This window comes from Colossoma macropomum, unplaced genomic scaffold (assembly GCF_904425465.1).
Source record: "Colossoma macropomum unplaced genomic scaffold, Colossoma_macropomum, whole genome shotgun sequence".
NCBI classification, from domain to species: Eukaryota; Metazoa; Chordata; class Actinopteri; order Characiformes; family Serrasalmidae; genus Colossoma; species Colossoma macropomum.
The window spans coordinates 33,759,536-34,047,893 of NW_023494795.1; the positions used below are offsets into that span (position 1 = coordinate 33,759,536).

The following is a 288,358-nucleotide window of genomic DNA, read 5'->3' on the forward strand; positions in this document are numbered from 1 at the left end:
TTTTAATTTGATGCCACAACATGTTTCAAAAAAGTTGGGACATGGCCATGTTTACCGCTCTGTTATATCACCCCTTTTTTAACAACACTCTGTAAGAGGAGACCAATAGCTTTAAATTTGAAAGTGAAATGTTTTTCCACTCTTGCTTGATATATGATTTCAGCTGCTCAACAGTTCGGGGTCTCCTTTGTTGTATTTTATTTTTTTTGTTGTCAAATGTTTTCAGTGGGTGACAGCTCTGGACTGCAGGCAGGCCAGTTTAGCACCAGGATTCTTTTACTACGGAGCCATGATGTTGAAACGAGAAGAGTGTGGTTTGGCATTGTCTGGCTGAAATAAGCAAGGCCTTCCATGAAAATGACATCATCCAGATGGCAGCATATGTTCCAAAACCTGTATATATCAGTAATGTTGCCTTCACAGATGTGCCAGTCACCCATGCCATGTGTACTAATAAACCCCCATACCATCACACGCCAGATGTTTGTTGATATGTTTATAGATAGGTATGGAATAGTTCTTAATCAGAAAAACAGGCAAGAGGGTGTTTGTTATAATTGAACATGAGGCACAATGATGTCTTTGCTACATTTCTGTTTATTTTGATTGCTCTGATTTATGAAATATCTTCTGTGTGAAAACATCTGCCCAAACTTTGAATTGTTGTAGCACAACACTAGACTAAACAGTGCCTTATAATATCTCTATAAAGATTATTTATACAGTACCTTAAGCATATTTTGAAACAGTCAAAAGTTTTTAATTCAATTTAATTCCATTCAAGTTTTTTTATTCAATTTAAATCAATGTTTTGCATTTTATTTGAAAAGTTGACTTAAGACTGAAATATCCATTTTAATTTCATATCGGTTTTAATTTCCACGAACATGAGTTTTAGTTCCAAGTGCATGTTAAATAACAATATTGTTTTTATTCTGCTGATACAGTAATATTGTACTCTCCAATTCATTTAATTACTTCACATCATTTGAGCTGCTATTATAGATGAACTTTGTTTTAAATATATTGAGTGTAAGAAGGGGTGAAAAGGAAATCAATTCTATTTGCAAAACCCCAGTATAGAATACAATATTTCATGCTGCATTCTCTTTTTTTGTAATGCTATTTTTTTATTTTATTATTTGAATTTGTGAAATGTATTGATTGCCTTTGGTGGTATGCCTATCCAAAATAATCATAACTGACTTCTAAGTTTATAAATAGGTAAATACTACTTTTACTGGAACACCCTTACACATGAAATAATACAAATTAATTAAAAAAATAACTTACTGATAATAACTGAAGCATGCTAGTTTGCTTGTTCTCTCACTGAGTGAGGGGTGGGGTTAGGGTAACTTTCTAACAGGGCAAGTCAAATAACCTCAAGGGCCAGAAAGGCCTAAATCCATTAAAACTAGTCAGCAAAACTATACACAGACTATAGTTATAAGTATATATATATATATATATATATATATATATGGTGGACTGATAATGTAGGTGAAAAGTTTCAACCAAGAAGCTTTGTTTATAAATTTGCAAAAGACTAATGGCACACTTTCAAATGCCTGAAATGCATTTATTATAGAATTAGATTGAATGATGTTGGTTTTACTGATATACAACCAAACTTCCAAAAAAGTTGGGATGCTGTGCAAAATGTAAATTAAAAAAAAATGCAATGATGTGCAAATAATTTAACCCTTATATTTAATTGAAAATAGTACAAAAACAAATATCAAATGTTGAAACTGAGAAATTCTATTGTTTTTTTTAAAAAATCCATGCCAATTTTGAATTTGATGCCAACAACACGTTCCAAAAAAGTTGGGACGGGGGCAATGAAAGACTGGTAAAGTTGTGTAATACTAAAAAAACACCTGGTGATTGATTGGCAACAGGTCAGTAACACGATTGGGTATAAAAAAGCATCACACAGAGGCTGAGTCTTTCAGAGATGAAGTTGGGGAGGGGTTTACTACTCTGTGAAAGACTGCATGATCAAATATTGCAACAATTCAGGAATAATGCTTCTCAATGTAAAATAGCGAAGAACTGAATCCACAAATGCAACGCATTTGCTAAACGCAAAGAAGAAACCAGGACCCAGAAATGCTGCCACCTTCTCTGGGCCTGAGCTCATTAAAATGGACTGAGGTGAAGTGAAAAAGTGTCCTGTAGTCCGAGAAATCAACATTTGAAATTCTTTTTGGAAATCATGGACACTGGGTCCTCCGGGCTAAAGACCACGCAGCTTGTTATCAGTGCACAGTTCAAAAGTCAGTATTCATGATGGTATGGGGGAGCATTAGTGCACATGGCATGGGTGATGTGCACATAGATATGCTTTGGCAACATATCGTCCCCTTGGAATTATAAGGTTCTAGCTGACATTTTTGTAAAAATTGAGTTATTCACATATTCTTACTCTGTGACAACTTCTTAACATTATATGAGATGTTTTTTTGAGTTGTATGCGATTTTGGGCTTTTTATCTAGAAAACAAAAAGGTTCTATCTGCAAAGTCAAACTCTAACTCAGTTCTATAAGGTTCTGTCTGTGAGCCAATCAGCACTTCGAATACACACAAGAGGACCAATCAGGCTCTGCTACTTTGTCATGTTGCCATACTGCTCAGTGGAAAAAACGAGATCAGGAATCAAAAATACATGTCACACAAATGTGAAGTTTACAGTTACCTCTGTATTAAAATATTAATGATTACAGAATGATTGTAACATTAGATTTTAATGTAGCTTTTAGCTAGTCCGTGATACCTTGCTACTAATTTTTTTTGTCTCTTTTTATTTTTGTGAAGACCCTGATCCCTGACATGGTAAATATGTTTTTCTTTTTCTCCAGGGTATTGAGGTAGAGGTAGCAGAAAGAGGGGCAGTGGAGCCATGGGTCTGTACCAGACATGACAAGTGCCACACCTGTGGAGCCAGTGGCTTGCAGATGGACAATATTATAGTGCTTTGTTGAAAAAATTAGCCAAAGCTATAGGGCTCAGAATCTGCCAACTTGATAAGTTAGAGGTATTTTTATGAAATTGAGATAAAACAATAATTTTTAATTGTTGAGTTGTTGCGTTTTTTATGTTTTGCAATGACTTGACAATTGATTAATTAATAATTAATTAATTTAAATAAATAATATATAATAATATTTATATGTATATATCGGTATGTCGTAGTTTATTAAACTGTGAAACATAAAAAAGACATGTTGCTGAAACTCAACCTGTCTCCTTGCAGTTCCTTAAAAACCTTTATTGTATTAAATTTTATAAATATAAAGCCTTAAAGGTAATTAAACAGTGAACATTTGAATTGATGGGGTCTTACGTACAACAAACATTAATTTCATTCGTTCATCCATCTTTTCTTTTTCTTCCTTCTCCCAAAATAAAACATTTTGGCTCATTAGAGTCACATTTCTGATATAAAACAAAACCTTATTCTGCCTTTAGAATGACCTGCCACACTGACCTGCTGGGACAGTTCATTACAGTATCTATGTCATTACAGTAGTCAACCTAAAGGTACACTTAAAGTAATGGTTTCTATGTAAAACTCTCCTAGTGGACCTAGTAGACACCAAACTGTTGAGCAGCTGAAATCCTATATCTAACAAGAATAGAAAAACGTTTCACTTTCAAAACTACAACAATTGGTCTCCTCAGTTCCCAAACACTTACAGAGTGTTGTTTAAAGAAGAGTTGATGAAACACAGTGATAAACATGCCCCCGTCCCAACCTTTTTGGAACATGTTGTTGGCATCAAATTCAAAATAGGCATATATTTTTCAAAAAACAATTAAATTTCTCAATTTTTTTATTTACATTCTGCACAGTGTCCCAACATTTTTGGAAATGGAGTTGTAATTCAAAAAAGGTATTTTAAAACTAAAACTTCTGAGACTTCTGAGTCAGTTTCATGTAGGCAATATGAACCTTCACACAGACTGTCACACAGAAAGCCACAGATGGACTTCAGCTCTTGAATATTGTTTGAAGAATCACTTAAAACCATGCATGTACATTAGAACAGTTTGGTTTATGTCAAATCTTTTATTATACAGCGGCCAGCTTTCTTAAAGCTGCACTAGGCAAGAATGGTTTGCTAAAACTGAAAGAAGTAGTATGACTGAGTTAGGATGGGAAAAAAAAACATACTAAAATATGTGCATCTGCAAGTCATCCTGTAAGGCCTGAAATAATCGTTTAAAAGTCAGAGGTGCAGGGGTGGGATTTTGCAAGAGTTTGAGCCATGTCATATGTCTTTTTGTATAAGTGTCAGACACACAGTTCTCAAATACAAAATCATCATTATACTGATGAAAACATGATGACAGTTGTAGATAATTCACTTACATCCTTGGAGGACGTCATTCACCGAGTTTTTACACGAGTTCTTTTTGAATATTCTATCAACCTGCTTGCAATCATTAGGTTCATCACTTAGTTAAGAGGTCCAAAGAACAACAAACATTACAAAATTTTCTTCAGGGATTTGCATGCAATTACACATTCCCACCAGAGAGGTCTCCAAATCCCCAAAACTTACACAGTGTAGTTTTAACAAAATACTTTTTTTAATAGCATCTTTTTAAATAAATAGAGTAACTGCAACCTTTTCTTTCATGATGATTGAAAAGAGATCAAATCTGTACAGCTTTCTTGCTACAACAGTAGGCAATGCAACATATCACTATGTGATCTCCACTGTTGTGGCTGAGCACTAAAATCCCTGTGCATGATGAGAACCAGATGCTTGTGTGCTTTAGGTCAATGATCAATCAAAACAGCACCTTCACAAGGCTTTGATTGTTACAAATACTTTGTTATGAAAAGGTGGTTGAACACTAGCTGCCGCTGTGCTGGTGTGTGTCAGGAGCGAGATTAAACTAATTGGATTGGGGACAAGTGGGAGTGCTGTTTGTGTTTGTTTGTATGTGGGAGAGGTCAGAGGCGGTTCAGGGAAGGCAAGCGCTCTCTGCAGTCTCAGCAGCCCCAACATGACACCTAAGACATGCTCAGCTCCTCTGCGTCTGGGACCTCTGCAGATGGGGGAATTCCACCCAAATATTTCCCCTGTCTAAATAAATAACTTGAAGTGGCACTCGAGGCAATGCAGCGCTCAGCCATTTCCTCTCTGTGTTTCCTGCAGTCCGAGCAAATTGTTGTATATCTCAATCAAGGAGCCTTCAGCAGAGAAGAGTTGAAGTCGAATCGAGGAGAGAGAGAGAGAGAGAGAGAGAGAGAGAGAGAGAGAGAGAGAGAGAGAGAGAGACAGAGAGAGAGATAGAGAGAGAGAGAGATTTCATGATTGGAGTGCTAGAGGTTGTGACCTTGAGGTTGTAATGATTAGCTGATGGATGTTGCGCGTCTGAGCTCAAACATATGTCAGAGGACAGAGACAAAGAGAGATGAAGGAGCCTAGAGGGTGTGGAGGAGGAGTGGATAGGAGGAGTAAAGGGGAAAAAGAAAGAGATATACATTTACCTGCACAAAATACCCTGACTAACTTTTTATGTAGACTTAAAATCTGAACCAAATTGAAACATTCACATGTGTTTTATGAAACAATAGTCCTTTTATAGTCCCATCTACATGCACGCCAGACTTAACATGTTTGTTTCTGTGTATTATGTGTCATCATACATGCAGTATTGCAGAAAATGTTGCAAACTGTTGCAAAAGTCTGTATTAAGTCAGCAGAACGATCTGAGTGTTTACATGTAAAAAAAAAATATTTCTTGAATAGTCCAGCAGATGTTGGTCTGGACCACTTTTAATCATGCTAAGACCTTAGTTGGACCACGGCAATGAAGCCATGCTGTTTACATGATCATAGATCTCAGTTAGAATAGCTGGCATCGTTAGATTAATTTTGAACTATCTGTGTGCATACAAATTTAGTGGCTAATTCAAGGTTAACACCAACATGTTAGTGTACATTATGTGAGTATATATGGGCTCAATATAAAACAGAGTGCATTTGAAGGTTCCGTAAAACAGGCAACAAAGCTTCTGGCTTAAGGAAGCCCTTGGACAAAAGCTAGCATACATGAGACTGCTAACTGTCTGAAGGAATAGTCTCATTTAAGCAAATCGAAGCAGCTGGCCAGAGCCACGCTTCATAAAGTTTTATAGCCATCTACACACACATGATCAGTGCAGCTGCACACAAAGATTCCTAAACATACCCTGCAAGAAGTGAACTTTGACCCAACACACATAGGGTGCAAAGCTCTCAGACTGGGGATTGTATTTGTAAACACCTTTAAGTGAAACCCCACTCAGAAAAATACGCTACAGTCAGGTTAAATCATTAAAATTCACAGAATAGCTAGAAAGTTCAGACTTCATTATTCACTCCTAAACTTAAAAATAACTACATCATTTTAAATTGTTGCCATGTACACTGAAATATAAAAGGGTGATTGGATTGATGCCACAGAAGAGCCACTTTCAATTCCCTAAATAACCTTTTAATGAACAGTTCTTTTAAGAACCATTTTTGTAAATGAGATGTGCAAGTCTGAACATTTGTAGAAGTTTAAAGAACTTGCACACAATGTAAGGGATCTAAACCAAAAGCATTTTTTCCCAAGCTGTGGAATATTATTTTAAGGATGTTTCTGAATAATAAGCCTTAAGATGTGCATGTCTATGGAGTTTAATGGTTTAAAACTGGAATGGTAATAGCACAAACAAGTGAATGATGCTAATGGCTAAAAGCACTAATGCTGGACTGCCTCATGCCTCACTCTGTCAAATGAGGAATTTGCAAGGAGATGTGAAACCAAACTACTTTCTAAAAATCACTCACCTTCTTTTCCTCTGCATGTGGACAGCAGTTTCTGTGGTAACGGACAACCAATGTGGCCAGTTTAGCTTGTCTTTTTGAGAACAATTGGATGGAAACAATGAATTTGCTTCACTTGCAGTGTTGATATATTGTGGGCCACTTCTGTCTTTAGGCTCTGTCATTTGTAGCATATGAATAAAAGGTAATATGTATTCTTACACTTTTACAACACAGGCAACAGATGCATACCAAACCAAAGTTTTGTTTAGCAAAATTACTGCATTAAAATTATGCCAGCATGTCATTGCATTTGTGTGGCCCAACACTGTTGTGGTTAATGATTGTTGCCAGCACCTTATTAGGCAAATTTAGCACTAATCGCAAGTCATACTAAGCTAATGCCTTGGTTCTCATTACTTCCCCTTTAACAAGCTGAGCTATCACACATACACACACACACCCCCCACACACATATACAACCAATGGAGTTTGACCAGTGCAATGGTCAATGCATTTGATGCTCAAATAATGAGCTATCACTGAACTGAAGAGAAATTAATGCATTTGTACTGCCATGATGGAGCTGGAGGGTGGTCCCAACACTTAGAAACCATTACCATAGCTTTTAAACGTGGGTCACTCTAAACAAATCATTATCAGATGCACTATGTGTTTCTGCTTCTTTTATTTATACATAAGTGGTGTAGTCCAAACAATTTATTAGAAAGAGCCTAGTGATTCTTAACAAATGTCTCTATACTCCTTTCCAAAGACTTGCACTTGAAAAATCAAACAGCTGAATGTTTAAACAAAAGCAATACATTATACATTTGATGGCACAGGATTCCATTACTATTAATAGGCAGTACTTTTCTAATATGCTTTTTCTGGGATAGATTTTTTATTTTTTTTATTTTTTTTTTTTTGTTTATCTGGATGGAGTTTTTGTTTTATCCCTCACCACCCCTTCCCCAAATTAATCTGTCTGTATTTCATGATAAACTGAAAATGAGGATATGAGAAAACCTCAAATGTTGCACAAAGGACATAGCAGAAGTACAGTTACCACTATGACAACAGACATGTAGCTGCAACTAATTCTATGGTGAAATGCTATAGATTAGTAAAAGTTTTTTCTACTCACCAAATTTTGCTATGCTGATAATGTTTTATAGATGCCACATTCTTATAAAGTCCATTTTCCATGCGTAGAAGTAGTCTTAAGGAAAGGATTTTTAAAATAAAACAGGGGACATAAATATAATGCGAGTTAGCTGAGAAACATAATTGTGTGACATATTTTATTACATTTGATTATACGGATTACTTTTCCTGGATTGCTCAGTGAGCCAGCCTACAAGAGTTGATGTGTCTGAGTCACTGGCTGCCTGATTGAAAACCAATATTGTATGATAGAAAAATTGTGTATTGACAGAAAGCAGCTGGTAAATTTTGGGCTTTTGCAGGCAAGTGAAATAAAACATTAATTTGCTCCCCACAAATTTATCACAGCTTGTAAATGCTTTTTGTAGCCAGTTTGGAGTCATTTTCACCTACTCATTCTTACAGAATGCTTCTAGTTCCATGACTTTTAACTTTGAGGGCCATTTAAAAAGCTTGCATTTCTCAAAGTTCAGGGTGGATTTGAGGTATGCTTTAGATTATTGTCCTGTTGTAGAAGCCAGCCTCTTTTCAGCTTCACTTTCTGGACTGACTGTGACACATTTACTTCCAGAATTTGCTGATATTTAGTGGAATCCATTCTTCCATCTACTCATGCAGCAATGTTTATTGTGCCACTAGCTGTCACATAACCCCAAAGCGTAATAGATAGACTCTAATGCTTAACAGCTATCAAGGTGGTCTTTTCATCAACTGCTGTTCCTTTTGTTTCCAAACATACCTTTGGTGATTGTGACCAGAGTTTAATTTTTACCTCATTAATCCACAGCACTTTCCCTCCAAAATGCATCTAGCTTATCTAGATGTTGATTTGCATACTTCAGACATTGACCTTTACGTTGAAGTCGCAGAGAAGGTTTCCTTCTGATGACTCTTCCATGCAGACATGTTTGTGCGAGCCACACTGCAGAGTAGAATGATGCACCACCACTCAAGCTAAACCTTCCTGCAATTCTTGATCTGCTTAACCTATCCTAATGAGTCACTTAAGGCCTAACAAGTTAATTCCATTCTGAGACCCTACAACCGGAAGGGTGTTCAAACTTAAATAGATTTTATTTTTTCTCTTTTTTACTTAGCTCATCAAATATAAAGTTACTGCACATTAACATTTGAAGAAACCTGTTATTTTTAAAAATAATTTGCTTCAAAGTTTGTGTTGTGTTTGTGTATATGAAATAGGCACATACACATGTGGGCTATTGCTCCAAACAGACTTTTCATTTGGTGAGGGGTTAACTGACCTTCTTGGGATGGAGTTGTCTGACGTGAATCAAAAATACCCATAAGGTGACGAAATTCATGGCAAGGCCATGGCTAAACTGCAAGATCGCTTTAGTTGAAAGGAGCTGCAAATCCTAAAGCCATAGGCAACTCAATTATAGAAAAATTGTTGAATGTCATTTCTGTTCCACCTTTGATGACAGTAATTTGGTTCCCGATCTTTGTTTTTACATCACAGCAGGCAGTCCAAATGTGGTTATAATCATTGGTGAAAAGTCCACAAATACAATTGCTATGGAGCCAGACAGGTCATATGATGAATCTCTTATGGAGGAGCACTAAGCACTAATTAATAACAAACTACAAGCAATTTTTGCAAATGATGATATGCCACAAAGTTGGCAGGAAAACCACTGCCCAGTTTTCCAAACATCCAGGATCTTGAATATGGGCCGTTTATTGCCATATAAAAATAAGAGTGGAAGGCCTTGGGAGCCTTTAGATTAGTACCAATAACAAATGGTGATTAGACTTAAGTGTGCATGCAAGGCATTACTTTAAAATAAGGTGGGCGATGAAAGGGTTCCTCAGTAGTCAGCATCCAGGTGGTGAAGTCTCAGAGGGTTCCCCGAGTCAGAAAGTGGTCCAAGGACAACCAGGCTCCGTCCAAAGACGGGGGCCACTGTGCAAGGCGGGTGGGGGCTCACAACTGGGTTTTTTCACAAGGAGCTGATGCCCCTTCCACTGTGGTCTAGTAGGCGGTATAGCAGTAGGTAACTGGAGCCAAGGTGGAGTGAGAAAGGAAGGGAGGAAACTCGGAGCAAAACCATGAAAAATGTCGAGTATGAAAATGTCTCCCTTGGTTTATGGTTGCGCAGACAGGCGTCCAAGAGAAACACATCTTTAAATTTAACTTTAGATGCCTCTTAGCCGCTTTTTTTCCCTCGCCCTCTCCCAACTGGCTGGCAAGAACTTGGTTTTTGGAAAGCAAAGCCAAGTTGCTTGGAAACTGCAACCATGTTAGAAAAGCACTCAATAACGTGCCGTTTTCAGAACGTGGCGACAGCTCCTGTGTGTGCAGATCAGTTTTCAGCTAAGGTGAACATGTGCAGATTGGACTTGAGCTTACAAAGTAGTTCCAGAATATTATAGCTATACTCTGTCCTTTATAATATTCTTAGAATATTCCAGGGTAGAGAACAATGTATAAGCCGGGATTACACTTACATGGCAACATGACCATTTTTGAGGACATTAAAAATAAGAAGAAACATTTGTAACAACATCCTTGTTTTACATGAATATGCACTTAACCTGTAAAATACGTTATATTTTTACAGGCCTACTGTTGCTGATCATTGAGCATAAACACTCTATATTTATGCTTGGTGGTAAAAACAGTGTCAGGATGTACTTAAAATGAACAGTCTCTGTCTCTATCTGTACTAAATATGCTTTTTCTTTTTTCATTGTTGCCAAAAAGAGAGGTGAGAGAGATTAAGGCTTTGGTGAAAAAGCTCATTGCAGTTTCTTTCAGTTTTCATGAGATGACAACATATAAGTGAGGAACTTGATACTATACTGAATACTTTTTTGAGTTTTTAATTAGATTCAGTTCTGATTTGCAATCCATAACTGTCATTTTCAAATGATTCAGTCATGACAAAACAGTATAATTACCCTTCTAGGAATTTTAGCCCATTTAACTCTTTGAAACTGTGGGTGGTTTCATAACTTCCTCACTTTCAAAACTACAAAACACATTAGTCTCACAGTATTGCTAAATGAGAGGCTTTATGATAGCTGAACAACAAGCCAGAAGCCAGTAAGGGGTTAAAGCAAACAATTTAATTTCACTAATTTCACATGCTTATTGAATCATTTTAGCAGGTTGTTAAATTAAATGTAAAACATTCCATAAAGTATAGCGAGACTATTTTTAGGAGAGTCTTGCTTGTGTGAAAACACTTTTTCTTTACCCTCTAAAACAGATACACATGATGAAAACATTATAGTGTTTCATAAGTTCACTAAATGAAATAAAACACAATTTAGATGTACACATATTGCCAGTTTTCATATTGCTGACCCTCACCTCTGGAATTTTCCAAGCACATCATATAACATTCAGCATGTTACTATCCATAAAGTTACTGTGAACTATGTGTTTGATTCATGTCATGAACTGTATTAGGGTCATCGAACATATGAAATGTTTAAACTGATAACGACATAGTGAGAGATCAGTCATTGCGTGCACATGTCAGATACTCCAAGTGGGGGATATTGGGTGTCATTTATATATATGAATTTTAATGTTTATTTTTGGATTCTATTATTTGTATGGATACTAAATATAAATAAACAGAAGTTTGACCTCAATGACCTGTTATACTAAGAGTTTTAGCAATGCGATTAAAATGTAAGCAGCTTAGGTACATATCGCTGCTGTCGGAACAATACCTCGTATCTTCATTTTTGTTGTTTTTCAGTTTTTGACATAATTTGAAAGTACCTTTTGCTCTTTACACTGTGTGTAAATTTCATGATGAATGGACCAACAGAAATCACCCAAATTTACTTGGAAAAAAGTCCATTGACTTACATTAAAAGTAGAGTATGTTTTTTCCTGCTCCTGCACAGTTCTCATTTTGGAGATAAAAGTTCTTGTTCTAACAACAGCGATATTAAAGTTGTAAAAAGGAGCCTAGGATAGGAAAACATCGAAACAGTTCAAGCTTGATTCATTACAGAGACTTGAATGCTTGTACCATCCCTGAGAAAATCTTTGAATTAGACAATCTCTGTCAGTTTATCAAGCATTTTCTCAGTTAATTCCTCAAAGCAGCAGTTAGATCACAGTCTCTAAGTCAGGCTTATCCCTGAGCTAATGTGTTTTGAAGCAAAACACAGTGCAATAATTTATTTGAAGCAGACACTTTTTAAAAAATGTTTAAGTTGTGAGGGGAAATCTGTTAAGCCGTTCAGCTCCTGCATTGTCCTGCTCGGGTCACAGGGCCACATGAAAATCTCTTTTAATGGTGCAGAATGACATTAAATACACACCCAGATGGGCTTTCTCCTATGCTGGACGTAAAAAAAAGTTCTTAAGACACCTCACAAATCAAAACCTGTAGTATTATGTTAAGTGTCTGGACTGTTATTGTTATTTTATGTTTGCACATGCAACCATAATTCATAGCTTTGCAGAGGATAATTTGAGATTCACACTCATGCACGCTGACCCATGCAATTTTTGTGAGTTATAGAGTTAGAGAGGCAGGCAACAGTACACCTCAAATGTTGATAAAGTGGCCTTAGCCATGAGGTTTCCATGGAAAAAAATTGACTTCAGTTTGCAAATGTAGAGCCAAAACAAGTCGTCATCATCAGCTATGACTGAATGAATGGGACTTAGTAGCCATAAAATGATTATGTGCCCCTTACCTATTGCATTAAGTCAGAGAAATACATTTGGACAGTGTTTTTTGTATAAAAAGTTCTCCTGCATGAAATGGAAAGGGAGCCCGCGGAGAAGGAGGGGGATGGTTAAACGCTGAAGTGGAATTCAATATGTGGTCTTAAGCGGAAAAACTGGCAATCTCAAGAGGTCATCCCTCTTTCCGGAGGAGAAGAAAGTAGACCCCATGGTAGAAAGTGCTTCTGGTGGTCTTTGGTGAAGTCATTCACAAAAGAAAGTTATTCCCCGGCAGAGCTCTCCTTTATAGAGATGTTCCCCATCTCTCTCTCCCTTTCTTTCTCCCTCTCTCTTCTGCTATTCCTAAGATACTCATAGCAATTTAGTGAGGTGAATGGAAAAGCACTCATACCTGGCCCAAACGATCTCAACTTTATTACTTTGTTTAACACAGTCAATTAACCCATTTCTCTTTCTCTCTTTTATCCTGAAACACTGTATGTTTGATATCATAGGTTTAAAGCAGCCAACTGAGATTACTGAAGACATGGTATGTCAGCGGCAGAAAGTCAAAACAGTTGAACTTGGAAATAGCATTGCATGCATTATGATAAAAGCAGTCCAAAAGTTGTAATGTGATTGGTTCCAAGTGATAAGCACAGGCCTTAAATAATCTTAAATAATATAGTGCACAGATTGTAGTCTGGAGGATGTTCACTGAACAGAGGCCTCCTTGTTGATGATCTTGTCTTTTTTGTCTATTTTCTTTGTGTAGCGCCTCAATGGCTTCTTGAAAGCGACACATTTGTGTTGAGTTGACATGTCATCTCACAGTGGAGACACATTATGTTTCCAGATCTGAAGCAAGAATGGAGCTTGAGGTATCCTATCCTATCTCTTTGTCACGGTGACAGTTTAGGAGTCCCATTTTCTTTATATTTTTAAATAGTTTTTGAGCTCCAGTCGTGAAAACATTTTTTAACTTTCCCAATCATTTATGTAAGTTATCTTATAACTAATCTAACTAATAACATCTGAACAATACATAACTTGCACATGACGGATAATTGGAAATAAATGAAGAGTGGTCATTGACTTTTGCACTGTATTGTATGCTAAGAACCTATATGTAATAACCTTAAATCTAACTTAACTTCAGTAATCAACACCAAAAACAAAAATAGGTTATTTTTCTGTCTCAGTTTTAAAAACACAGACACACACACTCATAGAATTGTTTTGTCTTCAATCTCCTACTCTTTGCCTCACTGACAGATTTTATTTTACTTTTTGCAGTGGAATTAAAAAATGATGAGCCATTCCAGATGTATGGTTGTCTTTTCAAATCAAATTATTCTCAAGCACTTGACAGACTCTTCATGTGGCTTATGGACAGGACACCTTTTTGTGGTGGACTGACCCACGTTATTATACTCTATTCACAAGAGTCACTGAGTCTTATGAGTGATGAGTTGCTGCTTGGGTTTGCAATAGACTTTCCTGCTCACTCTCATTCTTCTGTTTGCATAGGCTGTTTTGATAGTGGTGCAACAGGATTTTTCTTTATGTGACCTAACTGCAAAACAAGGTTCTTGAGTAGGTACTGAAAAGCTTTGGTGAACACATTGTTTATAGTTAGACATCAATGTAGGACGATGATTATCTTATGTAGAACAATTAATAAAGACAACTGTAGCTACTCGGCCCTCGTTTGTTTTATTCACAGTTTTGTAAGCAGGCCACGTGTATAAGCTGCATTTAATTGATCCTGCGTTACAGTGTCATAATCTCCAAACTAGCTGTTTAATACAGACTCTGACATTAAACAAGCAGCCTCATTGCCTGTCATTGCGCTTGTGGTAGAAGCGAGCGGAGTCCATAAATGGAGTAGGCTTTCATTCGCAGATCTGAGCCTGGATTCATAAAGCATACTCATCCTTTCTGTTGCTGATATCTGGAGCCAGTAAATCTACACAAACTATAAATCCTCCCTTTTCGCTTTCTGTTTATTGTTAGACGCCAAATTTCCTCAACTAACATTTTTCAGAGAGAAAGGGTCTTAGCAGAATTACATTAGACTGTTTCAAAAGGGTCCTACTGGCCAAAGACGTCAAGTTTGCAATTTATCATGGCCTTATGATCTGGGTATTTAACAAATATGGAATAAAATTACGGCTATAAAGCTCAGATGGTCATAAAGCTAGCATGGTCAGTCGGGAGGATAGTTGGAATTGTTTGCTTGCATACTTGCACGGGCATTTTAGTTAAAATATTTCAAGGACAATGCTTTAGCAGACGTGAGATATAGCGACAATTCTATACTGCAAAAGCTGTGAGCGGTGTGTGATGGTGGAAAGACTCAGGAATCTAAATATGTACATTTTTATTTTTCGTATGTAGAATGAGCTAACATTAATAATAATAATATAATAATAATAATAATACGATATAACGTGTTATGATTATTATATATTTTTTCATATACCTGAATTGATTTTGATATCATTATTATAACTGTACATCGTCTATTTATATTTGATTATTTTATTTAGCCCTAAATTACTCTGCCTTCATGTCAATAATTTCCATAAGAATTAAAGTAACACTTTTATTTACATCTTCAGTGCAAATACCTACTAACAATATATATATATATACACACACACACACACACACACACATATATATATATATATATATATATATATATATATGTGTGTGTGTTACAATCAGGTTCCTCAACTTTAAGATAACATTTAACATTCCCAGACGCTCATGAGGTGAACAACAAAAGTGGTTCAGGCGAATATTTACAACAAAGAGCGTATTTTTTTCCCTCTCAAAAATTAGCTTGTTAGTGGCATCAGAGGCCAGGTGGAAGTGGACTTCACAGGATGAGCCAAGCGGACTGCTCTCTCTCTCTCTCTCTCTCTCTCTCTCCTTCAAGACGCTTATTAACCAGATCTTAGCGGTCATAAGAGTTCAGTACTGGTCGGATTTGACTGAGGTCGGGTTCATAAGAGCATTTGTGATGGTGTAGGTGAGTCTGTAGCTGCGCTGTTTGTGGTCGCTGTTTCGTCCGTATTTACTGGAAGTGGTCCGGCCATGATGACGCTGGCTTTGCTCAGTTCAGAATCGGCTCTGTCTCGTTTGTCCTCGGCTTCGTCCTCCAGCTCAGACTCGCTGGGCTCGCTCTCTCCCTCTGAATCCTCATGTGTTTTCTGCTCGGCTTCAGTGGCTGACTTGTCCGCCTGCTCCTTCTCTTTATCCTTCTGCGCTTGGGCCTCTTTGGAATGTCTCCATTTCATCCGGCGGTTCTGGAACCACACTTTGACCTGAACATAAACGCAGAGTTTAACGCACTGCTGTAAACGGCTTTACAACGTGAATGCAAAAGCCTTGACTGATATAAGTGCCCACCATGAAGGCCCATGAGGTATCAGCTTTACCACAGTAACGAGCAGCCTGTGCGCTGACATGAAAGTGCTAAGCCTATCTGTAGGGGTTAACCGAAGAAACAGAAGGCTTTGTTCGGAAAATATGAAATCATTAGGCCTGTCATGGCGATGTATATTTCTGACTGAAAAAAAACAAACGTTTCTGCGTTTTACAAGTTCCTAACGACAAAAGACTACATCATGTAACATAAGACGGAACGTTTCACAATGACACACTGTTATGACCTTTCATCATTTGCAATAATCGACTTTCATTTCCCTAGGAATTTGTATTTCGCAACGTCATGAGACAACTTTCTTCTGTCTGCCTTTTATTGATGCACCAAGCTCTTACTGCCTTTGGACATCATGTGACATGTTTATACATTAGCTTACGTCTCAGTAGATACAAATTTGCATGACTCAAATCAGTGAAGTAACCCAAATGATTAATTATTTAAACCCACTGGCAACTAACAGTGCATGCCCATCTCTTATGAAGACTTCGTAAAGTGTAATATACCTTTTTAAAGAGTCACACATCAAAGAACACAAATGTACGAAGAGGGAAAATAGGTGTTGGTTCTGTTTAAATGGATTACTTGTAGTGTAGCAGTGAATGTAAAATACAAGGAAACTTTGGGCACAAAGGGGTTTAAAGAATGGCCTGTTTGGTCGCTATTCACATTTTATGACCCAGTTTGTATTCCAGTATGCTAATGGTTAAAGTATGTTATTAAGGTATTGTAGTTATAGGTTTTAAATTGTGTGAGTTGTAAGGGGTCCAATAAAGACAGGTGGCACGGCCGACCATGCACCTCAACACCCCCTTCCGTGTTACGGGTCATTTGCACTTCCAATAGTTACGCCACTGATTCAAAATTGTTAACATCATTGCATTTGCTGTCTTTCAGAACTATGTTGATGTAACACGTTTTTATTTACATTTAAATCATATAAATTAAAAAAGCACCGCTTTTTTCAGTGTTATTGCTATTTATGCTCAGATAATCAAGCAAACAGTAAGCTGAAGTCCACTGACAGCCACGTTCTCTCCTACAGCCTACCTGAGCATCTGTGAGGCCCAGCATCGCAGCCAGCTGCTTCCGGTCCGGTTTCGTGACGTACTTCTGGATCTCAAAACGCTTTTCGAGCCCCTTTCTCTGTAGATTGGAAAACACAGCTCTGGACCAGGACCTTTTTCTCTTGTAGGTCTGCGGCATCGTGTCTTTGGTTAGGACTGCGTAGGGCCCTAAAGGATGGACAAAAAAATCACTGGTTAAGCTGCGTTATTTGTATTTGCTAGTTTTTAGCATTTGTAATTACTGTAGACCAAATATTATATAACACACTTTACGAGTTGAAATCTCATAATTACTTACAAGTTCGATAAAACAGTTTACAGCTCATACGCTATATTTCTCACTGTAACAGTGCAAAGCTGTGGATATATTTAAAAGGCCTTGGTTGGTTGAGTTGGGAGGGGGATTGCTACAGCACCTGGGAAAGTATCCTGGTACTGATGCTGGCCTGATTGCCTGGAGGCACTGCCTATGGAGCCCATCATGGAAGAGGCATCGCTCATCTCCGGGTCTAAGGATGCGAAGTACTGGCTCGGCTGCACGGAGACATGACCTGCTGACTGGCGTGTGGAGCTAACAATGGACGTGAGATCTGTTACAAGACGAAAGAAACCAATATTTTTTTATTTTTAATGTAATCAAATAAACGATGTAAATCAAATTTATGAAAAACGAAAACTTTATGGGCCGATTTCTAGAACCTAGATTAAGCCTATTGGTCTATATTACAGTGCTAATAATGATTCATCACTAAAAATTATTTTTACAATATACTTAGGCTTAACCTGGGTCTGGGAAACTCAAAACATTTCATGCAACCTTTTTATTATTCAATAACTGGCCCTAGATATTTTAGGTAACTTTATTAACTCATATGGCCTGTCTTTTTACCTTGCTCTAACGGCAATAAAAGTGGTCCAGGTCAAAATCATCCCCCAACGTCACTTTCTGACGGGACTTACTAGGGGTTCTAGTTTAGCCACCGCTTTGACAGATTAACCTGCTCTAAATACCCCTGTCGTTTAAAATATTCTGACCATGTCAAATTTAGCACTTGATAATGTTATATATTAATATTTAGCATTACTTGTAGGTCACAGCCAAGAACAAATCAACCCACAATTCGTCACCCCGCAGCATCTTACCTCTTAGTGAAGACGATTCTTTAGATTTCGGCTCGAATTCTGTAGATAATATCCGATCGATGCCGAACTTGAGATCTTTGCTGGACGGTGGTGGTGCTGACTGGGAGTTGAGGGCTGTTCTGGCTACAGAGGTCAAGTGTAGTCCGTGCCTGTGGTAAGCAGGGGCAGTGTTCACCCTCGCTCCGAACACGGCCGCCTCTGGAGCAAGCGGGGCCGGCCGGAGCGGAGATCCAGAAGAATGGACCTGAGCCCGGGCGCCCATGTGGGCCATAAGTGCAGAGGAGCCAGGAATGTTCTCAGCGTCTCCAACGTGCAGTATATCTGCGATACAAAATGACGGCTTTTTCATCGTATCCATGGCGAAGCCACCCGAACAATACGCAGACCATAGGCTGAAATTGGACGCGTAGAAGGGATTCAGTCCGGTCGTGTACATCCTCGTTTTTTTCACTCGACTCTTCTTTATCGATGAAAGAAAAAAGGAGGGAATCACGACATAAAGTATGTGTAGTGACTGTAAGCGAATTCAAAGAGTTGCCTGTCTTTCACGCCACGCCAGAAACGTTCTCGGCAAGTATGAAAACTCCAGCTTGCAGTCCCAGAAGTTCTACACTGAAGTTTCTACTCAGACATTGATTGGCTCACTCTTAGCCAATGAAAGTTCAGTTATTGATTGGTTTCTCGCGAGTTCGAGAGTTTCGCATGTTGATTGGCTCCTGTTTAGCCAATAGAAACCGAGCGAACGCTTGCGCAGACTCTGGATGTTTTGAGAAAGAAAGAAAGAAAGAGAGTATACCAAAGATTGCAAACAGACCGCAGAATCAGCAGCGGATTATATCAACATTATTTTCGAATTAGATCCAGGTCTACGCTATTAATGCGATGTGCACACTTGACCTATATTTTACCTTTATTACCCTTTAGGTCAGCTCTGTTTAAAAAAAAACAAAAACAAAAATAATTTAAAACGCTTAACAAAACCTGCAAGCAACAAGTGTTTTTGTTAGAGTGTTTGTGGATAAAATTGTTTAGAATTTAATTTTATTTTAAAATCGTTTACATTTTTTATTCAGATTCATAAAATAAAATCACTAAAATAAATTTAAAACCAAGCCACAAAGTGGCAAATCCGACCATTTAAATCGTTTTTAAAACGAACACATGATAAGCAAACAAACGTAGACCAAAATATTTCGAAATTGCCAAAATCACATTCATAACCTAGTTTAAAAATGTCAGTCTTTTTTTCAATAGTTTTGTGTGCTTTAAGAGCAGTGCGGCGCTTTGGCTCCTTGTTGGCTCGCTGTGAGATTAGGAAACAGGAGTTTCTCGATGCAGGTCATCCTGTTTTTGATGGGCTCTGATTCAAGCCTAAATGAGCGGATATTCCTGCTAGATTTATCCCAAAATAGAAGATGCTTCAGTATTTTAGGATACAGCAGAGGTTCTTATTTCCTCCGGCGCGGGGAGGGGGGACTTTATAATGACTGCTGGCACTTCCTTTTTTCAATATTTGTGCAACTTTATCTCAACCTGCAAGTTGCATGGTGACGCAAATCCGTCTCTATGCTTATAATAAACAGAGGAAATCTATTCTCCACCGAAACGAAAACACAATTAACTTCAGAGGCGACACTTCATCCATATGTACAAGCGCAAGCCATCACTCTCCTATTATTATTGGGCTACAATTAGAACTTGGGAGAATTGGGAATGTCAATAACAATAGCAAATGATGATGATGATGATGACGACGATGATTATGTTGATCATTATTTTTATTATTATTATTATTATTATTATTAGTAGTAGTAGTAGTAGTAGTAGTAGTAGTAGTAGCAGTAGGAGTAGTAGTAGTTTTAGTAATAATATTTAAAAGAAACAAACAAACAAATGAATAAATAAATAAATATAACCTGCTCAATAGTTTCCAATTACTTTACTCTAGTTTACTTTAACACTACAGTTAATTTAACCCCTATGATTTTCCTGTGCAGATGTTGGTTGCGTATTGATTTTTAATTACTCTTTTAATATTAAAATTAGCGTGCTTGACGGCTGTCCGCGTCACATGTATAATAGCGACAACAGATGAATTTATACTGAAGTGTTTTAACAAATGTTTGGTGATCTCCTGCTTTTGAGACGTTCATTACGCCTGATTCATTGCAGGAAAGCTCCGCGACCCTGACTGCCTCCTACCGCGCTGTTTTCGAGTGACACTTTTCCGGTTTAAATTTAGAGATGAAATGTAAGGTTCGCCCTCGATCGAGCAGTCAAAACAATCCAGGGAAGAGGATGTGGGAGACGCGCAGAGCCTGAGCACGCACTGCAGGCCAGGTGCTCGCAGACAGAAGCTCTGGCCACAGCAGTGTCCAGTAGAGCAGCGCGAGGCCTGCATGAGTCGGCACTAACCAGCCACTGCTGACCTGCCCTTGCGCTAAGCAAGCAGGTAGCCTTTGGGAATAATGCTACTTTCAGCACAGGAAGCTTTAAACAAGCATGCGCTGTGGCATTTACAGTAAATAAATTATTATGTGCAAATATGTGTACATTCTAAGCAAAAAAGGATTTTATGTAGTTCCAGAAAAAGGTTGTACTTTTGACAATAACGACACCCCTTTTAGTTCAAATCATTTACCCACACAAAGATCCATTTATGCCTTCAAATAGTTTCATGGTTCTAAAAATGGTTCTATCTATGTAGATTTCTAGCTAAAGAACCGTTGGAGGACAGCTTTAAGAGTCTAGTGTGAAATTATGTGCTTTTATATTATACAAACATCTATCTATCTATCTATCTATCTATCTATCTATCTTGGTTGATTGCCCGTTTGTTTTTGTGACCGGTCTTCTTTCTTTTTCTTTTTTCTTCATACATACAGTTATGTATTTATTTGTAGAGTGCTTTTAGGTGTTATGGGACTTCAGGCAGTAGGGACACACACTCTTTTTTGGTCCATTTTCAGCTAATGCTTAAATGAAATGAACATTGGCATCTAAACATTACTTTGGCTTTTTATTGGTTTTGGTAATCGGCGAATACGACATGCGTGTCCCACAATATCTAACAAATTGTACCATATTACAATGAGATTAGAATTCACCTCATATAAGCCTGCTGGAGCTGTTTTTCAGACACGACCACATCAGAGCAAAAAAGAGTCTCATACACTCATAGCCTAATAAAAATAAAACATATTGGTATATTGTCAGTAATTTTTTTAACGATTTCTTTTCTGAATGTGGCTTCAGAAGTGTATTGTAGCTTACTGCATTAAAAACGGTGATCGCTTATAATCACGTTAAATTTCATTTCATGGTCCTTTTCTATTCTCTTGAGGCATGATTCACATTAACACTTTAGCTGACGTTTCGTCTCTGTAGATGCTTTCCTTTGCAAATATTTCAAGACCAGGAAAGCTCAATCAAACAGACGTATAGATAACTCACTAAATCAAAACTTGGAGTCGATCGAATCACTCGCTGTAGAAAGACAGAATAAAGTCCATTACTATTCTGGCACTGTTTGCATCAGGAAGGAACTTTCACAGGTTTAAAGGGACAGGACTATTGTATGGAGGCCTTCTGTGTGGCACAGAGCCACGATTCTAATGAGTTCAGTACATGTGCATCATTCTCAATGCGACGCGACCTTAAATATTTCCCTTTTCTTCAAAGTAATCACATGCTACACAATAGGCATGTGCCCATAGCCAATTCCCTAACATTTTACCAGTTTTTACCATGTTATCGGGATATTGTACTTAGAAAAAAATATATATATTTTTGAGATAACAGTGCGACTGTTTAATGCAAATGTTTATGCAGTTACCTCATATTAGATTAACATGAAAAGAAAAAAAAAGTCATTTTGTTGACATGTCAGTACTTACTACAACCTCCTTGGTAGATATCAAAACAGCAGCTCAGTCATTCTATTCTTCTTTAGGAAATTTCACCCACTCTGTCTTGCAGCCCTCTTCTATTTCAGATAAATTCTTGGGCCATCTTGCATGTGCAGCATGGTTAAAATCTACTTTTTCAGTTTTCAGTGATGTTTAAGTCAATGGACTATAAGGGGTTTTATAAAGACTTCAGCTCGCGTTTCTTGAAGTAGTTTTTTGTGGATGTTGAGATATGTTTTGGATCATTGTCCTGTTGTATAAGCCAGCCTCTTGAACTTACCTGAATGTGTCACATTTCTTCCAGAACTTGCTGATTTTTAGTGGAATCCATTCCTCCACATACCTGTGCAATGTTTTCTTTGCCACTGGCTGCCACACAACTGTTTGTGCAAGCAACACTACACATTAGAACAGTGCATCACTGCTCCTGGGTCAGGTAGACCTTCCTGCAGGTCCTTTGCTGTAACATGCTTTGCTTTAATTTTATGAGGAGCAAACAAGTATTTTGACCTCATTCTAAAATTGCAAGCTGGAAGCGCTTTGATATCTTTTTTAACCTTCCTCTGTTTTATAGGCATCAGTTAGCTGTATTTTCAGATCCACAGTCAGGTCAGTAAGGAGGAGCCCATGGTTGCACAAGGTTTGAAGAGTCAGAGAATTTATTATGCTCTGGTAGCATACTAGGCATGTCAAGAATTGTCATGTGAAATTGTCTGCTGAAGACAATTCCTAATGACAGTTCTTGACCTGCCTAGTCATTAAAGGCTTAAGTTAATTAAGGTCTGAGACTTGGAAGACTGGAATGGTATCCAAATTTTGTACATGCTATTTTATTTTATTATTTTTTTTTAAATATAAAGTAACTTTGCATTAACATGAATTAACAGGTTGTTTTTTTTTCCTTTCCTTTCTAAGAAAATTCATAAAATATGTTGGTGGTTATATAAAAAAAAAAATTCTCAAAAGGTTCTTTGTATAATGGCACAGCATTTTAACAGTCTTGGGCATCATGTCTTTAGTTCCTCCAAGATTTTTTTCACTCTAGGTAGCACACTGAGTATGAAAGGATAGCATTGCAACCATTACTCATGAGCCGTGAAGGTGCTCAAGCCAATAACACACAAAAAACAGCTGTACAAACATCAAATAAAATATGCGATCACAATGTGACCTTGTGAAACCAGAGCTACTCTGCACATCTAAAAATCTCTGTTGAAACTGCAACTTGTTTGACTAAAAAGCAGTGATGATGTTTCAAAGTGTCCACAATAACAATATAGTGTAATTTGAATCTCAGCACATATATAAACAACACACATTAGTCTAATATGCTTAAAAATAAAGGTGTCTAAAGGGTTGTTCGCTTAGATATATGGTTTAAAACAAAAACTTGAATGAGTAAAAAAAAGTTCAAAAAAAATGAGTATAGGACCTTTAAATTATGTTACTAAATGTCACAAAAAACGACATATCTCAACAATACACCATCTAAACACTAATCATGGCATCATTTGTGGTGAAAGAAATGTAGTATTCTGATTTTACAGCATATCCTGTTCTGCAGACGCTCTGACATACCTGATTCACCTCATTAGATAACGATCAAACACTTCATGACATGGCTCAAGTGTTTTCGGGCAGGGAGCACATAAAACTGTAGTTTAAATGGGGCTAACAAATCATGCAGAGAGTAAACTACAAACTGCAACTATAGACATACAAAATGCACTTATATGGCAAATGTACCTGAAAAAAGTGAACAATGCACATAGATACAAGGTAGGTATACCAGTGAGTGCAACAAATAAACATACAACTTTGTGTGTTATAAACTCACCAATAACTGATAAAAGTTTTTTTTAAAACCTATGGTTGCATATTTCCCCACAAAATCTTCCCCAAAGCAAAACATATAAAACGATATTATACTTAGGCTTACACAGTGGCTTCCTTAAAACAGTTGAAAGGGAAAAAATGAAAATGTAACAACAAAATGAATGCTTGAGTCTAAACTTTGGGTCTAAAAGACTCTTGACACTCACACAACTAATTTACAAAAATAAGCATCCATTCAAAAACATTTTAGGGATTGCGCATTGCGCCAAAGAAAGAAACCATTTTTAGTTTCCATCTAGCCAACATTTAAGTTGAACATGTCCCCATCAGTTTTACAGATATCTTTCTATGAAATTCTATGATGTTGTCTTAATAAACCAATAACATTTTATATACATTCAACATTATGGAGCCATGCTACAATTTACCTGTTTCTGTCTTAATGACAGCATCATTAAGGATCTTTACACTGGCAAAAATGAACCAAGGGAGTTGTTTGATATACAAACTGAAAATATAGTGACATTTTTGCATTTGCATTTTATGATAACATATCGCTATTATCGGAACAAAACCTTATATGTCCATTTTTGTTGTTTTTCAGTTTTTGACATGATTTGAAAGTACCTGTTGCTCCAAAAGAGATGGCCCAAAATGACTTGGAAAAATTCTGGTTCCATTGACTTCATTGACAACTGCAAAGTAATCATTTTGAAGATACAGGGTTTAATTCCAACAACAGTGATATGCATATTTAGGTCAAAATCTATATGACTTTCTGATTCGATTTTATTGAATGGAGTAATTCAAAGTTCATTCATACACAAAGTATTTATTCACTTTTGAGTGTATTTTCCAATCTACCTAGAGATATGGAACAAAAATCTTTGTAAACAGACATAATTCACACTGTAGCCTAAATTTATAGTTGATATACATGATGTGCCAGAAATTCTTGTATCTGAAGAGGTGTATGTGAGACTACTCTATATGTTAGAATTCAGAAGAATGACTAGAGATATTTAAAGCCCATTGCTTTCGCTCTGCATTTTATGGTAACATCATCTCCTGCAGTATGGTCCTGTGAGACTGGCTGATAATATTTCTGAATATCTGGAGCCCTCCATGCTGACCTGTTGCTGGGTTATGGTGGGTTATGTAGGCTGAAATCTCCAGCTGCCTGTCACTGCTGATAGGACCCATCATTCAGGGAACATAAAAATTGAAATATCATAATCATCAGATGCTGATGATGGGAAAGTTTCAGGGACCTAGTGGGACTGCTGCTTTCGTGTGTCCCTCCAGGCCCCACAGTGGCTGTCCAGAGAGAGATCCTGGACCATCCATCTAGCTCCATGGGCTTGGGCTTGGTTGTGTCTAGGAATGCATGTATGTAAACACACTTACCGTAGAAGCCAGTGGGCAGCTGCTGAATTCCATCATTAAACGTTCATGTGAAACGCTGCGGTTTTTAATGTTTTTTTTTCTACTTTTTGTAGGACAGTTTCATTAATTGTTTAGTCAAATGTACTAAGTATATTGCGCTGAAAATAAATATAATTAATGGCTGTAGTTTTGAATTCATTTTATATAGTTGCATGTTTCAAACATTTATTTGTGAAATTCATCAAATAGTTTCTATTCCAAGCGAGTTAACTGGTTTAAAGTTACTTTCCTGAAGTACAGAAAAGCACATTGAAACTGTTGTTTATGGTAATCGACGCAATAATACAGATGGTGGAGAATCGGGCTGAAAATATAGAACTTTGATCTGCTTTAATATATCAGATATGTTCTCGTATTAATAATTGTGAGTGTTGTCAACAATCAATGGATATGACTCTGGTATTTTTATCTGTTTTGAATTAATGCTTTCATAGAAAGAAAGTCCTGATTCATTCCAAATAAAACCTTTTTAAATGAAAATGTCTACAGTTTCCACCGTGTCTGTAACTGAAGGTCGTATAAAAAAGTATGTTACAAAAATTATTAGCCTGGATGTAATTCATATTACAAGAATTTATTAGCCCAGATGTAAAGACACACATAATTACGCATGAACTGCTCTTGCAGCGTCCTGTTGACAGGGCAGCTATTTCTTTTAGCCTCATCTGATGTGGTCTGCGTTTGGAGAGCGCGCTCCCATTTCGCCCTAAAGGGGGATGTTCTTCTAATCTGGAGACACGACGGAGACGCCGAGTGGACCTTGGAGAGACAGACAAACCGCACGAGCCGCTGGTTAAAGGATGAAAACGCTGTCTTGAACGGTGTCTCACTGTCTGCCCTTTAAAAACCAACGTGTTTACACCAAAATCAGCGATCCAGGTCAAAGTCGCCCCCTCCTCCCCGGCGTGTGCGTAAAGATTAAGTAAATATGGCAACAATGCCATATTCATTACATAGCGCACTATTCTGGGAGCCTATGGTATCCGAAAACGCAGCGGAGAATATTCAGCGTGCTCTTAAAATCTCACAGTACATCGCATTAGGTAGCATACAAATGATGTACCTAAGCGCACACGGTCCGTCTTTGTAAAGGTCTACGAATCCCTTTTCTCTACACTGGGAAATCATGAGCACTTAAAGGGCCAATGGAAAACAGACTTTACCGCACCTTTTTGAAATAAAAGCTTTTGATATAAACATAAACACCGTTAAAGTTTCAAAATGTACCATACTCTTCCCCGTCTATACAGCTCAAATATAGAAACTAAGCCGCAAAACTGCCTTTTTTATTTGTTTCTGTTATGTCACGAGAATCAACTCTTCTAAATATATCCACCTGTTCAGCCTGCAGCAGATTAGCCCCGCCCATTCATACTGAAGTTTAGGGAGTGTCTTAGTGCTTTTTGAATGAGGCACAATACAGGGCACCCAATCAAAGCAGAGCTCAATTATCATATATCATATATCATATATCAATTATCATTAAAGGTACTGTAACAAAAACTGGAGGTTTAATTCTAAGGGATAAAAAGTGGTTGGAAAATGGTCATGTAAAAATATTTTTTAACCATTTTGGGGGCATAAAATCACACAAATGTTATAAGTGGACCTGAAGAGAAATAGTAAACTACAAGAGAAATGTAGCCTACGGGCGCTTTAACAGAACACTACTATAAAGCACAGAATTCATGACTGAAGCGATGGATTCATATGCATCACTCTGCAACTTGTCACATGCAACTTGGCGGTGCATTATGGGTACTCCGTGTGCACTAGGTGTATTGTTCGATTGTAAGAATACGGAATATTCTCCACTACAGTGTCGCAAATGGAGTACTTCTGCACTAATAAGTAGTGTGTTTACATTGGAAAATGCAATGGGAAGTGGTGTACTCTTAATGTTAACTGGAAATAAAAACTGATCTTCAGTGTTAATTCATGTCAGTAGCCACATAAAGCACTAGTCATCATATCACATTATTTAAAAGAAAGCTTATTTTTACATTATCTTCCTTCAAACTGTAAGGCCTTTTGCACGCCTCTAAAACGTATTCTAAATTTTGGTTACATCACCAAGGACTAGTAGGCGAGGAAAAATAACAGTAACCAATAATCATCGGACAAAAACACTAAGCTGTTAATTAGTGTCACGTTACTGAAAGAGAGTGACCTTATTAAAAGAAAATGCGCCTTGGTTTCTAATTCATGCTGACTGTAATACTCAGATTATGTACATTGGGACTGCTGGAAAATAAGTTTGCACTCAGAGGTCACAGAGTGCTGCAAGAAAAGTGTTTTTTTCTGTTCAGTGAAAAACGTGTTTGATTTGATACTACTCTATGAAAATCCAGGCGCTATATAGTCAAATACATAATAAACAATATAAGAAAATATTGCACATTGCCGAAATTAGACGCGGGTATGTTTTCAGAGGCCTTTACAGAATGGCAGCCTTCCAAAAATAGTGCACATAGTGAAAATAGCGTAGTTTTGGACATAGCCCGTCTATGCAGGTCAGCGTACACGGGGTTAAATCGAAACCCAAGTGAGCTAAATAAGAGCAGGACTAATGGCAACGCGAAAAGGTCATAATAACAAACCATTAGTGTTTCTGCTCGCAGTGTCCTGGCAGTGGGCCCGCTCCCGCGGAGCTCTAGGCGCGCTCACGCTCAGGCCTTCCTCGTTAAGGCCAGGCTCTTCAGGCTTCTCTCTGTGAGCGCGCCATGATCGATCGCGCACTTGTTTACTGCAAGCCATCAGTGGTGAAGCAAAGCAGAGCCTTGTTGGAACTCTGGAAGCATTAGCTGTGGCTCAAGTAGGCGAACCCGTTATTAATTGGTGCAATAAGACGACCCGAAGGAAGGAAGCAAAGCGCACAAGTTAAAGAGATGATAAAACACGACACCAAAACATTTTTGCTGGAGCTGTGTCAGGAGTTCATCACTGAGTGTTTAATAAAGAACAGTTTAAATCCGACCGAAATAGTGTCCATTAGGCCAACGGTTCTCTTTTTTAAACAGATAACAGATAATGAATGAGTGAAAGATAAAAAGTTGAGTAAGTCGCGTTTAATCTTGTTTTATTTTATGGGGAGCCACATCTACTATTTTATATTATGCTCCACTGAGCTGAGGTAGAAGTAGGTTTTAGCACATAATTTTAAATCATTTTCATAGCACCCATTGCATAATGTCCATTGCAAGGATAAGATATTTTATATAAGACAAATTCATCAAAATGTATTATTTTCATTGTAGTTGAATTGTATTACATAGAGATTTGGATTATATTACATACAGAAGGTCTCAGGTTCTGCTACTATTCACAGTCTTGCCGTAATCAATCATCAGATGTTTCAGCTGCGCGCAGGTGTTAGACATTACAGGCTCTTTAAAGACCTTAGATGACAGTGTTTGGACCAGTTAGTCAATCACAGGGCGTATTAGTAACACTTGCCACACGTGACACGTGTTAAGCAATAGCATTAAATAGCATTATAGGCAAACTACAGGTCTTTCCATCGTATTAACAAAGCAAGAAAAACAAGAGAGGAACAGTCCTCAAAATACTCAACTAACAAAGGCAGAATCCGGTTTATATCAAATTAAACTGACTTTAATAATTAAACTAGAATGTCGCTGTCGTTGGACTTTATTTATCTTTGTAATCTACATAATGCGATGTGTTTGTACCAGTGAGCTAACGGGGCTATTTTCAGACTAGTAATTACGTGTATACTATTAAGGCCTACTTCTTTTGGGCAAAGACATACAACTGATGTAAAAAATTCCAAGAACGACCACCGTTAGAGCCCCTGTCTCACAGCAGACACGCACTGTTTCCATTAGAATAACGCGATGCTGCCCTCTTGCGGCCAAATCACACGGCGAGCCTGAAAGAAACTCTTGTCTGGTTCATTAACATCCAAAACTTTTATCTACAGTTATTACAGGGCACAGAAGGTTATGTGTTAAATATTTTACTATTTCATAAAATTGAAAGCAAACGAGTAAGGATGAATCTTTTAATACTTTATGCAAGAAGCTCTATGTGCATTATAAATTTAAAAAAGTTTGCGGGAGAGTGTGACTGTGAGACAGTCCAGAGAATGACCCTGACCTAATTCCCAATACGAAGACATATCTGGGGAGCAATTCAGTGCAGAATCCAAACACATTTGCGCAGCAATATTCCCATAATTCTGCGTAGCTTTGTCAGATGCACTTGAATTTATGACAGATGGGAATACGATGTTTATTGGACTCGTGCCTGCAGTCCCTAAAGCTGCAAGATGCAGCTGGTAAAATACGCAGTTCCATTAACGTGTCTTTTTTTAAAAATGTCAATAATTCAACCTAGATTTAAAATGTAATCTTTCTTATTCCTGCAGCCTACTAATATTAAAATTAACGTCAATGCCTGAAAAAGTTATTTGGCCTTTCGTTTTTTGCTCCCGCCGTGGCAGTAAATAAAACTATTGTGACGGGGGGCACTAAATAGACAGACTGTCTAATGTGTTTTGTAATATAAACAAAAGAAAGTACTCAGAAAGAAAGAAAGTAATTCAGCAAAGTGCATTTTAATATATGTGTAAATAGAAAGCCATCGAGACACATGGGACTGGAACTGGCAATGCAATGAGATGCGTTGAAACACATTGCTTAATCAGGTAGGCTTTGAACAAAGACTACATCCAATCCAATATGCAATAACACCTGAATTTAATGCTGTGGCGGCTTCATTCCCTAGGAATTCTATGTTCAAACATTATTGCGACATAAATTGGTTTATAAAGAACAGGCTGGGAACCTTCCAAAAATTATGTCCAGTGAGGTCTATTATTCACTAGGCCCTTGCAAATTCAGTATACAAGCTACAGTAACAATACAAATGACAAAAAGACATTGTTTACAAAAAAAAATACTAGTGCATTTGATCCTATAATGCTGCCTGCCCCCCAGTAAACATTCTGTATTGCTTTCATTATTTTTTTTACCTAAGTGATACAAGATTGCATAATGACTCAAGCAATTGGTCATTTTGATATACACAATGTTCCTGAATTACAGGATAAGTGGTGAAGGGGTTGGAAGTTTGGTACATTCAATGCCTGCTTTTGTTTGTCATGGTTTCATAATTTTAATGGATGATAATCGTTTTCAGTGTTTGAGAAGGAATTGCGCCAGTTGAATTATAGTTTGCAAAAACATAAAAAAATCAATACTTTTAAAAGCAACGTGCACAGTTTTCTCGGTATGCTGCACAAGAAATTAGGGCACCAAATCAACAAGGCAGATTACACAGCCAGAAATATGCACAAAATATGTATCAATGCTGACAACAGAACACATGCAAAGCACATTGTGATTCTACAAAAAACACATGCAGAAATATTACAAAATTTTGTAAGACAAAACTACAACTTTTCTTGTTCAGCGTAAATCTACATTCATCTGTTGTAAACTCATCAAAAGAAATGATTTATTGGTTTACAATCACTGATTTCTACCTCAATATACACAAATGTTCTAAATAAAGAACTTATCAAAAGTATGTGGTTTGATAGCTTTGCTAGGTACATACATTTCATCACTGCAAAGCTGGATAGCACTCAAAACACACTGCACATTTTTTTAAAGGAACCATAAACCACCTTTAGCATTTCCTTGTCAGTTTTTTTTGTTGCTGAACACATGACTGAAGTCAGAAGTCAGATATGAAAATCATTCACCTTGTTTTGTGAAGCACAACAGACAGTGGAAAAGTGATGCATACTATATTGTTGTCCTTATTAACTACACTACAAAAACTAAGTACAAACCTGGAAATTTTATGTAAGATTAAATAATACCATCATAAGCTTTTGTAATTTATTCACATAATTTCAGTTAATATACCTTTCATATAACTGCTGACGTATTACTGACAAATTGACAATGCTAGGAAGGAAGAATAGTGCTTTTCTTTTGCTTAAATGCATCCTCATTTTCTGTCAGTACATGGACTCACTCTCATGCAAGCTGCCAAAAGGGAGGCTGAAAGTGCTACCAAGTCTTTTCGTAACTCCGCCTCCTCCTCCACTTCTCCAGCTCCAGTTCAGTAAAGAGGTAGCGCCTCTGTCATTATCCTTGCTGTGTCCCTTCTGCCTGGCAGACTGAGTCTCCCTGTCACTGCTGGGTGAAAGTGAGGCCGCCCTTCTCTCCATCTGAGCCAAAAATATGTGTTACACTGGGTAGGTCTTAAATTACAAATGTTAAATCTAGGGTTGACAGTAAGTAGGGCTGAAAGATTAATCATTTTTATATCAAAAGAGTGCAGTCTTCCAATCACAAGAGCTGCAATTTTATACACGTTTATAGATGAGTTGGACAAATCAGGTGCAACCAAACATTCATGTGCTGTGTGCACAGCAACACAATCACAGCTAACTGGCATGGCTAATTTATAGAAATAATTGCATTTTACATTTAAATGGCAGTCACAATATTGGTCAGAGAAATCACAAAATATTAGTATTGCCATTATATTGCTGCACATTTGTTATATTAATATATATTGCAATATATTGTAAGTGCATTATGAACCAAAAATGTGATATGGTTAAAAACTGGCCTGCAATATCTTGGCCAATTTACATTTTTGGATTATATCTGGCTCTACAATCAAAAGAGGAAATAAAATTTTTTTGACTCAATTCCTGGCTCTACCTTAACATTTGAAACCCATATTGATAATGTTGCCAAAAAAGCTTTCTTATATATAAAAGAAGTACAGCACAAGATCATTTCTCACACTGCAGGATGCTAAGAAGATGATCCATGTTTTTGTCTTTTCACGACTAGACTATTGTAATGCATTATTCACAGGATTACCTAAAACCACAACTGACAAACTTGTTTAGAATGCTGCAGTGTATTATCACATACAAAAAAGAGAGAACATATAACACCTGTTTTAGCAACTTAACTCTGATCGATGTTTCATTTAGAATTGATATTAAGATTCTTTTACTATTTTTGAAGTTCTTAATGGGTTAAGACTTCCATGCATTTTAGAATAGACTTTGTTCTAGATTGAGTCTTAAGATAACCAAGTGCTGCATTACTGAATGTTTCCAGAATGAAGCATAAAAAGACCGGCAAAGCAGCCTTCTGGTATTATGTACCAAAAATTTGGAACTCTACTTTTTGTATTCAGCCATCTACCCTTACTAATGTCAAAAAACAGCTGAAAACGTTTTTATTTAGTTTAGCATTTTACTAGTTGCTACATATTGTTCATTTTTTATTTAGAATCCCAATTAATAATTTTATTGTTGTTTTCATTTCTAATTTATTGCTCTCTTGATTTCTCTATTTCTTTTATATTTTATTTTATCATAAATGTTTGAATTTTTATTCTATCATATGCTGTATTGTGTATACTTTCATTTACACTTCCTTACTGTTTCATTTAAGCATACTGTGACTTTGAGCTGCATTTGTCTGTATGAAAAGAGCTTTATAAATAAAGACTATTATAATTATTACATAAATACCTACATTCATCAAAATATTGAGCGATAAAAGTGTTTTGCTGCCATCTCGTGACATCTACCATCTGTTCTCGTGCATGTGAAGACTGAGAAATCCAATAGAAATCGGAGTACGAGTATACATGGACTGAGAAATCTGATTACTGAGCTAAAATCCAGCTCTCTTTATCGGATGTTTTAATCAGATTTCTAGATCGGAGTATGGTGTTTGCATGACCACTTGAATAATCGGATAACTGCAGAAATCCGATTATGAACAGATTATTGAGTGCATGTATATTATGAGTGCAATGATTAACAAGACAAGCAATATATTATGCAGCAGATGTTAAGTTACAAACTTGTAAAATATGTAATCAATATTTATGACAAAATATTTCATGTGTGTGTACCTCGTGAGTTTGGAGGGTAATAACGTCAAGCTCCACTCCTCTCTCCGAGCAACTTTTCAGAGCGTGCACTACTTCTGCGTGTTCTGCCCACTTGCAGTCTGAACCATTCACAGCCACAATATAATCACCTTCACACAATCCTGCTTCCTGCAACACAAACAGTTCAACTTAATCCTATTAAAAAAACTGTCAGCTTAATTTAGAGTGATTTATTAATTTCTAATTATGTCCATTCTGAATGCATGTAAAAGGCACACTGTTAGGATAAATTGAGTGTACTTTTTTGTGTAATTTCACCCTACCTTACAGCAAATATCTGTGACCATCTCCTAAATTTTATAAGGGCTCATCATTTTGTTCCATTGGGATTCAAAGATTTCTGACACTATCTGTCTCTCCACTGCTGTTACCAAGTGGCTTGACTTTACTGATATGCAGTACTGTGCAAAAGTCAGAGACCACCCCAATATACTTGCATAAAGAAGTAAAATATAAAGGAAAATAAGTGAAAACACCAAGAGTTTCCAAAACTGCAGTTCAAAAAAATTAACATATACAGAGAAAATGGGACTCCTATCAACCATGCAAAATCTGGTAGACCACCAAAGCTGTCACCATTAGATAAACAGTACTTAAATCTTTCATTTTTAAAAGTTAGGAGAAAACCAAGCTCCATTCTTGCTTCAAATCTGAAGTTTGTCCTTCCTTCCATTGTGGGAAAATAACTCAACACTAGGTCTGAAAGGATGTGTAGCTGCCAAAAAGCCATTACTGAGAAAAGAAAACTGACAAAAAAGAAAAAAAAATTGCAAATCAAACAAAGAAGGTTCTGAGATTCTCAAAACAGAAGAGTGACAACCACAGAGCCCAGACCTCAACATCAGTGAATGTGTTTACAATTACTTGAACCGTGAGAAGCAGGAAACTGAATCAACTTCCGAAACTGAACTTTGGAGGTGTTTAAAAATATCCCTTCAGATTTCTTTGAAAAACTGAAAGTGTCCAAAAAATGGAAACTGCAATAAAGGCAAGTGGATAGCTCAATGCACTTGAAGGTGAGCATTAACTGGCAACTGTCTTACGTCAGCTAATAGATTTCTGCACAGGCTAGCAGTTTACTAGTGATGGGAGAAGAGGCAAGGCCAATTATGCCCTCTGGGGCTCCTGTTCATAGAAGGCTGCAAAAATACCAGGAACTTAGCTTATGATCTTCCAATGATAGAATGGTTGCGCCATTCTACAGTGTTTTTGCTTTTTTTTCTTTACTGTCTGTATATACGGCAAGCAAAACTGAGAAAGTGTTGCAACTTTGGGATGTTACAGTACCTAGAGGTAAAGGCCACAATGTAGCTAGCCAGCAATGTTAAAACAGCTCATGTCAGTGAACTTTCTGCTTAGACTATCAAGCAGATGTTTATTCACAGAAACCTTACACAACCAAAAAAAATACACTTCATATATGCTAACAGTGTACATGCATACAAAATAAAAATTACTTGAAATTAATAATGCACTAAACATGCATTTTGAGGAAAAACTTTAAATGGTAATTTTGCCAACATTCTAAAAGATTATCCAAGCTCTCTATGAAGAAAGGCATTTGTGGGCAGAGTCTAGACAGATTAATTGGTGGCTTCCAGCTTCTATTAATTTTTACCCACATTAATATTGTGTAATGAAGCTATTTCTTTTATAGTCCCTTCACTGTAAACAATTTGTAAACGGTAGACCTCCTTACTGCAGCACAACCCCCCGGCAACACACCGGCAACCAGAACCGGTGAATCACCTCGCAGAGTGAGACCAAGCCCTGTCTCTTCCTGAATCAGACACACACGGCGCCTCACCCATCGATTCCGAGCAGAGAATACAGAGAGAGGACCCTACATATATGAACACACACAAACACAGTCAACAAGCAACATGTACGTACAATCCACTGAGCAACACGACAACAACATCTAGTACTGGGCAACATACTGTCCATACCAGTACATGTTTGATAGATAATGACTATTATATCCATGTTATAATGCCTATAAAATAGTAATGTCCATGTTACTATGCAGTGTGTTTTTAGCTTTTTGATTCTATTTTGTGCACTGTACTCATGGCATTTGCTCTGTGCTTCAGGCTGCTTTGAAGAAACAGTTCAGAATCAAATAAAAGTAAAAACAAAATAAGTTTCCTCTCTGGAAATGTGTCTTAAAGCTGTACTAGTTGGTAATTCCTTCAAATATTTTGTTTTATACACAAATATATTCAAATATTCATTTAACAACATTCTATCAGAAATCAGTTCACATCAAACTGGCCACACTATACTAATCCATTACAGTCTTGATAATTAAAATGCACATGCTTCCTTGCATGCTTCCTATTTTTAACTGTTACATGATTCATCAGTTTCCATCTACAGGTCACTGGGACAAGCTAAACTCTGGGACAAGTCTCATCTCGATACATTTGCAATTGGAAACACAGCCATATTAAGCTTTCCACCATTCAGCATGGTAAACTGCATGGGGATCTTCCCTTTCCTAATTTTGAATTATATACCTTCACGCTATACTCACAATCAGTGTGGCTTAACCAAACACACAGATTTAATGGAATGCCATTGAAGAGTTACCTGTTGACTTAAATGAACTTTGCTGTTAGTCGTATTCCTATTAGACATTGTATGTAGAAGAAAAACTGACAGATCTGCTACTTAATGCCATCAGCACTCTCCTCTTTTCAATAACTACAATAACTTTTAATATCTTATGGGAAATGCTCCCTTTTGCTGCTGTAAATGAGTCCAAAACAATATCAAATTATCTATGGTGCAAAAGGCTTAAAAATTTTGTTAAGACATCAAAAATCAATATGGCGTACTCTGCACTTCTTTCTTTATGTATTTACATAGAAGATTTGCAATTCATGCTTACGGGGTTCCATGGAACTTAAATGTACCCACTTTATCCACTTTTTTATCCACTGCATGGTTTAAACCCTCCTAATAATCAGCTATCCAGATCTAGCTCAAACATCTACTCCTGTCTAGACATGGACTAAAGATATCAGTCCAGACATTTAACACCAGAATATTTCCTTTTTAAATGAAGTTTCAGACCCTTCTTTGCTTTCACAGGAGAAGAATGTGCTGTTAGCAGTTTTCACAGCTTCCAAAACATTCTTAGTAATACGCTGGAACCCTACATATGTTATGAATAGAAAAGTATCGGCCCTACCTTTACTTGACATTGTACATGTATTGATGTTATATCTAAAAATGTTAATAATTGTTAATAATAAAATGGTAATTTTGTATGTTCTGCTGAAGACATCTAATATTAAGACAAAAGTGTTGCCTGTATTACCAGTCGGTGAAAGACGTCCGTTATTCTAACCGAGCTGAAGTCAGGGGTTTGAATATCAGGCTTTTGATGAGTGTGAGCTGTAAGAGAGAGGTCAGAGGCCATGGGTGACTGTTAAAATTGCTGATATCAGACTTGCAGTCTGTAAAGCAGTACATGATTAATGAAATTGATATACTTATTTCTGCAGCAATATAAATGTTTAGATAATATAGACATGTAAACAGTAACATCATATTTATGTTTTCCATGAGACTGTTAATAGGGTGTAGTGCTTCCACAAGTAAATAATCGGTCACCATTATTTGAAGACTTGAAATACTTTTTTCCTGTCATAACTACAATAACACAATCCCACTGGTGAAAAAATATTTACTGGCGAAAAGTGAATATTTAAAATATCTCCTTACACTGAATCTCTGGAGCTTCTGCAATTTCACAAAAATCATCCTCTTGATCAATGCCTGAGTATTTTTCCAGTGAACGTGTGTGTGCATATGACAGAACTTCCTGTAAAATATCCATCTTGCGCAGTATCTTGCACACACCATGGAGACGTAGCGCCTCCTCGTGTCTTATGATAGCTTTACGCAAATGAGCTTTACCTAAACAGTACAGATACACATTTTAGTTAAACAAACAGTTCATACAATCACCAAACAAGGAAAGATGGATATGTATGGCTATGGTCCCAATTTTTTGGAACATGTTGCAGGCAATCCATTTCAGAATGACTGTGTATTTACAAAAACCAATGTAGTCTTTATTTAAACAGTGCTGTATTTTGCCTTTATAAAGTTGCATAAGGTGTAATTTAGTAATTTATAGGAATTTTGAGTATTTTTGCTGCTGATCGAAGTAATTTAATGAAAATGCCTCTGACAATATCACTTTTGCTGACTTGCAATATCAATCTCAATATTTATGCCTCTGAAATTGCTTAAAAGAGCCATAATCTGGATTTAACAGCCCTCATTAAATGTAAAAGACTTGTAACAAATGTGTCACTTTGGTGATGCACTGAATGTACTTATTCAAATATTTGCATCATTTCCATATGAATAAAATATACAAACCCAGTTTAAAAACTGGGACAGGTGTGAAATGTCATAGCAGTGAAGAGTACGGTCTGTTTGACCTGTACTAAATTAAAAACAGTACAAAATATTTTATGTTTTACCTTATGAATTGTGTTACGTCTTAACAGCACTTAATAAATGCTTGGTGACTGAAGACATAAACTTTCAGTTGCGTTTTTTGGCCTTGAACCTGAACATTTGACAATATAGCCTTAAATTGCCCAATCCCAATTTTTTGGAACATGTTGCAGGCAATCCATTTCAGAATGACTGTGTATTTACAAAAAACAATGTAGTTGACAAGATAAAACAATAAATATCTTGTCTTTGCAGTGCTTTCATTTGAATACAGATCAAATCACTGCTTTCTGTTTTTATTTACATTTCACATACTGTCCCAACTTTTTTGGTATCGGAAAATTGTATTAATGTAATATATTATACGTTGATGTGACACATGTGAATCAAGTAAATTCACTGCATTAATTTTAGGGACAGTGTGACTGAATTAGTACATTTTTGTCGACTATTTTTCTGAAATCATCATTTTATAGCATCTTTAATATTGACTTATGATTTAATTTGATTGAATGATATGATGTTACCTACGATTTATTTGATATGTGCACAATATGACAGACTCTGAACTGATACCTTTTGTTTAATAACCATTAAATAATTATTTTTATCATGACCTTCAACACGCTGTCTAACCATTAAGTTGCACATTTAACTTTACATGGAGTTAGTTAACAATGCTTTAACAAAAAGTACCTAGCTCAAATGTTGTTAAAACACCAGCATTGTAGACAATACAAGTGGCTGCTGGGCTGTTTCCACTTAACTTTTCCATTTCTTAACTCGTTTACCTGATACCTACTTTATGTGTTTTTGTAGCCACATTTATCATGGCTATCTATTAAATCTACTGTTAAATTGTAATAAAAATATTTTTACTTCAATATGGTTTCAGGGTGTACTCCAGACTTCTTCTTACATTATACATTATATATTCATACAGTGTGCACACACCATTGAAGTAGCATGCTTACCCAGCCTCAGTCTGTCCTCTGGCTCTTGTAGACACAGTCTGTCTGGAGGTCTGGTGTGGACCTGCACTAGGGCCTTCACTCCTGAACCATCATCCTCGTCCTTGTCAATCATATCTATGGAGCCACAAAATAGAAACATGTATATTAAATAATGGTAATGACAAGTCCCTTGTTGGGCCTGATCAAGTCAAGTCAAAGTTTATGTATACAGCACTTTTTACAACAAGCATTGTCACAAAGTAGCTTTACAGAAATATCCGGGTCCAAGCCCCCATGAGCAAGCCAGTGGCGACAGTAGCAAGGAAAAACTCCCTAAGACCAAGAGGAAGAAACCTTGAGATGTAAACAAGAATCAATAGGGGAGCCTATCCTTCTCTGGTTGAACAGCAAAACAATAACACAAGAGCAATATGATCACTGATACAAACTTTAAAATTAAGTTAAATTCCATTAGCCAGTAACACTGGCTTACATGGTATTAAAAACATTAGTAGACTTTAATAGTATAGTAGCTTTAGTGAAATGTTAATGTTATGATTTTATGTGTGTAGTGTTCAAAGCTGTGTTTGCTAGCCCTGTACTGGCTAGTGTATTGCTCAAAATGACCTAAAACAGTCAGTAAAAAAAAAAAAGGTTTTGGAGGATTTATTGGTAATGACAAAATGTATACATCATCCAATTATTTCATACATCGTCCAATTATTTATTTTAATTAAAAAATATATTGTTTTCAACAATTCTGTGTGTGTGTTATATAATTAACAGAAATTACTGAAACTGCTAAAAATGCTGGTAAACTCAGCCTCTGGTTTCTGTTATTAACCTCTTATTTTTATTAGTTTTTTGTAATATAATTTTTGTCATGCTAAAGGTTAAGTTTGGATACATGTTACATGCTTTTGTTTATTTTACTCATGATGCTGATTTGGTGAGGTCACTTGTTACTTTGTTAATTTATTACTAGGTTTCGTGTGCTTCTCTTTTTTGACCAGTTCAGAAAGAGCACTCACCTGTGCAGTCACACAGTGCAACAGCAGTGTAGTAGTGGGCCAAGGCTCTGAAATGCTGAGTTTTGACCTGAACCACAGAGACCCAGGAGAATGGAACGTAATCTTTCAGCAAAGGCACTGACATGGCCTGCAGCACCAGGGAATAGACATCTGAAACCTAAAAGTTACACACAACTGAATGCTATCAATGCTTAAAAAAGAATTACAACTCTGATTAAAGTTGATATATATATATATTTGTGTTTATTTTGTGAGTGTTTACCCGTGCTGCCTCCTGAGCTGCCTGCAGGTTTGACATGAGGTCGTCCTCTTCTATAGTAAGCGTTACTTTCTCACAAACACACTCCTGAACCTATAGAGCAGGGGTGTCATACTCAACCACTGAAAGGATCATATTGATAAATCTCAAGAAATCTATGGGCCAGCTGTGTTTCTATTTTTTTTTTACTTAACATTTTGCCATGACCCCAACTGGCCATTTATATTTAAAATATGTCAAAACTACAATGGCAAAAAACAGACACCGAATACTTCACAAATAATTCACCGAACAATTCAAAAATAATTCTAATGAAAAAAAAATGTTTTATATAAAACAATAGGCTACATTAGCTGCAGATAACTGTTAAACCTCTTTACATGTCGCAAATGTACAGTAGGTATTTTTTCTTTTTTTTTATTTGTGTTGGACAGGGGCTGAGAGCACATACTACACTGCAGATCCAGGTCAATTATCCTAGGCCCTGTCCCTCACATCATAAATTTCCATGAAAAGAATTAGCTAATTAAAAGATTAATGTTAATGTAAAATAAAAAAATTAATACAGCAAATTATCATTATATAGCAAGCAATTCCAAATTTCTGAACAGTGGTGTATGTTAAAAATGCACTGATTAATGAACAATGTCCCATAGTTAAAAATTACTTTGCATTATTTCGGCCAAAATAATTAACTTTTAATTGTTTACATGAACTTATTAATTCATCAAAAACCCACAGAGACACCCTTCTGGAGCTGTGACTGGTCAAGATGCTCACAGCACAAAACCGAGACCGAGATTATCTGTGTATTGTAGCCTTCTGCAATATCAGTACTGATTCACTACTAATCACTATATAGTACACCCCTAATACACAGGACATCTGCTTTAACTATTAAGACCATACAGTAACAATTTAGTGTCTAGGAATGCATTACTAAAATTTGAACATTAAAGCTTTAATTTAATTCAAGCAACACTGCGATGGACTGGCAACCTGTCCAGGGTGTTTCCTGTCTTCTGCCCAATGACCGCTGGGATAGGCTCCAGCTCCCACCATGACCCAGAAGGATTAATCTGTTCAGAAAATGTATGTGTGTGTGTATGTGTGTGTGTGTAATTCAAGCAACTGCATAGCACAATATTGAATTAAACTGCTCAATAAGAATTCTATATTACTTCAGATCAACTAGTTTTTTGATAATAAATGCCCTCAACAAGTTAATTTATTGGAGGATGTACTTAATAAGTCACACCATGCAATATTTCAACTTCCAAATTTAATCTTTCAGTCAGTTTTCAAAATAATTTTCGCAAAATGTAGGATTTCTGCAGTGTTCATACATTTCTAGCAAATCTATAAATTATTAAATTCAGAATGCAATATTTAATGCTAGACTAGGGGTTAAAATGCTTTCACAACTAAAATTCCATTTTGTAGGCCTTTTGCTCTGTATTTCAGGGAATAATCCCATTTACTTCAAACATTTACCAAATAAGGACTGTTCTGTCTGATTAACATAAAAAACAATTGCAGGAGTGATGACTTCTTCATAGTTTCATATTTTTTTGAAAATTAGGCATTTGACTAAAAAGCCCAGCAGAAAATTTGTTACAAAAATTTTCAGATTTCCAAATTAACCTTGCTAATGCTCCATAAAGTCTGCACAGTGAATTTTAAGAGGTAATAAGTTCTTGTATTTCTTGTTGATCTATTATACTATCCAAAAAGTATTCTATTTTATGGGTTTTGCTTGGCTTTCTTCATGGAAATCCATGATGTGACCCGATAGGCTATAGATGTGCTGGCATGAAATTACCCATGTGCATTTTTTTTTTGCTACAAAAACAAGCTTTAGATGAAACAGTACACATATGTGTAGTATATACACACAACACACATAGTATAAAACATGCTGCACAGCTACTTTATAAACGTTAACAATGATTAATATTACACATTAATTATTTTACAGAGTGTGATTCACCACCCCAATTCCAAAAAAGTTGGGACGCTGTGTAAAATGTAATTAAATGTAAATAAAAACAGAATGCAATGATTTGCAAATCTCATAGACTCATATTTTATTCACAATAGAACACAGAACACATATCAGATGTTGAAAGTGAGACATTTTAACATTTCATGAAAAATATTAACTCATTTAGAACTTGATGGCAGCAACACATCTCAAAAAAGTTGGGACAGGGCCGTGTCTACTATTGTGTAGCATCCCCTCTTCTTCTAACAACAGTCTGTAGTCTGAGGAGATCAATTGCTGGAGTTCTGGGAGAGGAATGTTGTCCCATTCTTGTCTGAGGTACGATTCTAGCTGCTCAACAGTCCTGGGTCTTCTTTGCTGGATTTTTTGTTTCATGATGCGCCAAATGTTTTCTATTAATAAAAGGTCTGGACTGCAGGCAGGTCAATACAGCACACAGACTCTTCTTCTGCGAAGCCATGCTTTTGTCATGGATGCAGTGTGTGGTTTAGCTTTGTCTTGCTGAAATAAGCAAGGCCTTCCCTGAAAGAGACATTGTCTGAATGGGAGCATATGTTACCAAAACCTGAATACTTTGTTCAGCATTAATGGTGCCTTTACAGATGTGCAAGACTCCCATGCCATGTGCACTAATGCTCCCCCATACCATCATGGATGCTGGCTTTTGAACTATGTGCTAATAACAAGCTGGGAGGTCTTTAGTCTGGAAGATGCAGTGTCCATTTTTTCCAAAAAGAATGTCAAATTTTGATTCATTGGACCACAGGACACCTTTCTACTTCCCCTCAGTCCATGTTAATGAGCTTTGGCCCAGAAAAGGTGGCAGCATTTCTGGATCCTGTTTATGTATGGTTTTTTCTTTGTATGATACAGCTTTAACTTGCATTTGTGGATTGCAGGGCAAACTGTGTTCACAGACAATGATTTCTGGAAGTGTTTCTGAGCCCATGCAGTGATTTCTAGTACAGAATCATGCCTGGTTTTAATGCAGTGCCATCTGAGGGCCCGAAGATCAAGCATCTAATATTGACTGTCGGCCTTGTCCCTTATGTACAGCGATTTCTCCAGATTCTCTGAATCTTTTGATGATATAATGTACTGTAGATGGTGGGAAATCCAAAGTCTTCACAATTTTACATTGAGGAACATTTTTCTGAAGTTGTTCCACATTCTTTAGATGCAGTTTTTCGCAGACTGGTGAACCTATGCCCATCTTTGCTTCTTAGAGACTCTGCCTCTCTTAAATGCTTTTTTTATACCCAATCATGTGAGTTACTTGGCAAATTGCTCCTCCAGCTGTTTTTTTATTAGTACCACTTACTTTTCCAGCCTTTTGTTGCCTCTGTCCCAACTTTTTTGAGATTCGTTGCTGCCATCAAGTTCTAAATGAGTGAATGTTTTTCATGAAATGGTAAAATGTCTCACTTTCAACATCTAATATGTGCTCTATGTTCTATTGTGGATAAAATATGAGTCTATGAGATTTGCAAATTGCATTCTGTTTTTATTTACATTTACATTTTACACAGTGTCCCAACTTTTTTGGAATTGGGTTGTACTATGTGATGGATTTGCAAACAATGCAAGTTTTACATATCTGAGGCACAATATACTCAAGATATTTAAATTAAATCCACATTTTGAAACATATGTTTTAGATGTATATAGACATTTTTTTTTACCTGAGCGACCATGAGGCGAACCAGCATGCTCAGTGCAGGGCTACTCATATCTAGGCTGGGAGCATGAGAGAAGTTCTCTTGCAAGTAGAGAAATGCACCTGTTGAACAAATATTCACGTGAAAAGTTCCACATACACAGCAAAAAAATCTACTGTTATTTTGCATTATATAAAATTCTGTCCACTAATGCATTAATATCTAAAATAATATTTCCCTCGTCACCCTGCCTCTGAATGTTAAAAGCCTTCACAGCCTTTAATTGTAAATATAGAGAATGTCTATGTTAACGGTAGTGATATTAGAACACGGTTATAAAATCAAAAGGTCTCTGAATCTGAGCAGTTTTATTGCACTGAGAGAAAACTGACAGAAAATAACATTTCACATGTTGAAGCAATTACATTTCAACCATTCATCACTCATTTTGATTTGCACACATACGCAACAGATTACAGTACCAGCTGCTCTCTGGAAAGCATCAATTGCGTTATGGATGCCAGGCAGCATGGAGCGATCTTGTCTTGCACCGATTTGTGTGTACAGCGCTCCAATGTTGAACAATAAACTTCCCTTTTCGAAAGCCAGCGCTCTCTGGCATGATGGCACACCGGTCAGGGAGTCATACCTAGCAGAAGAATAAGCCATGTTTCATGACTACACACATTTTCATAATACACACAGATGCAAATGAATACATGGTACAGTTGCACAGTGTGGATTAAATACTAGTATTTTCAGTATATTGTTAGATATTGTGATATGCCCTGCAAAAAAGCTTGAACTCATCAAGTTTGGAATTAGTGTTTTCGGTAATACAAAACCAAGTGTGTACAGTGAACTTCACATGTTTCAAAGTATATTTAAAAATAGTAGATTACTAGAAAGTAAAGGCTGTATAACATCAAGAATTAAGCTAAACTAAAATTAATATCCAGATTAATTTCAAAAGTGAAGATCAAAACTCGAAGCAAATAAGCTGACAAAAAATTAATGTAAAGAGATAATTACAGTATATTATTTATCATTTTATTCGTTTCTTGTTCACAGAATGATTGCAAACTTTTGAATGCAATGTAAATTAACAAAAATTGTTAATATAGCAAGTAATTCCAAACTTTTGAATGGTATTGTATTAAAAAATGCAATGAACAATGAACGCTGTGCCAAGGCCAAAGACTACTCGCTATTAGTTTGCCCAAAATAATTTACTTTTGATATTTACATGAATGTATTAATTCATCAAAATACTCACAGAAACCCTCTTCTGGAACTGTGACTAGTCATGATACTCACAGCAGACAGAATAAAAAATTATGATTGGTTACAGGGCTTACCTGCCTATTGAAGCCCTCTGCAATATTAGTACTGCAACAAAGGCCAATATTGTGACAAAATAATAAATATATAATATGTCCCTAATATGCAGGAAATCTGTTCTAACTATTATGAACATTTAATAATATATGTCCAGTGTCCAGGGGTTCATTACTGGAAATGTGAAAGCTAGAACAGTTGATAATAAATTATTCATAAACAATAAATAAAATGGAGTAAAGTTAAAACTCAGTGAGACGCAACTTATACATTATTTGTTGCAAAGTACTCAGATACACTTTCTAACTAGTGAATTCAACTTCATTAAGGTGCTCCTTTTATTGCTGACAGAAGTGTTCAATTGCGCATGCACACCTTTTAGAACTTCCATAGAAAAGCATTGGTAATAGAATGGGACACTCTGGAGCAACTTCACATGAGCTCAAGGTGCCATGGGCTGTGGAGCAGTCAAACTTTGGAACACCATCAAATATCTTTAGGATGAACTGGAGTGGTGTTTGTAATCCAGAACTATTCATCCAACATCTGACCTCACTAACGCAATCATATCCTCACAACAGTGTTCCAACATATGGTGTAAAGCCTTCCCATAACAGCAGAGCCTGTTACTGCAACAAAGGGGGGACAAATGCCCTTAACACCCTTGATTTCAGAAGGAACTTTCAATGAGCACGTGTCTATAAATTAGGGATGCATCAATAACATTTTTTCCAGACCAAGTAAGAGCATGTTTTTAAATACTTGCCCATACCGATACATACTGAGCGATCTACTTAGAATTAAGTAGATGTTAGCTGTAAATTAGTTGTTAAATAAGTGCAATGTACCCTAACAGTTAAATTATTAAACTGGTTTTAAATGACGTGCATTAGCTAGCCACATTACATTAATTAAAGTATGATTCATAGTTTCTGTTTTTGTCTCAACAACAGTCTCAGTAGCACAGTGACAGCAGGAAACACATTTGAGTCTAAGGCAACTGAGGAGCTCGCTTGCTGAGTTTAAAGTTTTGTTGGACTTTAATTTGTTGGTTGAGCTGTAGTTGAATGTCCTCTAAAGTCAGGCATACAGTGTGCCATTTTAGAAATCCTGCTCTTTGGTCACTCAAACTTTACGTGTGAATAGACCATCATGTGTGGGCAAAGCCTATGATCTATATGCTCACACTGTAAAGAAAAGCTTGTTCAGATTGACTTGCGTGAAACATAGCCCCTGCAGAGAACAATGTCTAAGGCAAATTATCAATAAAGCTGTTTCATTCAAAACAACATGGTACACATATGAGTACCGAGCAGAAACACTGAGAGGTTTGTTAACTTGTCCCACACTGTGCACTGAAACTAAAACCAGGCAGTGATATACATGGGTTGGATGATACTGTCTCTGTATAGCCTATTTTGCAAAGTATTCACTCACCCATCCAAATCATTGAATTCAGGTGTTCCAATCACTTCCATGGCCACAGGTGCACAAAACCAAGCACCTAGGCATGCAGACTGCTTCTACAAACATTTGTGAAAGAATGGGTCGCTCTCAGGAGCTCAGTGAATTCCAGCGTGGTACCGTGATAGGATGCCACCTGTGCAACAAGTCCAGTCGTGAAATTTCCTCGCTACTAAATATTCCACAGTCAACTGTTAGTGGTATTATAACAAAGTGAAAGTGATTGGGAATGACAGCAACTCAGTCACAAAGTGGTCGGCCACGTAAAATGACAGAGCGAGGTCAGCAGATGCTGAGGCGCATAGTGCGCAAAGGTCACCAACTTTCTGCAGAGTCAATCGCTACAGGCCTCCAAAGTTCATGTGGCCTTCAGATTACCTCAAGAACAGTGCGTAGAGAGCTTCATGGAATGGGTTTCCATGGCCGAGCAGCTGCATACAAGCCTTTCATCACCAAGTGCAATGCAAAGCATCGAATGCAGTGGTGTAAAGCGCCGCCACTGGACTCTAGAGCAGCGGAGACGTGTTCTCTGGAGTGACGAATCACGCTTCTCCATCTGGAAATCCGATGGACGAGTCTGGGTTTGGCAGTTGCCAGGAGAAGGGTACTTGTCTGACTGCATTGTGCCAAGTGTAAAGTTTGGTGGGGGGGAGATTATGGTGCGGGGTTGTTTTTCAGGAGTTGGGCTCGGCCCCTTAGTTCCAGTGAAAGGAACTCTTAATGCTTCAGCAGACCAAGAGATTTTGGACAATTTCATGCTCCCAACTTTGTGGGAACAGTTTGGGGATGGCCCCTTCCTGTTCCGCACCAGTGCACAAAGCAAGGTCCATAAAGACATGGATGAGCGAGTTTGGTGTGGAAGAACTTGACTGGCCTGCACAGAGTCCTGACCTCAACCCGATAGAACACCTTTGGGATGAATTAGAGTGGAGACTGCAAGCCAGACCTTCTCGTCCAACATCAGTGTCTGACCTTCCAAATGCGCTTCTGGAAGAATGGTCAAAAATTCCCATAAACACACTCCTAAACCTTGTGGAAAGCCTTCCCAGAAGGGTTGAAGCTGTTATAACTGCAAAGGATGGGCCAACATCATATTAATCCCTTTGGATTAAGAATGGGATGTCACTCAAGTTCATATGCATGTGAAGGCAGATGAGCGAATACTTTTGGCAATATAGTGTATATTTCTAATCACTATATTAAAGTTTATAAAGACTAAAGATGGCATATACAGACTTTGGTAGCAAATGTTACAATTTTTTGTTTCAATTTTGCTAGCCTAAGTTGTCTCCACCTGTCTTGAGGATGTGGGTTGTGATTGTGTTTGTGTGTGTTTAAAAACAGGCTAAAAACGCACAATGTCTGTCTGGCGGAAATATGCCAAGGCGGAACGTTTAAAGTGACCAGCGACTTTGTATCCACGGCGTCAGCAACACTTCACTGTGCATGCAGACCCTCGTTCACTGCCAGCTTAAGTTTTTTGTTCCTTCAGGGTTCATACACTTTTTAAACAGTGATTCCATGACTTTTCCATGACATAAAATATAATTTCCATGCCAAACATTTAGCCTAGTGCTGGGCAATATATCATTTATATACCATGATACTAACATACAATTTCCTGTTTTAGTGATATTTTTCATGATATATTTGATAAATAAGGACAATTTACTCTTGTGCACGTTACTCATAGCCTGCAGTCCTTGATGGTTTACATTTAACTCATTTGCTTAAATTCCATGAAAATAAGGAAACATAGGAAGCATGAGTTTATTAACTTTATTAATGTTAAGCTTTAACATCACCTGATAACATAATGCTGTGATATGTTTGAAAATGCCATAATATTAAATTTTATCAGTAACTGCCGAGCAATAATTTAACATATAGACAGCTATTCAGAGAGGAAAAAAGACATACATTATTTAAATGTTACTTAAATATTTAATTACTATCAGCTAGTAGGTCAAATGCAGTTATAACAGAATGAATGTGAGTAAAATTAAAATCTAACCCATGTATAGATATCTGCACCAAGTTTAACAATCTGAGCTCAGGGAACAGATCTGACATTTTGCTTAGTAGATTAATGTTTCATAATTCCAGAGCCTATATATTTTGATTTGACTCCTCAGTCATTCTCATGTGCAAACACATTCATCGTTTTGTTTGGAAGGAGGGGTTTAGCATATATAGACATAACACATAACATAGACGTGTTGCGTATGCACACATGGTTAGGTGGACATATTTATTTAGTGAGTGAAATGAGTTATCTAACTGAAGTTTAATTTGGGAGGGATTCGTTTTGCATGGTGTAGGGAGGTAATGTATTTATTAGGCTACCGAAGTTTCTAGGTGATTTTAGTCCCGTCCAAATCCAGAATGTCTGCAATGCCTTTATGCACGCTTTTTACTGCATTTAGGAGAGGGATGTAACAAAGGTCAGTTCACAACTTTGAGTACCCAGAGTACAACAAAGGCTGTATCAATGTAAGATGCAGTTAGGTTTTACAGTGTTGTGACTGTGTGTGGTTTTGGGTACGACTTTGAGAAATCAGTTTGTGAGGCTGCTTAAACTGTGAGACAAGCAACCAAAATTTCAGACATGTCAGAAATCCATCCGATCGTCCGACAGCTCAATCAGAGTGGGCAGTTTGTAATAGCAGTTTGTAATAGCATACCTCGATGACATTCTAGTCTACTCCCCTACCTTTGAGTCCCATGTCCAACATGTCAGAGCAGTACTAGAACGACTGTTAGAGAACAATTTGTTCCTCAAGGGAGAAAAATGTGAATTCCACCTACAGTCAGTGTCCTTCCTGGGGTACATCATCAGCCCTCAGGGTGTCATTATGGATGACCACAAGGTAGAGGCAGTTTTTCAATGGCCCACGCCCAAGTCCGTGAAAGAAGTACAGAGATTTTTGGGGTTTGCTAATTTTTATCGCAGATTTATTAGGAACTTTAGCAGCAATGCAGCTCCACTCGCCTCACTGCTTAAAGGAAGTCCTAAAAAGATCACACGGACTGAAAGGGCCGAGAGAGCCTTCCGAGATCTCAAGGAAGCTTTTCCTATGGCACCCATTCTGAAGCATCCCGACCCCACACAACCTTTCATAGTAGAGGTGGATGCTTCAGAAACAGGAGTTGGAGCTGTATTATCTCAGCGGAATGGATCTCCTCTCAAATTGCACCCTGTAGCATTTTTTATAAGCTATCACCTACAGAAAGGAACTATGGAATTGGTGACTGAGAACTACTGGCAGTAAAGCTAGCACTGGAGGAATGGCGCCATTGGTTGGAAGGTGCCAATCATCCTTTCACCGTTCTGACAGACCATAAGAATTTGGAATATCTTCGCACAGCCAAAAGACTCAATGCACGCCAAGCTCGATGGTCGCTTTTTTTCTCGCGTTTCAGGTTCAGTATCACCTATCGGCCGGGCTCTCGTAACACCAAGGCTGATGCGCTGTCAAGGGTGCATCAAGAAATAGCAACCTCACAACTGGAAACACCAGAACGCATCCTCCTCCTGAGATAAATGTCTCCTCTATTTGATGGCAGATCGATGAGGAAATTGAAGCAGCTTTACCCCACATCCAAGTACCCATCCAATGTCCCCCAGGTAAACTATATGTACCAGAACCTTTTAGAACCTCACTGATCACATGGGCTCATTCATCGATAACCTCCGAACACCCTGGGGAGACTCGAACTTACAAGCTACTGGCCAATAGATATTGGTGGGAGTCAATGACCCAGGATATTCATTCCTTTGTATCTTCCTGTTCCACGTGTTCACAGTGCAAAACACCTAAAGCATTACCAGCCGGCAAATTAATGCCCTTGCCCATACCCAACCGACCCTGGTCTCATATCACTGTGGATTTTGTCACAGATTTACCTGAGTCACAAGGATTCATGTCAGTTCTGACAGTTATAGACTGATTCTCTAGGGCAGTTCGTTTTATACCCTTTGCCACTATTCCCAGTGCCTTTCATACTGCAGAGACATTGTTTCATTATGTATTTCAAATTTTCGGTATTCCGGAGGATATCGTTTCAGACAGGGGACCTCAATTCACCTTCCAGGTATGGGCCGCCTTTTTGAGCACATAGGCGTATCCATCCATCATCTGGATATCATCCGCAATCTAATGGGCAATGTGAGAGGGCAAATCAGGAACTGGTTAAGTTTTTGAGACTTTTCTGCCATGATAATCCCTCTGATTGGTCTGAAATAGCACTGACAAAACAAATTCATTGACTAGCTCTGCTACCGGACTGACTCCTTTCCATTGTATTTTAGGTTACCAACCACCCCTAACACCCTGGACTGGATCACAAACGGACGTTCCGGCAGTGGACAACTGGATGACGCGTAGTGAACGAGTATGGGAGGAGACTCACCAGCACATTGAGACGATACTCCAACGGCAGAAGGAACAGGCCGACAGACACAGAGGACAAACCCCTGTCTTTCATCCTGGTGACAGAGTGTGGTTGGCCACGAAGGACTTTCGCTCTTCCAAGGGGAGTTGCCGTAAGCTTCAGCCCAAATACATTGGGCCATTCAAGATAATTAAACGTATCAATGATGTGACTTGTAGGTTGGACTTACCCCCATGTTTTAAAGTGTTAGCCAAAGACGTGTTGGACCCAGGCCTCATCGCTGACTTTCATAGTCAGCACCCTGAAAAGCCAGATCCTCGTCCCAGAGGCCATCCACGTAGGAGACTCACCAGTTCACGACCTGCCCGTCTGACAAATCCTCGCGAAGAGAATTCGCCTATCCAGCGCCTCGGCAGCTCTGATTCAGCCCCAGTTCAAGGATCTGGTGGTGAGAGTGGTTGTCGTCCTGGTTGTCCTTGTGCCAAGGCCCACCTGGACTCTTTGTACTGTCACACCTACGGCATGCTCTCATGAAACGGACTCCATCTCCCAGAATCTCATGGGAGCTCATGTGACTCGGCCATTGAACGCGGACTCGGATTCCTACAGAGACTCCATTGCCCATAGTGCAGTGGGGGCTCACATGACCAGTGATTCTCGCAAACGCTCCTATTAGCGCTCACAATCACCGGAATACTAACTGCTTTCACCTGTGTGTATTTTCATGAGACAGGGAACTAGCAGTATATAAGCCCAGGCTTTAGTTAGGTTCGTTGCGAGGTACTGTTTCCCTGAGACTTACTGAGCATTTATATTCTGATTGTCTGACTTCCGTGTTTTTGACCACTGCTTTGTTTCTCCCGTTTTTGTATTTTGCTTCATCCCTCTGGTACTTTTGCCTTTACTGATTGATCTGTGTTTTTTTTACTTTTTGCCTGTTTCATGACGGCGACTTTGCTCTGCACTTTTTGTTCTGTTTGCTGTTGGTTACTAAACTGTCATCAACTTTCCATCCGCAAGCGTCTGGTTTCTGTTGAACTGTCACACGGAGCTTGTTTGGGCAATTAAACAGGTATTGTTTCCCCTATTACCCTGCATGGCAAACGACAGCCAATTAAGCTAAAATTCAGGCTTAAAAACAAGCTAAATTCACCAGTGTATGCCTGGCTTTACAATGGGTCAAGTATAAACCCAGCTTTACACTGAAGAAGCTAGTCACGCAGGTCTTGGTGTGGGAAGCAGCTGCAGGGTGTTTCTCCTCTTAGGTTTATCTTATTAATCCGTCTTCTCCAGCGTTTGAACGTCAAAACATCTTCAACAACTCACACGTCCTAAATGTTACACCTTAGCTATCCGAGATTCATAGTAAGAATATGTCAGTAAAACTAGTCCAAAGTGCAGATACATTAGTCTTGGGTCTCTGTGCTTTTTGCAATCTAGACTCTTCAGTGCTTCAAATGTGATAAGATGACAAACAGCTTAGGGGAGAGGTTCAAGAAATTCCATGATTTTTTCAGCACATAATTTTCCATGACCAAATTTCTATATTCCATGACTTTTCCAGGATTTTCATGACTGTACAAAACCTGTAGTGCAGCAGCACACACTAAGTTTACGTCACATGGTATCAGGTGGTATGGGATGTTGATTTGGCTATGTAGAGTGTCAGTAAACAGAATGTTTACTGAATGCCAACACACAAAACAAGAAAACATGAAAGTTTGTACTTATGACCATGTCATTTTATTGCATAGCCTTTTATTACCACAGCATTAGTAATCTATGCATATTGAATTATAACTTTTATTTTAGGGGTCCTATCTACATGAAAACGTAAAGCATTATAATGTGTCGATACATACCAAAATCTAAGTAGTATAAATAATAATTTACTTCCAATGAATTACATTTTTGTATGGGTATTTGTGTAGTTCTCTATTAACCAATATTCAAATATGTTACTACTGAGCTTGGAACGGTGAGAAAAGTGCTTGATCATGAGTGTGCATGTGGTGCATTCTCTTACCAGTGGAAGTGAACTCCCAGTGTTTTGTGTGGAGCAAAGAAGCGCTGGTCCAGAAAGTAGAGCTGGTTGTAGTACTCCATGAGCAGCTTGAGCCCTGCGCCATTACGGCTAGGGGTCCGCATGGCCTGAGTTGAGTACACAACATATGTATACACTTGAATTAGTCTCTGGCTGATTACAAACTTTACCAACCAAAGTAGCGGTTAATAAATTGAATAATAAATTCTCAAAACAATCAAAGTACTGCTCAGTAAAGTGCAAAATATTTTGGTTGATTTTAAATCAAATCAATCAAACAAACTGCCAAGAATTTTGAGCAGAGTGAGTGCAAGTGAATTGATGCCTGTGTGTCAGATACTTGTCTGAGATCCATAAACTCTTTGATCTCTGCCATATAGAGAGAAGCATCTTCACCATAATGTTCACTGATGAAGTCCTGAAAGAAACAAAAGTCTGTCTATATTTAATTGAAAATCTGTTGTCTACACATTATGGCATAGTATACAAACCCATTGACATTACTGTTACATGGACAGCCATAACTACACTGTGCATCAAAAAAAAAAATTAACATGACAAATTTGGCCTACACAACACACATGATAATCAGACTGTATATTAAAATCAACCTGAAATCAAAATTGATTGTTTTTATTTTGTTACTTCATGTCCCTGGTCATATTAAGCATGAATTATCATGTCATACCCTTTAAAAGAAAAATCTTTGTCCAAAGTGTAGTGACTTTTGCCCACATTTAATATGTCTTGTGAGTTTTAATTACATTTATGCATCAGTAGGGAGAGGTAGAGCATGCACAATGATAATATTGACCAATAAAATCATGATTTTCCTCCCCTCCTTTTCCCCCTACCTATCATCAAGAAAACCCCCCAGCTAGCTCAGAGATCCTCCCTAAACCCATGTTTCACTTGTAAATACGGAGAAGGAAAGAAGAAGGAAAATACATTGTGGTTTCCATTGTGATAATTCACATCCACTTTAAGTATCTATCCATGAACCACAGCTTATGAGTAATTATCTTACCTGAAGGGGAATAGTCATGTCAATTTCCTTAGTCTCCTTTAGTCCAAGTGGGATCATAGGAACATTTACTTTCTCACTTTTAGAAAGAGAAAGAAAACATGTATTATTATGCCTATTATACCAATACACAAATTGCTCAAAAATATCTTTACTGTATGCAACTGACTTCACTGGATCATCATGATTCATTTGGCAACATAAGCAATTTGTATTTACCTATCAGTCTGGTAAACCTCCATACTGCTATTCAGCTCCTCCAGTTCTTCTTTGAGTAGCTGCAGGTTTGAGTTTACAAAGCTCAACTCCAACGACACCGTCTCTTTAACCTTCTGATTAGTTGTAGCCCTGAGATACACACATGCACACAATCATGTGACTATGACACACCTACTTTTCATACAAACAACCAAAAACAAAGTGAAATATAGCCGCGAGCAGCAATGAGCGGGTTCAAGCATGCAACAGCAGTACGGGCCCTTCTGCAGGTTTAGCCCATTAGGCCTAAAAAGGCCTCAAGCTTTTGGTTTAGCCCATTAGGCCTAAAAAGGCCTCAAGCTTTTGGTTTAGCCCATTAGGCCTAAAAAGGCCTCAAGCCTTTTATTATATTAGGCCTAGAGAGGCCTCAAGCCTTTGTATAATAAGTCTTTCTATAGTGAAATCTTTGAATGAATAAGCCAAAATAAAAGATAAGCAGTGCAATTTTTGACATAACATGTAATTGGAAAGTTGTTCATGTTAGTGAACTGAGTCACATGGCACCGATGTTTATATGTTGACCTTGTAATAACATTGTAATAGCGTTTTAATTGATTTTAAGTGTTTTTGAGTGCTAAAGCGCACCCTAAAGGCTAATCTGGACCAAACTTGGCATACTCCATTAGACTCTCAATTTGTATAAATACTCAAAGTTTTGGACATGATCTGACCAAAGACTGATGAGTTATAGCTAATCAAGCTAACAATGCCATGTGTGCAGGAATTAATTGATTGATCCACAAAACAATGAGTAGAAAAGTCAAGATGTTTTTGATAATTATTTACCTACAGATGCCAAAGAATTGTTCTAGACCAATTTCGAAAAGATTGGATCAAAATCCAGAGACTAGTTCGAAAAGTATGGTTTTCAAACAGTTATCGATTACAAAAAAACTATGCACTTTTGTAATAAACATGTATTTGCAAAATTGTTTGTCACACTGTAATACAATAGGCTTTTGGTGAAAATTGTAATAATATTGTAATAACATGTAATAATATGTAAATTTTTGAAATAGCGCCCAACAGTGGTCAAATCTTTTGAAACTCGACTGGTTGTTAGAAAGTGGCTACATATAGACACCATTCAAGTTTCGTCATGATTGGTCAATGTTCAGATTGTCAAAAGGCCTGCTGAATGCTTACTGGTCGATGGCGACCACAAATTTCGATGTATCCAAATGTCCTTAAATCCCCACTTGTAGACTGGCCAAAAGATGCTGCATGCAAAGTTTGAGCTTGATAGGTTGTACAGCTGCAGAGAAAATGCCTTGTTTTTGTTGCTCCACCCCCTAATTACTTACGCGCACAAACATCGAATGGCTACCTCCAAATGGGCTACTAACATGGCCTGTGAAGTTCAAGCATGCAACAGCAGTATGGGCCCTCCTGCAGGTTTAGCCCATTAGGCCTAAAAAGGCCTCAAGCTTTTGGTTTAGCCCATTAGGCCTAAAAGGCCTCAAGCTGTGGGTCTTATTCATAGGCAGAGTGAACAGAACTGATAGGAAGTCAGTTCATCAAAAGGCCTTCGGTTGCCATAAACAAGAAGCAGTGGTGTTTTAAACACATTATAGGTTTGCATTCATATGTACAGATCTACACTGCTTTGTAGAACATCCAAGAAGTTGCACTTGCACAGTGGATTGGTTCTGTATTTAAGCCATTGATCTGATGTAGGCCATAATGAGGCCCAATGCACTCATAAGAGGCCCTATTGGTGTGAGGAGCTCAGTGAAAGTGGGTCTGAATTAGTGAAAAGGCCACATTATGGTATCATTCTTGATCAGGGACCATATCCAGAGACGTTCACTAAGTTTTGGTCAGAATGACCTGTTCACCTTTGTATAATAAGCCTTTGTATAGTGAAATCTTTGAATGAATAAGCCAAAATAAAAGACAAGCAGTGCAATTTTTGACATAACATGTAATTAGAAAGTTGTTCATGTTAGTGAACTGAGTCACACGGCACCAATTGTTTATATGTCGACCTTGTAATAACATTGTAATAGCATTTTAATTGATTTTTCAGTGTTTTGGAGTGCTAAAGCGCCCCCTAAAGGCCAATCTGAACCAAAATTGGCATACATCATTGAAGTCTAAATATGTAAATATCCTTAAAGCTTGGAGATGATCTGACCAATGACTGTTGAATTATAGCAAATCAAGCTAAGAATGCCATGTTTGCAGTAATTAATTGATTGATCCTCAATACATTGAGTGGAACAGTCAAAATATTTTTGATAATTATTGAGGATCAGTGTCTTCTGAATCTTATGGTACTAATTTGATGAAAATTGGCAAAAAATCCAGAGACTAGTTCGCAAGAATAGGTTTTTCACATTTTGCAAATTAGCTCAAAAACTAAGGGGGTGGGGCTAAAAGTGACTAGGGTGCACTTGTTCAGTAAGTTCCAAAGAATCAGCAGAAAAAAGAACTCTGAATCTCACTCTGATCAAAAGTTACAGGCAAAAATATGAGTCAAGTTAAAAAAGATGAAAAGTTGAAGTTGAGTTGAGTTACAGAATTTTATATGAATTCTGAATTATTTTGAATTTATCCAGAAGAGTTCATTTGCATATGGCAGCCATGTTGTTTAGAAAAGTCAAAATGTTTTTGATAATTATTGACCTTCAGGCTCTTCTGAATTTTTTGACACCAATTACATGGGGATCAGGCAAAAATTGTAGGACTAGTTTGCAAAAGTAGGTTTCGCATATTATGCAAATTAGCTCAAAATCTAAGTGGGCAGAGCTAAATGGTAATCCAAATGGCAAAGTTGTTTGGTTGGACCCAAGGAACTAGGAAAAAAATATATCTTGTCTGGGAAAAATCTGGTTAAGGAGTTATAGACCCAAACACGTTGACCTGCGCTATAGCGCCCCCTTGTGGCCAACTGGACTGATTCCTTGCGCCTGAGTAGCGGGAGGGACTACTACCTATTGACCAAGTTTCAAGTCTCTAGGACTTACGGTTTGGGCTGTGCGTTCCGTTTCAGGGAAGAAAAAGAATATGAAGAAAAATCTTGACAATTACAATAGGGTTCAATGCATTGCATGCTTGAATCCTAATAACATGACATAAATATGGGTGTGTAATGGGCCATTATGAGAACTGAAGCAAAGAAAAACTATTTGTGTTTATGCAGATATACTTGGTATTTAAGCGCAGCATATGGTGCGGTTGTAAGTGGAAAAGGCTCAAAGACTTGCTGTCGCTGCACAAATACAAAACCACACATAAGCCCACACCTGTACAGATTTTCCGCTCCTGTTCGCAAACGGAGCTCACGGTTGATTTGCTGATTGAGTTTGGCTCTTCGTTGCTGAAGTTTGCTGCGCTGAGTTAAGACCAGAGGATCACATCCCTATAACAAACACACACAGAGACACACACATACACATGCATATTCATATCGCACACAGCAGATTACTTAGTATAAATGCACCAACCCCAGTTTTTCTCTTCCGATACTGATTCTGATACCTTTGATAACCCTGGGTATTGGCTACTATAGAATATTGATCTGATACCAGTGCTTTTTTTTACTTAAATTCTGTATACCTCGCTGTGTCTAACCGAGGTTGTAACTAGAGCACAAAAGCAACAAAAATTTAAATTAACAAGAATAAAAAACAAGAATTAAGTGTAGCAAAAAACTTTTACTTTTCTGGATAATGCAACAGCAAAATAAACAGTAATTCAAGTGTAAACATTTTAATGCAAGAATGAAGTTGTAAAGTCTATATATTCAAAGAAAATGTGAGTTTAACCCTTGAAATTTTGGCTTTTCAAACATAACAAGTTGCTAAGCTTCTAGCATCTGTATCAGGCATAAAAGTCCTCCAAATTGCAGATGTTTGTTATTAGCCAGCATGAATCATGTTGCTTGTCTTGTTAGCTGATGTTTAAATTGAGGGTTTTTAAAATGAAGCACACTCATTATTAATTTTTTATTGTTCATTTAGCCACATTATTCAAATTTAACTATAACCTTTTAGCCTTAATGAAACTGATAATACTGCAAAAGTATGACATCGATTTTTTAATTGCGAAGCTGATAGAGTAGAGGAAAAAGTTCCTGATGCACCACAGCATAGAGAAACAACTGTGTCAGATTTTACCAGAGCAAAGGGGAGGAGAATTACCACTCTGTAGTGTCTTCTGGGTTTCTCAAATGCTAGAGTGTGCTCCAGATTGGGTCCAAAACGAATGGGTTAAAATGCAGCATTTAAGCAAAATCATAATTTATTAATGCTTAATCATTTTAAATATAAATGAATACATTCATTACCTGAACACAGAACAGCATAAAACATTTAACACCGCTGCTATTTTTTGAGAGCTTTTGAACTCGAGGATTGCAATAGTGCCTCATGTATGTTTCTGACATCGGTGAGCACGAACAGCCAGTGAGCTGCTCTGCTCGCCAACTATTAGCAATAATGGTAGGCCTGCTGCCAAAAACCCATTTGCTCTAGAAAAACGGAAACATACAGGCAAGATTTCTTTGCTTTTTAGTGAAATACATCTCTCTGTTTTCTAAAATTAAAGGAAAGTTCTGGGCAAGTAATTAGAAACTATTTTAACTTTTCATTTTTACCATTTAGCCACATTTATTGAGGACTGTGTTGGGGACACCCTCTGGCATTTTGCCGTCCTGTTTTTGATATAACAGGTAAAATAGGAGGGGGCCAGGCTCCTTTTAAACTGGCTCTGACGTGAGTCTCTGCAGGACCGGAGAAGTGGGCATTTTCAAGGTTTGACGGGCAGGTCACTGGGTGTCTCAAAAGGTGGGCGTATGGACAAGAAAAGAGTGTAGCGAAATAGGTGGGACCACGCAGGGTTTTTCAAAGATTAAAAATTCTGTCTAGGTTACATTAACAATAAATAGCAAAATCCTCTTACAAAAATCCTTCACAGAGCCCACAACCACTTTTCATATCGTTGTTTAGATACAGTTTGTGGTGGTGTGGTTATAAACTATACTATAAAAGTATTTAAACAACGCTAAAATGCTGTATGTGTGGGGTAGCACTGTTTATTGCTGCTGCAGCTGCTCACATCATGCGGTCTCTGTCTGTATGAACAGCTAACGTTAGTTGATAAGTTATGTCAGACGTGGCATGGCTCTCCCTCACCACAAACAACTAGCTATCTCAGAAAATGAAAATCAAAATGTCACAGCATAACTACAAGTTTAAGTTACAAGCTAGGAGTCGTGTTTTCGAGTGAGCAGTAAAAGGTGGATATTATCTGAAGTACTGGTTCAAAAATTATAGTAAGACTAAAAGAATCATGCTGTGTTGCAAAACGCTCACATAGCTAGCCAACTATTGTTTGCTACTCATATGAGGCTGGTGTTCCTTAAATTGCTAATGGTAGGCTAGCTAATAGCCTGATGACCTACCGTTATCTACAAGACAGCTCAAACGAAGTCTATCAAATAGACTTAATAGACATATAATTAGCCAGTAATGGTAACATGACATTGTTATATTGAATAAAAAATAAAGAATATAAAGTTATAAAAATATTAAGATGAGATCAGATTGTGCCATAGATGGCAGCCTCGGTGAGAAATGTGTACATTATGTGTTTGTTTTTGTTTGTGAATGTCATCTATTACGTGTCAAACTTAGCCATTTGGTGCAGAGAACAGTTACTGACCTTCAGGGACAACTTTTTTTTAAAAACCTTCAGAGGTTTTAGAAATCCTCACAACAGGTGTGCTGGCCCTGCTCAACCTAGTGAGAAAGTGGCCGAGAAGTAGGAGAGCTGAAGTGCACGTAAGGATGAGATGGCATGGAGCCTGTACACCTTTACCATCTTTATTTCTCTCCAATCTGTGATCTGTGCACAAAAAATTGGAAGGACTACTTCTGCGCAACCAAACCAACAAGGACTTTTTAAACATATCTGTCTCTCTGCTTCACGGAGACCTGGCTTTCTGATCTGACCATGGACCGAGGCACTGCACCTCCCAGGCTACCATCTGTACAGAGTGGACAGAGACGCAAAGCTCAGTGGCAAAACCAGAGGAGGAGGACTCAGTTTCTACATCAACTACATGAGCTGGTGTAAATATGTCACAGTACTGTTAAAATTATGCACTCTTCTTCTGGAGTCATCTTTCTTATCGACTGCAAACAATTCAACTCTCTCAGAGAGTTTTATTCTTTCACTTTGGTCACTGTCTACATTCCACTAGAAGATTCACCAAAATCTTCAACAGATCACTGGAACTCTGCTCTGTTCCCCCATGCTTTGAAACATTTACAATCATTCCAGTCCCCAAAAAACTAAATGATTGCAGGCCAGCCCTGACCTCTGTAGTCATGAAGGTCTTTGAACATCTGGTCCAAGCCCACCTGAAGTCCATTACCAACTCTCTGCTGGATCTCCTGCAGTTCACATACAGAGCTAACAGGTCTGTCAATGACACACTTAACTTGGCCCTGCACTTCATTCTGCAACATCTTGACAGTCCTAGAACCTACACTAGAGTTCTGTTTGTGGACTTCAGCTTGGCATTCAACACCATAGTGCCAGAGCTGCTGCAAGCCAAACTGTCCCAGCTGTCGCTACCAGATCCCATGTGCCGGTGGATCACAAATTTCCTGACAAACAGGAGACAGCAGGTGTGGCTAGGAAAACACATGTCAGACCCCTGGACCCTTCAGTATTGGAGTACCACAAGGTTGCATGCTCTCACTCCTGCTCTTCAGTCTCTACACCAATGACTGTGTCTCTAAGTAACCAGCCGTGAAGATCCTGAGATTTGCAGATGACACCACTGTGGTGGGCCTCATAGCCAACAGCAATAAGTCTGCCTACAGAAAGGCAGTCGAGCAGCTGGTCTCCTGGTGCAGAAGCAACCACCTGCTGCTGAACACAGAAAAGATGGTGGAGATGGTGGTGGACTTCAGACACAGCCCCAACCCATCCCCTTACCATCAATGGCTCTGTGGTTTCCACTGTGGAATCACTTAAGTTCCTGTGCACCACCATTTCCAGGGATCTGAAGTGGGAGATTAATACGGTCTTAATCACTAAGAAAGCACAGCAAAGAATGTTCTTCCTGAGACAGCTCAAGAAATTCAACCTGCCGCAGAGTCTGATGATCCAGTTCCACACAGTGATCATTTAGTCCATCCTTACATCATCCATAACCATCTGGTTTGGTTCCTCCACCTCAGAAGAATGAGCCAAACTCCAGCGTAATAATCAGGGCAGGGGAGAGGATGATTGGATGTAGTCTGCCAATGCTTCAGGACATCTATAATTGCAGGGTGACGAAGTGTGCCAGCAAAATTTCCCTTTTCACTCCTTGGCCCTACCACTTTGCCCTCAGCCCTCCGTTTTGCATGTTCATGCCTGGGGATAGGATGTCCCAATTTTTGTTGAGATAGAGGAGTAGGGCGAAGTGTTAGGGCTACATGGCCCTCTAAATGGATGTTTCTCAAAGGCACACTCCAAATGGAGCGTTAGGAGAAAAAAGAAAAACAGCAAGATGGCTGCACAAGTCACCAAAGAAACCCAAAAATGTGAGTTTAATGTTCATTATCATCATTATCATCGTCATTAACCGCTTAGTCCAGCTAGGGTCAAGGTAGCAGTTGGGAGAGCAGAGAATCCCAGATGACCCTGTCCCCCGCAACTTCCTCCAGCTCATTCCCCAAGCCGCTCCCAGGCCAACCTGGAGATATAATCCCTCCAGCGTGTCCTGGGACGACCCCGGGGTTTTGTCCCAGTAGGCCGTGCCTGGTACACCCCCACCGGGAGGCGTCCAGGGGGCATCCGGATCAGATGCCTGAACCACCTCAGCTGGCTCCTCTCAATGCGGAGGAGTAGCGGCTCTACTCCGAGCTCCTCCTGGAGTGTAGCCCGCCACCCTGTGAAGAAAGCTCATTTCCGCCGCTTGTATTCCTGATCTCATTCTTTCGGTCATTACCCATAGCTCATGACCATAGGTGAGGGTCGGGATGTAGACCGACCGGTAAACACAGAGCTTCGCCTTACGGCTCAACTCCCTCTTCACCAATACAGTCTGGTACAGCGACCGCATTACTGCTGCCGCCTGTCCCAGCCTGCGGTCGATCTCACGATCCCTCTTCCCATCACTCGTGAACAAGACCCCGAGATACTTAAACTCCTCCACCTGGGGCAAGTCCTTTCCCCCTACCTGGAGTGGGCATGCCATCCTTTTCCGGGCTAAGACCATGGACTCAGACTTGGAGGTGCTGATCCACATACCAACCGCTTCACACTCAGCTGCATACTGCTCCAGTGCGCGGTGGAGGCATCCATGTGATCCAGCCAAAAGAACAACATCGTCTGCAAATAGCAGAGATGCCACTCTTCGGCGTCCACACATAATGCCCTCCTGACCATGGCTACGCCTTGACACCCTGTCCATGAATATCACCAACAGGAGTGGAGACAGGGCACAACCCTGGCGGAGTCCAACGCTAACACTGAAAGAGTCTGACTTAATGCCGAGTATACGAACACAGCTCTCACTCCGGGAATACAGAGATTGAATGGCCCGGAGTAGCAGCCCCAGCACCCCATACTCCCGGAGGAGTTCAATGTTGTTCCAATGTATTATAGTCCTTTTCTTCATAGTATGCTGATGTCTCAGTAGCTAGCTAGCTAAATATCCCGTTCCACCTTAAATAGTCCAGAAGTACTGAATGTAACTGCTGTTCCATTTAAGTTGGAACAGGAAAATTTGAACGAGAAGCTGACAAATAGCTGACTTCAGCTTCATATCACAGAAGAATTAGGATGATAATTAAGAAATAGAACATGAGAGGGGGTGTGTTATCGCAAAATAATATCACGTCTGTGATTTGGTCGCAGGCACAAGCCGAAGGCGAGTCAGAGTAACGTCAGAGTAATGTCAGAGTAACGACTCTGAAGTTACTCTGACGAATAGTAATGAACTTCGCTCACTTGCTGCACAGCCAGCAGTTCGCTCTCCAGCTCCCTACACAACACAAACTGACAGTTGCGGAATTTAGTGTAGTCTCATCTTCAGAGTCTGACCAAATCGGCTGTAGGTTAAATGTAATCTTAAAAGTATCCATTTTCTCTATGTGCGCAAAGTAAGAAGTAAAAATGTTCAAATGGCTTGAGCGTCTCCTAAAGCTGTCAAAGTCGTTGCTTAGCAATGGTGTCTCAGCGGAGTGATACATTGTTTGTTAAAAAAAACATGCTGTTATGGCGAAATAACAGCACAGTTAGAACGCTTCTCAACCAATCAGTTTGCTACCCCTTGTGACTCAGTTCCAAGGGGCAAGGTAACACTAAAAACAAGAGGGGTAGGAGTAAAAATAAGAAATGGGATTGGGTCCAAGTCTTTCAGGTACTTCCCTCTGGTAGAAAATTCAGGACCACCAAAGCCAGCACAACCAGACATGCTAACAGCTTTTTTCCCAGAGATGTAGCACTCATCAACCACAGTGGACACTTCGCACTTTAAACTTAATCAACAAAGCTTCCTTACATTATTCTGTATGTAATAGTTTTTATAGTATATTTCATAGCACATGTCTACTTGACCTGCATACATACAGACATTCATATCTGCATATGTACAGACACCTACACATCTTATATCTTCTGAGCTCCTTTCATGTTGGCTGTTTTTATTATTATACTTTTTTCTATATTCTATTTATTGTATTTTATTTTACTTTTCCCTTAGCTCAGTACTTAATAGTCTATCAGTGTGTCCCAATTCAGGGGCTGCGTCTGTTGGAGACTGCATTTGAAGCCCGATTGCGTCACTAGCGACTAGGCTGTCCCATTTTGAAAGGTCCTTCATATGCAGCTGAGAAATGTGTCCTTCTTTTCCACAACAATGAACATAGATATACATACCTAGATGCCTCATTGGGTCCAGTCAGGCACGTCAACGACGCCACCATTTTAGGCCGGTCAACATCGCTGCTGGACTGCATTCAGTACCATTACAGAGTAGCAGTTTAAGAGAGATACTGTCCAAAATTATACTATTTCAAGAATATTTCCCCTCAGAAAGCAGGATAGGATTATATAACGGAGGGAACGCAGCGATCCACGCTCATGTTTGTGTGATGCGTATTGTTTGTGTGATGTTTATGTGTAGATATGGCCGTGTGGTTGGTGATGCACAGAGAACCTGTTGATGTGATTGATTTTCCTCGTTTTATATTAAGCTTATTTCATTTAATAGTCTATTCAGGGGATCTTAATTTTATGTAGTAGTTATTTATTTACAATGATGGTTGCTTTGTATCTTGACAAGTTATAGCATTCCTTAATCCGTTAGTACCTTCTTACTCGAACCTGAAGTTAGCTTATTATTTGCCAGCTTCTTGTTCGAATTTTCCCGTTCCACCTTAAATGGTGCAGCTTCAGGCACCAGAAAGTGACTGCTGCACCATTTAAGGTGGAACAGGAAAACTCAAACAAGAAGCTGGCAAATAGGAAGCCAACTTTAGCTTCGTCCTTCTTACAGTGTGTGTATTTTTATGTATATTAAGATTAGAAGTGATTCACACATTGATGGATTTGCTGATGTGTGTGAGATTATGTTTCTCGCGCTAAACTCGGTTTTTAACGTCAGGTTCAGACTGAATACTTATCTGCTGGTCTGGACGGCTAATTAGCAGGATCAGTTATTAAAAAAATAAAAGCTACCAAGAGCAGTCTGTGCAGCCTAGATTAAACTATGAGGATTATGGGGGGGGGGCACGTGACCTTCTAACGGATGGCTGCTTAGATCTGGGCGCCGTCCCCACCGTCGGAAATATATCATTTTATTCCAGGGACAGACTGTTGTTTTTTATTTTATTCAACGCCTAAAGTGTTGAAGACATGTCTAAATCGCAAGAAAGTCGAGATTTTCCGCTCTTTAATGCCTCACGGCCTCAACGCACCAGCACTGCTAAGAAGAAGAGCCTCGACGAACCTGGCGACTCTAGCCAAAACGACCCAGTGCTAACCGAAATGCGAGAAATTAGCTCTCGACTTGGATTAATCGACTCTCGGCTGGACAGCATCGACACGCGCCTCAATACCATCGGTAGCTCCATATCCACACTGCAGGAATCGCTGGTCACTTTAACAGAGAGAGTTTCCTCTAATGAAGCCCGCCTGTCTGAAGCCGAGAACAGGATCTCCACGCTGGACGACTCCGCACATACTCAGCAGACCGCGATAGCTAAGTTGAAAGGAGAGCTAGCGCAATTGCTAACAAAAGTTGATGACCTGAAAATCGGAGCCGGCACAAAAATCTGAGAATAATCGGTCTCCCTGAGAAAGCTGAGGGTTCCGATTTGGCAAGGTTTCTAAGAGATATGCTCCCTGTTTGGCTGGAGCTTCCCGCCGAACTGAGCTTGGAGATCGAACGGGCGCACAGAACACCTACTGTGCTCTCAAATTCGAAGACGACGCCACGGAACATTACGGTCCGGTTCTTGCGCTACACCGACAAGGAGATGGTGCTTCGAGCTGCCCAGGTGAAACGGCACGTCCTGCATAACAATAGCACCATTCATATTTTCCAAGATTTCTCCGCAGAGGTAATGAGGAGTCGCCGGGAGTTCGAAGCGGTGAAAAATACTCTTGCGGCTAAGCACATGTACCGGGGCTTTGCTTACCCCGCAAAGCTGCGGTGTCTTCACAAAGGGAAAATACATCTGTTTTCGACACCGGCTGCAGCTCAGGATTTCTTGAAAACTCTTGAGGCCACACATTCACAGGAGTTAGCGGAAAAAACTCTTGAATGACTATGACTTCGCAAGTCACTGGGGTGAATAGTTGACAGGCGCCATTCTCCGGGTTCGAGGCTCTGTTTTATGGAATGCATACGGTTGATGCAAATCACGTTTGTCTCGGCCCAGTTGTGATGCGGAACTCGTTCTAATTATGGCATTCACTATAACAAGTAGTATTTTTTTTTTTTAATTATGTATGTATTTTTATCTTCTTTTCCTCTAGTGGTGATTGGCGTCATGTCTGTCATTTTTGTTTTTGCCGATGGTTGGGGCTGTCTCGGTTGCTTTGCTGCCGTTCTCTGGGCGTTTCATGTTGTTCCCCCTGATCATGCCAATAGGGCACTATGCTTCATTTGTAGTTTTGTTACCCTGTCGTTTGGGGATGGGGTTGGGAGGGTGGATATGGGTTTTACTGGGTCGTTCTATAGTTGTTAGATTACAAAAGGCACTCAATGTTCAGTCTCTCACATGGGCCACACATATAGTCAAGACATACATCCTTTTTCTGGTAAGATATGGATAGTCTATATAAATGTACTACATGGAACGTAAAGGGTTTGGGCCACGCAGTTAAGCGGAAAAAAAATTTAACCTTTTTGAAAAAAGAGAAAACTTCTATAGCAATTCTCCAGGAGACGCACCTTTCCGATAAAGAGCATTTAAAATTAAAAAGAGATTGGGTTGGTCTGGTTTTCTTCTCCTCTTATTCCTCAATGCCACACAGAAGAGGTACTGCAATCTTAATTAGTAAGCATCTATCGTTTATATGTGAATCTCAAATTAATGACCCTGAGGGAAGATTTGTTTTAATTTCAGGTATACTGTTGGGTCAACATGTTACCATACTTAGTGTCTATGCCCCCAAGGAGGATTCCCCCAAATTTATGTTGGACATAGTATTATCTTTTAATCAACATTGTAAAGGGATGGGACTCTTGGCAGGTGACTTTAACTGCACATTGGACCATGTAATGGATAGATCTTCACCCAGCACATTTTCTAATTCTAGATCTTCATCAGTTTTAAAAGACGTGTAAGAATACTGATCTAGTTGATATCTGGCGAGAACTAAACCCATCGACTAAAAATTACACTTTTTATTCTAACCCACATGCTTCTTATTCCAGAATCGACTATATCTTTATCCCAAGTAGCTTTGTCCACACAGTCCAGTCCTGCCAGATTGGTTCAATTGTCTTATCAGATCATGCCCCAGTTAGTGTACATGTTAATTTTGGCACTCCTGTATGTAAAAGCAGACTCTGGAGATTTAACTGTTCCCTTCTATCGGATTCTGCATTCTGTGACCTAGTGCGTTACTGGATCAAAGAATATTGGGAATTTAACAAGGACTGTAATGTCTCACCATTTATGCGATGGGAAGCTTTGAAGGCCACAATCCGTGGGCATATTATATCTTACACCTCATCATGTCAAAAAATGAAAATACAAAATCGGATGTATTTAGAAAAAGAAGTAGCATATCATGAGCAGTTGCACAAATCAAATCCTAACAAATCTAACTGGGCTTCTTTATGTAGTGCCAGAGCTAAACTTAATCTAGAATATACAAGTCATATTAACAAATTACTATTCCTTTCTAAACAAAAGTATTATGAATATGGGAACAAACCTAGTAGGTTATTGGCTTATCAGATTAAAAAAGAACATTCAGAGCGAATAATAAAATCTGTGAGGACATTGACGGGTTCGCATACATATGATCCAAAGTTGATCAATACAACCTTTAAAACTTACTATGAATCCTTATATAAATCTCAAAATAAAGTTTTAGAATCTGATATTACTGCATATTTAGATAATATACCACTTCCGGTGGTCTCAGACAATGACAGATGCAGTCTTAATGCCCCTTTCTCCCCCGAAGAAATTTTTGGTGCCGTCCAGTCAATGCCTTCATGGAAAACACCGGGACTGGATGGTTACCCTGCTGAATTTTATAGAACATTTTGGCCTGAACTTCAACCTATATTGATGCCAGTTATCATGGATTTGTGTACCCAAACTACCATGCCTGAAACCTGGAAAACCGCCTCAATAAGCTTAATACTTAAGAAAGACAAAGACCCAGAAGACTGCGCCTCTTACAGACCAATCAGCTTAATAAATGCAGATTGTAAAATCTTTGCTAAAGCTCTGGCACGACGATTAGAGGTGATCTTACCTAAACTCATTAACCCAGATCAAACTGGATTTATAAGGATGCGATATGGTTCTGATAATATACGTAGACTGTTGAATATTATTGACTTTATTAGAAAAAGTAATGATCCCGCCTTTATTGTTTCTCTCGACGCAGAGAAAGCTTTTGATAGGATCGAATGGCCATTCTTGTTCGCTGTCCTTAAAAAATTCAATTTAGGTCCTACTTTTATTCATTTAGTTAAACTGCTATATGCCGATCCGTACGCTACAGTCAATACAAATGGGTTGCTCTCTGAAAAGTTTCAGATAAGTCGAGGAACAAGACAAGGCTGCCCTCTCTCTGCATTGCTTTTTTCCATGGTGATTGAGCCACTGGCAGAAACAATTAGATGTTACCAGGACATTTCAGGTATTAGAGCAGGAGGAGCAGACCATCGAATCTCACTGTATGCGGATGACATTTTGTTGTATATGGCCCACCCAGAAAAATCTATTCCATCTATAATGAAGTGTATTTCAGAATACAGTAAATTTTCTGGTTATAAGATCAATTTTTCAAAATCATTAGCTTTACCTTTAAATATATCCCTTAACACACCTTGGGTAGTTGCATCCCCCTTTCAATTAGCGTTAGAGGGTTTTAAATATTTGGGTGTTCATATCACCCCAGACCTTAATAACCTTATTGACAAAAATTACCTTCCACTTATTAATAATATAAAACATGATCTTACATTATGGAACTTTCTCCCTATTTCCTTATTTGGCAGGGTAAACATAATAAGAATGAATATCCTCCCTCGCTTACTCTATTTATTTCAGTCAATCCCTTGCCATTTATCCACAATTTTCTTCAAGGATCTAGAGAAAAGTTTCTCAAAATTTATATGGAATAATAAAAGGCCAAGACTTAAATTTTCTAGATTAATAAGAGCGAAGGAGGAAGGTGGTGCTTGTGTGCCTAATATGCAGTTGTATTATTGGTCATCTCAAATAAAGCATATGATCAGCTGGTGTACAAATAGGTTGGATTCTCGCTGGGTCTCTATGGAAACAGGGGCATGTAGCCCTATTCCTCTTGATTGCTTACCGTTTATTAATGATGCTGCAAAGGTGAGGTGTGTCTCTGAGAATTTTATTTTACACAATACCCTTATGGCCTGGACAGATGTTAAGAAATATCTTAAGATTCCTCATTGTCTTTCACTACTGTCCCCTCTGGCCCACAACCCAGATTTACCTTCTCAGCTGAGTAACTCTGGACTCTCAGCTTGGCTTAACAGAGGGATCAAAAACATTTCTTATATGTTTTCTGGTAGTTTGCTCAAATCGTTTACACAATTGCAAGAAGAATATGAGTTACCTAGGTCAGATTTTTTCAAATATCTTCAGATTCGTCACCTGATCACCTCAGCCATTAAGGATGGGAGATTTAGAAAGGAATTAACCGATCTTGAAGTGTTGCTAGCTAAGAAGGACCAGACTAGAGGATTGATTTCACTAATTCATGGCATTTTGCTAAAGAGTGTTAAACCATCGTCAGACACTCTGAGGGGAATTTGGGAAAGGGACTTAGACCAACCTATCTCAGAAGAGGACTGGTGCAATATTTGTAAAGGTCTGTTTCCCAAGTGTACCTCATCTGGTGTTCACGAGCTTAACTTTAAATTCATGAATAGGATATACTTTACACCTGTTCGCCTACAGAAGATGTTTCCAGACAGAACTAATTTGTGTTTTAAATGTAAAACTGAAAAAGGAACGTTTTTTCATGCCTTTTGGCAGTGTAAAAAAATTGGCATTTTCTGGGATAGAGTACACATCATGGTAGAAAATATCCTTCAGACACAATTTCAGAAATCCCCTGCCCTGTATCTTTTGGGAATAGGAGCAGAATATATTTTTGATACTGATGGCAAATTTTTGTTTCTAATGTTTTCATTTCTGGCAAAAAAATGTATCCTAATTCGATGGGCCAGCCCCTCTTCACCATCTATTGAGCAGTGGCTTTCCCAAGCTGCAACTCTGCTTCCCCTGGAAAAACTGACCTACGATCTACGTCACCAGACGGACAAATTCTGGAAACTTTGGGTCCCACTGTGGACTTACATAGAAAATCTTTTTTAAAATCCTATGTATGTTGGCCTGCTGTGTGAGATTTAAATGTATAATTGTTAATACTGAATAGAGTGCAAAACTATGAGGATTATAACAAAACAAATTTGGTGAACATCGGTTGAGTAATAAGGAAGTTGTGGCCGATTTAATCCTGAGAACTCCTCACCTTTAAATACAAGTGAATTTGTTCACGAGCAGATCTTGACCGCTCCAACATGGCGGACGCGCAGACGTATCGCCTCAGATAGAGAACAAGAGGCAACGCAGCATCTAGGTATGTATATCTATGACAACGAAGGATCCATCGGGTGGGATCTTTCGCCAGCCAACATATCCCGAGGTTCATTGCGTGCTGGCAAGGATTCGAGAACGTGGTAGCATCAACAGAGAAGCGAACGGGGGCTGAAGAGACACTTTTAAATATAAGTATTGGGTTTAAACTGAGGCGAACGGCTAACAATACAAATGTAAAACACTCAGTGCTGTGACGCAAACAGAAAATCCGCCGTAGTGCAGACCGTCTCATTTCGGTTCAGCCTTCGTGGGTCTAAGTAGCCTTCGAAGGACATGCGTTCGTAGACCGCGTCTTTAGAAGTATCCAGCCTGAATTTGGACGCTCTGTATGTGTGCACTCACCCAGACAGATTGCTTGTATCTGTAACATACACGGCGAAATAAAGCGATTCTGTTTCTGAAAAGTTTCGGTTTCCTTTAACAAAGATCCAGAAATTGCTGACATGCTATAAATGTGCCACTTGGGAATATAGCTACTTTTGGCAATGGCTTCTAGCTAGCGTAAGTTTGTTAGCTAGCTAGCTAAATATCAACAAAGTCTATCAAATGCATGGTACATATAAAAGTTCTGCTTTCAAATTAAAACCATACATATTACAGAAATCACTTGCTACAATGTTGTGCAAAGACACAAAGACTGCTTGAATGTGAGCAGCTGCAGCAGCAGTAAACAGGGCTACCTGTTGCACATAGCTGCAGCATTTTAGCTTAGTTTAAGTTAAATCAGTATTTGAAAGTTGTGGTATGTTAAAAGAACATTTTATCTTTTCTGCAGCAGTTATATGGAGCTGAAGTGAGTTTTACTCTGCAGATGCTGAAACTGGAAGTAAACTTTTGATTCACCTATTCTATTGTATATGTCACCTATCGACATGTTTACTACTCTGTCCTGCAGAGACCTATACTTGGATTTCACACTTGTTAATTTAATTTCCTTAAACAAAGACGCTTGCCTGTAATGTGATCATTCATAATTATTACATATATGAGCTTTCTGTTTTGTTAATAAAAACAGAAAGCATGTTTGATATTCATCACATTTTGGAATAACACGCTTTTAGTGAAGCAACCGTGCCATTGAGATGTAATTCCACACCTCATAGTGATTCAGGCCAAGGGCTGAATAAAGCCATGCAAATAATGGCATGGTGACCGTGTTATCAGCAAAAATGGAAGAGAGCTTTATCAGTGTAAATTCTTTATTTATGGTGGAAAAAGGTGGAGGATGCTCTGTACTCTTTTATGTTTGATGTACAATATGAGTTCATCTGGAATTCAACAATGAGACGTTTAGTATCCATGGCTCCCAAAAAATCAACATCTGGCTTTGCATGGGTCCAATATGTCCTCAACAGGTAACATTTATATATGATATCCCATAGATACTGATATAAAATGTATGCGTAATATGCTTAATGAAATGCCAGTAAGTTTTGGTAGTGTAATATCCAGTGTAAACATAAACTAATGACAATCTACACATTTCACTCCAAGGAACTGTTGAAAGAATTCCGCTCATCACTTATAAATGCATAACGTTCATATAAGTTTTATACAGGGTTGCACGATATGGACAAAATCACATATTCTGACTAGGCCTGCACGATCTGAATCGGCCCAGATCGGAATTGGCAGATTTTTGCTCCAAACATGCAAACACCAATCGGCCATTTAATTTTTTTTTTTTTTTGGTCGTTCCGTGTTGCAATTATAGAAAATAATTTATACCTATTTGAAATAAAGTGAGATACAATAAACAGGACATTACGTTTCCATAGTGACATACCATAGTGAAATGAAAAGCAAAACCTCTATTACAATTGTTTTAAAAATCACTTTACTGATCTACCTTAAAATATAATCAATACACATCAACAATGCATTACACTGTGTGGTGCTTTCAACATGCCAAAACTCAATGCAATACACATCATTTATTTCAAAACAGCAATCGGCAGTGTTATTTAGTATTATTGCAAGGTTAAGACAGCGCTCTTCTCACTGTTGCACTGCTGAACCCTGAAGCTGAGAATGAACTTCAGTGCATTTTTTAAAATTCTGGAGAAGTCTTCTCCACTGCAAGCACCTTTCCAATGTTCTCTAAAAAAAAACAATCAATTTAGAAAATCACACAGCCATCTGTAACTGCACTGACAAAGGCAATACTGTAAACTGCATCTAATTTCAGCATGTTCAAAACACCACACAGTAGAATGCAATATAGTTGGAGGTTGATTGCATTTTAACGAGGATTGTATTTAATTCTGACACAAATTCAACATTTCAGCTATCAAATTCAAATTCTCATATACTGCTTTTCAGTAAAGAGATCAGGTGCCGTGAAAACAATAACAGAGGTCTTGCTTTTCATTATGGCCCATATTCCGCATGTCACTATGGAAAAGTAATGTCGTGTACACTGCATTTCATATTTCTCAATTGTATCAACTGCATTTCAACTTGGCATAAATTCCTCTTCATATGCAATTTGGTAAATAATATGAGCCTTGTAAGCACACTTGCGCTGTATTTAAATATTTCGGTTGCACCTATACCACAATTATGCATGTCCCATTGCGATAAATTACCAATTGCCTCTGTACTTTGTAGTACTGCATGTGATTTAAACAGGCAATTGAATTTTTGAATTTAATATGGCAGTTTGGTTCATTAAAGGGCAAACAATATTATATATTGCAACAAATAGAAAAGTACTAGAAATGTACTTGTGTGTTTCATACGTTCAGTACTTCTGCACAGTGTTTTTATTGAAAATAAAAAAGGCTATAAAGAAATCCACAACGAAAAAATCATGATCAATGCATTCCTAATTGTGCCTGTGGTGCTGGTGTACCATCTTAAGATATGGTACAACTTGGTATTCATGATATGCTTTGATTCATCAAACACCGAGAGATTTTGTTATGTTTCTCACATCGTACAATAACAGTTATCTGTTAGACGACTCGTTCGTATAGACTTCTGCACGGCCGTATTGCAAACGCAAATATCGCGATAACGATTAACAAACGTTAATTTGCGCAGCCCTTATTTCGTAGTTGCTGGATAATCCATAGCTTTTGGATACTGAGCCTCAGGATTAATAACAGAATAAAAAGCCTGGAAAGTAACGGGTTAATTTCTTCTTGACATTTATCATTAAAAGGGCTCCCTGACAATTCACCTACCTTTCGCACAGATTCCCCCGAGACTCCTTCTTCCCTAAGAGCTGCATCTTCATCAGAGGCATTGTCAGACATCCCTGCCCACGGGGGCACTCACCTGTCCACTATATCAACGAACACTTGTTACTCTGGGCCCAGTGAGACCTGCACCGTTACAACTCAAACAAAGGCAAGCGCGCGCCCCTGTTTAGATGAGAGGTCACGCGACACTCCAGATCGCGTGCATATCAAACTTTGGCAAATCCGTGAGTTTCACCATAATCCCCTCACACATGGAACATTCGCGAGCAGGACCCAACAAAGACCAGAGTTCTAGATTTAGATTTAGAACTCACCAAACTCTATTTTAGCGTATAAACCTAACCTGGAGTTGATTTGTCCTCATAATAGCGTACTAAAACGACATAAAGTGGTAACTATCGTACATAATAAAATCCACTTGTTGCATTCGTGCGAGGACTGCTGCTGATCTCTCTCCCTGCATTGGTTTAATTCCCAAGACAAGCCCACTCGTGCGTACAGCCAATAGAAGGGCGTCAATGGTGATTGATATTTGAATACCCGAATCGTAATACGAAGGACAGATTTGAGTGACAGTGAAGCTGACAAATGCGGAGCAGAAGGGTGTGACTAAAGGTGATTTGGAGCGGAAGAACAACCGTTGTCCACGGCAACACTGAGGCATCGCCAGTCGGGAGGAGTCGATAGCTCAGACAAAGGCGCTCGTCGTGCCCTTATGCGGCCGTTCACTTCACCCCTTCTTCGTTACTTTGTTGCCCAAGTGACGTATTTCCCACTGTTTTCCCTTCATATCTACCATATGTATAAAGCTAACTGATATGTCTTTGTCTGTACCTAAAGCACGTCGAGGCAGACTTTTGCAGCTAGCCTAGCTATTGCATGAAGTAACAGCTACTAACAGACCGGGCAACGGACGGGAACAAACTACCTGTAACCTATGTAGCTAGCACTTAAATATAACTAGCTTTATAATTATTACCATTTATTTTCAGTCCTTTCCCGTTATCTCATTTTGTCTCAGTAAACCAAACCAAATCCAAATAAAACATCATATACTTACACAGCATGAACAATTAAAACTATAGATTTTCCATCAGAGTTTTAATGTGGGACTCTGTGGAATAAAGTTACAATGCAATTATCATTAATTACTATAGAAAATATGAAAAAACATACTTTTAGGTCACTTCCTTGGATTATAATAACACTGACTGAATGTATGTATGATGGAATGTGTGCATTTTCAACAGCTTAGTAAGGAACAGGTCTGCAGAAATTAGGTTTATTTTTTCTTAGTATAAAGGTATTCTACACTTTATGCATACAAACACTGACACAGACTCATTAGATTAGCAGCAGAGTATAACTGCAAAGATGTGATGCTTTGAAACTGAGGTTCTGTAGTGAATTAAATTCAGCTGGAGAGCAGAAAATTACTGCCTTTGCTGTTTCCCTTTCTGATGTCAGACACAAGAGAATTCATTTTCTCTGATATAGCCACCTGTGAGAGACAAACATACAGATTTAACCGATAAAGGATCAACAATCAGAATGAATTTGGTCTTAATTATCAGGTAGATAATTACAGTGAATTATAAAAAAAGGAAACAACTCACTGTGTAATTCTCTGGTTCCTGCAGTTTTTTGTGGTGGGGATACAGGGCTTGAAGGGAAGTCTGGGCATATATTCGACTATCAGATGCACTGCTCAGAGGGAGTGTGATCTGAAAATACAACACACACAAAAGATGCACTTAGTGTTAGGCAGGCAAAGGGTGGAATTCAGGCGTTTACTCACCACAAGACATGCCAGCTAGCATTCTGACACTGAACTATCAGTTCATTTACACACACTTTTATACCTTTTATACACGTGCCAATTTTACATATGTTAATCGGATTACATCATTACTCTCACCATGGAATACCCTGCTTTTTTGGCCTTTGTAGATGGGGCTACCAATGTTTCTCCTTCATGACTTATCAAACCAAAATAAGAATTGAGTGAATGTGATTCTGAAGAAAATTTCCAAAAGTTTTCTTAAAAAATATCCCTTTGGAATTACAGATCGGCAAATCAATACTAAAATATCGCTACTTCTGATCCTGACATTTCTTTTTGACAGTAGATCCTCATGTGAAAATATCGATACTAGGTGTTTTGTAAAAGCAATAACCTGAACATATACTACTGTTATTAAACTGACAGTGAGAAGGTTTAATAAAAATAGATCATAGCAATTAAACATGGAGGAAAAGAACTACTCTGCCCCATCCTTCTGCTTCTCACTCAACGACACAGACAGCCGTCATATGGCAGTGAAAGTTAATGGAAGATCATTTGGAGTTATTTCCCTAAACAAGTATATGTGGGAGATTATTTAATGCTAATGCAAAGACTTTCAGATATTTTTAATGGCTACTTTTCTACAGGACTGTAGAAATCACAAAAAATTACCCCTTTTCAAATATTGATATTGGGATCAGGATATTAACCGTGGTATTACTTGGTATCGAATTGAAAAGAAAATGTGTGGTATCGCCCATCCCTATTTAGAATGCTAAAAGCAGGGGTGTGCAATTATGTCCGCAAACAGCCAATGTGGCTGCAGGTTTTCAATCTAACAAAACAGTTTTCCATTTCCTATCTGATTAATCATTTGAAGACAGAGACCAACTGAATTAACAAGAAGAATTAGGTGCGTTCTTGCTTGTTTGAAATGAAAACCTGCAGTCACACTGGCCCTTTATAGCTAGGACTGGACATCCCTAGCTTAACGTTCACATAATCAGTTAGTGAAATGAGTGTTTACCTCACCATGGGAGAAGACATCTGATCGTAGGCTTGTCACCTGGGCAGGTGTGACTGACTGGACACCCTTGTCCAGCCCTAAAGGGTAACAATTCAGTGACACACCCACTTTAGGAGCAGGTTCTTCTGACAGGCAAATTAGATCCATTTGAGGATGACCTGTGGGTAGTAGCACAAAGAGTGGAAAAGAATGAGTGTGACTGACTTGAGCAGTGATCCAAAAGCATGTGCATGTGGGCAGTCCGTTCATCGTGGCTGCATAATATAGTCAAAGTAATTATTTTATGTATTACATGTAAAAAAATATTTAGGTAACATTTCAAATGAAAACAAATGATGGAAACCCAAAAGTAATAGGTTTTCTCTGAGAAGAGAATGCCCTGTGTCCTTGAGAGCTTCAAGGCTTAAGTTTTAGCATAGCAGTGTTAACAGCTGTTAATGGCATTTTTCCACCAGGCAGTACAGTACAGCATGGTATGGTTACTAATTCAAACCCAGAACTATTTGCACACCAGTCAAGTACCTGTGTCTGTTTCCTATCGCACAACGGTGGTGTCAGGAGGGGTTCTGAGGAGACTTTGTTGTGGTAACATGATTTCTCAGGTGACGCCAGTGTTAACAGTAACAGTAAACACATAAAAAATACAGTAGCAATAATGGATATTCTTCCGATTTACCTTTAATTTAGAATTTAGTTTTGTTCTGGCTTGTTCACGTTTCAAGAAGTGGCTGTCAACTGACTTGACTGATGGTGTATGACGATTCTTTGACAACTGCATTTGTCCATTTAGTGGCCTGCAATATTTCTAACTTCACCTATACATCTCTGAATGGCACACTAGCAAGATGGATAAATTCAGCATGGTGACTCCGGTACAGCATGATTCACTTGGCAGCGGAAACGAGGACAAAATGCAAAATCATGGGTTTTTAACTGTATCGTAGCTCTCCACCCAAAGGGAAAAAAGGCACAAGTTAGTCTTTTTTGTTGTAGTAGCGCAACCATAACAGAAGGTGATAGTGCTAAGTTCTAACAGTAGCAATATAACAGACTCATAAAAACATTACGTTCAACGTTTATATCCAGCAATGCTTGGCAAAAACTCATGGCAGACCACTACAATCATTCTGAATGCAATCTTAGATAAAACTAATAGACTGAAGGCGTATCATAGCTGAATATATAGTTACAGAATACGGTATGTCCATATTCTGTAACTATATATTCTTTTATTGTTAAACTGGCAAAGGCGCTTAGGGATGGCTGCAGCAGCGTGAAGAGGAAATTATGCCAGACCCTCGGTGTCGAGCAGTCTGTAGATGGCCTTTCTGCCTGGCAGCGTGCTCTTCTCTGGATCCTCACTCAGCTTCATCCTGGGACAACCTCTGACCTCTACCAACTAAGAAAAGAAACGATAATGTACGCATGAGTCTTCAGAATTCATCAAACACCCAGAGATTTTGTGATGTTTCTCCCTTTTACAATAAAAGTTACCTATTATAGGGCTCGTTCGTTTACTTTTGTATGTCAGTACTACTAGTGCAAATATCGTGATAATGATTAACAAACAATAATTTGTGTAGCCCTTGTGTCGTAGTTGCTGCATAATCCATAGCTACTGAATAACGAGCCTCAAGATTAATAACAGAATACATAGAGGATCTGGAATTGTCTCATAATAAGTGATAGCCATTTGCCTTGGTTACCTTATATACACAGCCAAGGGAGGGATGACTTGTGCAGGTAACGAGGTGAGTTCCAACTCCCACTGCATCAATCTCATTATCCTGAGAGAAACAGAGAGAAGCATTTATGAAGATAGCACAATTTAATTAACGACTGAGCTGTAATTTACAATTAATGCTTTATGGAGAAGCCCTAAAAAAATCACTTACTCTTTTGTTGAGCTCAACAAGACCCTGTTCAGACATGTTGTTAGTACCGACAATGATGAAAGACTCAAATGCAGGGACAGCAAAACTACAGGAATGCAGAGAGAATGCATCAATTAACACAGACCTGTAGATAACTGAAGTATTTCAGGGAAGCAGAGGGCATGCGGCTGTTACTGACTGGTTGCTGCACTCTCTGAAGACACGGCGCACTTCCACAGACTGCCTGCAGAGGTCTCCACTGTCTAGCCTTACTCCCAGAGGCTGATACTGCAATTCACATAGAGCCAGAGCAACAGCACAGAAACACAGCAACCCACTGCTGCAATAACAACATATGCACACATTTCATATTCTTGTTATCCCATCCTGATAAACCATGTTACTCTGAGAAACCGAGTGATGTGTTACCAGCTGACACTGTAGCTGTCAATCACAGGCAGAAAGTTGTGGGGATATGCAATGGCATAGGACAGGAAAGCAGCAAGCTCTCCTTCGCGCACCCTCTGAGGCTTAGTTCCCAATAGCTGACACACACGTCCTAACCAACCCTTCACCAAAGAGATGAGGTCCATCGGATCACCGCCCCTGGAGGGCACCAAAGTCTGCAGTGAAATTAGAAATGAGCATAAATGAAAGTGACATTTTGTTTCTTAATTTGCATGCAGCTGAGCTAATGTCAGTTAAGCTAAAGACACAAGTCAATAATTGCTAAACTGTTCTTTTTGCTGTACATTCAGGCATAAGTACAGAATGTCTACGTTTTTGGACTGTTGTAGGTGACGCACGTCTTTGGTCTACTACGCGGGTCTCGGTTAGGACTGTGTGACACCGGCCAGGAATGAGAACGCAGCAAAAAATTGTGTGCTAGAAAGTAGCAGTGCGGCAAACACACTAGGATGGGCAGTGGTTTGTGCTGGAGACTTTAATCATGCAAATCTGAAGTCAGTACAGGCTGTATTCTACCAGCGAGTTGTTTTGCAACTCATGGAGTAAACACAGTGGACCTTGTTTACACCAGTATCCAACTGCGCACAAGGCTGCGTGCACTTCCACCTTGACTGCTCAGACCACATCTCTTATGTTAATTCCAGTATCCAAACCGCTGCTCAGGTGTGCCAAGCCGGTTCTGAAACAGGTGAGAACCTGGCCAGAGAGAGCCAACTCAGTGCTTCAGAACTGTTTTGAGCGCAGAGATTGAAACACAGATTGGAACATGTTCAGAGAGGTTACTACATATCATGGTTCAACTGATTTGGACGAATACACCTGTGACTAGCTATATTAGCAAGTGCATAGATGATGTGACTTCCTCCAAGACCATTACCACATGTGCTAACCAGAAACCATGGATGACTGCACAGGTATATGACCTGCTGAAAAGTCTGATGAAAAGTCAAGAGCCAACCTGCCCCAGGCTATCAGAGAGGCAAAGTGCAACTTTGCACAAAGAATTCACCATTACTTTTAGGATACCAAAGACACACAGCAAGGCAGGGCATTCACTGACAGCAAAGTGACTACAGAGCAAGATGATGCTTCACTCTGAAACATGCTGAATGATTTCTATGCGTGGTTTGAAGCACATAACTAAGTAAAGTCAAAGTTTATTTATATAGTGCTTTTTACAACAGGCGTTGTCACAAATAAGCTTTACAGAAAAAAGGGTCCAAGCTCTTATGAGCAAACCAACTGCAACAGTGAAAAGGAAAAACTCCCTAAGAGCAAGAGGAATAAATCTTTAGAAGAACCAAGACTCAAAAGGGGATTGTTCTCTGGTCGACACCGGATAGCAAAACAATAACACAAGAGGAATATGAACATGAAATATGGTCTTTCCATTAGTATAAAAATGTTAAACCAGTCGGTAAGGAGGACCATTCCTCCTTCCACTAACCAAGTATTAAGAAGGATCCATTCCAATTGACATATCGTAATAACTGGTCTCTAGAAGACGCCTTATCCTCTGCTATTCACCTCTCTCTGACCCACCTGGATAGAAAAGACAATTATGTCAAAATGCTGCATACAATTTAGCATTCAACATAATCATCCCACAAGAACTTATTGGAAAGCTGAGTTTGTTGGGCCTGAACACCTCCCTCTGCCACTGGATTCTAGACAACTGGACACCTCAGTGTGTCAGGAGTGGCAACACAACCTCCAGCACCACCACACCAAACAGTGGTGCTCCTTATAGCTGTATACTTAGTATTCTGCTATTCACACTGCTGACTCATGACTGTGTAAAGCACAGCCTAAATCACATCAAGTTTGTAGTTGGGTCTTATCAGCAATAATGACGAGTCAGCATACAGGTAGAAAGTGGAGTGGCTTGCAGACTGGTGCAGAGACAACAATCTCTTTCTTAATGTTAATAAAACAAAAGAGATGATTTTAGACTTCAGGAGGAACCGTGGTTCTCTTCACAGCTGAACCACTGATATGCAGGGCAGAGTGATCATCACAGTTACTCCTGAACTGCGGTTCCACCTCACTTGGACCATTACCACCACCCACCTAGCCAAGAAAGCCCTGCAGCCCGGCCAAGGAAGCCCAGAGTCCTCACTACATTGTACAGGGGTACAATGGAGCGCATCCACACCAGCTGTCTCACTGTCCAGTATGGAAACTGCACCGTCTCGGATCACAGTGGATTGTGAGGACAGCAGAGAAGAGAAGCGGTGTCTTTACCCACCACTGACCCCTTCTACCACAAGGCCACCAGCATTGTGGACGACCCCTTCTGCCCCTCTCATAGACTCTTTGGTACAGTACTGGAACATCTGCTCCACCACCATTCTGCAACTGCTGCTTGATTAAAATCCACAAACTAGTTCAAAAAGTTCAAAAACCGTTAAAGAATTTTTAAATACAGTGATTTCTGTTATGCATGAAATGAAATAATTTATTTAAAAAAAAAAAATCATAAAACTTATTCTTGTTTTTGTTGAATGGTGCCACCTCATGGCCGATTGAGGTCATGAATTAGAGAATGCCTACATGGACTAAATTTGTGTGATGACTGGCCAATGCTAAGCTCTCTGAATGCCTGTTGAAAGCTTATTTGCCAATGTATTGAGTTGTCCTTAGCAACTTACTTCTAAAATGGGCCAGAGATACAGCATGTAAAGTTTTAGCTCAATGGGCCAAGTGGTTGGTGAGAAACAGATTTTCGGCTGTTATAGCGCCCCCTGTTGAATTTTTGGTATCAAATTTGGTGAGCATCCCCAGAATCATGTGGGGGTATAGGCATCTTAAGTTTCATGATAAATGGCCAAAGCATTCCCGATCTGTTGCCACTTATGTGAAATAAACTAAACCCAAGGGGCCTTAATTGGCATGTGGCAGCCACATTGTTCACAAATATCCAAACTCCCCTGAACATTTTGAGACCAATATTGTGCGAATATCTTGAAAAACCAAGGATAAGCAAGAATTTTGACAGTAGGCCTTACTGTTCAGAAGATATGGGCCCAAAACATAAAATGTTGCTCAATAGAGCCAAAGAACAAAAAATCCTAGCAAAAGCAGTGGGGTTCCATGCACATAAAGGTGCTTGGACCCCTAATTTCAAAGACAGTCTAATCAGGCCTGTTTGCGCAGTGAAACATTGGACATAAATCACTGCATTCAGAGATTTAGATTTTTTTTTATGTGATTTTTAATGTTTTTTAACTGATGATTTTGTGTTTGCTCCAATGTCAAATCTATCATGATGCAGCTCATGTAACGTGAAAACATCTACATGAAGCATCAGATATGATATCGCCCATCACTGACTCAATCCTCATTAGCTTAAAGGATTTAAATGTGGAAGATTCAATGAGAGTTGGAACTAAACTTAGAAGAAAGACTGAACTCCACATTTCTATAATCTACTATACTAATATAGGCCTTTTGGCATGACATTAAGGGCTGATAATGTTAACACATAATTATATCTTATTGTAGCCAGTAGCAATGTGATCATTTTAAAATAAGTTTACACAATAAATGAAAAGCAGTGAGTGTGAGATGATCATTGATTAATTTTACATAGCACTGACATCAGACATAAAAAAATCAGACATACCAAATATTGTAAAAAAAATACATATCTATTAGACACTTGTTTCTCAAGTATTTTGCAATGGTAGGTGAATGCAACTTTGCCCACAGTATAGCAGTGGCATTCCTGCCAGCACAGTGAATCAAATCCAGTGCTGGACAGTAATGAAGTAAATGTAATTTGCTACTGTACTTAAGTCGTTTTTTTGTGTATCTGTACTTTACTGAAGTATTTCCATTCTGGGTGACTTTTTACTTTCACTCCACTACATTTCACAGTCAAATATCTTACTTTTCACTCCACTACATTATGCAAAATCTGTTGTTCCTTTTGGTTTGTATGTATAAAAACGTAACGTGTCAAAACGAAAGAAGCATGAAACAAGCACATCAATCAGGGTATAGTGCGCACTTTGTTTTGACCTCGTTTTGACCTGTTGGACATATCTATCCAGTGCAAGCATACGGTTCAACCTCAGTGCAGCAGCGTAAAATTTTGAGAGTGCCTGTGCCAACCTAAATGATGGAACTAACCTAACTTTGTGTAAACAGACCACAATACAGAGATATGTACACGTGCAGTTGTGACTGGCACGTGTCTTTTTTTCTGAATTTATACAAACACTTTTATTTCATAGTAAATTTGTTTTCGCTAGTTCATGTTTATGAACAGAGACCTACAGATGCAATGTAATAAAGGGAAACATTTGTGTCTAAAGCAAGTTTTTATTAAACTTAAACTTGCAACTAAGTTGCAAATAAATCTTAAACTGCAACTTTGCTTGTTTGCAAAAAGTTATTTTATAGCCACTTGGTTCTACCTAATGGAAATTGTGTTTTGTGATTTTAATAGACATCAGTGACAGACTAATTACATTGTATTGACATTGTATTAAAAAGATTGGTTTACCAAGAGAGACACTGGAGTATTTTCACCTAAGATTAGTTAATGAAGCAAGAGTCTTCTTACAAAAATGATAATAGGACACTAGAGTCATAATTAATCTTTTAGTACTTTTACTTTTGATACTTAAGTACATTTGAAGGCAAATACTTTTGTACTTTTACTCAAGTGGAGATCTAAATGGAGGACTTCTACTTTTACTGGAGTAATATTTTACCTTGGGTATCTCTACTTTAACTCAAGTACATGATTTGTGTACTTCGTCCACCACTGATCTAATCTGCAATCTTCCATATATGGGGCTGTGGTGATTTCCATGATGTTATACATTGCAGTGACTATGAACAGAACTTTCAGTTGCAATTATATGTTGTAATTCCAATATTAAACCAATAATAATAATTACTAATATTTCACATTTTAATGTTGTAGCAACCATCTCTATTTTTAACTTACACACAGTCCAGGGCCAAAAAACTGGTTCCTAACCCTGGTCCTGGAGCACTGCCTGCCCTGGGCATTTTAGTGGAATAGGCGTGTTTGCAGCAGGGAAAAAACAAAAATGTGCAGGGCAGGGGGTATTCCAGGACAGTGGACAGGAATTTAAAGCACTGGTTCTCAAACCATTCCTGAGGGCCCCTAGACAGTTTATGCTTAATTTGAACTACTTCAGCATAATTGTAGGTTTTGGTTTCCAAACAGGTCCTTTTGCTGTATCCCTATATGTTCAGAGATGAGATAGAGCAAAACGACCAGTTTGGAAACCGAAACTTTCCATTAGGCTGAAATAGTTAAAATCTTTACCATGTGAAACTCAGCAAATACATTTATCATAAATATTCTTCATTATGGTGTTTACAGTTTCTCTAAAGCCATTATGGTCACTGTAATTTTGATCAATGTGAGCAAGATGTCATCCCTGGGCTGGTTTCAAAACTGAATTATATGATGTTAATGCGCTACCCACTTTTTTTTCTGCAGATATCTCTACAGCTAGTTAGTGAGTAACAGGAAACAAGGATATGACGCACCTGTGGCCACACCTCCTCCAGAGAGGAAAAGGATGTGACGTAAGAGTGTGCCATAGTTCCTGCCACTGGAATCCCAAAGAGACGCCCAGCCAGAGCATTACTCGTCAAATCAAAACCTGAGGCCAGAAAGACAGCTGAAGAATGGATATGCTTCCACATTGCCATGCAGCAGTGGGGCTGTGGTGGGGTGGGGTGGGGCTGGAGGTCATGTAGATTGATCTTTGCGCTTTGATACCAGCACCACAGATCCAGAAAAAAACGTAGTGTAGTGGACAGCTTATTAAATGCTAATGTGCCTTAATAATGTAGCTAATGCTGTTTCTTACAATACTGTAGTTATTAGTAATCAAAATAGAGAAAGTGTCTGTCTTGTAATCTGGGCACTTTGTGGAAGTATTTCCTAAGATATAGGAATGGCATAACATTTTAGCAGCTAATTCTAGGCAAAATCATTGCAAAATTTTAAACCACAAATGCAGGCATTTCATTTTGGCTGCATTAATTAAAGCTTAAAAGTTAAATAGTGTAACTCACTACCTAAAACAGACCATGATTAGCTCTAAACACTAATTTCCGGAGCAAGACACCATAGGGACTACAGTAATCTCCATCCACAAGAATGCACAGAATATTCCCTATAGGCCTATTCTATGCCCGTTTACTGAAGCCCTACAGCACAAAACACCAATCTATTGGAACTCAAGTATAATCTCAAGTGCAGCTGTCTGTGTGTATTTACCTCCAATATATGTATATCGAGACGCAGTCAGTCCTCCATCTGGTCCCTGAGCTCTCCTCAGGCCCATCTCTAGGAGCCGGCGTTTGGGGCCTGCAGCTAGACGAAAGCGTGCAGCATTTGTGCACACCAGACTGAGGATATACAAAGTAGGAACAGTGAATGTTGCTAATGAAAATAACCTTGTGAATTAACACTTAATGACATTCAAATCACTTACAGATATGGTTCTGTGAAAAATCTAATAAACACAATTTTCCTTTTACTTTAAATGTAGTTGATCAAGACAAAAAATGTTTGTTGTCACAAGTTTGCCACTTTAGTTTTACACTGGAGCTAAGAGGTTTCTGACAATGTATAATACACTGCTATCTAGAAAATTGGACAAAAGTACACTGCAGAACAAGAGTAACAGCCGTCTTGAAGATTTTTTCAATTTTTATAGCTAACTTTTGACACCAAACAGGTCTTTGCTGATTGACTACAACCGGCTAAAGGCTAAACCTGTTTACATACGATTCTGTTTTATCAGGACATCATCCTGCATGATCACTACACAACAATGAAGGCAATTTATGAATAAGAGTATGCATAAATTAGTTGAAACAAGTGTGTAAAATATACCTTGCATAATTGACCAGACAGAGCAGGCTGGTTTCTAGCAACTGAACAATGGCGAGAGGTCCAGAAACCTCCAAAAAAGGGACCTAAACACAAGACACAACACATAATCCTCTTCCTCTACACCTCATCATTAGAGGTAATTGAGAAGTATTGTTATGACTGTACGTACCCTGGCAAAGACAACAGTGCCCTCAGATACAGCACTGATGGAGACAGCAGAGCAGTCTAATCCTTTCAGGTAGGTGAAGAAGTCTGGGTCTGTGTCCGAGGGGAGCACTGAGCGCAAATACTCTACATCTGTATAACCCACACACACACACAAATTTTGAAACTCTTGGAACTTCAATGGTAAGTAATACTTCATATATATTTTAATTATCTAATATACACTTACATTAGCAAACAGTCTAGCTGGTGACTACCCATTCCTACATGAACTTGTTTCTGGAAGGTTGAAGGGTTGATCCTGCCTTACACTCATACTGAATTCATTATTTACACTATATGGTCTTGTGGATACCTCACTTTCACATCTATATGAGCTTGTGGAACACCCCATTCCAAAACCATTGGCCACCCTTTGCGGCTATAACATCCACCATTCTTCTGTGGGAATCTATGCCTATTCAGTCAAAAGGGCATTTGTGAGGTCAGAGACCAATGTTGGACGAGAAGGCCTGGTTTGCAATCAATGTTCCAATACATACCAAAGGTCTTCAACAGGGTTGAAGTCAGGGCTTTCTGCAGGCCACTGGAGGCCACTCGTCAAAACATGTCTCTATGCACCCGGCTTTGTGCACAGGGTCACAGTCATGGTGGAACAGGAAAGGGCTTTCCCAAAACTGTAGTCATAAAGTTGGAAGCACATAATTTTCTAAGTATTAACAGTACACTTTACTGAAACTAAGGGGCCTAACCCTGAAAAACAGCCTCAGACCACTGTCCTTCCTCCACCAAACTTTACTGGTGGCACTATGCCTTTCGGTAGGTAGTGTTCTGCTGGTATCCACCAAACTCAAATTCGTCCATCTTTCATGCCAGATAATGGAGTATGATTCATCACTGCGGAGAATAAATTTCCATGGCTCCAGAGTCCAGTGGCAACGTGCTTTACACCACCCTAGCCGACACTTGGCACTGCACATAGTGTGCAAAACCATTTAATAAAGCTCCTGGAATTCTACACCTATCATCAAACTTTGGTGTTTGGATGACTTACAGTGTCTTCTCTCCAATTAGTTTTATGTAAGAAAAAGAATAAGAAAAAAAATACTTGAAAAAGCAATACGGTTCCATGCACTTGTTGCACTTCTGTTGGGCCCCTAAAAATGTATGTAATATATACTATAATAATCAAGGTTGCAAGACGCTGGAAACAGGGGTCCAGACCATCCCCACCTGTAGTTTATTGCAGATTAATAGCAGTGAGAGCATTAGCCACTATGTATGTATTTCACTTATTGCTAAGTCAGACAGAAAATCGTAAAAATTTAAATTTTAAAAATTCCTTCTAACCACCAATCGAGAACTTATTTTTTTCATGTAACTATTTATAATGCATCCAATTAGGCAATGGTCACTGAAAGCAGGATCACCACTCCTGAGGAGGTGATTTTGTCTACTCTATTAGATATAATTAAATCAATCAGGGTAGACTTTTAACTCTCTACTAATATACAAGTCATCTCCTCTCGATTCTCTGTCAAGTCCATTTAGAGTGAAGTTATATAAAGCTACATCTGCATCACTTATGGCGTGTCCAAGCCAGGTCTTTGTTAAGACTAATATATCTGGACAGGCTGTGCTATCAAAACTTTCAGTTGATTCATTTTATCCTTTTCAGGTAAGCTTCTAATATTTAAATGAATTATTCCTCAACAGGTCTTCTTTTAAAACTAGTAAAAACCTTTATAGGGTTTACAGGAGGTTTTGAGGGCAGTCGTGGGCTGAAGGTTAGGGAATCAGCCTTGTGACCGGAAGGTCGCTGGTTCGATCCCCTTGGCCGTCAGTACGTGACTGAAGTGCCCTTGAGCAAGGCACCTAACCCCCAACTGCTTCCCGGGTGCCGTGGATAGGGCTGCCCACCGCTCCGGGCAAGTGTGCTCACTGCTCCCTTGTGTGTGTGTTCACTAGTGTGCATGTATGTGGGTGTTTCACTGCATGGATGGGTTAAATGCAGAGGTCTAATTCCTCTGTGTGCAAACAGAGTTGACTAATGCTTCTGAACTCTAATTCTAAGAGTACAAAGGTAGAGGTGATGGCTCAATGCAAATTAGATTGTTTGTGTTTATAAAACCATTAACATTGTCTGCTTCCTTAACATTTCTTCAGTGCTTAGGTAAAAAGCTTGTCCTAGGTCTAAAACCAATAACTTCCAGAATATTTGTACATACATCATTAGTATTGTGTAGTCACCCATTTTGGCCATCTAGTGTATCATGTTCTCATATCTAATATTCAATCATGTCTAAAAGAATCTGAATCTAATCAAATTCTGTTAGACTGCATAAAGTTACAAGGTTGTACACAGTCAACACATTTTAACACAAGTAGAAAACACTAATGCCTTTCCTGCTAAAATGAAAACATTTACCTGGATTCTTCAGAGATATCATTAATTAGTCTATGACTATTTAAGGATGATAAAAGGTATTTTCTACCTACCAATAATCAATTTCTTGTTGTCAATGCCTGCCTTCTGGAATGAACAACAGGAAACAACCTTTCCCCCACAGACAATAACCCATATAACACACGCCAACAAAATTTAACACATGCCAATGATTTTTCCATGTTTCTCATACTAATCCAGTGCCACACATCCCCCACACACCACTGACTGTATGTCTCAGCTCACATTGTCTAGCTATCTAATAAAGGCTTATTAATCTAGAACAAACTGCCCTACACTGCATCCCACATGAATTTCTAACCAGTTCCTTAATATTGTAAATCTGTCTTATGCTCATACTGGCATCTTTACCCATCAAGTCTCATATTAAACATCCATCTTTAATAAGATTTCTAGTCACTGGCCTATCTCACAGAACCTTCTTCTGTATGATCCATGTGCCACTTCTTGTAATGTGTTTAATCTTGTGACTCTTGACACCTCCCAAAGATATTTAGACAGGAAACCCATTCTCCTCTGGGCTGCACCAGCTATTGATTTTGTTGTTGTTTGTTTTGCCTCATAGAAGTTGTTTCCCCCTTGGGCCTGACTCTGTAAAGTGTTTGTTTAGGCCCCTATATAGTACATTTAAAAAGTCCTAATACATAACAATAATTTCACACCCCAGTAGTCGACTCTACGTCCGACGTGGAGCCATTTGGGTTTCTGCCAAATATGTTTGTTTGAGAATGTTCAGTCAGTCTGGAATGAAAAGGTTCAGTACCTTTGCTCTACTTTGTGAGGGGGGAGAGAGGGTCTGCATTTTAACTGGACTAGTGAACTTCGTTCTATGACGTAGGCTAAAAGTTACTACAAAGGTTAAAATGTGACTGGAAAGTAAGACAATTTGCTGTATTTACACTTAGCAAACTGCTTAAAAAAATTAAGCAGTGGCGGGTGACGTTCAAAAGTCCTTCCAAGTGTACTTCATCTTCTTCATACATTTGTAAAGCAATTCAAAGGCGAACTTGCTTCGTATCCATGTGACGGTTGGCTACATGTGAAACAAGCTGTTTGGTAAACGTCTATTGTGCAATGTTTCATCTGTCATGACATACGGAAACGAGTAACTCCCACAGTCTATCCCTCACAGTCTACTGCCAACTTTAGCGATAATTATATAGCCTCGCAGTGCTAAAACACATGCACACTAACCTTCATTTTGGAAACGAAAGTTCCTCAGAAACAGCAAACAGTCACTCAATCCTGCAAAAAGTGAGAATCCGCCGCCGAACGGATTATCCCTGAAAAACAACTCGAACACAGCGGGTTCGTTGTGTCTGCCCGCGCGCCAGTACGCATATGCCATAGTAAACTGGTAAAGATCCGTGAGCAGCGGCGACACCCGCTCGCACACAGAGCGCTCTAGAGTGGCACATTTTTCATTCAACAGCATCGCCATTATCGCTCTTCCAAAAACTACAGGCAAGTCTGCTGGGACATGAAGTTCTTTAGTTCTCGGCCTTCCCCCCCTCACCGCGTGCTCGCCTTCTGACCTTCTCTCTGTTATGTACGAGCTCTCGCTCCGCCCCTTACATTTTCAGTATTCACCACTACAGGTTAACTTACAGCTTTATTGGGCGAGACTGTTTTTGTCTGGCTTCCGGATTGCACACTGACAACAATAGTGAATTTGCTTGGTTTACATCGGTTCCACAACAATGATCAGCACAAGTAATGGCAACAGTGCAATATTTGTATTGATGTAGTGTGTATTTTGTTTTACATAGAAACCTACACTTTTAAACTGGAAAACATACTTTTTTCGAATTTAACTTCTGTAATCACAACCGCTTGCACAGATTGCCCAAGTGACCAAACAAATGATTGTAATTAGCCTATGATGTTAAATCTTCAAGTTAAACCTTTTAATCATATGGCGTATGTAGCTATTTGTGGGGACCAAATATCCTCAAGATGATAGAAAACATTTCTTGACATCAGACATTCTGACCTGTGGAAGCAGAAACTATAATGCACTCTGCTATACTGGAGGGCAAGAAAAAGTCTCTCAAATGTGTTCAGCAAGTTTATTGGTAACGCACAGATGCACAAACATTCCCTATTTGTTAATCCTAGGCTGAATTAACTGAGTAGAATAAAACTTCAAGCTTAGGTGATTCAGGGTAATTATTGTTTTTAAACCAGGCTAGAGTTTGGTATCGATCGTATAACTGTATAAGGATGGCTTTCCTCGAGATCCAGACATGTGTAGCAGTGTTTGCAAGATACATTTGTTTCAATAGTATTTTAAAAGGTTTAACCATTTAAATCAAGGTTATCGACTGTGGTATCAAAGCGGAGGCTTTGATCCATTGTGCATGAACTAATCTTGATGGAAGACTCATTCTCATAGAACATTACTATATACAGTCCCAGTTTTTCAAATAAATATGTGGATATGAATAATGACCAAATATGCACATACACAATCACACATCAAGCCCTTTATCTATCGTAGTTTGTTAATCAAAATGCTGCATTTGAGAATAAAGTTTTGCCACAGTTGTCTTAATATTTCTTTCTACTCCAGAAGGAAACGTTTGGATAGCTCATTGGTCAGTGTGTGTTGCTGCCCGGCCCAAAGGAAATGAGTAGGCTGGGAAGTGTTGTCCTGCCCTGAAGAGTACTGAAAGTGAGGGCTGAGCTCTATGGCCAGTGCAGAGCGTACCAATCCAACACCCCCTACATGCTCAGGAGCAGGGTGGTACACTCTACCACTGGCTGGATGCATGAACAAGGATTGTGGTCGGAATGGAACTGTCAGTTTAAACCCGCCTCCACAGTATGACAGACGTTCCTGACAGCCCGACTCAGACAACAAGTGAGTGTAGACAATTGGAAGATCATCACAGCGTAGGAAGTTCCTCTCACGTCCACACAGTGAGACGAAGGGGAAATGCTGTTGGTAACGGCCAGTCTGATTGACTTTCAGATGTTTAAAGAAGAAAACAAGAAACTGTTGATCTGATGAGAAGAAATAAAGGAGAACAAAAATGAGACATTTCAAACAGAGAAATTGTGGCACTGTAAGAAAAAAAAAAACATAAAACCATTGAAATAGCAGGATTTTTGTATTAATTTAAAAAGGGTACCAGGGTTAGTTAAGTGATGCCCTGGAAGAACTACTTTTTGTTCCCTAAAGAACCTTGTTTGAAACAGAGATTTGTAAGGGTTTAAAGAACCTTCACATAATGTGAAGGTTCTATACCAGCTTAAAGTTTCTTCCTAGAAGCTTCACATTATGTAGAGGTTCTTTTAACTTTAATAAGGTTATTCACACCCACACATCTCATTTACATAAATGGCTCTCTAAAGATCTCTAAAGCTCTCTAAAAATCTATTGAAAGGACCTTAAGGGAACCAAAAGAAAAGGACTGGAAAAATTTACTATAAAATTATGACAGCAATTCACAATTACAGCACATTGCTGTAATCCAAATATACAGGTTATTGCTGCATTTTTTATTCCCCATAAGTTAACTGATAAAAGAACCCTTGGCCTTGTCGGATTTCAGGAGCTATTATGATCATACTATTACTTAAAACACCATTAAACTGTACATACACACATTTTATGCAAGACATTACACCACTTTCTTAAGATCACAAAGCCAGTAGTTACCCAATGTCTGTTTTAATGCAACACTGCAGAATGAACTATTAACTGAATATCACAAACACCATCATGGTTAAAAAAAGAAAAAACAACCCCATTTTCAAAAACGTTGGGATGCTGTGAAAAATGTATATAAAAACAAAATGCAATTATGTGCAAATCATTTAAACCATATATTTCATTTAAAATGCTTCAGAGACAACATATCAAATGTTGAAACTGAGAAATTTCATTGTTTTTTGAAAAATATTTGCCCATTTTGTATTTGATGCCAGCAACACAGTCCAAAAAAAGTTGGGACGGGGGCATCAAAAGGCTGGTAAAATTGTGTAATGCTAAAAAACACCTGGTGGTTAATTGGCAGCAGGTCAGTAATATGATTGGGTATAAAATGAGCATCTCAGAGAGGCTGAGTCTTTCAGAAATAAAGATGAGGAGGGGTTCACCACTGTGAAAGACTGTGTGGGCAAATAGTGCAACGATTCAAGAATAATGTTTTCGCAATGTAAAATAGCAAAGAACTTTTGCTTTTCATCATCTACGGTACATAATAACATTAAAAGATTCAAAGAATCTGGTGAAATTTCTGTATGTGAGGGACAAGGCTGAAAAACAGTATTTGCTGGCATGATCTTTGGGCCCTCAGGCAGCACTGCATTAAAAACAGATATGACTCTGTAGTGGAAGTCACTGCATGGGCTCAGAAAAACTTTTGAAAACCACTGTCTGTGAAAACAGTTCGGTGCTTCATCTACAAATGCTAATTAAAACTCTTAAACGCAAAGAAGAAACCATATATAAACAGGACACAGAATCACCGCCACCTTCTCTGGGCCTGAGCTCATTTAAAATGGACTGAGGTGAAGTGGAAAAATGTCCTGTGGTCCGACAAATCAACATTTGAAATTCTTTTTGGAAATCATGGACGCTGTGTCCACTGGGCTAAAGACCACTCAGTTTGTTATAAGTGCACAGTTCAAAAGCCAGTATTCATGATGGTATAGGGGGCATTAGTGCACATGGCATGGGTGACGTGCACATCTGTGAAGGCACCATTAATGCTGAATGATATATACATGTTTTGGCAACATATGCTGCCATACAGATGATGTCTTTTTCAGGAAAGGCCTTGATTATTTCAGCAAGACAATAACAAACAATATTCTTCATGTATTGCAGCAGCACTGCTCCGTATTAAAAGAGTCTGGGCGCTAAACTGACCTGCCTGCAGTCCAGATCTGTCACCACTGAAAACATCTGGCACATTATAAAATGAAAAATACGACAAAGGAGACCCTGAACTGTTGTGCAGCTGAAATCCTATAGCAAACAAGACGGGGAAAACATTTCACTTTCAAAACTACAGCAGTTGGTCTCCTCAGTTCCCAAACGCGTACAAAGTGTTATTAAAAGAAGAGATGATGAAACACAGTGGTAAACATGCCCCCGTCCAAACTTTTTTGGAACGTGTTGTTGGCATCAAATTTAAAATAGGCATATATTTTTTAGAAAACAATAAAATTTCTCAGTTTCAACATTTGATTTGTTGTCTTTGTACTATGTTCAATGAAATATAGGGTTTAAATGATTTGCACAGCATTGTAGTTTGTTTTTATTTTGGATTTTGCACAGCATCCCAACATTTTTGGAAATGGGGTTGTATATAAAGCAAAACAAAATATATAAAATGCATTAAATGCATGCAAACATGGCTTTAGGTTGAGAATAACGCTAAAAAAATGTGAAAAGAACTAGATAAAGAAGATAAAAGCTCATTAACAAACCACTGACAAAACCACAAGGGATGCTAAGAAACTCCACCTTTAGTGCAACAACATTCACAGAGAGGCTACTCAAGACCACACAAATTAAAAGTCACTTTCCGAATATGATCCACAAATAACATAACAAAATAATTACTGTAAAATACGAGATGTCAACTTCCCCCATAATGCACAATTTTTTACAGCAATCTGCTATGTTTAAGGAACCCAGTAGATTGAATAGATTTCTGCTGTAAATGTACAGCATGTTTTACAGTGTTGATAATTAGGGGTGCGCTGATCCAATCCTCAGTATCGGTATGGGTCTGATACTGGCCAAAATCACTGGATCGGATATTGGAAGAAATAAAAAGAAGTATAATCCAATCTGATCCCCTAGCCTAAACTATCATGTAAATGTTTAACTGATCCTTGAGGGAGATGTGACTAGGCTTGTCAACGAATATTCTAAATTCTATTATATAATTATGTAATTGTAAAAAAAAAGGCATTAGATTGTGAAAACTTATAGTAATTTATTATAAATATTAACATTATTATATTATTATTACATATATTGTGGGAAAAGCAGCATTACGAGGGCTGCCTCGCAAGTTCTCGCATGGGCCTGGGCTGCTCCACCAAATGCACTGCATGACAGACAGGAGTCACACAACATCACTTTCATGATTTAAAATGAAATGTAAATCCAGCTGAAATGAGCGAATAATTCATTATTATTATTAATTCAACAGCCATGTGGTAATGATGGCAGAGAGACCCAACTCAGCCAGAGAGAGTGATTTGTGCTCTGAGAAATCTAAAAAGCCCTGTTTGGAAACACTTCGGAGTAGGTCAGTAGGTCAGTAGACAGCAAAATTGTGGAACCTCGAGATAAAGTTGTACGCAAGCTATGTAATTCCAGCACTAGCAACCTGAGGGCACATCTCAAAAATATGTACACAAATGCATCTGATTCAGTTCGTCCTTAAATTCAGCTTCCCCTCAAAAAACATGGCATGGCAAAAAACAAGGCATGCACGTTCACACAGCATTGAAACAATGGAAAGTAAAATGAGTGAAAAAGTCCTATGCAGTTGCAGTGTTGTTTAGTGCTGATTTCTCCTATAAGTTATATGAGTTACATAAATTCTAAGTTGTGGTCTACATTGCAACTTGTGTATTGCTATGTCATTAAGGTATAGGCTACACTGAGTGATGAAACTTTTCACAAAGTTGCACTTTAAATGTCACTCTGAAAGTTTGATTTGTGCTAATCAATCAAAAATGCTGCTAAAAGTTCTGTGAAATGGCAGTATTGCATAACTTTTAGGGCAGTAACCTTTAGTGGAGTAGAATATTTGTTTCAAATTTTAAGTATGATGTTATTTAGATGGCTAGGTTAAGCAAAGTGCATACAGTTAAATGTATTATTAACAGCTTAGCTGTTAAAGAGAGGGGAAAAGAGAGGGGAAAAGACAGTATCAGATTGGTATCGGACATGAAAAAGTGCTATTGAGCCACCCCTTTTGATGACCAGGCAGATATTTTTACAGTTTTTACAATTAACTAGATTGTTTAGAATGTTTATTTGTCTATATGTTTATATTTAGGAGCCATTAAATGCAAAAATTCTAGTAATTCTGGAAGGCTCTCACTCTTACAGGATTTCTACAGGGTATATGACAAAGAATTCAGTGAATGCAGTAAATTACAGCACAATCCCTATATTTCAAACTACAACAGCTGACAGCATTGAGAGAGAACATTGAGAACACCCTGGAGAACAATGAGACATCTGGGACTACAATTTATGCACCTATTAATACAAAGATCTCATTTCTATTTAAATAATTAACACTAAACTATGAACCTGTGAGAATACTACTCAGAAGTCATGAGAATCTATATTACAGGAATATAATACACATGACAGTTAGGCTGCATCTTTCATAATTTACACATAGGCCGCATGTCCCAGACAATATTCAACAAGAGCTGGCAGCTACACACTCAAAAAACATGGCTCTTCAAGGGTTCTTTAGTAAAAAAAATGGTTCTACATAGAAAAAATGAACACTCAAAGAACGCTTTGCATGATTAAAGGGCTCTTTTCATTGTGAAAGAGTTCTTTCTGTCTACTGGTACAAGCTTAACACCGTAACAAAAGAACTTTTTGGTGCTATATAAAACCCTTTTTGAAAAGGTTCTATGTAGAACCATCTACAGTATATTATCTATCAATTTAAAGATCCATTTAATAATGCAAAGAACCCTTTAATCATGCAAAGTTCTTTGAGTGTTATGGTTCTATATAAATCATTTTCTTTACTAAAGAACCCTTGAAGAGCCAGCACTTTTAACAGTGTTGATATTGCTGTAATTCATCATACCCTGAGTGGAGTAGACCTAGAGAGACAAAGGCATGCTCACAGTCCATCCAAACATTCAGTGACAGAGACACAGTAGTCACTGCAAGTTATGTTTCACATCTCCTGACTGCCAGGGGTGGTGCTTACTAAGTGGATATTTCCCTGTATACACAGCCTCAGACTGAAAGCATGTGTACCAAACAAGTCACCCTGTGATGATGTCACTGAGGCTATATTATCCCATTACTCCATGCAAACTTTTCTTTTCTCTTCTCGATATCGGAACGACTGTGCAGCCCGACAACTTTTCTTAGTGCTGAGTTTCAAAACTTTTCATCCTTTACGGGCTGTTGTCATTGACTCCTTTTCATGGAAAACCTCTTTTTACACAGGCTGTGTCAAGTAGTGTCGTCGCCTGTGTTCACCCAGTTGCCATATACACAACACAGTGAGTAAACCATGCGACGTCTGCGGGTGTGTGTTTTCTCATGCGAACGTCGTCTTCTTAGGAAGTATGCTGAGGCCCTTACATGTATTATTGGTCAGCCCCCTGTGTCTCTAGTGTTGTCCAGATGATGCGAATATGACATTGAGGCTGAAACTGGTTTTCCTGCTGAACGTGTTCAGTCCTGGGTTTCTTAAGCAGTCTATCAGTCTGGCACCATACTGATCAGTCAGACAGCTCTTATGTTCTGTCAGGGTACTGAAGTGCTAAGCCTCCGCTACTGTGAAAGTGCACAAGATAGACTAGTTGTTAATATGCAGAGAGCAGGGTCCCAGCACAGAAGCAGGCTTGTAATGGTTTGTGCTGGTAATGTAATGACGCCTCTCTGGCCCTGCGTGTATGAGGTAATTAGATCTGTTCTGTCATCGCCGCTCTAACAATGTGTTTATCACGAAAACTCATACTGCGATAACGATAAAAATAAAATTTATCATGCAGCCCTACACTGCACCCTGCACTTTTTCTCGATATTGTCAATGTGGCAGCGTCATTGGACCTGACGCTAACCTGTCCCATGTCACGGGCTGTGTCTGATGCATTCCTTGTGATCCACTCAGTAAGTACAACCCCTGGTGATCAGGAGATATGAAACATAACACTACGTTACAAATGTAACTGTGGTTATGTGAGCAGTGGATGACCGTCAGGGTTCCTGCTCACTTGGAGTGAGCAAGAAGATCCAGGTCACTGAGGAAGTTTGCAGTAAGTCACGGGACAATATGGCCTCGGTGACATCACATTCAGGTGTCACAGGGTGACTCATTTGGTATACAACATCCTCTCAGTCTGAAGCTATGTACGCAAGAAAATATCCATTCAGTAAGTAAAATTCCTGCTGAATGTTTTTGTGTGTGTGTGAGGTGAGAAAGGGAGCTCATACCTTTGAAGCAAGTGACAAAGTTCTTCACTTTGGTATCATCCAAAAAGAGCTGGTAAAGACACAGAATTACGTAATTACGTTTTTTTTGTTGTTCAGTTAGCCATGAATGAAGACCTTAATTATATGAATATACACAACAGACAAACTAATTGTTCAGGACACGGCAGCAAGAGAATTAACACAGAAAAGAGAAAGAACTAAACAGAATTATACCTGTTTATACCTAGCATTTTAAATGGTGTAGTCTCTTCATACATTTCAGACTGCCTGACAATGTTCTATGCTGCAAAGTGAGTCCTAAGATCAAGTGCTGCCATATTGAATGTTTTGAAGATGAAGTACAAAAAGATTAGTGAAGGAGGTTTCTGCTACTGTCCAACAATGATGTAGAACTTTTTACCTATTAATAATTAAACAGCTACTGTTACTATTATAACGTGTCTGAGAACCTTTTTATTTAGTTTAGCATTTACTAGTTCACCTTTTATAGGTTTTTTATAGTTTTATTTAAAAACTTTTATTTACCTATATGATAAAATACATAGCTTTTTAAAAATGTTAGATACATTTCATATGCCTCGCTTCATTCCAAAATGTATTCCAAACATTAAAAGACATAATAATAATAATAATAATAATAATAACAACATTTTGGCGAATTTAATTTAGATTATTAATCATTTTACTTTTAATTCAATATTCCTTTTATTTCAGTACTTTTTTTATTTCTTTTTTCCTTTGACCTTTTAGTAAACACAAACTCTTATTTTATGCTTGCTCCTCACTGCTTTATTTACACTGTTTTACTCTGAAACTTTAAATATAATTGTGGGGCAATTTAGGATGCATTTTTTGTGTGAAAGGTGCTGCATAAAAAAAGCTATTATTAGTAATATAATCTGGGGAAGAGCGTATTCTAAGTAGAGGAATCTACTTTGTCATGTAGGCTGTCTACCTGTCCTTGATGATCAACGTAGTAGAAATACTCGCGGATGCGCGCCTCCGGACTCTGTCCTTGCGTGTAGGAGGCCTTCTCTCGCCAAAACACCGCGGTCACGCGCACAGCCACCCGAAGCCATGTACCGTTTCTCCTCCCACAACAGACTACACTCATAACAGGACCGCAGAGCATGACTTACAGGTTAGCTGTACAGGTTATAAATGGCTAAGGCCATGGTCTCGGGTAGCAAAATGAACGCTAACCAAAATCTGTGGAATGTTTTCAAGCGGTGCGTTCCCACTGCTTTCTTCACCGGGAGGAATCTAAGGACGCTAAACAGTAGTTCCACCCTCCCAATAAGCTTGAAAAATGACACCATAGGCACGTTGCATAAAAATGTATTGCTTAAAATGATGAGCTTATTATTTTTAACCCTAAAAATGAAAACGGTCTGTTTTATTTAGTCTGGTCGGTTAACTGAAACAGAATCTGTACAGCGGAAACAAAACCTGAATTCAGTTGCGTAACGCTAGATGGAGCTGTTGTCTATTAACAGTGAGCTAAAAAGATTGAACTGGCGCGCATCTTTTAGAAAGGTCAAACAAGTCTTGAGGTACATGGAAGCCCAGATGAATGGATATGAATACTGAAATTTGGGAATAAGCATGTAGAGATGAAACTACTTAATCAGAGACAAATCACGTTTACGTGAGTTTAACACGAAAATGGCCCTCATCAGACTAAAATCGTAGCAGGGTTTATAATAATATTATTTGGAATAAACATTACTTGAGACTTAAGCACTTCAACAGAAAACTGAAAAAGCATGCGGCGAACCACGATGGTGTTGCACCGCTGCCATGGCAACGGCCGTTCCCCTTCTTTGCGTGCTCGCCGCCGAGCGCAAAATGACGTCAGGGTTGTCGGTGGTGACGGCGACGCGGAGAGACAGCGCGTGCTCCAGATCCGTACTGCGGTGCCCGAGCCCCTACCACCATGACTGGCGCGCTGTGGATTACTTTCAGTGGATTTTAACGGGGAAGAAAAAGAAGTGGGACCATGGCAGAGAGGTAAAACCGTCGCATTCTGCATCCACTACGATATCTGCTAGGATGGGGGGCGCGAGCGCAGCTATTTACAACAACATTGAACTGGACAGGCTGGGGATGACTGGACTATCAGTCGAAGCACTGCGCGTTGACGATGGTTCCGTCGTTCTCTAGCTTTTCGCATCAGCAGTGGAATCCCAAAGCTGGTTTACGAGTTAATATGAATTGTGTGGGAATCAGACCAACATGCGGCATCCCGCGCGGCCATTTGATCTCGCTGTCGTTATGGGTGTTTTTTACTCCCCCCTTTTTGCGCGCAAACCTCCACACCCATAGCACCCATTGCTGCTGCACAAGGAGATCCTGGCTCGCTGTAGATTTTCTGTCATGATTGGGCAAGAGGCGTCACGCAGGGCTTTAGCCGAGCATTTTCCTGACCAAAAAACACATCCCACTGGCCTCTCATCTGCAGCCAACGTCGTTACCGAGAGGCAGACACCTGCGGCACGCGGTGGCGGGGTCGATGAGGAATGATCGGAGAATTAACGCTATTTGTCTCGGCTTTGTACAGATAGTAGAGTGTGAAATTGGGCTTGCCGCCGGTGGGACTTCGGTTCGTTTTGAATTATTAATTACGAAATACTGGGGTGTTCAAGTCAGCCGATTGCAAATTGGAAGTGTCGTTTTTATTGAGCGCATGCGAGCAAATGTGAGCGTGTTTAGCAAACAGCGCGCGTTGCCCCATGGGCGAGACGTTTCGTAGTGGCCACTTACTAGGGCTACCTCCCACATCTGGGACCGGGGCTATGCAAATTATATTGTGGCTGCCAGCTTGTATATAGAAAAAATACATAGCCCTTCTAGTCTGTTAACCGTTTACTGTTATGCTAGCAGACAGCCCACTATTAAGCGATTTGGCTTATTCACTGCATTTTTACTGCATTTTCATCACATGCTGTAGTGAGTGAGTGGTCAACATCTGCCGAAGCTGATGGTGAGCAGAGCTTTGGGTGTGTACAAGGATCAAAGAGGCCGCATGGCCGGATGTGCCACATGTAGTCTGTCATACAGTACCAAAAGGCCACCAGCTATCGTTAAAATGAGCTTTAAAGGAGCATACAGTTTAACAAGCCTGTTTGCAAGCCTTGTTGAGCTACCCACACAGCACTCTAGCCTTGTCTAACCTTTCAGTCATCATGTGGGGGGCATAGGGGATAGACCATGTTTAGCTACTGTGTGATGGATGGTTGGAGCAGCCAGAGCCTATTCTTGTCTGGACAGACCTGTGGAATAAGTTCTAGCTGTCATTCAATTTGACCATCCGCTCAATAGAAGATTAAAGCAGGCTATACTATTGATCTCTCCTCTTAAACCAACTTGTTAACCCCCGTGGAAATCAAGGCCTGTCTAGACCTTGAAGTTTTTCCTCAATCTTGCCATCTATTAGTTCCATAAAATGTAATAGACAGATTGGTTTCTTTTACCCACTGTGTGGTGGTAATACAATATCACAATACTTGAAGATGTTTTCATAATACAAATGTAATACACAATACATATATTCATATCCTATCCTATTAGATTTGATTGCGTGGAACTGACCAACAAAATAGTAGTGCCGCATCAAAAAAATGCTTTCAAAATCTGTAAGTAATATACCGTACTTATTCAACGCATCACTACATGCAGTTAAGACATGCTAGTTATACTATCCTAGACTGAAAACACAGCTATGCCAGCTAGAATCTTTTGATTCTCTTTTTAATGAAACACATCGTTTGTTAGTATTTTTTAAAGCCTGTACTCATCACCTCATCTAGATCTGTAGATTTTTAAAAAATTCCCACGCTGCTAATAAATTTGTGATTACCCATTATATTCAGCTGAATATAATGGGTAATCACAAATTTATTAGCAGTGTGGGAATGCCCATAAAAGGTCACCAAATGTAGATATGCACATCCAAGATATGAATATGGATAATCCAAGTCCTGTGTAGAGCCAAGGAATGCAATAAGTCAAAAGTGAAGGCTATGTTTTAATACATGAAAACATATTTTTAAATATTAAGTATGGCTTAATCATCAATTCACACTGCACCCTTAGCATTTTGTTTGAAACAAAAAATTTAAGCACATACTAAAAATCTGACAAGCAGCTTACTTGGCTGAGGGTTTTGAAATTCTGCTTTAGAAATAGCAAACTACAGTGACAAATGGCCTTTACTTAATGTTTGAAGTTCATTTTTAAAATAGCTTTTCACTCGTTTAATCATGCCCAATTTCAAGTCTCACTTGTTATTACGTTACACAACATTACTTTTCATATTCTTCTGCCTGGGTTGGCCCTTACTGCACTCTGCTGAATGCTTTAGCACACTTGCAGGAGGAACATGGTATCCACACAACTTTCTTTATGACTTTGTGGATGCTGTGTCTGAGTCAGTGTTACACTGAAAAACAGAGACTGACACCTACAGTCCAATTGCAATCCCCTTGGACCTTCTGTCATAAATGGCAAATGGCTGGTCAGATTTTACCAAGGCTATGAGGCTCGACTGTGCTTATCAGGCAGTGTTTTTCCTACTTAAAACAGAAGTCACTGGGTAGCTGCTTAATTCTGTGAAAAAAAAACCTCTTTGGAATACATTATATAACACAAATTTGAAACTACAACCATTACACTCAGCAACTCGGGTCTTTCCTGTTTTGCTTTTTTGCTATCCACAGATGATCAGGCAGGAGCCTGTGAAAACTCTGCCACCACCACATTGATAGTATTGTACAACATAAATTCGTCTCCATTAAAAACTAACTTTATATCTTTGCTAATATTGAAACATTGAGTATTGGCTGGTGCAGACACTGGTCTAATATTTTTCCTTTAAAAATGACTAAGCTACCCCTAAAGCACAAACACTACCCCTCAAGAAGAAATGCACAGCTAAAAACATCACATCACAGAAGATGAGTGTGTGCTTTATTAGGCTAGATTGGATCCAGTTCATTCTTTTTTACCTTGTGATATCTGACACAGCATTTATATCATCCCAGTGCCCATTAATACCTTTATGTTATCTCTACAAATTATACAGATTTACATATTTGTCATACTAAAAATATGGGTTTTGTTTACTGTCGGAATTCAGCAACCATCCAGTGGGTTCTGTTATGAGTGTGCTGCATCAACAGGTTTTTGTTCAGTAAAGAGTAATACATTGATTTTATTGTCTTTGTTGCCTTTATTTTATTGTCTTTGTTGTATTGTCGGTAATCAATCATGGCCGGTAGCGATAAAGTTGAAAAACACTGGAGTATTCCTTTAAGACGAAGTCTGGCTATTTCTGTGTGCTGCATAATTTCACTACATTTTAGTTCGATATCCCCATGCCATACACCCACATGGCATATATTTATGTGAGTATCCCTCTACAAACTAGTCTTGATTTACATTTTGAAAGTCTGAAAGGAAAGTACAACACTTATTTTAAGGAAAAAACACATTTCAATGACAAATCTCTCTTTTTCTCAGTCGAACCACAGAAGCATGACAGTGCGACAGTGTGGAAAGGCACTGTCAGTCAGTCAGTTTCAGCATTTATAATGATAATCACTTTACTCCATTCAAAACTTAGTGGCTGAGCAGGACAGGACGGTTTCATTTCACACAAGGTTTGGCCATAATTTTGATTTTGGTTGCAGTGTCGAACTTCCACCAAAGAGACTATTTAAATTTGTCTTTTCATTGTTTTTGCTTTCATATTTATCTGAAAAATAAGACTTTTTTATTATGGAAAAAAGGAACTAGCTGCTATCAGATCATGACCTATACGCATGATCTCAAGGCTCATTTGATTCTATTTAGCATGCTGCCACGAGACTGCATCAGCTCCCTTCATATTAGTCATTTTGTCTTGTCTAGTAACAGTAGGTATAACTTACAAGCAAATAATGACATTTTATTTAGTGTAAGGTTTGTTTAGAGCATGACAGCCATTTTAGAACCGTTTACAACAATATAATAGTATCTAGTATTAATATGTGACCCATTTCCCATAAAATTTATTTCATATATAAGTAACAAACTAAAAAATAAAACGAACAGCTTTGCACACTGGTTACTTTATATACCATATATATATATATATATATTTATTTATTATTATTATTATTATTATTATTGTTCATTTTTTAATTTATTCCGCCCAATGACAGCTGGGATAGGCTCCAGCACCCCACCGCGACCCAGAAGGATAAGCGGTTTAGATGATGGATGGATGGATGGATTTTTTAATTAATTAATTAATTTATTTATTTTTTACTAACATGCACAAACGTATTGGGACACCTACACATTACACTTACAGGAGCTTTAAGGATATTCCTTTCTAAATCCATAGGCATTTATAAGGAGTTGGTCCCCTCTTTGCTGCGATAACTCTTTTGGGAAGTATTCTACAAGATTTTAGAGCATGTCTCTTAGGGGTGGGAATCTCTAGGTACCTCACAATTCGATTCAATTACGATTCAGAGGGCTGCGATGCGATTATAAAATGATTATCGATGCATCTTGATGCATCTTTTTTTTTTCTATACAGGATTTCTTTTTTTCTCACTGTGTGGGGACTTGGTACTCTTACAGCAAAAAATTTGTAATGATCCATAATGAATTTTCTTTTATTAATAAATCAAACGGAAGCCATGAGGCAAGTCAACTGGAAGGCTCTCTTTCACTGCTCTTGCTGTTATGGTGCAATAAGATTCCGTGGCATTGGGTGTCCACATTACAGCTAACCTACATGTTTTCTTCAGTGATTGCATAACTTCGGTTTTGGTCTGGTTGTAGAGAGTGGGGTGTCGCTGTGTCAGTAAAATATCTTCGAGACGGGACGCTGTATCTTGGCTCCAAAGTGTGCAACATAGCGCGAAAGCCCTCGTTCTCATGGACGCAAATCCTTGGCAATAAAAGTTGCGATAGAGTTTGCAATTTGCTTCCGAGTCGGGTGGAAGCTTTGACATCGCTTGCTCAATGGTCCTCTGGTTGGAGCAAGTACAACAGGACGGAAAACGGGTGGAAACGTGTAATATGGTTTCTCATGTTTATCGTTTACAAAATACTTTTGTTTAGTGTGACACAACTTGCATATAGTGTGGCTCTTATTCAGGTCCTTTTCCCCTTTAACTTCAAAGAAGCCAAAGTGCTTCCATACGCTAGCTCAGGGATCGGCAACATACGGCTCTTTTACCTTTTGCCCTGGTGCGGCTCCACAGCAGAATTAGATTTTTAGGTAAAAATAAAATAATCCTCCTTTGCAGTAAAAAAAAAAAGCTCTACTGATCAATCTAACACAGTTTTAACAATACATGGCCTTAAACGCTGCCAACCCTTCACCACCCTATAACCCTGAAGGTTGGCGTGCAGACTGCAGGTCACATAGCAATTCAGACAATCTCACCTAGCTAGTAGCTATCGAAAAGGCAAAGAGAAAGATTCAAGACGAACATTTGGAGATTAATGGACTTATTCGCATTTATAAGCACTGCAGTTGGTTTCCTGGTACGTAAATCTACAATGAGAAGCTGTCAAACACTAAAAAGTTGCAAAGCTGAAGTCAGCTTCTCTTTCCAATTTTCCCGTTCCACCTTAAATCGTGCCGCCTCTACATTCTGACCCCTCAGGTGGAATGGTAAAATTTGAACAAGAAGCTGGACAATGAGAAACTTCAGCTTCGTAAAACATGCAAAAGTTGAGAGACATTTTACAAGAAACTGTTTTACTTTTAAGGAAAAGTTTTTTGGTGGAGATGGGAGGAAAGCGGCTATAGCTGAAGCTAAAGCAGAGGAAAGTAAGTCTGCGTTTTTGTTTTTTAGCCTATACTATGCCATTAGCACATACTGAGACATATTGGACATAAAATATTGTGGCTCCCAAGGTGGTTTGATTTTTGTTGGAAGGACAAAATGGCTCTTCTTATCATTTGGGTTGTGACTCCTGACCTAACCTAGCTTTTAATGCACAGGGTGCCGGTCGGATTTCTCGCTCATCCATTTGTGTTTTTGTTATGTGCACGCCACAGAGTGTCCGGGTGCAGCACTCCCGCGCTTCCAAGTTCTGCCTTTTGCATTCTGTCAACATTACGCTATCAGTTTAAATTTAGAAAATCGATTTTTGACATTTGTGAATCGATTCAGAATCGTCCACGTCCGCATCGCGTTGCATCTAAGAATCAAGTTTCCTCCCCCGTAATGTCTGTGGAAATTTTTGACTGTTCAGCCAGACGAGCATTTATGAGCTCAGACGCTAACGTTGGACAAGAGGGCCTGGCTCACAATCTCCATTCTGGTTCATCCTAAAGAGGTTTGATGGGGTTGAGGTCAGGGCTCTGTGTGGGCCAGTTCCTTCACACCAAACTCACCCAACCATGCCTTTGTGCACTGGAACACAGTCATGCTGGAACATAAAAGGGCCTTTTACAAAGTTGAAAGCATGCACTTGTCCAAAATGTCTTTGTCAACTTCACAGTTGACACAATGCAGTCAGGCAGGTAATGTTTTCCTGACTTTCGCCAAACCCAGACTTCTCTATCAGACCGCTAGATAGAGAAGTTTGATTCATCACTCCACAGAATACGTTTCCACTGCTCCAGAGTCCAGTGCTGGCGTGAGCTCATCAGTACAACCCATTTTACTGCTAGTTTTTGTCTATCGAGACTACAAGGCTATATGATTAATTTTATACATCTGTCAGCAATGGATGTGGCTGAAATACCCGAACTCAATAATTGGGAGGGATGTCTGAATACTTTCATCCATATAGTGTATATACAAATACATGTGTGTATATTCATATTGGTATAGCAGTAGGTAACTACATAAAGTGTGCTTCAAATGAGAGTACTTAACCTGTTGTTCTTGTTGAGATTTCTCTGTGTAGTAGAACTGTTTTCAGAGTATTTAGCATTTAGCTTTTAGACATTTAGTGTCAATCTGAAAGATGGAACAAGGAAGGGTAGTAGCAAACTTTTAAATACAATCTCAGCTGTGCAGTTTTGATTGTAGTGCTGATAGGAGTCCTTTTGTCACAGCAGTTTAGCTGAACAGCTGCAGTCACTTTAGAAAGAGTCAAATACATAATAATTACCCAGAATACTGTTGGTTTGTTCTGTTTTTAGGCAGTTATGTAAGAGCATATCGCATATGATTTTTTAACCTCTGTCTTGTTATTGCAGTTTCCAGAGTTTTGATTGGAATGTGAATGGCAAATTATGACACATTTTCCTTACCATGACATCTCAGAGCTAAACACATTACCAGGTAGGGTCTCTGAATTAGATGAACATTTTTGCATGATGGTAGGTTGGGGTTATGGGAAGGGATGTGCAAACATAATATTATTGGTTATTAAGGCTTTTTTTCCCTACCTGCTCATGCACAGTGACAGTCAAAACAGAAGAAGTCACAATGTGCGGTTCTGAGCAAGCTGTGGATACTGCCAGTGCTTAAAAAACACTGACGAACTGTATGTTACATTACAAAGATTGCGTGATTAGGCCTGTTCAGTTGGATTTAGTGTAGTGCAGTATGTGAAACGTTGCTTTTTTTTGTACCAACTTATCAAACCTCAGAAAAACTGAATACCATATTTTGTATGTTTTTGCAGAAAGGCAATGGCTTAGCAGCCTAGATGTTTAGACACCTCACTTGCAGTTTTATGATAGTAAAGGTTCCATTGTTGATGAAATGTGTTCTCAGGTATTATCACAAAGCTAACCATAACAGCATGCTATCTATTTATTCTATTCAACCGTTGCAGACACATTTCTGCTGTAGTAGGACCCAGCATTTGGTGGAAACAGGATCTGTGTTGAAAGGGAGCTAGATGAAAAATAGTTTAGAAGAACATCTTGAGTACTTGATGCCTTTTATCACAGCCAATCAAGGATTGAAATAAAGCCATGTGAGGCTATGAATTTCATAACTAGTTGATTTTTACAGGGTAAAAGGGGCTAACAAATTATGCAGAGGAACAGATACATCTGTTTCTCTAGGGACCAGTGGACCACAGGGCCACCACAGAGCAGGTGTTATTTGGTTGGTGGATCATTCTGAGCACTGACCTGATGGTAGTTATGTGGTACGAGTGGCGCAGCAGTGCTGTTGGAATTTTTAAACACTGTGTCCACTTACTATCCACTCTGTTAGACACACCTACATTCTTGGTCCACCTTGATGTAAAGTCAGATGCAGTAGCTCATCTGTTGCTGTGCAATTTGTGTTGGTCATCCTCGAATCCTTCATCAGTTGTCACAGGACGCTGCCCACATGACACTGTTCGTTGGATACTTTTGACTGATGGACTTTTCTCAGCCCACCAGTGATGCTGAAGTGTTTAAAAACTGCATCAGCACCGCTGTGTCTGAACCACTCGCACAGCACACACTAATGCTACCGCCACATCAGTGTCACTGCAGTGCTGATCTGCTGCCCAAATAGTGCCTGCTCTGTGGTGGTCCTGTGGGGGACCTGACCATTCACAGGGTAAAAAAAGGGGCTAACAAATTATGCAGAGAAACAGATGAACTACAGCCTGTAATTGTAGAGCAATAAAGTGCAACTATATGATAATTGGAGCTGATAAAATGGACAGTGAGGGTAGATGCATGGAGGTGCACTTAATGAATATACACACTAAATATATACTATGGCCAAAAGTTTGAATACACCTAACTGAATTATTTTATGTTTATATTCTTTAAGATAAATACAAATAGTGAAGTTGATGCCTGCATGGGACCTTATTTGAAAGAGGAAAAATTTTCAAAACTTAAATTTAAAAATGAAAGGAAAAACAAATAGTGTGAGGCCTTGTTGGGAAAGCATCCTGGCTCCCATTGAAGCTGCTTGAGAGAATGATCGATAGTATGTAAAGCTGCATCGAAGTAAAGGTGCTTTAGTTTTTGGTCACTGCATAATTCCACATTCTAAAATGTGGAAAACCCTATATATATATATATATATATATATAATGTGATAACCTTTTTGTCATTTCATTGAGATAAAAACTAGCTCAATGTCTCACATTTAAAGTCTTGTCACCTAGATGAGGACTACAGAGGCGTACATATGCAGTAATGCTTCAAATGCGTTTTGCAGCTAGGGCCTTTGGGACAGAAAGCAAAGTCTGGAATGAAGCGAAGAGAGAATAAGAGAGAGAGAGAGAGAGAGCAAAGTGAGAGAAAATAGAGAGAAAATGACAGACATGCAAGAGAAATTGAGAGTGTCGGACAGAGAGACAGAAAACTGATGAGACGCAGGGACACAATGACTGAGCTAGGCTCCCAGAGAGGAGCAATGAAATCCTCAGCAGTTTTTCCTCTGTGTGTGTGTGTGCGCGTGTGTGCGTGTACGCGCTTGATTGGGTTCATTTGTGTGTATATGTTGTGTTTGTATGCTGTGTGTGAGATGATTCTATTTTTTCAGTTCAACCTTTATTTAAACTCTTTGTTTTGAGGGTGATCCTCATTTACAGTGTAACTGGGCATTTGTTCATAAAACAGGGAATTTATAAAAAAAATGAAACATAGGTTTGTGGTAATAAAAATGTAGCAATGAAGTAAAAATTATATATACATATTACATATTAAACTCTTTTTCACACTAGCCATAAATTGCTATTTAAAATGCTGCCTGTTTTGGAGGAGGTCCCTCAGTTTTCACAGCAAAGGGTTCTCATATGTCTCCTTTGACTCTTAATTGCTCCTTAGCAACTCAACACCGAGTCACAACATTTCACACACAGAGCGCCTGTTTAAATTATTTTCTGATGGGCATTTTAAGAAATGAATTAGTGCATATGTGTAGTGTTGTATTAGTGTATATGCCTGTAAGTTTCAGTGTATTTGTGTTTGTGCTTTCATAAATACATTTTTGTATGTTGTGTAGGGGTGGGAATCTCTAGGCACCTCACAATTCGATTCGATTATGATTCAGAGGCTGCGATGCGATTATAAAACGATTATCGATGCATCTCGATGCATCTTTTTTCTCTATACAGGATTTCTATCTTCCTACTGTCTGAGGACTTGGTAGTTTTAAAGCAAAGTATTTGTGATGATCCATAATGTAAATGCATTATGGATCATTACAAATACCTTGCTTTAAATATCTAAAATATCTTTTATTAATAAATCAAATGGAAGTGAAGTGGCAAGTGAACTAGAAGACATTCAGAGACACTGCTGCCACTCATCTGCGATAAAATGCGCTGTTGCCCTGAAATAAGATCCATAGCGCGAAAGCCCTGGTTCTCAATGACTGAGAACAGACAGCAGACAGCAGGTCACATAGCACCAAAGTCTGGCCTCGCCAGTAGCGAACGAAAAAACAGAGATTAAGACGAACGACCTCAGCCTCGTAAAATAGCCAGACGCTGAGTCATTTTACAAGAAACTCTTCTAGTTTTGAAGAAAAGTTTTCTGGCGGAGATAGAAGGAAAGCGGCTATAGCTAAAGCTTAAAGTAGAGCAAAGTAAATCTGCGCTCTCGTTTATATTGTTTAGCCCATACTAGGACATCATCACGTACTGAGACACATACTGGACATTAAATGTTGTGGCTACCAAGCTGGTTTGATTTTTGTTAAAAAGACAAAATGGCTCTTCTGAACATTTGTGTTGTGACTCCTGATCTAACCTGGCTTTTAATGCAGAGGGAGCCGGTCGGATTTCTCACTCATCCAGTGGTGTTTTTGTTATGTGCCGCCACAGATTGTCCGGGCACTGCACTTACCCACTTCCAGTTCCGCCTTTTGCGTTCCGTCAACATTACGTTATAAATGAAATATTTAGAAAATCGATTTTTGACATTTATGAATCGATTCAGAATCGTTCACGTCCGCATCGCGATGCGTCTAAGAATCGAGTTTTTCCCGCACCCCTAATGTTGTGTATGTGTGTGTTTATGTGTGTGTGTATTTGTGTCCTCTCTTTGGCTCCTGATCTACAGATGTGGAGCATTGGGGGTCATGGAATTGCAGAGGCTGTGGTTGCTAGGAAACTGTTGCCAGGATGCTTTTGTCTGGTGGGGTGAATTTCATTGGTGGCGATGTCTACAAAAGTAGCCTTAGTCACAGGTCACAGACACAATCAAACACAAAGAACCACCATGGACTACTTCTATTTTTAAACAGAGTCTTTAACTAGTGTATTAATAAGAATATCGATGCCTATTTCTGTGAGTGAGTGAATGAATGAGTGTGTGTCCGTATGGGTGAGTGAAGCGATAGCTTTTTGTGTGAAGATGCGCAAAGCTTGTCTGTGTGTGTGTGTGGGGGTGGGGGGGTGATTGTAATTGTGTGCTTTTGTTGTTTTTTCGGCTTTAACAGCAAAGCCCAGCATTTTAGTTTTGCCTCATCGTTCAATACTTTCCTCTCTTTAGTCTTTCCAAGTGAGGCTACATATAATTCAGATAGACCCAAATTACTTGAATTATTTTGTGGGAATGAAAAGTTCATCCAGCTTAGGCAGCAGTTTAGTGCTACAGGCGGTGGTCAAGTTGTACAGAAAAAATAAAGCGGACGGTAGGTTTTAAAGACTTGGGGGAGGTGGGGGGTCAGTAATAAACTGCAGCTATGCTTACTTTTTTAGCACTAGAAAAATCCTCTTTTGATATTTTTCATCTTATATAGTGATCAAATTGCTGAGCCTGCAATAATTAGACTTTCCTAAATACTGTAGTATTAGAACTAGGGATGTACTGATCATTTTTAAGTCTGAAGCTTACACTTTATGAGCTAAAAGAACACATGAAACACACTAGCACATTCCCAGTACTTTCTATGAGCCAAAGTCACAATATAAATAACAATGTTTCCTCTTCAACATGCAAACAGGCATTTTAAATTCATAAATGAGAAACACTTGCTTATTTATAACATGAATTAAATAAAGTAAATTGATATTGAGCACAGTGGTATTTTAATGGAAATCATAATTATGACATATTATATCATATATAATTATCAGACATTTTGGTATAGGTGTAACAGCAGCACTCAAATACAGCACGAGTGCCTTAACTGGCCAATTTTATTAACGGCATAAAATTCCAGAGCACGTCAGCCAAAATAAAAATAATATAATGGCCTATAATGGCATAATTCCAATCTTGGCCAATTTTGATTGCACAGCCCAAACCAGAACCAATTTAGGTCATCGGCTACATCATATACTATGAATATAAACAGCTTGTAAAAAACTTACACTGACTTTGTTGTTTTTATTATGGGATCTGTACATCCAGTGCAACGTGTCGTGTAAACATCAAATATGGACGGGCTTGGGGAGGTTGGGTTAAAATATCAGTTGAAGTCATCTTAGGTGATGTCACCTTAGGTGACATAAGGACATTAATCAAAAGGGTGGTCCATTTTTTGGACTGGGGGAGGTAGTATCCTCTCACAACCCCTCAAATTAGTTTTAGAATAATATTTGCAAAATTCTTTAGTTTCTGCTTTTTCTGAGCCTCCCACTTCTTTTGCAGAGTGCATGTCAAGGTTAAACTCACGGAAATGCTCTTCTGTCATAAGTTCTGTTCTGTGCTGAACATAAGAGGCTACAGTTTGGATACAACTGAACTCTGTGTGTGTGTGTGTGTGTGTGTGTGCGCGCATGTGCGGGAGAGTATGTGGGAGAGGGGTGTGTTTGAAATGATGGAGCAGGTGGTTTTGTTGAGGAGGAAGGGGGAAGGGTGTTAATGTCTCAATAGCTGCCTATGTGTGTGTGTATGTGAGAGAGAGTGTGTTTGTATATGTGTGAAATCCTCCAAGGGAATCACATAAGATTCCAAAGTCTCTGGAGTCTGTGGGGGCAAAGACGGGACAATGTGTGGAATGTTAGGAATTTTAAATGTGGAAAACCCTGTAGCCTGTGTGTGTATGTGCGTGCATGAGCATGTGTATTAGGCAGACCTCATTTTCTTGACCAATTTGTCTGACCCAAAAAACAAAAAATATCTAGAGCCCAGCACACGTTCAGTGACACACTAACAGAGTTCATGGGGACTCAAAGTGCAGCTCCATAAAGGTACTGCATAACAAGTTTGGAAAGAATTAGTGTCTCTGTTTCTGATCATGTAAAGTTTTTTAATCATATCTTCAATAAATGCTTCACACCAGACAGGGGGGAACTGAGAGTCAGTGTTCAGCATAGTTTTTTTTTTTCCCTGCACCAACACACCAACTAAATTGGTAATTTACTGATGAGTTTAATCAGGAATGCTTGAAGAAGAAATTCATCAAACTATGCAGGAATCTGGCCTTCCAGGACATGAGTTCCTCACCCCTGTTTTAAACTATCACATAAATTTGTGTGGGGCTTGATTAAACTCGATTACTTGATGAACCTCAATTACTCAAAAACAAAACAATCCATTAAAATGTACCTTCTCGATGAATCTCCAAAGACTAGTTAGTAATTTGCATGATGACAGTGTCTTTTCAAAAGTTTCCTAATTCATCTTTTGCAATCTTTGAAAGGTTATACATGATTTGTTATTGTTCAGTCAGATCATTTATTTGGTTCTGATTACTTTTCAAAATAATCAAATAAGATTGCTCAATTAGCTACTTAATTAATATAATCAGTAGTGAGAGCCCTCATACCTACCTATACAATGAAACATTCTGACGATATTATTGAGCTTAGGAGGTTTTTATATAAAATACCTTACATACATACACATACACATACATTTTCTTAACCGCACATCCTTCTGGATCATGCATACATCACATATTTTCAGCAAAATCTGAAAATGTATGAGACTCAATGGGAGCATAAGCGACAATGTATTTCCAGGTCTTGAGCAGAAAAATCAAACCACAATGTAGTTTTATTGCCAAATGTACACAGACTTTTTGGAAGGAAAATTAATGCTACTTGTTAACTTGCCTGTGTAGAAGCCAACACAATGAGAACAAACAAAACTTCACACTTTGGCTGTCTATCGATGCAGAGCAGCATTTGTCCACTAGAACTACCTGCTGGACAAACTCGGTTGGGCAGTTTTGAGGGAACACATGACTATGAGCATGGGCCAAAGCTTCTACACTGTTTGGTTTGCTTGTTAAGAACTCTTCATCAGAGTTAAGCTAATCCTGTGCACACTATCCAAAAATGGACCCATCATTCATTGCAGCTGTATTGGTCATGTAACTAAATCAAAATATCTGAAATCATGCACGTTGCAGCATGAATCTAGTACTAATAAGTTCTGCTAATGATAGCTCAGTGTCTTAATTAAAACAGTGGTTCAGCCATAAAAGTAAATTTGCATAATTTCCCAAAGACTTGATGTGGTTTCTGACACAGTATGATATATTGTTATCTATCTAAAATTCTTTATCTAAACATTGGACTAAATTCAGGCTTTAAAATGGCAATTAAGTGCTATTTTTAGGTATGCAATGTATATATAGTAATATAGTTTTGTTTAGTATTACAGATAGCAGTACGTCATACAGTGTCAGAAACAAAAGCAAATCTATTGGCGATTAATACAACGTGGTTTAAAGCAAGTGTGTAATGATTTAGGCATATAGTTTTCATAACTAATATCTAAATACTTGTTAGCCTCCATTGCAAAAGTAAAGAAGCAGACTTCAGACTCCAGACGTCTTGGCTGATCAACTGGGGTGAGACGGAAATCTGATTTTTGAACAAACTTATCACTTTAAATGCTCAGGGAGAAACTGGCAACTCTGTAAGCTTCTATTTCTGTGGTTGACAACAGTTCACTCACCAAGCCTGGGCTGGGCAAAATAAGAAGGCAGCCAAAACCACAGCATGAGAGAGTGTGAGGAGGGTTACATAGAACCTGAGCCTTCCATTGTAGTGTAGCCTGCAATTCAAGTTTAAGCATCTTGAATGTACAAAGCACATTCTCACTGATGTTACTGGGCAGTCTGAAATATGATAAATTCTTTTTTGCACAGTTGGATTTTTGGACACATGCACAAAGCACAGGCCTGCAGATGGTTGCCAGTTTTAGGCCTTGGATGTCTCTGGTATGCGTAATACCCCATTACAGTCAGACATGTCCAACATTTGTCACATCTGCCATCCAACATGTCACCAGTGATCTCTACACATTGTTTCTGCAATGCAGTATTGCAAATTTGAGATATGCCTAGGCTATGCTTTTGAGTGGTCTCTTTTGCTCACTTATTCCCGTTACTATTCATGGGCTCGTAAAGATGTGCAAAGATAATTATTGTCTTGAGTGCGAGCCATGCAGGAGGTCATAAATTGTGCTGTGCTTAACCTAGTCTAGTTCTGTGCTTGGAAATGTGATTTGATTTGGATACACATACCAATACTGTGATAACTGTTGCGATATTTATTTATTAATTTATTCAAATTGAGAGTGCTACAAGTGACTGTTTATTTAAATAAATTTTTCTAACATTTTTTAGTACATAAGGAACATGAATTTATTATTACTATATTTTTAATAGTGCTGTCTGCGGTAACACAATAATTCATTACTACTACTAAATTATTACAGCACTATAGCCCTCTCATTCAGCTTTGAAATGGCAATTTCGTTGATGTTTCTTTTGATAAAAGTTATTTTCGGCTACTGCAATTTCGTGAATTGGTTTATCAAAGCGCCAATGCAGCAATATCAGTAATAGCAATAACGTTAGAGCTGGAGGATGCTTTCAGAAGACTAAGCTGGACAGAACTTGTGGGAGAGCTTTAGATAAACCAACAAGCAGCAAACTAACAGTACCAACAGTAAAACGGAAAGCTCCAGTTCACCTTGAAAATAAGATGTAATGTAGTTGTATCAGAGCAAGAGGATGGCAATCACAGAGGAGCTGAAACATGCTCCCACTGTTACTGTCACTAGATGTCGGTGATGGAAATGGTGAAGGCAGTTTTTGTTTTGTTTTTTTGTTATTTTGATATTTTGTTATTCACCCTGCATTCATATGATGTCTATGTTTCGGCAACAACATTCACTGCTTTAAAATGGAAAAAAATCTTTAGGGTCAAGTTAGAGGAGATAAGACAGATGCAATTAATTGTGATTAGCTGCGCAATTAATACAATTAATTATAATCCAGTTTTTACTCATTATTATTGTAGTTTTTAAAACAGTTTTAAAGGTAAAAAATCTATTGCTCATTAAGTAAAAATGATATCATATTATTTTGTGACATTTGTATTATGATTCGTATCATATCTTGTATCATGACACATATCATACCTTTACATTTAAATTGAGAATTGAGCCATACACTACATTAGAAAAAATTAATAACATTTTAATGGTAATGTGAATTTGTTCAGAGGCTCTCTGGAGAGTATACTTCCTTAGCTTCACTGACACACATAGGCTGACCCATTCATCCTGAAATTTGCACAACTGTCCTATTTAGAACTGGAGGTGCATTTTTGGTTTTGTGAAACTAATGTAGCCTAATTGCGCTCATAAATGTGAGTTTTAATTAAATATTCTCTTCCCGCAATTCTCCTAGGATTAATGAGTAACACATCCATCTCTTTCCGATCCAAGGCATGCTGATTTACGCAGACACATAGCTATCGCACACTGGCTATGGTCTTTCCCATAGTGCTTTTAGGCACAGCTGAAGCCACACCATGCCATTGGCTCCCTGACTGCTCCAGTGCTGCGGAGCCCTTAGCAACTGGGATAAGTGACAGCAGCATTGCGTTGGCCTGAGACGCACACACACAGACATACAGATGCACATGCACAGAAATGCTCATTTTCTAGATTAAGGGAAGGAGAAAGGGTGTTGAGGAGGGCTGAAAGGAGAGAAGGATGAGAGGGAAGGGCAGAGGTGTAGTAGTCAAGCTATTATATGAGGATAAACAGTTCTCATCAGTAGGTCAACCCAGCGGTGTGGAACTATGTCTGGGGGAATGTGTGTGTGTGTCAGACAGAGCCCAACCCACCCAAAATGCCCACACTATTCTCTGACCTTGAACTAACTCTGTTATTTTCAGATACACCAGCATTTATAGCTATAAATTGTAGTATAAAGGGTCATTGAATGATCAGTGCAGTGCTCACCTACCATTTATTTCTTTCTCTGAGACGCACTCATCTATCAGTGAATGATGATCATCCATCAGTTTCACACTGACCTCTAGAAATCTGTCTATGAGATTTGGTCTGTACAGTAAGTCTTTAATGCATTGAGTTTGCTCAAGTGTCTTATATTGATATTTATTAAGAGCAGTGATTACTTTATTAAGTGCTCAAATTATACTGGAATTCTATTTCTGCAATGTGACAGGATCTTATGCCACAGTCTCAGTTTGGCTACATCAGCAAAACATGACCACATCAATCGCTCATCATGATCAGTGCTGCTCCAAACTCATTGGCTGTACCACTGGAAACTTCAGTTGAACGTAGTATGTGTTTGTGAAGGAGAAAGAGAGACAGACACCCCAGAGAACCATGCTTTGTGAAATTTTATGATGTGGTCTCTTTCGCTCTTATTTCTTCCCTCCTTCCCTCTCTCTCTCTGTCTTTCATTCCATCCCTCTTTCTTTCTCTTTCTCCTCTCTTCTTGTCTCTATTTTTTCCCTCTTTCTCTCCCTCTGTCTTAGATTCCCTCCCTCTTTCTCTTTCATTCTCTCTTTAATTCTGTCATTCCCTCTTTCTCTCTCTTATTCTTTCTCTCTTATTCCCTCCCTCTTTTTCTGTCTCTCTCATTCTTTCTCTGGTTCTCTCATTCTCTTATTTATTTCCTGTCTCCTCTCTTGTTCTGTCTTATTCACTCTTTTTCTCTCTTATTCCCTCATTCTTTCTCTCTGTCCCTCTCTCCTTTTCTAATTCTCCTCTTATTTACTCGATTTTTTTCTCTTTCTCCTCATTCACCCCATCTAATCTTTCCCTCTCTCTTTTCTGTTTCTCTCCTTTATTCCTTTCCTCCTCTGTCTCATACTCTCCCTCCTCTCTCTCTCTCTTTACATTCCCTCCCTCCTCTCTCTACCTCTCTGTGGGTACTTGGTACAGCAAAGTATTTGTAATGATCCATAATGAATTTACTTTCAATATCTTTTATTAATAAATCAAACGGAAGCCATGAGGCAAGTCAACTGGAAGGCTCTCATTCACTGCTCTTGTTTGAAGCAAATGATACTCAGGCTGCCACTCATTTGCGATAAATTGGGCTGTTACGGTGAAATAAGAATCCGTGGCAGTGGATGTCCACGCAACGCGTTACAGCTATCCTACACGTTTTCTTCAGTGATTGTATAACTTTGGTTTTGGTCTGGTTGTAGAGAGTGGGGTGTCGCTGTGTCAGTAAAATATCTTCGAGACGGGACGCTGTATCTCGGCTCCAAAGTGTGCAACATAGCGCGAAAGCCCTCGTTCTCACGGACGCAAATCCTTGGCAATAAAAGTTGCGATAGAGTTTGCAATTCGCTTCCGAGTCGGGTGGAAGCTTTGACATCGCTTGCTCAATGGTCCTCTGGTTGGAGCAAGTACAACAGGACGGAAAACGGGTGGAAACGTGTAATATGGTTTCTCATGTTTATCGTTTACAAAATACTTTTGTTTAGTGTGACACAACTTGCATATAGTGTGGCTCTTATTCAGGTCCTTTTCCCCTTTAACTTAAGAGAAGCCAAAGTGCTTCCATACGCTAGCTCAGGGATCGGCAACATACGGCTCTTTTACCTTTGCCCTGGTGTGGCTCCACAGCAGAATTAGATTTTTAAATAAAATAATCCTCCTTTGCAGTAAAATAAAGCTTTGCTGATCGTTCTAATACAGTTTTAATAATACATGGCCTTAAACGCTGCCAACCCTTCACCACACTATAACCCTGAAGGCTGGCATGCAGACTGCAGGTCACATAGCAATTCAGACAATCTCACCTAGCTAGTAGCTATCGAAAAGGCAAAGAGAAAGATTCAAGATGAACATTTGGAGATTAATGGACTTATTCGCATTTATAAGCACTGCAGTTGGTTTCCTGGTACGTAAATCTACAATGAGAAGCTGTCAAACACTAAAAAGTTGCAAAGTTGAAGTCAGCTTCGCTTTCCAATTTTCCCGTTCCACCTTAAATGGTGCCACCTCTACATTCTGGCGCCTCAGGCACCATTTAAGGTGGAACGGTAAAATTCTAACAAGAAGCTGGCGAATGAGAAACTTCAGCCTCGTAAAACATGCAAAGGTTGAGAGACATTTTACAAGAAACTGTTTTACTTTTGAGGAGAAGTTTTCTGGTGGAGATGGGAGGAAAGCGGCTATAGCTGAAGCTAAAGCAGAGCAAAGTAAGTCTGCGTTTTTGTTCATATTTTTTAGCCTATACTACGCCATTAGCACATACTGAGACATATTGGACATAAAATGTTGTGGCTCCCAAGGTGGTTTGATTTTTGTTGAAAGGACAAAATGGCTCTTCTTAACATTTGGGTTGTGACTCCTGACCTAACCTAGCTTTTGCGCAGGGTGCCGGTCGGATTTCTCACTCATCCATTTGTGTTTTTGTTATGTGCACGTCACAGAGTGTTCGGGCGCTGCACTCCTGCACTTCCAAGCTCCGCCTTTTGCATTCCGTCAACATTATGCTATCAATTTAAATTTAGAAAATTGATTTTTGACATTTGTGAATCGATTCAGAATCGTCCACGTCCGCATTGCGATGCATCTAAGAATCGAGTTTTCCCCCACCCCTACTATATACATATATTGCTCTTTTTCTTTGCCTCCTCTTCTTCTTTTCTCTCCTCATTCTGTTCTCCTCTCTCACTATCCCTCAGTGTTTTTCTACATTCCTTTTACCTCTCTATCACCTCCCCTATTTCTCTCCCTCTCTCTTTCTCTCTCTCTCTCTCTCTCTCTCTTTGCCACCACACTCTCAGATGAAATCCAATCTGTGTTAAAGACTGTTTTATAGATTATATGATTATATTAACACACAGCAAGTGGCAGTGTTGTGGTGCTGCAGACTGAACGGATTGGAATCTAAAGCCCAATGACCCTCATCACTGACCCCTCAACGTTCTCTCTTCTATTTACACATTATTGACCCATTCTGTAGTTCTAGATAATTGTGATTGTAGCAGCTCGCAGATGACAGCTGTGTGTGTTACAGCCTCCAACAGAGAAAGGCAAATAAAAGCATAATGTGTTTATTTGATAACTCTGTGAATGCAGCAAGGAAAGTTAATGTATGCTAATTAGAATATGTATGCATGCATGTGTGAGAGAGAGATAAAGAATGAGACAGTATTTATTTATTGTTGATATTCTTTGAGCTAGTTAGAAGAACACAGTTTGGTTCTAGACACATCCTAGACACATCCTAGACACATCTAGCCACCATATTGATTTGTTGAAGTCCACCATCAGTACACCTGATTTAAATTAATGAAGCGCAGATTAGCCAAACCAGGGACTGAATGATAACTGCAAATAATACTGGGCTGTCATGAGGAGATGTTTAGTAATTGTTAAACAATGACATACATATTTGGATTTGCAACATTGGTGGTTTTCTGTTCAAATAAATGACATATTACACTTCTAAAATTATTATCATTATTATATATTATTATCATTATCATTACATAAAGGTAATTATGCACAAAACACATTCATTCATCTTTTAAGCTGCTTGTCCTCCTGGGTTGAGGAGTTGCTGGAGCTTATCCCAGCATTCATTGGGCGAAAGACAGGAAACACCCTTGACAGTTCGCCAGTCCATTGCAGGGCATACGCACAGACATACACATTCACACACACACTCATCTCACACCTAGGGGCAATTTAGTGTCTGCAGTTGGCCTGACTGCGTGTCTTTGGTCTGTGGGTGGAAATTGGAGCACCTGGAGGAGACCCACACAGACACAGGGAGAACATGGAAACTTCACACAGAAAGGATCCTGGTCACTCCAGGCTGGGGAATTGAACCCATCCCTTCTTGCTGTGATGCAACAGCGCTACCCACTGTGCCTATTGCACGCAAAGGACAAGCCTGAAAAAATGAGTGGAGAAACGAGTGCAGATGCCTCCAATAGAGTAATTAACATCATACCATGCTCTGTGCTGAACAGGACAAGTTGACAATTTTGGATCATCATAGCAAGAAGAAAAGATCCAAGTGACTTTGAAAGAGGGTTCATTAGTGGACATGGATGGCAGCAGCTTCAGTCACAGATGCTGCTCAACCTGGCTGGTGTTTTAGTAGCAACAGTGACTAAATTGACATCTGTATTCAGAAAAAGAGTTGAAAAGCGCACATTCAGTGATCATGATGCATGTGCATTAGTGCAATATGTAAGGTAAAAAACAAAAGGGCAGCTATTTTTCAGGTGACTGAGAATGCCAGTGTAGGATATGATCAGACTGTATTAGCAAGAACAGATTATCCACAGCTACATAGTAATGATACTGTAGGATTGCATAAAACCCCTCATTACAAAGACAAATGCACATGTGAGAGTTCAGCACTGCTCTAGAGAGATGTTGTAAAAAATGAGATGGTCAGATATATCCTTCACCATATATTCCACAAGTGGGCCATTGTATATACTAAGAGGACAGTACTGGTCTGAATCCTTGACCCTTATAGTGAGGGGGTCCGGTGGCTCTTTTATGCTGCGAGGTTTTGCTGACATGGTTTGCATCCACTTACTTCTTTAGCAGGAAGGGTCACTGCATATCAGTATGTAGTTATTCTGACTGATCACTTTTATCCTCTGATGAAACATTTGAATTCTAAAGGGAATGGTCTCTTCCAGGATGACAGTGCCCTAACCTCCACCGTTAAAACACGACTTGAGAATTCCATCCTTCGAGTACCATCGAGTAGAAGCTTGAAGAATCTATGCTAAGGTGCAGTTTAATCTGTTCTGGCAGCGCTGTCCCAACACCTTAGCAGTGCACTTTATTTTAATTTTCCTTTTAATTAGTCACCTAGGACTGTAGGAAATTACATACAGTACTACGCAGAACTCTTAAAAAGCCATGAAAATTGTTTGAAATTATTTATCTCGGCAACCAGTGTGTTTTTTGCCTGTAAAACACCATATGACATTAGAATAAATACAAATAAGTATGCATACAATAAAAAAGTATGTATGAGTAAAATATCAGTATTAGTAAACAAATTAGAAAAGTTATTAAGTATTAATAGCTTTTCAAGTAGAATACAGTTAAAAGAACATATGTTCTGTTCCTGACTACACTCCAGCCATTGCATATATTTCTTAAATTGCATCTGCAAAACACTTGATTTAATTTTAACGAGTAACTGATTAGCTAATCTAGGTATTGGATATAGTGGGATTGTAAATACTGGGATTCCTTAAGAACAGCTTTGGAAATATTTAAGCTAACACATTGACACAGATAAAATCACAAGGTATTGTTTATATATTTATTTGCATGTAGTTATACTGTAGTGTTTATAAACACATAATGCTGACAGCCCTGATAAATGGCTTTACATATAATTTTCTTAGATGCCTTCCGCACAGTAGTGTACATATAATATTGTAGTGTTCTGCTACTGGCTGGCACAGGCGCCTGAGACTCTGGAGGTGTGGCTAGGCAGATAACCAGGCGCAAAGGCTCATAGTAGTGCACAACTAACAACAAAGGGACTGAATGTTGTTGTTTGTTGTTACTGTGTGGTTGTAGTCTACATTTCATGCAGCAAATTATGGCTATCCCTGTGTTTCTTCTTCTGCTGACGCTTTAATATCTATGGGATATATATGTCCTTACATCTTAATATAGCATAAAAACAGACTTGTATGTGTACTTGTGTGTGTATGTAAGAGAGACAGCAGAAAAGAGAGAGAGCTGTACTCTCATTTTAGATTTTGGCTTATCTTCATGGTGGTGGCTGAAGGACAGGTAGCTGATAAAGAGGTAATATATTATGTGTGAAGAGATGAGCTTGAGCTCTAGAGATTAAGCGAAAGAAGGATTGTGAAAGAGAGGATGGAAAGTTAGAGAGATAGAAAGAGCAGAGTGACCTAGATAGGTCTAGATAGATTGATCAATACTTCATTAAGATCATTCTGTGGATGATGCGGTCATGAGATGGCCTGGTCATCAAGGTCAGTCTGCAGTCTCCTGACCTATTACATCACAATGTGCCCACAGGCAGAAAGTGTCCTTTTATGTACCCAGACCTTGACCTCAACCACTAACTGCTGGACTGCTTTCAGCTTAACATAAATGGGACTACCATCTACGAAGAGCTAGTACTTAGGGATGTAAAAATAAGTGTTCAACCTTTGAAAGAAGAGTTACACATTTTTTTGGCAATAAAATAGAGTTCCAATTTCCTTTTTCAAATGAAATAATGTAGTTCTAACGTCAGCTAACTCAATTACAATAACAACTGGTGTCATTTGTACTGTAAAATAGATTGACAATAGAGTATATTTCTGTGTACATTCTTATGTTGTCTACAGTGCATGTAAGAGAGTGCATTATTATTGATTGTTTAATAAACACAACTTAGACCAGCTTGAATTCCACAGTGGTCTAAACTGGTTTATGCTGGTGAGTCCTGGTCTGGTGCTGGTCTAGCTGGTCACCCACCATCACCAGCATAACACAACATACACTATATTGCCAAAAGTATTCACTCACCCATCCAAATCATTGAATTCAGGTGTTCCAATCACTTCCATGGCCACAGGTGCATAAAACCAAGCACCTAGGCATGCAGACTGCTTCTACAAACATTAGTGAAAGAATGGGTCGCTCTCAGGAGCTCAGTGACTTCCAGCGTGGTACTGTGATAGGATGCCACCTGTGCAACAAGTCCATACCAACTTCCCATGCTAGTGACCAACATGCCAGCAGACGAAACAGAACATGTCACTGTTGGCACAAAACCATTTTTTACATACTTCAGAAAATGGCAACATTCAGTATTGTCAGTATTTCATGATGAATGGACCAATAGAAATGCCCCAAAATGACTTAAGTCCTATTACATTAACTTTGATTGAAAGTTAAGAATGTTTTTGCTTTCTCCTGTAAAGTTACTATTTTTGAGATAGAAAATTTTGTTACGGCAGTGACAATGTACTGGTTTTAAGAAGACACACTACTCATACCTCCCCACTAAAAATGAATTATAATTAATTGATTAATGAGAACATAGTTATTCAATATGCAAAGCTATTTTTACATGGCAAATATATTACATAGTGATAGATGTGTTGCACTATCAATCTCTCTCTGAACTATAACTGTTCATAGTTATAATGCAGCTTCATGACATTAGCTTTTATTTAAAACTTTTAACAATGAAAACTTACATGCACTTATATGAACTTCATTATCATAAGGCCTTATGTTGATCAGAAAGCCTTGTATTTATTTAATACAATGTTCTTTTATTCAAGAAGGTTTTTCCCTTTTTCAATGGGAGCTCTGGATTTAAAATTTTTAATAGCAATGCTGCCTCATGAAATTATAGCTGAACACAGCTTGTAAAGATCATTGCACACACTTCCACATAGCACATTTTAGGCTACTTAATGCACATTAGGCGTGGGGGGAGAGACTCAATTCTTGGATGCATCGCGATGCATACGTGGACGTTTCTGAATCGATTCACAAATGTCAAAAATCGATTTTCTAACTTTAAATTGATAACGTAATGTTGACGGAACGCAAAAGGTGGAACTTGGAAGTGCAGAAGTGCAGCGCCCGAACACTCTGTGGCGTGCACATAACAAAAACAGAAATGGATGAGCGAGAAATCCGACCGGCACCCTGTGCATTAAAAGCTAGGTTAGGTCAGGAGTCACAACCCAAATGTTAAGAAGAGCCGTTTTGTCCTTCCAACAAAAATCAAACCACATTGGGAGCCACAACATTTTATGTCCAATATGTCTCAGTATGTGCTAACGGCATAGTATAGGCTAAAAAATAAAAACGTAGACTTACTTTGCTCTGCTTTAGCTTCAGCTATAGCCGCTTTCCTCCCATCTCCACCAAAAAACTTCTCCTCAAAAGTAAAACAGTTTCTTGTAAAATGTCTCTCAACTTTTGCATGTTTTACGAGGCTGAAGTTTCTCATTGTCCAGCTTCTTGTTCGAATTTACCATTCCACCTTAAATGGTGCCTGAGGCACCAGGATATAAAGGCAGCACCATTTAAGGTGGAACGGGAAATTGGAAAGAGAAGCTGACTTCAGCTTTGCAACTTTTTAGTGTTTGACAGCTTCTCATTGTAGATTTACGTACCAGGAAACCAACTGCAGTGCTTATAAATACGAATAAGTCCATTAATCTCCAAATGTTCATCTTGAATCTTTCTCTTTGCCTTTTCGTTAGCTACTAGCTAGGTGAGATTGCCTGAATTACTATGTGACCTGCAGTCTGCACGCCAACCTTCAGGGTTATAGGGTGGTGAACTAGCAGCGTTTAAGGCCATGTATTGTTAAAACTGTGTCAGAACGATCAGCAAAGCTTTATTTTACTGCAAAGGAGGATTATTTTATTTAAAAATCTAATTCTGCTGTGGAGCCGCACCAGGGCAAAAGGTAAAAGAGCCGTATGTTGCCGATCCCTGAGCTAGCGTATGGAAGCACTTTGGCTTCTTTGAAGTTAAAGGGGAAAAGGACCTGAATAAGAGCCACACTATATGCAAGTTGTGTCACACTAAACAAAAGTATTTTGTAAACGATAAACATGAGAAACCATATTACACGTTTCCACCCGTTTTCCGTCCTGTTGTACTTGCTCCAACCAGAGGACCATTGAGCAAGCGATGTCAAAGCTTCCACCCGACTCGGAAGCGAATTGCAAACTATCGCAACTTTTATTGCCAAGGATTTGCGTCCGTGAGAACGAGGGCTTTCGCGCTATGTTGCACACTTTGGAGCCGAGATACAGCGTCCCGTCTCGAAGATATTTTACTGACACAGCGACACCCCACTCTCTACAACCAGACCAAAACCGAAGTTATGCAATCACTGAAGAAAACGTGTAGGATAGCTGTAACGCGTTGCGTGGACATCCACTGCCACGGATTCTTATTTCACCGTGACAGCGCATTTTATCGCAGATGAGTGGCAGCCTGAGTCTCACGTGCTTCAAAACAAGAGCAGTGAATGAGAGCCTTCCAGTTGACTTGCCTCATGGCTTCCGTTTGATTTATTAATAAAAGATATTGAAAGTAAATTCATTATGGATCATTACAAATACTTTGCTGTAAAAGTACCAAGTCCCCACACATTGAGAAAAAAAGAAATCCTGTATAGGAAAAAAAAAGATGCATCAAGATGCATCGATAATCGTTTTATAATCGCATCACAGCCTTCTGAATCATAATCGAATCAAATCGTGAGGTACCTAGAGATTCCCACCCCTACTGTACATGTTTAGAGCATCAAGGACTAGCGCTTTTTTGCCTGCTCTAGTTTTTAAAAACAATCAACTGATGAACAATTGTGCATCATTTTTGTTTTATTGACCACTATTGGTTGATTGGCAATACCTTTATGCATCACTGCCAGCAGTCACAATGTTTGGTTTGACCACCACACTGCATGTTGGGTAGTTTAATGTGCTGTTGTTGACAAGGTCACGCATTGATATCAGATAAAATGATCTATGTTCTGTGGTCTGTAACGTTTGTATGATCAATATAGATTTAGAGTCATGCCTTCCTGCACATTGTGATCGTTTTTTCTATCCATTTGTATCATCCGTCACTGGGGTACAATCAGCTGATTAATAGGCTTAGCCTGTTTTTTTCCCTACACACTCCACATGCGTTCACAGCTGCACCTGCACCAGATAATCAGCTTCATATATTCATTCCGAGGGCAATGGATGGATACCGTGGCATGCTCCTGAACATTCAGCAGGATAAAATTATCCTCTGTCTGGTCAAAAAGGCCTCCAGAAACACCTTTCAACAAGATTTCAACAATCAGATTCGCCTGGATCTGAGCAGATTAGATTGAGGGATTAGTAGAACTTTACTGAGGAATTAAGTGGCTTCATTAAGGCAATCACAAGCATACACTGATTCAGTTTGTACAAGGAAATGCACAAAAACAGAAGTGAATAAACACACAAACAAGCATACGGAAAAGTTGATGCCAGACTGCCAGATTTGATGATTTGACAAAATGTAGCAGACCCTGGCTCTGTCTGTCATCATGCTTCATAACTATGCATGCTCAGACTCACATTTTGCAGTGTCTCTTCCATATTTAGGCATGGAATTCTTTATCACACCCACTAATGTTTCATACATGCATTAATCAAACATTAAGCTAGTGAACAACGATTCGGGTGTAGAAGGTCAGAATGTGACTCTTAAACGTGCGTGTGTGTGCCTCACTCTCCCTGATTGGATTGCTGGTGATCGCAGGCTGTTGTATGCTTTGCACATGTACATTACACAACAGAAAGTTGAGACCATACAATCTGATTGGTTGAATGGTGTTAAACCCATGTTGTTCTATCTGGAAGCAGCATCAGAATCAGATACAGATTTATTGGCCAAGTATGTTGACACACACAAAAAATGTTTGGTTCCAGCTGTTAGCATCTCTCTAGTATTATCCTGCTGCTGTCAGAACAAAACCTCTTATCTCCATTTTTCTCGTTTTTGAGTTTTTGGCGTAATTTGAAAATGTCTGTTGCCCTTTAAATTGTGTGTCAGTTTCATGATGAATGGACCAAAAGGAATCGGCCAAAATTACCTGGACAAAAAGTCCTGTTCCATTGACTTACAGTACATTAAAAGTAAAGTATGTTTTTTCCTTCTCCTGTAAAGTTACCTTTTTGTAATTTACAGACAATACACAGTATACAATGTACTCAGTATACAAGCAATAAGCAGACAATAAAAGGACAACAATATGCAAACAATGTACATATTATTTACAGACAAAAATGCACAATATAAAAGCAACATAAGATTACATAGGGATAAGCAATATACATAAGAGTGTGTGGTAGTGCAAAAAACAGTAGTATACTTCATGTATGGGAATGAAATTGTAGTGTACAATAGTATGGATGTGAAGTAGGTGTAATAACTATCTGGAGAAAGTAGGAGTAGCTATAGCCTAGCAGATGATATTACTGTTTAGCTGTTTATGAGGGTGATGGCCTGGGGGAAAGAAACTGCTCCTGTGTCTGGTAGTCTTAGTTTGCTGGGTTCTGTAGCACCTACCAAAAAAGGAGGAGTTGATGAAGGTTTTGTCCAGGTGTGGGTAATCTGTAATGTAATGTAATGAGCACCAATTATTTTTTTCAGCTGTTTTTCAGACTGTTCCATCATATCTGTATCAGTCCATTGACCTCTGATTACAACAGTAGTAACAATAGTTGCTTTACTCTAAGCTGCTGAAATAAATTTTTGGTGGAAGAAATTGTCAATATTTGTCGCATACAAAGGTCTAAGACCAAATTGAAAACTTGTGTTGTCAATGCCAACAAAAATAGGACATAACAAATACTAAAGATATTGTGAAATTCATGTAAATGAAAGATTCTACTTTTTACTTAAAATGTTTGCTGAAAGTAATTTATAATGAAAAAAAATCCAATATAAAATGAGCAAAATAGACACATTTTAACCATTGTAACCCTGTGTTAAACAATGTTTCACACTTCTTTATATCTTTCTTTCTTTCTTTACTTTTCAAAACTCTTGGATAAGTCCAGTAGAATACTTGCAAGATTGTGGGCTGTTGTAAATAAAATCATGGCCAAAAAAAAATAAATAAATAAATAAAAAAAAAATAAATTTTTATATATATATATATATATATATATATATATACATACGTGTGTGTGTGTGTGTGTGTGTGTGTGTGTGTGTATATATATGTATATTTATGCCTTTGTGTTCAGGTTGGAGTGGGTGGAGATTATTGAGCCTCGCACACGGGAGCGGATGTACGCCAACCTGCTGACGGGGGAGTGTGTTTGGGACGCACCTGCGGGCGTGAGGATTAAGCGTAGTGGCCAGGACCAGTGGTGGGAGCTGTTTGACTCCAACACATCACGCTTCTATTACTACAATGCCTCCACCCAACGAACTGTGTGGCACCGCCCGCACGGCTGTGACATCATCCCCCTTGCCAAGCTCCAGACTCTCAAGCAGAACACGGATTCGCCACCGCCCGTCACCACAACAATCAGTGCCTCGGCTGACAGCAGCCCGGCCCGCAGCGCTGTCAGCACCACATCATCACAAGAGCAGGAAGACAAAACAGCACCCAGGGAGGAAGGAGAGAGGTGAGAGAGGTGACAGAGAGAAAGGAAGGGAGAAGAAAAAGAGACTGGTAAAACTGATGTGTTAGTGAGTCCTAAATCCAGCACAAATGTTAGGGCCCAATATGAACAAACTGCACATAGAAATGCTTCTGGAATATTTGACACATTTGCACACCTAATATGGTATTAAGTATATAATATGCACATTTTTATGCAAAGTAATATGATACTGATCATAAATTAGGCTTTTATGCCTACTTACTGAGGGATTCACTGTAAATCTGCAACATACAAGAATATTACATGTGTTACAAACTTCAAATGTTAAATTTAAATCACAGCAGCCATGAGTGGTATTAAACCCAGTGTTGGAAAATGAGTATACACCACCATTAGCTTGGCACTAGCATAACATTGTAAATTCCGTAGGGTGTTCATGAAAATTAGCATTATTGTAACATTGATAATCAGATAAACAGATGCTACTTATGAAGGGATAGTTCAAGTTGAATGGACTACAGGAATACAAATTTCCAGTGCTCATCTGGATTACCACGGGTCAATTTGCTGTACACTGTAACCTATTCCATGATGACGTCTGGGCGAACTTCATTCAGAGCAGATAAAAGATTGTTCTGTTATTTCTATTAGATTCAGAGAAGCTACAAATATAGGATTATAATTGGTCTAAGAGTGACAGCAAGTGCTAACCTTTTCCAAAAACAAATGACCACCAGCTGGGTTAAATGTAGTGGCAGAAGCTGTGAACAAACATCCGGACTGACAGGGTGTTCCGGTGCTTGGGTGAGGCACTTGACCTCCCCACAGTTAGGCAGCAAAATGACAAATTCCAATTGTAGGATCAATAAAGAATACCGTAAGACATGAGTAACATTCAGTAAAATAAAAACTGAGAAACCTTAATAGATAAATGTGTTTCAGGCACTGCTCACAAAGTGCATTTTATAGAAAATATGTAAACTCATTTGCAGTATGAGTGCATCTAGATGCAACATCTAGTCTGCACTTAAGTAGTTTCACCTCATTGGAGAAAGTGTTGGGGAAAGAAGTAAGCTGTTGATTGTGTGTGACAGAAGAGAGAGTGAGCGAGAAAGAATGTGTAAATTGATTTGAAGGTCAGATATCCATGAATAATTTATGACCACAAAGAAACAGGGTTCACTTTGTAATTTTTTTTTTTTTTTTAAAGAAAAGGATGTGTGTGTGTGTGAGAGAGAGAGAGTGAGAGAGAGAGAGAGAGAGAGAGAGAGAGAGAGAGATGAGCTACTCAACAGAGTTTTAATCCAATTTCTAAATGAAACACACACATTCTTACACACCCTAACACAGTCTTGGCTGTGTCAGTAGGTCCGGTCTTGGGGAGTTTTCAGGCTGCTAGAGTGGCCACTTTAGCAGAGTGGCCAAGTGCTGAATTGATTTCACAGTACTGTCACTCTGCTTTGCTTTAATGCAAAGAGGCAAATGACTGTCCTATATTTTTAAGGCTTAGCAGGCTTTTTAGATTTATGTAGATAGTGTACCTTGAAATGTTTTCTGGGCGACAGCTTATTATAACACATCCTAGCTATTGCCATATTAAATTAGCATAACCTTCAATAATGGCAACATGAAATTGAATTTTCTGTTTGATAATGGTAACATAAAGGCCTATGGGCCAGTTTCCTAAACCCAGATTAGGCCTAACTCTGGACTAAAATGGATTTTTAATAATGAATCACCATTGGCATTGTGGTTTAGACTAAAACTAAATATAATTCATGTATAGCGAAAAAGATATGTGGCATGCTAAGCAGTATTAATAAAGGTCAGTATCACATTTTCCAAATATATTGTGGTATCTGATTATATAAGATTTAATTATACTGCCATATAAAAGTAAAAAGCAATTCTTTTAACAAGTAAATTAAAATTTTTTGTTTGGTGGTGATGTATTGGTGTGTGGCTTGACCACTAATAGGCGGTACTAGTCCTTTCACAAAGACAAATGATCATGGATGTAGGCAGTTTTGGTTTTCTTTGCTATGAATCATTGGTAAATGAAAAAATAAGCAACATATATAAATAAACACACACTTCCATACATAAATACAGTACTGTGCAAAAGTCAGAGACCACCTTATCATTTATTTTATTCTAGTCAAAATGGACAGTAAGTAAAAGCAGTCAGTAAAAAAGTAGCAAACATATTTAACAGATAATTAGACAAAAGCCTCAACTAAATTTAATAGAACATTTTTGAGTTTTAAGTGTGTCCAATCTTTGCCTTTATTAAAGTTTCTGTTCTTTTTGGGGGGACTTCCTTTTTAAAAAATTCTGCAGAGATATTTTTCCACACTTCAAGTAAAATCTTTACAGTTTTGTAATAAATAATCCCAAACATATGAAATGATGTTGAGGTTTGGCCAGTCCATTGTTCTGAGAACATCTGCAGTTTCTTTGTTTGACAAATAGATCCTGATCTTCTCAGCAGTGTAGTTGTGATTTTAATCCTGCGGTAGAATTAATTTGTTTCAAATCAATGGTTTCCAGACGGTATTACGTGATGTATTTATATTTGATTATACTTATCAGCTTTCATGATACCTTCAATCAAAAATGAGCTACATAATCTACCACTCTGAAATTCTTTTAAAACTAAATAACTGAATGCCAAAAATCTCTGCGTCTTTTCTTGTTCGTCAGATTTAGGTGGGGGACTGGCAGCAAGGACAGAATGCTGATAAAAGTATCAGACAGGGAGCCCAGTTTTCTGTCACAGGGGAATGGTTATTCTGGCTCCTCCCCTCGCTCCCGACGCTCATCTAGCAATGCACCCTCTGACCCAGAAGTCACTCCACATTCTCTACCTGACCGCCGCCAATCACAGTCCCCCTTCTTGAAGAGGGCAGAGCTTGGTGGCACTCAGCGGCGCTGCTCTGGCGACTCACAGCCTCCTTCCCCACGCTACGCTTACGAACCTCCACTCTATGAGGAACCACCCTCAGAGTACCAGTCTCCGCCTATTTATGAAGAACCACCTACTGATATGCATTGTGACCCCAGCTTCTATAGTTCTGACAGGTCGCCAGCACGTAAGCCTGGTTTTTATCACTCGCCTAAACAAAGCCCTTCCCCTTATGGTCAGCTGGTGTTGACCAGACAGAGAGGCTCCACCCCTGAGAAGACACCCAATCAAGGAGACCGTGATTACAGGTGAGGCTTCTTCCAGCATATGTGCTCTTTTACATTGCTTTATGAGCATTAATTTATTTTTTAATATGGTTTTATTCTTTGACTATTCCATATTTTACTAATCGTTATTAATATTAATACTTTTATAATTTTTTTTTTTATTTTTAATTACATTTTTCCTTCCTTGGTCAGTGCCTTTATTTTCATTATTTTTGTTGTTCTCTTGTTTGGGTTTTATTTTAATGTGTGAGAGGTGCTGTAAAAATTTAGTTTATTATTATTATTATTGTTGTTGTTGTTGTTGTTGTTGTTGTTGTTACTATTATTATTATTATTATTATTATTATTATTATTATTACAGCTCAAGTGGCCGTGACTATAGTTCTGCAGGGCGGGACTATAGCTCTGGCGGACGGGACTACAGCTCTGGTGGAAGAGACTACAGCTGTGGTGGGCGAGATTATAACTCCAGTGGGCGGGAGTACAGTGCAGCAGGACGAGAATATGTAAAGCAGCTGGTTTATGTGGAGCAATCAGGCTCTTCTCCTAGGTTTCGGACAACAGAGCGACTTTTAAGCTATGGCACAACTGGAACTGGGGGTGTGTGTGCTGGAATGTCTTTCGGGGGCTCCTTTACACTACAGCACAGTCATGATGGTGGTGGTGGCAATCGAAAACGTAAAAATCGCAAGCCGTCCTTGCCTGGTGGGGAGGGTGAATGCATGGGGGCAGGTGTAGGAGTGATGCTCACTCAAGCACGACTGGCCTGGGAGGCCCAGCAACTCATACAGCAGCGTGGAGGTGTGGCCTCAGGGGGCGGGAGCTAAGGACGGTTACGAGAGCGATGGAGCAACACCCCTGCCACTGCCAGGGCCAGTGGTGCGGGCATTCAGTGAGGATGAAGCCTTGGCACAGCAGGATGGGCACTGGAAACGTGCCACGCTGGACAGACTCGCATTTCCTCAGACACTCTTAGAGAAGAGCCTGTCTGTACAAACCAATCTAGCATCACCCGAACCTTACCTGCATCCCTCACAGGTAATACACATACAAGCATTGCACATAAGCAATCTTAAGCATACTTGTGATATTGGCCATTTGGTTCCCACAAAAAAAAGGCAACAGAGTGTACGTGTACACACTCACACATTTCAAGAACATTAAAAAGTTTATGGTGATTTATTTGGAGTGGTCCTTTGTAGATGTTTAATAAACTCTTAACAGATTATCAGTAACACATCAGTGAAGTAGCAGTAGTGCAGCATCTGAATACACTGAAGTAAATATCTTGACGATAAACTGTTGATATTTTGCTTACGTTAAGTAGATGTATTGTTAACATGTTACTTCCGTTATGCAAAACCTAAATTAACCCAACCATACCCAAAACCTAACCCTAACCCTGGCCCTAATCCTGACCCTAACCTTAACCTCAACCCAAAACCTAATCCTAACATGTTTTTGACATGTTACTGAGAGTCTGATGAGTGTTTGTTTCATCAAAAAGGACCACTCAAAATAAATTGTCACCAAGTTTATCTTTCCAAGCATCATGTAATTTGATTACCAGTTGTGACACATAGACTGAATATACACTCATAGGCCATTTTACACCTACCATATAGGATTTGGGAATCAACAACACATTACACTGTATTATGGGATCATTCCACTGTATTGTCAGGGCTAGTTCCCTGTGCTGCAAATACTCACACATTCAATGAAAGTTAAAAAAAATGGCTGTTTTATATAATTTAGTACTACATATTATACCAATACTATATTTCACTCAGTTACTACTGCCATATTTCACTCAGTTATTGGCATATTTCACTGTAGTTACCCTTTTAGTGAACACTGCCAGCCTAGCTATTTAGCAAACTAATGACACTATTACTTTATTGCACTATAATAAACCCCATAAAAATCAGTAGCAAAGTGGTTATGGCTTGAAGTTTATACCAAAAGGGCAGTTCATTTGAAGGCTTTAAGATAAATGATGCTAATTGTCTGTTACCTCTGCTAACATTACTAGCCTGCATAGCTGGAAAACAAGAGGTTTGTGAAGAGTTTGCTGATACCAAATGTGACAAATTCTCAAAATTCTGTTTAAAATTGTATTTTATTAAATTTAGATGAGTAGAGTGTAAAATAAGCTTGAGCTAATATTTATCAACACTCTCACTGTCTCACTGTCTTCTATGTGTCATTTAATTTAAAGGTCCACGCAGTTAAATGGAATTTTCTTTTTGCTGTAATCTGATTTTGCTGTAATCTTTGATCTAGTAGCAGGGTTGGGCAAAATACTTTGAAAAAGTAGTGATGGCTGGATATTGAATGCACTGCCCTAACTTTGGAATACATATTGGTAAAGTACATGGGAAAAACTCATGTAATTTTTATTTCTCAGTGTTACTGATTGGCAGTTTTCATGTAATTCTTACAATATGTTTCATGAAAAATTAGTTATTCAAATTCTCAACCTTATTTTGGCTCTTATCACTTACTTTAGTCCACTGCTGCTCCCATAATCTCGCTACCCTTTCATGACTTAAGACTAATAATAATATCTGCAAATTTGACAAAAGAATGAATATCATTAAGTGAAATTAGGCTGTATAATTTCCGTTAATGGTATGTATGTAACTTGCCACAGAACACATTTACAAGCCCAGTACAATCCTGAAGCTAAGCTTATCAATCAAGAATATGTCCGTTACTCAGTTCAGTCATCCCTCAACAGCGTTTACAAAAACAGATTAATAACTGGCTCATCATAGTAATTTATCAGTTTACTCAGGTTTTAGTGTTCATAAAGAAGCAATTTTTAAAGTTCTTATTTAGGGTCTTATTTAAGTCTTTACATGCTGTGTGCTGATTTTAAAATAGTTACTTAACGAGCAGTGATTCTTGAGTTTCTTTGAAAGACAGTGTATATATTTTTTTTAATTTAGTGAGTAAGTATTCTAAAAGTATTCTCTTACTGCAACTGCATTCTGAATACTGCCTTTACAAAATGTAACTTGGACTAAAAACAGATATGCCAATATATAGTAGGTCTATGGGCTCCAGATCAGGCAAAACCAAAAAAAAAAAAAAAACAGGTAGGAAAGAAAGATCCTGCTATGGCTCCTCTCTAGGTACACGGTAGGTGTACTTATTGTACGTTTTCGTGTTACGTGTTAGAAACAACAATAGATTTTTGCCTTATCTTGCCTTATAAGACCTGCTGTCTGAGAAATATTGTAGCTTTGTCATGTAATGCTGCTGGGATAAAAATCAGCTGCACCACCGTGTCACAAAAGCCTGATGGGATAACTATTGTCCCTTATTTAGCTAGAAAAACTAGTTCAGCTCAGTATACTTCAGCAATCTTTTTGGTTTCTAGTCATGCACTGTGTGGCGTTGTTTTCCCTGGTCTACTCGGCTTGATTCAGTCAGCTTTGAATCTTAAGCCCTATTCAGTCCAGTTTAATATTTGAAAATCCTCTAGCCTGTGAAGAATTGCAAGTGAAGTACTACTTAAATGTTGGCAGTTGGGTTACTTGGAATGACTCTTCCTGTGAAAGAGCTATTCCACTTATGGTACTAGCCAGGCTAGTGATATTATATTGGCACTATGCTAGCCCACTTTTCTATCTCTGACTGTGGTCCCTCATTAAATTTATCATTGCTTGTGGTCTGCTAGAATGAAAGGCTGGCAGAAAAGATGAGGACACAAAAAAAACACTCTGTGGAGCAGCCTCTAAGTTGAGAGAGGTGTGGATAATCACATAAAACTCATTAAAAGGCAATGGGTCTACTGCCAAACATTCATTAGTGTCCTTTCATTTTCAAACCACCACCCCCCCCCTCTCTCTCTCTCTCTCCCTTGCGAAAAACACACACCTATTTGCTCTTACATAAAGTCAGTGTTAGATCACTGCAGTACCAAACACTCCAACTTGCCATAGTGAACAGCTGAGTCGATGGAAACGCTTAAGAAGTTCATTGGAGGTTTCTGCATACTTTAACCAACTTTTGGATTGTATGTTTCCATTTGTTTCTGGGAAACAATACTTCTAATGCTAAACCACTGCACACACACTCAAAACTGAGAGACACACCCTGCTGTTAGAGTATAAATATTTCAGCATCTGCAGATGATTTTAAGAGTCTTTACTGAGCTGGCTTATGTAAGGATTAATGTCTGCTTCTCTCTGTAATACATATACGCACCATTGGCTACAGATGGATGGATGGATGGATGGATGGATGGATGCATGGATGGAAGGATGGATAGATAGCATACAGTACTGTGCAAAAGTCAGAGACCACACTTCATTTATTTAATTTCAATTTCCAGTCAAAATGCCCATCAAATGCAAGTTATTGTTTAATTCAGCATCAGGAAAAAAGCAAAGAAAAATACTCAACAAAAAATGACAGCCTAAAAACACACACACACACACACCACACACACACCACCTAAACCGCTTATCCTTTTGGGTCGCTGGGGGGGGGGTGCTGGAGTCTGTCCCAGCTGTGATTGGGTGGAAGGCAGGATACACCCTGGACAGGTCACCAGGCCTTCCCAGGGCAGACAGACAGACATATACATCCACACACACAATCACACACACATTCACAACAGCCTAAACAACTAAACATAATATTAAACCACAGCTTCTATTCTTTTCAGGAGACTTGCTTTCAGTCTTTTTGAAGAAGTCTGCAGCCTTAGACCTTTTTGCATTTTTCTGCTTTTCATAATGCACGTAATCCCAAACACATTCACCTTTACACAGTACTGTATATTAACATTTCCAACACAGTATATGCATGGTTCCCCAACAGAACAGACAATGTGACCACAGGAAGGCACAGAGACAAAGAGAGACAACGGGAGAGAGTTAGAGAGATGAGAGGGTTGTATCCCTGTTTGTGCGAATGTGCTTATTAAGCAGATAAATCCACAGAGGAGCTTTGAAGATGGAGTAGAAATGTTGCTGGAGCACAGCTGGAGGAATGATAAGAATCAAATTCATTTGTATTCACTTTTACAGATCACATATAAGAAATTTGTCTCAGAGAACTTGGTACATATAATGAACTGTTGGGGTGGTATAGCTGAGATTCAGTGGTGCGTGGAGTATTGGAACACATATGATGGGAGAATATAAACTGATGCACACATATTTTCATGGTCATATCAACACCTTGTCACTCCAGTATTTTTGTATTTAGGACAATAGAAAGGCTTCAAAATTACTTGGAAAAAGTCTATTTAAAATTAATGCACATGCAATTTAAGAATTAAACAGAATTAAGAACTATACATGTACAGTAGTTACAAATTACAGTAAATAAAAGTGCAGTACATTTAGGCCTAAGTGTGCCTAATGCAGGGGTGTAATGCAACGAATGCTAAGTACTCATGTACAAAACATTATTCTGTACATGGATTAAAATATGGAGTAAAAGCTTGGAAGCGTTTCCATAGGGTTGTGGGAGTGTGATTTTGAGCATTCCGTATGTATTTTTGATATGTACCGATTGGCAGGTTGACAAATAGCTTTTTCGATGAGGATAGAGAGTGAGAGAGAGAGAGAGAGTGAGAGAGAGTGAGAGAGAGTGAGAGAGAGAGAGAGAGAGAGAGAGTGAGAGAGAGTGAGAGAGAGAGAGAGAGAGAGACAGAGAGTTACAATGTTACAGTTTCAGTACAATTACAGAGACTGCATGACTCATTTATTAAGAGCATTAATCAGGGAAGCATTAGGGTCTGAGGAATTTATGGTCTGCTTACAGTCCAGTCACCAGAAGCTGTTTTCTGCTAGCTAGTCTGAAAAATGATTGCACAAAGACTCGCACACAGATCAGACTGTTACACGGAATGACAAAATGGAGACATTTCCCAGAGTTCTATATGTAAAAAGGAATGTTAAAAAATTAGATAGCCTACACTGATATTGCTATACCCAAGACTGAGGGCAAAAAGAGCTGAGACGCAATGCAGCATTTTAGAAATTGCCCTGCGTTGTGCTGTTGTATTGAAATACATTGTAGCATATAGTGCATTGTTCTATCTGTTATCTGCTGCCTTGCTTAAACTCCTGTTATTGTGACATAAGGACTTAATGTGATAAAACATGTTCATAAGGCACATTAATTATCTGCCTCATCACATTTTATCATGGTTGTCAATATTCTGGAACTCAAATCACAAAAGTGTGATTGTATCACATATTCAGGCCACTTTGAATTTGAAGCTTCTACTAGCTTGTTTTCCTCCTTCTCTCAGTACTCTGAGATTAAGACATTTAACTCCCTGCATTTCTATGAAGTCATTTGCATGGACCTGCTAATGCTGATTATGACTGCATTCTCTCTTTCTCAGTCGGAAGATCTCGGAGCATGCTCACAGTTTGAGGCAAGTCGGAATGCCCGCAACATGATGCCCAGCGCCAGCTGTGGTGTGTTTCCAGAATTCTCTCTGCGAAAGCCCTCATCTGAGACCGACATTGAGAACTGGGCATCCAAGCACTTCAACAAACACACACAGGTACGTGCACCTTCCATCACATCCACATATGAGCATTTAGATCAATCAAATGTATTATTGATCTTTATTAAATTCCATTTTTATAAAATTAACAGGTATTCAGTCAATATTTTAAATGCAAACAAATTATGGGACCCAAAACTTTGTCATTACAAGGTAACATGTCCCTTTTTTGGGGGAGTAGCTTATGGTGCCCTTGAAAATTAGTTCATGCAATTTTCCACTTACCCCACCGACCAACAACCAAGACATGAAGTTAATGATAAAAACCTTTGCCTGACATCGTTGAGGTTGTGACTTTAAAAATATTGTGTGGATCACTGCTCTGTCGTGTCTCACACATCTATCCATCTGTCAGGGTCTCTTCAGAAGGAAGGTGTCAATTGCTAACATGCTGTCCTGGAGCAGCGAGCCCATCAAGAAGCCCATGATTGTAACCTCCGACCGTACAGTTAAGCGTGAGGCTGTGGAGCTCTTCAAACTCATACAGACATACATGGGTGACCGACGGGGAAAAGGTGAGCCTTTAGCCGTGGCACTGGAGGTGGCTGTCCGGGGCTGGAGTAACCAGGGCCTACGAGATGAGCTCTACATCCAGCTATGCCGGCAGACCACAGAGAACTTTCGCTATGACAGTCTGCAGAGGGGCTGGGAGCTGATGGCCATCTGCCTGGCCTTCTTTCCTCCAACACCCCGGTTCCATAACTACCTAGAAGGATACATCTACAGACACATGGACCCTCTCAATGACACCAAAGGTAGAACCCACACACAAATATCTACTAGAGCCTGACTGATGTAAAAACTTTGTCACGAATACTGATACCGATTTTTAGGGATTAAAATTATGGTAACGTATCAGTTGATATAATTTATGGTCAAAAATGAAACAACTAACTACCAAATATGATTGTCACCTCTGTGTTGTCACATTTCATAAACTCAGACAAACAGCAAAAATTAAATAATTCTTAAATAATAGTAATATTGCTGCACTGAGCGTCCCAATATTCTTAGAGGCTTTGATTATTTCTTTTAATTAGCTCTGTTTTTCTTATTTTACACAAGTTCTGTTTGCATAAAGTTTTTTGGGTAACATTTCACTGAAGGGTAGTATTTACAATGCCACAAGACACTTACATAAACCATTCATGACAACTAAACTAAACATACATTTTAAAGACTTACTCCATCAAGCATCAGTGGACAAAGGCTGCTTTTGTCAGTTTTTTTATAATGTAACCTCTGCAAGTCTGTGACAAGTTATGCTTGTTAGAGTAAGCCTTTATAAATGTTTATATAGCTTTATGGCAAGTGTCCTGAAAGGCTTATGTATATGTTGTGCAGCCTTAGGAATGCTGCCCTTCAGTAAAGTGTTACCATTTTTGTTGTTGTAAAGATGGGCATAAAATCATAAAACCATGAAAATCCACACAAATGAAGCCCAAGCAGTAAATGCATTATACATAGTATAACACAAGCTACTTGGAAGTATGAGAAGCATTTTTGAAGATAAATCCATGTAATCCTTATAAATTTTATCAGCTAAATAAAATATTGGTCATGCTCGAATACCTACTAAACCTTGTATATCAGAATTGCAGAATATACAAAATGATTCTTCCTTTTTACATACTGTTACATTGACATAGGTTGGTATTTGTTTGTATGTGTGAAGGAGTGGCCATCAGCAGCTATGCGAAGTACTGCTATCGCAAATTACAGAAAGCTGCGCTGACTGGAGCTAAAAAGGTTGGTGCTTTCAGTAGCTCTGACTTTGTCTTGTCCACTTTTTTTATTTACATATATCTTTTGTTTCTGTATTTTTGCTTATGTTTGTAGCATAGAGAATTTGAAGTGTTCATGCGTTTTTTTTTTTGTTTTTTTTGTTCACTACTTTTGCCCTAGTTCATATGCAGTAGTTGTTTTGGCTCAGACTGCCTAAAAGAGTTTTGGCATTGTCTATTCTGATTGGCCTCAGGGCAGTAGGAGGTCCTGGTTTTGTCTTGGTAATTAACATGATTTAATTAACATTCAATTGAAGACTAGAATTTGCCTATTGCCCTGGAGATGTCGCCATGACAACAGGCAGCTCATTTAACTTGTTCTCTTTAAATAACTACAGTCAAGCCTGCTAGTGTCTGTGATGACATCATATGTGAGCTTACACATGTAATATTCAAATACAGATGTAGTCCTCCAATGAGATGTACTCTGCAGGGCTGAACTGGAGTTATGCCATAAGTGAAATGCAACTCTGCCTCCTTTTCATCCTCTCCATAAGACAAAGATTTTACACCCACCACCCCCAGCCTCCCCTTCTTTCACACGTTCTCCCAGTTTCTCAGTGACAGAGGGGGGGTTCAGCCTTTAAGTACCATGGCCAGATCTCCAGCCTAAGCTTTTCAAGAGTTCCCTTCCCCTTCTGCCTAAAATTCAGTTTAAGCATAGTTTGCACTCACAAATTAGCATTTAAATGTTCATTTGTGTTCATATGGGCAATTCCCATTGTAGGTTGTTTGTTCTATGTATATAACCTGTAGTGTTTTTGTTCAGTGTTTTTGTGCTTTTGAGTGTGTACAAAGATAGAGGGTGTATAGGATGTGTATGTACATTGTATGCAGAAGTTAGGGTAGTAAAGTGACGTGTTTTATTTTTCTAAGTGAAAATAAGTATACATCCTCTACAAAGAACACAGTTCTGCATATTTTAATACACAATTACTATTTATTTGCTGAAATACATGTATTAAAAAAACACACATGAAATCTGGCCTGTGCTAAAGTGATGGTACATAGCAAATAAATAGAAACTTAAAAACTTAAAAACTTAAAATTTGTAAAAAATCTGTTTGTGTAAGTTTGTTCTCTGTAGAGCACCTCATCCTCACCGAACCCTGGTCCTGGAGTATCCCCTGGCCTGCACATTTTCATGTCTTCCTTGCTCCCATCATACCCACTTCAAGTCATGGAAGGCTTGTTAATGAGCTGATTTATTGGATCAGGTGTGTTGGGAGTAGGGGAAACACTAAAACATGCAGGGCAGTGCTCCAGGACCAGGATTGGGAGCCACTGCTGTACAGAATGTTAGCTTTTTACTTAGAAAATCAACAAAACATGTAATTTGATCATTGTATGACTATGATGCATTCTATGATGTGTGTGTATCTTTGTGTGGCTGGGCCTGATTATGAGTGTGAACAATTTCATTACCTCAGTTGTATAGTGCCAGTTGCCTGTAGAGATACCAGTCTGTGAAAATGGTCTAAAATACTGTGCGTGTGTGAGTGTGCCAGACTCTCAGCAGGGATATAAGTGAAAAACTCGCTCACTCACTTGCTCTCTGTGTCTTTCCCTCCAGGGCTTGAAAAAGCCTTGTCTTGAAGAGATAGCTTATGCTCGGAATGCCATCTTTAGCCCCTCTATGTTTGGCTCTTCACTGGAGGAAGTGATGGCAATGCAGAAGGAGCGTTACCCCGACCAGCAGTTGCCATGGGTACAGACCCGTCTCTCGGAAGAAGTGCTGGGTTTGAATGGAGACCAAACTGAGGGCATCTTCAGGTGAGATGTATTCTTATAAATGATTTTCTAATATTGGTCTTGAAAAACAATACTGCATATGTTAGGAATATGTCTGAACATTTGGTGTAGCCATTTTAAGTGGTAATAACTAATCAGATGACAGTCAGATTTCCTTAAAGGCATTCCAGCGTAAAACTACAGTTCAATATGTTATTTGTCATGCTATACAGTATTCACAATTTTATATCGTTTTCATTTCTTAGTTTAAAGTTATCTGTGTTCTCTCACTACAATACCCAGCGCGCCTTCGTACATGCTCAAATATATCGTACAAACATTGTACACGTGTGATGTCAATCAATCTTGACTGTTTACTGATGCACTGATCTTTAACTAATAAAGACAGTCATGCTAATGTCAGTGTAACTCATCTGTCATTGAAAAGAATTGTAAAGAAAGCAGTGTTTCTGTCTTTATTCAGCACAAAATTGATTTTCACCCTTGCAAGAGAAAAGAGAAAAGAATCCAAATTTAGGTTAGGGATCTGGCTAGCCAGACCCCTTGCTAAATCTAGCTTTTAGCTTGTTGCCCTCCTTACCAGATCACTCATTTCTGCTGTTTGATTAATCCATGCTTTCCACTGTAATGATGATTTGAAGTTATCGTGGTTATCAACTACAATAAGGTATATTATCCCAAGCAGTAATGTTAGCCATCTGCCTTTCTGCTACATTCACCATCCACTACCAAAAAAAGAAAAAAAAAGCGTCATGACCGCAGTACCACCATAATGCCAGTCAACTGGAAGTGGCTTCTGCCTGTGTGCTCTTGGCTTTATTTTGAGAGGTGTTGTATTGTGTGTGTCTCTCAGGGTGCCTGGAGATATAGATGAAGTTAATGCGCTGAAGTTGCAAGTGGACCAGTGGAAGGTGCCGACAGGCTTGGAGGACCCACATGTCCCGGGTATCTCTACTTCTTCACCTGCTAAACATGCCTGCAGAGAGTCAAAGGCAAAGCAGTCAACCAAATTTGATGCCAAAACATTTGATTGATTCTGCAGTTTTTGTTTTTTGTCATTTAACTCTTAGAAGCACCTAAATTATTGTTGGAGATAACAAAAGCCTGATGTGATTTTTATTGGTTATTTCATTATTGTACCACATTGAAACATGCAGAGAAATCCTGCTGAAAGTGCATATTCAACTTTTTATCCAAAAAATTTATTTAAATTTAATGACAATGGTATTGTTGTCTGTAGGCTGTTAATTTGCAAAAAGTAAAATCTTTTTTGTCATTTATTGACATTGAATTAAAGACTCAAAGCTATCAATACAGAATGTAAATGTAAATATGTAGTTAGCATGTAAGTATATAGTAACATGTAAGTAGGGATGCCAGACATCCAGGATTTTCCTGGATTGTCCTGAATTTTGGTTGTCTGTCCATTCCGTTGGACACAAAAAGTCTTGTTATCCAAGCATTTTTAATATTAGCATTTCCTTTAAGGTTTAAATGCTGATTTTTTTTAAATCAAATCAAACAATCTGTATAGAAAGAATGAGTTTGATTGGTTCAGATTACCCACACTGTTGGTACAGTTGTTTTGGAAGGGTGCGCTGTTGGTGACATGTTTAGGCACTAGGCAGCACTGCAGCATGATAACTGAGAATATTGGATTCTGTAGCTGAACTGACATCTATCAACCTTAGACTGCATCATGAGCATAGCTACCCATCTACTGAATTTAGCAAAAAATCAGGCCACTGATGAAATGTTCAGGAATTTTACAGGACTGAGGTAGAAACCCTGCATGTGAGTAGAATAGCAAAATGACAGTGGTAACTCTAGACTGCTAAGAGTCAAGCAAAGGAAAATGTTTGTGTTCTCCTGAACATAAAAAGAACAACCTCAGTTGTTCATTCCTCTCTCTACCTTCCAAAATACTAATCTAAACCTAAACATTGTATTCACAGATCACACTGCACACAAGCCTTCTCCCAATCTCTCTCCATCCCTTTCTCACTCACATAGGCTCTCACACACCTTTAGCCTAGGGCATTTTGCAGTGCTCCATTTCTCACTGAATATAAATAGCCTAATCTCTCAGTGCATTATGGGAAAAGAAACAAAACTCCCCCTCATAAAATATTCCTCTGTGAAGCAGGGTAAACCTTTTAAAGGATCAAAACCTGAAATTCACATTTCACGCTTCGGTCAGAAATTTCACAACAACAAAGTGGAGGTCCCACAGTTGAATTTTCTAGAACAGAAAGAACGAGGCCATGAAAATGATAGATACAGCTCTAAATACTGCCAGAACCAGTCAGTTAAAAAGAGTGATTTTCATACAATTAAGTAGACTACCTATATTTTTGAAAAATAAAGAAAGTAAAATGTTATCTTTGTGTGTACAGCACGAAAATGACTTCACTAAGTTTCTTTTTTTTAATCCATTCAGTGTTTATACATGTTTACAAGAGACATTTTTTTTTATTTAGAATTGGGTAAAAAAAAGTAAGTAGCCATTGCCATTTTCCTAGGTGGAAAGTTGAATGCTCACAAATAAGTATGAAATTATAAAATACTAAGGCAAATATACAGTTGTCAACAAATGAAGCAACTCTTGAAATTAATCCTGCTGACATTCTGCTTTTACTGCAATACATGCAGATACACACAAATCCATGCAGTGCCACTTCTCTACATGGACACACGCTCAGTGAAATGTTGAGTTTCAGTATTGATCAGCTAAGGTTCAGACCAGCTGTTCCCCACTAAATAGTAGTCTCTCCCTCCATTCTTATCCCTGCCTATCTTTCTCTCGCCCTCTCTTTCTTTTGTTAGCATCTCTGTTAAAGCTGTGGTACAGGGAGCTGGAGGAACCAGTGATTCCTCATGAGTATTATGAAGAGTGCATCTCTAACTATGACAGTCCTGAAGCTGCCGCCAGTGTCATTCATAACCTTCCTCACATCAACAAACTGGTGCTCTGCTACCTCATCCGTTTCCTACAGGTCGGTCTGTCTGTCTGTCTAAATATCTATCTATCTAATTATCTATCTATCTGTCTGCACATTGAAAAGTTACACATTGAATATACTTGATTCAAATATGTAAATTCCATATGAATAAAAATATATTACAGCAATACATCTTTTGCTGTAAGTTTCAGTCTACTTTTGGTAATAACTGTGGTGGTATAATATTTTTAATTATGTGGAAATGATGTACTTTTTTGAATGTTGTAATACACACACTACATGGACAAAAGTATTGGGACACCTCTTATGATTGAATTCAGGTGTTTCATTCAGTCCCTTTGCCACAGTTGTATAAATCAAACGCCTAGCTGTGCAGTCTGCCTTTACACACGTCTGTGAAAGAATGGGTTGTTCTAAAGAGGTCACTGAATTCGAGCATGGTAGTGTAATAGGATGCCACCAAATTTCTTCCATCCTAGATATTCCACATTCCAACAACTGTGAGTGGTATTATTGAAATACTGGATGCGTTTAGGAACCACAGCAACTCAGCCACGAAGTGTCAGACCATGTAAAGTTACAGAGTGGGGTCGCCGAATGCTGAGGCGCATAGTGCATAGAAGTCGCCAACGCTCTGCTGACACAATAACTGCAGAGTTCCAAATTTCCTCTGGCATTAACATCAACACAAAAACTGTGTGCCAGGAGCTTTATGGCATTGGTTTCCGTGGCTGAGCAGCTGCAAACCTACATCACCAAGCACAATGCCAAGCGTCGGATGGAGTGGTGTAAAGCATGTTGCCACTGGACTCTGGAGCAGTGGAAATGATTCTGACGAATCACACTTCTCTATGAGGTAGTCTGATGGACAGGTCTGGGTTTGGCGAATGCCAGGAGAACGTTATCTGCCTGACTGCATTGTGCCAGCTGTAAAGTATGGTGGAGGAGGGATGATGCTATGGGGTGGTTTTTCAGGGGTTGGCCTAGGCCCCTTAGTTCCAGTGAAGGGAAATCTTAATGCTTCAGCATACCAAGACATTTCGGACAATTGCATCCAACTTTGTTGGAACAGTTTGGGGAAGGCCCTCTTCTGTTGCAGCTGTGCCTCAGTGCACAAAGCATGGTCCATAAAAGCATGGTTGGGTGAGTTTGGTGTGGAAGAATTTGACTGGCCCACACAGAACCCAGACCTCAACCCCATTGAACACTTTTGGGATGAACTAGAACAGACATTACGAGCTAGGCCCTCTCATCCAACATCAGTGTCTGACCTCGCAAATGCTGTTCTGGGTGAATGGGCAAAAATTCCTACAGACACTCTCCAAAATCTTGTAGAAAGCCTTCCGAGAAGAGTGGAAGCTGTTATAGCTGCAAAGGGGGTTCAACTCCATATTAATGCCGATGGATTTAGAATGGGATGTCATAAAAGCTCCCGTAGGTGTAATGTGTAGGTGTCCCAATTCGTTTGTCTATATAGTGTATACATTTATCAGCTTACATTGAAAATATGGTGTGCTGTTCTGTGAGATAAAATTATTCAAAGAATGATCAAATATTCAAGATAAATGCTGTTTTATTTTGTTTTGTACTTCACAAATCAAAGCATCCGCTAAATACACTTCAAAAAGCTCACACTTAAACTAGAGAAAGCAAAGTTTTCTTTTGGAGGAATAATTTGCAGTCAGACATAATATATCTAATCATAAATCTTAAAGTATCTAAGTAAAATTATATTGTGGCTTATATCGTATCATGGAGCCTGTAGCAGTTCCCAGTGCTATCCACAAGTGAGGACGAAACACTCTGGAATGTTTTAGTCTGGACAACTCCCTTTTCTTCTAGCATAATAGAAGAAGACTCAGCATTGTTATCTTGACAAAGAGAAGGTATACAAAGTACTAAATTCTAAAAGTACTAATTTAGTTTAAAATAGATTTGATAGGCATGGCCATATTGTTTCCATATGTTTATTTACAGTATCTGTCTAATAATCAGATAATAACAAATCATAACTGAAGAGTATTCTACTGAAATTATCGATCTTGAGATCTTTAATACAAATTCCAAACTATAGTCCCACTAGCTGCTGTTGTGAGGGTGTAAAGAAACAAAAGCTGAAAATATAGAGTTAAGTCAGTTACTCTGACAATGTTTGTGTCTTTCACAAAGGAGAAAGTGCATCTATTCAGGCACATCCTCTGTCTCAGTGATACCATAACTTTTCTTCTTTGGACAGACACATTTTTCTATGCCTGCCACTGTTTAGTGCGACATGCTCCGTAGCAGCCGATTTAGTGTTTTGGCAACCAAAGGCAGCTTAAGACAGTCGAAAAATTTGCAAAATGACCACTGCTACAAAGCATGTGTAAAATACAGCCAATAAGGAGTGGCATGGAATGATTTAAAAATGGTTCTTTGAGGTTTTTTTAGTAAATGCAATGGTTACATATAGAACCATAAACATTTAACAAACCATTTCAATGAATAATTAGTTCTTCACCATGTTGTAAACCCTGTTGTATATGGTTCTTTGAAGAAGGTTTTATATAGCATCAAGAAGTATTCCACTATTATTACAAGTCAATTATAAGGAGGGTTTTTGGTACTATTGAAACTTTTTTGCTAGCAGCTTTTAGTTCACATATAGAATTACTTGAAATGGCTTACCTAGCCATGTGCAGAGTGAGCAAGAAGTTGGCATTCCATGTTGCCCAGTTTTCCCAAGAGCTCTAAACTGTCGTTATTTGTTGTGTATTTTCCCAAGCAAAACATTGTCACTTTTATGTTGAAGGCTTATTTTGGTGGCACAACCCAATTTTCTATTTATATTGTCATTATCTTGCATCGCAGGCTTAGCAGCAGAAAATCTTTACTGTGTAATCTGACTTTTAGCGCATGTATACATAAACAGTGTTGCACAGTCTGCCACAGGATTTGGCCAAGATTTCACTTGCAGCATCTTATGTAGTGTGGCTTGCAATAAGTGCTTAAGACTGTCATTATCACACAGTCTACAGCAGCCTTAACTTGTCTGCCTGTCTATCACATATCTTGGTCTGTCCCAATAAATTGCATGCTTCTCTTGTACTTTTCTCCAGGTGTTTGCTCAGCCTGCAAATGTGGCGGTCACTAAAATGGACGTGAGTAACCTGGCGATGGTTATGGCCCCAAATTGCCTGCGCTGCCTGTCCGATGACCCACGCATCATCTTCGAGAACACACGCAAAGAGATGAGCTTCATCCGGGTCCTCATTCAGCACCTCGATACAAGCTTCATGGATGGAGTTCTATAGCCCATATCACACACACACACACACACACGGAAACACACACATCCATGCTCACATATACTCAAAACGCACATCTATATACAAATACTCCTGCCATGCACACATATACTATATACATAAATAAAACAAAAAATGTGAAACAATTATGGACAAGCAAAACTCTTAGTCAACTGTAGAACAGTAGTCAACTGTAGAACAGTTTGAATTGGTATGACCCCTGATTTACTACACTGACACACACTCACAAAAAGCACAACTTTAAACTCTCTCACATGCGAACACTCAGATACACATTTACAGGACTGCACATGCATTCCTTTTCTGCCCCTTTATGATTTCTGAATGTGTTTGAATGGAGCTGTCTGTCCACGTAATAGCAGTGACTTTCTGTGTGTTTCTGTGTGTATGTGTGTGTGCTGAAAGGTGCATGTGTGCAGTTCTGTCTGTTAATGTTTTTTAACTTGACTGACCTATATAACAGTCTACTTGATTTTATATGATTAATTTATTTTTTATTTATTTTAACATGTGTTTATAACTGCTGCTTTTTTGAGACACATTGTCAGCCTCATTTCCAGTATGGGTGTGTATGTGTGTGTTTTTGTATGAGTGTGTTAATCTGTATGCATTTGTGTATGTACAGTATGTTTCACCTAATTGATCCATGCTTTGTCTACAAATGTTATTTCTTAGCAACTGTTGCAAGGTCAATGTTTATAGAACAGTGGCAAAAATGAATTTAGGTTGGATTTCACATTCACAAAATAACGTTGAGACAACATTCTAGAATGGTGTGACTGAGAAGAACATTCTAAAAAGGGGTAAAGGGGGAGGATTAACTTTCACGTATAGTGTGAATAGGAGAGAACATTCTAGAACAATAAAATGTGAAAGTAAAAAATGACGTTTTAGATGTGCCCAGAATGAGAAATGGAGCCACAGCCAAATGTAAGAGAAAATTATGGAGAAAGAATAAATCTCAAGGCACATTACATCACAAAAAAAAATGTAAATAAACAGTCACTGCCTATTGTTTATCATTATATTCACCATCAGCCTAGTAAAGTGGGCTCCTTCAAATGCCATCCAAAAAGACAGAAATCACATTTCATTTTCCTCTTCCTTCTAATTAGGTCATCACCAAAATGCTATAAATTACAGTAGTTTTGTTTTAAACTTAAACCAACTCCATTTTGGTGGTTAGCCTTGTTTCCTGGTAGCCAGTAAAAGAGGTGTAGTTGCCAATTACCAGGATTTGGTATTACATTACGGTGAGGTTGATTTAAACAGGACTCCTGTTACTGAGGGAGCACTGAATCATTGAATTATTACTTAGCAAACTTGTAAAAACTGCAGACATTTCAGGTTTGCACTTGTTTAAAGTCAAGTCATCTTGTAGGTGACTACTCAAACTATAGCACCTCCTCTAGGTAAAACAAATCCAGCCTGAATATGGCATTAATTTCTGTATTTTGAGCAAAAGTTAAATTGTCACATTCAGTTGAATGGTGTTTTTGCTAGTGTGCTGTAAAGCTTGTCTAACATTGCAGCAGTTGCTATGAAATAATGCAGTTTTGGATGGAGCATAGACATTTGTTCTCACTTGCTTTTGATTGTTTTAACATACCACTTTGTGTGACACACTGTATGGTTATGATGGAACGCCACCTTACCCCACCCCACATAACCCAACCCCCACCAACCCAAAATCTCAACTACACACACATCTGAACCAGTCTCACACATGCATAGGACCCTACAGACACACTCTCTCTCTCATACACACACACACTGGTTGGACTCGGTGCTTATAATAACAACACACACTGCCATACACACAAAAACGGATACACAGTGTCCTCACTTCCCCTCAGGAGAAGCAAAAAAGAGAGAAAGAATGGAATAGTCTGAAAGAGAGAGAGAGAGAAAGAAAGAGACAGATGGAGGGAGAGAGAGAGAGAGATCAAGGCAGACAAATAAAATAAATGATATAAGTTTGGTTTTTTTCACTCTTCTGCACATTGAAATTTCCACCATTTTCACTTCCTCATACCTATAAAATATGGCAAAAAATAAGAATAAAAAATTATTTAAAAAAACAATAAAAATAAAAAATAAAAAAATATATAAAACATATAAAGGAAGTAAACAAAAAGTAATGTCGCAAAATAGAGGCATATTGCAATATTTGACAGGAAGTGAGCCTGAGTACGGTTCTCATTTTAATAACACAAAACTCAACCATTAGCAGAAACCTATAGGGTAAATAAAAGATCAAAGATTAAAACAATATGAAGAAGACAATTATAGTGTGTCTCTAATTAAAACCAACCAGTGAAAAGTATCTGAGGGTGAGAGCTGAGAAATGAAAAGATAAAAGGCTCCTGAGCAAATCACTGTGACCAGCATCCTCAGAGCAGAACCCACCACACACGTACTGACTCACACACACTCACACACACATACTGTGAGCACTCACAGCTCAACCGACATACACAAACACAGGATAGGCAGGTGTGTGCAGAAAGTGGGAAACTTTCTGCTTGGATGCTCGTCTTCTCATGCTCCTGTCTCAGATGTTTATGGTTTTATTCTGTTAATGGAGTCATGCTGATAAACCCCCTCTCCCTCCTTTTGTTCTGAGGTGTAATGGTGATTCTATAAGGTGGGTTACGGTCTAACTGAACATTGTTTAATAAACAATTCAAAGAAGACTGAATATTGATGTCCATTTTTAAAACAGAATTCCACTGATTTTTCAAAATTTCAGCATAGTAAAGTTATTGACACGCAAACAAAGTAATTCAGAGTGGTTTGCTGTGAAATGTTTTTTTGTAAAGAAATGTATCGACTCAGATTTCTTTACAGTGGTGTTGATAGGAACCAGGGGACATGATGTCGACAAAGCAAATATAGACATTTTATTTACTATCCAAAACTACCAGTGAACTTTGAATGAATTAATTGATTAATTGATATATGTTTAAGACCAAAGGCTTATCTCAGAACTATTGTAAAATAATGCCTTCAGCATCAAGTAACATATTCTTAACTTATTCATGTAACAACTTGAAACTTTAAATCTTTGAGGGAGCTTCTAAACGCTTTGGATGTATGGTTCCCACTACCCCCACTGCGAAAAAGTCTGACTTGATAAGTTTCTCTACCATGGAGCATTTTAAATCAAACCACACTGAATGACATTGTTTACGTCTTAATGATCAAATCATACAGAAATTTTGAAATATCAGTGGAATTCCTCTTTAAGATGTAAACAAAGTCATCCAGAGTAATTTGATGTGAAACGGTTATTTGTAGAGAAGCTTATCAACTCAGTCTTGTCCCTTTATTATTACTTCCTGCTTTTTTAGGCGACTTTTTTTTCCCAAAAAAAGAGTATTTTTCCATGCTTCAGTCTAAGAATTTGGTTTCATCAAAAACATCTCATGAAAAATGAATGGTCTTTGACAATACTGTACTGTATGTCTTCTGAGTTTTTATATGTATTGTTAATAATGTTAAAACAGTGGTAAATCTGAATAAAGACATCATCTTTGGGGCCTATTTTGCCTTGACTATGACAATGACCCACATGTACCTCTCCACCATGAATGGATTTTAAAAATTTGTTTTAGGCCAGAACTTTATTTCAAAACTATTGTAAAACAATATCTCAGGCATCTGGCAGCAAATTCGTAACCACTTGATGTAATAACTTTCTGTGAGGTAGCTTTGGGAGACATGCTTTGGATGTCTTGGTCCTGTCACCACCAGTGTGAACGATTCTGATTTGGTTTCTCTAGAACAGAGCATGTCACATCACGCCACTCTAGATGACTTTCTTTACATCTTACATTATTTATTTATATAGAAAATTTTTAAAGATTGATGAAGTTCTCCTTGAACTTGCTCATGAACACACACAAACAAAAAGATGTCATGGTATAGTATGGTCAAAATATACAAATCTATATTGTAATAAACATAAGATGTTAAGATAATGTTTTGTTTGCTATAACGCAGTTGTACATTATGTGTGCATTATCTGTTGAGAAAATTCTGGTTTAACTTCAAATTAATTCTGTCTTAGTGATACCTCTCCAGCCCAATAGGGGGCAGTGGCGCTTCGTACACGTTACGTTTACCTACAGGTCGGTACACGTTGCATTTACCTATGGATTGTGTTGCCAAACGTGTAGGAAATCCGCCATGTGTAAGGAAATTTAAACTGAAATGAGGCGATGACGTAGATGATCGAGTTACATTAAATCTTGCCGCACAAATTTTGAATTTAGTATACACTTTTTGGCTTAAATTGATACATTTTGTTTAAAAACGTTAAGTTAAAGGCCATGTGACTATACACACACACACAAACACACACACATTTTCCAAGCCGCATCCTTCTGGGTCGCGGGGGGATCTGGAGCCTATCCCAGCGGGCTATGGGCGAAAGGCAGGAAACACCCTGGACAGGTCGCCAGTCCATCGTAGGGCAGACAGACAGACATATACATTCCATGTGTCTTTAACAGATGTATAATGTGGAATCGGGCCCTCCCTATGTTCAAAGCCACTATATAAAGGTCTTTACGCATGTTTTCATTGAATCTGAATTACCACAGTCTTACTCTGTACGTGATCACTGTGCAAAAAAAAAAAAAAAGTATCTACATTTTTTACGAATTTAATATTTTTAAATCATTTGAGCACATCAGCTGCCCTTTACATTGAGTGAAAAAATTATGGGCCCCAACAGAAATGTTTCAAATTTTAATAAAATAAAAATACAATTAAAAATAAAATATAAATAAAAAATAAAATATCTTTACAGCAACTTATTAAAAGTAAACATTTTTACTTTTTCTGTAAAGTCACCATTTTGGAGTTACTAGGCCTCTTTCTTATTTTCCTCCTAATAATAATAATAATAATAATGATAATAATAATAACAACAATATGAATAAAAAGAATAGGCTGATAATTTCTATAAGTGCTTATTATTGACAGATTTATTAACAGATGAAGAAGGTAACAATTGGGTGAAGGACGTCTCATTAGGCAAACCCGTTTGGCACCGACTGCTCCATCCTGAGAGGGAGGAAGTACGACACAAAAAAGGACACATTGTCACCATCCACGAGGCACTGGGAAAGCGGCATGCCTTAGCGTCACCCACTAGTCTTATAGGCTTATAGGCGGAATTTGTTAAGATATATCTGGCAACCCCAGCAGAGAGCTCAGTAGTAGGCAAGTGTGCATCTTGACTCAGCTGTCCGCCTGGAACTTACCGGTAAGTTAGACATACATTTTTCTGTTATATGTGACATAGAAATTATTTGGTCCTCACCTAATGGAAGAAATTAGTTTTTGTTTAGGTTAGACCTAGGAATAGTACGACAACGTCCACAATCTCAGTTTGACCAGCCTGCACAGCTCCTGGGGTTTAGTAGTTAGCAAGTTAGCTAGCTAGCTGGCTGGCAACAATTCGTTACTAAGTGTATGAATAACGTGGTTATTTTCTTATTCCGATCTAATAATTTACCTACGCAGTGTGGCCGGGCTTCTAACAAACTTTGGTGGTATGCTCATATTTAATGAGAGCACGGCACTGTGGACGAGCTAGTTTACTCGACTCTTTATTTGCATAGATATACATAGCGATTACCTGTTTGTTACAATTCAGAATACTGTTAACCTTAGTGCCTTAGTATACATGAGCAGATGAGCTCTATGAATGCAGCTCTGTGTGAGTGTGGGTGAGTAGGCGCTGTATCGAATGCTTCTCTACCTGAATATACTGTGACGTCAACGAAGTCCGGTAACGACAGGTGGGAGCGTACAGGTGTGACGTGGCACGTCTTTTGTAATTTGGGGACCAGTTTGGGTGCATTCCAAGACATCTGAAGGTCCTGTCTGAAAAGCAGGGAAGGTAAAGCACATTCAATGATTCGAGTTCTGTTTGACACTGTCAGTCCTACTGTATTCATGTTCGTTTACATCTATTCTAATACGTTATGGTGTATTTCTAAGCATAAACACACTTATTACCAAGATAAATGGTGTAAACAAAGAACAGTGGGCCTCATTCCCCAGTATCTTCCTAGGTCTTTTGTTTTGTTTTTATTTGTTCTTGTGCTTAGGTGCCTAAGGATTTAGCGCACATACTTTATTGCTTGTGAACGGTCTTGGCTATCAAAAGCACCAAATCAACCAAACATGCAGATATACCATGTAAAGACATTGGAATTTTCAGTACTGGTTGTTTTGCAAAACACTGAAGGGTCAGTCATTCCATAGCAATCCACCTAGCCCTCCCAGTTCAAGTTATGGATTTTCTTGAAAAAAAAAATCATGTGAAAACATCTATGAAATTCAATGGACCTTCCAAAATCTTATAGCTCTACTCCAATTACATTTTATGTTATGAGTTTTTTTTAATTTTGGCCCTTTTTTTGCGATTGTGTGCACTCTGAGCCTAACCAGTCACTTATTTTGTGCTGCATTGGGTAGAAATTTGTACTGAACATCCAAGAAACCCTAAGGATAATTTGCAACATGTATTCATGTAAATAGTTGCTGTTGAATGTTTCAATTAATTATTTTATATTGAAATTGGCTAACGGCTAAGTTTTCTTTGTATAATTTGTCAAAATCACACTGTTTTTCATTTCTATCAAATCTTTCTCTACCTAAATGTTGTATGACATCACATTTCCACTAGAGAATGATGTAATTCTTACAAGAGTATAAGACTCTTATATAAGGGAATATAAGGGACTTCAATGCAAACTGGCTGAGCTATACTTGTTTATAGAAGTATGTAGTAAAACTTTGGCCATTTAAGGGGTTAAAGCAGGTGTTTCTTTCTCTTTCTATCTGCATTAGATGGAAGGGAAAACTGGGACCATGCGTGTGATGGTGACCGGAGGGAGTGGTCTGGTGGGCAAAGCGATACAACATGTGCTAAAGGAAGAAGGAGGAGCAAGAGAAGGAGAGGAATGGATCTTCCTGTCCTCAAAAGATGCCAATCTAATGTGAGCACTGCTCTTTCAAAAAACACATATTTTTCCAAGGAGTGTGATCACATGACAGTTCAACATGTTCCTGGTGTTTCCTTGGTGTCTTATTTTGCATTATATTTACTGTTCTTTGTAAGTATCTCTTCATAGTGTTTATAACTATACATTATTGACCTGCATGACATTGACAGAATATTAGAATTGTGATTAAATAGCTACATATTGCAGTTGAAATACACAGCGCACAGTAAAAACGCACTGCGATTGGTTACACTTTTCGGTTTGCGATATCAGCATTGTCAAGGCTAATAGTGGGATAACTAATAAACTATATTACACAGCCCTAGTCTATTAGCATATTCCCATTCTGTCCACGTGTTGCAATGCAAACATGTTTGTGTTGTTGTTTTAGGAATGCACATGAGACGAGAGCTCTCTTTGAGAAACACCATCCAACACATGTCATTCATCTGGCAGCTATGGTGGGCGGCCTCTTCAAAAACATGAGACAGAACTTAGATTTTTGGGTAAAGCACACATACAGACACAAAACATTACTGTACAGGTCTTAAATAATGACTGTATATATGAATGTGTCTACTGTATTTTATTTCAGAGAAACAACATGTACATCAATGACAACGTGCTGCAGGCAGCTCATGACTTTGATGTGGTAAAAGTCGTCTCCTGTCTGTCCACCTGCATCTTCCCAGACAAAATCACTTACCCCATTGATGAGACTATGGTTTGTATCTTAAGCTACATTTTCATACTTCATTTCTGAAGTATTTTCTGCAAGCCAGTGTCACTATCCTCAAAACAAGTATTGCAATTTTGTTTTTGTTCAAATTATAAAACAGAAGAAGGAAGTTAGTTTGGGGATAATTCAACTTTTTTAATTTGATGATGCTTGATGCTCCACCTTGAGTCCTCTAGGATATTCAAGACACACTTATAGTGGAGACAGCACACAATGATAGTATATCCTTGAACATCAAACTAGCACACAATAGTTTAGCAGTCCCTTCCATATCTGTCTCCACCCTCATACTAGTAAGTTGTAGGTTGACATATTACATATTAAGACTGTAACTGTAGCTCCATGACAACTGCAGTTCTTGCTTTTTGTTTTATGCTTTTTAGTATTTTTTCCTCCTCAGTCAGTAACCATACAGGTGAATGAATGTCATATAAGAAATATTTCTGTTGTTCCTCTGAAGTAATGTGCTTGTTACAGTGGTGAACTACCATTAGTGCAGGTGCGGCAATTGCACTGGGACCCGGTGCAAATTTTACATCCATGACTCATGAGTAGCTACATCAATGTAATAATATGGTTTAACCGTAAGCCTACATTAGAGCACCAACTTGGTTGAGACACAGCAAGTAAAAAAGCATATTACACTATCTCTTTTGGGAACATTGGGGCCAAAAAGGTAAAAGTTACACCACTGGCTTTTTATAAGTGTTTACATTAAACTGAATTTGATTTGGAAGAACTGATTTTTACTTTGATGGCTGCAGTTGTTTATTGAGCAGCTTGGTCTGCACAAAAGTGTTAAATAACTTGAAAATCAAGTGCACATACATACAGTCAAAAGTATGCAAAAGTTTGAACACCCCCAGTCAAACTAAATGTTTTGTTGATCTTTTAAAACATTTCGTTTTTAGTGCAACTTTATCAACATTTTGAGGAAAAAAAAATGTAATATGTGACAGGCCAGATTTTATATTTTAATATGTCCAGTATGTCAGTCTCAGCGGATAAACAGTAATTGTACATTAAAATGTGCCAACATGTGTTCTTTGTAGAGGATGTGTATTTATTTTGACTTAGAAAATTAACAAAACGTGTAATCTGACCAGGGTGCCCAAACATTTGCAGACGACTGTATATTTGTATGAAGTTAATATTTTTGGCTAGCCCTTCATCTCATTCATGTTTGTTTTGTCTATCTCAGATTCACAATGGTCCTCCTCATGACTCTAACTTTGGTTATTCCTATGCCAAAAGAATGATTGATGTCCACAACAGGTCAGTAATGAGAGGTTCTTGTGTTTATGTACTTGATACAGGTGTATGCAAAGGCTGTGTTTTTGTTAATAAAATGTTTATGACCATGTTTCTCAACCTGTATAAGATCATGAGATTAGGCTAATTTTAAGCTTGGAGGACATCATGTGCTGGCATATTGTCTCAATTCTGATTTATACAACAGTTCCCACAACAACATTTTTTCTGTATCCTGTATCCTTATCATTTGACACTGCTTGCTAAATAACACCAGTGGTAATTGTACTCTAAGCTGGTGGGACTACTTTTTGTGAATTTATTGAAAATATATCATCGCTATCCAAAAAAAACACGTCTCTATTTTTGTCATTTATTTTTCTCTGTCATTTGAACGCAGTGGCTGCCCTTTACATTCTGTGAAGTATGTCATTAAAAGTATCTGTTTGCATAAAATCAGCAGATCCTTCAAGTGCATCTGCTATCGCAAGTAATCTCACTCAGCGCCTATGGCTCGTGCCTGTGACCAAATCACAGCCTTATTGTTATTCTTTTGTTCAGCTGTTTAAGCATTGCCTCTGCTATGAAAGTTTCCACATTTGTACATAGCTAGAGTAAGATCATCTCCACAAATCTGTCTGATTAGCTACATCATTTGTCAGCTGGGGACCACAGGCAGACATAATAAAACTTTTATCTTGACAATGAAGTTTCACCATAGACCAAGGAAGAATAAACAGATAAATCAGTGTTTTAAAGGTTGTGTTTTGTTGTGGGTTTTTCTAAACACAATATTAATTCTGATGTTTTTTACAGGGCCTATTTTGCACAGTACGGTCGGAGGTACACAGCTGTTATACCTACAAATGTGTTTGGTCCCCATGACAATTTCAACATAGAGGATGGTCATGTTCTACCAGGACTTATACACAAGACCTACATTGCACAGAGTAAGAAACAGCATACACAGACATCATCATCATCATCTCTCTCTCTCTCTCCCTCTCTCTGACTCTCTCTGGCTCTTCCTCTTTCACACTCACACTTTCACACTTCTCTCTTGCACTGTCTCTTTTGTCTTTATGTCTGTATATCTGTCTGTCTTTGACTCTGTGTCTCTCCCACCTCTTTTCTGTCTCGTTCTTTCTTTTTTTTTAGTTTCTCTCTCTCTCTCTCTTTCTTTCTTTCTTTCTTTCGTCCCTCACACAGGACATAAGTAGGAATATCATCCTATCGGCTGCAAACAATAAAAGAATAATTCCATGAAAATGCACTTAAACTCGAAAGTATCCACATTATAATTACAGTCTGAATCACATTGGGTTGAATGCCAGTTACCTGTCTGTATCTGTAAAAGAAATGTCAGTCAGTACTCCAAAAAGACAACTTCATAGGAGAAGCAAAAACATTCTTTAATGTTTATTAATGTTGCAAGTAAATTTAGACTGTTGATTTATTCATCATGAAATGTTCACACCATGTAAAGGTCAACTGGCACCTTCAAATGTTTTAAAATGTCCTCCTTACACTTCATTAGAAAAACTTTACTTTTACAAAGCAATGTTCTGTGTTAAAATTGCCAGTACTGTTTTGTCACTACTTACCATAACCTGAGGAAAATATGTGAGTCTGTATCAAAGTACCAATGAGAAAATTGCCCAAGGACTAGCTGTAACACTTTAAAATAGATAAATAGATTCTTGTTACTAAGATATCCACTTAGTGATGACCTCTTGGACCTCTAAACTGAAAGATGATGACACCTACCCACTGAAAGAGTCACTGCAATTATGCATTAGAGTAACCGCCTTCACTTATCATTACTGGTTTGATAGTAGAGATGTCATTTGTAAACATTAAGATTGGCAGTGGCATAACTAGGACTTTAAGGGCTTTAGTGCAAAGAACCAATACCGGGCCCCTCATATACCTTTAATAAATGGAAAAAGTCCATTCAATAAATGGAAAAAATAAATGGAAAAAATGTAATTTGCTTGTTTACTCGCCATTACTATTGCTATCTTAATCAGGCTGGTGCTTTCATGTAATGGCTAATGGTTGAACTATATTATTAAGTTTTTATATCTACCCACGAGTCATGGGTTTTAATTTATATAAGTAGCAATTTAAGGGGTCCAATAATGACGTTAAGGGTCTCAATTGCCATGGCCCTGCACTATGGGCTCTGATGTGATTACAGATTGTGATTATGATTGTGAATGTTTGTCACATTGTACTTGATGTGATGGCTGTGTAGCTATCTGCAAAAAGCTGAAATCACTGCAATCATGGTCTGCTAGAATTCCAAATAGTGCCTTGGTCTAGGACCATTACTGGCATCCACCGAAGCTGAAGGACTAACATTGACAGGTTCGGCCCTCTAGTGGCCAAAACATCTGGACAACACGGGTTTAAAGGTTCACTTGGAAGTAAAATTGTGTACACTGCATGTCACATGTTGTAACATCGGCATAGGAAATAATCAGGAACAATAAATAACAATAATCAGGTAACACTTACCTAACCAAATATTTATCTGTGTGTGCACCAGAGGAGGGGACAGCTCTACAGGTATGGGGTTCTGGTCGTCCACTGAGACAGTTCATCTACTCACTGGATTTGGCTCGTCTGTTTCTGTGGGTCCTGAGAGAATATAAAGAGGTGGATCCCATCATATTGTCAGGTACACATTGTGCATATTTACACGTAATCAAACAACAATGAAACCGAATATAAGCGACATAAGTGTCAAAAACGCTCTCTCTCTCTCTCTCTCTCTCTCTCTCTCTCTCTCTCTCTCTCTCTCTCTCTCTCTCTCTCTCTCTCTCTCTCTCTCTCTCTCTCTCACACACATCTAGTTGGAGAGGAGGATGAGGTGTCCATTAAAGAAGCTGCAGATGCTGTTGTTAAAGCTTTGAATTTTAGAGGAGAAGTGGTTGTATCCTTTTACTCATTCACGTGATCAGTGACATTAAAAACAAAGATCATACTTTAGCACCAATATATAGGGGAAGAGACGTTTTACAATTGTGTTTGTTGTTTGTAAATTAGTTTAGCATTTCTCAGAATGAAACTGGCAGAGTAAAGCCAGATTATTTAGCCTTACATATTCAAAATAACAACTGATAAAACAAATGCAGTAGATGACATAGAGGTTTATACTGAACACTACCCAGCTTACTTTGTTTTTTATCTGAATAGCCATGTTACAATGTTTATCATTGTGGATTTTCTAACACTTCTCCCAAAAACAGGTAGGTTAGCCTTGACCTTCTTTGTTCAGTATGACACTAGTAAGTCTGATGGACAGTTTAAGAAAACAGCCAGCAATGCTAAACTCCGCAAATACCGTCCTGACTTCACCTTTACCCCATTCCACAAAGGTAAACATCAGCGCGCACACACACACACCTGCAAAAGTACAGCTCTAATAAGAGCATGTGTAAATGAGTTCTTCATTCATACACATTGCCAGTATCGTAACAAAACTATCTCAATAATTATACCTTTACAAGAGCAAAAAAGTTCTTAACTTTGTATATTACTGTAGCAGAATTTTATTCTAAGTAATTTTGGACCACTTCCTGTTCCTTCATTAATCATTAAATGCACACAATGTAAAGGAAAGCTGGTATTTTAAAATGTTATTTAATAAAATAAAGGTACATTATATCACAAAGCATACTCTCAAGCATAAGTGTTGATTTTAGATCTGCCACTCTTTCTTTCCTCAGCTATCAAGGAGACGTGTGACTGGTTTGTGGCGAATTACGATGTTGCTCGCAAATGAGGATCATGACACCATTCTTACTGCAAGACGATATAGGAGTTACAGCACAAATGTTAGACTTCCTGCACTGCTCAAGAGCCAGCAATGCTTCAGTGAAGTACAGAATCAACAGCTCGACATTCTTAATAGTGAAAAAGCCTTAAATGTACAAAGTAGATATGTTACTGTTCCAAATTCTTTATAAATTTGTTGGAATCATTACATTGACCAGTATATCACTATATGTCACAAGTAGTTCTACTTGGTGTTTGACACAACAAAATATTTCAAAACCCTGATGATCAACTGATTTTTTTTGTTGAATGTAGAACAGTAGGCTTTTTTTGTTTTATTTTTAATATTATTATTATTATTATTATATATATAATAATATGAATAATATATATACAATTTTATATTATTATTTTGAAGGTGAAAATGGTTGTAAGGGGTATCTAATGTAGGGAAAATGTCTGTTCTTTTTATGAATGATTGCACTGGAGCCTTATCTTCACTGGAGAAACTGTAGATCTTTTATGATGTGTATGTTACATTTAGTCTTATTTCATAATTTTTCCTTAAATCTGCTCTTAATATGTTTCTCCTTTTGTGGTTTATATATTGTTCTTTTGCAGGTTTCAAAGTACTGTAAGTTAAGCTGGGTGAACCAATAAACTGATGACCCAATCACCCAGTCAGCCTTTTTTATGAGACTGCAATTTCTTTGTTGCAATGTATAAAAGATCTTTTTCTCAGATGCAGTCCACTAAAATGAGTTTGTAACTTCTAACAGTGATGAGTGCATGATTAGCATGTCCTAAAGGAAAATAAGTTGATTTAATAATATAATAATAAAAAATGTAGAGATTATATAGGACTGAACCTTAGCTACTGAAGCTATAACAGAAATAAATGTTAATAAATAAATAAATAAATGTACATTAAAAAAAAATTATTAGTGCAATTCTTATGTTACACTAACTCAGCTGAGCCTTTGTTTTAGGGCAGCTCACATAAGGTTTCAGTAAACTTGGTAGCTGGTATATGCCTTAAAAGTTCACATGTAACTTTATACATGACAGCTGTTATCTTGTGTATAATAGCACAGCACAGTAATTCCTCTTAGTTATCCTATGGTTGTATGTTATATGCTCAGTTTTGTGCTTTCTGTCAGAGAGCTAATTCAGAATTTTGTGTTTTCTCTCTATGTCTGACAACTGAATCAGCTCAAGAAGGCCTAATTAGGGAATTATGTGAAATATGTTCAGGGAGAACACAAAAGAAACAGAGCTGTTGGGCTGCAGGACTATTGGAAAATGATGTAGATCAAATAAAAGAATCAAGTTTTACCGTACTTTTAGTAAACTTTACTATTGTGTCTACCGGTTATGAATAACACTATATGTCTAAAATATTCACACAAGTAAAACCAGAGTGCCTGGAAATCTCAGAAAAACCACATAAATTGTTGGCAAGGACATAAACATGATTATTGTGCCCACACTTTAACGCGGGTCAAAATTTATTGCAAAATCTTTTTATTTGACTATTATGATAATTATTTTTATACACATGAAAAATCTGATAGAGAGTGGCAACTGGCAACTCAAATATTTGTTAAATTAATTGAAAAATTGGTATTTGTGTTTTTATGTTAAACATACCATGAACAAAGTTATAAATTCTAGTCAGTTCAGAATGTGTATTGGAGAGGATTATCCAAAAGCAGAATAGGTCTGAGAAACCTAAAAAAGGAAAAACAGCATTTTTAGCCTCTTTTTAGTGTCACTGCGTTTATACGCCGTAGGCACAGCACGCTAATTTTGCTCCTTGCCAGCGGGTGGCAGTGTCTCTGTGTTCGGATTGGACGAAGAAAAAAACAGCGTGTTGCCAGATCCGGTTTGGTGTTGATTGCTGGGTTCTTCGATTTGGTGCATGGCAACGATTTCAGCGCGGATTTTACTGTACACTACTGACATACATCTGTTTAGTGTACACAAATAAAGAACACAATAAGCAAACAATTCCTAAAAGCCGTTTATTGTAAGTATACTAATATTATAACTGGTATATAGAAAACGAGTAGTCCAATGGCTACATATTTGTTTAATTTATGGATGTGGATGGTGGCTTTTTTATATTATTTTTTTTAGCTCGAGTGTTAAAACTAGCTTTTGCCTTCAGGGTATCATGGATGAATTGTCTCAGTTGAAGATTGGCTTCATTGGTGCGGGTAATATGGCTTTCGGAATAGCACGGGGCATCCTTAAATCAGGTAACCGTATGTTTTGAACTTTAACCTAAGCGTGACGTTAATCAGTGGGCTGTTGGGGTGCAGAGCCATGTAGAGAGAGTAGCGTCAACGTAAGTTCAAAATGCTTGATGGTCACGTGATTCACGTAGACTTCAGATAGTTCCAAGAAGTTCTTTGCGGGCAATTTAAACCCATAAACACAGAGCGACAGAACTGCGTCTTTTGGTACTTTAAAGTCAATAAATGCACCGATTTACAATATTTATATAGAAAACCAACGTGTGTGTGTAGTTACAACAATGATAACTATATTTTAAAGTCAAACTCGCTACTATTTGAGGATTAAACAGCTATCGTTACCTGGCTTGTTGACATGTTGGGTTAATGTGAACATCGTTTCAGAGTGTGTTTTCATTGTTTCATTGCTTTGACTTTTCAGTTTTATATATTATGTTCTTAAACTTGTATAGTAGTTAAGATCAGTCATATCCTCATGTTGATATACTTAGAGGGAGGGGAAGAGAAGGAATGTTTCAAAATTGAGATCAGATTAATTTTCAACATAAATATAATTAACATAAATACATCTTTAATTAATGGTTGTTTCAGTAATTCCAAGGCCTAAGTACTTTTAATGTCTTGATGACTACTGTAAACTCTATGACTTTTCGAAAGGACAGAAGGAGAAGGAGCCAAAGAAATTTGTTTGGCTTGCATATGAAAAAATCTGTATTAAAAAGCGTACATTAAAATACATCACATCATCTATTTATATTTGTTTGTACACATATAAACATATTTTATGTATCTTGTCTTTTTACTATGCACGTATTTACTGCAACGGATTCATTAAATAAAGCTATAACAAACTCAAACATGAATAGCCTGGCAGGCAGTTTGTCTGTGCCCTTTTCTCCATGTTGTTCTTGCATATAGTCCCCAACATGGTTTGCTCTGCTGCATGGAGATGCTTCAATCGCTCGGAGAAAGGAATGAAAATGTTTGATTTCCTCCACTGACACAGAGAAGAAAAAACTGCTGGCTCAAGTCAGCAGGAGCAATTACTAAATTACTTACCATCACTAAACATTACAACAACAACAACGTGACACTGCATACGTTTCACAAACAAAAGCCACACCACTGGGAAGCTTAACGTTTTATTTATTAAAAATAAGGAACAGGTAAAGAATTGCAAAACCCATGGAATTGAGACTCAGGGTGCAGGGTGGGGGGTGCTGTCTCATTGTAGGGAGTCTCTAGTCTGAGTTGAATCCCCCCGTGGTTCTTGCCATTAATCCAAAATCAACTAAACTGCAACATAATGTACAGATAACAGTCAACAGAATCACAAAGCCTGCAAACACTCAATCCATAAGTTTTATATTTGTTTACTCTTTAAAGTCTCCAATATGCACTCTAAATACACATCAATAGTGACGTATCACGAAAATAGCTCTTTCTTTTTATTGTGTAACTTGCGTTAACTCGTACGCCTAAATGGATAACGATATTCTCATTTTATCTCCTCCACCTCCACTCTACAAGCTCTGCCCCAATGTTATATTTAACTAATATTTAACTCCCACCCACCCCGTGAAAAATCATGTTTAGAAGCCTTTTCTAAGATTCAACAACAGTGGGTGAAATGACATTAAGAGCGGGGTTTTTACAATTACTAGGCTGTTTATGGTTAACATTATGGGTTCCTAACTTTACTCAGTACCCTAGCCTAATCGGTTGTTATCTGTTAATGTTCCTTAAATCTACTAATTTAGTCAGGGATAATCCACTGACATTCTTTAATATACATGTTAATTTCATTCAGATGTGCTTATTATGTACAAACTGATTCTTTAATTGTTTTACCCTTTAAAAGAGCATCACAACCAGTCTATTCTGCTGCAACTCGGCCGCGCTGCTAGTATTTGCTGCTAACTTCCGGGAACTATTGAGAGGCTCCACGATCCGCCATTGCTGTAAAAAAAAAAAATGGTCCATTGGAGTGAACGGAGTTGACGCAACTCTCTCTATATACGACTCTGTTGGGGTGTAGAGTGAGATGAAATGGATACTTTTCAACTTTCAACTTGCTATGCCTAATAACATATCCTGCCTTTTATGACTCCATGTAGTAGTGATAGCACGAGAGTGGTAACCCTGTTGTGTTCATATTTTTACTGAACGTCAACACACTCAATGATCTCAATTAATCAATAACAAAAACCTGCTTTAGACAGCAGACATAATATTTGTCAGTCATCTGACTTCTCAGTAAACTGTGCCTAGGTGGCTAGAATAGGCCTAGATATTTCGAGACTCATAATTAATGTTATGTAAGCTTTTTAGCTACACTTTTAAATGACGTCAGTTCTGAACATGAAATCAGTGAGTTAGACCATTCAGAGCTTAGCTTGTGTTCAATAACATGTCAAATCTACGTTTATTTAATTCAAAAGAATTATGCTGGATGTTTGTATTTTGCATTGTTAGGTGATGTTCCCTCATCCAATGTGATCATAAGCGCTCCATCCAAAAACAACTTTCCCCGGTTTGAGGTATATCACATGTCTGTCTACTGACTACAGAGATGCACACAAGCACTAACATATGTATCCTGTATGTTTTATTTCTACTGATTTACACAGCATGATCTCCTCAGCATGCAAAACATATTCTAAAATGCTTTAAAGAAACTATTTGGAACTATGATTTACTTATTCAGGGTTTGGGGTATTGTCTAGAAAATATTTGTTGTTTCAGTACAGCCTGCAATCCTTCTGGTTTGAACAAATGTGTGGAATTGATTTATGATAATATGGTGGATACAGTTGGGCAGTATGACTACATCACTATCATGTCATAGATGTCATCAGAGCTTCATTAAATAAACAGAATAATAGTCCTGTTTAATTAGATTTAGTATGAAACTTTTAATAAAAATAACTTTTTAGTTTTTATAATATTTTTAAAATTTTGCTTTACTGGTTTCTTTCTTGTCTGTTCTAACTTATAAAACCTAAGAAAAATACAGTATTGTGATACATATTGTGTATTCTGAAAACATCTTAGTTTAGTCTAAGTATTGTCTTGCTATATTTTTGCCATATCTCCCATCCCTAGTGCTGGCTAATATATATTGTCTACACTGGTATACCAGCATTTGCATCAAACAACAGTATAACAGAAGGTTTTTAGTTTTAGTGTTATTGATAGATAGAAAAACCTAGTTAACTGGAAGACCTGTCATTTGCAGCTAGCTTCAGATTGGATAAAAACTAAATAAACAGCAAAATTCCTTTCTGGAAATCTGCTTTCAGTTCATTACTGTATTAATGCAAATTTAAATAAAGCATGCTATATTTAGAAGACATCATGACTTTCACAATTTTATCAATACTGCTCAGCACTCCAACAGTGTAAAAATTAGTTATAAGCAATTGTAAGGATGCCACATGGGCCTTTGAATAGCTCTTCTGTTCTTTGTCCTTTCAATATTCTAGCAGCTGTCATTGCTGATCATGTCACTGTGCCAATAGGTTATGGGAGTTGCAGTCACACACTCAAACAAGGAAGTGGTTGATCACTCACGTTTGGTTTTCCTGGCAGTCAAACCACACCTCATCCCCACAGTCCTAAATGGCATTTCAGAACATGTCACCCCACAACACATCATCATCTCTATGGCAGCTGGCATCACCCTGGCAACACTGGAGGAGGTGTGAAATTTTGAGATTTGTAGGCAGTTTTTATTGAACTGTCCCCCAGTTGTACTATAACTTCACTTCACCTCCTTTTTCTCTTTGTAGTTGTTGCCGGTTGGCTCCTGTGTGATGCGTTTGATGCCAAACCTTCCCTGCATGCTCCAGGAAGGAGCCCTTCTGCTGGCTTGTGGAAAAGGGGCTGGTCAGGAGGTGGGGTCTCTACTGAAGAGCCTCCTCTCTCCTTGTGGATTGGTGGAAGTGGGGCCTGAGACCTGGATCGATGTCCACACGGGCCTGAGTGGCAGTGGCGTGGCTTTTGTGAGTAGGCTACATAACTGTTGGAAAGGTGCTGTCAATACTGTCATGATGCTATCCTTCAAGAAGCTAGGCAGCCATACGAACAGGCCTTAAAAGAAAAACTAACACAAGCGTGTCTTCCACTTTGCACTGTACCATCTCTTTTCTTTTGCTGCTGTTCTGAATACAATTATTTGAAAGCTAACTACATCATTAAACTAAACTCAAAAGCCAAATTTAACTGAAATATTTTCAATCATTACACTCTTGTGTAAGAGAGATTTTATATGCTTAATGAGCTAGACAGTTCCTGTTGCAATTTTAATATCCCCTTCTGTCTGGAAGGTGTACGTGTTTGCTGAGGCCCTGGCAGAAGGAGCTGTTAAAATGGGAATGCCCAGTGAACTGGCTCAGCGTATTGCAGCCCAGACTATACTAGTAAGTATATACACTTGAGTTTATGTGTCATCAGTACCATGTAAATCTAGTGGATTATTTTGTTACTAATTAAACACTGAATTATGTTGGCAGGGTGCAGGTCAGTTGTTACGAGATGGAGGGAAGCACCCAGCTCAGCTGAGGGCAGAGGTGTGTACTCCAGGAGGAACTACGATATATGGACTTCACGCCCTGGAAAAGGGAGGACTCAGGGCAGCCACAATGGGAGCTGTGGAGGCAGCCACGGAAAGAGCAAGAGAATTGGGACGTAAGTAGAGGAGGAGCGAGACGAGACGAGAGAAAAGGAAGGGAAGGATGGAAGAAGAAACTTTAGTTACAAGGAAGGGAATAGTGTGAGGGACATGTCAAAAATTTTATTGAACATCATTTATCGTCTATAAAAATGTTCACGTAAAGCAGTCCCTTGTGTAACTATGTTGGTGCATGTAAATTTACAAAGAACCATTTCTGATTAAAAGGCTTGCTTCCAAAGGTTGCTTTGTTTTCATGCGTTTATCTTACGCTGTTGTCATATTAACTGTAATCCACCATTTTGCTTGCTGAGATCTTGTTTCAGCAAGCATTCACAAAACATCTGGTTTCCTTCTGTTTGAAAAAGGCAAGTAAGCATTCCTATGTGAAAGTGCCTCGAGGGTGAAAAGAAAGCAAATCAGATGGTACAGTACAGAGAAGGGGAACCTTCACAGCAGTGCTGGTGATTCTGAGAGCCTTTGTATGTTACAGAGCAGCATAGAATTCCTTCTGTGTAGTCTGGGATGGAAGTGTCATTAATAATGTGCACAGGATGGTTGAATGTAATTAAATGTTGAAGCTAAATCAGTGGGACTCATCAGTACGTTTGTTCTTTTGATGCCAAATAATGTCTAAGAACGTTTTTCAAAGCAGCATTGGCCTACGGTTTCGAGGACAAAAGCTACGCACAGAAGTCAAAGTAGAGTTTGTCCTTCACCAATTCATTAAAGCTGTACAAAAGTGAAGAAACTACAGAATAAACATAGTTTCCGTTGACATTGTCTTTCATGCCTACTTCTTAGTCAAATCTTACCAGTAAAAGAGAAACGGGTTTGTCTCCACCATTACTCCATATTTTTTTACATTAATCCACAACCCAGAAAAGGCCTGTGAGGGCATTTTCCGTCAGAGAATTGCGTCACCACCGCGCAGTCGCAGTGGGATCCTAAAGAGGGCTATACCACCTATAAAGCAATTTGTGGTGCAAACAATATATATTATTTTGTCATATACGTTATATATGTGTATCTATATTAATACTAGGATGGTTTTCGCTGAACACTAATGTGTTTAGTTTATATTTATTTTATTTATTATACATTTTAGAGCTGTAACACTCCAACACACCCCGCACGCTCAAATGAATGGTCACGTCGGAACGTCTAACCTCTCTTCTCGGAGGTGTCTTGGCGAGGTGCGCTTAAGGCTCTAATAAAATCACTACAGAATTGCCGAAAAGTGAGTATCTGTCATTAAGATAAATGGAAGTTGACCGTTTCCAACAACTTGTGGCTATATTATCAGTCTTCATGTTTATGTTTATCCAGTGTCTTACGAAGGAGAGGCGGTTTACCGTCCCAAAAAATGCTCCGTTGTGTTGCCGGAAAGCTTCTACAATGAAATAAAGAAAACAAAATAACAGGATTTCTTATTCAACAGCTGAAAAGCGTATGGTGATCCTCAAGGAAAAGCTAATCAGTGTTATTTCCCTGTTGCATGAAATGTAGCGTGGCTAGCTAACCCTAACCCAGTCAAGCATGGAGGCAGAAAAAGGATGTGCGCACTTTTCGAGCCCGCTAGTATTGTTCTGTTTTTTGTCAAAGTATTAGCTAGTTATCATTAATGTTTTTACGAAAATGGCTTATGTTTATCGGCTATATTGTTCTGTCCGACCGACAGATGTTATTTAAATTAATATATAGACATACATATGACCTATTGTTCAGAAGATTATGCTTTGGATTTTTCCGTTTTACACTTGCTATTGACGACTTATTTACGTGGTTTGATTTGTTAGCTGATTTAAGACTGATTGTATCTGAATAATATGAAAATGTGTTTTTGAAATGTTAAGTCGAATCAGTATTAAACGCATAACTGGGAAGATCTGAGTACAGCGTCAAGAAACACGTGTGGTTTACGTGGTTCCCACGTTGGATTTGGCACACGTCGGTTAGAGAGACAGAGAACTTCTGGTTTTCTGGCATCGTATTGATTAATGTCCTGAGATTTGATTCCGAAACCTAAGTCAGCACCTAATTTTGTGAGTGGGGATAATGAAGTATATAGTATAAATACTGCTTGTAGTAGTATATAGCCACTATAGTACATACCGTAGTAAGCTATAATGAAATAGTTTAGTCACTTTAATTTTAAGGTATCTACATATAGGGTAAAATGTCCTGTTAAACAAAAGTACTGTAAAAGAATGATCAAGCTTAAATCTAGCTGATATGCTCTTTGTTTTCTCCTCCCGCTGACTTGGTGAAAAGAGCAAACTGAACTTAAATTAGCACCAGTTAGTTTGGCTGCTGTGTTGCTCACTCATTACAAAAAGGTGAGTTAGGATCAGATCTTGTATCTTTCTAAAAATTTTGAATGCATGAAAAGTGAAAGTGTTGCCACTTATGTTCTTGTCCATTTATTCCACCATTTACCAATCCCAATGCAGTGGTACTCCTGCCTTCTATGCATTAGCATCATCATTTTAAAGAAACCTAAGAACATTTAAATGCACAACAAAACCACAATCACTGGCAGAAATCAGGTTATGGCAATTATTCGACTGAAGTGTTTGCATGAACAGCAATATGCAAAAGTGCCTTTACACATAGGATTGGTGAAATAATTGATATCTTCTCCATAAAAGACCTAGACATGCACCAGTGATTCACGATGATGTGGACGTCATAATGGTATCAGCAGTTAATTTGCTTAAAGAAAACCTGTACCTGCATCAGACAAAAGTTGAGATTTGACCGATATTTCAGAATGATGTTTGATGAAGCATTTTAGTGCAACGTCTATAGAAATGTTATATTTCTCTGTAATGTTAATTCAAGTGAAACCAGTCACAATTTCTACATTTTATAAATATGTATGTATCAGCATTGGCAGATAAGTACACAAAAATGTTAGCTTCAGCACAGAATTTCCATATTGGTGAATACTTAATATGCTCACATTTAAGAAATCACATAACCCATAATTTTGATTCCCTGCTCAGAAAAATGTTTGGCAGATTTGTATTTGTTGAGATTGAAGTTTACTTAGTTCAGTTAAGATCTTATCCTAATTAAAGAAATCAGATAGATGTGTTCACATGACTTTTAACATAAATTCTTAACCCCAAGAGTATAAATTGTGTCAGGAGCATCAGTGTGCATATAAACGCAGTCCATAGAGACCTGCATTGTGTTAGAGCTGGAAAACAATATGGGTCAGTTTCCCAGACATGGATTAAGCCTAGTCTTGGACTAAACCCCAACAGCAATGGTGAATCACCATTGGAAATTCTTTTAAGTCCAGACTTAGGTAAAATGTAGCCTGGCAAACTGCCTTTTGTGCCTTTAAAAGCGGGTTTATTGGGAGGTGCTGATGTGTTTCAGAACATGATCTGCCCTTTCATCTGCACTTTGAATTGCATTTCATTTTTCCTCTTCACTTCCTGTCATTGTGAACATGGTATTTACACACATGAATTATTGTTCACACCTGAATGCCCCTTTGCATGCATTCTCTTTGCTTGCCTCTGCATGCGTGCCTTTTGCTCTCTAATTGTCAGTGTTACTAATACTCTAGTCCCTGTCACTCTGCTTTTCTCCTCTCTTTCTCTTTTTGTTGCCCGTGGCCCTCTCCTTTTTCCATCTGTCCTGGATGCAAGGTAATGCCTCGGAGAAGTCCAGTAAATGCTGGTGTGGACCAGATTGCTGCTGGCCTTTCAGACTGTGTGACTACGGAGGGCCTTAGGGGCTGTTTGTCCAGTGAGGTCATACAAGGCCTGCGTTCAGAATGTGCTGCGCTGTGGTTCGACTGTGGCATGTACGAGAGAGCGGAGAGCCACTACTATGTCAAGCTGCAAGAGCATCAGAATGGGACCACTGCTCCTGCAGTCACCAGGAACAAGCAAGAAACCTGTCACCATGGTGACCAGGAGGCCTGTCACCACGTGGTTCAGACTGTCTGGGTGAATAAGCCCATCTTTGACCAAGCTGAAAGCCATTTTGTAGCCCAGTATCCCAAAAAGACAAATTCAGTGACCACACCCAGTTCTCTCCAGGTGTCACCTGCTAGCCCCTCCTCCAGTACATTATGTGATGAAGGCTACCTTTCTCAAACCCCAACTCCTGCCACTCCTGCTTCAAGAGCAATCAACGGCCTCCCCTTTCTGCCTGCACCACTCCATGGGGTGTGGCTTCAGAAACCTCTGTATGACAGGGCAGAAGCAGCTTTCTATCAGAACCTGTACCGTAAAACTGAGCCCCATTACAAGCCCATTGCAAATGACGAAGACCAAGTACGTGGCACCATCGTCAAGGAAACCAAACTTGACAGCACAGAGCAGCAGAAACATCACAACAATGGCATCAAGAAAAAAGAAGACAGAGCCTGGTGTCACTTTCTGCATGCGGACAGTGAGAGGGTGTGGCTCGACTGCAGTCGCTATGTGGAAGCGGAGACTCGTTTCTACGAAACTATTGCTGCCAAAACCAACCAATCTGCCATAGTCCACTCTAGCGCATCACTGAAGTATGACTTAGTACTCAAGTATACACTTGCACTTTTGTACCCAAATGTACACCTGTAAATTGCACGCACTTTGATCACACACATGTAGCTCTTTTTAAATTGGGCAGTGACATTCTTGTCAGTAAGATAGTCTGGGTAAATATGGATGCAATAATCTGATCCATATTCTTCTTTGCTGCAGCCTTATATTCTATTAATTTTCTGTTTTTATATCGTTTCTTTGTTCTGTTCTTGTAGTGCAATTCTTTGTTCTTATTTTTTGACTTCCTTTTTGGCCTCCTCCTTTTTTGTTCTTTATGTTTACAGCACTCTTGTTTTCACCAATTTTTTGTGTTTGTATTTTGTGTGATGTTTGGTTTTGCTGGCATTATGTGATTTGGAGATGTAAAGGTGCTACTCAAAAGACACAAGGGTATTACCATTATAAGTGTGCTGATTTATTGCTTGTAGTACTAATTGATACAGTGCTCTTCCTTTATGTCTGGGTAGAATGACTGGAGTGGACTACTTAGCACAGGAGAGGATATGGTTTGACAAGCCACGCTATGATGAGGCTGAGCGAAGGTTTTATGAAAGGATGAATGGCCCTACACTACCTACACAGGTATGCTCATCTGCTGCATCTATGGCATATGGTCAGTTACCAAAGACAGTAATTTTGAAGTGTTTCCCTGTGTTGAGTAAAAGAACAGGAAACTTGCTTACTCTAAACTCACATATAATAGAAGCCTATGGGCAATTGTAGAATTCTGTGAGTAAACATTTGAAATAAAGTGGTTACAGTCTACCAGTGCAGATCTTACGATGAGACAGATAGGAGAGAATGTCTTAGAAAAATCTATCCTCATGAAAAGCCGTATCCATAAGCATCAGTCAGGAGCCTGTGGAACCTCCACCCAGACCAGTGGTAATGAACAACCAAATGAATTAACAAATTCTTCTCTCTGGAAAACTAGATCTGGATCTTTGGAAAAAACCAAATGTGCTTTGTTTTAACGGGTTTTCTGTTCTTTAAGAACTCAGAAATGTCAAAATTATTGTTCATGGTAATTGACATAATGTTTTAGCAATAACTATCATGACATACAGAGATTAGGTTAAAGAATGATAAAGTGCACCTTTAAAGGAGAAGTTTGCTGAAAATTTTAATTTGCACAGCTTTCCGCTTCCCTTATATGGAGTTTGGAGTCCATGTTTTTCTTCTTTAGTTCAGAATTGGAGCTGCAAGTCCAGCCTTGCTAACAAACACTACGACTAACAAGTCACTGAATCAAAAAGTCTCTCAACCCACTTAAACAGCATTCAGATCTTGATGAAGATTACACAGACTTGTCAGTAAGTTTTAGGTCACCGAATGACGAAGAAGGGTATGATTGGTGACTAGTGTTCTAGTGTTTGTTAGCAACATTAGTCTCACAGCTTCAGTTCTGAATTAAAGAAGCAGAATTTGGACTCCAAACATGTATTGGCTGCTCAGTTACATTAAGGTTAAGTGGCATACTGTGTGAAATAATTTTTTGTGAAATTATTCTGTAAGCATGCTTAGATGCAGTGAATAACTCTCTGTAATATCCTCTCTTTTTGAAAATGTAGGACTCAGGAGCTAACAGTATTCTACAGGATATTGCCAGAGCACGAGAGAACATCCAGAAGTCTCTTGCTGGGGTATGTTGTTAACAACCTACCACTGCAGAGTTGTCCACATGACCACTTTTCTTCTCTTCATTTATACTTCTTTTCCCTTGTGAGAGAGGGACGAAAAAGCTTTAAAGAGAGTCCACGTAACGTGCTTTTTTTTGTCTCCAGTCAGATGTACATTTTTAGGCTTCTCTCTCTGTCACCCAAATTCTTCTACCCTATCCTCACCCATATTCTCTCCTTTAGTTGAAGACGACCTTGCATCCAACTAGAGGCTCTGCTCAAAAATCTCAAAGCCCCTCCCACATCTCCATTGTAAGTGTGTGAGACCACGTGACAGACTCCCCTGTTGCCTGTTCGAACACACTCTGGTGAAGCTGAATTAGCTTTGTGTTCTGGAAATTTCATCCCACTCCCTTGCATGCGTTGTTTTTCTGTTAATGTGTGTTCCATGTTGTGAGTTTTGCTTCAAGTAGCTGCTTCACATAAGACAAAATGTTTAAGAAAGCCTGTAATTGCACAAATCATAAAATCGGAATATTGTGTTGAGTGTGGTTGATCTTATTTCTAGTATGTGTGTGTAGATGTCATTCATAGTGGCTGTGATATTGCTTGAGTGGAAACAGCTAGTTGCTAGGTATAGCCTGTGTAAATTGGTCCTTCGCTGACACTCTCTGATCCGTGTATGTGTGTTCTTCAGACTTCGGGAGGCAGCAGTGCTGATCAGGCAGAACTGCTCACACGCATGAAGAACCTGGAACTGGAAAACAAGAGTCTGTGCAAAGGTGTAGCAAAGATTTCAGTAAAAAAGAGTTCTTAAAACTCATTCCTGTTTGTCCCTGCACTACACATTAGTGTTTTCACTGTTCACTGAGGGGTGGGGTATTTTCATTTTTTAAATCCCTGATGAGTGTTGTGTAGATAATTGTGTTCCTATTAAGCAAAGACAGGCTTTTTTTATCATCTACTTGCATCTTATATTTTGGCCACACGATAGAATCACTTCCTGCAGTGCCCACTGAAGTTCAGAGGTATTGTAGATAGTCTTTGGCCCTGTTTACTCTTTTATAGAGCAATTATTATGGCAGATAAATGAAGAAAACGGAGAGGCGAAAGACAGATCCTTCAATCATGTTATAAGTATTGTTGTTGCATAGTTTATCCGTCAGAGGGCACTCTGCAACTTTGCTGTTGGCAAAAACACATGTTTGGAAGGCTGTTTATCACAACAATCAGCTGAGTCAAGCAAAGTAACGTTACCCTATGATAGAGATTATTAGCATTAATGGTAAGCTGATAATTGTCATGAAATAATTTACTTAAATAATAATAAAATATCCCCTTCACTTCTCCTCTTGGCCTAAATAAGTCTGGCAACATGTCAGCCATGCCTGCTGCAGTAATGTAAAAGCCAGTACTGTCAGGCAGACATCAAAATTAGCCTACGTTTGATGTTATGGTAGATGAGCAGTGTAGGCTAAGCTGTTAACAAACTTGATTGTAGATTTATTTATGAAAAAGTGTGACAGTTCTAGCATGTAACCCAACACCGGTCCCATCTTTTCTCCCTAGCTCATCACGTACTGCGCATGTGTCAAACTCCAGTCCTTGCGGGCCAAAACACTGCATTCTTCAGCACGGTGCAACGTTAAACACACCTGATTCCGCTCATCAACTTATTAGCAAGACCTTCATCAACTGAATTCAATGCGTTTGATAAGGGTAAATGCTAATTTCCACAGCATTTTGGCCCAGAAGGTCTTCAGTTTGACGTGCCTGACTTACAGCAACATCGCATACAGCAACCTATAACTCTGTTCATTGTGTTACCCACAAAGCTGACAGTTAACGTTAATAAAACAGTTAATGTTAATAAACGGTTAACTCGTGTTTCACTTATTCTGCTTAAATGATGCAGATGAAGTCAGCTTCTTATTCGCCAGTATCTTGTTTGAATTTCCCCATTCCACCTTAAATGGTGCAGCATTTTCTAACTTCTCTTTCAAACGTGTAGAGTGTGTGTGTGTGTGTGTGTGTGTGTGTGTGTGTGTGTGTGTGTGTGTGTGTGTTGAAACTCAAAAAGGAATTCCGGTATAGTTATGAGTAACATCCTATGTTTAGATGCTCCTGCAAGTAATCTAGTTATTCATTAAATTCTTTAAATTCTTCAAATATCGAAATCTGTATTGGTCTTAAAATTCCTATATTAGTCTGACTTTACTCTTGTCTACTCTTAAATGTATCCCAAATCTGGATGTGGTCTATATATGCATTTAAAAAGACAAATGTAACAGCATTTGTAATTGGAATGTGTTTGGATCTAGATGTCCTGATACTGAGGTATTTGAACACACACTGTGTGCAGAGTGGCCAGCTTGAATACATTCATGATCTGTCATGCACTCCACCAACTATACCACCAATATGTTTGATATCAGTGCACTTCTCTTTTTAAACAAGTTATTTTAGGCGTTTACATGTGTTTTCAAATGTAGGCTTAAGAACAAGAAAATTTAAAAAGCAGTTTGTCACCTGAGTAGGACTGTACACAGTTCTCTCTCCACTTCTGGCTGTAATTTTAATCCACTGTTTTTTCAACTGTGTTTCAATTGTGGGTTCTAAGTAAAATGAACATAACTCATTTTGTCCTGTCTCTGTAGCCTAAAGTGCCTGGAGTGCTCTCACAGTGATTGCAAAATGTTTAATAGAACATTAAACACACCATAGCCTGTATAGTCTCTGGCCACTTTATTCTGCCATCACACCAGCCTGATTTAAAAAAAAAATAAAATACTGTGCAAGGAAACAAGATCCCAAAACACCTGGCTGAACTTGTCAGCTCATTAACAAGCTCTTCATGAGCTTAAAACGCTATTGTAACAATTCAGAGAAGCTTGAGATGTTTGTTAGCGGTCCCCAGCTGCTTTAATGTCAGTCTCCCTTGCTAATCTTTTCTCTCCTGGCTCTTTATTTCAGTGGTGGAGGACTTGCGTGCCGCTCTCTCTAAACTGGAGAGTCGAGTCTCTGTCCTGGAAAAAAGGCCTGCAGCCCCAGCACCGGTGGTCAATGGAACAGCTCCTAATGTGAATTAAAAGAAACAACCACTAATACAAATACTGTACCCCACATGTTTTTCATTGTTTGATCATACAACTCTGCTGTTTTCACAGAAAGCCGCTCCACTTCCCCAGAAAACACCACCTGCACCAGCAAAAAATGACGAAGAAGATGATGATGATATTGATCTGTTTGGCAGTGATGAAGAGGTGGATGAGGAGGCTGAGCGGCTCAAAGAGCAGCGGTTGCAGGAATACGCTGCCAAAAAGGCCAAAAAGCCTGCCCTTATCGCCAAATCTTCTATTTTGTTGGATGTCAAGCCTGTATGTCCTGTTAATTAGTGCTTTTACCAATTTGCTTTATAACTTCTTTTATTCTATTCTACATAAGTTAAAGATATTCTATATCTTTTTATGTCATAATCATTTTAAGTGATAAAGCATTGCTTTACATTGTGGCCAAGGGATGGAGGCCCATAGCACATTTTAACATTATTTTAACATTTCCTCAGCACTGACACTCCTTGTTTAACATGTGATAATTGTTTAATCATGTGTTAGAGCACAGGAAACATTGACCATTACTATAACTTTCCAAATGCTGCCCATCCTGCTCTAGGACATCTGGTTTTAGCACATGGAATATGATTTGTCTTCTGCTTGCTCATTACTTCTCTCACTGTTTCTTTGTGTCTGGTGTTGTGCAGTGGGATGACGAGACGGACATGGCAAAACTAGAGGAGTGTGTAAGGTCAGTACAGGTTGACGGATTGCTGTGGGGAGCCTCCAAGCTGGTACCTGTTGGTTATGGTATTAAGAAGTTGCAGATCAATTGTGTGGTTGAGGATGACAAGGTGGGAACAGATCTGCTGGAAGAAGAAATCACTAAGTTTGAAGACTATGTAAGTAAAGAATAAGGATGGGTTCATGAGGGTGCACATCAATTTTGAATATTTTTATGTTACCACCCTATCAGTGAGTGTGACCTTGCTGATGTATTTGTGTTGTTTTGCAGGTCCAGAGTGTGGACGTAGCAGCTTTCAATAAGATTTAAGTACTCATTCACATATGCACTACTGATACTGATAAAATGACAGTTGATAATAAAGAGCTCTGACTGCATTTTTTTCTGCCTTTTATTCCTTCTCAACTGTTAAATCGAAACATACTCCTACACACAAGGGATCACACATGGTAACATACAAAAGGGAAGGCAGCCATGGACCATCTGTTGTATTTTAGTCTTTGAAGTGCTGGACAAGGTGTTGTATTTTTTGTTTTTTTGGGGGGGTTCAGTTCTGGGCAGCACGGTGATGCAATGGGTAGCACTGTTGCCTCGCAGCGAGAATGGCCTGGGTTCGATTCCCGGCTGGGTGACCAGGGTCGTTTCTGTGTGGAGTTTGCATGTTCTCCCCGTGTCTGCGTGGGTTTCCTCCGGGTACTCCGGTTTCCTCCCACAGTCCAAAAACATGCAGTTAAGCTGAATTGCCCCTAGGTGTGAATGCGTGTGTATGTCTGTAGGTCTGTCTGTCTGCTCTGCGATGGACTGGCGACCTGTCCAGGGTGTATCCTGCCTTCCGCCCAATGACAGCTGGGATAGGCTCCAGCACCCCACCGCAACCCAGAAGGATAAGGTTTAGATGATGGATGGATGGATGTATGTATGTATGTATGTATGTATGTATGGTTCAGTTCTGCATACAAACATAATCTGCACAATCTATATTTCATTAACTAATTGAAACAATAGTGATATTCTGAATGAACAAACATGGCCTGTTTTCCTCCGTAGGTCTACCTTTCATCAGGTCTACCTTTCCCACAACCCTGTCTAAAATGGCAGATCTTTCTAGCACAGTTTTGTTCATTTTCCATTTACCCTGTTTGGGTGTTGAGCAAGATGTTTGAACAAATAGTTGTGTTTATTACTCCATGTAGTTTATCAATAATAATGGTGTTCAATAATGTGCATGTCCAACTATATGAATTCATATTTGGTAATTAATATTTGTTTTGTGATATATTGCCAAGCTCCCATCTAGGAATTTATCATTTCCACTTCAGTAATCTCACTAGATTGCTGTGAGGTTCCCAGGGGCTTTTTATAGCTTTAATTTTCAGTGATTTATTTAAACATTTAATTTCTTTTGCCATAATACTGAGCTGAAGTTTAATTAATTACTTTTCATTACAATCTAAGACAATGCACTCTGTTCTGTATGTCTTGTTCATTGCATGTTAAAACATTATGCATTATTTAATGGCAATGCTTATCCTATTAAACTAGCCCAAATATAATCTACAATCACATCTAAAGTAAGTTGGATCAGGAGCTGGATTTTTCTGCAGTTGGTTATGAAGATGTGATCTGCTTTTCAACTAAGTTACAAGTACAAACAGAATTTGCTAAAGCTAATAACACAAATAAATATTCTTTCATTCTTTATTGTTAACACCAATTACAGGTTCACAGTGCCTTTGGAAAAAGTGAACTCATAGATTAAATAACTTGTCAAACTTCAGCAATAACTTCAGGCATGCGCTTCCGGTAGCTGTGGATCAGAGCTGCACGGCGTTCAAATGAAATTTTGAACCATTCTTTGTTATAGCGCTTTCAGCTCAGCAATACTCTTTACATGTCTGTTGTAAACGGGCCTCAAGGTCATTCCACAGTGTTAATGTCTGGGCCACCCCAAAAGGCACATTTTATTTTTTGGAAACCATTCTGTAGTGTATTTTGGTCTTTGTCCTGCTGCATCACTCAGCTTTACTGAGCTTCAGCCAAGCTGAGTGATGTCACCTGACATATCCTGAAGGATACCTGGTAATCTTGGGAATTTATTTTTCCCTCAATGGTGACAAACAGTCCAGGCCCAGAGGCAGCCATTTCCCCAAATCGTAACACTCCCTCCACCATACTTCACTGTTGAAATGATGTTTTCATATTGGTATGCAATGTCCTTTTCATTCCATCAGTAGTGCTTTGTGTTCAACCTTTCATCAGCTCACAAAACATTGTCATCATTTAAGTTAAGGTGCTCTTTGGCAGACTTCAACTTTTTCTTTTTTTGGCTTCTTCTGTGGTGTCTTTTTCATAATTCGTGTTTTTAAGTTCACCTGAGCAATTAGGGACATCTACACTGATCAGGCATAACTGCTGTGTCTGATCCACTCGTACCGGCACAACACACACTAAGTCAGTGTTACTGCAGTGCTGAGAATGATCCACCACCCAAATAGTACCTGCTCTGTGAGGGTCCATGGGGATCCTGACCACTGAAGAACAGGGTAAAAGGGGGCTAACAAAGCATGCAGAGAAACAGATGGACTAGAGTCTAATTGTAGAACAACAAAGTGCACCTATATAGTAAATGGAGCTGATAAAATGGACAATGAGCGTAGAAACGAGGTGGTCGTAATGTTATGACTGATCGGTGTAAATGGTCAGCTATGACTTCCTGTTTCACTGGAGAATGTATATATGAGATGCAACAGGCCAAATTCCCTCAGTCATCCATCATTATGAGAAAGACCAGAGAATACAGTAATGATGTATGTCAGAAGGTTGTTGATCGGCAGGAAATGGCTACAAGAAAAAAGCTATACAGTTTTAAATGCCCATTTCCACTATCAGGGCAATAGTTAAGAAGTTTAAAACAACTGGAGATGTTTAAAATCTGCTAGGAAGAGGACGTATGTCTATACTGACCCCACACACAGTGAGGAGGATGGTTTGAGTGGACGGACAAAAGCCTCTGTTGTTAAGGACCAACAAACTCAGGCTTCTACAGTTTGCCAGACGTTACTGGAACTTTCAGTGGGACTATGTTCTATGGTCAGTTTTTGACAACAAACACCAGAGGCGAGTTTGGAGTGGACACAAAGATAGCCATGCAGAAAAGTACTTCACCTCTGCTGTGGAGTATGGTGGAGGATCTGTGGTGATGGGCTGTTTTTAATTTAATACATCGTATCACAGACTCCATCAAGTACCAGCAGAAATAAAATCTAAACCTTACTGCCTCAACCAGGAAGCTTAAACTGGGCCATAGTTTGAATCCTCCAGCAAGGCAGTGATCCAAGGCATTCCTCACAAATCAACAGAAAAATGGTACACTGAACACAAAATTAAGGTTTGGCCATGGCCATCCCAGTCCCCTGAACTAAACCCCCAGAAAATCTGTGGGGGGAGCTGAAGAAGAGAGTCCACAGTGTGGACCTCAGAATCTGAAGGACTTGCGAAGAGTCTGTATAGAGGAATAGTCTCAGACCCTTTACCATGTGTTCTTTTGGTTTTCTTGGTTAACTGCATTTCATTGGCTCTGTAACTGTACTCTGCATGTACTGTCAAGAAAGTTGAATCTAATCTAATCTGGTCTCCAGTCCCATTAAGCATTATAGGTGAAGACCCAGAGCTGTGTTGTGTCTTTGCAAGGGAGGCTGCACAAAGTATTAAATGAAGGGGTGCCAACAATTGTGGCACTCACAGATTTGAGAAATATATTTATTTCCTGATAAGATTTAGATTTTTTTTTTTATCATTCATTGTACTTCATATAAGGGTTAGACTTTTGTTAATATTTTGAATGAAAGATCAAAAGGAGGCAATAAACAATGCTTTTTACAGCCTGTTTTGCTCTTGTTTACCAGGGCTGCCAATATTTAGGGAGGGCGCTACACATACATACATACATTCATTTATTTCTCTCGCTCTCGGCTCTAATATGTAGTGTACCCCAGCAGCAGGGGACTGATGCTCTATCGTTCTGCCTTTTAAGCTACATTTCTTGCTCTCACTGAGTCGTGAATAACATGCATACTCTTTCTTAAACGAATGGAAAGAACTTCATAACAGAAGCCCAACTGCTTCCTCGGTAGAAGTGAGAAATTAAAGTGTAATGTTCAGGAGCTTCTAAACAGCTGTGGATGTTGCGTTTGGTGCGTGAGAGGATCATCGCTTTGTTTCGTTTCAGCGAGGGAAATGCTAGTATCTACCTAAAACCTTGAAATGAAAACCTCTGGCCTATAGTCACTGTCTGAACAGGACTTTGCATGAAGTACAGTCATTGCAGACTTAAAGCCAATCCTCCAGTGAAGCGCATATGGCTCGCTCTGCGAATGGGAAGTACACAATTAAAGCACAGGATGTGAAATTTAGTCCTGCCCTCGGCAGTGTCGATCTTAAGACATAGGAAAGTTTCCACAGCGCGGAATCCCCGTTATTGTCAGGTTTGTGTTGTTTTCCATGTATTTTTTGTCGCTGAAGTGTTAGATACAGAAGTTTCGTGTGTGTTCGTGTGCGGTTTCTTCAGTTTTATCCAGGTTTAGAAACTCGGCGGTTGTGTCTTGAGTCAGTGTGAGAGGGAGAGCGCAAAGCATGAACTGCGAATGTTCAGTTTTCAACCAGTGCCATACAGCAAGTTCAAACAACAAGTTTTACATCAAAACATGGTCTTACTAATTTTGTCTGATTTGTACAATCAGTAATATCCAGCTGCAGGACGTGTATAAAAGAAAGTAGCACGAAAATCCTTTCTTTGCTTGCAGATTATTTGCCACTAATGATGTGTAGGTTATCGGTAAAGAGGGTTAGTAACACGCTTCTTCACCGTCATGTCTGGGCTTGTGTTAAAGTGATGAATGACCCTCAGACCTTCTGAGAAACCCACGGGACCTACCAAAACGACCTACAAACCTACAAAAGGATGACTGAAAAAAACTGAATGACTCTTCCTTTGTTTTTGCTCATATATTTTTAAGCAGTAATTTCAGGTATAGAGCGTGGATGGTAAATGATGAATAATGTGTGGCATGTTAAGTAAGGTCTGCCTATTTCATGTACTGTAAATGCCTTAAACTGTCACGTTGGCCCTAGGATGGGAATTCCAAGTGTCCTTTTACTGCTTGCAATCCAGTCCTCTGCTAGCTATCTGACCGCTGGACAAGAGGACAACGAAATTCTCAAACACACCGACACACAGGTCAAGCACCAGGTCAGCTTAATGATTTAATGTCTTGCTTATTTATTTATTTACTTATATCAAAGGGGATTTTTCAAATTTTCTGATTAATTTAGTTATTACGATGCAAATAAAGTCATTCAGAGTGCACTCTAAGAAATGAAACTTTATATTTACTTAATCTAGTTATGGCAACCGGTCCCACAAAACTTGGTTGCTTGAATGGGAAAAACAATAGACAATTAATTGCAACAACATATTTTATGTAAATGCAACCAAATTGTGTTAATTAAATGCACCATCACGGAGTTATGCTGAATTAATATAACATTATTGTTTTGAATTTACTGACAAGTTGACTTAACTTGACAAGATTAAGTTCAATTTACTCAACACAAATGAGTCCATAGGTCAAATAAACTTAAGTCACTTTAACTCACCTGACTTTATTAAGCTTTCAGGTTTAGAAACACTGAATGTTATGCAAGGTACATTACATTAATAGAGACCATTATGAATCAAAGTAAATATGTAAGTTGTTAATACATACATAACACATACATAACACAAACACAAATAAATTTAGAAAATGATAAAGTACAAATTTACAAAAAGTTAATTTACTTAAACAATAGCACTAAATAAATAAAGTAGATCAAAATATATAAAGATTAAATTAATTTAAAAAGGTTTATTTTAAAAGAGGTCTCTTCACATTTATGGGTGAGATAACCAAACAATATCAAAACTGTTTTTTGTCTTTAATTTTTGAAGTTTTATGGTCCAGCAAGTATTCAGAAAACAAAAGTTGCTCAATTTACACATGCTCAAGGCTGAACTTGAAACAGCAATTATTACCACCAACACCTCTTTACACTGCTGATTGTTTTGTCCAGCAGCAGTCCAAAATCCAAAGACAAGTAACGCTGCCCAAGCAAGAGTCAACAGAAGTTTTCAAGGACTTGCACCTTAAATCAAAAGCTTGTTCCTATCCAAGGCCATCACTTTCTGAAGAAATTCAAACATGTATGACAGCTAAAAAAACTTGAAACATTGTAATAACTGCAATCAAGCAAAATGTGTTCTTTAGATTGATCTCCTCGTCCAGCACTGCTCCAAAATTCAAAGCTAGTCACAGTTTATTTCTTTGCCCAAGAGTCAACAGAAGTCACACAGTTTGTTGTTGAGGACCTGTACTGTACTGGAGAGCTTGTTCCCATCCAATTCCATCAACACTTTAAAGAAATTCAAATGTGTATTGCAGATCCTTGGCATAGCTCAAGTTTAAACTATAGATCAAGCCAAGCAGGACTGCACACCCATTTGCCAAATCTCCCAGATCTTGCAGCACTGTGCATATTTTAATGATGCCAACATCCTCAGGTGGATCTGTAGAGTCTGCTCCCTTGTGTCAGACAAAGTAGATGCCCAAAACCATTCCTTCTCCATTCCTCTCACTGCACCAAGATCAATACCCTGAATGACAAAGAAATAGTATTAAATTACGCATATTACGTCATAATAAATGCCCCTTTTTCGTCCAACTGTACAAACTCAAAACATCAAGTTTTCAATCAAAGAACACAGAATAGCAAATCCTCAGCCTGAAGAAGTGTATTATTTGCGTGTTATTTTTCATTAATATTTGCCCATTTGTTTAAAGAATAAGGCCAGTGATTGTACCCTTATTGTCGTGAACCCCATCAAAAGACCAAAACCAACAATTAATGTATCCTACTAAGTAATACTGTATGTGTATCAAAAGTCTTGAGTTAATGTATTCGTTTGTGCCACAGAGCTCCATTGATCAGATTGGCAATAAATCATCCACAGTAAGCTCTCATCAGCACGCCCCTTTTTGGGGGGAAACAATCCCAAGTCCCGCATAGACAACAATAGCAAAACCAAGAAAAGCAAAACGTACATTGAACTAACCAGTATAAATTAATAACACTGTCGAAGAGCAGCTGTGTGGTTGGTTGTACAAACAACAAATTAAAATTTAAGGTGAAACGTAAAATTTGAATAAGAAGGTGGCAGAAGTTACAAGTTGGCTTTGAATTTGCCAGCTTCTTATTCCCTGGAAAATGTAATGCTGCATTGCCAGCACTGGTCAGTCAGCTTAGCATAACATCTTCTGTTCTTACTCCGTTACAAGTTTAGTTGGTGAGCCTATACATTAGCAAAGAAATTCAGTATAAGCAATTCAGAGAACATTTTGTGAAATTAAAATATGAAAAAGCATGTTAAAAATGTTCTGTATGAGCTTAGCTATAGATGATAATGCCACCCCATGTGTAACATAATCCCACAAAAAAATAATAAATAAATAAACTTCTGAGCCACTGGAAATGTGATGAAAAATAAAAGCTAAAATAATTAATTGTAGTTATCCTAACTGAGCTAAGAGAGGGAAAGTGTACTAGGATTGAATGTCAAATTGTGAAAGAAAATTAATTTTAAAAAAGTTGAGTTTTAATGAATGTGGCTAAGGTGTATGTAAACTTATGATTTCAACTATGTTCATAAGTTTGTTTTAACAATATTTGATTAAGGACATGGCAACAAATCATATTTTAACTGAATTGAAAGTGAAACACATAAGACAGAAAGAGGCAGAAAAGTAAGACACTCTCATACAAAACACATACCTTGTCCATGGCTGCCATGATCAGGCTGATATTGTGTCCTGCTGCTTGCTTCACTTTGGATTAGCTGTTAGTTGTTCTTCACCTCCAGTGTAAGAGCTTGCCTTTCCTCCTCAAGACTTTCGTTAGTTTCACCTGTAATCAGGATAGCTGACTTTTTGCTTTCTGTGGCTTCTTCACCTTTTTAGGTTTGTACTTACTTTCCATCCACAGAATTCAATGTTTTGAATCCGCATGGGCATTCACAGTATGTGGACGAAAATAAGTGTCTCTGACCATAATGGCCATGCTTCAGCTTATAGTGTTTTAGTAATAGGTACCTCATAGATACACCTTCACATTCAGAGCCTAAAAAAAGAGAGATGTCACTGATCAGCAATCATTTACACTCTCAAGATATATTCATTTTAAATAACAGGCATCATTACACATTTGTGCTTGGCCGAGGCAACTGCTCCATAATCCCTTACAAATCTATAACACTTATAACTGATTTAAGAAGTAAAGAATACTTACAACTATATTTGAGCCACTGGCTTTGCATCTGTCAGCTAGCTAAGACACTTGCTGACAAACCTGAAATCCAGACAACTTATAGTTAGCCTTGATGTAATAAATATTTTTCATGGAAAGTAAGACAAGCATATGAAACGTTAACAGTGTTTAACTGTTATTTAAATTACTATTCTGAAACTTTACAAACTATTATTTTATACAATTTTACCTCTCTTGGTTAGTTAAGCATTTTAAAATATGAATTTTTAAAAGAGTTTCTGATGCAAAAAGAGCACATTCTAGCCAGAGATAAACTCTCGCCACCCCTTTCCCGTTACATTTTTTGCGCTCCGTGCCACCTAAAATGGCGCTACAGTTAAGTTCATGCGCCTGTTAGACCGTTATACTCGCACCTTCTGCAGCGAAGACCCAGCCTCACATTTACCGGTCACTTTCTGTTCAAAGTAGATAGTCAGAATGAATTCTACAAGTAACTGATATGGACATAAAACTAAATAAATTACAGGCAGACCTGAGTTTATTGCTGGAATATTTACAGTTCGTATACGTGGCGTGCGCCCGTCCCCCGGTCCGGGGACGGCCGCGAAAGCCGAAGGGAAGGCGGGGCCTGAACTCCGAAGCCCGGCAGAGAGAGGAACACGGTGAGTGAGCCCGAGCCCCTTCCTGCACACCGCCTCCGGTCTGGCAGTGAGCCTCACGTTCGATCCGGGCGGACGAGTTGCGAGCAGGGGGCGGCAACGCCCTGCAGAGAGAGCGAGCGAGAGCGAGAGCGACTAAAGACTGAAGAGTGAGAAGCTGAAAAGCTCGAGTGTGAAAAGGACTGAAAAGTTACTGAAAAGGCCCGCTCAGTTAACATAGGTTCTGGTTGTTCGGTTTAGTTTTGTCTATTTGGTTTGTGAATAAAAGTGAAATGGCTGCTGAGACCCTGAATCCTGCCTCCAGCGTCCTCCTTGACCACGGGGTAGCACGTGCCGTGCTACAGTATGTTATCATTTGATGCGTGAAAATATATATTGGCGCCTGATTTTTCCAGTTAAAGCCGTCGGCTCCATAAGCATTTTTTGTCTAGAGTCCAGAACTTTATCAAAGGACACGGCCAAGCGCAAAAAACTGAAGTAACACTTATCTGTTCTCACAAATGCACCGTGTTATAATGTATTATTAAGTAAAAGTTTGTGCTTACAAAATAAGTGATGGATGGCGGTCGATGAAAAACGAGACTGTCCTGAGGGCCCATTTTGCGTCACGGGGGGTAAAAATGGCGCACGAGCCTGTTAGCCTCATAAGTACTGCGCATGTGCGACACTGCCAGTACGGAAAGCGCATTGGGACAGTCTTTATTTAGTTCAAGGGCCAGTGCGTTTAAAGTGAGCTGGTTACGTTGGTTTAAATCTGCAGTGTTTTGTAGACTTGAAATGTCATACTATTATTTTAATGTAATGAAACTTGATTATTTTTGACTGTAAAAATTAAATGTTATAAATAATTTCACCATGAAACAATTACGTTAGGTAAACAATATCAGTGTTTCATTTCTTAGAGTGTGGTTTGATGTGCATTTTATAAAAAACTTTCTGACTGTGGTGGTAATAGGAACCAGGGGTTGCGGAGTCTACAGCACACACATAGGTATTTTATCTCCAAAATGGTAACTTTAGAGAAAATACCAAAATGTACTAGACTTAATGGGAAGGGATTTGATTCTAAGTAACCTTAATCATATCTGTTAATTCATTCATCATGAAATGTTTTTAAAAAACAAAACAAGATAGAGTTACAAAGATTTGATATAATAGTGGCGATATTTGGCTGGTCAATTTAGGAGAATAAGAAATCTAAAAGAGAATCCAGAAGAGAGATAAGCAAACTTGTGGCCATGAGCCAGTGTGTGTGATTATGTCTTATATCTTTGTTCATAAACAGAATCAGATTGAGCACATCAGGCTTGCTGCCAGCAATTTGAGTCATATTCCTCTTAACGTTCTTACAACAGGTAAAACACAGCCGCACACATGCACACATTTGCTCAAGGTCAATGTGCCATATTATTCTTTTTCACTAAATCTCTTTTCGGCACTCAGACCCACAGCGCTCCACGACCTCTCACCCAAGCACTGGTTGCCAGGGTAGCCAGGTGAGCATGGAGGGTCAGAACTGCTCCTGTGCTGCAGGCTATGCTCGGATGGGGGCAGCAGAATGTGATGGTAAGATACATACACTCTCTCTGTCCTAACAATAATAACAACCATTTTAAATGAAAAAAAAGGTTTTATTCATGAATGTTTTACTTCACTAGCTGTAGCATGTGCATGTAATATACTTCATGTTACCATGGATATATAATATTGGAATTTGCATTTAATAATGTTGTATTGCTGCATTATTGCTGAATGTATTTGAGGTGATTAAGAGAAGATGATTCAAAAACTCTCTCTCTCTCTCTCTCTCTCTCTCTGTCTCTCTCTGTCTCTCATTGAAGACATTAATGAGTGTGATCAGGGTCACCCTGGGCCCTGTGGTTACCACAGCAACTGCACCAACACCCCGGGCTCCTTTCTGTGTAGCTGTCTCCGTGGTTACCTGATGACTGCTGGAGGTTGTCAGGGTGAGCACATTCAGATTGATATTGTGTAAATTCTGCTATGTTAAGGTGCACCTATTGCTGATGCAGGCATTCGGTTATTCCCTCATAATTTTGTCACATTTAAATATTTCAGATCATCCAATCAATTGTAATATAAGATAAAGACAATGTGAGTAAACAGAAAATGTTTATAATAATCATTCCATTTATTTCAGATAAAGATTTATTCAAAACCTATGTCATCTGTGTAAAAAAGTAATTGCCTTTTGCAATAACAACTGCAGTCAAGCATTTGTTATAACTTGCGATGAGTCTTTTACATCACTGTGGAGGAATTTTGGCCCACCTTCTTTGCAGAATTGTTTTAATTCAGCTACATTGGAGGGTGAACATGAACTGTCCGTTTAAGGTCTTGCCTCAGCATCTCAATGGGATTTAAATCAGGACTTTGACTTGGACACTCCAAAACCTTTATTTTGTTTCTTTGGAGTCATTCAGAAATGGACTTGCTTGTGTGCTTTGGATCACTGTCCTGCTGCATAACCCAAATGCGCTAGAGCTTTATGCTGTGACCAGGTGGGCGGACATTCTCCTGCATGATTTTCTGATAGAGAGCAGAATTCATGGTTCCATCATTTATGACAAGTTGTCCAGGTACTGCAGAAGCAAAGCAGCCCCAGAGTGGTATGATGTTCTTATGGTGTGGAATGCGATGTTAGCTTTACACCAGATATAACAGGACCCCTGTCTTCCAAAATGTTCCACCGTTGACTCATCAGTCCACAGAATGTTATCCCAAAAGTATTGGTGGTCAAGTTTTTTGGCAAATGCAAGATGAGCCTTTGTTGTTCCTTTGGGTCTGCAGTGGTTTGCACCTTGCAACTCTTCCATAGATACCATTTTTTCCCCATTGTCTTTCTTATTGTGGAATTGTGTACATTGACCTTAACTGAGGCAAGTTAGACCTGCAGTTCTTTAGATGTTTGTCTGAGTTCTTTTGGGACATCCTGGATGAGTCATCGATGCGTTGTTGGTGAAATTTTGTTGGCCAGATACTCCTGGGAAGGTTGACCACTGTTACAAGTCCATTTGTGGATAATGGCTCTCACTGTGGTTTGCTGGAGTCCCAGAGCAATGGCTTCATAACCCTTTCCAGACTGGTAGATTCCAATGACTTTGTTTGGTATCTATATTTGAATTTCTTCAGAATGTGGTCTCATGTGCTGTTTTTTGAGACCATCTAGTCTGCTTAACATTGCCAGAGAAGTTCTATTTAAGTGATGTTCAGATTCAACAGGTCTGCAGTAATCATGCCTGGGTGTTGCTAGTGAAATTGAACCCAATAGTCAACTTTTTAGCATTTTTTTTAGATCAGCATTTTTCATTTAATAAATGAAATCATTTTGTGTGTACTTGGGTCATCTTTGTTTAATATAAAAAGTAGTTTGATTATCTGAAACACTGAAGTGTGAAAGATATGCAAAAATAGAAGAAATTGGGAAAGGGCAAATACTTTTTCACAGCACTGTATAATCTCCACAGAGAATGTCTCCACACTAAACCTTCCAACCAACTGATTTTATGTGAGTTATGTGATTACATGGTTATAAATACAAATTAATAAATAAAGCTTAATAGATTCATATGTAAATTAATAGCTAAATTGTTTTTGTTTTCTTTAAATGGCCCCTATACTATGTTTTTCTTTTTTTCATTGATATCCATGTTGATGTACAAACAGTTTTTCAACCACTCTTTAACTTTTTACAACCCATATGTCAAACACAAGGCCAGTCAGTTAATATTTCAAGTTTTCATGTAATATTTCAAGGTCTACTACAAGTGCCTGCATTATGCTCTTGACAATTTGCCATATTTTGAATAATCAATAGCCAGTTCAGGTTATAGCAAAATGTTATTTAAAAATGAAATAAAAACATAGGCATTCTCTGGGCCACAGATTTGTTGAGATTTTTTTTATATGGCCCTTTCAGTGGTTGAGTTTGACACCCCTGCTTTAGAATAAAAATGGTTCACCTTGGCTGTGTGTATTTGTTGTAGATATAGATGAATGTGCATTAGCTGCAGTAACTGGTCTGCAGGCTTGTGGCAGAGGGGCAACATGTAAGAATAGCCCCGGGTCCTTCTCTTGCCACTGTCCAGCTGGATTTGTCCTGGCAATTGATGGACACAACTGTATTGGTGAGTTCTTTACTTTGTAAAGTGAAGTACTTGTGTAGGACGATTTTCAGTTGGTGCTTATATAAAATTGTGTTAAGTTAGTAGCTTCCACATGTTATAGACTGAAGTCCAATAAGAATATTTCTTTATTTTTTGCAGATGTTGATGAGTGCAGTTATGAAGAGAGCTGTAGGAGGGAGCTGGGGAATGTGTGTGTGAACACAGAGGGCAGCTACAAATGTGTGTGCCAGACTGGCTTCAGAGAAGACAAGGCAGCTTGCGTGGGTGAGTGTGTGTGTGTGTGTTCATGTGTGTATTGCATACCTGCCATATTGTGACCAAGATTTAGTTTAGTTAGCCACTTTAGTTTCTGTCACCAGTGAAGCCATCAAATTTTGACCAAGCTGTATATTGTTATTATTAGGGATGCATTAATCATGAATTTTTTTTGGCTGACTCTGATTCAGATTTCTTTTCTGCCAAATTGACGATGGACAGTTTTTAACCTGAAGCTCATTGGGCTAAGTGCACACATGAAACATGCTAGCACATTAAAGTGTGCTTAGATTCTATTTTTACCTAAGAACAAATCCTAAACAAAAAAAAAAAAACATTGGTGAATGTCAGAATCTTCATGAAAACTGCATAAGTAGGTTTTAAGAGGAAATATCTTCTCACGAAATGTTGGTGAATAAGGCTCAATATTTGCTCTTGAATGGGCCAAAGTGGCATTTTACATCCTGAATAAAAATAAGTTGTCCATGTAAATAACATGAATTAAATAAAGTACTTCAAGCACAATGAGTTGCTAGGACATTTTGGTGTAGGTTGTGGCAACAACATTCAAATACAGCATGAGTGTACCTACCTAGCTTACCTTACCATTATTAATGTCATAAAATTATAGCATAGACCAATGCTATATATATATATATATATATATATGCAGACACATACTCTACAAAGAACACACTTCTGCACATTCTTATTCACAATGACTTTTTTATTTGGCCTGTGCAAAAGGCAAAAGTTATTGCACATTTTATAATTTATGTTTTATTTTTTCCAAAATGTTACACTTACAATTGCCATGTTTAAGCTCCCTGTAGAGGGTATCTTAACTCATTTTCAAAATCAACAAAACTTGTAATTTGACAGGAGATGTGTAAATGTTTCTATACAATGACCATATATATTATAATCCTTCTATTTTTTACATGAGTTTCCCATACACAGTTCAAATGAAAATAGCAGAGACAGCAGACAGACACTTGTTAAGAAGGAATCTGTCCTATGTCAAAAACTGGTTTTCATTTTAAGTCAATGTGCATAACAATATGATTTCAGAAATTACACAAAACTCTTCACTTGCTTGAAATACTATGCCATGGCTTTTTAACCAATCCTTTGTAGTCTGCTAATGAAATCGAGCTGCCCTTGTCACTTTGCCTCATCATTGTTTAGCTCCTTGTATGCTTCTCTGCACAAGCACTAACTAACCTGTCTGCTAACACACTGCCTCTCTGCATTGATGCGTGCTCTCTCTTTCTCTCTCTCTCTCTCTCTCTCTTTCTCTCTCTCTCTCTTTCTTTCTCTCTCTCGCATACTGTTATTTTTTTTATTTAGGTGCTCTGTTTCCTGTCTTCCACACATGTAAAGGTATTATAATACAGCATGAGAAAAGATAAAAAATAATTTTGGTGAGGCATTGCAGAAATTGCACCTTAATGGAAGCATTCACTGTTTGCATATATTTCCAGTGATCATTTAGGTTTTGTGGCAACTCTTTTTCTCTAGATGTGGATGAGTGTGTTGAGCTGAAAGGTGTGTGTATTAATCGAGGAGAGTGTGAGAATACATTGGGAAGCTACAAGTGTGTGTGTTCGAATGGATACCGTGGCAATGGAACACACTGCACAGGTGAAAAACACATCACACAGATTTTTTTAACCTATACCTTGACATAGTCCTGAAACAATGGTTCCATTTCTACCCAGGCTTATTTAATTACTGATATTAAAAATGACAGCCTGGTACAACCCAAAACGCAGAAGAAAATACATTTATTTTACATTCTATTTCCTCTGCTTCAGTGTGATTTAGCAAAGTGACGTCATGAAACTATAGTTCACAATCTTGAAATATTTTTTTATCCTGCCTTTAGAGTGAATTATGGATAATGGTGGCTTATCAATGTCTTATCCATGTTTTGTGTAGATGTAAATGAGTGTGTATCAGGGGTTCACACCTGTGATGTAAATGCTCGCTGTGGAAACGTAATGGGCTCATATTTCTGCCAGTGCCACCAGGGGTACAGTGGAGACGGCCACTCCTGCTATGGTCAGCCCCTACCACATCTGCATTTAGCAGACTTTTACACATGAAGATACTTTTGTTTTATCACTAGCGAGGTCAGTGATGTTAATTCAATATGAATCGGCAACTCAGCAATATCTGTAATTTTAGATATTAAATATTGACCTTCTGTAATTTGCTCCCTCAGTGATTGTAATGTTAAAACATATAATCTAGTTCTAATATATAATCTAGTAGTACTTGAGAGACTTAAGAGCAGAAGAATTAATGTCTTCAAACAGAAGACATGTATTAAGTAATAGCACCAGAGGCTGTGTTTGTTTTCTTCTTTTTGTTGACGGTGTTTCTTGTCGTGGTAGATGTTGACGAATGTGCAATAAACAACGGCCTTTGTGAGCACAGCTGTGCCAACCTGCCTGGCACGTACAACTGTGTGTGCAAAGTGGGATACACACTGACAGAGGACCTACACAATTGTAGAGGTACACACATGCATACACACATACACAGACGATTTCTGTTAAAAATCTGGAAAGAGATACTTTTGGCCCCTCATATGTCTCTAGAGCCCATTTGTGTTTGTCATGAAGTTACTTCCCTTTCTCCCTTCCCTTATCTCTTTTTTCCTATGACATATTCTTCTGTCATATTGCCATATTTTGCAGAAAGACTAGTTATATATGCCTCTTTCCCAAAATGACTCATATTGGTTGGAGAGCTGTCATTTCATAGAGAACAAGCACCTCTAGCTCAGCCTCATCTGTCATTCCTGTCATGCAGTGAATATGAATTCTTTCTATTTTGGCAACTTTCCATGTCTAGTCATTTCTCTCTCAGCTCAAGAACTCTTTATCATACTCTTTAAATGTCTAATAATTGGCAACCTGGTGGTTAATTGGCAACAAGTCAATAACATGATTGCATATAAAAAGGGCATCCCAGAGAGGCTGAGTTTTTCAGAAGTAAAGATGAGGAGGGGTTCACCACTCTGTGAAAGACTGCACGATCAAATAGTGCAACAATTCAAGAATAACGTTTCTCAACATAAAATAGCAAAGAACTTTTGCTTTTCATCATCTACGGTACATAATATCATTAAAAGATTCAGAGAATCTGGAGAAATCTCTGTATGCAAGGGACAAGGCCAAAACCAGTATTTGCTGGCCGTGATTTTTGGGTCCTCAGGCAGCACTGCCTTAAAAACAGACATGATTCTCTAGTGGAAATCACTGCATGGGCTCAGGAACACTTCTGAAAACCACTGTCTATGAAAACAGTTCATCGCTACATCCACAAATGCAAGTTAAAACTCTGAAACGCAAAGAAGAAATCATATATAAACAGGATCCAGAAATGCTGCCACCTTCTCTGGGCCTGAGCTCATTTAAAATGAACTGAGGTGAAGTGGAAAAGTGTCCTGTGATCCAACGAATCAACATTTGAAATTCTTTTTGGAAATCATGGACACTGTGTCCTCTGGGCTAAAGACCACCCAGCTTGTTATCAGTGCACAGTTCAAAAGCCAGCATTCATGATGGTATAGGGGTGCATTAGTGCACATGGCGTGGGTGACGTGCACATCTGTGAAGGCAATTAATGCTGAATGATATATACATGTTTTGGCAACATATGCTGCCATCCAGACGACGGCTTTTTCAGGGAAGGCCTTGATTATTTCAGAAAGACAATGTAAAACCACATTCTGCATGCATTACAACAGCATTGCTCTTATTAAAAGAGTCCGGGTGCTAAACTGACCTGTCTGCAGTCCAGGCCCGTCACCACTGAAAACATGAGCAGTTGAAATCTTATGTTAAGCAAAAATGTTAAAACATTTCAATTTTAAAACTACAGTAATTTGTCTCACTTACAGAGTGCTGTTAAAAGAAGAGATGATGAAACACAGTGGTAAACATGCCCCCGGTCCCAACTGTGTTGTTGGCATCAAATTCAAAATGGGCATATATTTGACAACATTTGATATGTTGTCTTTGTAGTATTTTCAATTAAATATAGGGTTTAAATGATTTGCATGTCATTAAATTTTGTTTTTATTTACTTTTTGCACAGCATCCCAACCTTTTTGGAAATGGGGTTGTAAAATAATTAATCATGGTTAATTACATTCTTTCAGGTAGTAAATCACAATTAATCAAATTTTCTTATTTGGTCAAATTTGTCCCTAAAGAAAGATTTTCCATTTAAAAAGTAGTGCATTTTGTTAAAACTATATGGTCAAAATAAGCTTCATCAGAATGTATTTATGTGAATACAGCATTCAGGTGACTATAGCTTTTCACTTTGCTGTTGCTTTTTTTTAGTTTGGTGTTCATTGATTTATCCATAGTTCTCCTGTGAGCACTGTCTGGTATAGTCTCCCAAAGGTGCTAAAGGTACTTCTTTAAAAGCTATGTAAAAGCTGAATTTGAACCAAGAGCACTGCATTTGTGGATTTTGTAATAGCGACATAAAATGCATGAGCTGCTGGACGTCATAGTCCAGTTGGTTCAGAGGTCAAACCAGGAAAATGCATTAACAGCAAAAAAAAAAAATGAGCGTTGTTTAGAGTTGGAACAATTGATCAGAGATCGGCCGATCATCATCTTAACTCAGGCGATCTGATAGATGATCAAAAACATATGAGCCACATTTCGCAAGTTAAGATTGCTGCAGTACTGCACAAGGCCCTTTGGTCACAGGACAATGCAGTTCCTTGTTCAAACACTAGATGGAAATACAGACCTTTTCACTTTTGACTATGGGACTAAAGACCTATTCACACAAGTCCGATTTTTACGGATGAAAAAAACACACGCCAAGTTTTGAAAATGAACACACATATATTAATGCCATCGTTCAAACCTGACAGACTGAGAGGCTGCGCCTTTTAAATCTGAGCCTGCTTGATTTCCTGCGTTGTACGAATGCGTCAATCGTGCTGACTACTCAGAGCTCCATTGTCATGGTTGCAGCCCAAACAAATCTGCGTCAGGATGGTGGCAAAACTCTTGCTTGCATGGCGCATGTAAGTTTATACAACAAGCAGCATGCGGAGGTTAAAGACGGTTCATCTCTCTGCCTCTCCGTGTCTCTCTCTCTGTAGATGTGGATGAATGTGTAAGTGGTAATGGAACATGTGAGCAGATCTGCACTAACACACCAGGCTCTTTCCTGTGCTCCTGTCAGCCGGGATATCAGCTGCACATAGACAGATACAGCTGTGTGGGTTAGTACACACTACGACTGAAAAATTCTGAAAAGTATCCCATTGTATGCTGTTGTGGATGTCGTCATATAACATTATTTTTATCTCAAGACATCTATCTGTTGTCGTAGTACCATAAACTGACCTGTTCTTTTGATTAGGGAATTTTCCTTGGGTGTGAATAGTGTTGGTCTTCAGGGATCAGTGCACAAGTAGTTTCATTGTTTTTAAAGGCTGATTTCTACTTCTGCATGTCTATCTGCAAATATGTGTGGGTGTCGTGCAGAATGTACAGAAAATTAAAAGGCAAGCCTTGCATTTTCCTCTCTCTTTCCATAATTTAATACGAACTTCATGATTTTTGTAAAATTTTGAAGATAGGTTGTATAATATAATTTGCACAAAACATAGTTTTTGGAATTTTTGTAGATTTTGGAGGTGTGCTCATCATTAGACATAGATGAATGTAAGTTGCAGAATGAGGGCTGTTCTCATGGCTGCACAAACACACCAGGAGGACACATATGCCACTCCTGTCATGCAGTGAATAAGAATTCTTTCTATTTTGGCAACTTTTCATGTCTAGTCATTTCTCTCTCAGCTCAAGAACTCTTTATCGTACTCTTTAAATGTCTAATAATTGGTCAGTTAATTAAGTAGTTAATTAGTCATGCACACACACACAGATAGAGACACAATTAATTTGTTCTAACATATATAAACATTATCACTTTGACTACTTATAAAGAGGTTTTAAAAGGTCTCTGTGAGCTACGCTTAGGCATATACCCCTTCTCTTTGAAACAGATCAACAAAGGTAGGTTTACATGCATCTTCACAGAAGTATAAATCGGCCTTTATCCTTTTTTGAAGACTGTGTTCCTAGAAAGCTAGAAAAACAAGCTAATGAAAAGGAGGCTAATTTTTATTTTGGTTATGAGGGTTAATTGTTAGAGATGGGATGCATTATGGTAATACTTGGACTTAAATTAACCTTAGTGTGTGTGCCTGTATGTATTAGACATAGATGAATGTAAGTTGCAGAATGGGGGCTGTTCTCATGGCTGCACAAACACACCAGGAGGACACATATGCCACTGCCCTGCTCCACTACTGCTGGACCATCTCAACACCACCTGTATCAGTAAGTTACATGGAATTTTTACTTCCAGGGCTAGTGAAAAAATGGGTGATCACTGTTGACCTTTTTTCCTTTAGTTAGAAGAATGTGCCTGTGTATGTGTGTACTTCTGTGTGTATGCCTGTGTATAAGTGTTTTCTTTCTGATAGACATTACTTCCTGTTCTTTGCGGAATGGGGGCTGTGATCATGTATGCTCTCTGGGTGCTGAGGGACGTGTTCAGTGCAGCTGCAGAGATGGCTGGCTGTTGGCCAAAGACCAAAGAATCTGCCTCGGTAACACCACACAACACTGAACTCACACAGCTGAACACACACCCTGGCTTAACACACCTGTTACTGGTAATTAATGGATTGGTAATTAGTTTAAGAGTTTGGTATGATGCATTAGATCAGGCAAAATAATAAACTGCACTGTCCAGAGAGTTCTTAGGTACTAAAACTGGAGAGTTCAGCTTTAACTGTCAGAACTTCAGTGTTATTGATGTCACTTTGATATACAGTTTAAATTTAATTACATAATGAGTTACATTTACATCTCATTTACAGTTTGTATTAGCAGGTTTAAAAGGCCCATATCCTACATTTTCTTGTGTTTTATCTTTTCCCTGAGGTTCACTTAAGAATTTTATGTGGTTTTATGTACTAAAATTATTAATAATTCATTTTTTACAGGACCATTTTTCATCTTCTCTTTATCCTTTAAAATGGGCTGTTTTTATTACTGTGCCTTTAAAATTGAACTATGTAAACAACCTTTCTTCTATATGGCTCTGTATTGTGGCTCATCAAAAAAGCAGTCTGGGCTGAAGCCCTCTTTGTAACTTTAGCGGGCAGAGGCTGAATAGTTGGATGTATGTAAATTTGTTTTTGGTGACAATACAGAAACAGGTCATTCTAAATGGGCTGTTTTAGCAGTTTGGTATATGGATTTTATGGACTAGGAAGTGAACCACATCAAACTATTTAATTTTAAAAATAAAAAAGTTGTGGTATGGGGCCTTAAGTCTGTACATGTGTTTTCATGTCAAGAAATGACACAATGTGTGGCAAAATATGTGTGTGAAGGATGACTTTTCATTCTATGATATCTCTCTCTCTTAAGCAGATGTGGACGAATGTGTGAGTTTTAATGGGGGATGTGAGCAGGTGTGTGTAAATCATGCAGGCAGCTTTAACTGCACATGTAGGTCAGGGTTTGAACCTCGCACTGATGACCCCACTAAATGCCAGCGTAAGCCAGCTATAATCTAACTACATTTCAGTTGGAATATTCAAAGCCTTTTGTGATGTTATTTAAGCCTGCACTCTCTCTTTCTCTCTCACTTGGCCTCACTTAGCGGTGTGTGAACCTAGTTGCCAGAATTCTGGAGTGTGTATCGCTCCTAACACCTGTGACTGCCCTGCTGGCTACCCAGGACCTGGATGCTCAGGTACAGCGGCGTCACTAGAGATTTATGGACTGGGGGGCTAAGCCTTTAGTAAGCCTTTATGCTCCACAAGGAGATTTTTTAATGGTCCCAAAATAGCTGTTCATCGTGAACGTTCAGAGTTTGCAAAAAATAAAAATATTACTATAAAAAATATTACTATTTGGTGAAGCTGGCACATAGAAGATATGTCTATACAAGTTTCTTAAAATTCAAACTTAGACTAAAATAGTTGGCTCTTCATTTAGCTAATGTTAGTGATAGCCTATCCCCTTTTCTTTACCATATGTAAACCTAAAGCTAGCAACTGTAAAACTCGATAGCCAGCTATACTGACCACATTTTGCCACAAATCCATATTGTAGGTGGGTAACTTCGCTCTGTAAGTGCTCACTGGTTCACTTTGTATATAGCATTTTGAATATGGTCTGATGTTTATTTTAGTAAACTCTTAGCCAAAATCCTGTCACAATGCCAGCAGTTGCCCACTGAGGTTACTTTGCAGAGCCAGTAATAGCTTTAGAGCCCCTCCCCTGGTCTCATATGATTGGCTTATAACTTACGAGGTCTGATACGATTGGCTGAGCTGGGGCTCTCCTTTTACCCCCAGTGCTAAACAGCAGCAGGATTGCCAATTCCTCTTATGTTATTACCCTGCTATGACAGTATGACATTGCAAATTTAGAGACACAGTGGCACAGTTAATGAGGAATCAATAAGAAAAACTAGTGAGGATTAGGGAGCTAATTAACATTTTGAGTGGGTAAAGCCCCTCAAAACTGGCCCAGCGACACCCCTGCTCAGGTACAATATAATGAGAGTGTGTAAGAGTGTGTGTGTGTGTGTGTGTGTGTATGTTTCATTCAAGATTATTTTCAGCAATGAAAAGTAGGTCATTTGTAGGTCATAAAATCTAATTTACACAATTTTACAGCTAAAAGTACATGTTATACAATTCCGAAAAACAACATAAGGAAGTTATAGTAGCTCTAGCGCAAAAACAAAGAAGAAAACACAAAATGAGTGCTTTCACAGAAATGGATCCCTTGATTAGTATTGTGCTACATAGGGGTTTAGTTTACTAAATAGCAGTAAAAATATATGAATAAGTAAAAACTTCCGACATTTTCACATTGTCAACCTGCGTCAGTATTCACCAGTCACATAAATAAACCACCATTAGTTGCTAGAGCAAGGCTGAAGTCTGGTGTAACGTTTTGCAAAGTGCAGATGACAACCAATAAAAAGTACAAAACTTGACTAGGCTACATTTAATTCTTGGTCCATGACTGCAGTAACCCTCAACACAGTTGGCTTTCAATGTTTTTGCTCTGTGATGAGCAGCATTAGGATCTTTGTTTTTAATAGTAAAGAGCTGCTGTCAGTGTGCTGCCAGAGAGTCGACAGAGTCTAATAAGTTCTGCTAAATTCTTTCAGTGGCTCAGTATCCACCATAAATACTACCTAATGTTCCTCAATACATTTCTTAGTAACAAGAAACTTCAGTAATGCATTCAGCTGATGTAGGAATACACTAGAAATTACAAGTGCACAGTGAGAAATTCTAGTGCCCTAAAAATTACTGTGAAATTTAATTTCATGATTTTGACACTAAGAGAAAAATAGCCAGTAGATATGATAGTAACCTAAAGTGCAAATGGGTATGCATTTTGGTTACAGTGTGGGGTAATGTGTAAAGTTTTGACCAAACCAACACTTTAAAATCAACTTGAGTAAAACAATCATAATGCATAATGTTCCTTCCATATCGTGATGAATTTCTGAGTGAGGTACAATATCAGGGAGCAGCTCTAAACTAGCTGAGCATTTTTGCTCGAGGATAGGTGATGAAAGAATGAGGCAGACAAAAGCCACTTCTTTGTGATTAAAGATTACAGGAGAACAAAAGTGTTAATTGTGATAAAAATATTACTAAGGACATGAGCTAACAAGGTAAAAAAGTCTATTTTAATTTCAGGCTGACTTTAAATGTCTCTGTATCTGTGTGTGTGTGTGTGTGTGTGTGTCTCCTAGCTATGTGTTCACCACCGTGCGCTCATGGAGGAACCTGTATGCGCTGGAACACCTGTCTCTGCCCCCCTGGCTGGACTGGAGAGGGCTGCCACACAGGTAACATGTACCACACAAACACAGACACCCATAAATACAGTCTTTAAATGTGTGTTAATGTCTTTTTTCTTCCAGCGGTGTGTGAGTTACCATGTGGAAATGGTGGTCGGTGTGTAGCTCCTAACATCTGCCATTGTCCTTCTGATTATGCTGGTCCTCAGTGCCTCACTCGTGAGTATATGATTTTTTTAAGGTAGTGGTGGGAGATAAAACTGATACAACATAGTATTGCGGTATTTTGGGTGAAAAGGTAGTATCACTACATGAATACTAAGGAATCAGTGCTTTAATAATTAACGTTTTAATGACCTAACATTTTTTTGTATTACACCCATTAGTTGACTTATAAGTTACTAAAGTTTCGTAGTCCACAAGATGGCGCTGAAGCCTTTTTTTGTTTGCTTTTCTGGTGAGTGTACTACAACATTCTGTTTTGCTTTAATGAATGAGACTTAAGTACAATGAGCAAAGTACATACAAAGTATAAGTAAAGAGCAAACAAGAGCAAAAGTATTGTCGTGAAGTATTATTCAGATGCATAAATAGAATAAGTAAAGATATACAAATAAACTAGTAAAATATACTAAAACAACCATAAAATATAATGTGCAGTATCAAAATAAGTTTTTCATACTGCACATAAGTTATTAAGCAGGTGACAATGCAGTGGTGCATATCACTTCTAGTGAATGAGCCAAGTAACTATACTGTAAACGATAACGTATATTGTATATGCATAGGTGTATAAAGAAGTGACAGTGCAATATGTAATGAGTGTATAAACAAAGTGGCAGTGCAATATGTAATATGTGTGGACGTAAACAAAGTGGTAGCGCAGTACGCAATGTGTATGGATGCATAAACATCTCCCAGAAGTTGTCAGTTTTGCACAGACTCCAGTTATTTTCAAAAACAGATTGAAAACATCCTTTCAGACTCCTTAATCAATTGCACTTTGCATATTTCTAGCACTTTTAGTATTTATTCACTGTTCCTTTTGCTCTGTTCCTCACTTCATCTTCATTAACCTTTTTGAATGTATTTTTTTATTGTATTGTTTTTTTTTTTCATTATTTTTGAAGGCTTTGCGCTTGTTTTTAATTATTTATATTTCACTTTTATTTAAATAAAACACTTTGAATTGCTTTTGTGTATTACATGGCATAAAAATAAACAAAGTAAACTTGCCTTGCCGCTTGCCTTGCTTTTTTTCAGATGATCCTGCAAGACTGTGGGCTCTTTTTATTATGCTGTGTGTAAATTGCTGTAAATGTATCTAATTGTGTCTGTGTGTATGTTTAGCTCTCTGCACTCCTTCGTGTCTGAATGGTGGGAGGTGTGTGGATGTCAACACCTGCAGCTGTGCTGGAGCCTGGCAAGGAGCTCGATGTCAGATAGGTACATACACACAAACACAAAGTCATGCATTTACAAACAGACAAAACCACTCAAGATCAGTGTTTTTTTATCCTACTCCTGGGGATCTGCAGCCCTGCACAGCTTCAATTATTTCAACCCCCAGCACACCAGATCCAGCTCATGAAAGGCTTGATAATCGGATGACGAGCTGAATCAGGTGTGTTGGGGCAACATGGTGCCCGCAGATACTTAAAAATTCTTATAACGTCTTAATATATTACTGTTAGAGGTATTAAGTTATAAGATGATGCCTGAAGATCGGGTTAAAAAGAGCCACTGTTTATATCAACCCTTATGGCAGATGCAAAAGTGCCCTTTCATTGCATTTATTGTACACACAAAGAAGAAGATCTGACAAAGCCAAAAACTTGTAGATTTTTACTTTGTTGGTGTCACAAACACATGAGTAGGAATATCTCACACATCAGACACGATGTCTAACAAACTGACTACAACACTCTCATTAAACAAAATAATAATAATAATAATAGCTTATATTTTAAAAATATCACAGTGCATCTAACTATAAAGGAAGCCTTGTCAGTAGCTCACAGAAAGCTCCAGTTCTATATGCTGATATGTTTTTCTATGGACAACATGAATATGGTGCGGCTGTTCTGGTGGGAGATTTAAATAAGTTATAGGGGACATTGCCCAAGTCTCTGAATGGATTGTGGCAGTTTGATAGGATAAAATTACTTCAAAATAGTCTGTCAACCAAAAATATCCAACTGGCAGTGGTGCTGCGGTCAGAAACTGATCATTGATGAAGGGCTAAAGGATGACAGAACTGATAAAGTCTAACAAACTGAAAATACAAGGAAAAGAGAGGGCAGTTATTGGAGCGTAATATGGAAATTGAGAAGAGAGCTAGTGACTACAACTCACTCACATATTTCAAAGTGTATATGAATCATTGTACCAAATTGGTAGTTCAAAACACACTTTTAACTGACATGGACTTTAGAATAAAGTCTGTTTGCTTTTGTGTGACCTTATGCCTTAATGTTTATTTTATTAAAATAAGTCAATGAACATTCCATTTGGTCACAACCAAAGCAATTATAATACTACTGAAACTTGTGCCAAATGTTTTGGTAGTGACTGTTTTAGTAGTGACAATTTTAGCTAATTTTTAGCTACCTTCATCATGTTAGCCAGCTTTGAACTGTTGTACACACATAAAATCATAATATTTTTAATGAACCACAAAAAAGTGACAGTTCTTAAGGTTACACACTGATTGTCAGACTTTGGGACACATTTACTTCAAAACAATGGGCCTCATTCACAAACCGTTTTTTCATGAAGATTCTGACATTCACCATTGTTTTCTTATTTGGGATTTGTTCTTAGATGATAATAGAATCTACGCAATCTAAGCACAACGGTGAAAACAATTCTGTGGTTTAAGAACATGTCATGAATCTGATATAGACTTTTTCTTAGGACTTTTCTCAAGAACAAATTAAAGAAAAAACTTAGGAAGATATTGGTGAATGAGGCCCAATGGGATTTAATTGCTCACCATGCGGCCATGAGGGATGCAGTCTCACTTTTTGCCGGAGTGTGGTTAGAATAAGGCTCTGCCTATGGACTAAAACTCTTTGTGTTTCGGTAATGACATGAAAACGTGAGACGATTGCAGCAACCCGGGGCAGGGAACAGTTGAAACTGCAAGGCAGTGGGTCCCCAGGAGCGCAATTAAATGCACTGATTTAAAGAGATCAGATACACTTTCCACTGGAATCACTCTCTTCTGTGTTTGTGCGTTTTTCCTCAGAACCTGTGCAGTGTGTAAAGCCCTGTAAGAATGGTGGAGTGTGCGTGGGACTCAACAGGTGCCGCTGCATCAGTGGCTTTACAGGGCCCCTCTGTGAAACAGGTGTGTTTGTGGTCTAGATAAGGTGTTAGCACAGCCATAAGCCATCAAAATTGCTTCAGTGCAGTTTGGCATAGATTCTACAAGTCCCTAAAACTATACTGGCGGGATAGAACACACTTATTCCAAAAAGATATTCTCTCGGTTTGGTCTTTTGATGGTGCTGGTGGGACATGCTATTTAACATGTTGCTCCAGAATAATCAATAGGTATTCAGTTGGATTGAGATCTGGTGACAACAAGGGCCAGGTCATATCATTTTCACACTCATCAAAGTATTCAGTGACCCCTCATGGGGACATTGTCACCCCGAACAAGACCACTCCAACTGGAATAGAAATATTTCAGCACAGGATAAAGGTGATCAGAATAACTATACTGATTGACAGTGTCCAACTCAACCACTAAAAGGGCCATATTAAACAATCTCAACAATTCTGTGGGCCTGCTGTGTTTCTATTTTATTTTTACTTAACATTTTGCCATGACACCAACTGGCCATTGTTTGTTCTAAATATGCTAAAACTACAACGGCAAAAAATAGGCATCAAATACTTAAATGATTCAAAAATAATTTTAAATGAAAACAAATTGTTTTATATAAAACAATAGTCTGCATTCGCAACTGTTAAACCTCTTTAAATGTCCCCAATGTTCAGTAGGTTTTTCAAAACTGCCCATTTGCTTGAACTAGACACCTGGCGTCTTTTTTTGTGAGTTTTGTTTTTGTGGTGCAGTCCCATAGATTGTTGTTGGGGAGGGGGTGGGAGCACACATTAAGTTGAAGTGCTTGCTGGGAACTGTTGTGCAGTTCATGGTGAAATGAGCCAATATTAATAGACAATTAAAATAATTTTGTGGTCTGAATAGGATTGTGCCATGGGCCTGAATTGTAGCGCTCCATGTAGTTTAATTTCTTTATGATGTAAGCAATTTGAATTCAATCAGTAAGTAATGGGCTTTCACCCCAGTACTTTATAAATGGTTCAATTACACTTTAATCACTCATTTTCCTTCAGTTCTGGAAGCAAGTCTGTATTCATTATGTTTCTCTACTCATTTCATGTTTTGTCACATGTCTGTATAACGCTCTTGTGGCAATGTTATTTAAAACGTGTGTGTGTTTGTCTGGATGTGTATTTGTAGCTGTCACTATTCCCTGTGTACCACCCTGCCAGCATGGTGCCACCTGCAGCCCTCACAACACTTGCACCTGCCCCAAAGGGACCAGTGGCCTGCGCTGTGAGAAACTGTATGTACTACCCAAACATACATGGAGATCACACATGTACAATGTGCATGAATTATATAAAAGACAGGCCAAATCTTTAGGAGCGGTATTACTTTGTAATAAACTTTCAGCATCAATAGGGCAGATGTTTTGTTAAAACTGATGTTTTTGTACTATAAAAGTAGCTTTTTTTCATCATCAGTTTTCCAATTACTAAATTTGGCGCATAAATCACATATTTCACACATGCTTCTTGGCAACTATAACATAGAGCCATTTTGAGTGATACAATAAACTCAGTAAGAGCTAGGCACGATAAAGTACAGACTCCACATGGCGGGGTTAGTTTTAACACAGTATAATAGCTAAACCTTCCAAAGAAAACAATAAGAAAAGTCTCAAAACAGTTCATTTTTTTAAAATATTATTTTTATACATAATTTTTATATATATAAAAATATTTTAGTTGCATCATGCTAATATTAGCTTTTCTACCTTGTGCTCAAAAATACATTTACCACATTTGACACAGCCTATTTTCACTAATCATATTTATTTTGATGCATATATTTTATGTATTTAGGTATTTTAGGCTCTGGCTCAGCATAGAATTATGTTTAATCAATTGTGTTTGCATCAATTCACTAGACATTTTTAACTGACCCTTAGTATTTTATGATGAACCGGGTAACATGGCAATCATGCCACTTTTGGATAAATGCTTAACTAATTTTAAGTGCTGGAAACAAAGTTTATGTTTTCATTTGTAGCAGAGTAGGTTGCTTGTATAAATAGTCATCTTGCTCTAATAAAAAAAAATAGCTAAAACCAAAATGTTTTGGTTGTGTCTTGCTCTCCTTAATATGACAGTAACAGCCCATTATTGTTATTCATCCAAGATACATTTCATCACAGATATTGGCACTGACAAGCTTCTGTCTATCTGTATTTCAATGTTTTTCAGGACCTGTCCAGTGGTGACCACAGTGGTCAGTATGGCCCGAGCAGTGCGTAAAGGATTTAGAGAAAGTTATGTGGATCGTTGTGGACCTCTGGGAGTCCAGCTTTGCACCAAATACAGGTAAAGAGGAAGCCATCTGTTCATAAACGTGTGTGCAAACATGCACATACACACAAACTAAAATACTTAGCTATGGTGTATATTGTGTGTTTTTACAGGATAAACCAGGCACGTGTGTATCTGCAGGCATACAGAGTGGGCTACAAGATCCAGTGTCCTGATAAAGCAGGAGTTTGACCCACAATCCAACATGTGGACCCTCACTAACTTCCATAGACAAAAAATTATGTAGTGTATCACATTTACACACATACATAAATAGGATCTGATTTGATTTCATTATTTTGGTAAGATTCAGAATCATTCAAAATAACACAAATGTAACTTGAGTACTCAAGTCAGGTCTCAAGACACTGTACATTGTCTTGGACTTGTCTCAGTTCCAATAGTATTTATACTTGGACGGGGTCTCAGCCATTCACAAAACAGTTTAGAACAATTATATTCATTTGTAATTTCACCAGTATGCGCTGACTTGTGCTCAAGCAACTCAAAACCAAATCATTACATCTGTTTGTGTCTGATTCAGCAAGTTAGCATTGACATTGGTTGGGGTCATTCAGAACGGGCGCTGAACGCTAAGAATCTCAGGGTACCGATGCACATCTTTCCCATATCGGGCTAAGTTTGGAATTGTACTGTTAGAGCCATTTTCTAAACTTTAAATCCATTCCACATTTATGTTTGTAAGTAAAAGCTAAGGTATCGTATTATGATTTGAATTTAAAAAGTTATTGTTGCATGTATAGTTTTGTTTTGCAGGAGCATCCTGTACATTTTTACATTTATGTCTGTCATTTACTGACATCAAAACAATGGGAAATTTAATTTAAAATAATTATAATTAAAATTTAAACGTCATAGCAAAATGCAAGTAATGAATTTTAGAAATTAGGTATTTTATCCTAAACGAATCTGTAGGACTATAGCTCACTTTAAATGGAGTCCTTCAAACAATTTGAAAAGACAAAGAAGTTTGAAGTGGAAGCAGTTAAAAACGATTTAAGGCTTGGTCTCAACTTGATTTATTTGGTTCTCAATTTTGACTCAGTTTTGACATGGTCTCAGCCCCCTTTAGACTCTTGTCTTGACCAGGGTTATTATTGTTAACAAAAAACATTAAACTAAAACCATGAAAACTAGCAGTGAAAAAAAAATTGCTCGTTAACTATAATGGAAAAATAAAAATGACAGTTTTCAAAAACACAAAAACTATAACAAAACTACAATGTCCACTGCAAAACTAACTAAAATGAAATGAAATTACTGAGAAAAAAAAAATCACTGTATGATTGAGAGTTTAGAAGTCTGTGTTTGTCAGTTTTTGGGGAAAGCTGGAGTTGAGTCAAGCTAGCTATTATCACAGCTAAACTATGGCTATTTTCAGAAAATAAAAACAAAACTAAAACTATTTATGCAATCTTAAAAAACTAAACTAAACTGAAAGTAAAAAGCAAATGAAAAACTAAAACTAAAAGTAAAAAAATGTTTTTTGGTAGCTCTGGTCTTAGCTCGATTACAGTTCATCACAGTTTTGAACTTTTCTTGGACTTGACAAATCTAGTCTTGGCAACAGTCTTACACATTAGACAAATATAGTTAGTAAAAACAAAAACTTTTTCGACAATAGATAACAGTCAGGGACTTTATTTTGGCCCAAAAACTAGTGCATAACTTATGAAAATTACTATAATCAATTTTAATCAGTTCCAACATTCTGAAATCAGTGCAGTTAATTGTCACTTTCACAATGCACTGATGCAATTTACACCCCTAACACATATAATTTTATGGTATGTCTTATGTCACACACACACATGAAGACAAGCTTGGACTTAAAGATTGCCTTTGGATGAACTATTAAACTAATGTGAGTGACTGTACGTGTGTTTTTGTATTTGTATTGTGGATTTGCTTCTTTGTTTGATTAGTGTGTCCTTGAGTAGTGTGCTGAGCAGAGCAAATAAGAATTTGCTTTTTAATGAGTCACTTTTAGCGGTTAAGCTGTAATGTGCTCTTCTTTACAGTCTAACTACAGCTCAGAGGGAGTTCCAGTGAAGTGGGAGAATGACCCACATAATCAAATCTAGTGTACCCTGACCAACACACACACATGCACTGTCTCACATTTACACACACACTATGTCTCACAGTCTTATGAACACAAGCTTCATCTCAGGATTACTTTGCATTATTTTGGAGTGAAATTTTAAGATTAGGGAAAAAAAAACTTTTGATGATGTAACTTTGAAGGTGATAGAAACTTTTGACAGATAATGTATCAAATACTTTCCTTTCAGCCAGAATTCCCCTCTAAAACAAAACAAGAGACTGGTTTTGATACTGCTGATTTTACCAACAAACCTACTGGATTAAAAAAAAAGACCAAATCATTTCAAATTGATTGACTGATTTATGACTGCAGTGGCAATTGCATGCCAAAGTGCATCTTTGAAATGCTTTTATTGATCACCCTTGAAGTAAAGCATCAAAACCTTATATATGGCTTTTTAGAGGCTTCCTCTATAAAGACTATGCATGGTTTGTTATTGTTCATTTTTTATTGCTGTGTTATGTTTTTATCATATTTCACCATCTAGGCTGTATAAGTCGATATACACTGTGGGGTAATTTACTCCAGCATAACTAAGATTGAAGTTTAAAAATGTTGGAAAAACATCCATTTAATAATTTCTGTGATGCAATATATCCAAAAAGAGAAGACCATGTGTTGAATTTCTAAAGTAAAACAGATTGTAAAATTTAATAAGATTAATGTTTTTCAGGATTACAGGGACATAAAAAAACTAAACATAATTGAAAATGAAAATAATCTTAACAGGTTAACACGTACGCACAAACACACCTAAACTCACACAAATGCTTAACTAAGACAAAGGCTTAAAGAAAATCAGTGGACTAACACTTTAAAAAGAGAGAGAAAGTGAGTGGTCGTGGTGAGAGCATATATATATATATATATATATATATATATATATATATATATATATATATATATATATATATGGCCTGCTATAATGCAGTACACACTGTAAAACATGATAATTGCACTAAATTAATCTTTTGGTTTTTGGTTTACTAATTTGTTAAAATGACTTATACAAATCTTGTAACACATACTATTTATTGTATAATCCTTAGTTACTTAGGTAAATCTAGTTAAGATCAGTTAATTTGGATATGTCCTACAAACTGAGGAGTCTTGTGCTCAAGAAGTATTCTTAGCAGTTTTGTTGCTTTCAGTTAATTCATATTTATTTTTCTAATTTATAAATAAAATTAATTTTCTTTGTAAAATGTTATTTTTGTGTCACAGCATACTGTTATGCTAAATGTGAAGTTTAAATGCATTTCACGTGTAAATCAAACTTAATATGTGACTTTGTCCTGCTCAAGGAACATAACAAGCCTCACAGAGACACAAAGGCCAAAGAACTATTATTCCTAGGTGTTAGGGATATATTCTTAAGCAAAATGTTCTTTACTAAAAAGATTCAAATTGGATTGCGGGAGAAAATCTTAATCCTTTCAACACTGACCAGCCACTTCATTAAATACACCTACCTTGCATCTACGTTCTACAATTCTGCAATTACACACTGTAGTCCATCTGTTTCTCTGCATAATTTGTTAGCCTCCTTTCAACTCGTTTTCCTTTGGTCAGGACGACTGTAGAACAGGTATTAGTTTATTGGTGGATCATTGGTGGAGCTCATCTGTTGCTGCAGAGTTTGTGTTCATCATCATCTCGTCCTTCATCAAAGGCCACACTTTTGTTGGCTGGATATTTTTGGCTGTGGACTGTTTTCAGCTCAGCAGTGACACTGAGGTGTTTAAAAACTAGCTGCACTGTTGTGTCTGATCCACTTGTACCAGCGCAACACACACTAACATGCCACCACCATGTCAGAGAATTACCCGTCACCCAAATAGTATCTGCTCTATGGTGGCCCTATGAGGTGCCTGACCACTGAGGAACAGTGAGAAAGGGGGCTAAGTATAGGTGTATGTAAATACGTCGGTTTTTTTATGATCATCAAACAATTAATTCAAAGCGGTTTTGGCTGCTTATTTTATATATATATATATATATATATATGGATTGTTTGTTCTTGGAGGTGAATTGTATGATTTTAAACTTATACATTACATCATACATCTTTATTTTAAATAAGTGAGAAAAATTGCTATTTAATGTTATGGGCCCTTCAAAATAAAGTGCTTTTAAAATTGCAGAATTGCAATTTTTTGATGTGTGCCTTGTGTGTTCTCTGGATCAGTGTTTAATGAGTCACTGATGTTAAGCTGTGATCTGTTTTGCAATAACCTCCAGTACTGAGCTGAAGATCATATTGTACTGTTGTGTGAGCGGGTGCGCACATAAGTGCTATGCTCATGAGAGAAATCTGGTGGGAGCAGAAAACAGACTGTCTCAGCAGCGAAAGCAGTTTCAATCAGTAAACATGTCTACCATAATGAAGCACACCGGTCACCCATCAGCAGAGGAACAGTTACGGCAAAGAGCAGACGTCATTAGACTGCAGCTCACACAGGTGACTCTGACACACTCTTTTGTGCTTTTTGTGGTTCTTATTTGCACCTCCAGAGAATAATCACTTTGTCATCCAAACTCTGTTTTACTGTCTTTTCATCTTTTATTGGGAGCACTTCTTCAGGGCTCTGGTGACATGCTACAATGTTGGTTAGGAAATTTCAGGTCAAATCTTATTAAAGGGCCTATATCCTACATTTTTCTTGTATTTTGTTATCCTTGAGGTCCTCATATGACATTTGTGTGTGTTTATGTACCAAAAACAGCCATAACTCAATTTTACATAACCATTTTTAAACCTCTCTTTATCCCTTAGAATCAAACAGGCTGTTTTTTATTACTGTGCCTTTGAGACGCATATATGTATGTGCAACACAGCTGATTAGATACCCTGTATTGTGCCTCATTCATAAAGCTTCAGGGTGAATGGCTGGTGCTAAACTATTATAGGCAGAATAGGCAGATGTATGACACTTTTTATTCAAAAAAGGGCTGTTTTTGCAACTTAGTTTCCATATATGGACTGTATGGACTGGGGAGTGAATGGTACATTTTGAAGCTTTAGCAGTGTTCATGTACTACATTAAACTCTTTTACTTCAAAAAAGTAAAGAAATTCATGTTTCCATGATATGGGCCTTTTAAGTCTTATTTCTTTGCTTGAGGGTTTTAAACCTGTTGTTCCCAAAGACAGAAGAAATAAAAACATTTTTTCATATTTAAATAGTTGCATCCTGTACCTAAAATTCCACTTTTAGGATGGTTAAAGCATGGAAGGATTTTTGCATTTGTTGTCATGACCTTTCTCAATTGTTTGCGTTTTTTCATCCTGGTAGAGTTGTGTAATGTGTAAAATGTTGTTTTGGCAAATGTGTATTTACCCTCCAGGGACAGTTTGTCCAAAGTACTGACCTTAAAACCTTTTGTTACTGAATGTTGCTAATGGCATTAAACCTTCATTAACAGAGCATAGTTAATGATAATCTATAAATACTGTCACACAGTACAATGCAAAAGAATCCACAGGATGCTTTGCTACAGTATATAATATAATACATTAAATTAGATAATGCAAATGCAAAACTTGGCATAGCTACATTGAAAAAAATCTATTTGTTTTAAAGGTAATTTTCACTGTTTTGTGTGTGTGTGTGTGTGTGTGTGTTTCCTTAGGGAGTGAGCAAACCCTTTAAGAAGATAATTGACATCTGTTCTGGTGACATCCACTCAGTAGGAATGAAGCCACTTACGTTTGTCAGACAAGTAGTGCCATTTTCGTCATCCTACTAGATCAGGGCCCATACTAATGAAGATTTTTCATAGTAGGAGTGCTGATCTAGATCTGTTCCTGTCAGTGAGGTTATAGTATATAAAAGAGGAATCTGATCCCAGCTCAACACTCCTACTTTGAAAAGCTGTGTGAATAAGAGCCCAGGGATGTCAAACTGGGTTTGTTCCAGGACACAGCTCTGCAGAGGCTGCAGTTGGGGTAGGAGAGAATTTGCTGGCACTGGTATACAAAGGTTTCTCTTCAGTACTCACTCATATACATTCAGTACAGTCTGAGCAAGCTGTGCTGACACGTCATGGGTTACTGACAATAGTGCAACACATTTAAATACATTCAATTAAAATTTACATTTCGTTAGAAACTCTGGCACCAGTTGAGTCCTTTGTTTTCTCAGAAACAAAGGGTGCCTTTCTCGGCTGCATTCGAAGGATCCTACAAAACGGGACAGCCCTCTGTGACATAATGGCAAAGAAATGCAGCCTACCATGGCTAGAGTTTAGCATTGTCTCATTAAATACATCTGACTCATTAGCTAATTAACATGGCCTTAATAAATTGAATTTAGAGTGTTAGAAGAGGGAAAACACTAATCTCTGCAGAGCTGTATCCCATAAAAAACCCAGTTTGACACTCCTGCTCTAGAAAATGTTTGTATGTTCATACATATGTATGTATGTTCATCTTTGTTGAAATAAGTGATGTGGGAGTTTTTCATTGTTTTGCATTTTACCATGTACAAAGTGTGAAAACAATGTACACACTGTTTACAGCACAGATGTTCTGTGTGTGTGTGTCTATGTGTTTGTGTGTTTGTGTTTCTCAGGTCCTGGCAGGGTGCTTGTGTCCTAATCTGTTGGCCAGTGACGCACTTCCTCATGATGCACGACAGAGGGCCCAAAAGTTGTTGGAAAACTGTGATGGGGGGAGTGTAGGTGAGATGTGTGTGGGAGTCAAACAATCAGTCAAATCATGTTTGGTGTTTGCTTCTTTAGCTGAAAACTGTAATCGCAGTCATTTTGACGCCTGAATTTTAACCATACTCTTGTTTATTTTTATAGACAGTGTTTTCACTGTTTTTCATACATAACAGTAGCAGAAACCACAAATGTGAGTCTATCTGAGATTCCTTCACAACTTGACATAATTTAAGGCAAGTATGTGATGGTTTTAACGTGCACCTTGCATAATGCTATTTGATAGAGAACGCCAAACTCCAAGCATGTTCTGACTGATTGAGCTCCAGAACCTGGTTTGAATGCCACTTGTGTAAGAGAGTAGAATTTTGGCTGAACTTAACCTTAATTCCTTATTGTTTCAGGTGCATATGCAGAATCAAGTGGAATGGCTTATGTGCAGCGCACTGTGGCAAAGTTCATTTCTACACGAGACGATGTGCCTTCCAATACAGCACACATCTTCATCACTTCCGGCTCCATAAGAGCTATAACAGTACATTTGAAGAATATAAAAATATCTGAAACAATCCAGAACGGTACAGGGGATGAAAATAAAAATAACCCAAAAATAAACAACATTTTTCACAAAATATAATCAAAAACAGGAACAAAATAGAGTGAAAACTAGCTATTTTAAAATGTGGTTAATAAGGATTGGAAACTAAATATTTTTACTGGATTCCTTTTGAGATTTTATATACCTGCTCCAGCATTAGGCCTCCTTTCAATCTGATCACAATTTAGAACCACATAAACAAGCAGTTAATAAAGTATCAATCTGATACAGCATATGCTCAAAAATGAGATGTTAGATTTATTTAAAAATGTTATGTCAAGTGGTTTCACGTAACTGTGTTAAATAGCTTTTAAGATACTTGATTTAGTAATATGTACTTAATGAATTTAAGTTCATTAAATGCAGTCTAATAATTGGACTAATCATTTTTATGTTTTCCTCCAACATTCAAAGTATTATGGTTACATTCTACTAATTAAAATAGAAAAAGATCATACAATTAATAGGTTTAGGTTAGATATACATCATTTCTTGTTATTACTATGCCTTAGTGCTGTCATGGAATTATGCACAAAAGTATGTTACGTCATAACATGCACTTACGGCCAGCGACAATGTGGCTACGAGAAAGATGTATACAGACTGGAAGGTAGGCTAGGGGAAGGAGTTTTACTCAATAAGATTACATTTACCAAACAAATACCTATGAAATTTATTTGACAACTTAATTTTGTTGAAACTGCTCAGCTAACTTTCACTTCCATGTATTTGTTAAGTAATATCAGCAGGAGAAAGCTATATAGCAAATCAATCACCATGGCTTTTATTGAAATTTATCAATAAAAGAAGAAACTAATAATGTTATTAACTGATGGACTGCATGAACTAGTGGAGGCTGAAACTGGTTGCTGTTTTCACTTGCATTCTATGACAAATGTTTGTCACCAGTGAACCATTTCAAATCCCTGACTGAAACCCCCTTCTGCTCCTTTTTAAGGTAGTTCTGAAGCTGCTGGCCCAAGGTGGGGCTGTATCCCAGACTGGAGTCCTGATCCCTGTGCCCTTTCCCTATACCCTGCCTCGTGTGCTGGAGAGTGTGGGGTCAGTGCCTTTGCCTTACTTGCTGAGAGAGGAGGCAGAGTGGAGGATAGAGATGGAAGTGCTTCACAGAGCACTACTGTCCTATAAAGGCCACTACTGGCCACGAGCTATTTACATTAGTAACCCTGGCAACCCTACAGGTACCAACTACACATGTAAATGCCTGATCATGATTATTCCTATAGAATGTGAGTATTAAAGAGTCTTAATATCAGCCCTGATCTGATGGATAGGCCATGTCCAGAGCAGAGAATCCATTCAAGAAGTGATACAGTTTGCTGCACAGGAGAATCTGTTTTTATTGGTTGATGAGGTGAGAGTGATTTTTTTAAAGCTTGTTTATTTAACACAGACAATACACACTAATCAAAATCACTATTTCATAATGTTAATGTGCCACTTCTAACCAAATGGCTAATTTTATCTCTAAACGTATTGTTGTTTAAAAATATGAACAATACTTCTCACACAGGCAAAACAAAACACAAAGTGACATTTAAAGGGGAAAGTTAAAAACTTTTCTGTGTTTTCTCTCTCTTTTTTTTTTACATATTTGTCACACGTAAATGTTTCAGGTCTTTAAGCAAAACTGAATACAAGATAAAAACAACCTGAGTAAACACAAAATACGTTTTTTAAATTATCGTTACATTTATTGAGAATGTTATCCAAAACATTATCCGATGCCAGCTGGCTCTGTGTGAAAAAGTAATTGCCCCTTAGTTCCTCAATCAATCAGTTAACCAAATGTAGTTGCTAAAAGGAATCCATTAGGCTAGACACACCCAAGCTTGTTTACTGCCAGCCCTGTTGAATCTAAACACTACTTAAACCATTTCAGCAATGTGAAGTAGGCTATGAGGTCTCAACAAGCAGCACACCACGCCACAATGAAAAGAAATTCCAGATGAGACAAAAAGAAAGTTAGTGGAATATATGAGTCTGGAGACAAAGCCATTTCTAAGGCTCTGGGACTCCAGCAAACCACAGTGAGAGCCATTATTTCCAAATGGGGAAAACTTAAAACAGTGGTGAAGTAGCTGACCTACCAAAAATGTCTCAAAGAGCACAGCTACGACTCATTCAGAAAATCACAAAAGAACCCAGACAAACATCTAAAGAACCGCAAGCCTAACTTGCATCAAAAAAAAGGTCAGCATTCATCATTCCACCATTAGAAAAACATTGGGCTAAAGGTGTCCATGGGAGAGTTGCAAGGTAAAAACCATGGCTAACCAAGAGAAACATAAAGGCGCATAACTCCCAAGCGTTTTGGAATAATGATCTGTGGACTGATAAGCTGAAAGTGGAAAATTTTGGTAGTCAGGGATCCAGTTACATCTGGTGTAAAGCTAACACAGCATTTCACAATAAGAACATGATCCTAACTGTTAAAACATGGCGGTGGTAGTGTGATTGTGTGTTAATGGTTTGTTGCTTCAGCAGCTAGGTGACTTGCCATAATTGATGGAACCATAAGTTCTTTTTGCTTTTAGAAAACCCTGCAAGAGAATGTCTGGTCATCAGTCTATACAGCAAGACAACAATACGAAGCACAAGAGCTAGTCCCCCTCTGAATGGCTCAAAAGAAACAAAATTAAGGTTATTGAGTGGCCTAGTCAAAGTTCTCGCCTGAACCACACTGAGATGCTGTGGCAGGAAATTAAATGGGCAATTCATGCTTGGTAGCTCTTTTAGTGTGGCTGAATTAAAACAATTCTGCAAAAAGAAGAGTGGGCCAAAATTCCTGTCTGAAAAACTGATGTCCAGCTAGAGGGAATTGTTTTTCTTCAATAAATTAAAGGATCAATTAAAAATTGTGTTTTAGGTTTATTCATGTTTTCCTTGTCTTATCTAACATTTTGTATTAGGATCTAAAAACCATTTACTGTGACAAATATGCAAAAATTGAGAAAATCTGGAAATACTTTTTCACAGTACTGTTTGTCCTTTCTCCTTTTGTCTCTCTTTTTATGTTTTAGGTATACCAGGACACTGTTTTTGGGGTGGGCTGTGAGTTTGTATCTTATAAGAAGGTCCTAGCTGAGATGGGTCCCCCTTACTCTCACACTGTGCAACTAGCCTCAGTCCACTCCCTCTCCAATGGCATTATGGGAGAGTGAGTCTTCCTTCTACACTGTAAAAAATTCAGATCAACTTGAAATTTTAAGTCAACGTTATGAATAACTTTTACATTTTCTCAGCTTAGTTTAGTCAAATCTTCTCTTTTTTAAAAAATACAACCCCATTTCCAAAAAAGTTGGGATGTTGTGCAAAATGTAAATAAAAACAAAATGCAATTATGTGCAAATCATTTTAACCCTATATTTCATTGAAAATAGTACAAAGATGTTGAAACTGAGAAATTGTTTCTTGAATTGTTTTTTGAAAAATATATGCCCATTTTGAATTTGATGCCAACAACATGTTCCAAAAAAGTTGGGACGGGTGCAACAAAAGGCTGGTAAAGTTGTGTAAAAAAACACCTGGTGGTTGATTGACAACAGGACAGTAACATGACTGGATATAAAAACTGGGTCTTTCAGAAGTAAAGATGGGAAGGAGTTCATCCCTATATGAAAGACCGCACGATCAAATAGTGCAACAATTCAAGAATAACGTTTCTCAACATAAAATAGCAAAGAACTTTTGCTTTTCATCATCTACGGTACATGATATCATTAAAAGATTCAGAGAATCTAGAGAAATCTCTGTATGCAAGGGACAAGGCTGAAAAACAGTATTTGCTAGCCATGATCCTCGGGCCCTCAGATAGCACTGCATTAAAAACAGATATGATTCTGTCGAGGAAATCACTGCACGGGCTCAGGAAGACTTCTGAAAACCACTGTCTGTGAAAACAGTTCATCCACAAATGCAAGTTAAAACTCTAAAACACTCAAGAAGAAAGCATATATAAACAGGATCCAGAAATGCTGCCACCTTCTCTGGGCCTGAGCTCATTTAAAATAGACTGAGGGAAGTGGAAAAATGTCCTGTGTCCAAGTCAACATTTGAAATTCTTTTTGGAAATCATGGACACTGTGTCCTCTGGGCTAAAGACCACTCAGCTTGTTATCAGTGCACAGTTCAAAAGCCAGTATTCATGATGGTATAGAGATGCATTAGTGCGCATAGCGGGGTGATGTGCACATCTGTGAAGGCACCACAGATGCTGAATGATATATATATGGTTTGGCAACATATGCTGCCATCCAGACAATGTCTTTTTCAGGGAAGGCCTTGTTTATTTCAGCAAGACAATATCAAACCTCATTCTGCATGTATTATAACAGCATTGCTCTGTATTTAAAGAGTCCGGGTGCTAAACTGACCTGCCTGCAGTGCAGACCTGTCACCACTGAAAACATTTGATGCATGAAACAAAAAATACAACAAAGGAGACCCCGAACTGTTGAGCAGCTGAAATCCTATATCAAGCAATAGTGGAAAAACATTTCACTTTCAAAGCTGCAGCAATTGGTCTCCTCAGTTCCCAAACACTTATGGAGTGTTGTTAAAAGAAGAGGTGATGAAACACAGTGGTAAACATGACTTCCGCCCCAACTTTTTTGAAACGTGTTGTTGGTGTCAAATTCAAAATGGGCATACAAGACAATAAAAACAATAAAATTTCTTAGTTTCAACATGAGATTTGTTGTCATTTGTACTTTCAATGAAATATAGGGTTTAAATGATTTGCACATCAATGCATTTTTTTTTCTTTACATTTTGCATAGTGTCCCAACTTTTTTGGAAATGGGGTTGTAAATAAAAAAACAAGAAATTGCTTAAGTTTTTTGATGGATTTTTACTCAGTTCCTCACTCTATTTGATTTTGGATGAATTGCTAATTCCCACCTACAGGCTACAACTGTAAGTGGTGGTTGAGGGCTTCTTCCTGACGTCTGATGGAGGGCTGAGATGCTGCTGTGACATATTCTTCTGATAAATAGGCAGTTAGATAGTGGCATCACTCAAGAGCCATGAAACTGTTTAGTTTTTTGCAAAAACCGAATAAACTGAATGAGCAGTGTGACATGTATAGGTAAATAAGACTTGCCTGTGGTGCGTCTGTCCAACTGCCTGATCATTAGGAGACAACAGATCATGAGTTCAAATTCTGACAGCACCTTAGCTCTTTATGGTCCGGTGGGTGGGAACTGGCAATGATTAAATGTAAAAATCCAACAGAAACTGTGTTTTGTAAATTAGTGTGTGTGTATTTGCCAATACATTTGTGATCCAGGTGTGGTTTAAGAGCAGGCTACATGGAGCTGGTCAATGTTGATGAAAGTGTGATGTTATTTGCTGAAGCTTTGCTCTGTGGGGACATAAGCACTGCTATTACTGGTCAGATTGCCCTCAAAGTCATGGCTGACCCACCCAAGCCTGGAGATCCCTCACACTGTTTATACAAACAGGTACTCAAATGTATTGAATGATGTTTATGTATATTATATTGTCTGTGTATATGCATGTGTATGTGTTTATGTTGCAGGAAGTGGAATACAGGCAAAACACACTGAAGCATAACATGTACAGAACTGCTGAGTTTTTTAACACTTTGCCAGGATTCCACTGTCCTCCAGTACAAAGCGGAGTTTTTATCTACCCACGCTTAACATTCTCTCCCAAAGCACTGACCCATGCACAGGTACACAAACACATACACACACACCTCCCACTCAGAAAAATGTAATGTACGGAATGTAAAATAGCCTTTAAGTACAAGTTATTCATTTTTTTTTTATTGTCAGAAAAATGCAGGAAACCTATGTTTAAAAGAAATTACACAAAAACCTCCAACCTTAAGTATGATGTTAAATCTATTAGATTTTAATTTATCCACTCTTTACTTTTGTGGACCCTACTACTTCTTGTTTAATTTTTCCACCATTCCAATCTTAAAAACAGTAAGTGACAGCTGTTTCCTTCCAACAAAAGATCCTGACATTATGTTCCCCTTGAAGAGACACTGACATTTACACAAGCAACTACCCAATTGTACCATACCTTAGCCAATTTTTCATGTGCGCTGAAAATGGCTACAGGAGATATTTTCAAGGAGATCAGATATAAGCTAATCTACTTGCATAAGTAAGGAAAAAGTTAAAGGACAATAAGTTAAAAAGAAAACAAAAAAACAGCAAGGAGGGGCACAAGGTAAAAATAAAAATTATTTTGAGGGAACGTTTCACCATTTACGTGCACATTTCCTTTTTTTCTTGGGCAGAATTTCTTAATTCTGAACCTATACAATGTGGTTTTGATGTGCTTAGATTTATGCGATAATTTATAGAGAAGCACACATTATGTTTTATACTGATTTGGGTGTGCGTTATCAGGACTAAAATGTCACTATTTACCAAAATATTTACCTGTATATTTCTAAGTTAGTTTGACATCATGAGGTCACATTGCAAAAGAGTTTAAGAGATTTACTGGTTTTTAGCCATTATTAAATAATTTCACTATTTACTAATTACTAATTAAGTTTTGTAGTTTAATAAATATATATTTACATTATATAAAGTCATTTTGGCATTATGATGAATAGATTTATATGATTATTAAAACCATCATAAAATAAATTACTTCTCTATTTACAATTTATTGGTTTGACATCATGAGGTCTAATACTGAGAGAGTTTAATATACTTATTCTATTAATTTTATATATAAATTTTAAAAATGACAAAAAGAAGGGGAAAATTCATAAATGTGTAGTTCAAAGGTGATTTCAAAGTGCCACTTTAGCATCTCCAGTTCACAACTGACTGCATATCTTTGGACTGTGGGAGGAACCCCACGTAGTCACAGGGAGAACATGCAAACTCTGTACAGAGGGCAACCTGGTTGCCCGGCCGGCTCATCCTCCTTGCTGCGAGGCAACAGCGCTACCCACTGCAAAACCATGCCGCCCCCATTTGCGTTTATTTTTTTTAATTTAATTTGCTAAATAATTTTAAAGGTATCTCTCTCTCTCTCTCTCCCTCTCTCTCACGCTCTAGGGGCTTGGTTTGGAGGCAGGACTGTGGTACTGTGGGAGGTTGTTGGAGGAGGAGGGTGTGCGTGTTGGGGTAAGCGAGTGTGTGGATGAAGCAGGGTCTCACAAGAGCAGCTGGCATCTAAGGTAATATATACAGGCTACACACACATACACACACAAAGTGCAAGGTTTGCTTACAAAAACGTAAATGTGTTTGCGTTTATTTTCAGGCTGTGTGTGCTGATGCCACCTGATGCTCTGGAAGAGGTTCTGTACTGTCTGCAAGCCTTTCACTGCCGTATTCTCAAAGAATTCTAAAAAGAGAACTCTGAAAAGGGTTGGAAACAGCAAAAAGTATAAACTCACTCCATTATTTGTAGCTTTTTGACAGCACCGTTAACTGCACACATACTGCACCTACTATATTACCTTTGTTTGTCCTTAAAATAAATGCAGTTTTAAATTATATTCTGTGAACAGCAGAGAGCAGCAGTGGCAAGGCTGAGACGCCAGCACACACAATCACTGAAGCCAAGCTTAGCAAGCATAACCTCAGGGTATAGAAATTGCACTTTGATTTAGAACCAACTTTCCCCACTTATGTGTTTTTATGCCCCACAAACTATTTTATGAATTCAATATCCATAAAAACGGTGTCCCTTTCATTGGAGTGCTGCACTTAGGATTAATGTGCCAGGCTATCAAGGAAGACTGCATATATTTAAAATGTAATGATACACAAAAATGGTACATTGCATCTATTTGTGTGGTCTCTTTGTTTATTTGTCTGTGTTATCTAATCCCTGATCCCTGCATTGTTGTGTGGACTATATTACATTTTTCCATTCAGTTACAAAGGGTAAAGTCAGCAGATACAGCAGATTTTGCGTGTAATGACAACATAAAATTTAATTAGCATGGACATATTTTCAGTTTGTAAGTAACATGAGCAATATTAAAGTTTCCAAATGTACTCCCCAAGTTTATAGTCCATATGAAAATATTAAAGAGGCAAAAACAGCGTGTTTTGAATTCATTGTTTCTGTGTTGTTGTTACACATATCTGTTCAGTCTGTAGCAGCCGTCGTTTCAGCCTGGACTGGTTTTTAAATACAGGGAAGCCAATCTGAACAAAGGTTACACATATCGGTCTTAAAGGCGAAGTTACAAAAGCAACCTTCCTAACTCTAATGAATAAAGAGAGATTGCAAAATGGTAATGTAAAAATGAAACTCAAAAGTCACACAAAAATGAAGAAAAAAATAAAATACAATTGAAATATAGGATATGGGCCCTTTTATACAACCCTTACCTCAATCTTAATTTCCATGTTACAACACTGAACAGTTACGCCATTTTCAGGGAGGGCAAGCAATTTGTACAAGTGAAATATGAGTGAGTCATTTTTTCCAGCAAAGTGAGTAACCTCAGTGGGATAATAAGGGCATCATTATAGCTTTTTCTGATGTGCATGGTGTGCACAGCCAATCAATTTTCAGTCTAATTCAATTTTATTTATCCAGTATTTTACACAACTGACAAAAACACAGTGGTGTAGTGATCCAGATCCAAACCTATAATGAGTAATATTTGGGTGACAGTTGCATAAAAAGTTCCTGAGATGGTCTGATGATATGAAACTTGAGAGAAACTTAAAGGAAACAGAGTAGGAAAAAAGACTTTTTATGTGCACTTGCTACACTTAGGTCCACAATGAAATTGTATCAGATCCAGACACTAAATCTGGCCTGCTTTTACAGAAATGGTTTGGCCGAAAATCAAATTTACACAATTCCCGTCTTACCCCAAACATAGTCAGTCTGACACGTTTGGTGTCCATAGTTTGCCTCTTTAATTTTGCCCTGGAGATACATGCCTACATTATTTCACACTTAAAGTTAGATAGATTTGTTTACATGGTTCCTGACATTGTATGATATACTGTTATCTTTAAAAATAAAACAAAATATGAGCAGGAGTTAAGATTTAAGATGGCTTCTGTTTTAGCTTTGCAACATACTTTATCCCATTTTTACAGGTACAATATGTCATGCATTGTCTGAAACAACAAAAGTAAGTCTATTTCAAATGAATCAAAGGCTTAACATGGTGGCAGGCAAATGTGTGATGATTTAGGCATGTGGTTTGCTTGGACAATGCTACTTAGTGTGGCATAGGCTTCCTTTATGGTTAGCTACGTTACCCTTGTAGCTCCAGTGCTAATCTAAAGAAGCAAACTTCAGATATTAAAGGTGTATTGGCTGATCGAATACATTTGGGGCAAGAGGAAAATCATGCAATTTTGACTTTTGGTCAAACCACCGCTTTAACCTTCCACCAATCTATAGTGTGTTAGGCTGATGTGATTTCCTCTTTTGTCAACAAACACACTCTGAAATGCAACAGTGACTCAAACTTGACTGACGTACAGTATTTGAACTGATGTAAGAGATTTGTATTGCCCATGAGTAATTGAGTCATAGAGTATTTTAAAAAATATTTCAAGGAAAAAATAGAAGAACGAAAATCAGTTTAGTATGCTTTTCTTGCAGTGATGGAGCAGGGAAATTGGCACAAAAAAAAATGCGTAAACGTTGGTTAGGTCGTTGTGCCTGTAGGATTATTAGGTAAAAGCCACTGTATCAGTGTGTAACGATGAGTCAGCTGACGTCACGTCAGCTCTTGGATGAAATAAGGCAGGTGAGGTCAGCAGCGGCAGGAGAGCAGTAAAGCATGCAGGATTAAAGCAGGTTAACAAATTTGGCTCAGCCTTGGCCGGTTGTCTACGTCCTGCTGTTGTGTATTACTGTGGGCGATATTATAGGGTATATGAGCAGGATCCAGCCTGTTTGGTGGGATAAGAATAGATGATGTAGTGCCTCGGACACAGGATAATGAAACAGCCAATGCCAGTTTGATTTTCCATCAGCGATCCAGTGCACGAACAGCCTACGCGAAAGACACCAGGAGCGCGTTAAGCCGATGCAGCGCGAGACGCTCAGAAACGTGTACACAGTTTACAGTCTGCTCTGCTCTTCGTAATCCACGCTGTCGTTAAGGGGCGGGATTCGTTTCAGTTCGGTGTCTCGCATCTCTCGTGTGTCGTTTTGAGGAAGGAGGGAGGTGGAGAGAGGGAAAGAGGAGGGGGTCATCTCCCTCTCTCCGTTTCCGTCGTGCCCGTTTCTTCCGCCGCCCCCCCCACCGAATCCTCCCTCCCGACCATCCGTTCACGCGCTGCACCGAAGCTCAATGGCGGCGGCTCCGGAGGACGATGTGGACCGGCGGCCCATCCGGAGAGCGCGCTCCAAGAGCGACACCCCCTACCTCACCGAGACGAGACTATCATACTCGCTGCAGACAGGTAGGGCGTGCGACGGCCAGACGCGCGCGTGCATGTGTGTCTTTCGTGTGTGTGTGTAGGTGTGTGCGCGTGTGCGCGAGCGTGCATGACAGATGACTTTTCTCGTGCCGAGAAGGTTGAAAGGCAGTCCCTGATTCCTAATGGCACTGTGCACGAGCTCTCGGCTTCAAATCTGGCTGCAGTGAAAGGCGCTGTTGGCCACAGAACCGTACACGAGCACCGCTGACTGACTCAGTGCGTGCTGTGTGTCCCCACAAGCAGGGTGACTTACGGCTTTCTTGATGAACGTCTCGAGGAACGTTTTTCACCGTCCGCCGCGTCGTCACATGCGCGCGAAACTGCACAGAGGGCAACTCGGTGGAAGTTAACGGCGGAGACGGCGCGAGCTAACCGCGTTTTATGACACCGATTCATCGCGGTCGCGTTAACGCCAGCTAGCATAGGCTTCCTCAGGATGCTGTCAAAGCCACTGCGGAATTTTAGTGTAAAGAAACCACAGCACGCCGGCTTATAGCGCGCGTGATCGCTAGTGTCTTCCAGTGCGTATTCTTCAGTGTGTTGTAACTACAGCTAGCGGCCTATACATGCAGAAACAGACTGTCCTTAACGCCACATCTGATTAAAAACCACCCATGCAAACCAGGCACGTGCGCTCGCTTGTGTTGCAGAAAAATGATACAATCATTAAACGCCTAGAGGCCCGATTGTAATCAGTGTTGCTATGGTAACTTTCTCCACACCCGCCACCACGCGTGTTGTTTGATGACGCCGCCGTTGTCGTCTCGTGACGGGTTGTGCTGGAACGCTCTCGTGCCAGAATTTGAGGGACGAGCGTGGCGCGCGACATTGGAGCTGTCCGCCGAACTGAGTTGCTGAAACTGAAACTGTCTGCATGCAGTTGCGTTCGAAAGGCCATTTGGTTGCAGTGCACTCACAGTGACAATGCAGATACTTTGAAATACTCCTTTACCATCCTCGTGTCTATAGGCTAGCTCTCCAACCACTTATTTGTATTCAAACTTACGTCATTCTCTCTCTCTCTGTCTGACTCTCTCTCCTTCTCTCTTTTACTCACTCACTTTCCCTCTTTCTTTCTCTCTCGCTTTAGAATGTGCCACACCCATTCAGCTTGTTAATGCTTGTGACTATATGTCCAAACGTATCCAGACACCCCTACCCTATATATATATATATATATATATATATATATATATATATATATATATATACACAACAGTATACACACACACACACACACACATACATATATATATATATATATATATATATATACAACCCTATTTCCAAAAAAGTTGGGACGTTGTGAAAAATGTTAAAATAAAAACAAAATGCAATGATGTGCAAATCATTTAAACCCTATATTTCATTGAAGATGCTTCAAAGATAACATATCAAATGTTGAAACTGAGAAATTGTATTGTTTTTTTGAAAAATATATGCCCATTTTGAATTTGATGCCAGCAACACGTTCCAAAAAAGTTGGGATGGGGGCAACAAAAGGCTGGTAAAATTGTGTAATGCTTAAAAAAAAAACACCTGGTGGTTAATTGGCAACAGGTCAGTAGCATGATTGGGTACAAAAAAGCATCCCAGAGAGGTTGAGTCTTTCAGAAGTAAAGATGCGAAAGGGTTCACCACCCTGTGAAAGACTGTGCAGGCAAATGGTGCAACAATTCAAGAATAACATTTCTCAACTTAAAATAGCAAAGAACTTTTGCTTTTCATCATCTACAGTACATAATATCAATAAGATTTAGGGAATCCAGAGAAATTTCTGTGTGCAAGGGACAAGGCCAAAAACCAGTATTTGCTGGCCGTGATCTTTGGGCCTTCAGACGGCACTGCATTGAAAAAACAGACATGATTCTGTAGTGGAAATCACTGCATGGGCTCAGAAACACTTCTGAAAAACACTGTCTATGAAAACAGTTTGGCGCTCCATCCACAAATGCTGAATAAAACTCAAAACTTAAAACTTAAACGCAAAGAAGAAAGCATATATAAACAGGATCCAGAAATGCTGCCACCTTCTCTGGGCCCGAGCTCTTTTAAAATGGCCTGAGAGGACGTGGAAAAGTGTCCTGTGATCCGATGAATCAACATTTGAAATTGTTTTTGGAAATCATAGACACTGTGTCCTCCAGGCTAAAGACCACTCAGCATGTTATCAGTGCACAGTTCAAAAGCCAGTATTCATGATGGTACAGGGTGCATTAGTGCACATGGCATGGATGACATGCACATCTGTGAAGGCACCATTAATGCTGAACGATATATATATATATACATGTTTCAGCAACATATGCTGCCATCCAGACGACGTCTTTTTCAGGGAAGGCCTTCATTATTTCAGCAAGACAGTGTCAAACCACATTCTGCATGTATTACAACAGCATGGCTCTGTATTAAAAGAGTCCAGGTGCTAAACTGACCTGCCTGCAGTCCAGACCTGTCACCACTGAAAACATTTGGCACATTCTAAAATAAAAAATACGACAAAGGAGACCCTGAACTGTTGAGCAGCTGAAATCCTATGTTAAGCAAAAATTGGAAAACATTTCACTTTCAAAACTACAGCAGTTGGTCTCCTTAGCTCCCAAACGCTTACAGAGTGTTGTTAAAAGAGGTGATGAAACACAGTGGTAAACATGCCCCCCGTCCCAACTGTTTTGGAATGTGTTGTTGGCTTCAAATTGAAAATGGGCATATATTTTTCAAAAATAATAAAATTTCTCAGTTTCAACATTTGATATCTTGTTTTTGTACTATTTTCAATTAAATATAGGGTTTAAATGATTTACACATGATTGAATTTTATTTTATTTACATTTTGCACAGCATCTCAACTTTTTTGGAAATGGGGTTATATATATATATATATATATATATATATATATATATATATATATATATATTTATTTATTTTATTTTTTTTTGCATTGCCAAAAGTAGCAGCTACAAATAAGCCTAAAGCCACCATGCTCAATGGCAAGCATCCACTAGAAAGATATGAAGCCCCCCAGAACAGTGAGACTTTCTGTGGATCGATGGACCAATATATGGACCAAAATATCTTTGGGATGAGTTGGAATGATATTTGTGATCCAGAACTACTTATCCAACATCAGCAAAACAAACAAACAAAAAAAGTCTCAAAATGAAAACTTTAAAGGAGAGGAAACATTCTTAACTTTTAAAATCCCAGGCTCATTGCGAACTAAAGCCTACTATTGAGCAACTACATGGACTTCAGTACAAACTGGTGGAGCTGTTCTTTGGTTATAGAAGTGTGTAATAAAACTGCCGACAGGCCCTAATCATTTAAGGGGTTAATGTAAAGGGATTCCAAGGAAATTTGGAGCATTTCTATTGGATTATTTATCATGTACTTTTTCCACACAATGTTACATTGTATGACACAATGTAGAGGGCAGTGGCTAAACTCAAATTATGCAGAAAACTAAAAATTGCATTTTTTTTGGACAATATGCTCTTTGTAGCTGAATGCAAACAAATCTTTCAATTTTGTTTCAGCAATTTTCCAGCTCTACTGCTACTGTTACTGCAGCCCCAAAAAATGCCCCATTGTTCACTGTTAGGTTTCTCAAACTAATACTGCCTAACAAACCATCAAATAACAATTATAATAGAAAGCATTGGGCAGGTGCCTTGCAATGGACTGGCGACCTGTCCAGGATGTTTCCTGCCTTCCACCCAGTGACCGCTGGGATAGACTCCAGCACCCCCCGCGACCCAGAAGGATAAGCGGTTCAGAGAATATATGTGTGTGTGTGTGTGTGCATTGGGCAGGTGCTAAAGCAAGTGAGTTTCCAGTTAATAGGTTCATCTGTTTTTTTATTATTATTGTTATTATTATTATTATTATTATTGTTACTATTGGGAAAACATGGCCTCTTTTGCTTCCAAATTCATTTCCTCTTGTCTATCAGCTTGCTCCAAAGACTTATTTGCAGTTAAACTTATGTCTTCTCATTCTCTCCTCTCCTTTACTTTTACCAGACTTTACTTTTAGCTCAAATTAGCTGATCCTTAAATTAAATCCTGCTCTTTGAAATATGCCCAAGGTGTGAGTGGGGTCTGCCAGCAGCCTACACAATTGGACAAACTCCTCTGGTGTTATATTTCTATGCAAATTAGCATAGCAATAATGTTAAATGCCTTAGCACATAACTAAGAATTAATTAATTGGGTTACAGTGTCATAAATACAGGACCAATGCTTAACGCATCATGACAGCATTTGTGTCTTTCTTGTTATTTTTAAGGTGTAAGATATTTGTGACATCACTGCCAGTATAACCAATGAAAGTGTTAAAAATTACATTTTCTTTAGAAAGAGGAGGTAGAAAGAATCACAGAGAGATGTTACTCCTCAGTCTTTGCTACCATTGCCAACTGATACACATGCATAGACACACACACACATACACACACCCTGCAGGCTGTGCTGTTCTGCCACAATGAATTTATTCCAGTGCTCTGGAAACCCCAAACTATGCCCCCACAATGGAGAAAGAGGTTATGTCATCATCTCATTTGGGTGTGTTTAATAATTATTTTTGTCTGGTAAAAGCTACAGAGATAAGGAGTGAGTGCATAACCATCCAGGCCATCTGTGTGTGTGTGCATCTTTGTTTTCGTACATTTTATGGACGCAAATGCCCTGACTATGGCAGGAAAAACAGAGCTTACCTCCAGTGATCAGCAAAACAGTCCTGATTTTTTAAATGAAAGGGCAACTACCTATATATAATAAGAGTTTTTCAGTCTAACCTTAAGCCCAGTTTTGCAATTTTTACACACACACATTTATGTTATTTATATTATTATATAATGTTATGTAGTTTTTTTTATACAATGTCTGGGCATGGGGCCAAATATTGATATTATTTATACGATGACAAGACGTGGGCCTTTGTAAGTCCCATGTAATACATATAGGACATACAGTCAGAGACCACCCTTCATTTTTATTTCCAGTCAAAATGACCCTTAATTACAACTTTATTAATTTTTCAGCATCAAGGGAAAAAAGCAAAAATGTATTTATACATTTATATTAGAAAATTATATTACAAAAACCCTTAACAAGTAATATACAATATTTTTTCAGTTTAGTGTGTCCATCCTTAGCCTTTATTACAGCTGTAATTCTTTTTGGGAGGCTTGCTTTATGTTTTTCAAAAGAAATCTGCACGGATATGTTTCCATACTTCTTGTAAATACCTAAAGTTCAGTCTTTATTTTCTGCTTCTCGCAATCCAAGTAATCAAAATTTAGACACAATAAAATCCATAAATCCTCACTCCACATCTCATATATCCACTTTAGGGGTTCTAGAGTAAATGCTCTTTATTTTTGACCATTTCGTTTTCTCAATAACAGATTCTTGACAGTTGCACATCCTTTCAGATCCATAGTTGTCTTCTGACAGTGGAAGTATGGACAGAAACACCTGTGGCTTTTTTTCAGATCTGAAGCAAGAGTGGAGCTTGATTTTCTGTCAAATATCAAAGCTTTAGGAAGTGTTTAAGCATTAAGAGCTGTTTTGGTGGTCTACCAGACTTTTTGGTGTGAAATTGACAATATAATTGTCTAATCTCGTGTTTTTTCACTTATTTTATGCTGACTTTCTCGTTTCTTATGCAAGTGGATTATCTTATATCTGATCTCCTCAGAAATATCTTTTGAAAAATAAATAACTTGTGTTTAATAGCTATTTTGACTGAAAATGTAATAAAAAATTGAATGAGAGTTGAATGCCTCTGTGTCTGTGTGGGCACCCATGTTTATATGTGTTTATCCTTTGAGAGGGTATTAGAAATGTTTTTTTATAGATTTGTCAGTGGTAGATCAATATTTAGTACTATGCTTGGTGCTGCATAGCAAGTTGTTTGTGTGTGTGTTTGCGCATGTGTGTGTACGTTGAGGCCAATGAGGACAGACAGTCTCAGGTAGGAGTTCTGATACACACGCAGAGAGCTTGCAGGAAGCCTCTGTTCATACTGAGCCCTGCATCTGTGTGTGCGCGAGAGAGAGAGAGGGAGATAGAGTGAGAGAGAGAGATAATCCCGGATGGTGTGAGTAATTTGCGTGTGCGTGTGTGTGTTTGACTGTGTGTGTGCCAGAGGTATGCTAAAGGGGAGCTAATCACTGGTTCACACTGCGTGTGTATGTGTGTGTGTGAGGGATGGGTGTTACATAAGAATGTGGATTAAACAGTAGAGTGCTGTTATCGTGCCAAGCTCGAAACATTTACTTGCATTCAAATATATCAGGCCAATAACCCCTGACCTCTGAGTGTTGTGTCACAGAGCAGCCATGTTGCTACTGTTTTTTTTTTTTTCAATCATAACATGCACCACAAAATTACTTTTAGTGAATAATAATAATTTATGCCACAATAAGAGGAATAACTATTAATTACTGGCTGAAAGGAGCTATATTTTCTTATTCTTGAAAGAATGTGTTATTATTAAGTATTAATTTTCAAAGTTATATAATAAATGTAAACTACCATATCATATGCATTAAAATGTGAACTGTACGCCCTTAAAGCACAGTGTACTGAGTATAAATATAAACACAGAAAGCACCTGGGTTCTTAAGCATCAGAAGGCTTTAAGACTGCAGACAAGGGTTTAGCTGAGCAACAGGGCTGCATGCCTTTAATGATTTTTTTATGAAATCTGATCTGTCCTAATTCAACAATAAAAACAGAAGTGCTGCACTGTGCTATTTTCATGACTACTTTGAATGCTTTAGACAAAGTACCATGTGATGGTATAAAAAGTTTTTTGGCTGACATCAAAGGTTTCACCATTTTACAGCTGCCCTGCTCTGTCAAAAAAGCTATTCTGTGTTGCATCTTGAGGCATAGATAGGATGCTGCACCTGAGGCATATCTTATTTCCATTGTTTTTGTTTTTGAAATGGCCATTGCCTGGAATCTTGTACCGTTCCTATGTACTGGTCATCAGCAAGGATGACATATATTTTCCCCCTGAATACTAAGCTTTACTAAGAAGACATCAGTGGAGGCACACTTCTGAAACATAAACAGACTTGTACACACACATTCAGGGACAGCATTCAATATATATATTCAATATATATAAGCTGCTGCAATATTATCTACACAAAATTAAATACTTACAGTTCATACTGGTTTAAACAGGCTGTGGATTGTTATGGGAGAGTGCCATCTGTTGGGGCTTTGGAGTGATAGTGAAAAAAAAGAGAGCGAGTGAGAGAGAGAGAGAGCACTTTAGACAACAGTCCATGGATGTGCTTGAGTTTGTGCTTGACCCAATTTTCTACTTGTTGCTGGTCTAGTCAATCTCTAGTTTTGTTCTGGAGCTATGAGGCTAAAAAATACCTAAGAAGTAATGAAAGCTGGAAGTAATAATGGAAATAGAGTGGTTTCTGCCACTTTATGTCACTGCATGATACTATTAGTTATGTGCAACCCTGTTTCCAAAAGAGTTGGGGTGCTGTGCAAGATGTGAATAAAAACAGAATGCAATGATGTGCAAATCATTTAAACCCTATATTTACGTGAAACTTGTACAAAGACAACATATCAAATGTTGAAACTGAGAAATGTTATTGTTTTTTAAAGAATATATACCCATTTTAAATTTAATGCAACATGTTTTAAAAGGTTGGGACAGGGGCATGTTTACCACTGTGTTGCATCATCTTTTTATCAAAACTCTGTAAGCGTTTGGAAACTGGAAATTGGAAGACCAATTGTGGTAGTTTTGAAAGTAAAATGTTTTCCCATTCTTGCTTGATACAGAATTTCAGCTGCTCAACAGTTCGGGGTCTCCTTTGTCATATTTTTCATTTCAAAATGTGCCAAATGTTGTCAGTGGGTGACCGGTCTGGACGACAGGCAGGCAAACTGTGGCACCTGGACTCTTTTACTACGGAGCCATGCTGTAATACATGCAGACTGTGGTTTGGCATTGTCTTGCTGAAATAAGCAAGGCCTTCCCTGAAAAAAGACATTGTCATTTTCCAGAAAAAAATTAAAATTTTGGTACATCAGACCACTGGACACTTTTCCACTTCACCTCAGTACATCTTTAAGGAGGCCCAGAGAAAGCAGTGGCATTTTGGGTCCTGTTTATGTAGCTTCTTTTTTGCATGGTAGAGTTTTAACCCCTTAACATTCTAGGTTTATTTCATTCAAAGGCCTATTAATCAGTAACTATAGGGACTTCAATGCAAATTAATAGAGCTATTCTTAAGTTATAGAAGTGTGTAATAAAAATTTAGGCCTGCAGGCTTGTTAAAGGTTGACTTGCGTTTGTAGATGCAGTGACAAGCTGTGTTTACAGACAGTGGTTTTCAGGAGTGTTCCTGAACACATGCAGTGATTTCCATTACAGAATCATGTCTGGTTTTAATACAGTGCTGCCTGAGAACCTGAAGATCATGGCCAGTCAATATTGGTTTTGACCTTGTCCCTTACATACAGAGATTTCTCCAGATTCTCTCAATCTTTTAATGATATTATGTATCATAGATGCATAATCCCAAGTTTTTAGCTGTTTTATGTTGAAAAAGGTTTCTTTTGAATAGTTGCACTATTTGCCCCCATAGTCTTTCACACAGTGGTGAACCCCTCTCTATCTTTACTTGTGAAAGACTCACTGGGATGCTCTTAGCTGTGAGATGCTCCACACATTACACAGCTTTGCCATGTTGCTTCTGTCCCAACTTTTTTTGAAATGTGTTGCTGGCATTAAATTCAAAATTCAAAAAACAATACAATTTCTCAGTTTCAACATTTGATATGTTGTCTTTGTACTATCTCTATTTTTATAGAGTACAGTATGTCTTACAGTGTCAGAAACCATATTTGTGTGTCTGTTTGAGGTTACTTAACAACTCACTGAAGTTTGAGACAAGTTTGTGATGATTCAGATATGTAGAGTGCACAATTCTAATTGGTAGGGTATGAGCTTCCACTACTTTTTTCCTACATCAACCTCATAGCTCCAATGCAAAACTAAAGAAGCAAACTTCAGACAGCAAACATGTTTGATTTGACACCAAAGTATGCTTTCAGTATCATACAGTGACCAGGACTCTCACTGATATTCAGTGACATCACTAGAATTCAGTACTGTTGTTGAAGCCAACATCATTACACTACATTCTGCTTTGGATTCAGTACATTTTGTAAGATTCATGATGGGGGGTCCGGACTAAAACATTTATCATGTATAATTACATAATCCATAAGCTGATGTCAATGTTCATGTCTATATGTCTGTTCTATATACACATTATCTGTATGTTCACTCTTAGTTTAGTATACTTTTATTTGTAAGAATTTGCTGCAGGCAACAGCTGTAAACTAGATATACAGCAACGTGGTTTCAGATAATATCCGAGTCATAATAAATAGGCAGCAACGCTATATAATAAGTTAATGACAAGTTGCTTACCATGTCATGAACTGAACTTATGAAGGGAGTTAAGGGAGGGTACTGGGTTTATGGTTTAATATTTCACTGGACTGGAGGGGGCTGTTTTTCAGTCTGTCTGACTTTTGAGAGTATCGCAGAGACTGAATGTTTACTTGATATAATTAATCAGTTATTTAACTTTGCTAAACTGTTATTTGGCCGTTATACCAAGACTTTTAAAAGTCTTCATATCAGTATTTGTATTGGGATATTACCCTGCGTATTATTTAGTATCGAATAGAAAAGAAAATGTGCGGTGCCGCCTATCCCTAACTACAGGCCTCAGTTCTTCGTTTAGATCTTTCAAGAGGCTAATGAAGTGCCACACAGTTGTTACAAATCATACAATTAGCCTAGCACAAAATGTATTTCAAAGGCATGCAGACAAAGAGAACACGTTGTTTGGATGATGTTTACTTAAAATAATATTTACGACATCAGTATTTAACTTAATTCAAAAGCCTAGTGGTGTGACTAATACACAAGCTCTGTTGGACCAACGGTACCACATAAATATTTTCAAAAGATACTGCCGTAAGCCTGGGCTTGTAGTACAAAGGGGAGCTGGATCACAGGAGAGGAGGGCAGTTTCACTTCAGGATGACTGAATGTTCTCCGACTTCGTTCCGCTTGTACAATCCAGTCCGCGTCTTAAGCACGGCATACAGCTCAACGTCACTATGATGATTTCGAAGGGGTGCTAGTGATGCTACCGTTATGCAGCCACCGCTACATACAAACATATTTAAAGAAAATTAATCCGCGGATAATAATAAAGTCTAGAAATATGACACAGTGCTAATGGCGTCGACACGGAGCTGGATTTGAAAGAAAGTAAAACGAGAAACGTGGCTCATATCAGAGGGCGTGTGAGTGTGTATATACCCTACTCCATCGTACGCAGGTGGACCATTTTCGTGGCTGACGTCGGAGGTTCAGCCGCTGGGACGGGCGGGCGGATCTTCGGCATGGAGCGCGGGCTGCTGTCCCGCGGCCTCTCCGCTCAGTCTGTGGCAGCGGCTGCACATTTTTAGACCCAGATCTGGGGCACAGAGTTCCGTTAACGGCCTCCATGGCGTCCCGGCTCGCAGCCCGAGCTCGAGAGGAGCCATCTTCTGCACTCATGTCGGCGGAGAAGCCGCGTAAACGGAGAGCATTCAGCGTGGCGCGAGCGCGGCTGCCGCAGCCTGCGGCGCCCAATAACAACAACACGCCCTTCATGATCTCCGGACAGATCAAGCACATGTGCAGCAACTGCAGCCGAGGAGACGGTGAGTGTCCACAGACCTGAGTTTTCAGTTAGCGACTGGGAAAAATAGCTGCGTTTGCATGGCCACCGTATCATGTGAAGCTATTGACTATTACGCGTTTAGGTATGATCCCGTTTTCCTTAAGGTGTGCTTTAACTGGTGCACCATTTAATTTAGCATATTTTTGTAGGCCAAGGTGTTTGCTGTGTTGCCTGTGTGTGGGTTCTGATAGTCTGCAAATGGTTAAGGTAGTGCAGGCTAGTTGAGATGGAATATTTCTAAGTAGCTTTCATTGAATTCTGTTTCTTCTCAGCTCAGTGATGTTGAACAGCGAGCAGCTGAGAAACGTTTCGTTGCTAGGTTCGGTCTCCATGAAGACCGAGCAGAAGAGTTTGTGTGCGCTGCACTGAATCCCTCGTTTGTCCATGTAGTTTTACAGCCTAATGTCTGTTTTTTCCATTTGGGAACGTCTGACAGACGCGTTAATTTGAACTTTTCCGAGTGGAAATTTCATCATCTTTATTAACAGGCTGCATTTGTGAGGACTTGGAATATTTGGTTCTGTGTAGCCTGATGTCTGTGGGCCTCTCAGCCTCTTTGAATATACAGAATAAAGCACTTATTCCTATAAAATAGCACCACCACTTCTACTGCTAATAATAAATTATCTAAATTCATGGATTGTATGGAAGAGCAGGACACAAAATAATGTGGATAAAATGTAGCACATTTTATGCAGTTAAACAAGTTCAAGTAAAACATGCTATTAGTTATGTTCTTATATTCCCATAGCAACGTCATCTATGAATTTGACAAGATTTACCTTGGAGTCTATAAAGAGTCCATACTGAGTCCATAAAGAATCTAGAAGTACCTGTAACATAGATTTTTTTCATTGTGTTTTTTGATTACTGAGTTGTTCAAGTCACAGAATTTCCTCCTGTATCATTTTAATCACCGTCTTGATGGCTGTAGTATGCACCATTTTTGAAGTATGTAAACAGCTCAAAGTGAGAGCTAGCCCACCTAAAGTACAGCTTCCACACAATGAGGTTAGATGCAATACAGTGTTACAAATAAGACCCCTAAAATAAACAATGGGAGAAGTCCATATCCCCCACACAAATTCAAAGAAGTAATTTTTTGACCACAGGTTCATCAAAAAAATTACCATAGATGTAATGTGAATAAAATACATGTCAGTATTATTGTGCTGATATTATTTTGTTTTGTCATAATTAAATTTATTTTGATGAATATATTTTTCTCTATTTAGGTTGGAAAGCTCATCTGGTTTAAACAACATAGATCCTCACTTAATTATTTTTATTTTGCATTGATTCATCAGACTTTGTAGAGACTTATAACTGGCCCTTCCATCTATTTTAATTAACCCTGCCTTGGAGTTGTAACCTTTCCTCTACTGTTTACATTTTCATTTGTAATGGAGATGTGTAGTCTGCTTACATAATTCATCAATCAGCAATCATCAGATTCATCTGTATGGGAAAGGGGTCTAAACGCAACCAGCATCATAAAATGTTGCGCGCAATTACACATATCGACCTCAAAGAGGACCCCAAACGTCCCCAAAACTTACATTGTGTAGTAAGTTGTAATACTTCTTGATTTTCTGTGACTTAATATGGAGTGCTTGAATTTTTACATTGTTTAGTGTTCTTTGAAGTGTGTAGGGCAGGACTGCCTTCTGTGCACTTCAGAATATTTTTTGACTTTTTGTAATGACTTCTTCCGTAAGTTTGCTCTTGCACATTGGCCATTTTCTGATGAGTTTATTTTTCTTCTTTACAGCGGAGGGGGCTGAGCGACTGGCTGCAATGCGCTCTGATTCACTGGTGCCAGGCACCCACACTCCGCCCATTCGGAGGAGGAGTAAGCTGGCAACCCTGGGGCGACTCTTCAAGCCATGGAAATGGAGGAAGAAGAAGAGTGACAAGTTCAAACAGACATCTGCAGGTACACACACACACACACACACACACACACACACACACACACATGCACACACATTCATATGCCACAAATAGCAGATGAGGATTCTTACTCTCTGTTGGCATCTGCTAATGTGTGACAGATGGCTGTTGTCATTTCTTTAGTCTTGGAGAGAAAGATGTCCACACGGCAGAGCAGAGAGGAACTGATAAAGAGAGGCGTCTTAAAGGAGGTTAACGAAAAAGGTAGACACTTATACATATCGCCACAAAAAACCTCGTATGATAATAGTGATATGTTGAAATACTAAACAGAAAATCTAATAAGCATGAGGAATATTTTTCTCAGCTGTTGTATGATCAGTTGTGTTTTTCTCTTGTTCTCTCTTTTTTTTAGAGGAGGTAACAGTAGACAGTGGTCATGTTTGTGTGCCTGACATGGACAGACTTACAGTCATTAGTCCTGTATCTGAGACCCAGGAGGCCAGTGGGAGTGGAACAGGTATTCAGCCCATCAGATAAATACCCATCAGATGTCTGCCAAGCTGAATCTTTTTTTTTTTTGATTACCCGATATATTAAATCCTAGTCCTGTTTTTGTCTTTACTGGTCCAGAAAATTCAATGCCAGGGGAAACAGGGGTGTGTCTTACAGGCCACACCTCCAAGCCATCTCCAGCCACACCCCCTGTGAAGCCCATGCCATTGCCAAGTGACATTTTGGACGTGCCGCATACCAAACCAGCAGTGCTGAAGCAGCCACCTGCCTTACCTCCTAAACCTTACAGCAGAATACCCAACCATTTAACAGGTACACGTACACACAAGCAAACATTTTCAGGGTCATTTCCATCTCCTGAGGCAAACACATAATGTCTTAAAGGGTCTAAATTATGGAAAACTGCATTTTTCTTGTTTTGTAATAAAGGGGTTTGATTTAATATCTAAACATAAGACTTGGGGTGTTAATTGATATTATCAAATACTGTGATCATTTAAATAAATGCCTATATTATGCAAATAATTTTTCTTTTTATTTCACATGCTATGGTTCACATTGCTTCATCTTAATTTAACTGTTCTTTATGCACAGTCATTCTAACATTATAACAGATTTTCAGTCTGACAAGTAATTCTATGATACATGCAAATAAAACAAAGAAACTCCAGAATAAAGAATGTCAAACGAACAAGCTTGTCAGGGAGAGGGCAGTGTTTTGGCTTCCAACCAAACAAACGTGAAGAGCCACTGTTACCATCTTTACATACCAATTGTCATTATAAATGATTAAGTAATACTAGAAGCTAGAGTTAGCATTCATGCCGTAATTGTATTACCATCAAGGGCTGCATAAGATATACACTCATGTGGTATTTGTGACTGAATTTGGACCACAGTAAAATTGTTTATCGCAATAATTCTGCAGATGATAATCGTTTGTCTAAATTTACATTAACATCCCAGCTTAGTAAACTTAGCTAAAATTTCAGCAGACTAACAGCTCAACACACTACAGAAAGGTTTAGTTTTTGTCTTTCTGTTACTTCAACACAAGTCTATCAACTTTGTTCATTCAGATAGGAGTTTTTATCCTCTAAGCTATTATTGAAGATGTGGAACAGAAATTTGAGGCCTTCAAAATTTGAAATACCATCACTTATCTGTTTTTGGTAACTGCTAACTGCATTGTCAAACATCACTAAGTTAGTGAAATTAGTTCAGGCATTTTCCACTGATGTTTTTTTTTCCGACTGAAGTGCTGATGAAGTCTGTGTTGTCAGTGCAGAAATGTGAAATGTGTGCTGTGGTAACCAATTTATATTATTAGAATTAGCCATTCATCATCATAATCTAACAGTTCTTAATTTTTACAGATTCCTCCAAATTGTTTGAAACTTTAGAATAGTAGCATTGTATTACAGTTATTATATACATGCATATACATACAGATTTTAAGTGAACTTAAAGGAAATTAAAATACAAATATATAGAATACAGAATGCAGAATATTTCTTGATCCTTCCATCTCTCTCTTTTTCTGACACAGTTGCTTAACACTTGACCTCTATCTGTTTTCCCCTCTAGACACGATAGGAAAACTCTCACCACCGCTCCCTCCAAAAAAAGTGATGATCTGTGAGCCGGCATCTTCTTTTCAGCTCAAATGCCTCCAGCCCCTGAACACACACCTGCACACACACTCTCTCACACACTCACATCCTCTGCAGTATGCTACACTCCCTCTCTCCCTCCATCCCCCCAGCAGCATCATCGAAGAACTCAACAAAACACTTGCGCTCACTGTGCAGAGACTGGAGAGGTGAGTGTGTTTGTTTGTAAATATGTTTGTGTAAGTTAGTGTATGTGTGTGTTTCTGACCCCTCTGCTCTGTGGTGTGAAGCTCGGTGCTACAGGCTGTACCATCAGTGCTGATGGAGAGCGAAGAGGAGAAGGAGAACCGAGACGCAATACACACACCTCTGCCCAATGCACACACACTCACTGCTCACTCCACCAACACCCTCGTGCCCAGCGCACATATGTACAGCACACACACGCATGAAGACGAGGACGAAGATGAGGAAGAAGATGATGACTCTTTGTTTACAAGTATGTGTCTGTTGTCTGTTTTTGGATAAATACAGTAATATCCAAGCCTAAATCTCCTAAAATTCTTTAAGAGAAGTAGCATTAGACAAAAAGGAGACATGAGATACAAGAGGGATAAAAGAGAGAGGATAGTTTAACTGCAGATAAAGATGAGGGTTAGTATTTTGACACAGTATGTGACTTTATTAAGATCTCTACTAAAACTCGAGAAGACACAAGATTACTTTGCTCTTTTTCTCAGGAGAAATGTCTGAGCAGCAGGAGACATAAGCAAAAGTCTCCTTTGTCTTTCCATCTGATCTCATTGTGTAGGAGAAACTACAGAGATGTTAAGATTTTTCTTTCCTCTAGGATAAGGTTACTCACTCCAGAATTATTACTTGTTGGACGTCTAAACAGTCGAAACAATCCATGCATCTTTCAGCCTTTCTCCAGTCACTAAATCCAATCACAAGTGGTCATTGAAAACACATTTGAGATTCGAGTAAACACCTGATTATACATCTCATTGTCCGCTTGTGATCAGATCGCTCAAGGCTAATGTTAATTTTAGGTTTGGACAAAGACAAAGTCACAGATCTCATCAGTAATCACCTCCCCAGCTAATACTAATCCAGCTTTAACAGGGCTTAAACTGTAGGCGGTGAAAATGGTATTTGTGTACTGTGTAGTATCTCGAAGTCTCCTTGTTTCATTTGGCCACATTTGGGCTAAACAAAGGAGAGTGATGTTCGGGCAGCAGAATATGGTTTACCACCTTTCTCTGTTCTGTGTGTATGTATGAGCAGGCACCCTAGCTCTGAGGATCCTTAGGAAAGACTCACTGGCAATAAAACTGAGCAACCGGCCATCTAAGAGAGAACTGGAGGACAAGAACATTCTGCCCATGATGACTGACCAGGAGAGGCTAGAGTCCAGACAGCAAATTGGCACTAAACTCACACGGTAAGATCATGCTCAAACACACATACATACTAGGGATGTGCACAGGTACACAAGTACCTAGTTAACTATTCGTAGTGCCAGTATTTAAATACTGACCAACACTTTTCGGGTAGTCTGTGATGGACTGGCGACCTGTCCAGGGTGTTTCCTGCTTTCCACCCAATAAGTGCTGGGATAGGTTCCAGCAACCCCCACAGCCCAGGAGGATAGGCAGCATAGATAATGTGTGTGTGTTTATTTGTGTAGTCGTTGCATGGTAGTGAGATGGAGAAATGGACAGACCATCAGTGAAACGACGAGTTTATGTTTTAACAGAACTGTAAAAAAATGTGCTCATATGCAAGTAATTATGTTATGGTTTAGCTTTGCTGCTCCGAAACACAAGTGCCTTGATGTGAACATGTGGTCAAGGACACGTTGTTAAGAATGTGACTGAAAAGACAGAGGTAGCTTGGCTTGTAGCGCCTTGCTTGTAGGCAAGGCTGATGTTAACGTTAGGTCTAGAAACAGTTAAAATAACTTTTTCTGACTAACAAATGTATTGGCTCATCGTCCACTGTAGAAGACAATTAATCTCCATAAGCAGTGTTGAACTGGTTAGCTGTAGTTTCAGCTTATTAGCTCATCTGAAGCAGCCTCCATTATGCTACACATCCAACACGAAACCTATGTATTGTTATGAGTGATGCTACAATATCGTGCAGTTCTGTCACCTTTTGCTTTTTGTGTTTTTGCTTCTCTACAGTTTATCTGATATCCATTCATTCTCTTATGGGTATTCAACAATGCAAATTAGTCAGCATCCACATCTCTAATACATATACACATTCATCTAGACACAGACATATTAATTGCAACGTGCTGCAAATTTTGGCATGAGCATTTGGGTGTGTTTTTTACATGTTTCATCTGTTTTTAGGAGGCTTAGCCAGAGACCAACTGCAGAGGAACTAGAGCAACGAAATATCCTAAAACGTGAGTAAAACACTCATGCACACACATAGCTATATACAGACATACTCTCAACTTAACAAAATCTTCTAAACTGTATAGATTTTTGTTGCAAGACGAGTGTCAGAGAATCAGTGTTTTAAGTAATAAAAAAGACGTATACAATGTGTAATGGTGAACAGAATGATGAACAAGAGTAGAACATTCTAAAACTTCTGAGTAAGCTGTATGACATTGAGAATAAGATGATCATAAAATTAATATCAAGAATTTATAATATTTCAAAAGTGTAGATCAAATCACAAGGCAGAAAACCTGACAAAAATAATGTAATTAGATTGTCCATTTTCTTGATTTATTGAATAAAACATAAAACTACCCTTTTGGTGAATAGTTTGTAATATTTAAATGTATGACTTGATTATGGCTCTGACAAAGGGACTTATGAAAACTACAAAAGTTTAACTTATGACTTGGTTGCTATGACCCCTTTAGAGGACAGCATTGTGTAATATTTGTTTATTTGAGCTTGAGCTGTTTCTGATGTCAGTTGAGAACTACTGAGTATTGACAGCTAGAAAGCAAGATAGCTAATCAGCCAATTTGGTCATTTTAGGCTTGGACGTTAATAGATGCGTACAGTAGAAAAAAGACAAATTATTAATCACAATTGTTTATGTACCAGTTGATTGTTTAAAATTTAATGATTGTGACCTAAATATTCCTGATTGTCAGTCCCTTCAATAAACAAGGAAGAGGCAAGGAAAACAAAAAGTTAGCCATGGTTCTCAGTCCCAGACACAGACAGTACATAGACAATACATCAGGTAGATGAATTGAAAAAAAATATCTCGCCTTTTTCTCTTTCTGTGGTAGCACGTAATGAGCAGGAGGAGCTTGAGGAGAAGAGAGAGCTCAAGAAAAGACTGTCACGAAAGGTAAGTCGAGAAGAGGATTTGTCACAAGAGCTGACTGGGCTTTTGATAGTTTCCATGGTAACCTGTATGGTTGTCTGAGTTTATGGAACAGATTAAATTTGTGTTATGCAACATGCTGCGGTTTGTGTGCCTTCATCGTATGTTGCTGAGATACTCTAAAGGACTGTGTGTTGCTTGAATAAGAACAGTACGGGTTTCTTTGATCGCATCTCTCTGCCCTTCTGCAGTTAAGTCAGAGGCCTACAGTAGAGGAGCTGAGGGAGGCAAAGATCCTCATTCGGTTCAGTGATTATGTGGAGGTGGCTGAAGCTCAGGACTACGACCGACGGGCAGATAAACCCTGGACACGTCTTACTGCTGCCGACAAGGTCAGCTGTACATTACTGACATCCTTCATGACCATTCGTTATCAGTGATTGCATTAGTTGTATTGGAAGGAAAATCTATTCTAACAAAGGATTTTCCCTGCTCTCATTGGACGAGCAATGAATTAGGTATGAAGTGCAGTGGGCATTGGTCCTTGCAGTATTTTTTACAGCAGACACAATGTCTGCCAGAAAATTAGGTGTATATCATTATTTAATATTGTCTTTATTGACCTTTAGTCTTTATAATCATCGTATCAGTACCGTTCATAAGCTTGGAATCACCATTAAAAAGTTTGGAATCACTGTTTTCAATTATATGAAACCAGTTTATTGAAGATACATGTACAGTACAAAACGATTCTGTTATGATGCTACAACTATACTTCATAAGTTTCGGCTAATTTATTGGAAGCTGTAAAACTTCAAAAATCTTGAGATGTGTCCAGAATGATGAAAAGAGCTGTAGATGTGAAACACTCCGAATGAAAACTTAATTTAACATCCAGAATGTCTTTGAAAAGTGGTGATCCAAGTTAGAGGCAAATAGCTTATTAAGTTACTGTAAATAGATAATAGTAGTAAATTTGAATATTTAACAAGTAAACAGTTTTTGAACAGTGTATCAGTTTAAAACTGTTAGCAGTTGTTATCGAATACAGAGGAAAAAAGTTAAAATTCTAACTCTTCCATTGTGGCTGGCCTAATGGCATGTTGCTTTAGCACTATCAACTACTGATTTAAGCCTTTATAACATCCCTGGCTAAATATCACCCAAATTTTGAGCTTAATAATGTGTCTTATGTTTTCAAATATGGTACTTATTTCCTCTGGCTTAGAGAACACAGAATCCATTATTTCCATAAACAATCTTAAAGGTTGACTCGTCAGACCACAATACATATTTCCAACGTGCCTCAGTCCATTTCAGATGAGTTCAAGTCCAGATATTTTTTGAACATTTCACAACGTTCCTAGTCTAAAATGGTCCCTTCCCAATGTGTTGCAGACATCAGTTTCAGAATCAGTGTATATTTATAAAAAAAAAATGAAGCTAATCAGATAAACTTTATATCAGATTTAACTTTATATTTTGTTCAAATACACATTTTTATTTGCATTTTAACTGCAGTCAATTTTTTAGAATTGGGTTTATAATTTTGTAAAACAAAAATGCTCACATGCACAATCTTGCAGACCACCCATGTAGTGTTTTTATTTATGTTTGTGTTTCTTATAGGCTGCCATAAGGAAAGAGCTCAACGAGTTCAAAAGCACAGAGATGGAGGTGCACGAGTCAAGTCGACATCTAACCAGGTGAGTGAGCTAAAACATGCATGTGCATACAGAACCCTCACATAAACATATGCTCACCAGTTTTCTCTCCGTTTCCAGGTTTCACCGACCATAGTGCTGACTGCTGAGCAGCAGCACAGGGCATTACCAATGACCACAAATTCCCCATTGGGGTTGTACTGAGTCTCTGGTCTGGGAATGTGCTGGGATCAGCCCATAAAAGGGGTTCTACAGTGGGACTAAATGCAGAGACTGCGCTGCCATTCTGATCTGAGATCAGGAGAAGATATGGATCTGCTTGTGAAAGCCCCAGAGCACTAAAGCCCAAGACAACCTGACCTGCCTTCACTGACCAGTTCAGACTCTCATGATGTATGTATGTTTGTATGCTCTGGCTGAAAGTTTCAATTCAGTGTTCTATTGTGCTCTGGCAGTACACGTAAATATGAGTGATTTTATTCTGTGCCAACAACCTTTGAAGATAGAAAGGAAGTGGGTGTAAATCTGTGCACGTGGCCCTGTACTGGGAATAATCCAACATGTGTGAACAGGAACAACACAGAAACATGAGGGAACTTTAATACAAGTTGAAGAACACTATCAAACACTATCTTACATCCTGGAATATTATCTGCCTTTTATTTACATTTTCTCTCTCTCTGGAGTTTATTTTACCTCTGTGATGACTGATGTCCTTTTCTGAAAACAAAAAAACAAAAGAATAGGATGCTTTCATACCATTCTGTCTATGATGAAGGAGATCTCCCGTTTGACTGACAGGACTGAGCAATAATTCGTCTGAGTAACGTCTAGTTTTGATGCACATCATGTCTTAATTTCATTGTTGGTCTTAACTGTCAGGCTGCTACTGAGGGACTCTCTGGTTTGCAGCCCTTTTACTTCTGCTTTTTTTTTGTTTGAGAAAGTTTCTGGTAGTAGACACGTGCTAAAGCTGGGCACTCCAATGATGTGCTCCACAGAGGGTGTGAGGTATCATTTGGAACACACCCACTGTCTGTCTCAGCTCTGTTTACAGGGTGCGGCATTGCCTAACCCAGGCAAAAACAATGACTCGCCAATGTTTGTGACAAAAATAATTTACCATAATAATATTTTTATTTTAGATTTTCATTCACACAAAACTTGTCAAGGTATACAGTTTGTGAAAATATTTTACATCCCTTAAATATTTCAATCCACTTTGATATAGAGCATTAAATAGGCACTGGTGAGAGCAAGCGTCCATATGGGTCAAAGTAAGAGCGGGTTAAGTAATGTTAAGAGTGGTGCGTTTTGTTTACAGTCTTGCTGTAATGCTCCTCTCCTCTGCTGCTATGGGACTGAGAGAATCCATGAAAGGAGGAGGTGCATGTCTTGTTCTAACATATTGTTGCTCCCTGGATGATGTATGCAGTTTCTGATGTAAAGAGAACTTATTAAAAAAAAAGATACATTTAAAGTAAGTGAAAGTTTGGGGCTGTTCTGATCTTATGTCTTTCAGTGCCTCTACAGTAGAGATTAACACTGAAACCTTACTTGAAAGCTGACTGTTTCATGTTATTTAACTGTACTGAAGATAACTGCTTCTGTGTGGGTCAGAAAAAAACAGCTGTCTGGACTGACAAAGCCATAAGTCTACAGAATATCACGGACTACTCAGAAGCGTCTCTGTTCCCATGTACTATATTCCATTTCCACAAGCATTAAACAGAATGCATGGGAGTCCCACAGTATTTGTGCCACAGATCAATGGCTTTGGTCACTATGGCATCTGTGTTCTCCTGCGGCATCTGCATGGGAAGAAAAAGGCACAGTAAATACAGGAATCAAATAAAGTTATTACAGTATGACAATTGAGGGAAGACACTAGTACATGCACTCATATTAGGATATAAATTGTTGGCCTACAAGCAAAGCAATCCAAATAATGATCGTTGGATTCACTAGCAAAGGTTGTCAATTTGTCTCAATGGCAATTTTTAGTACTTGCATTTTGTTAATTGTGTAATTTCACTAAATTTTAATTTGTGACAACTATCTGAAATGCTATGATACTGAACTGAATGTAATATTCAATGAAACTGTCAGCTTGCATAGCAAATTAGATTATTTAAAGGAAGTGCATTCATTAAGGAGTATATGAATTTCACAGTTTTGGTTAGGCTGAAGGTTATGAGTGTGTGTGTGACAAAGCACTCAGATGGAACACCTGCAGAAGATATCATGAGCTAATATTTTTGTATTGAGAGGGTCATAAATAACTTGGACAAATCCACAATGAGAGTGACAGTGTCTTTTGACTTTGTACTTATAAATATGAGCAAAAAGGTATGTATTTATAAGCATAAACAAACATGTTCAAGAACATTGTTACACAAATACATACCTACATAGTGGCACATAAAGTAACAGGTTAGATATTAATAGTGCAAAAACTGTTCTTGTGCAAATGGCACCTTTTGTCAAAAGACGTTGCCATTGGTTGGGAAGATGTCATGCAACAAGTAACAATCATGGTGAAAGAGCTTCAGCAAGTTCTCAGGGACAACATTATTAAACAATCCTTGAATAGAAGGGGCTACAGAGCCAAAGCAGAGATATTAAACAACCCTGTTAATACAACTGGTTTGATAATTTGGAAATGAAAAACAAACTGTCCACTAAAAGAGGGGCCATGCAAGATTTCAGAACATGCTCTCAGACTACTGATAAGAAAGGTAAGAGGGAGGCCAACAGTCCCTCGAAAAGAGTTGCTGGACAACCAGAAAGCAGCAGGAACAAAAGTTGCAGAGAGAACAATAAGCAATGAGCTGCACCAAAGTCATCTCTGTTGCAATAGCTTATGTGTAACTCATCTGCTAAAAAGGAAGAACAGAGATGCATGTAACAAATTAAGACACAAACATTTTAACAAATCAGACGGTCAGATAAAATAAGAATCGAAGTCTTCGGCAATAATTCAGTTCATGATGTTTGGAGAACTTGCACATATGATCCCAAGAACACCATACCCACAGTGCAGTGTGAAGGCAAGAGCACTGTGATATTGGGATACTTCTCTGCAAATGGTACTGGGGCATTACATGTCATAGAAGAAAACAAAAAAAATTGTCTTAAAATTTCAAAAAGACAACTCAATATACAGCCAAAATAACTCCAGACTGATTTCCAAAAAAATAGAAGGTGAAGACACTTGCTTAGATTAGCAAATCTCCTTGAATCCCACTGAAAATTTATGGAGGATTTTGAAATTGCAAATCCATCAGAGGGACCCTTCCTAATTCTGGGAAATTAAAGACAGTTTGCCAAGGAGAATGGGCCAAAATTGAACCGCAATACTGTCAAAAGGTATTGATTTTATTAAAAACATCTTTGTTTAATGCTTATAAACACAATATATGCTTATAATGTACAAAGTCTAAAGACTTGTGTGTAAAGTGGATATATGCACTGGAAGTATATTAAATAACAAACACAAAAAAGTGTCTGATTACTTGTTTCCCCTCACTGCATTTTGCCTTGAGTGCTTGTATTGTTCAGTATTGTGTACGCTGTATGCATGTGTATGCTCTTACATTGCTAAGGAAGTTTACTATCGCTTCTGGTCGACTCATTCCCATGAGCATTATTTTGTAGCTCAGCAGAAATTCCACTGCCACGAAAACTAAGATTTTACAGGAGCCACTGATCACTTTGTCCCACACCCTGTTGACCAATCACACATCATCGAAGCAGGACAAGGAACAAAGAAAGCCAATCAGCACTCATTTCAGTATGGAGAAACACACAAGAACTGCTTTTCCTTAAAAGTAAATAAAGGCATTCATACAACAAAACAAATATAATGTCACAAAAAAATTACATTAATAATAGGCCATGTTGGAGTAGGTGCAGACTAGATATCTTTAATCCAGTTCGTGGAGAACTGCCCTACAGCAGAGACTTTGTCCAGTCTCATCCCAAAAAGCCTTGCTCTGGTATCAAGGTTCTCTAAAAACTCTTCATTAGTTGCTTGATTAGAGTTAATATCAATATCATTGATTAGGGTAGAGCATCAGGAATGTGGATCAGTGGTTCACAACCCAGGTCCCAGAGTAGCCCTGTCCTGCACATTTTTGTGTTTTCCCTGCTCTAACACCTGATTTAATTCAGGAAGAGCTTGTTAATGAGCTAATTAGGTATCAGGTATTAGAGCAGGGAAAACACAACAATATGCCAGGGCAGCAATACCCCAGAACCAGTGTTGCGAACCAATGCAAACAAATTCTGAATCCTTAATAGCTGTAGAAGCTGTAGAACTATGTCATGACCTATATAGGAAGTAAGAACTCATTTCAGCTTCAGGCTAAGGCTATGTTTACACAGCAGGTAAAAGTGGCCAAAATTTGATTTTCTCACCAAATCCGATTTTTTTGTTTGGCTGTTCATATGATCTTTTAAAAGAGCAACGTAATTCGGCCACGGTCACTTCATTGGTTCCTGTCCTCGGATTCTTTAAACTTTTCTTTGACGCTGCAGCCTCGTTCTCCTCGTTCGTTGAAAATCTCTTCGAACACGGAGCGGTTGCGATAAGTCTCTAATAATTTTTTGGTACAGAAACATCAGCCTAAATGTTTAAGTCTCAGCAGCGTGAAAAATTACGACGAATGTCGAGCTGAATTGACATAAAAGCCGCATGGATTCCAATCTGGCTGTTCAGACCATAGATATACATACCAACATGTATGTCAATCAGACTGACGCTGCATTTACACTGTTCCGGCGCGCCGACGGACGTGAACGCACGCACTCCCCCTCTTCAGCTGGCCGCATGTGGCCATTAAGACATTCCCTGCATCATCCAATTAAATCACGTCCTGCTAAGTCAAATTTTAATCAATAAATGTAATGATTTTCTAATAATCAAAAAACAAATTAGTATGTTATCAATTACACACACACACACACACACATATACATATACATACATACATACATATATATATATATATATATATATATATATATATTTTCGTGTAAATAAATGTCTAGGTTTAAAATTGTTTGGAGCTTTTCCTCCATGTTCCACTCCATGTACGGAACGAATGTTTCATACATTGCATTGTGAACACATCATGCAAACACCAGCTATCTTATGATTGGATAGACGCATCGTGTTGGCCGGATTAATCTGCATAAGGTTTAGCTTGCAACGCATTCCCCAGACTCGACGCGCCAGACCCATCATGCACCACGGCCACATCTGGCGAAACGGACGCTTTCCATTAAATGTTAATGTGATACATTGCGGTGCGTCGACATGCTGGAGCAGTGTAAACGCATTGCCGCATATCGGATACGTATCGGATTTCAGTACCACATATGAAATCGTCTCAAATCAGAATTGATAATGTCAGATTCAATGCGTTTTTTTTTGCTGTTCACACTGACACACAGATGACCCATCTGTGTCACATACGGAGAAAAAGATCGGATTTGGGCCACTTTTATCTGCTGTGTGAACAAAGCCTAATTTCTAGGAAACGTATCTGCACTCACCTCTGTAGACTGGACTCTGGCAGGCAGCCTGCAAAACAGCGTCTAAACCAAAGAGAGTAGGGCAACATCACCAGACTGCCTGTAGCTTTCAGGTGGGCCAGCAGACGACTGTCCTCTTGGGAGAGGAAATGCTCCAGACTCTTGGGCTGCAACAAGCAGAGAATGGATTAGAACTGTGCAAGTACCACAAACCTTAATGCTATGGAAAAACTGCTGGTAGCAAAGTTTGCCAAAGGTGAAATTCACAAGGCAAAAGTTTACACTGGGCTTAGGGCTGTCACTATTAGCAATCAAGTAATATACAGATTATTTTGACAATAACTTATCAGAATTTTTTAATCATGCATATGGTTTATTGATCAGTAACAAACCATGCATATCCTTTTAAAAAATCCAAAATATTTTACCGGAAAAGCTAAACTAGAAAGCCTTTAAAATACATCTTTAAAAGTCTATAAGACAGGCCAGTTGGAGAATTTTAAAAATGCATTATCATTACGTAAACTGATAGCTAATCAGTGCTGATTCATAATGAAGGTAAATTTTAATTAATATTTTAACTGAGTAAGTGTGACAGGCTTATTCACATGAGATGATTCAGAAGCGCTAATTCAACATAATACACACAAACCAGATGAGGTATAGAATCGCCAAACTTGTGGTTGAACTGGTTGACAAAACACCTAATTAGCCAGTAACAGTCCACTGGGTCATCTACAATCTCCTCCATCGCCTTGGCAATAGCCAAAAAATCTTCATCCTCTTCTCCCTCCAAAAAAACAAAAAAACAAAAAACAAACAAACACATGCATGTAAAGCTCAGAAAATCCAACCTTAAGTTGCCCTTATTCATATGCATACACACAGAGATAGCAGATGGAGACGCATGACTAGCTTCTCACTGGCTGTGTGAGCTCTGATCGGCGGGGCAGTTGCTGGTTCTCCAGCTGGTGCATGCGGAGGTAGAGCTCTGTATATGGTGTTGCTGCATGGACAAAGCGCATGGCCAGAAGAGCCGCCCTCAAATCCGTATACTGCTCTTGCCTGTATCGTGCAACCAGGGGATGAGAATCACTGTGTGGTGGCAGTATACCTGTGGAAAGGCGGCACAGTAAAAAAAAGCCTCAGGCCACATGCATAATACACTCAACAGACAAACACTAACAACAAAAGTGTGTAAGTTAGTAGGCACTCTCACCAAGTAGGACTTTCCATACATGGATCCTATACATAGAGGGTAATGGAAACCTCTGGCTGAACGTACTTAGCTTCTCCACATCTAAAAGACAACAAGGGAAGCAAAGTTTTCATCTAATTTGTTTGACATGATTAGAAAGAAGCACCTCTGGTACGCTCTTTAGCTAAGCATTGAGACAGCATACTAAGGCTGTCTCTAAAAAATGTCAAGACTGTGAGAAGTGGTGTAACTGCACCCATCACTTTCTCTACAGAAGTCACTCCTGCAGAAATACCTGATGTCATAAATATCTGTCATTTTTTGAAGGTGAACTAGTAATCTCTCAAGGAACTAGAGGCAAGAAATAAACCCACAGACAAGTAGAAATAAAACAGCTCCTCTTACCAAGTGGATTATCCTTCAGGAGAATCTCAAGTGATTTCTTCTCCTCCACACCCCTGAAACCCACCTTTTCATAGTAAGCAGACCTAAAGTTCCTCTGAGGATCCTCTGCCATGTTCAAAATTTGCTAAAGAGGAAGATAACCCGTGTTATATCAGGTTCTAATTCAAGTAACGTTTCCACTAGCCACATCCTCTTGCTCCTTTTGTTTAAGAAGCTTTTATGAGCTGCATGCTACACTATCGTCTTATGTTTGCTGAATATTTTTTTCAGTATACACAATTCTTAACAACACATAAAAAACCTGTACTTCCTCAAAATCTTAAAATGGGAAGGTAGTGGATTCCAGGTGTGAGCAAGTCATTGTTCAGGACTGACTATTAAAATTTCCATCACCTGAAGAACCATTGAAGAACCCTTAGAAAAAAGATCAATCGGCATTCTCGTGGTAGTTCCTCATAGCAATGTATAATACTAGAGTTACAGGGTTGTATGAATTTATCAGAGGCTTTTTGACTAATTGTATTACAATCATTTTCTAGTTATTTCCAGGTACATCACATACGTCATCTCAACACAATTTCTACAGTGAACCCTCTGTAACTGGAGAATTTACAGAATGTTATTTGGAAATACAGTGAGAATATCAGCAAGTTATCTTACATATCGTTAAGTATTAACATCTGCAAGAACAGTTACATTTTTGTATAAGTCTGAACATTCTATCCAACGTATGCAGGTTATCAATACAACAAAAAATAAACTGTTTAGGAACCTACCTCGTGAGTGCTTAGCTGTGTTGTAGGCCGCAGTTACATCCGCGGTTTTTCCCACACTACAGTCCCCGCTCATGTGCGTCCTACTCCAGCAACTAACGCCTGCCACTCTGGCCACTCTCCCATATCAGACTAGATCTGTATTTTTCGAAACGTAGTTAGAATGTACGTATTCCTGTTTGAAGAAAGAACCTCTTTTCCACACACTGAACCAGGTATTTCCTCACAGAATGAAATATTCCAACACAGGAACAGACTGATTCGGCGGTACTGCTGCCGTCTTTCCGTTTATAACTCCTGAAGCAGATTATGTTGTTGTATTAACCGCATGTATCAGCAGGGGGCACCAATTCTTCTCTAAAATCTCGCCTGAAGACCTTCTTAATCATTTTATAACTGCATCCCATTCCGCAGGGTCCCTAGGCAGTACTGTTATGTTCCCTACACACTTGAGCGCTGGATGTCAGTTAAAGGAGCTAGTTTTGATAAATACCTTCATTCGGGACCTCCTGCAGCGTCATACTCAAACATGCACCCTCAAGAGACCTGCAAAGACTAATGGGTACACTTTCCTGCAGCTTCCTGTGAAGTGATAAACCGCTGTTCACCACTACCTGTGCAGTTTGAAGTTCCTTTCCAACGGAACCTTTTCACTCCCCGTGGTTTGGAATCACCCTTAAAATGTCTGGGAACCCTTCCCAGAAGAGTAGAGGCTGTTTGATTTCGGACGTATGGATATATGTACCGCCACTAGTTGGGTCATTCTACAAAAACAATTTGTGTCCCTTACAGAGACAACTGCCTGACAGTTAAATTTGTGCATATTTAAAACCAAAACAAACAAACAGGAAAAAAAAAAACATTATAACTAATGTATAATCTTTATCTTTTATAATTTGAGGTCAAAACCAACAAAATGTTATTTTAATCTTACATTTACAGATCATTTCATTTACCATGTCTGATTTTGCAACTTATGATACTATGTTTTATATATATATACCTAAAACATAGTATCATCCTACATCTGCATTAATTAGGTTCTTATCCAAAATTAAAAATGTTAAATTATGAATTAATTGCTTTTAAATTTTGCATTAGGGACATCTGTTTAAAAATATGTAGTTTTATTTTCAGCTTTTTAGAAATATATATATATATGTGGGTAGATGAGCAAATGTCTGTAACAGGGTTGATGCATAAGAATATATGTGCCTGAGATGGGAAAACATTTGTTTCTGGAGGATCAATGGGTATTTAATCAGTGACGATGCTGAAAAAACAAAACAAAACAAAAAAATTAGGAAAACTTTTCAGAAATTGCAGGGCGCAAATGGTCCTCTTTCTGTGGGAAGACCAAGTTACTGTAGCAAAAAGGCCACCAACATTAGTTATTTTAGAGAAAAGACTCTTTGTGTCAATCAAAATAATCTATAACTCATGAGGCAGTCTCATGCCAACTGGACCATCATGTTTTTGTGCATTCCAGTGTTCCAAATAGCTTTGGCTGTTTTACAGTATTTTAGATCCAGTATTGTTATTTTGTTTACTCTTATAGTGTGCACTTATGGTTATTGTCATACGACTTATAGCATGCTGGATTTCGAGATGTGTTTTTGGTCTGATTGGTTATCCACGGGTGTAGTGCACATGAAACTTTGTCATCATAGGCCCTTCAGCACTAGGTCGGCCGGTTAGATTTATGGCAAGTGACAGACGTACATTAAATGATACACTTCCATTAAACAACCTCAAAATGTCAAGGCGCAAGTAATTAATTTAAAACTTAAATCTACACTGAACAGAATTCATCTTTTACCTGTCTCTGGTGCTAGACATTTCCAATTGTGTAGGCAAAAAAACAAGACGTATTCATGATTTTTTTTATTCATTTCAAAGCATCACATTAGTTACCAACTATGTTAAACATATAGTAGACAGGACAATAGCTAAGGCTCTTTCTGAGAAGAAAAGCAGAGGCACCATCTCCATCTACTTAACAATGAACTGCAGCAATATAAACATTCTTAGTTTCCAACCTAAGTAGAAATTACAGCTACAATGTAATAACTTCCTAACATCCTCAATACCCACACCACTTCAGATATAAAGAGGCATTACCTTTTTGCTACCTTAAAAAAAATCCTTAAACTACCAAGCAACTACAGTAAAGGATTATTCAAAACACTTTGTCACTGACAGATCTAAACATGATACCGACTAGACATTTTCATGAAAAGGACAGTATACAGTCACACTTCTGGATATATTCTAAAAGAATATTTTCAATATTTCATTATATTCTGTGAGTAGCTTCTTTCTTCCTCCTTCCATCTATCTATCTAATTCATTAATTATCATTCTTAATACAATTTAGTTTATATTTTGATAGCCTGTGTATATGCTGGGGCTACTTTTCTTTATGACAGAGACCTGGTGCTGAAAGAGCTTCTGCTGTAGGTGAAGCTGCTGTATCTGGAGGAGGATGAAGTTGAAAAACTATGGTCCACACTCCCTCTGCGCGATCCACTTCGTGAGCCTGGAGCAGAACTTGGTTTTGTGTTGTAAGGGCTGCTGATACCATGTGAGGATGTTACAGCTGCAGGAAGCATGCGCACCCCTGTTTTTTCTTCCAACATACAGGCATCCATAGCCTCCTTGTAGGAAATCCTCAGTTTAGTCTTGGGGCAGGTCAGCACCTTGGGGTGGTGGCGCGTTTCCAAGAGCTTCTGTGCTGATCTTCCATCCAGCCATCCTAAGTGCAAAGCCTCCTCAAGTGTGAGTCTTCGGCCCTGTTCTGGATCAAATAGGCCTCCCGTCAAAAACTGGAATTCAAGGAAGCGCTGGCCAGCCTCATATGGTAACCACTTTTCTTTCACCGCTTCAGCTGCTGACATCTTTTTCTTGGTCTTCAGATCCTCAAAGCCAATGTAGCCTTTCTGAGCAGGTTTCAGTCGGTTAGCCATGTCATCATCAATTATGCCCAGGCGGGTAGCTTCCTGAATGGAGATGCGGCGGCCATTTTCTGGGTTTACAATGCCACCAGTGCAGGCTTGTGCCTCTAGCAGCCTTTGCCCTGTGATAGAGTCCACAAGACCACGCTTCATTGCTTGATAGATGCTAATCTTCTCTAACTTCTCTGTGTCAAAGATGGCCCCAACTGGATTCTGCTCATCTATAGACTCTCCAGGTGATGCCAAAGTAATTGACATGCTAGCAATGCGCTTTGGTGAGGAGGGAGGTTGCTGCAAGGGAGTGCTTCTAATAGTTGACACTGTTTCATTTTTGACTGTTGTCTGGGATGAAAATGAGGCAGATGAGGAAGGGTCGAGGGGCTGATTTGTTGGTTTGATCCTACTGGTAATAATATCAACAAATTGTGTCAGAGTAATGGCCCCTGAGCGGTACTTGCTTAAAGTGTCTTGGTCGATCACGCTCTTATCAAGCAGTTCTTGCAAGTCATACTGAAGGCCTGTTTTCTTATCAGTGATGACCAGTTTGCTTGTGCCATCTGTGGCAGTAATAGTCATTTCTTCCCATTCGCTTTCCTGCTGGGAAAGCTCCAGGTAGGTTTCATAGTCAATCAGCTTCCTGTCATAGGCTTCACGTACTGTCATCTCCTTATTGGTATCTGGATCTACAATCACAACCCTTGTCTTCCGTGTAGTATTTTTCTGCGTTGTTGCTGTCTTGCTCTTATCATGAAGTGGCAAAAGCACAAGGCCAGTTTTCTCATCTGTAATACAGCGACTCTTCAACTGCAGGTATGTCAGATTGTCTTCATTGTTTGGATCAAAGAACCCCTTTGTGTCATCTCCCTCATCTTTTAGAATTTGATTCATCTCTTCACCAAAGTAACCTCTCTGATAGGCCACATCAACATCAATTCGGTGACTTTGTTTGGGGTCTATGATACCACCACTGGCTATCTGAGCCTCTAGAAGGCGAATACCATGGCCTTTCTCAATCAGACCCCGTTCAATTGCCTCAAAGAGGGAAATCATCTTGTCAGTACCTGGATCCTTATATCCAGTAACTGCTCTCTCGGCAGAGAGGAGCTTGTCTTTAAACTCCACACCAACCAGATGCTTCTTACAAGCCTCCTCTACTGTGTAGTACTGGTTGTTAACAGGGTCAATCATGAAGCCCGAAGCGGCTTGGGCTTCTAGAAGCTCCATCGTGGTACCAGGCCTCAGAAGTCCTTCTTTCATGGCCTGATAGATAGGCAAGATACGTTTGTTGGCCTCATCGAAGACTCCAGCAATGCAGGCAGACCCCTGCAGGTAGGCCCTAAGTCTATGCTCAATGTCCTGGCCAGTCAGCTTGCCCTCTCTCAGCTGATCAATGTCTGAGCGCTCCAACAAATTGGCATGTACTAGATCAGACACAGAAACCTTTCCTCGTAGGCCCTGTACCATAATTTGCTCTTGAGGGGCTGGAAGCAGGAGCAAGCCTGTGTTAGGGTCAACTTTGCACAACTTCTTTAGGCTGATATAGCTAGCACTCAGACATGTATCAGGGTCAATGTAGCAGTTTGGTTTACCATTCAAGGCTTGATAAAGGCTCTCATCAATCAGATCACGGTCCATGGCAACATCCTTTGGGAGATATACACTGAGGAGAGGGTCAAGGACCCCTCCGGCAGACTCTTGTGCCTGCAGCAGACGCAGAGCTGTATCGTGATCTATCAGCCCCTTTCTCATGGCTTGGCTGGCTGACAGAGGTTTGTCTGTGTTTGGATCTCTGAATCCAATGCAGGCAGCCTCTGCAGTCAGCAGGTGCTCCTTATCCTCTTCATCCACAAGTCCACTGAGACAAGCCTCTTCCACTGTCATCTTCACATTAGCTCTGGGATCAATTATGTACCCTGTGGCTGCTTGAGCCTCTAGTAGTTTCATGGCACTCTCTTTTGTGATCAAGTTATCTCTTTTGGCCTCTATGATTGTTAACTTTCCTGCAGGCCCAGCTGCTAGTCCTGCAATGGCTCCTGTACCCTTGAGATTCAGCTTGATATCAACAGCCACATCCTGGACAGTCTGTTGACCTCTGACCAAGTAGTCTAATGTTTTGTTATCAATTACACCACAGTCATGCAGCTGTTGAGCTGTGACTTTTTTGCGGACACCGTCAAAAACTAGAGTGGAGGGATCGATGGCTGCGTCAGGCTGATCTGTCTGTGTGTACCTGTTTGCAGCATCTGGTTTCTGCCTTAGTTTCAGCACGTCCTCTTGGAATGCATCTCTCAGAGACTGTAGCTCTGCACGCTCCTGTTCCAGTGCCTGTAGCTGGAGCCTGTGGCGCTCCTCCACCTCCTTCAGTCGGGCCTGCAGCTGCTCCAACTCACTCCTCAATGAGTTACGCTCTCCCTCTAGCACCATGTGCTGTGTGCTATGCTGCCGCACACGATCCTCCTGGGTCTCACACATCTTTTTCCAGTGGCTGAACTCCTTCCTGAGCCTTCCATTCTCTTCCTGCAGCTGTGTTTTCAGACGCAGTTCTGACTCTAGTGATAGTTTGACACGGTTCAGCTCTTCCTCAAACTTCTTCATGCAGGTCAGATCCTGTTCCATTGTATTCATCTTCCTGATGAGGGCATCCCGCTCTTGCTGTAATTCAGTGCACTGAGATTGGGAAGACTGGATCAAGGATGAAGTCTGGAACAAGGGTGAGAGAGAAAGGAAAGAGAAATTGAAAAGGTTATATAAACAATGCTTCAGACTACATACAAGATAATAGAATATATATGTAAAATACCAAAATATCACTGTTGATATTAAGAAGGAAATATGATTTTGCAACACTCAGAAGTATTATTCACAAGACAAAACAAAAAAAAACACTGATTGTTTTTTTAACACTGCTCTTCCAGGTAAGCACAGGACTCATGTAGGTGTCAAAGTATTCAAATAAAGCCAGAAACATCTAAAATTTCAAAACCAGAGAAATGTGAAACATTTTGACAACATCTCACAACAACACAGATATCTTGATTAGAGGACACTGATAAAGACGATGTACATGCAGAAGCAAACAAGCACATAGCAAGGGAGCTTTGAGGGAATTAATAGTCTTGTAGATTCAAGTGCTGGAATAAACCATGCATAATAAGGGTTATTTGCATGTCAGAAAATGAAAAGTAATCTACAGCATCCAGCAAGCTGGAAAAACATGCAGCAAGCTAAAGCCAAACCTACACAATATCTGAGTGGAACTACAGTCTACCACTGTTCCAGACATCCTACAGTGAATTAGTACCTCGCTGGCCTGTTTTTGAATATTCTGTATCTCCAGTTGCAGCTTTTCTCTCTCCTGCGAAAGTTGTTGGACAAGGCTGTCATGCTCGGTTCTAGCATGCTGGCTGTTTTGAAGCTGTTGCTGAAGAGCTTTAATTTGGGTGCTCATCTCTTCATCCTCATGCTGCCTGCCTTGCAGCAGTTCTTCGCGCTCCAGACGCACGGCCCGTAGCTCCTCCTCCAGGTGAAGGCGCTCCTTGGTGAGAGTCTCTGTGAGCTTCTTCAGATGCTCTATGTCAGCAGTCATTTTGTTCAGAGCTCGAGTTTTCTCCTCCATGCTCCTGTGCAGGGCTTCATAGCGTTGGTTGGCCTCACGAACCCGACCTTGCTCTTGCACCAACTGCAGCCTCAAAGCCTTCATTTCAGCTTCAAGTGTGGCCAACCGTTGACTAGAGAAACCATGCTCCTTCAGGGTACGGTCAAGAGCCTCTTTCAGCCGCCTGCACTCTTCCTCCGCTTGCCTGGCCTCAATGCTGGCCTGCTCCTGACTCTTACGCAAAGTAGTGATAGTGGAAGTGTACTCACGCATGGCCTGACTGGTCTTCTCAAGCTGAGCTTCTGTTTTCCTGCGCTTAGCAGACTCCTCTTGAGCCACTCGCCCTTGCTGCTCTAGCTCCCCCTCCAACTGTTTCAGCTCCTCCTGGAGTTCCTGAATCCTGGCCTGAAGTCGTATGACGTTCTGTTCTACTCGTTTCTTCTCATTTGCTTGGGATTCTAGCTCCACACGGAGGACTGTCAACTCTTGCTGTGAGGAGCGAAGCTGCATTAGCTCCTGACTGCAGGTTGTATGTTTAGTACGGAGATCAGCTAGCTCCTTTTCCAGACGGGCACCCACAGTTTCTATAACTCTCTTCTTGCGTAACTCTTCCTCAAGAGAGTGTCTGAGACCGGAGATTTCATTGCCCTTTTCTTTCAGTGCCTGAGTGAAGCTCTCCTGCACCTCCTTCCATTTGTTCTCATTTGTACTCTTCTGACTGAGAAGCAGTTGAATTTGAGCATCCAATTCACTTCTTTTCCTGGTGTCCTCAGAGCTTGCTAAGGTCTGTTGCTGTAGTAGGTCTTCAGCACGCCTTCTATGAGCCTCCTCCTCACTGAGGGTTAGCCGCAGCCTCCTCAACTCTTCCTGCAATTTCTTGCATTCCCCCTCTAGCCTGTCGACCTCCAGCTGCATGGATGAGGAGTTATCCTCCCGCTGTTGTGAGAGCTTCTGCATGTTGGTCTGTGTTACCAGGATCTGGGACTCATAGACCTGTTTAACCTCCCTTATTTCCATGCTGTGCTGCTGCCTTACCTTAGCCAGCTCCATCTGCGCCTCCTTCACATTCTGCGCCTCCTCGTCCAGCTGCCTTCTTAGACGCTCAACCTCCCGGGTCCGATCTGCCACTGTTTTCTCGAACTCAATCTTGGCCCAGTTGGCCCCTTCCAGCTCCCTTTGTCTTTTCCGCATGGCCTCCTCATGTTCTTCCTGTTGACTGGTGTACCGTTCCTCCAAAATCTTCTTGTTTGCCTTCTCCTTCTCCAAAAGCAGCTTGTAGTGCTGCAGCTCCTCCATGAGCTCTTGTAGCTGGCTCTGGGAGGAGCTTAAGCTGTCCTGTGCAGCACTGCACTGCATAGCCTGGCTCCTCTTGACCTCCTCCAGGGAGAGGAGGTGTTCCTGAGATTCACTCAGCTGAAGTTGGTACTGTGAGAGTGCCTCCTGCAGTGAGGCATTCTTAGCATCACGGTCGTCAATGTCTGCTTTCAGAAGCCTTAGCTCCTCTTCAAGCAAATCTATCCTGGTGTTTCGAATCTATGAATTCAGGAAAAAAGTGAATAAGAAGCTAATAAGTTTCTGAGGTAAAAGAAAAAAATATGTGAGTCCTATGATCAAGCTAAGTAAGTTTTGTTTACCTTGAGTTGCTCCAAGTTCTTTAGTGAGTCTCCAAGGTGTCTGCAGTAATCACTTGAACGTGTAAGCAACTCTAAGTAGCGGGCATGTATGGAGGAAACCTAAGACAAAAACAAAAAAATGATAAACAACCAGAACAAAAGACAAAAAATAGCTCTTTAATTACTGTAAGCGTTTACTTTTGTACCTCCTGTATCATGGCAGTAGATGGAGATTGCAGCATGGTTCTCTTAATGGGTATATTGAGCAGAGTCTCTAGCCCAGCACTGTAAGATGCCAACTCTACCTCGTAGCCCTGTAAATATATACATGTTTTCAAAATCTTTTGAATTTTTTCACCTTTTTATGGCAGTACAGCACCTTTAATTAAACACATAATCGAAAACAACTACAATAGATAACAATGAATGCAAGCAAGTGGACACTTACATTGCCATTATTAACCATGACAGAGAGACGTTCTAACCGTGCTAATATTTTGCCATAACATCATGGGTTTTTCACAAACACTGTATCACTCCGCTAAGATGCCATTGCTAAGCAACAAGTTTGACAGCTTTAGGAGACACTCAAGCCATTTGAATGTTTTTACTTCTTACTTTGCGCACAAACAGAAAATGAATACTTTTAAGATTACATTTGACGTACAGCCGATTTGGTCAGACTCTGAAGATGAGACTACATTAAATTCCCAAACTGTCATTACCACTGAGCAAGCTTTTCAGTCGGCAGCTGTGACAGAAGAATTCCTAAACAACCTGGAATTAGCCAGACATGAACCGAATACAATTCGCCAAACGTGTAGTCTCATCTTCAGAGTCTGACCAAATCGGACTGAGCCATAAAACTGCCGCAATAAAAAAAACAAAAAAGCTTGCTCAGTGGTAATGACAGTTTCGGAATTTAGTGTAAGGAGCTGGAGAATGAACTGCCGGCTGTGCAGCGAGTGAATGGAGCTCGTTACTCTGACGTAGCAACAAGTTGCTTGTTAAGGAACTGTAATTTGGCAGAAGGAATTGCTAACATTAAAACATATTAAATGCCACGTTCACGGCCCAATTTATTTATTTCTTACTTAACTGTTGTATAAAAGCAATAGAACACTCGAGGAGTGTGATATCGCGAAATAACATCACAGCTGTGATGATCTACGGCACTCGCCGAACACACTCCCTCTCGTGTTCTATTGCTTAAGTATTCCTTTGTTATTTTTACCTTGATGGCATTTACACATGAATCACCATCCCTCTGTACAGCCTCCACTGTCTCTCTCTTTGCCATTATCTCAGAATTTAGCACCTAAAGAACACAAGCAAACATTTTAACTTTAATGTCTGGTGATTTGAGCAAGATGGATGTTACAGTTTATGAAGTTAACAAAGGCATACTTTCTGTTCATTAAGGAGTCTGGTGAGGACTGTGATGTCATCTGTCTTGGTGGTCTGCTGAGCATCTATGCGGCCTTTTGTGACATCAATCCATTCGCTGAGAGTGGAGCTAGACTGAAGATACTGCAGAAGCTGCTGCAGATATGAATCTAGATCACCCAATCTGAAATGAAGAAGAGAAGACATGAGAAGAAATGTGTCAAATGCATAAATAAAAAAAGAAAAATGTAGAAAAATAAATATTAAATACATGAATATTAGGATGTGAGTGTCTTACCTGCTGTTTATCTGTGTTTGAATGCGTTTCCAACGGTCAGATAGCAAGCTTGCATGTTCAGCATACTGGCATACCTCGACATCACATCTTTGACAGTTCTCATAAATTTGTTCATTGTACTGACGTGTCTTGCTTAATTCCGCCTCCAGCAAGCCCAACACACGTTCCTTCTGCTCAAGCTCGGCCTGCATAATCTACCAAACAGAATGCATAACGGTCACAAATTCATTAAATATCAACATCACCTCAAAACCACTTAAATTATTTTATAGCAATAAAATGTGGCCCACCAATTTTATAGGATTATCCATTGTCTAAAATACTTCTCACATATTCTGGTATACCAGAATTAAACTAACACGGTAAGGTTGAGTGTGCAATACCCTAAGAGTGCTCTGGTATGCTTGGACTTCGGCAGGGACCAGTGACGTTGTGTCTCTCTCTGTGAGCCGAGCTTCATAAACCTTCACCACATCCTCAGCCTGCAGTAAGGCCTGCAGCAGAGACTTCATGGCCTTTAACCTGACACAAAAAGGGGGGGGGGTTATATTTTTTTCCTCCAATCATAGCTGTTTTTATTAAAACATCTTGTGTGTATTTTTTACCTTAGTAGATAAGTGTCAGTATGAGAACCAAGCCTGTCCAGTCTCTGATTGATGAGATTCAGTTGGCTGCATAGAAACTGAGCTTTATCTGTGTCTTTCATGCCCTCTAGTTCTTCCAGCACTTGCTCTTTTAGACGTAGAAACTCTCCTCTTAATGATTCCACATCCTTCTGTACTGCCTACATACAGGAAAATAAATAATTGTAATTATTAATGATATATATTATGGTTAAAGTATTTTTGTGTTACTAAAAACTTTTTTGACAGCAGAGGTCCACGCGGGACTGTTTTTTCAGTCCCATTCCTGTCCACTTCAGCAAGATTTCCCGCTCCTGCAGAAAATCAGAATCATTTGTCCCACTCCTGCCCGCAACAGAAATGTTTTGGCCTGCTCCCAACTGCACAGTTCCATCAAGGTGAACTAACATCTATAGTCATGGTCATTTGGGATTACTGTGAAGTAACTTCATCATACCCCATTTATTTCCAGTGAACACAAAGCAAGAATTGAACCACAGAATGGTTATTTTGGATATTTGCTGGGCTTGTCAGCTGTGACCGATGGACTGAAGACTCTGCCATCTCTGTACACTCCAAGAATATGCATGTTGTTCATGTGATGGGTTGTTTTACTGTTATCATTTTATGTTGTTTATATACACTGACGTGCCAAATGTAATAGGAGAGGAACAAGTATATTGTAGGTCCCCCTCTACCCCGGCGAAGTGCAGCAACACGGCATCAATTCCACAAGTGGATGAAAGACATCTGGAGGGATGTTGAGCCATGCCGTCTGGATAACCACCCAGGGCCAGGATCTCAGGTGTGAATGGACCTCTCCACCACATCCCATAAATGCTCGATTGGGCTCATATCGGGCGAACGTGCATGCCACCCCATTCGTCGGAACTCTACAGAATGCTCCTTGAACCAATTCTGGACAACTTTGGCCCGATGGCACGGTGCATTATCCTGCTAAAATATCCCATCATTGTGGGGGTACATTAAGTCCATGAAGGGCTGCAAATGGTCACCAAGCAGTGAAAAGTAGTGGTCACCGGTCAATGACGTGTTCAGGCAGACCAGTGGACCCAGCCCATGCCATAGGTACACACCCCATGCCAGTACGGAACCACCACCAGCTTGCATAGTGCCTTGTTGACAACTGGGGTCCATGGCTTCATGGGGTCTGTGCCAGACACAAACCCTATCATCAGCCCGAAACAATAGGTACCGTGACTCATCGGACCACGCCACATGTTGCCTGTCCTCTAGGGTCCAGTCAGCAACCTCTTAAGCCCAGGTGAGGCGATGTGTCCGGTGTCGTGGTGTTAACAGAGGCATTCTGATGGGTCTTCTGCTCCCATATCCCATGGAATCTAAAGAACGCTTCATTGACCTGCAGGACACTCATGTGGTGCCTCCTGCATTGAACCTGGATGTGAGTTCTGCCAGAATCGCTTGTCTGTTTGCATGGACAATTCTAGCCAGATGTTGCCGGTCATGATCATTCAGCACCTGTTTCCGGCCACTGCGCTGTCCACTGTGGGTGGTAATGCCTTCTATGACATTTTCCTGGGAAACACGCGACACTGTTTTCGGGGAAAGTTAAATGCCCGCACAATTTCGTAAATGCAAAGTCCCATCTGTCTGGAATCCACTATCATGCTTCATTTGAACTCCCATAATTCACGTCGACTTGCCATGAGCACGCTGGCCAGTGTTCAACTTCACTCACAAGAAAGCACCTCACTTATACAGGTGTGGGTGTTCCCAAGCCATCCTCTGAGGTAATGCCACTTCATTTTCTGTTTACATACTGCTATCCCATGACTTTTGGCACATCAGTGTCTATGATTTAGTGATCGTTCCACTTTATTTAGGCAGGATTTCTCTTCATGCTTGCCTCATCCTGTTTCTGACTGCAGTGGGCTCGTTACACGCCTACTCCTGCACACAACATTGAAAATTAGTCCTGCATCGCAAGATATGCAGAGTAAGCGTGAGCAAGTCCAGATCTCTCTTTGGCAGTGTTAAAGATATATTAGCTATGTAAGCTTAGGTTGTGTTCACGAGGACATTTTGGTAGCCTATATTGTCATTGATTTCAGTGATTCATCACTGAAAAACATGCAAAAATTATGCTCCATCATCTGCAGAAAAAACGTTTACTAGTGTTTGAGTTTTGGTGGAATAAAGTTTCTTTTATTATGTATTATATATTTACTTATTTATTTACCTCATTGTCCATTTCTAGAAATTTGTCTTTGGCTCCACTGGGTTGCACAATATAAAAATAATAAATACATAAATAGCAGAAAAAGTGGACATACAAATATAAAACACGACATACAGGAACACACCTAAGAACACACACCATGTAAATAATTACAGTATAGCTAAAATTAGCTACATTTTCATCAGATCAGTAAGTAGCTCAAGAGTTAGAAAAGTTCCATAAGGAATAAATTAATTCTTAAGTATTTTTGCAGTCCAACATACCCTGTAACACTTTCCGGAAGGGAGCAGATCAAATCTGACAAACAGAGGATGAGTAGGAGTAAGTATCAACCATCTGTAGTTCTCCCTTAAAATCATTCATATTTCTCCACTTACAAGGGAAAAAAAGACTGTTTTGACCATGTGGATGCAGGCTTAAATGTGTTGCATATGTTTATCTTCTGTGTACAGTAGGGGTGCGGGAAAACTCGATTCTTAGATGCATCGCGATGCGGACCTGAACGGTTCTGAATCGATTTACAAGTGTCAAAAATCGATTTTCTAAATATTTAATTTATAACATAATGTTGACGGAACGCAAAAGGCGGAACTGGAAGTGCGGAAGTGCAGCGCCCGGACAGTCTGTGGCGGCACATAACAAAAACACAACTGGATGAGCGAGAAATCCGACCGACAGCCTCTGCATTAAAGCCAGGTTAGGTCAGGAGTCACAACACAAATGTTAAGAAGAGACATTTTGCCTTTCAACAAAGTCAGACCACCTTTGGAGCCACAACATTTAATGTCCAGTATGTGTTAATGTCCTAGTATGGGCTAAAAATATAAACGAGAGCGCAGATTTACTTTGCTCTACTTTAAGCTTTAGCTTTAGCCGCTTTCCTCCCATCTCCGCCAGAAAACTTTTCTTCAAAACTAGAAGAGTTTCTTGTAAAATGTCTCAGCGTCCGGCTGTTTTACGAGGCTGATGTCGCTTCTCATTCGCCAGCTTCTCGTTCTAATTTTCACCTTAAATTCTGTCTTAGGCGCCGAATGTAACTGCTGCACCATTTAAGGTGGAACGGGAAAATTCGAAAGAGAAGCGAGTTCATTTTCGCAACTTTTTTTAAACTCTCGTTGCAGATTTTTTTCCGTTCGCTACTGGCGAGGCCAGACCTCGGTGCTGTGTGACCTGCTGTCTGCTCACTGTTCTCAGTCGTTCAGAACCAGGGCTTTCGCGCTATGCTGCACACTTTGGAGCCGAGATTCAGCGTCCAGTCTCGAAAATACCCGCCCCCCCGTCTCTACAACGAGACCAAAACCGAAGAAATCACTAAAGAAAACGGGAAGGACGGCTGTAACGCGCTGCGTGGACACCCATTACCTCTGGATCTTATTTCAGGGCAACAGCGCATTTTATCGCAGATGAGTGGCAGCAGCGTCTCTGAATGTCTTCTAGTTCACTTGCCACTTCACTTCCATTTGATTTATTAATAAAAGATATTTTAGATATTTAAAGCAAAGTATCTGTAATGATCCGTAATGCATTTACATTATGGATCATTACAAATACTTTGCTTTAAAACTACCAAGTTTTTAGACAGTAGGAAGATAGAAATCCTGCATAGAGAAAAAAGATGCATCGAGATGCATCGATAATCGTTTCATAATCGCATCGCAGCCTCTGAATCGTAATCGAATCGAATCGTGAGGTGCCTAAAGATCCCCACCCCTAGTGTACAGCATGCGTGGCACAATATGTATGTGAGGTGTGAGGTATATGGATGTACCTGTGTGCGAGAAATGTGATTGGCACACTGTGCCGGGGCATCCTGTCCCAATGGGATGTGCAGGTGGGCGGTTAGGGCTGACTCTGCTGTGCCCAGCTTCAGCTGCAGAGTGTGCAGTTCACTGAGGAGGTTCACACCAAACGAAACCTTATGACTCTTCACTGCAGACTGCAAAACGACCTCATTCTTCTGCACTTGCTGGGAAGCTAAAACAGACAGACACAGAGAATGCATGTAAGCTTTTGTGTTTCTGTAGATATGTGTGTGACTAAAAATTGTTTTTCTCTGCATGATCATCTTTTATGCGCAGAATGCTCTTTTATGTGCGCAGTTTAGGCTGGAAACTCCAAGGCTAGATGTTTGTGTCGTTTTTCTGCTAGTGTAAAATATGTATGTGTTTGTGAATGTTCTCACTATAGGCTGGTAGCTGTACAACTAGTTGATCATAGTGTTGCTGGGCTCCAGTGTACTGGGTCTCGATGGTTTTCCTGTCTTCTTCTCCAAAAATCTCAGAGCCCATGCTGTTCCTCTGAAATTCTTGATAGCGAGTTTCCAAACTCTTAATGATGTTGCGGTATTCCTCTGGACGCATCTGAGCCAACTACGCACAAACATACACACATACACACAACATAAATGGCCAGTTAACACACACTGGTATACATCAGCTACTATATAAGCAAATGATGCTAGAAGCTGCCTCTTAAAAACCCTTTTCCATCTACAATGCCTGATCAGCTGTCACTTCTACAAGCAAAGATATATGGTGCTATACACATCCCAAATATGGCAAGCAGCAACATAAGGGTTAAAAATGACAATAAAACAAAATGATGGTACTAATTATGTGGTCCACATACGCTCAACATACTTGTCATTGCCATACAAGGGACCAGATGTAAAGTGTTCTTATGGTCACACAAAAGTGCACAGGTAGTGGGTTACCATGGAGATGGTGAGAGAGTTGATGCGGTTGATGTCCTGAAGGCAATACTGCCAGGAGATGAGGCTCTTTATGTTGATGTAAAGCTGGTTCCACAGAGACAGAATAGCTTCATAGTACTGCTCATTCCTGCAATGCAACACATGCGTTATGTGACTTGTATTACATGCATACTATGCAGGCCACAGTACAGTGACCAAACATTCCCCAACAAACACCAGCATTTCATTAATAATTGGCAGTTGTCTTGAGAATGACCGTGGTTCCCTACTTGCATTTTCAGAGTGATTCTGAGAGCACTAAAATGTGTCCTTAATACTGCATGAACACCGTAGATTACTACATCATTTGAATGTATACCATCATGCATTGCGAGTCTCTTGTTACTAAGCAATGGAAAGATAAACATTAGCTAAACACTAGCACGCTGAGTCACATTAAAAAAAGAAACATATTAGACTCTTCTGGACAAAAAACACCTCTATACAATAAAAAAGATCCTTACGCATTTACTGCCTGCTGCTCATCACATAGAACATTACAGAACAATGTGAATGGGCAAGAATATTCTACATTTTCCCAGCAATCACACACATGTATGGCACTCCAACCAGCACTTGAGTTTGTTGGTGGTTGCTGGAGAACACTGGGTCATGTGCTCTGATTTTAAAATGTGTGTGTATGTCTTGGTGTTTACATGACTTTCATACTTGTTAGCCAGGCTGATGGACAGTGGGTTGGGTGGGGGCACAAGCAGACAGATGGAAGGCACCTGCATGTCCAGACCTCCAGGTCCGGTCACATGCCACTTAGTGCGCTCCGAGTTATCTTTTAGTATGCCTTCATCGCCCTTACAGATCACCTTCTGCCAAACACAGGGGCGGGGGGGGAGAGAGAGAGAGAGAGAGAATTCTTGGCTGAACCGGAACTGAAATTTAGGACACACCTCCAAACATCAAAACCAAATATTGAAAAAATCTGACTATAAATAAAAAACAGTTTATAGTTTAAAAATAAGTTTACTAATACTATCAAAGTATGTGCCACAAAACCCAGCATCCTCAACAACAGAGAATACTTAGTCACCAATGAACTTCATTATTTTTAGTTATACTTTGCACTTTGGCACTGTCAGTATGCTAGCAAGGACTTTCCTTTCAGCTTCTGCTCTTTTGCTGTATATCAAGATCAAACCTGTAGTGGAGTAACATGTTGATAACTCAGCATGAGCACTAATTACAGATCGATTACAAACCGGTAAATGTGTGCGTGTGCATGTGTTTTACCTGATCTTGTCTGAAGTCACATAAAGCCTGTACTAACACAGGGCTGCTGCTCTTGTCCTCTGGGTTTCTTGGTCTTAGTCTCACAATGCTCTTGGATTTATTCACCAGGTGCTGCACCTGCTGCTTCTGCTCCATCAGACGCTCACGTTCTTTCTGACACAAACATCACATGGCCTTGTCATGCTTAAAACCTTCTCTCTATCTCGCTCTGTGTGTGTGTCTATATATATATATATAAATAAACTTGTTTGAAACATGTTGCTGGCATCAAATTCAATGCAGGCACATGTTTAAAAAAACACAAAAGTTTCAACATTTGATGTTGTCTTTGTACTATTTTCCATCAAATATAGGGTTTAAATGATTTGCACATCATTGCAATCTGTTTTTATTTACATTTTGTACAGCTTCTCAACATTTTTGAAAAGGGGTATATTGGGGCTGTATATATGTATATAAATAAAAGTCTTATATATCTAGGTAGGATTGCACTGCTGTCCACTGAACTAAATACTCTGACTCAGGGTAAAATCATAGGGGTGTGTGTGTGTGTGTGTGTGTTTGAGAGTATTACTTCCAGGCCTTTAAGCAACTCCTGTAAGTTCTGTAGGGGTGTTGTTTTGTCACAGGTGAATTTCTTGCGAATGGTCTCATGCTGTTGCTGCAGTTTGCTGTATGTCTCATTTGCTTCAGTGAAGAACTAAAGAAAAGTAAAATGAGGATTACTGTGCGCTTTAGTGCAAGTTAAAGAGAACATCACAACACGGTGTTAAATTATTCAACAATTAACAATTTAGCAAAAATATCACAATTTAGCAAGTTACATTAGCGTAAAACATCTAGAATTAATATTTCTAGAAAAAAAAGTATTTAAACTGAAGTAGGATCTTCCGATATTGTTTTTTTGTCTGTTTCAACATTTTTTAGAAATAGTTAAGTTCACAAATTTGAATAGCAAAATTAATTTTAAATCAACTTTTTCATTTATCATTTCCAGCATATAAATTTGCTATGTGCATGCTATGAGTGTTCTAATGAAAGAATATTATTACTGTATTATTCAATTTCATTGTTGTTGTGGTGTGAATAGTGATGTATATTTTGTGTGTGTTTGTTACTTGGCTGTAAGCTGCATTCTCTTTCAGATGCACATGGATGCATTTGGTGATCTGGAGGAGCCAGCTCCACTGGGTCTGAAGAGTTTCCATGTAGGCCTAAGAGAAAACACAGGAGCTGAATGATCAGAAAGGATAAATAAAACATGGCATGCACAAATAATATATGCACAAAAAACAACAGATTGTCACCTCAATTTTGTCTGAGGCAGGATGTTTGTTCACCAGCAGGTTGTCCACCTTCAGCTTGAGTTTATTCAGATCTTTCTCTTTCTCCTCCAACTCACTCATTAGCTTCTAAAAAAGAAATTTGCATTCCACTGTGAGTGTTTTCTTTGGATGTGCAAGTATTTTTTTGTTTTCATACATTTTCAGAATAAAAAACTAAGGAAAAAAACAAACAAAAAAAAATGACCAGGACTAATTAAAATGCTTTTCAGTGTTTTTAAAACTGAAAGGCTGAAACTATTTCTTTTTTTCGGTTACTGAGTTTAAAATTTTAGATTTAGGTCTGGATAATTTTTTAAACATATGGTAGTTATACTGTATGCATACAGGACATAGTTATGACAGTGTCCTGACATGAAATTGACTACAAATTGAGTGTGTATTCGAGCTAGAAATGGACTGATCAGTGTTTTGAAAGGTTGATACAGTCTGTCCTTTAGCACGATCAGCTGCTGGCAATTCTGACTAAGGCAGCGACGAGATGATGCAACATTTAACTACTCAGGTAAAAACACCAAACAGGGTTTAAATTGATTTAACATCCCTAACATTGCAACAAACCTGTGAAATAGGTACAGTCTTGCAGCTTCATGGATAAATGCTTATACACCGATACACTACATACATTATGACCACTCCCAAATGAAGAGAATATATGTTGATTGTCTCATAACAGCGCATGTCAAGGTCTGTGATATTAGATGGATGCAGGAGAAATGGGCAGGCGTGAAGACCTGAGCGACTCTGACAAATCGTTAAGGCCAGACAACTGGGCCGGAGCCTCTCTGAAACAGCAAGACTTGTGGATTGTGGCTCCCCGTCAGCAGTGGTGAGTACCTTCTGACAGTGGTGCACGGAGGGAGAAACCAAGAATTGGTGAAGGCTCATCTATGTGTGAGGGCAAAAAAAGCAATCCCATTTGGTCCAAACCCACTGAAGAGCTACTGCCACTAGTAACAAAAATTATTAATGATGGTTACGAGAGGAATGTGTCACAACACACAGTGCATCAGACCCTGCTGCATGCAGGCCTGCATAGCCGCAGACTGATCAGAGTGCCCATGCTAACCCCTATCCACTGATCAATCCTGTTATCGTTTACGTATGCACCATTTGCTTGGGGAAGTGATGGCACCATGAAGCACTGTGGGAAGGAGACAAGCTGGTGGAAGGAATGTGATGCTATAGGCAATTTTCTGCTGGAAACCTCTGGGCCCAGGCATTCATGTGACATCAATATGACACATTCAACCTACCAAAACACTGCTGTGGACCACGTACACCCCTTCATGGCAGTGATAATCCTCAATGGCAGTTTCCTCTTTCAGCAGGATAATGCACCTTACCACACTGCACACACTGTTTGAGAAAGGTTGGAGGAATACATTGAGGAATTAAGAGTTCAAGATGTTGAACAGGCCTCCAAATTCCTCAGATTTCATTCTGAACTAGAATCTGTGGGATGTGCTGGAACAAGTCTGATCTGTGGCAGCTCCACCTCACTACTTGCCAGATACTACAAGACATCTTCAGAGGTCTGGTAGAGTTCATGCCAAGAGGGGTCAGAGTTATTTTGGCAGCACTCATAGCAGCATATTAGGCATAATGTTTTGGCTCATCAGTGTATGCCTTAAAACATTTTCAACTGCAACCAGTACATTGCAATCTCTCAACCTAGAATTATTTTCAACCAAAAAAATCTAGCAGCAAGACAAAATATTTTAACGCAGAGGAGCCATGGCTCCGTTTAACACCAATGACAGATTGTTTTTTCATAAAGAATACATTTTGGCTTTCTGACACAGCAGTGCTAAACAATCTTTTACTGTCCATTCTTATGCAAGGCACAGAGAATCAGGCTCAAGAGACTTTGGCAAGAGTAGGAAAGCCCTTATTGCTCTTCCAGTAATTTAGTGCCTGTTGTAGTTACACACTCAGGGATTATTGCTTTCCCGGTCTTCTGCATTACACTGTATTTCACTGCACATGTTAAGTAATCCACTCCTTGTCTCCACAGTTTGGTAGCTTATTGTTGGTGTCATGTCCATCTTCGCTAGTTCTGTTTCCTTCTGATACTTCTTGTACTCAGTTGGATGATGTACTCTAAAATGCCAAATGTTGCTTCTCTCATGAGTGATGTTAGTTTTTCAGACTTCACAAATAATATTGGCTTGGTGCAAATCAGGAATTGTAAAAAAAATAAATAAATGCCAGACAGACAAAAGGCTTCCCTTCAGTGCATGTAGCAAAATTTGGCTCATATATTTGCATCACTGATCAGCTGTCACTACTAGACAAATTAAAACTATATCAGCTGATTACTAAATGCATATTTAAGACAAAAATTCAGTCTACAGCCAGCTGACCTTTCCATCCATACTGTGCATGTGTATGTACTGTACAGTCACAGTGGTCATAGTGTGCCCAGGTGTATTCATGATTGTTCATATCAACTTACTGAGTAGCTCTCCTGCTTCTTAGGGATGTAGACATCAATGTTTTTGTTGCCCCAGTCGAACAACAGCTCCTCTTCCTCTCGATCATTCACCCACATGATCTCTCCAGAAATCTCCTCAATGATATTCTGCAGCTCACGCAGCTGAGCACTGCGTGAAAACGACAGTTTCTGCAAGTATGGAGAAAATACACCGCCTCACACACAAAGCAAAAAACTGAGTATGGCAAGAATATTTTTACACTGGAATGCTGGTAGTGAGGCTCAGATAATTTACTCTACATTTAAAAGACCAACAGAAACAAAGCTACTAAGGTGTAGTCAGAGTACACAAAATATATACTAAGATACTGTAATATAGAAAAAAATACTAATATAAAATTACTTCACATAGTCAACTTCCAAAACTTTAGATATAATGAAACAGTTTGTCTAACCACTTGCAATGTGTGTTAATGGATTGTGTGGTTAGATGTTCTACCTGTAGGCTGTCCCATTCCTGGTCCAGCAGATGCAGGTTGGCCTTGTCACCTCTCACTCTCTGTAACATGGAAAAAAAAAGCTTATGGACACGTACATGTATGTGCAGGCATGGTCTGTGTCTGCTAAACCTTTACTTACAACAAATGTTTGCACAGCTTTATAGCTATAGCTTTATTGGTAGGGGGGTGGGGTGTGTGTGCGTGTGTGTCTGGAAGAAGTTCCTAACAGAGTTGTGTGTGTGTCTGTGTGAAAGAGAAACAGACAGAATGGTGCAGATGTGTATTAGGATGGGTGTGCATATGTATACACGCTTGTCTATGCTGTGTATGTGTAAACTCACCAATTCCTCTCGAGCTCTTTCTACCTCCATGCTTCTCTGGATGGAGCTGTGAAATTTGTTGTGGTTGATTAGCTGCTGCTCTATGGTGGCAGTATCATCTCCCCATGGTGATGTCTCTATCAGACGCTACACAAGCACAGAAAACGGAATATTCATATTTCATTATAAATATTCATATTAATAATAAACATTAATTATTATAGATAGGCCTTCAGCTCAGTTTGGGAAATAAAAAGGGGAAAGAATCCACACCCAAAAAAAAACAAAAAACACCACACCTTTATGATAATGTTCATTTCTGCTAGGTCCTCTATGGGATTCTAGTAGCATGTCAGTGCTAAGATAACAGTGATTCACAAGACCATTTTTTCGGCCATTCTACATTAAACAGACATTTTATTCCATGTTTTATAAGAAGCTTTAAACAAACATTAACATGCATTTAATATGTAGCAGTTTTACAATGACTCCAACAGTGAAGAGCCCTGAAATTTCTAACATCTAAATGAAACGCACTGGTAAGTCTATCTCTCGTACTTGCAGTCAGTGACATGTCTAGGACTTCCAGAAGGCCTACAAAGTAGAACCATAAGGGCCTTCTAGACTATCAGAAAAGGCCTTTCCGATTTCTGGAAACAAAAAAATGCATGTCTGTAAATGTTGGTTAATTTTTATTCAATAGAATAGAATAAAATAAACTCTGCAAGTATCACAGTACTACTCTTGCATTATAATTTTTTAGATGGAAACAGAACGGTTAAATACTTGAAAAGCTGAGTGGAAAATTGGCCAGTCAGGAATTGTTTTCCTCTGTGGTATGTAGCTAGATATAGCTATGGAAGCTCTCCTATTGGTTATACTTCATGAGCTGAAGAGAAGTCCTAACAGACTAGATTAACTATCAGCATAATTACAAAGTGACAGAAGAATCAACCAGTCACGTATTGATTTCCAGTGGGACCAATTCTTTGAGAAAATGGGACTAATTCTAGGAAAAACATCCTAAATGTCACAGACTGTGAATATGAGTGGCAGCTCAAATCAATGGAATAGAAAATAGCAGTGGTAGCTTTATACCAGTGACTAAAAGAGTCACTGTGAAACCGCTACAAGTCAAAATATGTGCTAGTGTGTCTGTCATAAGCTCAGACTAAAACATGGAATGTCTTTTAGAAGCTTTAGATATCTGTTTATTCTAGTACTACCTTTTTCTAATTTTCCATTTCATTTTAATAAGTGTATGAGTTACATTCTGCATGCTTTAAGGTAGAACAGAAAATAGCTTAGTGCTATTTTGTTAGCCTAGCTTAGAGCAATCAAATTACAAGAATTGGGATGCTAGCAGAACTTATCATTGAGGTGTTTTTTTTTCCATGTTTTGGGCAAGTTTTGGTAATTATGGCCCAATCTGAAGGCCTAGCTCTAGGTATAGTGACTTTTTGCCACTGCTAAATTGGTCCCAGCCATGGGAAATCAAAATGTGATTGGTCGATTCATCTGTCAGTTCCTATTTATGTTAGTGGTTAATCTGACATTCTAGGCCATCGGTTTAGCTCCTGAAGTCCTAACTAATCAAAGAATTAACTTATCTGTATTTTCCTAGGAATTATTATTGTCCTATGCTATACCATGAGAAAACCAGTGCATGAGTTACAGGGCAACACACTGAAAGAGTGCAGAAATAAGAATATTTTTGTGGTTGGTTACGGTATGCTATGAGAACATACTTGGTTGAGTTATGGGTTCTTGTGTACTAGTATGAGTTCTGAAGCTGTTGCATGTGCCTAACTGCTTTCTCCTATAATTTTTTCCCTCATATCAAAAGGATTGCACATGTAAATCATGCCTGTTTCTCTACTGAACTGTGCAATAACACTATATTTCTACTGCACTGTCTGTTTACTTGAGATACATGGTGCAACTGTCACTGAAAGTGCTTGTTGTGACACTAAATAACTATACATATTGCTGTTGTAAAAAAAATTAAGTAACTTCACAGATTTAAGTACATACAATATTAAGAGCATCAGCCTTTTTCAAACAGTGTAAAAAAATGAATCCAAAAACAAAAATGGAATTAAAAGGTTTTGATATGACAGCAATACTTTATTATAAAACTCATAAGATCTGTATGTAGTGTAAAACACCAGTTGTTTGAATGTCACTATTTTAACTTGTTGCTAAAGTCTAAAGGCTGTTAGTGAGGCAGGCTGTAATTTTGAAACACCCAAAACTGCAAGCACTTTAGTGAGTGTGCAGAAGTAAATCTCTTTGACAGGAGGAGTGGAGGAATTTATGGCCCACAAAGAGAAGCCAGACAAAGATAAGAGAGAAAGAGCCTGCAAATCTTTCTCATTCTCCTCTCACTGCTTCTCTCTGTGCCTCCATTATCCCCCTTTTTTCTCCCTGCTCTCTCTTCGCTTTAAAAGATTTATGTTCCCCTTTTGTGAACAACAGCATATACTAAATGAACCTTCAGACCTAGTTGCTCAATACTGCGGTTTGCATGCATGCTTGAGAGTGCACTGCTCTGTTTGCACAGAGTGGAATGTTTGGATATTCTGACCCCTGCTGCTGTTCTTGGAAAAAGTTTTTTTTTGGTTGGGGTTTTGATTAAAGGCAACCGAAAGTTGTGTGAACCTGAAAATTGGCATCTTTGCTTCTGCAGGCCATTCAAAGAGAACACCTGCCACTAGAGGGAGAATAAATGAATAGCTTTACACTGGCTTGTGATTAACAGTGAGAGGGCTTTTACACAGAAATGATGGCAGTGTGCCTGTATGGGCTTAACTCCAGTCCACTCTTTTTATAGTGTGGGCGGACCACTCTTTTCATTCGTTTTCTGCTAACAGTTGTTTCTCACAACTCAGTGACTCCAAGATGACTGCATGTTTTCTTCTGCCTTGCTCGCCCTACATTCCTCCCTCATTCCATTTTGGCTTTACATGAAATAAATATGACGATGACCCTAACTACTCAGAAAGAACAAGCAACTAGTGTAAGTGGTTTTGACGGTATGAATGATTATCTCTGTGTCAGGCATAGGTGATTTAACATACTTTCATTTGACCTATAGACCAATAACTCTTAAAATACTTAATTATGTACAATACTTAATTAGGTAAATGGACACTGAGTACGGTTATTTAAATGATCACATCCATCTCTACATCAGGCATATACTATATGTGTCTACCTTCTGTTGAGTGATCCAGGCCATGGCGTCGTGAAAGCTTCTACCGGACTCGTCCCAGCCTGTACTTCCTCTGCTGCCTCGACTCTTCCTCTGCAGAGAGCCACCAGCAGCCATGTGAACTGCCCTAAGCTGTTCAGAGCACTGTTTCACACTGTGCAACAAGAAAGAGAGATAATGAATCACCATGGGTATACAGTGTCTGTGTCTCAGTCAACAGAAAAAAATTGTGTTACTGGCCATGTCCACTTGCATGTATAGGCAACTGGTTGTGGTACAGCAACACGATAAACCATACTTTTACTGTTATTGCTGTATGAGTTTTCACAATAAACACATGGGTTACACTTCCTATCTTATCAAAGTGAGATAGACTGTTGGGAAAGTAGCAGCCTCAAAAACAACTTTATTTTATTTTTATTGTGTAAATTCAAAACTATTTCTTTAACACACTGCATTTAAAGGATAATCTCTGAGCCACTTCTGGATAGCATATGAACAGTACTTATGTAGGCTACTTTGCACAAGTGTCAGAGTCAAAATGATTATTTGGGTCATGTACTTCTAGCAGTTATTACTGAAGAAGAAACAACAAATATGACAGAAAAAGAAAGAATCGTCATCGCTTAAATACACAGACAGAATTTTGAAAATTACATAAAAAATATTTTCACTGTATGTCTACATTTGTATAGTCATATCACCTAGTTTTACTGTGTATATGTCAGTCAAGAGAGTGTATATTCATATATGAGTATTTGTGCATTCATCTTCATGTCTCACCTGATGAGCACACCCTCATTGGACTGGCCCATTTTTCTGAGCTCCATGGCAAGGCCCTCGAGTTGCTCAATGATGTCTCTGGCAGAGGCCATGCAGTGCTCAGCCTCTGCTGCACCCCGAGCTCCATCTGTGCCCTGCAACACACAGTCATTAACAGCACACACTGGAACATCAGCACACAATAATACACCACATTAGGGCTGTGCTACATAAGTCACTGAGGAATCCACTAATCGAGTAATCAGTTTTAGAAAAAAGTCAAAGAATAAAAGTGGACTTAACTGAACAACAACTATGCATAACCTTTCAAATATATATCATTTTAAATGACTTTCTTAAAAACATTAAACGTCTGAAATGCATTTTAATGGCTATGTCCTCCATGCTTTTTTACTATAAGAGAAAGCAGGAGGAGAATTTAAAATATGCATGATCATCATAGAAATCATCAATTTGTAATTGCGGATTCATCAAGAAGGTTAATTTTTTTTAATCATGCATTGAAGTTTAATTGCATAATAGAGGTGTTTTAGTGACAGCAGTGTCAAGTCAGTTGTGGGAAATGCTAAGGAATGCTAATCTGATTTTGGTGTGTATTGCGCTCTAAACTGTAGTTCAGCACAATCTGTAATTCAACAAATTATTGTGTGAAAACACAACGTTTTGATTCACCCATGTTGTAGTTTCAGTATTAGGAAATAATAGAGCAAATACCCAATATGAAGCCAGTAATGACATTAAGTGATCTAAAATCCTGGAAAAGCCACTGTTCAACACTACATCAGTAACAACAGTCCCACAATTACAGCACACACAGTAATGCAGCAATTCTAATACCTCATTCATTCACAGTGTTTATCATGTTACATTTCATTGCCTGAGTTACACAATAAACGCATTTACAGCAGGGAGTCTTGGCAACCGAACAATGTCTGGGTTTTAAATTCTTTACTAGTCAGTGTAGTAGGTAATTATGTTTATATCTGTTGTCTAGCTGGTGTTGATTTGAAGAGTATGTATAAACATGTTCCATACTCACCGTTTGTAAAATAAACTCGGCTTTACGCAGAAACTCTTGGCACTGGCCCTTGAGAAGAGAAGCTCTCTGGTGGATGATAAGCTTGGGGGAGGGGCTACAAGAGAAAGAGGTTATGGTCAACTGGGGGGCAATGTGACAATATGTTATTATTACCGTAATTCTTTATGTCTCAATATGCTTTTCTATGTACACTGGTATTCCGAGGTTGGTATTTCTGGAACACTAATAGCTGCATGTGTCATTTTAGACCAATTACAAACAGCATGTAAACAACAACTGGTGTGTAACCAGTGTTATATTAGTGTATAACAACTAGTGTAACTACAGAAATTGCATGATAAAAGTATGGAATATTTTAATGTAGCATTATTCTTTTTGACGGGTGCACAAACATGAATGTACATATCCTTCTTAAGGTAATTACAGCTGTAAGAAGTTTCTTTCACCACATACGTCATAATAACCAGACAAGAAGGTGCTGTTCTTAAGGCTACTCTTAAAGCTTGATAAGTATAAATGGATCAATTATTTATGGGGGCAGTTATGAGGGCTAGATGTCATTGAGATACCATTCTGAATTTTTTGATACCGATACTGATTCCTGAATGCAAATTTTGTGAAATATCATAAAAAGTACTGAATTTCCAGGCCTATTCACAAGCTTAGATCATATAATGATCTGAATGTTTTTGTTTAGATGTTAATGATTTCAATCATTCCTGTAAGGACCAATATAATTTAGAGGTTTCCTTGATATGCAGCCTTTTGTTGTTGCCTTTGATCTTTGTTCCACACAGTGCTTTATAAATTCTTTGCTCTGCACTTGTAAAATATTTATTCTCTCTTGGGTGCTAATTAGCAGAGATACTGGATTTATTCCCTAAAAATGGATACATACTCATGAACACATGTTAATGCACATAAACCAAATAATACAGTAAAAGCTTTCAGCATTTGGTTTGGTTTTGTTTTTCAAGCAGTATAGAGGATGTGCCATCACCAGCTTTTGCGGTAAAGCACTTAAAATTTAAAGCTGAAAACATGTTCAGTTTGAAGTGTTTTTATGTCAACAACTGTATGCAGGGAAAGTGGGACACTAAACATTTTAATGATATATATGACTAACTGATTAAAGTTTTGATAAAATAGATATAACACCACGTTACACAGCCGTTACACACATTAAAGTCATTGGGGATTAAAACACGTTAAAGCCCTAGAATGTAACATAAAACACAAACACAAAATGAATTATGGAAAAACATCCACACACTTCTATTTCGTCTCTTCCATTAAATGTTCTTAGAAAAAAGTAAAAACTACCCTTGGTCTGCTTTCATGCTGCCAAATAACCATCTTTTCAACGGACTACACTTTAATTCAATAGAAAGTCTATTCTATAGCAGAGCAGCAGAGTATAAAAATATATTCTTACCCAACAGGGTTTTAAAGCTAAATGGAACAAAATTTGTGGAACTGCCTTTTGTATAATGAGCGTGAGCATCTCTAACCATTGAAAAATAATTCGTTACATACTCTGCAAAAGTATTTTTAACAAGCATCTTTATATAACTAACTTTGCTTTCCATCATTAAACAGTTTTCTAAAACCAGCTTTTTAAAATATGTAGCCTCTTCATGTTTATGTGGATGAAGTTTTAACACAACCCTTAGCAATTTGTTTGAGCTTTTTGTAAATTAATTGATAGTTTTTGTGATAAATCTGTATGCCAAGAGGTAACTGTGTAATCAAAGTGATGCTGGCACATAGCTCCTGCCAATATTCTTGAACTCTCCAAAAACATGGGTCTTCTAACTAGACATTTTCTATTTATTTTTGTAAAGGCTTTTAAAGCTATCGCTTTACCTATTAGAGATCCAAATAATACACAGCCAAGACATCTCACACTTATTTGCACAGTAATGATACTTTTACATTTAACTCAGATGACTTGTCCAATTTTCTTTTAGAATCAAAAAGAACTGCCTCAGTTTTTCCTAGATGTAAAGGAAAAGCCACCTGCTTATATTTTGAATTTCTTCACTAGGGACCTTTTCAACCAATATAATTTAGAGCTTATACACCTGAGACACTGAATTCACTGTATTAACTAGGGTTCACTCTCTCCAAATAGCCCTCGGCTGACTGTAGCATGATTTACAGGAAATGCTGAACCAGTGAGGGCAAATCTTTCTTGGACGAGTGGAGGCAACAGAATTTGCACTCTCTGCACAAATCCTTTTTGTTTTGCCCCCCTGTCAAAACATACCATGAGGGTATTGTTACATCCCTCAACAACAAAGTACTGCAGCAATCAAGATGGCTATGTGAAAAGTAATAGAGCATACAGTAGCACTCATGTAATTACTTCATTTGTGCAAGTTACATGATCCAGTATTAAAATGTAAGGCTAAACTGTAGGCAAATAGTCAAGCTAATAAAGAAAATGTTTGCAGAAAAAAAACAATTTCAGATATTCTTAAAGTATTTTAGTTGCACAATTCACTTTCAAATTAACTGCATTTAGGATAATTAACTGCAAGATAAGATTTACTGTTCGTCATTCAGTCTTTGACAGTAACTGCACACTAATTAACAGCTGTGAAAAGATGTAGTAGTGCAGTCTTTCTGCTTTTCTCAATCATCAAACTTTAGGCAGCTGGCACTATCGCCATAGTACCTTGTACTTGTAAAATGCTAAGAAACGGAATATGGCGGTGAGATAATATTTAGCCTTGGTATTTTTGATCTTTTGCAATTGGCTGCAGTAGAGGCACTGCTTACAGGCAAGCCAAACAAATTCCAGTAAGTGCCTGCATGATTAACATATCACCAGTAAACAACTTGTAAAGAGTTTTCAAGGGGCTCAGTGAGGTCAAATGTCCATGGGATGAGGGATTGCTATATGAAATGTAGCTGTTTTAACAAATCAATGAAAAGCATACATTATAACAGTCAACAGGCTTTGTCCCTTTATTACTGTTTTGTTTCACAAGAACTTTTGATAGAGCCAAGTAGAGTTATGCAATATGACAATATTTACTGTTATCATGATAAATTATGTCACAATATGCTTTCTTGAGCATATCGTAGATACTGTCAGTGATAAATTACAATGAGACCCTAATTAGCTTAAGTGGATTTAATGCAGCGCAGGATGTGGCATTGTGGCATTGGATTCATAGCTTTTCATAGCATTTTTTAAATGTGGCACTATTTTGCCTGTTTTAACTTATCAGATCTCACAAAAAATAAATATTGAGACATCTTGTGTATCGAGATATTATATTTGTACCACTTCACCCATCTCTAGAGCCACAGCAAAGTCGTGAGCAGATGTGAAATCTGAATAATTTAAACATCAATTAGAGATATCTTAATAAGTGATCTCATATCACAATGGATTTTGTCTTTTTATTTTTTTATTTATGGGATTCTTCTGAATCCAATTCGAACTGAGCCAAGCAAATCACCAATAAACCTTTTGCCTCTCTCTCAACAAGCTTTCATATAGGTCTCCTTGAGGCAGAAATATGCAACGGTCATAAACAGAAGGTGAAAATTTTGCAGTCAGCCAAGCTTTTAAGCCATGCTGGACAGACTTGATGACAAAACAAAACCGCAATCCTCTTTTCCAAATTACACTGGTCCATAGATATTTGACATAGCTAGAAGGCTAACTACTAGGCCTACATTATGTATTTCATGTACATAATTAACAAGTACATTCATCAGGAAATAATTCAGCAATCAAGGTACTTCAATTACTTTCCTGCCTTTAGTTCCATTTTGTTCTGTTGATGACAGCACTGGACTGCAATGATGTTTCTCATACCTTTCACTTTCAAGTTTAGCAGATTATTTTAGGGATGTACAATAATATTGGAATCATATTTGGCCATATCTTAAACCATTATTGATGATGCAGTTATTGTATTCTGGAAAAGCAGAAGGTTTGGCTGATGCTGAAGTAAAATATCTGCATTTTCTTAATTTTGCTGCATCTGTCTACACACAAATGTTGCATTTCTTTGTAATGCTAATCCAGGTGGATTTAGGCCCAATTTAAACTTTTTACTGATACCAAAAAAGATATAATGTATATTTTTAGGCATCGACTCTAAAGGACACCAAAAAGAGACAAAAGACCCTTAACGGCCTCTAACTTTAGACAGATGCTGAATGTAGGCTACAAAAGTTCCACTGCAGTTCTATGGGAAACTCGGTTTAGCAGTTTTTTACTTAATTTTTATTTTTCCAAATACTGACTGTTTTTGGTATGTATTTTACCGCTGCTCGTTTTATTATTTTATTTAATGTACCGACACTTTAACTGTTAACTGGTGGACAACTGGAAAGAGCTACCCTCCTCTGTTTGAGAGTAGGTACTTACGCCTGTCCTCCCACCATTGAGCCTCTGGGCAAGGTGAAGCTTTGCTCCTCCGTGTACTCCTGGGTGTATCCATTACCGCCGTGAACCAGTTGATAGTTTCCACCGGCCAAATCGCTTCGTGAGCCCGTCCGCCTGCTTATTTGCAGCCCCCGCTGCGAACCGTACAGACTCATGAGGCCGTCCGAAACTCCGTAGTGATGCAAAAGGAGTTTAGCCTAAGTGATAAACTTCAGATCCACAGGTAGCGAGTGTGAACCAACGAGTGGCTGCGCGAAAAGCCACGCATAGCAACCAGCTCTTGAGCGCCCCAACCTAAGGCTTTTGCACAGACATCGAAAAATAAATACGGAAGAGCCATAGGCCTACTTGAGGAGTGCGTAATTTTTCCCATCCCAAAAAAACCCCGCCTCCCGCACTATGATTGGCTAGAATGACTGCCTGTCAAGCGGGCTACTTGTGAGTATAAACTAATAACTTAGCCCATCCCAGAGGCATGCTTTTTTATTTGTACGTCTGTATTTTCAATCAGTATGAAAAAGACTTCACAAAAACATTTCGTGCAGCAATTTTGATAAACAGATCAGCAACAAATTAAATTTGTATTAACAAAAATTCTTATAAGAACTCACGAAAAACTTACCACGGGGTAAACAAGAAAATAAATAAATAAGTAAATAAATAGCAAGATATTAATATGCAAAATACAAATGTAATAATAATCCCAGAGCCATGTACAGAGGCTACTCTCTGCACTACTCTGACCCATCCTGCTACAAGAACCGGGATACTGTTTGCCAGTGCTGTTGGATGCGGGATACGACTAGTCCGTAAAAATAAAAAATAAATAAAACACTTGTTTAAAAGTACAAATGCAGCGGGTTAAACCACTTTAGTACCAAATATTTAGAGCTGAGTAACTTTTAGAACTAATAGAACTTCTATGAACATTCAGCATATATTAGCGTAGGAACTGAAGTCACTTTTCTTCTTTGAGTTAATTTGGATCTAAAATAAAATGATCAATCTCCTAAGTGAGAGTTGTGACCAATAGCAAAGATGAAAACTGAAGTGGAACTGAATAGTACATTCTTTTTATGATATAAAATTTTTAATAAAAGTACAAATCCATGAAAATTTAGGCTACGCACATTAACTAAGTAAATGTCACTTTATATTCACCTTTGTCTAACTCTAACCTTATGTGTGTTTAAGAGCATGAACAACCAAACCATCCTAATACAGGAGGTGGAGCTTGTCGAAATACAGGTAGGAAAAGAATCAATCCTTTTGACCACACCGCCCTCGCCGTGACATGGGGGTTAATGTTTTTTTATTGTTCATTTTTTATTTTTGATCGGCCTACTCTTAACCCTCTGGCGTAGGGGTAGGTCTAGATTTCAGGACACAGGCCTGCTCATATGAGTTATTCAGGAAAAACAGGTTTGTGTGTTTATCACCCTGATCAACTTCTAGCTTCGGTTTCTATAAGGCCCTCAGGCATTCTGCGTTAAGAATTTATGGACTGTTATTTAATTTTCTAACTTTGCAATGACATAAAGACATGGCTCATTTTAAAACTTTGGGTGGAAATGGCATGTTTATTTGTGTATTACAAAAATATGTGTCTATTTTTGTAAATAATTCACTGTTAGACACTATGACAACAGGTAAGAGGTCAGAATGAAATCTTAAGTGATGATTACTACAGGACTATACACTCTCTCTCTCTCTCTCTCTCTCTCTCTCACACAAACACACACACACACACACACACACACACACACACCAGTGGTTATATAGATTTTGTAACCAGCAGGACCAGCCCAGAAACAACATAGCAGAGGAAACAGAGAGGGAGAACTGGGTAAACAGTGTCTAAATATTTACTTTAGAGCCATTGATACCACTGTGAAAAAGGCTATTTGCATGTGTGGAAGCGGGTGGTCTTATGGGTGTGTCCATGTAAGACATCAGCTCTGCACACACCCAGTTGTAGTATTTCTCTCCTCCATGTGTGAATGATCACATCCATCCTGACCACAGGGTCATACACCCTTGGAGAGAGTGGGAAAATGAAGAGAGGAAGGGAGAGTGAGATGAAGAGTCAGGTCAGTGGGGGATGAGACATATTCTCAGGCTTATCCTGTTAATCGTTGTGTTGCTCCAGGCACATTTCTGAAAGGCTTCTAAGCCTGTCCATGCCTGACACAAACATTCCACATACATGCCATAAGCTGTACCAACCACTCTTCTAACCAAACACATAAGCATTTCTGCTTATGAGTACACAGTGTTATCTCAGAATAATTAGCATTCTGTCCACAATGTTTGCTCTTTGTGTATGACAGAAACAGGGAGAGAGAGAGAGAGAGAGAGAGAGAGAGAGAGAGAGAGAGAGAGAGAGCTGTGTGTACTAAGGCTATTTGCATAAGTGCAGCGGTTCTATCTTTGCTTCTCCCTACGCAAAAAAATGAAGTGCCTTCCAGACAAGATGGCATACTGCATCTGCAAATCCTACATTATTGAATAACAAAGCTAGAGGAAGACAGGGGTTTTCCAGCCTTTCACTCATTTTGGTGTTAAGTAACCTGGTGTTAAGTACATATGGTGTGTTTAACCAAGGAAACATCTCTGAAGCCCAACCCAAATACAGGAGCTTGTGTTATCTCTTCATCTTCACATAAGTACTAATGTATTACCCAACAGTTCAGTGCAATTATGTACTACAGTGGCATGTCAAGTATGAACCAGGGGAGACATGGGAGGGGGGAAGGAAGGTGGATGTCAAAGAATTTTCCAAATTCTGAAGAATTGGAGGTCAAAGAACTTTCACTGGCCTATCATTGTATTGGTGTACTCGTTCTGTTGCATGTATAAAGATAAAGATGTTTAACCTAAGCTCCTACTCACTGGGCCTACCGGGTCTACCTGTATCACAGTCAACACCAGAAAAATAAACATTTACTTGTTTACTTGTATTTACTGATCATCCCACTCTATGCAGTAGCAAACTATCATAGTATTCTGGGAGCAGAATAAACATGCTCTGTCATCTTGATAGTAACGTAGGCTACAGTGACTACTATAAGCTGAAGAATGAAGTGACATAAACCGATAATTAATTTTTTATTTCATGAGGTTCTAATGCCTGGCCTTTCTATCAAAAATACACAATCTATGGTGGTAAATATATTAGAATGTTACCCCTGACATTTATTTTTATTTGTTTGCGGGAACTTAGTCAGGCCATTTTGCAATTGTGAATGTGAATAATTTCACCCTGTGCCCTTCAACATGCTTTACATGGAAGGTTTTGAGTAAGCCCATACTTGAACATCCTCAATCTTGGCTACAATCTTGGCTAAAGTCTTCCCTGCTTGCCACTACAATTCTGTTTTCTGTAATGCGTTTTTTGCACACCTCCAACTGCCCATCTCCTCCCTGTTTCCCATGACTCCTATGCTTTTTCTACCCAAAGAAGGTTCTCTTACTTCCTTTTTATGCATTTTTGCACTCATTTCTAAACTTGCAATTGAATGTGTAATTGAGGATGTGGTCTACGCTCACAAAACGTTCTCACTGACATGGTTCTTTAGATTGCAATAAATCCCCTGACCCCATGATGTTTTCAATCACAATCAGGGTGTTTCTGAAACACTTTTGTTTTCATAATATGTCTACGAATTTGACAAGAATGTTCAGTAGGGGTAAGGCTTTTGGACAGTTTGGAAAAGGCCCTTTGTGACAGAGCCCTAAAGAATATAGCATGTCGTTTCTGCCATATCTGAACCTCAGTGTGTATTTATTGTTTATATTTTTATACCCTACTTTATAGACAACAACTGTCCTTTACATTGTGTGAACATTTCCTGAGGGGACCTATAAAAATGGACCAAAATGGCGTGGGATAAAATCTTGTTATATTATAGTACATTAAAGTTAAGAACAGTTTTTCCTTGTCAGATAAAGTTACCATTTCAAACATATGAGCTTTGCATACAACAGGAACAATATATTGGTCATATTAAATAAGCCTAGAAGATTTACATTAAGTACATGATGTTAAGAACCTAAGAACTTCACCCTGTCAGAATATGTTCAGATCCACTCATGCGCTCAAGAGGCCATAAGGTTTTACACACACATATAAAGCATTTTTTCTTACATGTCAGGGCAGTAGTTGTCTTTCTCATACACACTGCAGGTGGAACTGCTTAAGCTGCAGATCAGGACTTTGCCTGCAGCAAAGGTGGTGGTTAATCAAATGTTACCTGCTGACAGGTAGACAGGTTGAAATATTCTCTTGCAGCCCCTTGGCTTTCCCATATACATGTGCACACAAACTTGCTCTTAAAGCACACATATAGATATAACAAGTTGCAAGTAATTTACATGTAACAGGTGCAGTAAATATTGTCCAGCATGAGAACACTGTGCACATTTTTGCTGCTGCTTTGCATCAGGCTTTTTTGTTTTGTTTTGTTTTGCATTGTTTGTTGTTTGTGATTTGTTTTGAACTTTATTCTGTATGGTAAAGGATAAACCATTTTTTAGTATTTTAAAATGTGGTAAAAATAAGAATGTTTAGCCACTTTAGAGGCAGTAATTATTGAGTAGAACAGCTTCCACATTTTCATTACTTGACTTGGCAGTACAAGTGACATCTTAATGAACAAATCTTGGCTAGTGCACATTTAACTCTCTTTTGTGACGTGTTCTACTACTGTTCCTTGTATATTGTTCATGTACTTCTCATAGTTCATGACATGGGATTCTCCACTACAAAAACTCCAGAAAAGAGGGAATAACTGCAAAAGTCATACTGGAGACATTACACAGTTTCTTGAATAGGATCCTATGTATGCCTA

At 38.7% G+C, this 288,358-nt stretch overlaps 14 protein-coding genes and 1 long non-coding RNA gene across 23 annotated transcripts; 8 read left to right on the plus strand and 7 right to left on the minus strand.

Annotated features, from left to right (window-relative positions):
- Nucleotides 1–12,061: 12,061 nt before the first annotated feature.
- hlx1 (H2.0-like homeo box 1 (Drosophila)) lies at nucleotides 12,062–18,905 on the minus strand. 2 transcript variants are annotated; one of them, XM_036582255.1, is made up of 4 exons: nucleotides 18,308–18,905; nucleotides 17,581–17,754; nucleotides 17,148–17,332; nucleotides 12,062–15,978 (listed from the first exon to the last, which is right to left on the minus strand). In XM_036582255.1, exons 1-4 carry the CDS (start codon nucleotides 18,741–18,743, stop codon nucleotides 15,658–15,660), a joined length of 1,116 nt encoding a protein of 371 aa, XP_036438148.1. In that variant the 5' UTR covers nucleotides 18,744–18,905; the 3' UTR covers nucleotides 12,062–15,657. The 2 variants fall into 2 exon arrangements, with proteins under 2 accessions (XP_036438148.1, XP_036438149.1); XM_036582256.1 differs by lacking the exon at nucleotides 17,581–17,754 and having other exon boundaries at nucleotides 18,308–18,902.
- Nucleotides 18,906–31,011: 12,106 nt separating this feature from the next.
- rhpn1 (rhophilin, Rho GTPase binding protein 1) lies at nucleotides 31,012–74,601 on the minus strand. The gene is made up of 16 exons (XM_036582258.1): nucleotides 73,902–74,601; nucleotides 57,619–57,734; nucleotides 54,332–54,460; nucleotides 54,116–54,191; nucleotides 53,429–53,506; nucleotides 53,071–53,195; nucleotides 44,330–44,496; nucleotides 43,872–43,969; nucleotides 40,188–40,277; nucleotides 39,926–40,082; nucleotides 38,916–39,029; nucleotides 37,195–37,389; nucleotides 36,788–36,864; nucleotides 35,162–35,305; nucleotides 33,424–33,570; nucleotides 31,012–31,702 (listed from the first exon to the last, which is right to left on the minus strand). The coding sequence occupies exons 1-16, from the start codon at nucleotides 73,971–73,973 to the stop codon at nucleotides 31,490–31,492; spliced, it is 1,998 nt and encodes a 665-aa protein (XP_036438151.1). The 5' UTR covers nucleotides 73,974–74,601; the 3' UTR covers nucleotides 31,012–31,489.
- A 584-nt stretch (nucleotides 74,602–75,185) lies between these two features.
- Nucleotides 75,186–90,167, minus strand: naprt (nicotinate phosphoribosyltransferase). The gene is made up of 13 exons (XM_036582259.1): nucleotides 89,796–90,167; nucleotides 86,139–86,266; nucleotides 85,970–86,052; nucleotides 85,349–85,479; nucleotides 84,610–84,725; nucleotides 79,036–79,229; nucleotides 78,806–78,946; nucleotides 78,628–78,712; nucleotides 78,439–78,519; nucleotides 78,029–78,131; nucleotides 76,733–76,890; nucleotides 75,536–75,643; nucleotides 75,186–75,420 (listed from the first exon to the last, which is right to left on the minus strand). Exons 1-13 carry the CDS (start codon nucleotides 90,040–90,042, stop codon nucleotides 75,334–75,336), a joined length of 1,662 nt encoding a protein of 553 aa, XP_036438152.1. The 5' UTR covers nucleotides 90,043–90,167; the 3' UTR covers nucleotides 75,186–75,333.
- Nucleotides 90,168–90,656: 489 nt separating this feature from the next.
- On the minus strand, nucleotides 90,657–99,056 carry cunh8orf82 (chromosome unknown C8orf82 homolog). Its single transcript, XM_036582262.1, has 3 exons — nucleotides 98,735–99,056; nucleotides 97,780–97,828; nucleotides 90,657–91,607 (listed from the first exon to the last, which is right to left on the minus strand). Exons 1-3 carry the CDS (start codon nucleotides 98,909–98,911, stop codon nucleotides 91,165–91,167), a joined length of 669 nt encoding a protein of 222 aa, XP_036438155.1. The 5' UTR covers nucleotides 98,912–99,056; the 3' UTR covers nucleotides 90,657–91,164.
- A 616-nt stretch (nucleotides 99,057–99,672) lies between these two features.
- arhgap39 (Rho GTPase activating protein 39) lies at nucleotides 99,673–151,281 on the plus strand. Its single transcript, XM_036582257.1, is given in 12 exon segments — nucleotides 99,673–99,789; nucleotides 128,677–129,063; nucleotides 131,746–132,255; nucleotides 132,596–133,058; nucleotides 133,060–133,272; nucleotides 138,611–138,775; nucleotides 139,134–139,533; nucleotides 140,454–140,527; nucleotides 142,136–142,335; nucleotides 143,168–143,259; nucleotides 145,141–145,310; nucleotides 148,376–151,281. Coding segments are annotated over 12 exon segments (2,880 nt in total). The 5' UTR covers nucleotides 99,673–99,778; the 3' UTR covers nucleotides 148,571–151,281.
- Nucleotides 151,282–153,710: 2,429 nt separating this feature from the next.
- On the plus strand, nucleotides 153,711–162,067 carry LOC118815864 (GDP-L-fucose synthase-like). 3 transcript variants are annotated; one of them, XM_036582264.1, is made up of 11 exons: nucleotides 153,711–153,860; nucleotides 154,311–154,499; nucleotides 155,456–155,604; nucleotides 156,002–156,116; nucleotides 156,206–156,334; nucleotides 157,551–157,624; nucleotides 158,417–158,550; nucleotides 160,152–160,283; nucleotides 160,459–160,538; nucleotides 160,884–160,983; nucleotides 161,335–162,067. In XM_036582264.1, exons 3-11 carry the CDS (start codon nucleotides 155,456–155,458, stop codon nucleotides 161,388–161,390), a joined length of 969 nt encoding a protein of 322 aa, XP_036438157.1. In that variant the 5' UTR covers nucleotides 153,711–153,860; nucleotides 154,311–154,499; the 3' UTR covers nucleotides 161,391–162,067. The 3 variants fall into 3 exon arrangements, with proteins under 3 accessions (XP_036438157.1, XP_036438158.1, XP_036438156.1); XM_036582265.1 differs by having other exon boundaries at nucleotides 154,399–154,499; XM_036582263.1 differs by lacking the exon at nucleotides 154,311–154,499 and having other exon boundaries at nucleotides 153,712–153,860.
- A 1,174-nt stretch (nucleotides 162,068–163,241) lies between these two features.
- Nucleotides 163,242–168,899, plus strand: pycr3 (pyrroline-5-carboxylate reductase 3). The gene is made up of 7 exons (XM_036582269.1): nucleotides 163,242–163,412; nucleotides 163,554–163,644; nucleotides 166,117–166,181; nucleotides 167,163–167,342; nucleotides 167,433–167,645; nucleotides 167,970–168,062; nucleotides 168,156–168,899. The coding sequence occupies exons 2-7, from the start codon at nucleotides 163,560–163,562 to the stop codon at nucleotides 168,336–168,338; spliced, it is 819 nt and encodes a 272-aa protein (XP_036438162.1). The 5' UTR covers nucleotides 163,242–163,412; nucleotides 163,554–163,559; the 3' UTR covers nucleotides 168,339–168,899.
- Nucleotides 168,900–169,420: 521 nt separating this feature from the next.
- LOC118815866 (elongation factor 1-delta-like) lies at nucleotides 169,421–178,660 on the plus strand. Of its 2 annotated transcripts, XM_036582267.1 has the most exons (9): nucleotides 169,421–169,553; nucleotides 173,334–173,448; nucleotides 174,438–174,509; nucleotides 174,729–174,797; nucleotides 175,183–175,267; nucleotides 177,459–177,565; nucleotides 177,653–177,862; nucleotides 178,246–178,440; nucleotides 178,554–178,660. In XM_036582267.1, the coding sequence occupies exons 2-9, from the start codon at nucleotides 173,335–173,337 to the stop codon at nucleotides 178,590–178,592; spliced, it is 891 nt and encodes a 296-aa protein (XP_036438160.1). In that variant the 5' UTR covers nucleotides 169,421–169,553; nucleotide 173,334; the 3' UTR covers nucleotides 178,593–178,660. The 2 variants fall into 2 exon arrangements, with proteins under 2 accessions (XP_036438160.1, XP_036438161.1); XM_036582268.1 differs by lacking the exon at nucleotides 174,729–174,797.
- Nucleotides 169,560–173,295, plus strand: eef1db (eukaryotic translation elongation factor 1 delta b (guanine nucleotide exchange protein)). Its single transcript, XM_036582266.1, has 2 exons — nucleotides 169,560–170,652; nucleotides 171,979–173,295. The coding sequence occupies exon 2, from the start codon at nucleotides 171,982–171,984 to the stop codon at nucleotides 172,900–172,902; it is 921 nt and encodes a 306-aa protein (XP_036438159.1). The 5' UTR covers nucleotides 169,560–170,652; nucleotides 171,979–171,981; the 3' UTR covers nucleotides 172,903–173,295.
- A 4,019-nt stretch (nucleotides 178,661–182,679) lies between the features above and the next one.
- si:ch211-221n20.8 (neurogenic locus notch homolog protein 1) lies at nucleotides 182,680–207,603 on the plus strand. The gene is made up of 22 exons (XM_036582270.1): nucleotides 182,680–182,767; nucleotides 183,414–183,531; nucleotides 188,586–188,655; nucleotides 188,744–188,866; nucleotides 189,142–189,267; nucleotides 191,308–191,448; nucleotides 191,587–191,712; nucleotides 193,225–193,347; nucleotides 193,645–193,767; nucleotides 194,103–194,225; nucleotides 196,847–196,969; nucleotides 197,970–198,092; nucleotides 198,239–198,364; nucleotides 199,197–199,322; nucleotides 199,429–199,521; nucleotides 201,553–201,648; nucleotides 201,724–201,819; nucleotides 202,951–203,046; nucleotides 204,851–204,952; nucleotides 206,096–206,201; nucleotides 207,145–207,261; nucleotides 207,360–207,603. Exons 2-22 carry the CDS (start codon nucleotides 183,415–183,417, stop codon nucleotides 207,436–207,438), a joined length of 2,355 nt encoding a protein of 784 aa, XP_036438163.1. The 5' UTR covers nucleotides 182,680–182,767; nucleotide 183,414; the 3' UTR covers nucleotides 207,439–207,603.
- On the minus strand, nucleotides 184,366–187,952 carry LOC118815870. The gene is made up of 4 exons (XR_005007836.1): nucleotides 187,846–187,952; nucleotides 186,663–186,722; nucleotides 186,150–186,494; nucleotides 184,366–184,974 (listed from the first exon to the last, which is right to left on the minus strand). It is a non-coding gene; the product is annotated as an uncharacterized LOC118815870 (long non-coding RNA).
- A 4,022-nt stretch (nucleotides 207,604–211,625) lies between the features above and the next one.
- LOC118815871 (alanine aminotransferase 2-like) lies at nucleotides 211,626–222,336 on the plus strand. Of its 2 annotated transcripts, none has more exons than XM_036582271.1 (11): nucleotides 211,626–211,835; nucleotides 213,007–213,099; nucleotides 213,948–214,056; nucleotides 214,443–214,573; nucleotides 215,595–215,838; nucleotides 215,932–216,011; nucleotides 217,681–217,817; nucleotides 219,948–220,122; nucleotides 220,200–220,355; nucleotides 221,713–221,834; nucleotides 221,921–222,336. In XM_036582271.1, the coding sequence occupies exons 1-11, from the start codon at nucleotides 211,746–211,748 to the stop codon at nucleotides 222,006–222,008; spliced, it is 1,425 nt and encodes a 474-aa protein (XP_036438164.1). In that variant the 5' UTR covers nucleotides 211,626–211,745; the 3' UTR covers nucleotides 222,009–222,336. The 2 variants fall into 2 exon arrangements, with proteins under 2 accessions (XP_036438164.1, XP_036438165.1); XM_036582272.1 differs by having other exon boundaries at nucleotides 213,007–213,096.
- A 2,603-nt stretch (nucleotides 222,337–224,939) lies between these two features.
- phactr1 (phosphatase and actin regulator 1) lies at nucleotides 224,940–246,327 on the plus strand. 2 transcript variants are annotated; one of them, XM_036582275.1, is made up of 13 exons: nucleotides 224,940–225,051; nucleotides 237,637–237,801; nucleotides 237,942–238,022; nucleotides 238,174–238,278; nucleotides 238,392–238,586; nucleotides 239,862–240,096; nucleotides 240,178–240,386; nucleotides 241,175–241,331; nucleotides 242,251–242,306; nucleotides 243,159–243,220; nucleotides 243,448–243,588; nucleotides 244,826–244,902; nucleotides 244,981–246,327. In XM_036582275.1, exons 1-13 carry the CDS (start codon nucleotides 224,940–224,942, stop codon nucleotides 244,994–244,996), a joined length of 1,611 nt encoding a protein of 536 aa, XP_036438168.1. In that variant the 3' UTR covers nucleotides 244,997–246,327. The 2 variants fall into 2 exon arrangements, with proteins under 2 accessions (XP_036438168.1, XP_036438167.1); XM_036582274.1 differs by lacking the exon at nucleotides 224,940–225,051 and adding an exon at nucleotides 235,222–235,845.
- Nucleotides 245,979–253,191, minus strand: tbc1d7 (TBC1 domain family, member 7). 2 transcript variants are annotated; one of them, XM_036582276.1, is made up of 8 exons: nucleotides 252,778–253,191; nucleotides 252,002–252,125; nucleotides 251,618–251,698; nucleotides 251,322–251,512; nucleotides 251,051–251,191; nucleotides 250,420–250,565; nucleotides 248,457–248,586; nucleotides 245,979–246,671 (listed from the first exon to the last, which is right to left on the minus strand). In XM_036582276.1, the coding sequence occupies exons 2-8, from the start codon at nucleotides 252,111–252,113 to the stop codon at nucleotides 246,585–246,587; spliced, it is 888 nt and encodes a 295-aa protein (XP_036438169.1). In that variant the 5' UTR covers nucleotides 252,114–252,125; nucleotides 252,778–253,191; the 3' UTR covers nucleotides 245,979–246,584. The 2 variants fall into 2 exon arrangements, with proteins under 2 accessions (XP_036438169.1, XP_036438170.1); XM_036582277.1 differs by having other exon boundaries at nucleotides 251,051–251,188; nucleotides 252,778–253,188.
- A 1,452-nt stretch (nucleotides 253,192–254,643) lies between these two features.
- Nucleotides 254,644–283,862, minus strand: wu:fi04e12 (desmoplakin). 2 transcript variants are annotated; one of them, XM_036582278.1, is made up of 24 exons: nucleotides 283,491–283,862; nucleotides 279,098–279,191; nucleotides 278,059–278,192; nucleotides 277,279–277,429; nucleotides 274,083–274,208; nucleotides 273,741–273,800; nucleotides 273,263–273,430; nucleotides 270,769–270,873; nucleotides 270,580–270,675; nucleotides 270,036–270,161; nucleotides 269,462–269,614; nucleotides 268,886–269,040; nucleotides 268,178–268,304; nucleotides 267,647–267,833; nucleotides 267,233–267,438; nucleotides 263,226–263,404; nucleotides 263,004–263,142; nucleotides 262,621–262,814; nucleotides 262,344–262,506; nucleotides 262,171–262,254; nucleotides 261,143–261,250; nucleotides 260,958–261,056; nucleotides 259,030–260,856; nucleotides 254,644–258,428 (listed from the first exon to the last, which is right to left on the minus strand). In XM_036582278.1, the coding sequence occupies exons 1-24, from the start codon at nucleotides 283,661–283,663 to the stop codon at nucleotides 255,195–255,197; spliced, it is 8,088 nt and encodes a 2,695-aa protein (XP_036438171.1). In that variant the 5' UTR covers nucleotides 283,664–283,862; the 3' UTR covers nucleotides 254,644–255,194. The 2 variants fall into 2 exon arrangements, with proteins under 2 accessions (XP_036438171.1, XP_036438172.1); XM_036582279.1 differs by having other exon boundaries at nucleotides 260,359–260,856; nucleotides 283,491–283,861.
- Between the last annotated feature and the right edge of the window lie 4,496 nt (nucleotides 283,863–288,358).

Coding starts and splice junctions, on each gene's coding strand:
- si:ch211-221n20.8 (XM_036582270.1), top strand. CDS start 183,415: ATGGGAATTCCAAGTGTCCTTTTACTGCTTGCAATCCAGTCCTCTGCT. Junction 183,532..188,585: donor ACACACAGGTCAAGCACCAG/GTCAGCTTAATG, acceptor GTTCATAAACAG/AATCAGATTGAGCACATCAG. Junction 191,713..193,224: donor AGACAAGGCAGCTTGCGTGG/GTGAGTGTGTGT, acceptor CTTTTTCTCTAG/ATGTGGATGAGTGTGTTGAG.
- LOC118815866 (XM_036582267.1), top strand. CDS start 173,335: ATGACTGGAGTGGACTACTTAGCACAGGAGAGGATATGGTTTGACAAG. Junction 177,566..177,652: donor TCAATGGAACAGCTCCTAAT/GTGAATTAAAAG, acceptor CTGTTTTCACAG/AAAGCCGCTCCACTTCCCCA. Junction 178,441..178,553: donor TCACTAAGTTTGAAGACTAT/GTAAGTAAAGAA, acceptor GTTGTTTTGCAG/GTCCAGAGTGTGGACGTAGC.
- rhpn1 (XM_036582258.1), bottom strand. CDS start 73,973: ATGTCTGACAATGCCTCTGATGAAGATGCAGCTCTTAGGGAAGAAGGA. Junction 53,507..54,115: donor ACATGACTATTCCCCTTCAG/GTAAGATAATTA, acceptor TGTTTCTTTCAG/GACTTCATCAGTGAACATTA. Junction 39,030..39,925: donor TGCACTGTGTGACTGCACAG/GTGAGTGCTCTT, acceptor GTGGCTCCATAG/ATATGATTGACAAGGACGAG.
- naprt (XM_036582259.1), bottom strand. CDS start 90,042: ATGGCGATGCTGTTGAATGAAAAATGTGCCACTCTAGAGCGCTCTGTG. Junction 86,267..89,795: donor CTTTCGTTTCCAAAATGAAG/GTTAGTGTGCAT, acceptor TGGGTTATACAG/ATGTAGAGTATTTGCGCTCA. Junction 76,891..78,028: donor CAGACTGCTCGACACCGAGG/GTCTGGCATAAT, acceptor TACTACCCACAG/GTCATCCTCAAATGGATCTA.
- LOC118815871 (XM_036582271.1), top strand. CDS start 211,746: ATGTCTACCATAATGAAGCACACCGGTCACCCATCAGCAGAGGAACAG. Junction 211,836..213,006: donor TTAGACTGCAGCTCACACAG/GTGACTCTGACA, acceptor GTGTTTCCTTAG/GGAGTGAGCAAACCCTTTAA. Junction 213,100..213,947: donor TTACGTTTGTCAGACAAGTA/GTGCCATTTTCG, acceptor TGTGTTTCTCAG/GTCCTGGCAGGGTGCTTGTG.
- phactr1 (XM_036582274.1), top strand. CDS start 235,647: ATGGCGTCCCGGCTCGCAGCCCGAGCTCGAGAGGAGCCATCTTCTGCA. Junction 240,387..241,174: donor TGATGACTCTTTGTTTACAA/GTATGTGTCTGT, acceptor ATGTATGAGCAG/GCACCCTAGCTCTGAGGATC. Junction 243,589..244,825: donor GTCTTACTGCTGCCGACAAG/GTCAGCTGTACA, acceptor TGTTTCTTATAG/GCTGCCATAAGGAAAGAGCT.
- tbc1d7 (XM_036582276.1), bottom strand. CDS start 252,113: ATGGCAGAGGATCCTCAGAGGAACTTTAGGTCTGCTTACTATGAAAAG. Junction 251,513..251,617: donor TGTATGGAAAGTCCTACTTG/GTGAGAGTGCCT, acceptor GCCTTTCCACAG/GTATACTGCCACCACACAGT. Junction 251,192..251,321: donor GATCAGAGCTCACACAGCCA/GTGAGAAGCTAG, acceptor TTTGTTTTTTTG/GAGGGAGAAGAGGATGAAGA.
- cunh8orf82 (XM_036582262.1), bottom strand. CDS start 98,911: ATGCTCTGCGGTCCTGTTATGAGTGTAGTCTGTTGTGGGAGGAGAAAC. Junction 97,829..98,734: donor ACGTTGATCATCAAGGACAG/GTAGACAGCCTA, acceptor TGTCTTTACCAG/CTCTTTTTGGATGATACCAA. Junction 91,608..97,779: donor CTTTGTCACTTGCTTCAAAG/GTATGAGCTCCC, acceptor TCTTCTCATCAG/ATCAACAGTTTCTTGTTTTC.
- hlx1 (XM_036582255.1), bottom strand. CDS start 18,743: ATGTACACGACCGGACTGAATCCCTTCTACGCGTCCAATTTCAGCCTA. Junction 17,755..18,307: donor AGAATCGTCTTCACTAAGAG/GTAAGATGCTGC, acceptor GTCTTGTAACAG/ATCTCACGTCCATTGTTAGC. Junction 17,333..17,580: donor GTACCAGGATACTTTCCCAG/GTGCTGTAGCAA, acceptor TCCATCCTTTAG/GGCCCTACGCAGTCCTAACC.
- LOC118815864 (XM_036582264.1), top strand. CDS start 155,456: ATGGAAGGGAAAACTGGGACCATGCGTGTGATGGTGACCGGAGGGAGT. Junction 156,335..157,550: donor ACCCCATTGATGAGACTATG/GTTTGTATCTTA, acceptor TGTCTATCTCAG/ATTCACAATGGTCCTCCTCA. Junction 157,625..158,416: donor ATGATTGATGTCCACAACAG/GTCAGTAATGAG, acceptor TGTTTTTTACAG/GGCCTATTTTGCACAGTACG.
- eef1db (XM_036582266.1), top strand. CDS start 171,982: ATGCCTCGGAGAAGTCCAGTAAATGCTGGTGTGGACCAGATTGCTGCT.
- pycr3 (XM_036582269.1), top strand. CDS start 163,560: ATGGATGAATTGTCTCAGTTGAAGATTGGCTTCATTGGTGCGGGTAAT. Junction 166,182..167,162: donor ACAACTTTCCCCGGTTTGAG/GTATATCACATG, acceptor CTGTGCCAATAG/GTTATGGGAGTTGCAGTCAC. Junction 168,063..168,155: donor TTGCAGCCCAGACTATACTA/GTAAGTATATAC, acceptor TTATGTTGGCAG/GGTGCAGGTCAGTTGTTACG.
- wu:fi04e12 (XM_036582278.1), bottom strand. CDS start 283,663: ATGAGTCTGTACGGTTCGCAGCGGGGGCTGCAAATAAGCAGGCGGACG. Junction 273,801..274,082: donor AAAGAGCTCGAGAGGAATTG/GTGAGTTTACAC, acceptor TCCATGTTACAG/AGAGTGAGAGGTGACAAGGC. Junction 260,857..260,957: donor AGAACTTGGAGCAACTCAAG/GTAAACAAAACT, acceptor CTGAATTCATAG/ATTCGAAACACCAGGATAGA.